Source organism: Pteronotus mesoamericanus, unplaced genomic scaffold, assembly GCF_021234165.1.
Source record: "Pteronotus mesoamericanus isolate MK-2021 breed Mesoamerican mustached bat unplaced genomic scaffold, CSHL_Meso_final scaffold_54, whole genome shotgun sequence".
Taxonomy (NCBI): Eukaryota; Metazoa; Chordata; class Mammalia; order Chiroptera; family Mormoopidae; genus Pteronotus; species Pteronotus mesoamericanus.
Window position 1 is genome coordinate 57541479 of NW_026555321.1, and position 288358 is coordinate 57829836.

Sequence of the window (288358 nt, forward strand, 5' to 3'; positions counted from 1 at the left end):
TAATATTGACACACAAAAAATAAGGTACCTAGGAATTAATTTAGCCAAAGAGGTAAAAGCCTTGTACTCAGAAAATCACAGGACATTAAAGAAAGGAATTGAGGAAGATAAAAATACGTGGAAACATATACTGTGCTTATGGATTGGAAAAGTTAACATCATTAAAATGTCCATACTACCAAAAGCAATCTATAGATTCAACATATCTATTAAAATACCAATGACATATTTCACAGAACCAGAACAGATATTCCAAAAATTTATATATAACACCTAAACACTCCAAATATCCTCAGCAATCATGAGAAAGAAGTACAACATTATAGGGATCACGATACCTGATATCAAACTATACTACACGGCAATTGTATTCAAAGCAGCCTTGTACTGGTATAAGATCAGGCATATATATCAATGGAACAGAACAGATAGACTAAAAATCAAACCATGATTTTATAGTCAATTAATATTTAACAAGGAAGGCAAGAGCAAACAATGGAGTAAAGAGTTTCTTCAATAAATAATGTTAGGCAAATGGGACAGATATGTGCAAAAAAATGAAACTATACCACCAACCTATACTGTACATGAAAATAAACTCAAAATTCATAAAAAAGACTTAAAATGTAAGTCATGGAACAATAAAAATCCTAGTCAAAAACAGACAGTAAAATCTCAGACATTTTGGGTAGTAATATTTTTGTCAATTTATCTCCTAGGGTAAGGGAAACAAAGGAAAAATAAATAAATCAGACTACATCCAACTAAAAAGCTGCTGCACAGCATACAAAAAAAAGAAAGAAAAAAGAAAAAGAAAAAGCATCAACATAATGAAAAGGGAAACAACTATGGGAGAACATATTTGCCAATGATAAATCTGATCAGTTAATTTCCAGAATATATAAACAACTCAACACCATGAAGACAAACAATTCAATTGAAAAAATGGGCAAAGGACCTGATTAGGTACTTTTACAAAGAGGACTGCAGATGGCTAATAGACATAGGAAAAAATGCTCAGCATCACTAAAATCAGAGAGGTGCAAATAAAAATCACAATGAGATACCACCTCACACCTAACAGAATGTCTATCATCAATAAATCAACAAACAGGTGCTGGTGAGGATGCAAAGAAAAGGGAACCCTAGTGCACTGCTGGTGGGAATGCAGACTGGCATGGCCACTGTGGAAATCAGTAAGGAGTTTCCTCAAAAAATTAAAAATTAAACTGCCTTTTGACCCAGTGATTCTACTTCTGGGAATATATCTCCAGAATCACAAAACATCAATTGAAAAGAATATACACACCCATATGTTCATAGCAGCATTATTTACAGTGGCCAAGATCCACAAACAGCCCAAGTGCCAATCAGTATATGAGTGGATAAAAAAGTTGTGTACATTTACAGAGTGAAATATTACTCAGCTATAAAAAAGAAGTAATTCTTATCATTTGCAACAGCATGGATGGACCTGGAGATTATTATGCTAAGTGAAATGTGCCAGTCAGGGATAGTGAAATACCATATAATATCACTTATATTTGGAGTTTAATTATCAAAATAAACTTATGAACAAATCAGAAACTTTGGCATGGTTACATAAAATAGACTGACAGCTGTGACAGGGTAAAGGACAGGGGGATTGGATGAAAGAAGGTGAAGGGATTAGTTAAAAAACATACAAACATAACACATAGGCACAGACAACAGTGTGTTGGTAGCCAGAGGGAAAAAGGGGTGGAGGTGGGCAAAGTGGGTGAGAATAGGATAAAATGAGACTTAGCTTGGGGTGATGGGTGCATAATTCAGTGTGAAGATGATGTTGTGTTGAGTTGTACACTTGAAACCTGTATGATTTGTGAACAAATGTCACCCTAACAAATTCAGTTTTAAAAAAGGATGAAAAGAGAAGATTTTGGTTTTAATGTGAATGTCCTAGAAAACTTATTTTTGTGTCTAAAGTTTACAATAAATGTATTTAACACCAGAAAAAATATTTTAGCATTTTACCATTTAGTATGGTTTTAGTTGTAGGTTTTTCATAATGGCTATTACTATGTTGAGGTATGTTACCTCTATCCTTATGCTGCTGAGAGCTTTTATCATAAATACTGGATTTTGTTTTTTCTGCATCTATTGATATGATCATATGGTTTTTACTCTTCATTTTTTATACATGGTATATGTACTGCATTAACCAAATTGTGGATATTGAACCAACCTTGCATTCCAGGGATGAATCTCACTTGATTGTTGTGTACGATCTTTTTAATCTGTTGCTAAACTTGATTTGCTAATATTTTGTAGAAAATGTTTGCATCTGTGTACATCAGGGATATTGGCTCATAATTTTCTTTTACTGTAGTTTTTTTTATGGTTTTGGTGTCAGGGTAGTGCAAATCTTGTAAAATGAGTTAGGAAGTCTTTCTTCTTTAATTTTTTTGTAATCATTTGAAAAGAATAGGTATTAATTCTTTTTTGAAGGTTTGTTAAAATTTGCCCGTGAAGCCATCTTATCCAGGGCATTTGTATTTTTTTAAGTTTTTGAATACTGATTCAAATTTCTTAGCAATTATCAGTCTGTTCAGATTTCATGTTTCTTCTTCATGCAGCCTTAGAAAATTATATTTGTCTAGGAATTTATCAATTTTTTCCAAGTTACCTAATTTGTTAGCATGCCATTTTTCCTGATATTTCCTTATAATCCTTTGTATTTCTGTGGTGTTGGCGGTCACATCTCCTGCTTTATTTCCCATTTTATTTATTTAGGCCCTCTCCTTCCTTTCTTGATGAGTCTAACTAAAGGTTTATCAATTTAGTTTATCTTTTCAAAGAACAAGCTCTTGGTTTCATTGATCCCTTCTACTGGCTTTTTTATTTATTTCTGCTGTGACCTTTATTATTTCCTACCTTCTACTCACTTTGGCCTTTGTTGTTCTTTTGTAGATTTTTTTAGGTGTAAGTTTAGATTGTTTATTTCAGATTTTTCTTGTGTCTCGAGGTAAGCATGTGTTGCTAAAAATTTCTTTTCTTTTTCTTTTCCTGAGACACTATAGGAAAGGCAAGTGGCAGCTGCAGGTATTTATGCTGACCTGAGCTGTCAAAGTCTCTCCAGGTTGCTCTCGCATGCAGTTGGAGATCCCAGCTAAAAATTTCTTACAACTGCTTTGGCTTTGACCCATAAATTTTGGGTCATTGTGTTTTCATTTCTATTTGTTTCAGAGTATCTTTTGATTTCTTCCTTTATCTTATTAGTAACCCATTAATTCTTTAGTAGCATGTTATTTAGTCTCCACATATTTGTATGTTTTTCAGATTTTGTCTTGTCATTGATTTCGAGTTTCATGTTCTTGTGATTGAAGAAGATATTTGATATGACTTTTATCTTCTTAAATTCATTGAGGTTTTTGTTAATGGCCTAACATGTGGTCTGTCCTGGAAAATGTTCTAGGTGCACTTGAAAGTATATTCTGCTGCTTTTGAGTCCTAAACTTACTAAGTCCATCTAGTCTAATGTGTTATTTAAGGTCACTGTTTCCTTGTTAAAATTATGTGAATAATCTCTTCATTGATGGCAATGGGGTGTTAAAATCCCCTGTTATGCCTGTATTACTGTCACTTTCTCTTTTTATGTACATCAATATTTGTTTTATGTATTTAGTTGCTCCTATGTTGGGTGTATAGAAGTTTACAAGAGTAATATCTTCTTGTTGAATTGATCCCTTTATCATTATGCAATGTCTTTCATTGTGTCTTGTTACTGCCCTTGTTTTAAAGTCAATTTTGTCTGGAGACTGAGGCATTGGGGACAGAATAAGGGAGTAGCTGGGGGGATCCTGGTACTGACTCCTCCCCCATTCTGCAGTCTCAATCTTGCTCAGGGAGGCCATGCCCCAGAGTGGCAGCAGCACGAAAGGAAACAGTGGCCCTGCCCTCAGGAAGCTGTGTGATGGCCAGGAGTTGCCTGTGGGCCTGGGTGCTGAGTACAGAGCAGCTGGAACAGATAGTAGATCCCTGGATAAAGGGGGCACAGAGCTGTCTAGAGAAGCATGAGGAGAGACTGGAGACAGAGGCAATGGGGGAGAGAACTGAGGGAGTAGCCAGAGTGATCACAGTGCTGTCTCCTCCCCCACTCCTCAGCTTCTATCTTGCTCAGGCAGACAACTACTCTGAGTGACATCAGCCTGTAAGGACACAATAAGCCCTGCCCTCAGGAGGCACTGCCCCGCCCTGTGGTGCCTAAGCCTGACAGCTGAGGGCAAAGTGACTAGATTAACAATTGCAGGGGATAGACCTGGAGAGTAGATTCCTGGAAGTCCCAAACAGACGGACTAAGGTCAGATGAGCTCAACATTGACATTATCAGAGGCAGACACAGGACAAAAAAAAAAAAAGCCATCTACTACCATAGAAGTTCACACCACAAAGTCAGTAAATCAAGGCAGGTCAATTTAAGAAACAGAAGCAAAAAAGAAGACTCTCGCAAATAATAGGAAGACAAAGAAACAACCCCCAATTGAGGGTAAAGGAGGAATCCCCACAGAGAGAACTAAATGAAATACAGACAAATAAACTAACAGATATTGATTCAAAACAATGGTTCTAAGAAACCTCAATGAGATCAGTAAGATCAGAGAATTATGAAAAACTACAGGGGAACTATGAGGAACTTACTGAAAACTACATTAACATGAAAAAGGACATAGAAACTATCAAAAAGACACAAGAGGAAATGAAGAATATCATTTGTGAATTGAAGAACACAGTAGAAGTAATCAAAAGCAGGCTAGATGAAGCAGAGGATTGAATCAGCAGGCTGAGGACAAGGTAGAATAAAGCTCCCAGAAAGAACAAGAAAATGAAAAAAGACTCAAAAAGAATGAAGAGGCATTCAGGGAAATGCAGGACAACCTGAAACATAATAATATCGGTATAATAGGGATACCAGAAGGAAAGGAAGAGGAGCAAGGGAGAACCTGTTTGAAAAAGTAATGATGGAAAACTTCCCTAATAGGAGGAGAGAAAAAGTCTTGCAAGTCCAGGAAGCACAGAGGGTCCCATTCAAGAGGAACCTAATGAGGCTCACTCCAAGACGCATCATTATTAAAATGGCACATATCAAAGACAAAGAAAGAATCCTAAATGCAGCAAGGGAGAAGCAAGAAGTAACATACAAGAGAGCTGCGATAAGTCTAGCAGTTGACTTCTCAACAGAAACACTAAAAGCCAGAAGGGAAAGGCAAGAAATATTCCAAGTAATGAAAAGGAAAGGCCTGCAACCAAGACTGCTCTACCTAGCAAGGCCCTCAATTAAAATGGAAGATGAAATAAGGAGTTTCCGAGACAAAAGAAGATGGAAAGAATGCATCTCTAACAACCCAGCACTACATGATATGCTAAAGGGACTGGTTTAAGGAGATGAAGAAAAAGAGTGAGAAAGAGAAGAACACAGGTACAAAGGGAGAAAATGAATAAGTACTTATCAATAATAACTTTAAATGTAAATGGATTAAAGGTTCCAATCAAAAGACATAGGGAAGCTGAATGGAAAAGCAAACATAACCTGCACATATGCTGTCTACAAGAGACCCACCTCAAAACAACGGATTGAAACTAAAGGGATGGAAAAATATATTCCAAGCAAATGGACAGGAAAAAAAAAAACCCATCAGGGATAGCAATACTTATATCAGACAAAACAGATTTCAAAACAAAGACTATAAAAAGAGACCCCGAAGGACACTTTATAATACTCAAAGGAAGAATCCATCAAGAAGACATAAACATTGTAAACATATATGTACCCAATATAGTAGCATCCAAATATATAAGGAAAATCTTGGAGAACTTCAAGAAAGATGTAGACAGGAACAGACTGATAGTAGGGGATTATAACACCCCACTGTCAACAATGGATAGATCTTCCAAACAAAACATAAACAAGATTATTGTGGAGTGTGGAACTGAATGTTGCATTAGATCAAATGGGCTTAACTGACATATATAGAACTTTTCATCCCAAAGAGGAAAAATACACATTCTTTTCAAATGTACATGGAATATTTTCAAATATAGACCACATGATAGGATACAAAACAAGCCTCAACAAATTCAGGAAAATGGAAATCATAACAAGCATTTTATTGGACCACAAGAGCTTGAAGCTAGAAATAAACCTCAGGGATAAAACTCAAAAGCATTCAAACTCATGAAGACTGAATAGGACACTATTAAACAATGAATGGGTCAATAATGAGTTAAGAGAAGAAATCAAGAAGTTTCTGGAAACAAATGAAAATGAACACACAACAGTCCAAAACCTATGGGACACAGCAAAGGCAGTTCTGAGAGGCAAGTTCATAGCAACACAGGCCTACATAAAAAAGATAGAAACATTTCAAATAAAAGACCTAACCCTACAACATTAAGAACTGGAGAAATAACAAAAAAGAAATCCCAGAGCAAGTAAAAGGAACAAAACAATCAAGATCAGAGGAGAACTGAATGACATAGAGACTAACAGAACAATTCAAATGATCTACCAATCCAGGAGCTGGTTCTTTGAAAAGATAAACAAAAGCGACAAGCCTTTAAGCAGACTCATCAAGAAAAAAGGGAGAGGACTCAAATAAATAATATCAAAAATGAAAGAGGAGAAATAACAACTGATACCACAGAAATACAAATTGTAAGAAATTACCATCAGCAGTTATATGCCAAGAAATTTGAAAACCTCGGTGAAATGGACAAATATCTAGAAAGTATAACCTTCCAACAATGAGTGAAGAAGGGCAGAAAGCCTGAACAAACCAATAACACTTGGTGAAATTGAAGCACTAATCCAAAAACTCCCAGCCCATAAAAGTCCTACACCAGACAGTTTCACAGGAGAATTTTACAAAACATTTAAGGAAGAGCTAACCCTTGTCCTTAGACTATTTCAAAAAACCCAAGAAGAGGGAAGACTCCCAAACTCTTTTTATGAGGCCAGCATCACTCTAATCCCAAAACCAGATAAAACCACAACAAGGAAAGAAAACCGGAGGCCAATTTCGCTGATGAACATAGATGCTAAAATCCTCAACAAAATATTGGCAAACCGCATCCAGCAATACATTAAATGGATCATCCACCATGATCAAGTGGGATTCATCCCAGGGATGCATGATGGTTCAATACTCACAAATCAATAAACATAATACATCACATAAACACAAGGAAAGACAAAAACCACATGATCATCTCAGTAGATGCGTAAAAAGCATTTGATAAGGTACAGCATCCATTTATGATAAAATCACTCAGCAGAGTGGGAATAAAGGGGGCATACCTCAACATAATGAAGGCCATATATGAAAAACCTACAACCAACATCATACTCAATGGGCAAAAACTAAAGGTTTTCCCACTAAGATCAGGAACAAGACAAGGGTGTCCCCTTTCACCATTTCTATTCAACATAGTATTGGAAGTCCTAGCCATAGTGGTCAGATAAGAAAAAGAAATGAAAGGCATCCAAATTGGAAAGGAGGAAGTGAAACTATCATTGTTTGCAGATGACAACGTAGTGTACATAGAAAACGCTATAGACTCCACCAAAAAACTCCTCAACCTAGTAAGTGAATTAGGCAAAACAGCAGGATACAAAGTCAACATTCAGAAATCAAAGGCATTTTTGTACACCAACAATGAAATATCAGAATCTGAAGTCAGGAGAAAAATCCCCTTTGCTATAGCAACAGGAAAAATAAAGTACCTAGGAATAAATTTAACCAAGGATCTAAAAGACCTGTATGCAGAAAACTATACAACACTGAAGAAAGAAATTAAGGAAGACACAAATAAATGGAAGCATATACTGTGTTCATTGATTGAAAGAATTAGCATCATCAAAATGTCCATACTACCCAAAGCAATTTATACATTCAATTCAATCTCTATTAAAATATCAGTGACATATTTCATAGACATAGAACAGATTTCAAAAAATTATATGGAACCATAAACGACCCTGAATAGCCTGAGCAACTTTGAGAAAGAAAAACAATGCAAGGGGTATCACAATACTGGACATAAAACTATATTACAAAACCACCGTCATCAAAATAGTCTGGTACTGGCACAAGAACAGACCCATAGATAAGTTGAAGAAAATAGAGAGCCCAGAAATAAACCCATGTCTCTATGGTCAATTAATATTTGACAAAGAAGGCAGAAGTGTAAATTGGAGTAAAAAATAGCCTCTTCAACAAATAGTGTTGGGAGAGCTGGACAGATACATGAAAAAATTGGAATTCGACCACCAACTGACACTATACACAAAAATAAACTCAGGATGGACAAAAGACTTAAATATAAGTCACAACACCATAAAAGGCCTAGAAGAGAACATAGGTAGGAAACTCTCAGATATCCCACGCAGCAACATTTTCACCGATATGCCCTCGAATACAAGGGACATAAAGGAAAGAATAAACAAGTGGGACCTCATCAAAATAAGAAGCTACTGCATGGCTAAAGAAAACATCAGCAAAATGAATTTTCCCAGTTGTATGGGAAAATATATTTGCCAATGATACCTCAGATAGGGGTTTGATCTCCAAAATATATAAAGAACTCACATGACTCCACTCCAGGAAGACAAACAATCCATTTAAAAAATGGGCAAAGGACCTAGGCAGACACTTTTCCAAGGAGGAGATACAGAGGACCCAGAGACATATGAAAGGATGCTCAGCATCACTAGCCATCAGAGAAAAGCAAATTAAAACCACAATGAGATACCACTTCATACAGGTCAGAATGGCCATCATAAACTGATCAACAAACAATGGGTTCTGGTGAGGCTGTGGAGAAAGGGAATCCTATTACACTGTTGGTGGGAATGCAGCCTGGTGCAGCCTCTGTGGAAAACAGTTTGGAATTTCCTCAAAAAGCTAAAAATGGAACTGCCTTTTGACCCAGCAATTCCACTGCTGGGATTATACCCTACGAATCCCAAAACACCAATTCAAAAGAACCTATGCACCCCAATGTTCATAGCAGTGCAATTTATGTTTCCAGCCAAGTTCTAGAAACAACCTAAATGCCCATCAGTAAATGAGTGGATCAAAAAACTATGGTACATTTACACAATGGAATACTATGGAGCAGAAAGAAAGAAAGTGCTACTACCCTTTGCAACAGCATGGATGGAACTGAAGAGCATTATGCTAAGCGAAATAAGCCAGGGGGTGAAAAACATATACCGTATGATTTCACTTATATGTGGGACCTAACCAAAAAAATAAACAAGCAAGAGAAATGTAACCAGCAACATTGAAAGAAAAAAGAAACTAACAGAATTAAGAGAGAAGGAGGGAGGTAGGTGGGGAAATGGAAGGGAAGGGTCAAGTCCAGGAATATGTACAAAGGACCCTTGGACAAAGCCAAAGTGGGAAAAGATTGAGTGAGGTAGGTGGAGAAGGGGGACAGGGGAAAGTGGTGGCAGAAGGTGGAGACAAATGTATTTGAACAATAAAAAAAATGAAATAAAAATACAAAATATATAAACAGGCAAGAAATATACAAAACAGGTTTAGTTTCAACAAATAATAAAGTAACAATTAAAATAAAGAAATAAAGTCTATTTTGTCTGATGTAATTATTGCTAACCAGACTTTTTCATTTCAATTTTTGTGCAATATCTTTTCCATCTCTTTACTTTCTGTCTCTCTGTGTCTTTCAATTTGATTTGGGTCTCTTGTAGAGAGCATATGTATATGTCTTGTTTTTGTAATCCATTAAGCCACCATATGTCTTTTTTTTTTAGAGCAGTTGGTCTATTTACATTTAATATAATTAGTGATAAATATGTAGTTATTGCCATTTTATTAGTTGTTTTCTGATTGTTTTTGTTGTTCTTCTCTGTTACTTTCCTATTCTTTTGCTTACTTTTCTTGCATGTTGATGACTTTGTGTCGTGTGTTTGGATTCCTTTCCCTTCATTTCTTGTATGTCTTATATAGATTTTTGGTTTGTGGTTACCATGTGCTTTATTTAAGTAAGCTATGTTTATAGCAGTCTATTTTAAATTGATGGTGGCTTATGTTTGAACATAATCTAAAGTCACTACATTTTTATGCATTCCTCCATATTTCTGTTTTTGTCAATTTTTTACTTCTTTTTTTGAAAGTGTGTTTGTCTGTATCCTTTAATTTATTATTGAAATTACACATGATCTTCATACTTTTGCCTTTATATTTGGTTCATCCACTGCTTTTACTAAGTGTTTGTCTTTGCCAATGAGCATTTTTTCTCTGCTGTATTTTTTTTTTACTCATATTTTTTGGTATTTTCTACTTAAATAAATCCCTTTAACATTTAACACTGGTTGTAATACTGGTTTAGTGGTGATTAACTCCCTTAGAGTTGTTTTTTCTGGGAAACTCTTTATTTCTCCTTTGATTCTGAATGCTATCCTTGCTGAGTACAGCATTCTTGGTTGTAGGTCTTTGCTTTTTATCACTTTGAATATTTCATGCCAATCCCTTCTGACCTGAAAAATTCCTGTTGAGAATCAACTAACTGACAGTCTTATGGGAGCTCCTGTGTAGGTAACCAACTGTTTTTCTCCTTCGATTTTTAAGATTCTTTCTTTAACTTTTGGCATTTTAAATATAGTATATCTTGGTGTAGGCCTCTTTGTGTTTATATTGTTGATGTCTATTTCCTTGACCAGGTTGGGAAAGTTTTTCTTTTCTTTTCTCTTCTCTTTTCTTTCTCTCCCTTCTTTCCTTCCTTCCTTCCTTCCTTTTTCTTTTTTTCTTATTTGCCATACCTTTTAGACATTATGAGCCCCACAGAGAGTTTCCGTCAAGTTCTTTAAAAATATATATATTTTTAATAATTATATTATTACATTTGTCCCATTTTTTCCTCCCCTTTATTCGCCTTAACCCTGCACCCCTCCTCCCACCAGCAACCCCCCCAATCCCAGTTCATGTCAATAGGTTATACATTTAAATTCTTTGGCTTCTCCATTTCCTATGCTATTCTTAACTTCCCCCTATTTTTGCACCTACTATTTATACTTCTTATTCCCTCTTCCTTTTCCCCCATTGTCTCCCCTCCCACTCTCCTCTGATCACCATTTCTGTGATTCTGTTCCTGTTCTAGTTGTTTGCTTAGTTTGTTTTTGTTGCTGTTTCTGTTTTTAGGTTCAGTTGTTGATAGTTATGAGTTTGTTGTCATTTTACTGTTCATAGCTTTTGATCTTCTTTTTTTTCTTAGATAAGTCCCTTTAACAGTTCATATAATCAGGCATGGTGATGATGAACTCTTTTAACTTTACCTTATCTGGGAAGCGCTTTACCTGTCCTTCCATTTTAATGATAGCTCTGCTGGATAGAGTAATCTTGGATGTAGATCTTTACTTTTCATGACTTTGAATACTACCTTCTAGCCCCTTCTTGCCTTCAAGGTGTCTTTGGAGAAATCAGCTGATAGTCTTATGGGAACTCCTTTGTAGGTAACTGTCTCCTTTTCTCTTGCTGCTTTTAAGGTTCTCTCCTTATCTTTAATTTTGTGTAATGTAATTATGGTGTGCTTTGGTGTGTGCTTCCTTAGATCCAGTTTCTTTGGGACTCTCTGAGCTTCCTGGATCTCCTGAAAGTCTACTTCCTTCACCACATTGGGGATGTTTTCCTTCATTATTCTTTCAAATAAGTGTTCAATTTCTTGCTCTTCTTCTCCTTCTGGCACCCCTATGATTTGGATATTGAAATGTTTAAAGTTGTCCCAGAGGTTCCTAAGCCTCTCCTCATTTTTTTGAATTCTTGTTTCTTTATTCTGTTCTGGTTGAATGTTTATCTCTTCCTTCTGCTCCCAATCATTGATCCGGCTTTCATTCCCTTTACTGTTGGTTCCCTGTATAATTTTCCTTATTTCACTTTGCCTAGCCTTCACTTTTTCCTCCATTTTGTGACCATTTCTGTGAGCATCCTGATTACTGGTGTTTTGAACTGTGCATCTGATAGGCTGGCTATCTCTTCATTACTTAGTTCCATTTTTGGAGCCTTGATCTGTTCTTTCTTTTTGGCCATATTTCTCTGTCTCAACATGCCTGTTACACTGGAAGGGGCAGAGCCTTAGGTATTCGCCAGGGCAGGGCAACCCACTTTGCTGCATTGTGATGCTGTATGTAGGGGTGGGGTCCCAGAGGGAACAATGATGCTTGCTCTGCTCTTGGCCAGCTTTTAGTCACTTTCCTTACTACCCATAAGCAAATTGGGCCCTTCCACTGCTGATTCCTGGGTGGGTGGGTTTATGAATGTTCTAGCACCTTGTGGGTCTCTCCAATTAACACTCTCTTGAGGCTGGGAGTTTCTCTTGCTGTCACATCCCCACAGGTTTTTACCTCCAGAGGTTTTGAGGCTTTCTTTCCCATGCTGGCATCCTTGGTTGTATAGTCTGTCTTTTTTTGGTCTTTGTTGTGATTGTAGTTTCTTCCTCTCATTTGTCATTGTTTTTTATCCTTTTTGTAATTTTTCTTCCTGGTATCTGAAGGTTTCTGCAGCATGGATTGCTACACTTACCTGCTGTAAAAAGCAGATGACCAGGTATACTGGATGGGAGGTGATCGTGGTTGATGACAATGCAGGAAATTGTCTTGATTTATTTTTTTGGTTTTTGTTGTTTCTTAGACCTTTGTGGTAGTTCTTGACCCCTCCTGAAAATGCTGCTGTGTAAAAACGTAAAGAGCTTTTGGAAATACCTAAGAATCAATACTACTGTACCCAGCAAAGCTCTCAATTAAAATGGAAGGTGAAATAAGTAGTTTCCCAGACAAAAGAAGGCTAAAAGAATACACCTCCACCAAACCAGCAGTGCAAGATATGCTAAAGGGACTGCTTTAAGAAGATAAAGAAAAAGAGTCTATGAATACCCAGTTCCTTTCACAATCACCATTGCTTGATATTACTAATATTTATAATACTTATTAATCTGATTGTGACAATGATGTGTTATTTTAATTACTTTATTATTTGCTGAAACTAAATCTGTTTTTGTATATTTCTTGCTTATTTTTATTATTTTTAAAAAGCTTATATGACTTTTTGGTATTCTTTATCCATTTTTTGATTCAATGTTTGTAGAATTTTTTTCCCTTAAAAAAAACCTGAAAAACTATTAACCCTTTATTAGATGTGTTGCAAATACTTTCCTATTCTATTACTTGTCCTTTAGCTTTTTTCATATGTATATACTGTACAGTCTTAAATGTTTAATATAGTCATATTGTCAATATTTTACTTTATAGCTTCTGGGTTTGAATGTTTTACTTCCAGGTAAGAAAAATATTATTTTGTATTTTCTCCGAAAACTCCTTACATATTTTACATATTGATTTTAACTCCCTGGAATATTTTTGTGTAATGTATGAAATAGGGCTCTATATTTATTTTATTTCAAGTAATTGTGGTCCATGCACCTTATTTGATGAATAAGACTTGTTTTCCCCATTGATTTGAAATATCAGTTTAATCATGTGTTATATTGTTAGACAGATATATACATTTGTTTCTAGGATGCTCATTTTATTTCAGGGATCTACTGGATTATTTCTATGCTGCTGTCATGTTGTTTTAATTGGTGATACTTTATAATGGATTTAAATTTTTTAATATTTCATAATGGATTTTGACATTTAAAAATAAATAAATAAAATCAATCTGCATTTAAAAAAGAAAGAAAGGAGGAATTCTTACCTTTTGCGACAACATGGAGGGAACTGAAGAATATTATGCTAAGTGAAATAAGCCAGTCGGTGAAAGTCAAATACCATTATGAGTGGAACCTATTCAACAAAATAATGAACAAAATAAACCACAGGGATGGAAACATGGAGCAGACTGAGTGACCAGAGGGGATGGGGAAGGAGAACAATGGTGGAAAGAAGGGGAAGGGACTAGACAAAGAACATGTATGAATGACCCATGGACATGGACAACCGAGTGGGAATTGACCATGGGGTGGGGGCAGGGTGGGATGGGTGGAGGAGGGGAAAGGGGGAAAAATGAGACAGCTGTAGTAGAATAAACATGATTTAAAAATAAAAAAAATAATAAAAATGTAAAAAAATGATAGTTTTGCTGGATAGAGTAATTTTGGTTATAGATCCTTGCCTTTCTTGACTTTGAAAATTTCTTTCCAGCCCCTATTTGCCTGTAAGGTTTTTTTGAGAATTCAGCTGATAGTCTTATGGGAAAAAAAATAATTGTGTAGAAATTCTGAGACATTGTTATAATTGGTGTTCTTTGTTCTGTTACCATGCTAAAAAGAAAGTCAATAGAATGCTAGCTGATTCATGATGAATAAAAAGATGATGTATACTAATGCTTCAGATATGTGACTGAGGATGCCCTAATATTAGCTGAGGAATTCTGGAACCTCGACCTGGTGATTATGGCTGTTAAAGTGTCAGAAAAATTCATTCCTACACTTGTGAAGTTATTACTCTATTTCATATGTATATATGATAAGCTACATTTTATTGTGTTAACTACCACAGAGCTTTTATTGGGCACCTATAGCAAGGTACTGTGCTAGTTTCTTTGAATACATTATTTAATTTAATGCCTGATGGGGTTGTAGAGAAAAGGGAACCCTAGTACACTATTGGTGGGAATGCAGACTGGTGTAGCCACTGTGGAAAACATTATGGCATTTCCTCAAAAAACTAAAAAATGCAACTGCCTTTCAACCAGCGATCCCACTGCTGGGACTATACCCAAAGAATCCTGAATCACCAATTCAAAAGAAATCATGCACCCAATGTTCATAGCAGCATTATTTACAATAGCCAAGTGCTGGAAACAGCCTAAGTGCCCATCAGTAAATGAGTGGATAAAAAAATTTGTGGTACATTTACAAAATGAAATACTATGCAGCAGAAAGAAAGAAGGAACTCCTACCCTTCTTGACAGCATGGATGGAACCGGAGAGCCTTATGATAAGTGAAATAAACCAGTAGGTGAAAGACAAATACCATATGAGCTCACCTATAAGTGGAACCTAATCAACAAAACAAACAAATGAGCAAAATAGGACCAGAGACTTGGAAAAAAAGAACAAACTGACAGTGACTGAGGGGAAGAGGGAGGGGGATAAAGGGAAGGGGGAGGGAGAGAAAGGGAAGGGGAAGGGGCAAGCAAAGGAACATGAATAGGGGACTCATGGGCATGGACAACGGCTGGAGGATTGACTGCAGGAGTCAGGGTGGGGACTGGGTAGGGGTGTGCAATGGGGAAAAAGGCAGGACAACTGTAAATTAACAATAAATTGTAAAAAATATTTAATGCCTACAAAATGCCAGTGTGGAAAACAGTACAATTATTCCATTTTGCGTGTATGGAAATTAAGCCTCAGGAAAATTGTGCAACTTTCTCAGCATCACCAAGCCAGTAAGCAGCAAAGTCAGATTTTAAACCCAGATTTTGAAATTCATTTTATAAATTCTTTAGGCTACAAGGATCTAAATTAATTTTATCCAACAGATATCCATCAAATGTTAGGTCTTGAACTGGACAAACAGGATAGAGATGTCTCTGCCTGATTGGATGTATGGATAGGTTCATGAGTGCTTGGATAGGTGGATTAAACTAAACAGGGAAAATGCATGGAATAATTAGGGAATCAGAGGGAAGAATCCGTGGCAATGGGAAGGTAAGTGAATGCCTGAGTGAATGAGGAAGTAAACAAGGGAATGGAATGAAAGGATGAGAGGGTGTGAATGAATGAATCAAGAGTGCTTGAATGAGTAAATGAGGAAATGAGAGGCTTTGAGGCTGCGCTACCTGCAGCTGGAGCTTGTGGAGGCCAGAGGGTGGGCAGCCGAGCAGCTACTCCACACAGTACGGTAGGCTCGGGCTGCTCCTCCTTCAGCCTGGTTAGGCCAACTCCTCTCCCACATCCTCCCCCTCTGCTGTTGCCCGCCCCCAGCGCCCAGACCCCAGTCCTGGGCAGGCTGGCTGAGGCGGCAGCTGCTACGCCCTGCTTCCCTGGTCCCGCTGCCGCTGCTCAGAGCTCCGCGATGCTCAGACGGGCCGCGCTGACCAGGGGCTGCCGCTGCAGCGCTGCACCATGAAGCTCCGCAGCAAAGCGGCTGCGCTGCTCCTGCTTGCTCTGTCAGCTCTGCTGCTGGCGAGGCTGACCCTGCGCACCGGCGGCGCTGAACCCCCAGCACCTCCTGCGCGTCCCGCGTCCGCCCCGCAGCGCCCTCACGCGCCGGGTCCCGCGCGCCTCCTTAGCCGAGATACCTTCACCCGCCCTGGACAAAGCGCTCAGAGGCGCCGGCCACCGGGTTCGCGCCCCCGAGCCGGCCACCGGGGCTCAGCGAGCCTGGAAAAGTTGGCGAGGTGAGTCGTGGCAGCCTACAGTCCTGTCTCGGAGCCCATGTCTCACCCCGTCCACCCATGCCAAATCAAAGGGAGGCTCTGGGCTGGAGGGACAGAGCTCAAGCTCACCCTCGGGCTGCCCATTTCTATTTCTTAACCTGATAGAAACGAAGAACCACCGTAATGGAGTTCACCCGATGGCCAGTGCTGATAATCACGTACATTTTCCAAAGAAGTGTCAGAGGAAGTGATTTATATATTACGTTTTTTTCCTTTAACTGTCGAAGCAAGGCTTATTTTTGCATTTTTGTAAATATGTGCCCTTTGTTTAATTTTTCAAGAGCCATCACGATGCAAGACTGCTTTATTTAATTCTCATGTTTCATTGGATACTTTTCACCAAACACGTAGGACTGATTTGGTTGGAAAAGTTAGGTGTTTACCAAAGACTGGCTGCCTGTAGTTGAACCTCGAATCACTGTGTGCTTAGAAGGAAGAGGCACTCGACCTAAGTTTATTAAAAGTTTTCTCCTTGAAAGGAGTGCATGGCCTGAAAGGACACAGTGGGGGGTTTCCCTGTGCCTCAGTTCTAGTTAAGACTCGAGAGTCGAGAGTCGTACAGAGAAAACATCTTAACCTTTGACAATATATTTGATATTCTCTTTCTTTGAATCTAAGCAAGGCTTAACACGCCACAGTTTTTCATCAGAGAGTATTTGGCTTTAGGGTTGCTGGCAGGTTAGGGGTTGCCTTTATTTCTTTTGTTGGGAAGAGCTTTAAAAGGACCCCTTGTCTTGTAGCTGCAGTGTTTACTTTGCCCTTTTGAAGCTGTAGATGTTTCTAATTGCCTTTGCAAGGTTAACATTTGCTGGGTTCCTTAATTACTTGAAATGAGTGTAAGAATTCTTTTTAACCATAATAACGAAATGTGTTTTGGTGCTTTAACTGTAACTAAAAGAAACAAAGCCTCAAGAAGTAGCTTTATTAGCTTCTTTTCTGCTTCAATAAGTGTACAGATGGGTTCTGACAAACTTGGGGTGGAACTCCCAGTTATCTATAGAATCATTCTTAAGCATTTAGAACCACTTACAACCCCTTATCAGTGTATATACTCTTTTAAAAAAGGATATTTCTGTTAGGAACTTAATAGGATTTTTCCTTTCTGTGTACTGAGTTTTCTTATAATGGATTATGGTTCAACTGCAAGTTTACTATGATTTGTAAATTGACGGGACTACCTGTAAGATAATAACTGACTCCATTTAATATAGCTAACCAGTCACAATGCTAAAAACAGTCATTGTTAACAGTTTTGGTATATAAACCACTTCATCTCCACCATAACCCTATGATAGTGGTTCTCAAGGTGTGACCTTGGGCACCGTTGGGCAAAGAGAAAGGTTGCCAGTTTGATTTCCAGCCAGATTGCATGCCCAGGTTGCAGTTCAGTCCCCATGTGGGGAGTGTAGAGGAGGGAACCCATTGATGTTTCTCTCTTGCATCGATGTTTTCCTCCTTTCCCCTCTCTCTAAAAATAAAGAAATACACTGTTTTTTTTTGTTTTGTTTTGTTTTGTTTTTTTTTTTAAGTATGGCCTTTAACCACCATCATCAGTGTCACCTGGGGCATTCTTAGGAAGGCAGAATCTCAGGCATCATTCTGGACCCATTATATCAGAACCATGGGGGTAAAGCCAGTAATCTGTGTTTTACCAAGTTCTTGCATTGTTTCTAATGCACATCAAAGTTTGAGAGCAGGCTCTGTGAAGTAAGCACTATTATTGCCATTTTACAAATGAGGGTAACACACAAAATGCAGCACTTCATCCAAGATTCATAGATAACATGTGGTAGGTAAGGATAAAGACCCAGTAGCAGCCTGGGTCCAGGTTGAGCTCTTACATGCTATGCTGATGTCATACACTAGTCTTGCCTGCATTTTATTATTTTTCTGAGATTTTTCTAAAGAAACAGCATAGATTTTTGCAACTGTTTCATTCTTCAAGGTGTTGGGAATGTTGAGGCAGTATTTTCTTGTCTCTATCTGAATAAATTGTCTCTGACTAGGAAGAGATCATGAACAGAATCTAAATTTAGGCAAGGACTATTTCCATAAGCAACCCTGGAAGCCATTTTTCTTTTGAACCTATCTCTTAGATTATCATGAAAATTGTGGGCAATACCATAGAAATAAAGAACAAAATTTAAGAAAGGAAGAGTGAAAAATAAGCGAGCCACAGGAAGTCTCAAGCTTAAATGCATAAACATAAAAGCCTAGTGCCCTCTGGAGAAGTTGACATTTTCTGGGATTTATTAATGTTTCTTTCACTACCTAGACAGAGATGGAGACAGAAGATTCTGAAGCAGTAAAGGAGCAGGAGCAAATATTTCTGTATGAACTCCTTTATTGCATTTCTAATCCTGCCTGGGTTAAATTTTTGTGGTTTAGGAGGAATTTTATTTTAGGGAGGGAAAAGAAAGCCTCATGTATTCAGAAAGCAAGTGCTTTAATCTCTTTATGTGGATAAAATCCAGAAGAAATGAAGGCTACAGGGATCTCATTTCTCAGGCTTGGGGGAGTCATCAGCAGAAGTTTGGAGTTGGATGTGACACACCACCTGCTGACCAACCAACCCTGGACAGTACTGCCTTGCCTCCCCTAGAGTAATGCTGTCAGTGAAGTTCTGCCACGTCAGCACAGGAAACAGCACTTTCCTTCCACATCTTGTTTTAATTTCAGAGAAGTTTCCAGGGACTTGCCTAGTTAGCAGGCAGACCCTGCAATTTTGTAATTAGTCATTTGTATGCAGTCTGTCCTGTGATGGCCTCTCCTCTCTATAAATATAAAGCCAGGGGGTAAGATCTGAGCTTTTATGTCAAGGTTGGGATCTGAAAACTGTTCTATTGCACAAGAGAAATGAAATCTTTCTATTTAGATTTATTGATGATTTATATCTGGCTGACTTCCAAAAAGAATTTGAGATGACTTTCAGTAAAAAGCACATATACAATAATGTCACTGAAATAGTTATACAAAATGGAAAGGCACAAAGAGGAGGGGGAAATAAGTACTATTTGTGAAAAACAGGCCACTATTGTTATAAAGATTAAGTGTTCAATTTAGTTCTAAGCTTCCTGGCAGCCATGTCAAAAAGGGAAGCATAGTGAGCTGTCTCATTGTCACTGAAAGATTAAAGGACAAGTTTATCAAGAGAGATGATTTGTTTTTCATGAACTGAATTTTAAAAGGAGAATTTAACTTAGGAATAAACTTTAGACTTTAAAAGTCTATCCAGTTTGCTTCTGAAAACTCCTCTTTGAGCCTACACATGGGAAAAGAAATTTTACTGTAATTGCCAAGCCCTGCCATGTAAAAAAAGAATGTGGCACCTGGAGTCCTGAGAATTGGATTCTAGTTCCAAGACATTTCATCTTAATTTCCTCATCTGTAAAATGAGTGAATTGATCCAAAGTTTTCTGAAATTTCTTCCAGCTCTGACATTTGGTGATTCTGTGATGATATCAAGTTTACCTCCAAAACCCCAACAAAGACTGTTCAGCTCTTTGTGCATCTCTTGCAAAATCGCTGTTTGTCATTTGTTGGCTACGGCCTAGAAGTCTTATCAATTATTCAACCTCAACCTTTTTCTGCACTTTTATTCTTTTTCTTCTGTGCTGGCCTGTATAGTGCTGTTTTTTCTTAAAATATGATTTCTAAGGGAGATTTAAGCTACCTGTATGCTCTTGAGTGCTCCTGTGCTGTTGTATTCCAGTCATTCAGCAAAAGTTTATTGCACATATATTCTGGGCCAGGCACTAATTGTATCAGTGGAGTTGCTGCCCTCCCAGGATTTTTGTGGGAGGAGGGAAGGAGGGAAGACAGAAATATGTTACACTTGGTAGCCTCCCCAGCTGCTTCAGTGAAAGGAAACATATGTACTTGCTCATCAGGAGACACCATCTCAGGAGTTCCCTTTGGTCTCTAAGTCTTCTCAGGAGATTCTAGCCTGAATACAGGTTTCACTAAAGAAGTATAATGTTATACAGCAAAATGCTAAGTTTGTGGCCATCCTATAATTTGCTGATAGGACCAGAGTACATGAAAGTTCTTTATATTTTGGATACCAGCTTTGATATTATATCCTATGAGTATTGATTCTATTCAGATTCATTTTTTGCCAATTAGTCTGTAAGTTCTCACTACCCCCTGCAAATTTCAGCCCCTACCAATACTCAAACAGTAAGCCCTAATTGGTTCTATCTCAAAATATATTCCCACTCTCACCATTTCTACCACTTCCATGGTACCACCAGTCTCCTAAACACGGTCATTTCACATCTGGACATCCAGCAGCCTACTGTCTGGTTTGCGTGTTTTCACTCTAGTGCCCTCTACAGTCCATTTCGTGTGCAGCTGCTGGAATAATCTTAAATGATGTAGACAACATCAAGTCACTTTCCTAGTTAAACCCCTACCAGGGGTGTCCAATAGGTGGCTGGTGGGCTGCATGTGGCTCAGGATGGCTATGAATGCGGCCTGACACAAAATTGTAAATTCACTTAAAATATTAGGAGATTTTTTTTTGTATTTACCTGTCACAATGTATTTAATGTGTGGCTCAAGACACCTCTTCTTCCAGTGTGGCCCAGAGAACCAAAAAGTTTGGACGCCCCTGCTGCAGTGACAGACCCTATCATATTGAGAATAAAATTCAGTTTCTTGGTGCGACCTTAAAGCTCTTGCCTGATCTCAACCCCATTTAGTTCTCTGACCTTGTTTCTAACCACTCCCTATTTCACTCATTCCAGTTCAGCCACACTGGACTTCAAATGCACTGAGCTCATTCCTACCTTAGCAATTTTTGTTTTCTGTGCTGGAATGTTCCTTGCTCACATCTTTGTATCACTAGCTTCCTCATTTCTTTCAGATTGGTTATGTCCTTAGAAGGGTCTTCTCAGCTGCCTTAGAGAAACAGAATCTTCCCTACTATTCTCTACCCCCTTACCCTTTTAGTATATATTTTTATAGCACTCATTATTATATGACCATTGTATTTTATTCGCTTCTCCCCCCTCCTCCATATATACTTCATATACTGCTAGCACCTAGAACAGAGATGATCTCATAGTATAAATACTTGTTGAATGAACTAATGAATGAGTGCAGCATCTACCTTGTGCCATCGCTATGTTGACACTTCATTTACATGATTAAATTATGTATTATTAACAATATTCTAAACAATCTCACATCTTTTAGGAGAATAGTGAGGATCTTTAATATTAACACTATTAAAAGAGAAGGAATTTTTTCCTTTTAATAGATTTTAATTTTTAGAACAGTTTAAGATTTATAGAAAAATTGAGACAGCAATATGAAAGAGTTTCCCTATACTCTGCACCAAGTTTCCTCTGTTACTGAAACCTTCACTGGTATGATACATTTGGTGCAATTAATTAACAAATATAGTGCATTATTACTAATGTTTAGTTTATTCAGATTTCTTTAGTTTTTACATAATGTTGTTCTTATGTGCTGGGATCCCAACCAGGATACCACATTATATTTACTGTAGTTGTATTGTTTCCTTAGGCTCCTCTTGGCTGTGGCCATTTCTCAAAGTTTCCTTGTTTCTCATAACCTTGAGAGTTTTGAAGTGCATTTGTCAGATATTGTTTAGGGAACTCCACCACTGGACTGTGTTTATTCATGATAATACTGGGGTTATGAATTATTGGGAGGAAAACCATAGGGGCAAAGTGCCATTTTCATCACATGATATCAAGTGTATATACTGTCAACATGATTTATAACTGCTAAAATTGGCCTTGGAGTCACCTAGCTGAGATAGTGTCAGAATTCTCCACTGTGAAGTTACTCTTCCCCACCCCACCACTCCATATTGTACACTTTGTAAGGCAGTCACTATACACAGTCCACACATAAACACTCAGCATGCTTGTTGCTGTTGGGCTATCTTTTTTTTTTTTTTTAGTTTTTCACAGGTGACAGAGCAAAACATATGTTTATACTAACCTGTATATGTACATGTACTTATAAATATTTCTACATGTAACCATCTCTAGTTATGTAAAGCTAATCATGGGTTCATACTAATGTATACAACTCTATTACTTACATGGATCATTCTAGCTTCCTTTACTTGCTTATCTCTCATATAATTTGCTCTGTTTTTTTTTAAATGCCTGTAGCATGGAGGAGGGACTAGAAAGGAGTGAAGGGGTGAGATAGAAGCAGCTAATTGACTTAAACCAAGCAAGGTTCACCCCTTGAGTTAGGGATGAGGCCAAGGCCACCCAAGGTCAGAGACAATATAAGAGTAAACTGTTTCTAGTGTCTGAGACTATAAGGGACGAAAGTCAGGAACTGGCAACCATGTTTCTGCCATATGGAGAAAGTTGATCTGCATCAAAAGTATATGAACCCAGGGTGATATGGAAAGATAAGAAACAATGCTGAATGATTGGGGTGGGGGATAGGTCCTAACGTAGTTCCCAAGGCCAGCTTCTGCCCTTTGCTGGCTGTGCAGTTTTATTTCTTTCCTAGATTCCATGAATTGAGTTTTGTCACTCACCACCAAAGAGTTCTGACTAATTTGGATATGTGGCACCTGCTTTTAGTGCCTTTATTAAGTTCAATGAATAATAGCCTTATTGACATTTATTCCCATACAAACTCACAGGTGAGATTCTTTGGAAGAAAATTTGAAAACAGATTTGTTTTCATTGGAAATACTTCTCTTCATGTTATAATTCACTGTAAGAAAATGAGAGAGACTCCCAGTTAAGATGGCAGAATAAGTAAGTGCTGTGCTGACCACATCAAAATTACAAATAAATTATAGAACAATCAATCTGGAGAACCATCTGAAGACTAGAAGAACAGAAGTCCTATAATTACAAACATAAATAAACCACATCAAGACTGGTAGGAGAGACAGAGACATGAAATAAGCTGGTCCAAACCCACGTGTGGCAATTGAGAACATGCAGGTTTATCTCAGCTGCAGAGGTTCCCCCTGAGGAGCAAGGCAGCTCAGTCTTTCACTGGGTATCCTAGCCCAGGATACCAGAGCTGGAAAGAGGAGTTCCCATAACATCTAAAGGGCTTGTGCACAGACTCTCTCTCACAGGTACTCACCCTAGATTCCAGCAGAGGGACAGGCTTCAGAGGCACCAGAGACAAACAAGGAGAGACAAGATGTGTGACTTCAAGGTGAGGGCTGGAGGGACAGCCACCACTGTAATTACATTGAGTCCTCCTTCTACACAGCTGCTGAGTAGGTGCCATCTTTCCTGTGTTGAACCCTCCCCACAATGGTCAAATCTGAATCTGCCTGGTGAACATCACATGCCCCACCCTGGGGACTCCTTAAGACCCTGCCTCACCTAACTCACGAACCACTGGGGGCTCTTTCAGTAGCTGAGCCTTACAGGCTGCTAGCAGGTACTGACCAGATATCAGGGTGCCTTGTGCCCTTTACTGAGTGGCCTCAGGTCCAATACTGGTGGCAGCCAGCCTTGATTTGCAGTGTGGACTCTCTGACATGCCTCCAGGGTCAGAGCATGAAGCTACCAACTGCAGATTACATTGTAGCCAATATCAGGTAGCCCTGGGCTGGTCATGGGCAATGACCGACCTTAGACTGTACTGGAGACCCTTCAAATAGGCCCCAAAACCTATACATCTGGTGGATGGCTTCACATCACAACAAAGAGCCATCCAATTTGTTGCAAAAGCAGTACACCAAAAGAGTTGTCTTGGCAGATCCAAGAGCCTACTGGGGCAAATCCTGCTCTGTGGGGTCAGCCCCCACACAGTAGCTAGTATGCATGGTTGGGGCCAATTCTCACACCTAGTAAGCCTGATGGTCAGTTTCACCCACTGACATGTCTATAGCAATCCAGACCTTGTTACAACAGGAGGGCACACACAACCCACACGAGTTACACTTCTAGATCACCCAGCCCAGGTGATGTGGGAGACTGTGCCACTGAGCCCCACAGCAAACCTTGTCATAAGCCTACCCTGTTAAGACTAGGAGACACAGCAGATCTGCTCAATACATAAAAACAAACACAGAGAGGTAGTTAAAATGAGACAAAGAAACAGGTCCCAAATGAAAGATCAGGAGAAAACTGCGGAAAAAGAACTAAATTAAATGAAGGAAAACAACCTAATGGATGCAGAATTGAAAGCACTGGTTATAAGGATGCTCAAGGAATGCGGTGATAACTTCAATAAAAAGTAAGCATAAAAAGGACATAGAAACCATAAAAAAGAACCTTAAGAAATGAGGAGTGGAATAACGGAAATGAAGAATACCCTAGAAGGAATCAACAGCATATTAGATGAAGCAGATCATCAAATTAGCAATTTAGGAGACAAGGTAGCAAAAAATATCCAATAAAAACAACAAGAGAGAAAAAAATTTAAAAAAGTGAGGATAATTTTAGGGACCTCTAGGACATAAACAACATTTGCATAATAGGGGTACCAGAAGGAGAAGAGAGAAATCAAGGGATTGAGAACCTAGTTGAAGAAATAATGGCTGAAAACTCTAACCTGCAAAGGAAAAGAACGTGCAAGTTCAAGAGGTACAGAGAACTCCAAGCAAGGTGAACTGAAAGAGGTCCGCACCAAGACACATCATAATTACAATGGCAAAGGTTAAGGACCAAGAGAGAATCTTAAAAGCAGCAGAAGGAAAAGCATCTTATCTACAACAGAGTTCCCATAAGACTGTCAGCTGATTTCTCAACAGGAATTTTTAGGCCAGAAAGGATTGGAAAAAAGTGTTCAAAGTGATGAAATGCAAGGACCTACAACCAAGACTAGTCTACCCAGCAGGGTTAGCATTTATTTATTTATTTTTTCAGAGCTTGAGGGAATTTTTGAGAGCAGCTTTAGTGCATCAAAAGGGTGCTGAGCTTTTCTTCATCACCAGCAGGTGTCACAGTTTAGTGCATCAAAAGGGTGCTGAGCTTTTCTTCATCACCAGCAGGTGTCACAGTTGGTGGTCCCTTTATTGCTACTACTTGGTAGGCCAGAGTGCAATGACCATGATAGCCATGAGTAGCAATAAAATCACCATTGTCATCCTGCAAGCTGCTGACTTTCTGTCCACCATATTCACATGCCTGGTTTCAGTGTGAAGTTTCTCATCTGTATTCTTCAACAGGTTGGCAAGGTCACCAATTATCTCATTTTGTTCATACAGCTCATTCCCAATATTTCACCCCATTTGCTTTTGGCTACTGATGATAGAAGACAGGGCATCAAGGCATGCATCCTCTTCTTGGATGATTTTCTGCTGCTGTTGCCAGATTTCATCAAAACCCAAGTCTCTGGTCTCCTCCAGCTCCTCCAAGAGCAGAGGGTTTGGGATGTCTTGCTTAGTCCCTCCTGTCATCAGGCTGGACCTGATGAGATCTGGTTCTGCACCCTCATTCTTAAAGGATGCCAAAAAATAGTCTCTCAAGTTAGAATATCATCTAATAGGTTCTGTCTTCAGTCCCCTTCATGCTGGGTTATCTGGTGTGTTGATATAGCTCTGAGCAATAAGTCCTTCAAAAGCGCAACCTTTTCCTTCAGATTCTGCAACCAAGCTCTAATTGTCATGGTAAGCTTGGTTGTAGTTTCATCATTTCTTTCATACTGGTTTCATTGTTGAATTTTCTCAGCAATCTCTTGTGCAATTTGGCGAGTAAAATTGTATGTGGAGAACCAGGGGTCTGGAGCCATAGTTCAGTATCCTGCGCTATGCAATCATAGCAGAGATAGCATTTAATATTGAAGTAGAATTAAAGAGATTCCCAGACAAGAAAAAAGCTAAAGGAGTTCATTATCAACAAATTGGTATCAAAAGAGATGTTAAAGGGACTTCTTTAAGAAGAATAGGGGGAAAAGAATATAAATATGAATAATGAAATAGCAATAAATATGTTATCTCTCAATATTAATTTTAAGTATGAATGAATTAAATGATCCAATCAAAAGACATAGGGGATGAATAAGAAAACAAGACCCATATATATACTGTCTACAAGAGACCCAATTCAGATCAATAGACTTACAGACTCTGAAAGTAAAGGGTGAAAAAAGATACGTCATGAAAATGGAAGAGCAAAAGCTGGGATAGCAATACTTATATCAGACAAAATAGACTTCAAAACAAAGGCTATAATAAAGGACATTACATAATGAAAAAAAGAATCTATCCAACAAAATGATATAACCCTTGTAAACACTTATGCACCCCAAATAGAACCACCTAAATACATAAAGCAAGTATTGATGGACAAAAAGGGAGAGATTTACAGTAATAGTCATAGTAGGAGGTTTTAACACCCCATGGACATAAATGGACAGATCTTCCAGACAAAAAATCAACATAGAAACAGTGGCCTTAAAAGACACGTTAGACCAGATAGATTTAATTGATATTTTCAAAACATTCAACCAAAGCAGCAAAATATACATTCTTTTCACATTCACATGGAACATTTTCTAGGATAGACCACATGGTAGGACACAGAACAAGTCTCAATAAATTTAAGAAGATTGAAGTTATGTTAAGCACTTTCTCCAACTACAGTGGTATGAAATAGGAAATCAATTATAAGAAAGAAACTGAAAACACACAAATACATGGAGGCTAAATAACATGTTAATAACAATGTATGGGTTAGCAATGAGATCAAGGAGGAAATCAAAAGTTATGTTAAGACAAATAAATATGAACACCTAATAACCCAAAATCTAGAGGACACAGTGAAAACAGTCCTAAGAGGGAAACTCATAGCTATACAGGCCAACATCAAGAAGCAAGAGAAATCTTAAATAAACAACCTTATCTTACATCTAAAAGAACTGGAAAAAGAACAACAAACAAAGCTCAAAGTGAGTAGAAGGAAGGAAATAATAAAGATCAGAGCAGAAATTTTTTAAAAAGTCTAATAAAAACAATACAAAAGATCAATGAAACCAGGAGCTTATTCCTTAAAAAGATAAACCCTTAACCAGGTTCATCAATAAAAAAAGAGACAGGACACAATAAATAAATAAAGGAGGAGAAGCAATAGCTGACACCACAGAAATACAAAAATTATGAGAAAATATTACAAACAACTATATGCCAACAAATTGGACAATCTGGAAGAAATGTATAAATTTCTAGAAACATACAGTCTTTCAAAACTGAATATAGAAGACACAGAATTTCTGAACAGACTGATTACAACTAACAAAATCAAAGCAGTAATCAAAATACACCCAGCAAAAACAAAACCCTGGGCTGGAAGGCTTCATAGGTGAATTTTATGAAACATTCAAAGAACTAACACCTGTCCTTTTCAAACTATTCAAAAAAAATTCCAGAGAAAAGATTCCCAAGCTCATTTTAAGAGAGCAGCATTATCCTAATTCCAAAACCAGACAAAACTAAAAAGAGGAAAAAATTATAGACCAATATCCCTGATAAACATAGATGCAAAAATCTTTAAAATATTAGCAAATCAAATTTAGCAATACATTTAAAAGATAACCACGATCAATTGGGATTTATTCTTGGGATGTAGCTTGGCACAATATCCACCAATCAATTAACATGATAGATATACCACATAAACAAGAAGGATAAAAATCATATTATCTTGTCAATAGATGAAGAAAAAGCATTTAACAAAGTGCAGCACCCATTTATGATAAAAACTCTCAGCAAAAAATGGTTATAGACAGAACATATCTCATCATAATAAAGGACATATATGACAAACCCACAGCCAACATCATACATAATAACAGTGAAAAACTAAAAATATTTCCCCTAAGATCAGGAACAAAACAGGGATATCTGCTTTTACCACTCTTATTCAACATAGTACTGGAAGTCCTAGCAACAGCAACTAGACAAGAAAAAAATAAAAGGCATCCAGATTGCAAAGGAAGAAGTAAAACTGTCAATTTTGCAAATGACATGATAGTGTATGTGGAAAACCCTAAACATTCCATCAAAAAACTACCAGAACTAATAAGTGAATTCAGCAAAGTATCAGGATACAATCAGGTGAATTTTTATACACCAATAATGAAATATCAGAAAAAGAAACTAATAATCCCATTTACAATTGTATTAAAAATAAAATACCTAGGAATGAATTTAGCCAAGGATGTGAAAGATAGGTACTCAGAAAGTGATAAGATCCTGAAGAAAGACATTGAAGATACCAATAAATGGAAGCATATACCATGTTCATGGATAGGAAGAATTAACATTATGTCTATACCAAGGCAATCTATAGATTCAATCCAATACCTATCAAAATGCCAATGGCACTTTTACAGAACCAGAACAAATAACCCAAAAATTCCTATGGAAACACAAAAGACTCCAAATAGCCCATCAATACTGAGGAAAAAAGAGCAAATTTTGAGGAGTCACACTACCGGGTCTGAGACTATACTACAAGTCTATGGTAATCAAAACAGCATGGTACTGGCATAGAAAACAGACATATAAGTCAATGGGACAGAATAGAGACCCGAGAAATAAACCTATGGCCTATGTGGTCAATATTTGACAAAGGAGGCAAGAACATACAATGAGGTAAATATGGTCTATTCAATAAATGATGCTGGGAAAATTGCAAAGATGAATCTAGACCACCTTCTTACGTCATATACAAGAATAAGCTCAAAATTGATTCAAGACTTAAAAGTAAGAATGGAATCCTTCAAACTCATAGAAGAAAACATAGGCAGTAAAGTCTATGACATTTCTCTTGGCAATATTTTTTCTGATCTATCTCCTTGGATAAGGGAAACAAAATTAAAAAAATCAACCAATGGGAATACGTCAAACTAAAAAGGTTTTGCACAGCAAAGGAGACCATCAACAAGTGAAAAGACAAGCTATTGTATGGGAGAAGATATTCACCAATGATACATCTGATAAGGGTTTAATATCCAAATTTATAAGAACTCATGCTATGCAGCACCAAAAAACAATAGAATCCAATTAAAAAATGGGCAGAACACCTGAATAGACACTTCTCTAAAGAGGACATACATGTGGCCAATAGACATGTGAAAAGACACTCAACATCAGTAATTGTCAGAGAAATGCAAATTAAAATCACAATAAGATACCACCTCACACCTTTCAGAATGGCTATTATCAATAAATAAACAAATGATATGGATTGGTGAAAAGGAAGCCTGTATGCACTGTTGGCAAGAATGCAGACTGGTACAGCCACTATGGAAAACAGTGTGGAGGTTCCCTCCAAAATGAAAAAATGGAACTGCCTATAACTTGACAATTCCACTTCTGGGGATTTATCTGAAGAAACCCAAAATACTAATTCAAAAGAATATATGTACTCCTATGTTCATTGCAGCATTATTTACAATAGTCAAGATAGGGAAGCAACCCAAGTGCCTATCAATAAATGATTGGGCGACCTGAACTCGGAGTGTGATTTTCGTTTCGAGGCACTCAGGATGGGGAAGCTGCCGAAACGGAAAGATATCCCATCGTGGGTGAAAGTTCCTGAAGACTTGAAGGATCCCGAGGTGTTCCAGGTCCAGACGCAGCTGCTGGAAGCCATGTTTGGCCCAGGCGGATCTCGAATCCCGTACATCGAGCAAGTGAGCAAAGCCATGCTTGAGCTGAAGGTTCTGGAATCCTCGAACGTCACCGAGGTCGTGGTTTACGGCAATTACATGTACAAGCTCCGAACCAAGTGGATGCTCCAGTCCATGGCCGAGAGGCACCGCCTGAGGCAGGAGCGAGGGATGCTCAAACTTGAGGAAGCCATGAATGCCCTCGAGCTAGACCCTTCGATGAAGTGAGGCCAGTTTGCAACCAACGGCACCTGGGACCAGGATGTGCACAGTAGGCTGTGCCAGAGCTGGAGGGGATCTGTCCTGGTTTAAACTGTGCTGCAGCTTGACAAGGTTAAACAGCTTGTTGTGGGTTTCTGCATTTGCCTCTGAGTCCTGATGTGACTTTTTCCCAAGATTGCTAATTAAAGAATAAAATTTTAAATGAAAAAAAATTAAAAAAAAATAAATAAATGATTGGATGAGGAAGATGTGACATATATATCACATATATATGTATACATGTGTATGTACACACATGTATACATATATATGTGTACATGTATATATGTATATATTCATATATACACACGATGGAATATTTTTAGCCATTAAAATATTGTATACATTAAAAATGTATACATGTCTGTATACATGTGTATACATGTATACATGTGTGTATATATTCATATATACACACAATGGAATATTTTTAGCCATTAAAAAATGAAATCTTACCATTTATGACAACATGGAGGGCTGTAGAGGGTATTATGCTAAGTAAAATAAATTGGACAAAGACAAATACCATGTGATTTCATTTATATGTGAAATCTAAAGAGTAAATTAAATAAACAACAAAACAGAAACAGACTCATAGATACAGAGAACAAACTGATGGTTGCCAGCTTGGAGGAGAGTTGACAGGGGACTGAGTGAAAAAAAGGATAAGATCAAAAAGTACTACTTGGTAGTTACAAAATAGTCGTGGGGTTATAAAGTACAGCATAAGAAACAAAACCAGTAATATTGTGGTAACTATGTATGGTACCAGGTAGGTACTAGACTTATTGGGCAGATCTCTTTGTAAATTATATAAATGTTTAACTAATATGCTGCTTTACATCTGAATCTAATATAAAAATTACTGACTGTCAATTGTAATTAAAGAAATAAAAATAGGAAAAAATAAAATGAGATAATTTTATGTAATTTATATTCTACCACTATTTAAAATGTTTTTAAATACAAAATACTTGTTGAAGATGCAGTTCATTTAACATTCCTCTCCAAATCTTTCTCAGTACTGATTTTAGATTGTGAAATTCTGAACACTGCTTCTGGAAAGAGGAGTTTCTTGACTTGGTGCCTTATTTGAGACCCCATGATTTTGTCCCAGCAAAAAGTGACTTGAGTATATTTGAAGGCAATGTTTTGATGCCCGCCCATTCTACCTCCTCTTGACCTCTTTTAGCGATGCAAAAGATTGTACTTTCTAGTAGAGATTCATCAAGGTACAACCTAGAAGCCAAGTTTTACATAAGTAGGAGACAAGAGAGAACACGTAATCCCAAATATGACTCCCTTTTATGGCAGAGGAAACTGAAGTCCAAAGAGGTAAAATAATGAAAATGTGTATAAAGCACTTAGCACAGGACTAGTTCTTGGTAGTCACTCAATAAATGATTCATGGTTCTTAGTACTGTTGTGTCCACTGTTGCTTTATTAGAGATGAACTGAATTGTAACTAGAGCCAGTTAACTAGTTGTGTGGCTTTGAATTAATCAGTCATTCTCAGCAAATTTTGGCTTTGTCCTAAGCTCAACAATGACATGAAATAATGCAGATAAAATGCTGGCACAGCATTTGCCATGCATGAAACTCTCAGCAAATGTTAGTTAAAGCAAAGATGCAGTTTCAGGGAGGTTCTTCCTGTGTTGTGACCTAAGGAAATCAAGACCCAGCTTCCATATATAACAAGTGCTACACCACCTACAATTTCCCTGTCCTCAGTAAAAGCTGAAGGGATAGATGAGGCAGGACCCTTTTCACTGCATCATAGAGAGTAGGACTATTGTTCTGGAAAGTTTCAAACATGGAGTTCTGTCTAAGTGTAGCTTTGATGACTGCTCAAGGACAGCAAGCTATTGTTTTCAGCTTTTCTAAAGCGGAGGGTATAGTGAAGAGTTTGTGGGATTTAGGAAATGTTCTCAGGGAATCAAAATGCAGAATTTTGTCCACAAACACTGCTGTTCAGGGACCTGTATCTCTTATTGGGCTTGAAAATACTCTGCTTTTTTCTTCTCCCAGTTTTGTGAAAATTACATAGACCCTAGTTGCCTGACCACTGGCCCCAAAATAACAAGCCTTAATGTTCAGGTTTTAGACTTTATTCCTCCAAAGAGGAATAAAGAGGAAGAATGGGTTATTAGAAGTAGGTGTTTTAGAAGATATGCAAGAGAAGTTGGAAATACAATAGAAATTGATGTTTCAGAAGAAAGAAGAGTTTAAAAAGTGTACAAAAACTTCACATATGATCTGCAATAACATACTTAAATTAATGTGCCTTTTGATGCTCTGCCTGGCCTGTTTTTTGCCATGGATATAAAATATTTAGAGAAAAATGAAGGCTTCTGATACATTTCAAATTAGTATTTGATAATAATTATGATAACAACTAATATTTAATGGCAACTTAAAATATGCCAGGTACTGTATGAAGCACTTCACTGCATTATTTCATTTATTCATTATAACAACCTAAGAGGTAGATGCAAGTGATAGAATATTAGCTCATCAGCTTATATCACTTTATCATAAAGGGGGATTTACTGGCTTAAAAAACTGTAAAGTGCAAAGAAGATAAAACTCCTATTATAGGTATATCCAGAATTTCAACCATCTTGCTTCAGTATTTTAGCTGTTTTTTTCTGAGTAGACCACACTCTCAGGTGAGTTTCCTCCATGTAATAGTTCCAACAGATTTAGACTTGCATCATCCTCCTTAGTAATGGCTAAGCTAAGAGAAAAACTTTATTCAACTTCCCCGGGCTGCCTCTGTTGACCTGACTTGGGTCACATGCATTTCCAATCACTCATGCTTTTCGGGGGGAAAATGAGTGAGCCTCTCCACAACTCATGAACTGACAGCAGAAGAGAAATGGTTTCCCAGAAGAAAACTAAGGTTCTATTAATTGAAACTTCTAGAAATGGATGCTAGTAACAAACTCCAAAACCAAAAGCACATGCATGTCCGCTATAATCAATAAGCCTATTTCGCATATGGGGAAAAAAGGTGGTTAAAACATTTTACTAAGATGGGACAACCAGTGGCTGACCTAGAATTTGAAGTCTTGTCCATGTGCTTCTGGAACTAAATTGCTAACCACTGTGCTGTACTTGGTAACATATCTTGAAATTTGAACTATTCGATTGCTTTCTAGACTTCCTTTGAAGAACATTACTTTGTTTTAAAAAACAATCTCTTTTTTGTACTTGTTCATATAAGGGAAAATACGTTATAAAAATGATCCCCTTTTAAGAAGTTATATGTATCACATATTTATATATATGCACCCACATATATTGGGTATAACTCTGGAAGATTGCACCACTATACAAAAATGTTAACAGTAGTTACAGAATTAGCATTATGAGTATCCCCTTTTTGCGTGTCTGAATTTTAATTTTATTCTATGATAAGTGTATGTATTCCTTGTGTAATTTATGAAAACAAGGTATATACATTATTATATAAATTAAAAATCTTTCATTGGCCGAGGCATAAGAGCATGGAAAATAGTTGGGGAGATCATTTTTCTTCCCCTTAAGTTGGTACATTCTTTATGCTCTTTTAGAGGAAATGGGAAGTGCGCATTTGCAGACTATGTAGTACTCATTCTTTTCTTTTATATGTCATCAGCCATTTATTTCAAACTAACACTGATAGTTCATATTTTAAAACCTTAATAATTTCAATTTGAGAAGAAGAGGAAGATAGAGAAATAGAATCTCCTGTGTCAAGAACAATCATAATAGGAAAAAATGAAATGAGAATTAGTCCAGGCAGCATCATAGTTTTCAAAGGAGGAGGATTATCAACACTATTGTGCATGACCTCAGTTAATGGCAAATGGGTGCATTACTAAAGTAGAGTTGGTGAGGGTATGCTTTGAGAGTTGCACCCAGGGTGGCTGGGAATTGGGGGCTGAAATCCAATCCATGCTTGGATCACTAAGCCAGAAATCCTGAGTACAGAAAAAGGGTTCGTCTGCCCAAAAGGGGTTCCTTTTCAGACTCCCTCGTGTGGCCTCAAATGTAGCATAATGATTAAATGCATAGGCTTTTAAATATAGCACCCTGGGTTTGAATTGTTGCTCTGCCACTTACTATTCATAAAGCACGGGTCTGTGTACAATATCTAAAGCAGACAGACACACATGTAGACATATAGACAAAAGTAAATGATTTGAGGCATTGAACACCTTCTGTGTATTAGACCCAGGCTTTGTTTAGGAACAAAGCCATGTTTCAAATATCATGATCCAGATGAAATATATACTATTCATAATTTAATGCACTTATCAAATAATTGTATTAAGCACCTCCCTTAGCAGTTTTTTGGCACTATGTTGATACCATTACTCTAATAACATGACTGCAAAGAAAATGTTAGCTTTTCTGTCTATCTTGGAAGATTAATGATACTTGATTTAACTCCAAACCATGGGTCATTCAGAGTGATTTAACTGTTAGCACAGCCCTTAGCATAATGTCTGGGTTTCTAAGTGATGGCTCTACTCACAGCTTCAGTGAGGAAATTATTTTATCAGGGGATTAATGTGTTTCCAAACCTGTGGTTTGCAGGGAACTTTATTATTGCCTCTTGCTGCCCACACTTCACACAGATAGAATTACCAGCAGAGTCTCCTTCTAGGGGCTATGTCAAGATGTTTCTATTCTCTGTCCTCATTTGCAGACCTTATCTATGTTCAAATAGCTAATATTTCATCTTTTAAAAGATTCTTCTAATTGGTTCTTCCCCCAAGGTGAGCATATTCAGCTCCTTAGAATTAATCTTCTACCATCTTTACCCAAATATTTCTGTGTTTCTTTCCCTATTACAACTAATCACCAACTACATCCTCTTAGGCTGTCTTTTCAAGAACTGTGAGTTCTGTCAAGCTTACACTGCTTGCCTGCATCACAGCATCAGGTTTATCTGAGTTCATTTAGCTTATCAGTTAAGGAGAAACACTAGTAAGAATGGTAGCATGAGATGGCAGAAAAGAGGGTCTGAGCAGAACCAATTACTCGCTTTAATAATTCAGAGTGTTTTGAAGTAATAGGCCACAAGGTAAATAGCACTACATATAAGTTGTATCTCATTATTTATACACTCCAGAAACTAACATCTAAGTCAAGCACTTGAGACTTTTAAGCAATTAAGGAGATGTCCTGTCTCCAGCAACATGGAGGTGGAGAGACTGCTTTTCCCTTTTAGCCGTCTCTGCTAATAACAATTTTCATTTGTGTGGGGTGTGAACTTGAGCCAGGAAAACATACAACGTTACCAAACTCCAGCCATTTCCATATCAGCACCAGTCATCTTATAATATGGCCACACTACTATTGGTAACTTAAAACATTTTTTTTTTTTAAAAACTATCCTTGTCATAAACTAAAGTGCATTTATTATTTATTATTTATCTAATACCAACTGTATTCTTATATAATTCAAATACACTGTAAAGGTGTGTGGTGCAGAAGCTTTTAGTATATTCACAGAATTGTGCAACCATCATATAACTAATTTCAGAACATTTTTATTACCCCAAAAAAGAAAACCTGTACTCATCAAGCAGTCATACCCCATTTGCCTCTTCCCTCAGCTCCTGGTAACCACTAATCTGCTTTATGTCTCTATGGCTTTTCTTATTCTGGACTTTTCGTATACATAGAATTAATAAAATTTGTGGTCTTTTGTATTTTTGCAAGGTTCACAGTTCACTGTTTTAAAGGTTCATCCACGTTGTGAGGCAGATTCTGGAGGTCCCTGTTCAGGAGGTGGAATCTGTCCTGTAGAGTATGCTCCAGGTCATCACAGACGGGGAAATAAAATAAGTCATCCCAGACACTTTTCTCTTGGTCTGCCAGAGGAAGGGGGAGGCACTTCACTCTAGTGGAGAATGATCTGAGCCCTTCTCTTAAAGTGGCTTCTATTGAGAACCATATGCACAGGGGTATACAGCATGGATGCAAAGCTCATCAATCAATGTCAAAAGGCTATGTTTACAGAAAACAAGTAGAAATCATAGATAACAATTGAAGGAACACAAGAGATTTGCCTCAGGTCAGGGTCTGGTAGACAGGGTGGTGCCCAGTAAGCCCTGAAACCTGGGAAACTGATCACATTCTATGTTTAACCGCAAACATCAGTACTCATTAACTGGAGGGCATTCTTAGAAAAGTAAGTTTCATAGGATTTAATGCATTCCTTTTCCAGGCTTAATTGTCCCTGGGAACTGCCTGATTCAGTTTAGGGCTGTACCTGCCTCTAGTATTGTTTCAAACCTGAGCCAGGTGGGTAGGGCAGAGCCAACAAGAGAGAAGGAGACTTCTTTCAGATAGAAGGAGGACTCTGGCCATGACAAAGCTGAGGGGTGAGGATCTTTTTCCCTTTCTCCTTGTCCCCCAAGTTCTTCCCTGATGCTCATGTGGCTGTGCCTGCCATAGGTTGCCCCTGCCACTGAGGAGTCTTACCTGTCATTGACTAACCAGCCATCCTCTGGGGCCAAGCAGGGTGATGTGGGGCACAGCCCCTGCCAGGGGGACAGGTTTTGTCTCCTCAGTGGCCTATTTTCCCTAGGCCTCCTTGCTCAGATTCAGCCTTGGGGCCCTCTCGCCTGTCGGCGAGGCTACAGTCCCTGAAACCAGGTGGGACGGTTCCCAACAATGTTATAGGATGTCAGTACCTTATTCCTTTTTATTGCCAAATAATATACCATTGTATGGATATACTACATTTTATTTATTCATTTATTAGTTGATGGACATGTAGGTTGGACTTTTTGGATTCTGTGAATAATGGTGCTATGAACATTTGTGTACAAGATTTTTTTTTGTGTGCAGATGTTTTCATTTCTCTTGGGAACACACCTAGGAGTGGAATTGCTGGAGTTGTATTTCTGTGTTTAACATTTTGAAGAACTGTTGACTGGTTTCCAAAGTGGTTGCATCATTTTACAATCCCATTAGCAATGTTTGAGGGTTCTAATTTCGCTACATTATATCACTGCCATAAATTATCAGCAATAACATAAATAGAAGATAGTTGTCAAATTAAACACTAAGAAAACTAAACAGTGTTGTTTATTTCTTTCCTGGCACTCTTGCTTACTGAAGGGTCTAAATTTTAAGTCTGCTGTCTTTTTAGTTGAAAGAAGATTAGGCAATGTTAGAAAAGTGTTCAAGGCAAAACATTTTAGTACCATGTTAACACTCTTTTTTCTTTTACATTGTTAAAAAAAGTACTGAAAATGGAATAATTTTCTTACTAAGAGTCTCAGTGCTATTTGATGCAGTCTGTAAGTGATAACTACAACCTATGCATCACCCCCTTTGGAACACATAGAATGTGGAGGCAATATGTCATATGCAAGCCTATTTCACCTTGTTTCAGATGTCAGCTGCATGTTTATGTCATACAAGTAACTCAGAGGTGGCTGAGATAGTGTTTGTTATTTTTTATATTATTATTTATTTATTTTGAACTCATTAGGAGTGACATTGGTTAATAAAATTACATAGGTTTCAGGTGTACAAGTCTATAATACATCACCAGTACATTGTATTGTGTCTTTACCACCCCAAGTCTCCTTCTGTCACCATTTATGTCCCTATAATTTGTTTTTTTCTTTTTTTATTATTATTTTTATTTATCCTATTACAGTTGTCTCAATTTTTCCCCCTTTAGCCTCCTCCACCCAGTCCACCCCCTGCTCCCCCAATCATCCCCACACCATTGTCCATGTCCTTGGGTCATTCATATGTTCTTTGACTAGTCCCTTCCCCTTCTTTCCTCCATTCCCCCATCTCTCCTCCCCTCTGGCAGCTGTTAGTCTTCTCCATGAGATCTCACTTATAAGAGGAATCTAATGAACAAAATAAACTAATGAGCAAAACAGAACCAGAGACATGGAAACATGGAACAGATGGTTAATTTTTGTTTGTTTGTTTGTTCGTTTTTCTTCTGAGAGTCTCGTGTGTTCTGAGAACTTGGGTAAATATGAGAAACTCAAAATTACTACAGTATTGATAGGATAATAGCTATTATACCTGTAATTCCATTTCTTGGGATGTAGTCTAAGAAAATTCTGGAAAAGAAGAAAAAATATATTGGTCTTTACACGTTTAGTGCAAGATTTACATTTTTAATCGAAAATGTACAGTATGTATTTTATTCTGATCTTTTTCTAAAGATGGAGATTTTGTTTATATTATGTTGCTGGTATATAATGTTGTATACTTGATATAGACTACAATAAAAGAATATGAAATCATCATTGGAGGCAAATTTTTGGAAGGAAATAAGAGAAGAGCCTGGCAGATAAAAGAGAGGGTGTTCCTTTGATGAGGAAGTCAAAGAGGACCACACTGCTGTCCGAAAGAGAAGAGGCAGCCATGCACAGAGCCAGGGAGGAATACTTCAAGTAGAGGACACAGTTTGTGGAGTGACCCAGGAGGTGAACACAACAGTGGGCATCTCAGGGGAAAGAAGGAAAATGTGATGCACATGTAGGTCACTAAAGTGAAGGGTCAGAGTGCTGGAAGCATCTTCTAAATAGTAGTTGAAGTCCCCAATAATGGAGACAGAAATTGGAGTGGGGAGAAAGAGGGTCTGCTGGAAGGTGGCATCCTCACAAGGCAGCCATGTTTTCATTAAGGCAAGAGGCAAGAAGAATATCCTGAGAAAAGACTGAGAATAGAAATGGTGTTCCTGAAGGTATGGGAGAAGTGTTTGGGAGAGAGAAGGGAGGTGAGATGTCAGCTCAAATAAGTAGTTCCTGGTTTAGCTGGACTATGGGTGGTTGTAGTGCAAGGGTGTTAATATGCAAACTCCAGGGCCTCACCAAAGGCCCACTGAATTGGAATCTGCGTGCGGTTGAGGTTTGCATATTACCAAACACCTCCAATAGTTACGATGTGCAGTCAGGTAGGGGATCCCCTGCACTAGATGGGATCTGTTATCTCTTCCAGCTTCAAAACTAGAAGAATGATGAGAATTTGGATCAGGGCCCTAGAACTGAGCAAAAGAGGAGGAATGGATTCAATGAATATTTCAAAGAATTGCTCAAGGTGAGAATATGAGAGAGGCAGAGTGAGTCAAAGGTGAATGGGAACATTTTAAAGAGCTATGCTAGGAGTCTCTTTTGATTGCTAAGTCGTAAGTTTATTTCAAACTCACTTAAGCAAAAAAATTGATTGTCTTAATAGATGAACTGTCCAAGTTTAGGGTCTGGAGCACCTGGATCCAGGTCCTCAAGTAGTGCCACCCATCACCTTTTGGCTCTGCTTTCTACTGTGTTACTTTGACTCCCATTTAGGCTCTACCAGTGTGGTGGCTGACAGTTTACAGTTAGCTCTTTGTCTTAAGCAACAGGTCTTTAAAACTCCTGGATAGCAAATGTCCACTTCAGTCCTCTTTTAAACATAGTCATCAGTTAGAGCACTGCTACAATTCCCATCACCCATTCCCCACTGAAGTCTGATTCAAGGGGTTAAGTCCTAGGTTTTTAGACTGGACTTCCCTTGATCCTCGCAGTCTCGAGTGGAATTTGAGAGGTGCTGAGTGTGTCATTAGTAGGAGTTAGTGAAAGTCACATATTTCAGTGACCTTCAACTTGAGTATTCATTGTGACTGCACAACACAAATGCTCATTACCTGAAGCCTGAGATTTTTAACATAATGTTAGAGGTAACAGAGTCAGGGCCTCAAAGGTCTCTAAATCCCCACCACTTATACTTAAACTGCCACCAGGAGAGGATTTTACTTTTCCTTTTTAGTACCTGTCACCAAACACCAGGAAAGACTGTTGTCCCTAGCCCCTGCATTCCCAAATCACTAAAGCTTGCAAAGAAGAGGAGTGGCCACTGTGTAGCAGAGGAGTGCAAGCTTTCTTTAATTAGAAAAAAGTACACAAATAGTTTGGGCACACAACGATATAAAGATAATAACAATTTCTGTGTACCCTGCACTCACCTTAGGAAATAAAAACATAAGTCCCCAAAGATAACCACTATCTTGCATTTGATGTTTATCATCCTTATGTATGTTTACTTTTTTTCCACATGTCTGTGAACAACATATAGTACTATTTTGCTTGTTTTTAAGCTTGATCTAAATGGTATTCCATCGCTTTCCTTCTACAAATTGCTTTTTTTCTTTTTTGGTCTTATGTTTATGTCTGGCATTCTGGTTTGTTCATTTTCACTGCTACGGAACATTCCACTTAAACATATCAAATATATTCATGATTGTTCTGTGTGTGGACAGCAAAGTTATTTCCAATTTTTCTCTATCATAAACAGGGTTGCTGTGAATATTATTGCATGGAGGGGTCTTGTTCAAGTGAGCAAGAGTTTCTTCATGATATAATGTAGAAGTAGAAGGCTGAAAGGTATATGTATATCTTCACTCTTGCTAGATGTTGCCAAGTGGCTCTTCAAAGTGTTGGGCCAATTTATCCTGCCCCTAGAAGTGGCTGAACTGTCTCCCACCTCCATCCAATTCAAAGCTCACATGGTCCAACTTTTATTTTATTTTTTAATTTTTGCCAATCTAAAAATAAAATTAATTCTTTTTATTGTTTGAATTTGTATTTCCCAGATTACTAAAGTTAAACTTTCTATTCATGTAGAAGCCTAGTACGTAAAGCTAAACCAGGCACAGTGACTCCGTTTTGGTTGGGGTAATTGTTCACATTTAAGATATCTAAGCTACTGCATTTGTTTTAGAAACCTTGAATGATATCTATGTTTCTAAACATTGAGCATATTTTTAAGCAAATGAGTTATATGTACCATATTTTGGCTAGTTGTTTGTGATTTTAGCATTATCTGAGACACATCCTTCCCATCTATCTGCATAAATTAATTTGGAGTTGGCTTTTAATAGCAGGTTATAAAAACCCAGCCATGAAGCTGAGGAAGAGAACAGACATCTGAGTCCTGAAGACAGGCATCCTCAAACTCACCAGGCATGTTCCTGATTTAGCACCTTTGCTCTGACTGTTCCCTCAGTCTGAAATGCTCCTCACCCAGAAATGTACAAGGCTCACTCCCCAACCTATTCAGGTTGTCTCCAGATCTCCCCTTCTCAGTGGAGCCTTTTCCAACTTTGCCCATCTAGCAGCCACTCCTGTATCTTTTCCTGCTCTACTATATATTTCCTTCCAGGGGCTTAGTTACTATTTTCTTGGACTGTTATTTCTTTCTTTGTCTTTCTCCTCTACTTGTAGAATGTAACTTCTGCAAAGGTAGGCATCTTGGTCCGTTTTTTTTCCATTACTGTAGTCCCTTCTTATCCTCAGTTTTAGTTACCCATGGTCAACAGTGGTCTGAAAATATTAAATGGAAAATTCCATAAATATATAATTCAAAAGTTTTAAATTGTGCACCGTTCTGAGTAGCATGATGAGCTCTTTAGCCATCCCGCTCTGTCCCACCCAAAATGTGAATCATCCTTCTGTCAGTGTATGTGTTACCTACTCATTAGTTACTTAGTAGCTGTCTTTGGTCTTCAGATTAAATGTAAGGGTATCAAAATGCTTGGGTTCAAGTAGCCCTTATTTTACTTAATAATGGCCCCAAAGCACAAAAGGCAATTTGGATATGCCAAAGAGGAGCTGTAAAGTACCTTCTTTAAATGAAAAGGCATGTGTGCATAGGAGAAATGTATTTACAGGGTTCAGTATTATTTGTGGTTTCAGGCATCCACGGGGTGGGGGGCGTCTTAGAACATATCCACCTGGATAAGGGCGTACTACTGCATATACTGTTTTTCCTATTTATACCTACCACTGATAAAGTTTAATTTATAAGTTTAACATAGTGAGAGATTAACAATAGCACATAGAACAATGATAAAAATATAGTGTAATAAAAGTTATGTGAATAGACTCTTTTTCTTAAAATGTATTGTATTGCAATCACCTTTTCAATTATAGGGAAGCTGTCACAGTATCAACGTGAAGAAAGATGGTGGCCTTCAACAGGAGGATGAAGAGAATTGGATAATTTAGGGAGATGCTTAGGACATCTCTACTCTCTTTTCCTGTGATTGCTGAAATAAGTGGAGTCTGAGTAACTTCCTGTATCTGGGCTTAGCTGAGCCAGGAGGCTGGGCTTCTATTAAGCATGATCCTAAGTAATCAAATTAGAAAGCTGTCCAAAGATGTGTGCTCCACCCACATCTTTAGCTTTCTTACTGGTGAAAGAAACCTAGAGCAAACTGCCATTATTCAACAGAGCAGTGAAGAGTGGACCAGCACGCTGACTGTACTGAAAGTTTTTGGAAGGAAGGTAGCATCCGACATCCAAGTTTCCCTGGTCTCTGAATCTTTAGTACAAGTAAATTAGTTTCATTTGTCTCAGGGTACCTTTTCCAGGCCAACTTCTTCCAAAATGCCTGCAAACGTTTCTCAGTAGTGTGTTTGAGGCTTGGCTGCATCTCCTTGTCTGGAACAAATCTTTTATTATGAGGAAATAGCAGAATGATGATTCTGGACTCTTGGATCCGAGTCCCCTCTCAGCTGTTAACTTGGTATTTGATACCTTGTTAATTTTCAGCTTAACCTGTCCCCTCTCCTGCCTGTTTCTCATTAATATCAGTTTCATACTGGAAGCTGACTTTCACACATACCACAGCAGCAATCTTGAGTGAGAGGGTTAAGATTAACACCTGTTTCTTTGAGACTCTCCTAACATGTAATAGAGGCCCATTTTGTTGGTTTCTGTGCTCACCTTCTGGACTTGCATGGTTTTCCTTTGGTTCAGTGGTCATAAATTCCACTGCAACCTAAAACCATCCAGACGATGGGAATATCATGTTGCTCATTTCACATGGGAAAGCCATGACCCGTCCTCTTATTCAAGTTGCATTCAAATCTAATTTCCATGGCCCATGTAAGGAGGAGTTCCACAGCCCTTGTCTCAGCTGTCAAGTTCAGCATTGTTATTTCCAAACATGGGCCAGTAGGCAGCCATCAGGCACTAGACAGCTGAGTGCTGGAAGAAAAGTTCCAGATACATATAGCAGTCCGAACAGTGACTCATCCTGCTATTACAAGGATAAATACTGGAATAAATGGTATTTTTCTTCAAGCAAGAAGAATTGTCAAAATGCTTATCACTTTATACAGTATAACAGGTTATGCATGTTCATGTTTTGAAATATTCCAACCACATACTACCTTTTTTTAAAAAAATGAGTTTATCAGCTTAACAAGACAAATGTATTTAAAAAGTAAATAAATTAATTAAAAAAAATGAGTTTAGTAATAGCTTCAACTTTTTTCTTTCTAGGAGACCTGGAGAACCCAGGAGTTTTCATGCTGTGCTGCCACCCAAGCTCTGGATCCATCTGGCTGTGGTGGCCTGTGGCAGTCGTTTAGAGGAGACACTTGTTATGCTAAAATCAGCCGTGCTCTTTAGCCACAGGAAGATGCAATTCCACATTTTCACTGAAGAATCTCTGAAGCCCGAGTTTGATAAACAGGTGAATTTGCAGAAACTGTGGTACAATATGTGCTGAGTACAGCTAGACTGCATTTTGGGGAATGCATATCTTGTTATCTAATGTATTTGCTACACACTGAACTGTATGACTATGAATCTTTGACTCTGAGCCTTAACTGCTGTTATCTATAATATAAGGATAGGCACATAGAGATAGAGCTATGGTGTGGGTTCATTTAGATAGTGCACGTAAAGCATTTGACTCACAGCTGAATCCTTCTTGGTGTTAATCAACATTGTTCTCACTTGAGAGACAGGTAGCTTGTTTTTATTTATATGTGTTTTATGAATGGCAAGTAATATATGTTCATTAAAATAAATTCAAACGCCTCCAGCCAGGTGGCTTAGTTTGCTGGAGTGTCATCCTGTACACCAAAAGGTTGTGGGTTCGATCTCCAGTCAGGGCACATACCTAAGCTGTAGGTTTGATCCCCAATTGGGGAGCATAAGACAGGCAACTGATCGATGTTCCTCACATTGATGTTTCTCTCCCTCTCTCTCTAAAAAAAAAAATCAATAAAAACATATTCTTGGGTGAGGATTAAAAAAAATTAAAGGTAAATAAACTCAAACAATATAGCTGTTGTAAGCTGAAAGGTGCAATCCTTGCTACCCTTCATTCCCACCCAGTAAACTGTCAAAATTAACAATTTTGAGTGATTCTTCTATATTTTTTCATATAACAGTGTGCGTGTATGTATGTTTATGTGTGTGTGTGTACATACTCACACATGTATATTTGTATATATAGGTGCATACATGATACATGAATGTACCCAGCTTATGGGTACACATTTATGTATCCATCTTAAAATACATTTCTTTTACAAAATCAGGATTATTCTCTATGTGTTCTTCTGGACCTTGCTTCTCTTCACTTAAAACCATGTTGTCAACATTGTTCCAGGTCAAGATTCATACATTCATACATCATCCTTTTTGGTGACTACATAGTATTTTATTATATGGCTGGGTCATCATTTATTTGACTGTTCCTAAGCTGAGGAACAAATAATGATTTTTTAACCAGTACATGAGGACCACTTTGGAAATGCCTCTTCCTCCCAATTAGGTACCTGTGCTACTTTGTATACCAAGCTTTGTTTTCCTTGAAAGTCTTTTGCTGTAAGTTCTTGAATGCTGGTAGAGCAACTGCTTGCTTTGTATTATGTCTACTTACTTGAGTCATCATTGCTGCATCCTACCACCAGGAGCCATGCATGTGAGAAATGCCCAAGAAGCACATTGGGCAAAAAAAGACTAATAACTGAACACTAGAAAATGTGTTATGTTTTCTAAGGAAAATTATGATCTTGACATCTTCACCAAGAGAAACCAGGGGAACAGGTATTCTTGGGGCTTTAAAATTGTTTGCTAAATGCCTTGAAAATGATCTGAGTCAGGGGAAGGGGAAAGGAAAAAAGTAGAAATACACCTAGTTAGTTGCTCTGAAGCTTTAGTATAGAGAAATGATGGTAACAATAATAAGCATTGAAAAATTATGATTAAATATTTAATCCTCATAACAACCCTTTTGAAAAGGTAACAGTTATGTTCCTACTTTACAAACTAAGCTCCACAAGTCTTGTGGCTGTTCTGAGCTCCATTTTCCTCATCTGCAACTTGGAGCCAAATGGACTGGTAAAAGAGATCATACATCTGTAATCAGGATAGGCCAGGTCAGGCTGCAGTAACAGCTGCCAGAGAATTTTCATATGTCTGCTGCCTGTCTCACAGTTAACAGACTATCCTTACTTATAGGTGCACTTTCTAGAACATGCGTCCTCTACATTTCCTAGGATGCCACTACAGGAGAGAATGACTAGTGGATCATGACTGTGCTCTTTATTACTTCAGCTTGACAGTAACACAAGTCTTTTCTGCTGACATTTAATTATCCAGAAGTGGTTACAAGGCCCCCTCATCTCCAAGGGAGCTGAAAAGTACTCTATGTGCAGTAAAGGAAGAAACTGGCTATGAGAAAACACTAGGAATGTCTTGTACAATATCCATTTGACAAGTACTTATTGAGTACCTACTGCATGCAAGAAGTTGGGGCATGAGGATGGAGACAAACAAATATAGATTTGGATTTAAAGATAAGGAGAAGGAAGATGTGTACATATAACCATATTCATGTGGCAGATTATATTTTTTTAAAAAGGTCCCAGTGACCCCAACTTCTGCTATTTACATCCTTGTGTATTTCCCTCCTACGCTGTCCCAGGGTTGGTCTGTGTGACCAATAGCATAGGGAAGAAGTGATGCTATCCCACTTCAGAGTTAGGTTTAAAAAGGCATGATGCCTTCCATCTTGTTCACATTCTCTTTCTCTCCTGGATCACTGGCTCTGGGGGAAGCCAGCTGCCATGTCAGAGCTGCCCTTGGAGAGGCCCACATATTAAGGAATGAAGGTCTGTTGCCAACACTCATGTGAATAAACTTGGAGATGGAACCTCCATCTCTCTCTAGCCTTCAGATTACTCCAGCCTCCAGTCTTCAAGCCTTCCAGCTGAGGCCCCAGATATTGTGGAGCAGGGTCAAGCTACCCTCTGTGCCTTATCCAAATTCCTAAAACATGGAATCTATGAGCATAATAAATAAAAAAATTACTAAGTTTTAGGGTAATTTATGAACCATAGTAACTGGAACATTATAGATTAGGAGCTAAATTTCATGGGGAAAATCATTGTAGATACTTGTGAAGTTGTACCATGTTTTGAATATCCTGATGCCTTGACCCCTTTGATGGCTCATTTTCTCAGGTCTTTGTTAGACCAGTGAATCTCAACTAACAAAGGATATTAATATAATAAGATGTTAAAAGCTGGGCAGGGCCTAGGGTATTACCCCTTTTCTTTTCATACTGGGATTATGGTACCAGATTTAATTTAAAATATTGGCTCTTACATAAGTCACTGAAGTCTCAGTCCCAATTTCTTCATCTATATCAAAAGGGAAGCAAAAACTTATAGTAGGTAGATACACAAAGGGGACAAATGATTCTTCCTTTGCTTATGTCACAGCGTAATTGTGAGGCTGAATCGGATAATCCATATATTCTCTCATCCCACAAAGATTCTTTGAAACATCTCCTATGTTGAGCAATATGTTAGCCCTAAAGTAGTAGATCAGCAGCAGTTGGTTTCTGCTCAACCCAGGAGAGAGTGGAGGGGCAGGTTATGCCACTCTTAAAGCTGTCAGTTCCAGAGATCTAAGATGGCAGAGGACTGAGTGGAAGTTACACTGACCTCCTCCCAGGACCAATCTGGAATTACAACTACATTGTGGAGAAATCATCCGGAAAAAACAACTGAACAATAATGAGAGATAAGCCTTATAACCATGAGCAGACAGAAGAAACAGCTTCAGCATAATGTGGCTGGTAGGAAGTGTGTTGGCAGTGAGAGAGAACTGCTGGATGACCACAGGCAGCAGCTGAAGTGCTGGAGGGATATTTAAGCAGCTGGTTGGATCCCCCTGAGAAGTGTGAGGTCTAAACCCTAAACTGGGATTCCCAGCCCAGAACACCAAGCCCAAAAAGTACACAGATAACATTCAGCTGCAAAAGGCAACAGGGTTTCTCTCTGCCAGAGATGGATGGCTAAAGACCCAACGAGCCATTTAAAGGACCAGCACATAAATTTTCATTTGCAGCCACTTACTCTGGGCTCCAGCCAATAGGGACGGGGGCCGAGTGGGCTAGAGACATTTGGGGAGAGACTGGGAATGGAGGCTTTGGGGAGAGAACTGAGAGACCAGCTTCCGGGATCTTAGTGCTGAGTCATCCTCCATACTGCAGCAGCCATCTTGCTCAAGCAGACAACTCCCCACCAAGTGGCAGCAGCCTTAGGGGAAACAATAGCCCCAACCCCAGGAGGGACTCTGCCCACCTATGATGCTTAAGCCTGACTGCTGAGTGCAGAGTGACTAGGTTAACAACTGAAGGAGTCAGCTACAGACCATAGATCCCTGTTGCAAAGAGTAGGAATTCCTTCTTTCTTTGTGCTGTGTAGTATTCCATTGTAAAAATGTACCACAGTGTTTTGATCCACTCATCTACTGATGGGTTCTTAGGCTGTTTGGAGAACTTGGCTATTGTAAGTAATGCTGCTATGAACATTGGGGTACATATGTTCTTTTGAATTGGTGTTTTGGGATTCTTAGGGAATAATACAGCAGTGGAATTGCTAAGTCAAAAGGCAGTTCCATTTTTAGTTTTTTGAGGAAATTCCATACTGTTTTCCACAGTGGCTGCACCAGTCAGCATTCCCACCAATAGTGTACTAGGGTTTCCTTTTCTCCACAACCTCGCCAGCATCTGTTGTTTGTTGACCTACTTATGATGGTCATTCTGACTTGTGTGAAGTGGTATCTCATTGTGGTTTTAATTTGCATCTCTGATGGCTAGTAAAGTTGAGCATTCTTTCATATGCCTATGGGCCTTCTATGTCCTCTTTGGAGAAGTGTCTGTTCACCCTCTGCCCATTTTTTAACTGCATTGTTTGTCTTCCTGGAGTGGAGTCATATGAGTTCTTTATGTGTTTTGGAGATCAAACCCTTGTCCAAGGTATCATTGACAAATATATTTTCCCATATGGTTGGTTTCCTTTTCATTTCAATGATGGTTTCTTTAGCCATGCAGATGCTTTTTAATTTGTTGTAGTCCCATTTGTTTGTTCTTTCCTTTATTTCCCTTGCCCCAGGGGATGTATCCGTGGAAATACTGCTATGTGGGATATCTGAAATTTTCCTACCTATGTTCTCCTCCAGGATTTTTATGGTGTCATGACTTATACTTAAGTGTTTTATCCTTTTTAGTTTATTTTTGTGTATAGTGTAAGTTGGTGGTCTAGTTTCACTTTTTTTTTTTTTTTTTTTTTTTTTTTTGCATGTAGCTGTCAAGATCTTCAAACATCATTTGTTGAAGAGGCTATTTACTCCAGTTTATGCTCCGGCCTCCTTTGTCAAGTATTAATTGACCATAGAACATGGGTTTATTACTGGGCTTTCTATTCTTTTCCATTGATCTGTGAGTCTGTTCTTATGCTAGTACCAGACTGTTTTGATTATAGTGACCTTGTAATATAGTTTGATATCAGGTGTTGTGATCCCTCCTAGTTTGTTCTTCTTTCTCAAAATTGCTGTAGCTATTTGGGATCATTTATACTTCCATACAAATTTTGGAAATATTTGTCTAGTTCTTTGAAATATATCTTTGGTATCTTGACAAGAATTGTATTGAATCTATAGATTGCTTTGGGTACTATGGATTTTTAATGGTGTTAATTCTTCCCTTCTATGAACACAGTATATGTTTCCATTTATTTGTGTCTTCCTTAATTTCCTTCTTCAGTGTTCTGTAATTTTCTGAGTACAGGTCTTTCACATTCTTGGTTAAGTTTGTTCCTAGGTGCTTTATTTTTCTTGTTGCTAGAGTAAATGGGTTTTTCTCCCTTATTTCTGTTTCTGATATTTCATTGTTGGTGTACAAAAATGCCTTTCATATCTGAATATTGACTTTATATCCCACTGTTTTGACAAATTCACTCATTAGGTCAAGTAGTATTTTGGTGAAGACTATAGCGTTTTCTATGTACACTATGATGTCATCTGCAAACAATGGCAGTTTTACTTCCTCCTTTCCAATTTGGGCCTTTTATTTCGTTTTCTTGTCTGATCACTGTGGTTAGAATTTCCAATACTTTGTTGAATAGAAGTAGTGGAAGTGGACACCCTCGTCTTATGTTTGATCTTAGCGGAAAGGCTGTTAGTTTTTTTCTGTTGATATGATGTTGGCTGTAGGTTTTTCATATATGGCTTTTATTATGTAGATATATGCTCCCTCTTTTCTCACTTTGCTGAGTGCTTTTGTCACAGAAAGGTTCTGTAGTTTATCAAGTGCTTTTTCAGTATCTATTGATATTATCATGTGATTTTTGCCTTTGTTTTTGTTTACATGATATATTACGCTTATTGATTTACAAATATTGTACCATCCTTGCATCCCTGGGATGAATCTCCCTTTACCATGGTATATGATCTTTTTATTGTATTGCTGAATATGGTTTGTCAATATTTTATTGATTTTAGCATCTATGTTCATTAGTGATATTTGCCTGTAGTTTTCTTTCTTTGTTGTGTCTTTACCTGGTTTTGGGATTAGGATAACGTTGGCCTCATAAGAAGAGTTTGGACGTCTTCCCTCTTCTTGAATTTTTTATTTTATTTTTTATTTATATAATGTTCATTTTTTTTTAATTCTAATTTTTTGGTCAAATACATTTGTCCCCACCTTGCCACTTTCCCCTGCCCCCCACCCCCATCTCCCTCCCTCAATCCTTCCCAAGTTTGGCTTTGTCCATGGGTCCTTTATACATGTTCCTGGACTTGACCCTTCCCTTCCATTTCCCTGCCATGGTTCCCTCCTTCCCTCTTGACTCTGTTGGTTTCTTTTTTCTTTCAATGTTGCTGGTTATATTTTCCTTGCTTGCTTGTTTTGTTGGTTAGGTTCCACTTATAGGTGATATCATATGGTATTTGTCCCTCATCCCCTGGTTTATTTCACTTCCATAATGCTCTCTAGCTCCATCCATGCTGTCGCAAAGGGTAGTACTTCTTTTATTCTATCTGCTGCATAATATTCCATTGTGTAAATGTACCACAGTTTTTTGATCCAGTCATCTACTGATGGGCATTTAGGTTGCTTCCAACACTTGGCTATTGTAAATTGTGCTGCTGTGAACATTGGGGTGCATAGGTTCTTTTGAATTGGCATTTTGGGATTCTTGGGGTATAATCCCAGCAGTGGAATCACTGAGTCAAAAGGCAGTTCCATTTTTAGCTTTTTGAGGAAATTCTACACTGTTTTCCAGAGTGGCTACACCAGTCTGCATTCCCACCAACAATGTACTAGGGTTCCCTTTTCTCCACAGCCTCGCCAGCACCTGTTGTTTGTTGATCTGCTTATGATGACCATTCTGACTGGTGTGAAGGGGTATCTCATTGTGGTTTTAACTTGCAGTTCTCTAATGGCTAGTGATGTTGAGCATCCTTTCATGTCTCTGGGCCCTCTGTATCTCTTCCTTGGAGAAGTGTCTGCCCAGGTCCTTTGCCCATTTTTTAATTGGATTGTTTTTCTTCTTGGAGTGGAGTCGTATGACTTCCTTATATATTTTGAAGATCAAACCTCTATCTGATGTATCATTGACAAATATATTTTCCAATATGGTTGGCTCCATTTTCATTTTGCTGATGTTTTCTTTAGGCATGCAAAAGCTTCTTATTTTGATGAGGTCCCACTTGTTTATTTTTTCCTTTATGTCCCTTGCTTTAGGGGTCATCTCGGTGAAAATGTTGCTGTGTGGGATATCTGAGAGTTTCCTGCCTATGTTCTCCTCTAGGACTTTTATGGTGTTGTGACTTATATTTAAGTCTTTTGTCCATCCTGAGTTAATTTTTGTGTATGCTGTACGTTGGTGGTCAAATTTCAATTTTTTTGCATGTAGCTGTCCAGCTCTCCCAACACCATTTGTTGAAGAGGCTATTATTACACTGTTTTATGCTTCTGTACCCTTTGTTGACTATTAATTGACCGTAGAGACATGGGTTTCTTTCTGGGCTCTGTCTTCTGTTCTTATGCCAGTACCAGACTGTTTTGATTATAGTGCCCTTGGAATATAGTTTGATGTCAGATGTTGTGACCCCTTCTACTTTGTTCTTTCTCAAAATTGCTGCAACTATTCGGGGTTGTTTATGGTTCCATATAAGTTTTTGAAATGTTTGTTTTATATCTGTGAACTACATCATTAGTATTTTAATAGGGATTGTGTTGAATCTATAAATTGCTTTGGATAATATGGACATTTTGATGCTGTTAATTCTCCATACCATGAACATGGTATATGCTTCCATTTATCTGCGTCTTCCTTAATTTCTTTCTTCAGTGTTGTATAGTAATCTGCATATAGGTCTTTTACCTTCTTGGTTAAGTTTATTCCTAGGTTCTTTATTTTTCTTGTTGCTATACCAAATGAGATTTTTCCTGATTTCTGGTTCAGATATTTCATTGGTGCTTTACAAAAATGTCTTTGATTTCTGAAAATTGACTTTGTATCCCACTGTTTTCCCAAATTGACTTATTAGGTTGAGTAGTTCTTTTGTGGAGTCTACAAGGTTTTCTATGTACACTAACATGTCATCTGGAAACAATGACAGTTTTACTTTCTCCTTTCCAATTTGGATGCCTTTTATATATTTTCCTTGTCTGATTGCTATGACTAGGGCTTCCAATACTACGTTGAACAGAAGTGGTGAAAGTGGATAACCTTTTCTTGTTCCCAGTCTTAGTGGGAAAGCTTTCAGTTTTTGGCTGTTGAGTATGATGTTGGCTGTAGGTTTTTCATATATGGCCTTTATTATGTTGAGGCATGCCTCCGTTATTCCCACTTTGCTGAGTGTTTTTATCATAAATGGATACTGTACCTTATCAAATGCTTTTTCTGCATCTTTTGCTATGATCATCTGGTTTTCTTTTCCTTTTTGATTATGTGGTTTATGATATTTGTTGATTTTCATATGTTGTACCAGCCTTGCATCCCTGGGATGAATCTCACTTGATCATGTTGGATGATCTTTTTAATGTATTGCTGGATGAAGTTTGCTAATATTTTGTTGAGGATTTTAGTGCCTATGTTCTTCAGCAATATTGTCCAGTAGTTTTCTTTCTTTGTTGTGTCTTTATCTGGATTTGTGACTAGGATGATGCTGTCCTTATAAAAAGAGTTTGGGAGTCTTCACTTTGGAGTATTCTGAGAAGGACAAGGGTTAGCTCTTCCTGAAATGTTTTGAAAAATTCTGTGAAATCATCTGATCCAGGGCTTTTGTGTGCAGGGAGTTTTTTGATTATTGCATCAATTTCACCTGCTGTTATCAGTCTGGTCAGGCTTTCTATTTCTTTTCATTCAGTGTTGGAAGGTCATATTTTTCTAGAAATTTGTCCATTTTATTGAGGTTTTCAAATTTCTTGGCATATAACTGTTCATAGTAATTTCTTACAATCCTTTGTATTTCTGTGGTCAGTTGTTATTTCTCTTCTTTCTTTTCTGACATAATTTATTTGAATCCTCTCCCTCTTTTTCTTGATGAGTCTGCTGAAAGGCTTGTAGATTTTTTTATCTTTTCAAAGAATCATTTCCTGGATTTGTTGATCCTTTCAATTGTTCTTTTAGTCTCTGTATCATTCAATTCTGCTCTGAGCTTCATTATTTCCTTCCTTCTCCTTGTTCTGGGCTTTGCTCCTTGTTGTTTCTCCAGTTCTTAAAGATGGAGTGTTAGGTCATTTAATTGAAATGTTTCTCTCTTTTTTAGATAGGCCTGTATTGCTATGAACTTCCCTCTCAGGACTGCCTTCGCTGTGTCCCATAGGTTTTGGACTGTTGTGTGTTCATTTTCATTTGGTCCGGAAACTTTTTGATTTCTTCTTTGATCTCGTTATTGACCCATTCATTGTCTAATAGCATGCTATTCAGTCTCCATGAGTTTGAATGTTTTTGAGTTTTCTCCTTGAGGTTGGTTTCTAGTTTCAAGGCCTTGTGGTCTGAGAAAATGCTTGTTATAATTTCCATTGTCCTAAATTTGTTGAGGCTTGTTTTGTGTCCTATCATGTGGTCTATCTTTGAAAATGTCCTGTATATATTTGAAAACAATGCATATTTTGCTTTCTTTGGGATGAAAGTTCTATAGATGGCAGTTAAGTCCGTTTGATCTATGGCATTGTTCAATGCCGCAATACCCTTGTTGATGTTTTGTTTGGAAGATCTATCCATTGTTGACATTGGCGTGTTGAAATCCCCTGCTATCATGTGTTGCTGTCTATATCTTTCTTGCTGTCCTCCAAGATTTTCCATGTATATTTGGTTGCTCCTATGTTGAGTCCTACATAAAAGATCTAACCACCTAACGCTTAGCAACTAACCAAATAAACCTAACTTGCTAACCTTAACCCAACTCAAATAAACCATGCTAACTTAACAACATTAACAACTCACCTAACCTACTAACCAACTAACCCCAAAATAAACGGACAACTCTAATCAAAATCAAGTTACCACAACAACCTAACCCTAACCAAAAACAAAGACTAATCAACAATTTACCTTAACCTACTAACTCTAAGGGACTAACTAGATCTAGCGAACTATCCAATTAAGCCAATTAACACTACCCAACTAAGCAGAAGAACCCTGATGGACTAAATTGCTAATCCTAACAACTGTAACCAAGAATCTAACCCTAACTAACTAATCCTAACTCCAAATGTCGATTTTAACTCAGACCCAAAGCCTAAATCAAAGCTAATCTTAAACTCAATCTTAATCCTAACCATCTGAATAATAACCTTTACTTCCTTAACAATAACTACCCCAACCTAACAACCTTAACTTTCTAACCCTTATTCTTCCTGTTCTCTTCCCCAACCTTACTCTTAACACTGAACTTTGAAGAAGAAAAGCCTTAGCTCTTAGAAGAGGCTATTTATTTATTTGTTTGTTTGTTTTAAAGAGAGAGAGGGAGGAAAGGAGACAGATGATAGGTAGAGAAACATTGATATGTTGTTCCGTTTATTTATGCTTACATTGATTGCTTCTTGTATGTTCCCTACCTGGAGATCGAACCACAAACTTGGTGTATTGGGATAACGCTCTAACCAACTGAGCTCCTCAGCCAGGGCCTAACATTGGTTTTTGAATCTTAAACATCTAACCCTAAACTTCTAACTCTAAGTCCATATCCAAACCCAACTACATAACCCTAAACAATACTATTCTATTCCTCTATTACCCTAACCCACTCACCCTCTAACCGTCATATTTACCTTAACTTCAAACTTACTCTGTAACCCTTCTCCAAATCCAAAATCTATACCTTCAATGAACCTTAACCCTAAACCTAATTTAAATCCCATACCAACCTCTAACAGTGATGCAGAGATTAACACTACACATAAACTCAATAAGCTTAACCCTAAACCTAATTTTAAAACTAACTGTAATACATTAATCCTAACTCTAACCATAAGCATAAATTAGCAATAACCACAAACTTATTTCTAATCCTTAGGTAGAACCCCAAATTCTAGCCTCTCCTTTAACCTCAACCTTAAATCTATTCTAAACCTCACCCAGACCTAATTTTTAATGCTAACCTTACACTTGACCTAATTTCAATTTTAACCCTAACTCTAAGAGTAACTCTATCTCTAATCTGTGATTGTGCATTTAATTCTAATCCTTACTTTCACCCTAACTCTCTAACACTAAACATTCTACTCATATAACCTAATCCCTATCCTCTAATCCTGACCCACCAGTACTAATTAGGATTAAAGCTTAACCTAACATTTAAGCTTTAATCCTAATTACAAACAGAAAATTAACCATGTAACGCACTGACAAAGTAACCTTAAATATGTAATCCTAACCAACTAACCTTAACTAAATAATGCTAAAAACTAAGACTAACCCTGGAGCACTCTAACCTTAAAACTGTTAACAATTACACCTTCATATTCAACCTATTCTCTAACCTTAGCCCTAAACTTAAATCTATACCTGACAAACCCTAATTCTAAACCTCACCTAAACCCTGTTTTAACACTCACTTGAACATTAACACTGTACCTAAACTCAAATATAATCTTAACCTAAACGATAATTTTAAAACAAACCTTAACATTCTAACCTTAACTGAGTCCTGAACCTACCATAACCATAATCGTAGCAGTAACTGGAAACAGCTTTAACATACCCCCAAATCCAACCTTACTTCTATTTGTACCTTTATTCTTAAACCTAATATTAACCATCACATAAGCATTACCTAACTTCTAACATAACTATAAATAAACCTAACTTTAACCCTAGCTACAATTCTCACCCTAAACCTAACCTATGATAGTAACTTTATATCTAACTTTATCCCTCACCATCACCCTAACCCAGTAAACCTAAACACTAATCCCCCAAAAATAAGCCCCTAGCACAAAACATCTAAACCTAACCAAAATCCTAACCTTAAAACTAACACTAACACTAAAACTAAACATAAACTGTAACCCTAACCCTATCCCTAATACTACCCTAACCTGAACCCTACACCCTAAACCCCAAACTCGAAACCCTAACCCTAAGCCAACTGCTAATACTAACCTGAAATCTAACACTCTAACTTCAAATGTATTCATTCCTATAATTACCTTAAATCTACATTAATCATTGATTCCAACTTTTTTAAAATAAGAGACAGAAAAAAGACTGCTTTTCATACAACCACTTTCACCCTTCATTTATTATACAACATGCTGGAATGACTTCCCAGTAAAAAGAGTGAAAGCCAGACTGTGAAATGTTGGTAGGTCAAAATGGACAGCTAAGCTGGAACTGAACCAGTGGTAAATTTTCCGTAAAGTCTACACTGGAGTCAATTATACTCTCCCAAAATAGTTTCCCTTCTTTATAATGGAACTATAGTGAGGTAGAGTTCAGTTGGTGGAAATTGTGTCGGGGGGAGGAAGGGGAGCAGGGAGGAATAGTGAGGTTTGTGGTGAATATTTAGTTACAAGCCCCTTCTTTAACTGGCTTACAAAGCTTTCTTTGAAGTCTAAAATGAGTTCCTGATAAGGCGTTCCTTTGTTCTTGTGTTTTTGAAAATGCCTCTCAGAATAGGCAGGGGGTCCATACAATTGCAGACATGAAGATGCAGCAAAGTCAGGCACACCTCAGGAAAACCCAGGGACAAGACATACAGAAAAAAGAAATCACACTCAGACACACTGCCAAACACAGCTACATAACCACAAGATCTGTAAACAAAGTGTGGAGGGCTCTTACTACTCAAACCCATTAGACTAACCATATCTTTTCACCTGAAGGGTTAGCCACTTAAACTCAGGCACTGGCTCTGTCTCTGACTCTGTTTCCAGGTGCTGAAGCCTGTGATGGAGTAACACAACCTTGAAAACAAAGGCCGTTTCATTTTGAGGTCACAAGTCAGACCACTTTTGGAACAGTCTTCAGGTACACGTTCAAGACCAATCCCACAACAGGATAATACGACCAAGCTCCTGATCTTCCTTGGTCAGCCTAGCCAGGCTTAAGCTATTTTTCACTCTTGGGTACCACAACCATTCATCTATCCATCTTTCCTTCCTTCTTCTTATCTTTTTCCTCTTTTATTATTTTTTAATTTCTTTTTCCCCCTTTTCTTTCCCTCAACAGTGTTTTCCTTTTTATCAAGCCATCAGCTAAATGCACTAGGAGACACATACTCAGACATCAGTAGTGTACAAGTCATGTAGTAGCATGTACATGCATGTTCTACATGATAAGCTTTTATCCTAGAAAGAAAACTTAAGGAATCAAGATGGCAGAGGAGTAAGTAGAAGTCACACTGACCTCCTCCTAAGACCAATCTGGAATTACAACTAAATTGTGGAGAAATCACCTGGAACAAACAACTAAAAAAGAGTAAGAGAGGAGTCTTACAGCCTTGAGAGACAGAAAAATCAGCTTTAGAACAATCTAACTTGTGAGGAGTGTGGTAGAGACTTGAGAATGTTGGCGGGGGGGGGCCTGGTTAGCAGCACCAGAAGGATATTGAAACAGCCAGTTGGATCCCTTTGAGATGAGAAGGGTCTGAAGCATAACTAGGGATCTTAAGCCTAAAGATTATTATTTCAGTTTTCCTGAATTTGTTAAGGCTTGCTCTGTGTCCTATCATGTGCTCTGTCTTTGAAAAAGTTCAATGCGCATTTGAAAAGAATGTATATTTTGCTTCTTTGGGATGAAAAGTTCTGTATATGTCAGTTAAGTCCATTTCTTCTAATGCATCATTCAGTTCCACAATATCTCTGTTTATGTTCTGTTTGGAACATCTATCCATTTTTGACAGTGACGTGTTAAAATCCCCTCCTATCAGTGTTTTCCTTTCTACATCTTTCTTGAAGTCTTCCGAGATATTCCTTATATACTTGTGTGCTCCTATGTTGGGTGCATATGTTTACAATGTTTATGTCTTCTTGATGGATTCTTCCTTTGAGTATGATGATGTGTCTTTCTGAGTCTCTTTTTATGGCCTTTGTTTTGAAATCTATTTTGTCTGATATAAATATTGTTACCCCTGCTTTTTTTTCTTGCCCATTTGCTTGGAATATTTTTTCTTCCATCCCTTTACTTCCAATCTGTGTAGGTCCTTTGTTCTGAGGTGGGTCTCTTGTAGGCAGCATATGTGTAGGTCATGTTTTCTTATCCATTCAGCTATTCTGTGTCTTTTGATTGGGGCATTTAATCCATTTACATTTAGAGTTATTATTGATAAGAACTTATTCATTTTTCCCGCTGTACCTGTGTTCTTCTCTTTCTCACTCTTGTTCTTCATTTTCTTAGACCAGTCCCTTTAGCATATCTTGTAGTGCTCGTTTGTTCGAGCTGTATTCTTTTAGTGATCTTTTGTCTGGGAAACTCCTTATTTCACCTTCTATTTTACTTGAGAGCCTTGCTGGGTAGAGAAGTCTTGGTTGCAGGCCTTCCCTTTTCATTACTTGGGATATTTCTTGCCATTCCCTTCTGACTTGTAGTGTTTCTGGTGAGAAGTCAGCTGCTAGCCATAGCATGGCTCCCTTGTATGTTACTACCTGTTTCTTCCTTGCTGCCTTTAGGAATGTTTCTTTGTCTTTGATATTTGCCATTTTAATGATGATGTGTTTTGAAGTGGGCCTCATTGGGTTCCTCTTGAAGGGGACCCTCTGTGCTTCCTGGACTTGTATGACTTTTTCTCTTCTCAAATTGTGGAAATTTTCCATCATTACTTTTTCAAACAGGTTCTCTATCCCTTCTTCATCCTTTTTTCCTTCTTGTATCCCTATTATACAGATATTATTATGTTTCAGGTTGTCCTGCATTTCCCTAAATGCCTCTTCATTCTTTTTGAATCTCTTTTCCATTTGTTGCTCTTTCTGGGAGCTTTTTTCTACCTTGTCCTCCAGCTCGCTGATTTGGTCCTCAGCTTCATCTAGCCTGCTTTTGATTCCTTTTACTGTGTTCTTCAATTCACAAATGGTGTTCTTCATTTCCTCTTGTGTGTTGATAGTTTCTATGTCCTTTTGGAGGTTGATACAGTTTGCCGTAGGTTCCTGCTAGTTTCCCTGCAGTTTCTCATAGTTCTCTTTGAGCTGGCTGAGCTCATTGAGCTTCCTTAGAGCCATTGTTTTGAATGCAATATCTGATAGTTTACTTGCCTCTATTTCATACAGTTCTCTCTGTGTGGATTCCTCCTTTCAGCTCATTTGGGTGGTATTTCTTTTCCTTCCCATTATATGTCTGTCTCCTTTTCTTTCTTCCTTTCTTTCTTTCTTCCTTTCCTTCCTTCCTCCCTCCCTCCCTCCCTCCCTCCCTCCCTCCCTCCCTCCCCCCTCCTTCCTTCCTTCCTTCCTTCCTTCCTTCCTTCCTTCCTTCCTTCCTTCCTTCCTTCCTTCCTTCCTTCCTTTTCTTCTCTTTTCTTCTCTTTTCTTTCTTTCCTTCCGCTTCTTAAATTGATCAGTCTCGATTTCCTTACTTTTTGGATTAAACTTGTATGGTAGTATGCTGGTCTTTTTTTTTTTTTTTTTTCTTCCTTTCTTTCTGGGTCTGCATCTATCTGAACTTAGGCAGTTTGTTTGATACTTTCAGGAATCTACTGTCTGTGTCTGTCTCCTTCAGTTGTTAATCTAGCCACTCTGCCCTCAGTTGTCAGGCTTAGGCACCACAGGGTGGGGCAGTGCTCTCTGAGGGTGGGGCTATCGTGTCCTTATAGGCTGCTTCCACTCAGGGAAGTTGTCTTTAGCCAGGGGTCTACTATCTCTGCAGGCAGCGTTGCACTCAGTACTAAGGCCTGTGTGCAACTCCTGTTCCAGCTGGACTGTCCTGAGGGCAGAGCTATTATTTCCTTTCCTGCTTCTGCCTCTTTGGGGCATGGCCTGCAAATGGAGACCACAGAATGGGAAGGAGTCAGTACTGGGAACTCCCGAGCTACTCACACATTTCTTTCCTCAACGCCTCCATCTCCAGTCTCTCCTCAATGGTCTCTAAGAAGCTCTGTGTCCCTTTTGGCTTGGGATCTATTATCTCTGCTGGCCGTACTGCACTCAGCTCCCAGACCTGCCCGCAAGTCCTGGGCGGAGTGCCTGGAGGACTGGGATATTGTTTCCTTTCCCGCTGCTGTCTTTGGGGTGTGGCTTGTTGAAGCAAGGTGGAGACTGTGGAATGGGGAAGGAGTCAGATCTGGGAACCCCTGGCTACTCTGTCAGTTCTCTCCCCAATGCCTCTGTCTCCAGCCTCTCCTCAAGCATGTCTCTAGGCAGCTCTGTGTCTTTTTTAGCAAAGGATCTACTATCTCTGCCAGCTGCTCTGCACTCAGCACCCAGGCCTGTGGCAAGTCCTGGGCAGAGTGCCCTGAGGGCAGGGGTATTGTTTCCTTTATGCCTGAGCAAGATGGATGCTGTGGAGTGGGAGGTGAGTCATCACCAGGGCCCTGCTGACCACCATCTCAGTTCTCTCCACAAGGACTTCCTCACCAATCTTTCCTCAGGCTCAAGCCCACTCTGCTCCTGCGTGTGCCCAGAGACCAAGGAAGGTGGCTGCCACTGCAAATTTTTGCGTTTGCCCTGTAAACGTCTCTCTGCATCTCCAGCCGCCTGTCTCTGGCAGATAGCACCACTATGCTTTTCGCAGTTGTCTTTTGTGTGTGTGCTTTTTTGGTTTCAGATGTTGTAGTCTAGGAGTCACTGCTTATGATTCAGACCCTGGTCTTCTTAGAGGTATCCAACTGGTTGTTTCAATATCCCTCTGGTGCTGGCGCCAGTGGGTCCCCAGCCCACCCTCTTGAGCCCCCACTGCATTTCTCATCCATTAGGATGTGTGAAAGTTGATTACACTGTTTGTTCAAGGCTCCGAGGTTCTTCTCTCACTATCTTTCGATTTGTTTTCCAGGTGATTTCTCCACAATTTAGTTGCTATTCCAGTTGGTCTTGGGAGGAGGTCAGTGTGACTTCCACTCACTCCTCCACCATATTCTTTTTTATATATAATGTTTAAAATAGGCTGGACCAACTATGCTGGTCAAGGATACACACACATGCAGTGAAACTATAAAGAGAGTCCGCTTGAATTTTTTAAAATAGTTTGAGGAGGATAGATGTTAGCTGTTCCCTAAATGTTTGGTAAAATTCACTTGTGAAGCTGTGCAGTCTAAAGCTTTTGTGTGCTGGGAGTTTTTTGATTACTGCTTTGATTTTAATAGTTATTGGTCTAGTCATGCTTTCTGCTTCTTCTTGATTCAATTGCGGGAGGTTATATGTTTTTAGTAATGTGTCCTTTTTTTCCTATGTTGTCAAATTTCTTGGCATACAGTGCTCATAGTAATTTCTGACAATCATTTGATATTATTGTGGTATAGGTTATAATTTTTCTTCTTTTGTTTCTGATTTTATTCATTTGGGTCATTTCTCTTTTTTCTTGATGAGGTTGGTTAAAACCTTGTCTATTTCATTTATCTTTTCAAAGACCCATCTCCTGGATTTATTGATTCTTTGAATTGTTCTTTTAGTGTCTATGTTACTTAATTCTGATCTGATCTTGACTATTCCCTTCCTTCTACTTGGTCTGGAATCTGTTTTTTTGTTTTTCCTCTAGTTCTTGTAGATGTAGGGTTAGGTTGTTTATTGAAATTTTTCTGTCTTTTTTAGGTAGGCCTATATTGTTATGAACTTCTGTCTCATTACTGCCTTTGCTGTGGTGCATAGTTTTGCGGTTGTTATGTTCATTTTCATTTGTTTATCGATACTTTTTGATGTTTTTCTTGATCTTGTTGTTGACCCATTCATTATTCAATAACATGTTATTCAGTATACATGTATTTTAATGTGTTTGAGTTTTTTTCCTTGAGGTTGGTTTCTAGTTTCAAGCCATTGTGATCGAAGATAACGCTTGATATGATTTCAGTTTTCTTGAATTTGTTGAGGCTTTTATTATGTCTTACTATGTGGTCTATCTTTGAAAATGTTCCATGTGTATTTGAAAAGAATGTGTATTTTTCTTCTTTACAGTGAAAAGTTCTGTATATCAATTAAGTCTATTTGATCTAGAATGTTGTTTAGTGCCACAATATCCTTGTTGATTTTTTGTTCTGAAGATCTGTTCATTGTTGACAGTGGGCTCTTAAAATCCCATAACATAGTGTGTTGCTGTCTATATCTTTCTTGAAGTCCTCCAAGATTTTCCTTATATATTTGGGTGCTCTTATGTGGGTGCATATATGTTTACAATGGTTATACCTTCCTGATGGATTCTTCCCTTAACTATATGATGTTCCTTCTCTGTCTCTTTTTATTGCCTTTAGTTTGAAATCTCTTTTGTCTGAATAAATATTGCTCCCCCAGCTTTTTATTCCCCTGTCCATTTGCTTGGAATATTTTTTTCCATCATTTCACTTTCAGTGTGTAGATCTTTTGTTCTGAGTTGGGTCTCTTGTACACAGCATATATGCAGGTCATATTTTCTTATCCATTCAGCTATCCTATCTTTTGATTGGAGCATTTAATCAAAATACATTTAATGTTATCATTGATAGGTACTCTTATTCATTGCCATTTTTTATGTATATGTTTCTCTCTCTCTTGTTTCCTTTTTATAGCAGTTCTTTTAGCATCTCTTGCAGTGCTGGCTTGGTGGTGGTATACTCCTTTAGCCATCTTTTATCAGGGAAGCTCCTTATTTCACCATCCATTTTAAATGAGAACCTGGCTGGATAGAGTAGTCTTGGTTATAGTTCCTTGCTGTTCATTACTTGGAATACTTGTGCCAGTCCTTTCTGCCTTGTAGTGTTTCTGTTGAGAAGTCAGCTGATAGCCTTATTGGAGCTCCCTTGTGTGTTACTTGCTGCTTCTCCCTTGCTGCCTTCAAGATCCTCTCTTTGTCTGTAACATTTTGCATTTTTAATTGTTTTGTATCTTAAAGTAGGTCTCTTTGAGTTCATCTTGTTTGGGACCCTCTGTTTTTTTCTCAACTTGAATGTCTTTTCCCCTCCCCAAGTTAAGGAAGTTTTCTGTCATTATTTTTTTCAAATTAGTTTTCTATCACTAGCTCCTTTTCTTCTCCTTCTGATATTCCTATTATGTGGATGTTGTTACATTTCATGTTTTCCTGAAGTTCCTTAAACTATCCTCATTCTTTCTGAGTCTTTTTTCATTTTGTTGCTCTGACTGGGTATTTCTTTCTACCTTGTCTTCCCCCTCATCAATTTCATCTTCTCCTTCATCCAGTCTGCTTTAAATGCCTTCTAGTGTATTTTTCATTACAAATATTTTACTTTTCATTTCTTTTTGGTTCTTTTTCTTGGTTTATATGTCCTTTTAATGCTTCTGTAGTTCCAAGTTTGTTTGTTTTTTTTCATTTTCACTGAGTTCTTTGAACATCCTTATAGCCATTTTTTTTTTAATTCTGTATGTCATAGATTGCTTCCCTCAATTCATTTAGCTCTTTTTCTGCAGATTCCTCCACTGCTTTCGATTTGAGGTTCTTTCTTTGTTTCCCCATTTTAGGTGACTCTTTTGTTTGTTTCTGTATCTCAGGTTGCTCTGTTTTGCCTGCCTATCTTCCCGGGGTGGACTTCTGTGGTAGGATTTCTGTGGTGCTCAGTGTGCAGTCTCTTTGATCTCCTGTTCTGGATGTTCCTGGTTTCCCTTTCTTCAGATTGTGTGGGCTCTCTCTTTTTTTCTTTTGTTTGGATTTTGCTTATTGGTGACTCATTCATTGGTCAGTTCTCGCCTCCAGTTGGCTTACTGGGAGTCACAACTCCCACTGTGTCTTGTATGCTTCTGACTTCTCTTTCTGGATCTGCCTCTGTATTTTTTAATCAGTTCAAGGTCCCTTGCTGGGTCACCCAAAGTCTGGCAGCACCACCTGTATCTCCTTTACCCATTTCTAGAGGGATCTTCTGTTGCAGTCAGGAGAGTAGGACCCCTAGGTCTCTCTTGGGAGCCACTGTTTAGTCTTCTTTGAAAAATTGCGCATGTGGTCCCCCTGTCCCTGCACCACCCATCTTGGTCAGTCTGCTTCTTTCCCAATAATTTAAAGTTTCTGATTAAATAACTATCTTTTTCATGGCTGGGGGGCAGTGTATTTAAGAGAGTCAGGTCTCTTCTGCTTGGTGTTGATGGCAGTTCTGTGTGTGTACTGTGACCAGGCAGTGCCCTGAATCTCCCTAGCTGCACCACTTTCTGATCTTCCTGCTTTACTGGCCTCTGTGAAATAGGGCCCTAGGTACCAGTGTATTTTGTCTCCCTGAGAGAAGTACAAAATGGCCCCTTTTAGGTGTTCCTTTTGCTGTCTTTCTCTTGCACCCTGCAGTGTTCATGAGCCTACCCAGCTTGTTTTCCAGATCTTCTCTGCTCCTGAAAGTGGTGGGGGCTGAGTGCATTCTTCCCTTCCTAGAGGTTCTGCCAGGAAAGGGGGCTCTGTCTGGCTTTAAATCACCTCAGGTGCACAGTTCCCAGCCCATTGCCCTTGCAGCAGACAGAGGCTCGCCCTCTCCACTCTGAGCAACTGCAGTGGTCTGGGGCCAAGAAATCCCCTTGCTTTTCACCTCTCTGATCAATCTGTCCTGCTGCACTGAGTGGTAGCAAACTGAGCCCTCAGTTACTTCACCTTGCTGGCAGGGCAGCTGTGTGTGTGGGGCGGGGCGTCTCTGTCCAGCATGCCTCAGGGCCCCTTTTAAAAGTCTCTCAGGGCACTCCTGTTACGGAAAGCCAGACTCAAGACACAATTCAGGGAACAGAGTAAGCCTTTATTCACACGCGCGGGCTCAGAGGAAGCAGTCTCCAAATTCTGAGCCCCGAATCGGGGTTAGATAGGGGTTTATAAGCCCTAGCATTCCGGGCAGGAAACGGATGGGCTTCCCAGGTGGGGGAAAGGATTAGCATTCAGGTGGGAGATTGATGAGATTGATGTGCTACCCAGGCGGGGGAAGGGATGTGAAAACGGGCTACAGGAACAGATAAGCAATGATTAACAGTTAACCTGGGAGGGGGTCTCTGGCTAGGCTGCTCCTCCCAAGTCATCTTGCCCTTATCATTCCCCTCTTTGATGCTAGACGAGATTGGCCTGAGTCTTAGCATCATCACACAAGCCACGGTGGTCACTCTGTTGGGGTTGGGTCGGGAGTCTTTGGTATCGGTGATGCTGGAGGAGCAGCACTGGAGCAGCGGCTCGTCTGGTGACCGCGGTCTCTAGGTTATTAATGAGGGTGCGCAGCAGCCAGGGTCCTAGACTTATTCCTAAGAGGAGTAATATCAGGGGGGCCTAGGAATGGAGCCAGCCAGCGGAGCCAGATTTGGGTATCTAAGCTCCATGTCCCTTGCCCTGACTCTCGGTAGCGCTTCGCACCATCTTTCAGCTCCTTAACCTTCTGGGTTAAGATTCCAGCCTAGGAATAGGCAAGTCCCCCCTTTTTCTGCTGTGAGGAGATCTAGGGCTCGCCTCTTCTGCAGGGATCATGCCTTGGTTGCCGACTAAGATGGTTGGTCACTACTCTGGGGTGGGATCAGGTCTCTGGTTCCTCGGGTAGACGGCCCAGTGTCCTTCAGTTCTCTTCAGCCGGACTGTGGGGGCTCCCTTCGAGGTGGAGGTTCGGTGGCTCCGAAGTCCTGGCTCGTCTGGATCTGCTGCTGCCTTGGCCCGAGTGTAGTGGATCCAGGGGGTTATTCCTGTAACTTTAAGGGCAGTAGGGGTGGTTAATAGTACTAGATATGGGCCCGTCCAAATGGGTTGGAGTGGTTCCTTTTTCCAATCCTTTACCCATACATACTGGCCTGGACGGAAGGGGTGTGCTGGCCTCCCTCGGGGTTTGGGTTCCTGGCCCAATTGGGCCCCGTAGATCCTGTCTAGGGTCTTACCCAACTGTTGTAAGTACTGGGTCTGCTGTAACGCCCCCTTCTGTCGAAGGTCATTGGGACTTCCTATTCTAGTTATAGGTGGGGGTCTTCCAAAAACTAACTCATAGGGAGTATACCCCGAGGGGTTTGGGGCATTCCTAACCCGTAGCAGGGCTAGTGGTAACAGGTCTGTCCATGGCAGGCTGGTTTCTTGATGGAACTTAGCTAGGGTTTCCTTGAGAGTTCGGTTCATTCGTTCCACTTTACCAGAGCTTTGGGGCCGATAGGCCGTGTGTAGCTTCCAGTCGATGCGCAGGAGCCGGGCGACCTCCTGAACCACCTGGGCGATGAACGCCGGGCCATTGTCACTACCAATGGTGAGTGGGAGCCCATATCTGGGTATAATTTCCCTGAGTAGGATTCGGGTTACTTCCCGAGCTTTCTCTGTTTTGGTGGGGAAGGCTTCTACCCAACCCGAAAAGGTGCAGATCAGGACCAGGAGATACTTAAATCCTCGGCTGGTCTTGACTTCTGTAAAGTCAATCTGGAGGTCCTTGAAGGGCTGGGACCCCTTGTGTTGGACTCCCGGTGGGGCTCCTTGATGCGGGGCTGCATTGTTCCTTGCGCAGGTAACGCATTGAGCCAAGGCTGTTGAGCACAGGGTTGACAGGTTGGGGAAGTAGAAATACCTTTTGAGCAAGTTTTCCAGGGAGGTCTTACCCAGGTGGGTCAGATGGTGGCAGTTTCTGACTAAATTGCTGGCCTGGCTCTGGGGCACATATACGCGCCCATCAGGTAACCTCCAAGTTCCCTCGGGGGTTTCTTGTCCTCCGGCCTGTTGGGCCCATTTCATTTCTGCTGGCTCATAGTCCCGACGGTTAATGGGGTTCCCCAGCAGGGGTCCGAGAAGGGAGGGCTGTACTTCTGCCATCTCACCACATACTGCGGCAGCCTTTGCTATCGAGTCCACCTTCTGGTTCCCGCGGGCCGGTATGGTGTCTTGTTTGGAATGGCCTTTGCAGTGGATGACGGACACCGCAGTTGGGGCCCACACTGCTTCGAGGAGACGCAGGATTTCTGTCTTGTTTTTAATTTCCTTTCCTTCTGCTGTCAGCAGCCCGCGTTCTCGGTAGATGGCCCCGTGGATGTGCAGGGTGGCGTAGGCGTACTTGGAGTCAGTGTAGATATTGACTTTCTGGTCCCGGGCCAACTCCAGTGCTCTTATTAAGGCCCAGAGTTCCGCTCTCTGGGCCGACCATCCAGAGGGCAAGGCTTTGGCTTCTACCACCTGGTCAAGCGTGGTTACTGCGTACCCTGCCACTCGGACCCCTTCTCTCATATAACTGCTGCCATCTGTGAAATAGGTCACGTCAGCATTGGGCAGAGGCTGGTCCCGCAGGTCCGGTGGGCTGGCATAGACCTCCTCAGTAACCTCTAGGCAGCAGTGGTCTGGGTCCCCTAGTTCGGTCGGCAGGAAGGTTGCAGGGTTTAATCTTTTTACAGTCTTTACCTGGACCCGAGGATTCTCTTGGAGTATGCCCTGATATTGTGTCAGTCTGGGGTTGGACAGCCATCGGTGCCCCTGTCCTGCCAGGAGGCTATGGATGCTATGGGGAACGAATAGAGTGGTCTCCTGCCCCAAAGTTAATTTGTCCGCTTCTTGTAGCAGGGATACCGCGGCTGCAACTGCCCTCAAGCAAGGGGGCCACCCGGCCGCAACGTTATCCAGTTGCTTAGACAGGTAAGCCACCGGGCGCTCCCAAGGTCCGGCTGATTGAGTTAAGACCCCCAGAGCAACCTTGTCCTTCTCATGCACATGTAGATAGAAGGGCCGGCTGGGGTCTGGTAGGCCCAGAGCTGGGGCTTTACTAAGGAGGTCCTTTATTTGAGCAAAGGCCTGTTCCTGTTCTTTTCCCCATGCCAGGGGTAAGGTGTCTGGCCCACGCAGGGCCTGGTAGAGTGGCCTTGCTCTGGCTGCGAACCCCGGGATCCAAATTCTGCAAAAGCCGGCTGCTCCCAGGAACTCACGTAATTGTCTTTGTCCGCTCGGGGCCGGGAAGCGGGTAATGACCATTTTCCGGTCTGTATTTAGGGATCTTTTGCCTTGGGAAATTAGGAACCCTAAATATTTGACTTCTTGTTGGCAGATTTGTGCCTTTTTCCGTGAGACTCGGTACCCTTGTTGGGTTAGCAGTTTTAGGAGAGCTCTTGTCCCCTCTAGGCATCGGCTCTGGTCGGGGGCAGCTAAGAGGAGGTCATCAACATATTGGAGTAGAGTTAAATCCTTTCCCTCGTCTGAGAAAGATTGCAGGTCCCGGGCTAGCGCTTCGCCGAATAACGTGGGGGAGTTCTTAAATCCCTGTGGCAACCGGGTCCATGTCAACTGTGTCTTTACCGCCGTATGCGGGTCTTCCCATTCAAAGGCAAAGATAGGTTGGCTGGCTGGAGCTACCGGGATGCAGAAGAAGGCGTCCTTTAAGTCTAGGCATGTGTACCAGGCGGCGGTTGGCGGGAGTCGGCTCAGTAGGGTGTATGGGTTCGGGACTACCGGGTGCAGTGTGACGACGGCTTCGTTTACCACCCGGAGGTCCTGCACTGGACGGTACCCCGTTCCGTCAGGTTTCTTGATTGGCAGGAGCGGGGTATTCCACGTTGATTGACAGGGGACCAATATACCCTCTTGGAGGTGCTTTCGGATGACCTCCGATATTCCTAGGCGGGCCTCCCTTGAGATAGGGTACTGTCGCTGGCGGCACGGTTTAGCCCCCGGCTTGAGTTCAATTATTACTGGGACCTGGTTTCTGGCTAGTCCAGGGGGATTGTCCTCGGCCCAGACCGTGGGGAATTCCTGCAGCAGGTTGTCTCTAGCCTCGGGCCTGGGGCCATGGTCACCAGATTCCCCAGAATACAACTGGTATTCTTCCTCTCATGGCAAAATGAGGGCCATGAGCCTAGGGCCATCCACTTGCAGCGAGGCCTCCCCTGACTGCTGGAAGGTGATTCGAGCTCCCAGCTTTGATAAGAGGTCTCGCCCTAACAGTGGGACAGGGCATTCAGGTAGGTATAAGAACTCATGTCTAATCCGGTGGCCTCCCAGATCAACAATCCAGGCCTGGCAGAAGCGTTTTGGGCTACTTGGCTGACCAGTGGCCCCTACGATGGTGACTTCTCGTCTGGATGGGGGAGCTACAGGGGTGGTGACGACCGAGTGCTCTGCCCCAGTATCTACCAAGAAAGAGAGAGTCTGGCCCCCAACAATCGCTTCGACCATGGGCTCATGGGGGCCTAGATTCAGGGAGCCCGGTCTTCCTCATTCTGAGTCTAGGCCCACCAGACTAAGGATGGTGGGCGCCGGCTCAGAGGGCGCCGGACCAGCCTTCTTTTTCCGGTGCGGGCATTCTCTTTTCCAATGTCCTCTTTCCTTACAATAGGCACATTGGTCTCTCTCTACCTTGGCGTGCCCTTTCTGGTCTTTCGGTCCCCCTTTGCCTTTTTCTGCCGGCTGACTGAGGCGGCTGCTAGCAGTGCGGCCTTTTTCTCTAATCTTTTCTGGGCTGCCTTCTCAGCGGCCTCCTCCCGGTTATTGTAGACTTTATTTGCTACCTCAACCAGCTGACTGATGTTCATGCCTGCAAAGCCCTCTAGTTTCTGGAGCTTTTTGCGGATGTCAGGGGCCGACTGGGAGACAAAAGCAGTGTTTACCATTAGCCGTGTATCTGGGCTTTCTGGGTTGAAGGGGATGTATATCCGGTAGGCCTCTAGGAGCCTTTCTAAGAAGTCCCCGGGACATTCATCTGGCCGTTGGACAACACTGGCCACCTTTGACATATTGGTCGGTTTTCTGGCCCCAGCTCTGACCCCCTGGAGGATGGCTTCCCTGTACCGGTCCAGGGCTGCTCTTCCCTGTTCGGTGTTGTGATCCCAGTCGGGTTGGGTCTCTGGGGCTGCCACCCGAGCGTACTGGGCTGGGTCTATTGTGCCCACTGGAGCATTGGCTTCTAGATATCTCTGGGCCTCCTGGAAGACTCTGCGCCTCTCTTCCGTATTAAAAAGGGTTAGGAGCAATTGGCGGCAATCGTGCCACGTTGGCCGGTGAGTTTGCATAATGGACTCCATTAGGTCTACGAGTGCCTGGGGCTTCTCCGAATATGAGGGTGTGTGGTGTTTCCAGTTCAAGAGGTCAGTCGTGGTAAAGGGCTGATAGTAAAACACGACCGGTCCCGGGTATAAGGTCCCATCAGGCCCCGTTTGTGGCGGGCCCTGGGTCTCCCGCAGTGGCATCTGGAGGGACTGGTGGTGTCTTAAGCGGGAGGCGATAGGAGATTCTGGGGGCGCTGTTGCCTCGGGTTGCGGGGGCGAGACTGAAGGGGGCGGTGTTTCAGGCGCCTCTGCCTGACCTCCCAAGTTCCTAGCTGGGTAAGGGGGAGGCTGCACCTGGGGGTCTTCCTCTGGCGGGCCCTGATAGATAGGGGGTCTCTCCACTGGTTTGGCAACTAGGATGCAAGTTACATCCCTTTTCTTTGATCGGGAGCAACAGTTCTGGGCTCCCCTGGCTCGCCCTCCCGTAGCGCCTAGGTGACGAGGTTTAACCCCCGCACACTTCCGGAGCCAGTCGGGCATCTCTTGCGCTAGCTCCTGCCACTTTTCTATGTAGAGGAATTGGTTTGGGTGTCCTGGACTTCCTGTGACTATGAGATGGACAGCCCTAATTATGTCTAGGTCAAGGGTTCCCTCAGGAGGCCAGCCTACCCCGAACCTGGGCCACTCAGCGTAACAGAAAATTTCTAATTGCCCCGGATCCATATCGGGCTGCTGGCCCCGGAACCGGTCGAAATTTCTTAACATGCAATCTAAGACAGTAGACTGTCTGCCCCCCCATGATCCCTCCCGAAACGGCGCAGACAAACAGGGGCAGCAAGGATACTTTCACTTTCGCCCGCCTGGCCTCTCCTCTCGCGAGGGACTTGGGTCTGTCTTAGCTAAGGCTGCCCGAGTAGAGTCCGGGTTAGCTTCCCAGCCGTTATGCCATATGACAGACCGAGGACCCGCAGGTTAGGGCTCACTCAGACTCCGTAGGCTCGGGGGGAACACCGCTGGCCTGTGGAGCCACACAGTCAGTCACTCACTCAATCACACAGAGGTTAACACTTTCCCTCCCGACAGGGAAACCGTGCCAGAGGCCGGTAGGCCTGAGAGGTGATCAGCCTCTCCTTCGACCACTTATAGGTGGGTCTGATTTGGGTCTGGTCCCCGGGGCACTTACCAATCTGGCGCCTTCAGGTAGGCTTGGGTCCGCTCCCCAAGTGCCCGGGTTATGGAACGGCCCGAGGTCGGGGCCAAGGGGAGCCCAGCCCCTCAGGACCCGAAATCACCGGGGCACGTGCTTCCCTCTGGAGTCCGGGCTCACCCGGCCGACCCCAGCCGTCTTCACCGGAGGCAAACGGCCTGCTCGTGTGAGTCGTGTCCCGGTCAGGGAACCAAATGTTACGGAAAGCCAGACTCAAGACACGATTCAGGGAACGGAGTAAGCCTTTATTCACACGCGCGGGCTCAGAGGAGGCAGTCTCCAAATTCTGAGCCCCGAATCGGGGTTAGATAGGGGTTTATAAGCCCTAGCATTCCGGGCAGGAAACGGATGGGCTTCCCAGGTGGGGGAAGGGATTAGCATTCAGGTGGGAGATTGATGAGATTGATGTGCTACCCAGGCGGGGGAAGGGATGTGAAAACGGGCTACAGAAGCAGATAAGCAATGATTAACAGTTAACCTGGGAGGGGGTCTCTGGCTAGACTGCTCCTCCCAAGTCATCTTGCCCTTATCACTCCCACTGTAGCACTGAGTCACTGTCTGGCTTTCTGTACATGCCACCTCTCCAAAAATTCAAGAGACTCTCACAGTCACAGCTGGTCGCAGCCAGTCTCCTCCACCAGACCCAGGTGCAGAGAGAATCTCCCTCTCTCTCTGGCTGGCATTGCAGCTGCAGACATGGGCATGCTGCTTGCTGTGTGTGTGTGTGCAGCCTGGATCTCCCTGACTTTGTGTATGTAAGTTGTTCCCATCCTGGGTCTGGGGATTCACTGCCCTGGAAGGGGAGGGAGCCACAATACTGCGATCTCTGAATAGGTTCTCCAAAATGCAGGCTCTGGCTGCATAAACTGCAGCTGCTGGCACCTTGCCTGGGGAATTTCCCCTTCCAGCTATATAATCTCCTTACCACCCACTGTGAAGCATTTTCTGTACCCCTTGACTTCCAAACTTCATATCACTGAAGTTTCCATTGATTGTTCAGTTTATTTTTCAGAAGATCAGCCAAGTGTCCAAGAGGGGTGCAAGAGCAAGTGGACTGGGCTTCTGCCTACTTGGTTACCATCTTCCAAATCCCTCCCATTGTATATTCCTGTCATAATGAATTTTGGGCATTTAGTTTGGTTCCAAGTTTTTTTTCCTTCAAACTAAGTTTAGGTGAAATGTCCCTGTTCGGGTGCCATCTGTTGGGGGGAGCACTGCGCGGGACGCTCCTGGATCTGAGGGTTACTGTCTGGAGCCAGCTGAGGAGGGAGCGGGGCTCTGAATTCCACAGAGCCCGTCCTGGGGTTGTCACAGATCGGGGGAATAAACATGAGTCATTGCAAACACTTCTCTGTTTGCCAGGAGAGGGGACATGGCTCTTCCCTCTAGGGGAGAAGGCCCCAAGCCCCTGAGTCCAAAGGCTTTTATTGAGAACCATTTGTTCAGGGATCTACAGCAAAGCTCATCAATCAATGTCAAAAGACTATGTTTACAGAAAACAAATAGAGATCATAGATAGCAAATGAAGGAATGCAAGAGATCTGCCTCAGGTCAGGGTCTATGAATAATTTAAATCTCCTTCCCAGTATGAGCTGGTTATCATCCCTTTGAGGGAAGAACAAAGAATACTTAGAGGAACTTGCTTCTAGGCCTGATTGTCCCCAGGAACTGCCTGATCCAGTTTAGGGCTGTACCTGCCTTTAGTATTAGTTTAAGCCTAAGCCAGGCAGGCAGGGAAGAACCACCAAGAGATAAAGAGACTTCTTTCAGATAGAATGAAGACTCCAACCATGTCCCAGCTGAGCCAAGGGGTGCAGGCCTTTTTGCCCTTTCTCCATGTCCCCCAAGTCTTTGTCCCACTGGCCATACCAGCTGATGTCTGGCTTAGGTTGTCCCTGCTCTGGAGAGAACTTACTCGTCATCAACAACCGACCATCATAGGGCCAAACTGGGTGATGTGAGGGGGGCAGGGACTGTGTCCTTGCCAAGGGGACAGATTTTGTCTCATCAGTGGCCTATTTTCCCAAGGCTTCCTTCCAGCCTTGGGGCCCTCTCTCTTGTCAGCAAAGCTACAGTGCCTGGAACCAGATGGGGCGTTTCCCAGCAGTGGAAAGTTTGTATCTTTGTCTTTTGAGACTTATTGTTGCCAATTTCCAAATTGCCCTCTTGGAAATGTGTTCAAATTTATACTCTCCTCACAGTGTTTAAGTATTCCCCATCATCCTTGCTACCTCTGGATTTTTTTTTTTAATTCTACTAATGGTCTTTCGTTCAGTGAACATTGACAGTTGTGATGGTGATAAAGTTACTTTTTATGAAAGTTGCCTGAATAAATTCCACTTGACCATTCAGAAACTTTAGATGTTTTCCATATTTCTGGAGTCTAATTAACTTCCCCTTCCCTTCCATGTTTTTCAGTTACGACAGTGGCCTGACTCATATACAAAGAAGTTTGAGCACAGAATCTACCCCATCACATTTTCAGTGGGAAACCCTCAAGAATGGAAGAAATTGTTCAAACCCTGTGCTGCTCAGAGACTCTTTCTTCCGGTAGGAAAAGCTGCTTTTAATGAGATATTGCTTGGGAGAGAACTGCTCCTGGGAATGTGGTGACATTAAATGGAATCCATTTAGAAACATTGACATAGAGCTGAAAATGTGTTTCTCTAGGATTCTGTAGTCAATGCTCTTAATCTTCAGGGTTTAGAGAGTGTCCCTGTATTTGAAAAGTGGCCTTTCCCAAAGATTGAGCGACTGAGGACATCTAGAGCTTGTTTTGAATTATGGGTCTTTCTTACTACGGCACCATTTACTAGCTATGTACACCTCAGAAAACTTCCAATTTCTTTCTGTATACCTCAGTTCCTCCATCAGCTTGGCAAAAAGGTGACCCTCTGTAAATATTATCTTTGATTATTATTATTTCTCTTATAACAATAACTACTACTAGGTGTAGCTATTACCAGGGAGAGACCCAAGTCAAGGACACTCCCCAAGTTCGTTCCTCAGTTCCTGCTTCACTCACAAGAGATGAATTCAAGCAAGAGACAAGCATGTATAGTGGGAATGAGATAGCAAGTTTATTTATGAAATATACAGAGGAAATAAGGTAGTAAGTTTGTCAGTAAGTTTAGTCTATACACTTGAGCTGGGGCTACAAGTGGGTACTCAGCTAATATGAGTGCAATGACTGTTGGGGTTCAAAGGTAATATAATTTAGTTGGCTTCTAGGTTCTCCCTCCCCCTTTCCCTCTCTAGATCTTAGAATTAATAAACAGTCACAAAGGCTTTCTTTCTCAGCGAGTGGAGATGATACACAAAGACTTATAAGGCTCCCTCTTTCTTTGCTATTACAGGTTTTCATTCATTTTTTTATTGTTCAAATATATTTGCCTCCATTTTCCCACCACCGCTTTCTCCTGGCCTACCCACCTCTACCTCCCACCCACAATCCTTCCCCAATTTTTTTATTATTCCTATTTTTATTTTTTATCCTACTTTATTTTTCTTGTGGCTATAGCAAAGGGGATTTTTTCCCCTGACTTCTAATTCTAATATTTCATTATTGGTGTACAAAAATGTCTTCGATTTCTGAAATAGACTTTGTATCTCACTGTTTTGCCAAATTCTTTTTTTAGGTCAAGTAGTTTTTTGGTGGAGTCCATGGGGTATTCTATGTACACTATCATGTCACCTGCAAACAATGACAGTTTTACTTCCTCCTTTCAAATTTGGATGCTTTTTATTTCCCTTTCTTGTCTGATCGTTGTGGCTAGGACTTCCAGTACTGTGTTGAATTGAAGTGGTGAAAGAGGACAACCTTGTCTTCTTTCCGATCTTAGTGGTGTTACGGAAAGCCAGACTCAGGACACTATTCAGGGAACAGAGTAAGCCTTTATTCACACACGCGGGCTCAGAGGAGGCAGTCTCCAAATTCTGAGCCCCGAATCGGGGTTAGATAGGGGTTTATAAGCCCTAGCATTCCGGCGGGAAACGGATGGGCGGAAGGGATTAGCATTCAGGTGGGAGATTGATGTGCTATCCAAGCGGGGGAAAGGATGTGAAAACGGGCTACAGAAGCAGATAAGCAATGATTAACAGTTAACCTGGGAGGGGGTCTCTGGCTAGACTGCTCCTCCCAAGTCATCTTGCCCTTATCATTCCCCTCTTTGATGCTAGACGAGATTGGCCTGAGTCTTAGCATCATCACACAAGCCACGGTGGTCACTCTGTTGGGGTTGGGTCGGGAGTCTTTGGTATCGGTGATGCTGGAGGAGCAGCACTGGAGCAGCGGCTCGTCTGGTGACCGCGGTCTCTAGGTTATTAATGAGGGTGCGCAGCAGCCAGGGTCCTAGACTTATTCCTAAGAGGAGTAATATCAGGGGGCCTAGGAATGGAGCCAGCCAGCGGAGCCAGATTTGGGTATCTAAGCTCCATGTCCCTTGCCCTGACTCTCGGTAGCGCTTCGCACCATCTTTCAGCTCCTTAACCTTCTGGGTTAAGATTCCAGCCTAGGAATAGGCAAGTCCCCCCTTTTTCTGCTGTGAGGAGATCTAGGGCTCGCCTCTTCTGCAGGGATCATGCCTTGGTTGCCGACTAAGATGGTTGGTCACTACTCTGGGGTGGGATCAGGTCTCTGGTTCCTCGGGTAGACGGCCCAGTGTCCTTCAGTTCTCTTCAGCCGGACTGTGGGGGCTCCCTTCGAGGTGGAGGTTCGGTGGCTCCGAAGTCCTGGCTCGTCTGGATCTGCTGCTGCCTTGGCCCGAGTGTAGTGGATCCAGGGGGTTATTCCTGTAACTTTAAGGGCAGTAGGGGTGGTTAATAGTACTAGATATGGGCCCGTCCAAATGGGTTGGAGTGGTTCCTTTTTCCAATCCTTTACCCATACATACTGGCCTGGACGGAAGGGGTGTGCTGGCCTCCCTCGGGGTTTGGGTTCCTGGCCCAATTGGGCCCCGTAGATCCTGTCTAGGGTCTTACCCAACTGTTGTAAGTACTGGGTCTGCTGTAACGCCCCCTTCTGTCGAAGGTCATTGGGACTTCCTATTCTAGTTATAGGTGGGGGTCTTCCAAAAACTAACTCATAGGGAGTATACCCCGAGGGGTTCGGGGCATTCCTAACCCGTAGCAGGGCTAGTGGTAACAGGTCTGTCCATGGCAGGCTGGTTTCTTGATGGAACTTAGCTAGGGTTTCCTTGAGAGTTCGGTTCATTCGTTCCACTTTACCAGAGCTTTGGGGCCGATAGGCCGTGTGTAGCTTCCAGTCGATGCGCAGGAGCCGGGCGACCTCCTGAACCACCTGGGCGATGAACGCCGGGCCATTGTCACTACCAATGGTGAGTGGGAGCCCTTATCTGGGTATAATTTCCCTGAGTAGGATTCGGGTTACTTCCCGAGCTTTCTCTGTTTTGGTGGGGAAGGCTTCTACCCAACCCGAAAAGGTGCAGATCAGGACCAGGAGATACTTAAATCCTCGGCTGGTCTTGACTTCTGTAAAGTCAATCTGGAGGTCCTTGAAGGGCTGGGACCCCTTGTGTTGGACTCCCGGTGGGGCTCCTTGATGCGGGGCTGCATTGTTCCTTGCGCAGGTAACGCATTGAGCCAAGGCTGTTGAGCACAGGGTTGACAGGTTGGGGAAGTAGAAATACCTTTTGAGCAAGTTTTCCAGGGAGGTCTTACCCAGGTGGGTCAGATGGTGGCAGTTTCTGACTAAATTGCTGGCCTGGCTCTGGGGCACATATACGCGCCCATCAGGTAACCTCCAAGTTCCCTCGGGGGTTTCTTGTCCTCCGGCCTGTTGGGCCCATTTCATTTCTGCTGGCTCATAGTCCCGACGGTTAATGGGGTTCCCCAGCAGGGGTCCGAGAAGGGAGGGCTGTACTTCTGCCATCTCACCACATACTGCGGCAGCCTTTGCTATCGAGTCCGCCTTCTGGTTCCCGCGGGCCGGTATGGTGTCTTGTTTGGAATGGCCTTTGCAGTGGATGACGGACACCGCAGTTGGGGCCCACACTGCTTCGAGGAGACGCAGGATTTCTGTCTTGTTTTTAATTTCCTTTCCTTCTGCTGTCAGCAGCCCGCGTTCTCGGTAGATGGCCCCGTGGAAGTGCAGGGTGGCGTAGGCGTACTTGGAGTCAGTGTAGATATTGACTTTCCGGTCCCGGGCCAACTCCAGTGCTCTTATTAAGGCCCAGAGTTCCGCTCTCTGGGCCGACCATCCAGAGGGCAAGGCTTTGGCTTCTACCACCTGGTCAAGCGTGGTTACTGCGTACCCTGCCACTCGGACCCCTTCTCTCATATAACTGCTGCCATCTGTGAAATAGGTCACGTCAGCATTGGGCAGAGGCTGGTCCCGCAGGTCCGGTGGGCTGGCATAGACCTCCTCAGTAACCTCTAGGCAGCAGTGGTCTGGGTCCCCTAGTTCGGTCGGCAGGAAGGTTGCAGGGTTTAATCTTTTTACAGTCTTTACCTGGACCCGAGGATTCTCTTGGAGTATGCCCTGATATTGTGTCAGTCTGGGGTTGGACAGCCATCGGTGCCCCTGTCCTGCCAGGAGGCTATGGATGCTATGGGGAACGAATAGAGTGGTCTCCTGCCCCAAAGTTAATTTGTCCGCTTCTTGTAGCAGGGATACCGCGGCTGCAACTGCCCTCAAGCAAGGGGGCCACCCGGCCGCAACGTTATCCAGTTGCTTAGACAGGTAAGCCACCGGGCGCTCCCAAGGTCCGGCTGATTGAGTTAAGACCCCTAGAGCAACCTTGTCCTTCTCATGCACATGTAGATAGAAGGGCCGGCTGGGGTCTGGTAGGCCCAGAGCTGGGGCTTTACTAAGGAGGTCCTTTATTTGAGCAAAGGCCTGTTCCTGTTCTTTTCCCCATGCCAGGGGTAAGGTGTCTGGCCCACGCAGGGCCTGGTAGAGTGGCCTTGCTCTGGCTGCGAACCCCGGGATCCAAATTCTGCAAAAGCCGGCTGCTCCCAGGAACTCTCGTAATTGTCTTTGTCCGCTCGGGGCCGGGAAGCGGGTAATGACCATTTTCCGGTCTGTATTTAGGGATCTTTTGCCTTGGGAAATTAGGAACCCTAAATATTTGACTTCTTGTTGGCAGATTTGTGCCTTTTTCCGTGAGACTCGGTACCCTTGTTGGGTTAGCAGTTTTAGGAGAGCTCTTGTCCCCTCTAGGCATCGGCTCTGGTTGGGGGCAGCTAAGAGGAGGTCATCAACATATTGGAGTAGAGTTAAATCCTTTCCCTCGTCTGAGAAAGATTGCAGGTCCCGGGCTAGCGCTTCGTCGAATACGTGGGGGAGTTCTTAAATCCCTGTGGCAACCGGGTCCATGTCAACTGTGTCTTTACCGCCGTATGCGGGTCTTCCCATTCAAAGGCAAAGATAGGTTGGCTGGCTGGAGCTACCGGGATGCAGAAGAAGGCGTCCTTTAAGTCTAGGCATGTGTACCAGGCGGCGGTTGGCGGGAGTCGGCTCAGTAGGGTGTATGGGTTCGGGACTACCGGGTGCAGTGTGACGACGGCTTCGTTTACCACCCGGAGGTCCTGCACTGGACGGTACCCCGTTCCGTCAGGTTTCTTGATTGGCAGGAGCGGGGTATTCCACGTTGATTGACAGGGGACCAATATACCCTCTTGGAGGTGCTTTCGGATGACCTCCGATATTCCTAGGCGGGCCTCCCTTGAGATAGGGTACTGTCGCTGGCGGCACAGTTTAGCCCCCGGTTTGAGTTGAATTATTACTAGGACCTGGTTTCTGGCTAGTCCAGGGGGATTGTCCTCGGCCCAGACCGTGGGGAATTCCTGCAGCAGGTTGTCTCTAGCCTCAGGCCTGGGGCCATGGTCACCAGATTCCCCAGAATACAACTGGTATTCTTCCTCTCATGGCAAAATGAGGGCCATGAGCCTAGGGCCATCCACTTGCAGCGAGGCCTCCCCTGACTGCTGGAAGGTGATTCGAGCTCCCAGCTTTGATAAGAGGTCTCGCCCTAACAGTGGGACAGGGCATTCAGGTAGGTATAAGAACTCATGTCTAATCCGGTGGCCTCCCAGATCAACAATCCGGGCCTGGCAGAAGCGTTTTGGGCTACTTGGCTGACCAGTGGCCCCTACGATGGTGACTTCTCGTCTGGATGGGGGAGCTACAGGGGTGGTGACGACCGAGTGCTCTGCCCCAGTATCTACCAAGAAAGAGAGAGTCTGGCCCCCAACAATCGCTTCGACCATGGGCTCATGGGGGCCTAGATTCAGGGAGCCCGGTCTTCCTCATTCTGAGTCTAGGCCCGCCAGGCTAAGGATGGTGGGCGCCGGACCAGCCTTCTTTTTCCGGTGCGGGCATTCTCTTTTCCAATGTCCTCTTTCCTTACAATAGGCACATTGGTCTCTCTCTACCTTGGCGTGCCCTTTCTGGTCTTTCGGTCCCCCTTTGCCTTTTTCTGCCGGCTGACTGAGGGCGGCTGCTAGCAGTGCGGCCTTTTTCTCTAATCTTTTCTGGACTGCCTTCTCAGCGGCCTCCTCCTGGTTATTGTAGACTTTATTTGCTACCTCAACCAGCTGACTGATGTTCATGCCTGCAAAGCCCTCTAGCTTCTGGAGCTTTTTGCGGATGTCAGGGGCCGACTGGGAGACAAAAGCAGTGTTTACCATTAGCCGTGTATCTGGGCTTTCTGGGTTGAAGGGGATGTATATCCGGTAGGCCTCTAGGAGCCTTTCTAAGAAGTCCCCGGGACATTCATCTGGCCGTTGGACAACACTGGCCACCTTTGACATATTGGTCGGTTTTCTGGCCCCAGCTCTGACCCCCTGGAGGATGGCTTCCCTGTACCGGTCCAGGGCTGCTCTTCCCTGTTCGGTGTTGTGATCCCAGTCGGGTTGGGTCTCTGGGGCTGCCACCCGAGCGTACTGGGCTGGGTCTATTGTGCCCACTGGAGCATTGGCTTCTAGATATCTCTGGGCCTCCTGAAAGACTCTGCGCCTCTCTTCCGTATTAAAAAGGGTTAGGAGCAATTGGTGGCAATCGTGCCACGTTGGCCGGTGAGTTTGCATAATGGACTCCATTAGGTCTACGAGTGCCTGGGGCTTCTCCGAATATGAGGGTGTGTGGTGTTTCCAGTTCAAGAGGTCAGTCGTGGTAAAGGGCTGATAGTAAAACACGACCGGTCCCGGGTATAAGGTCCCATCAGGCCCCGTTTGTGGCGGGCCCTGGGTCTCCCGCAGTGGCATCTGGAGGGACTGGTGGTGTCTTAAGCGGGAGGCGATAGGAGATTCTGGGGGCGCTGTTGCCTCGGGTTGCGGGGGCGAGACTGAAGGGGGCGGTGTTTCAGGCGCCTCTGCCTGACCTCCCAAGTTCTTATCTGGGTAAGGGGGAGGCTGCACCGGGGGGTCTTCCTCTGGCGGGCCTTGATAGATAGGGGGTCTCAGCACTGGTTTGGCAACTAGGATGCGGGTTACATCCCTTTCCTTTGATCGGGAGCAACAGTTCTGGGCTCCCCTGGCTCGCCCTCCCGTAGCGCCTAGGTGACGAGGTTTAACCCCCGCACACTTCCGGAGCCAGTCGGGCATCTCTTGCGCTAGCTCCTGCCACTTTTCTATGTAGAGGAATTGGTTTGGGTGTCCTGGACTTCCTGTGACTATGAGATGGACAGCCCTAATTATGTCTAGGTCAAGGGTTCCTTCAGGAGGCCTGCCTACCCCGAACCTGGGCCACTCAGCGTAACAGAAAATTTCTAATTGCCCCGGATCCATATCGGGCTGCTGGCCCCGGAACCGGTCGAAATTTCTTAACATGCAATCTAAGACAGTAGACTGTCTGCCCCCCATGATCCCTCCCGAAACGGCGCAGACAAACGGGGGCAGCAAGGATACTTTCACTTTCGCCCGCCTGGCCTCTCCTCTCGCGAGGGACTTGGGTCTGTCTTAGCTAAGGCTGCCCGAGTAGAGTCCGGGTTAGCTTCCCAGCCGTTATGCCATATGACAGACCGAGGACCCGCAGGTTAGGGCTCACTCAGACTCCGTAGGCTCGGGGGAACACCGCTGGCCTGTGGAGCCACACAGTCAGTCACTCACTCAATCACACAGAGGTTAACACTTTCCCTCCCGACAGGGAAACCGTGCCAGAGGCCGGTAGGCCTGAGAGGTGATCAGCCTCTCCTTCGACCACTTATAGGTGGGTCTGATTTGGGTCTGGTCCCCGGGGCACTTACCAATCTGGCGCCTTCAGGTAGGCTTGGGTCCGCTCCCCAAGTGCCCGGGTTATGGAACGGCCCGAGGTCGGGGCCAAGGGGAGCCCAGCCCCTCAGGACCCGAAATCACCGGGGCACGTGCTTCCCTCTGGAGTCCGGGCTCACCCGGCCGACCCCAGCCGTCTTCACCGGAGGCAAACGGCCTGCTCGTGTGAGTCGTGTCCCGGTCAGGGAACCAAATGTTACGGAAAGCCAGACTCAAGACACGATTCAGGGAACGGAGTAAGCCTTTATTCACATGCGCGGGCTCAGAGGAAGCAGTCTCCAAATTCTGAGCTCCGAATCGGGGTTAGATAGGGTTTTATAAGCCCTAGCATTCCGGCGGGAAACGGATGGGCGGAAGGGATTAGCATTCAGGTGGGAGATTGATGTGCTATCCAGGCGGGGGAAGGGATGTGAAAACGGGCTACAGAAGCAGATAAGCAATGATTAACAGTTAACCTGGGAGGGGGTCTCTGGCTAGGCTGCTCCTCCCAAGTCATCTTCCCCTTATCAGTGGGAAAGCTAGTAGTTTTTGCCTGTTGAATATGATGTTGGCTGTAGGGTTTTCATATATGACCATTATTATGTTCAGGAAGTATGCCCCAGTTACTCGCACTTTGCTGAGTGTTTTTATTATAAATGGGTGCTGTACCTTATCAAATTCTGTTTCCACAATTATTGATATAATGATGGGATTTCTGTCTTTCCTTTTGTTTAAGTGATGTATTATGTTTATTGATTTGCAAATTTGGAACCATCATTGCATCCCTGGGATGAGTCCCACTTTACATGGTGGATACTGTCATGTATTGCTGGATGCAATTTGCCAATATGTTGTTGAGGATTTTGGCATCTATCTTCATCAGCGATATTGGCCTGTAGTTTTCTTTCTTTGTTGTTTCTTTATCAGGTTTGGGGACTAGGATGATGCTGGCTTCATAAAAAGAGTTTGGGAGTCTTAACTCTTCTTGGATTTTTTGGAATAGTCTAAGAAGGACAGGAGTTATCTCTTCCTTAAATGTCTTGTAAAATTCTCCTGTGAAACCATCCAGTCCAGGGCTTTTGTGTCCTGGGAGTTTTTTGATTAGTGCTTCAGTTTCACCAGTTTTTATCAGTCTGTTCAGGCTTTCTGTTTCTTCTACATTCAGTGTTGGAAGGTTATATTTTTCTAGAAATTTATCCATGTCACCGAGGTATTAAAATTTCATGGCATGTAATTGTTCATAGTAGTTTCTTACACTCCTTTGTATTTCTGTGGTATCTGTTGTAATTTCTCCTCTTTCATTTCTTATATTATTTATTAGGGTCCTCTCCCTTTTATTCTTGAGGAGTCTGCTGAAAGGCTTGTTGATCTTGTTTATCTTTTCAAAGAACCAGCTCCTGGATTTGTTGATCCTTTGAATTGTTCTTTTAGTCTCTATGGCATTCAGTTCTGCTCTGATCTTGATAATTTCCTTCCATCTGCTTGCTCTGGGCTTTGCTCCTTGTTTCTCCAGTTCTTGAAGCTGGAGGGTTAGGTCGTTTATTTGAAATGTTTCTGTCTTTTTTAGGTAGGCCTGTATTGCTATGATCTTCCCTCTCAGGACTGCCTTTGCTATGTCTGACAGGTTTTGGACTGTTGTCTGTTCATTTCCATTTGTTTCAAGAAACTTTTTGATTTCTTCTTTGATCTCATTGTTGACCCGTTCATTATTTAATAGCATGCTCTTCAGTCCCCAGGGATTTTAATGTTTTTGAGTTTTTCCTTGAGGACAGTTTCTAGTTTCAAGCCCTTGTGGTCCTGAAAATGCTTGTTATAATTTCAATTTTCCTGAATTTGTTGAAACTTGTTTTGTGTCCTATCATGTGGCCTATCTTTGAAAATGTTCCATGGACATTTGAAAAGAATAGGTATTTTGGTTCTTGAGGATGAAAGCTTCTATATATATGAGTTAAGTCCATTTATTCTAATACATTGTTCAGTTTCACAATACCCATATCGATATTTTGTATGGAAGATTTATCCATTGTTGACAGTAGGGTGTTAAAATCCCCTACTATCAATGTATCACTGTTTATACTTTCCTTTAAATCCTTGGAGATTTTCCTGATATATTTGAGTGCTCCTATGTTGGGTGCATATAGGTTTACAATATTTATGTCTTGATGGATTGTTCTTTTGAGTATGATGATGTGTTCTTCCAAGTCTCCTTTTATGACCTTTGTTTTGAAATCTATTTTGTCTGATATAAGTATTGCTACCCCTCCTCTTTTTTTTTTTTCCTGTCCATTTGCTTGGAATATATTTTTCCCATCCCTTTACTTTTCAGTCTGTGTGGGTCCTTTGTTTTGAGGTGGGTCTCTTTTAGGCAGCATATGTACAGATCATGTTTTCTAATCCAGTCAGCCACTCTTTGTCTTTTCATTGGAGCTTTTAATCCATTTTCATTTAAAGTTATTATTGATAGGTACTTATTCATTTTTTTCCCTTTGTGCCTGTGTTCCTCTCCTTCTTACTCTTTTCTTCCTCTTCTTAAAGCAATCCCTTTAACATATCTTGTAGTGCTGGTTTGGTGGTGGTGTATTCTTTTAGCCTTCTGTTGTCTGGGATACTCCTTATTTTGCCTTGCATTTTAATTGAGAACCTTGCCCAGTACAACAGTCATAGTTGCAGGCCATTGCTTTTCATTTCTTGGAATATTTCCTGCCATTCCCATCTGGCTTAGGTGTTTCTTTTGAGAAATCAGCTTCTAGCCTTACTGTGGATCCCTTGTATGTTACTCCCTGTTTCTCCTTTGCTGACTTGAAGATTCTCTCTTTGTCTTCAATATTTGCCATTTTAATTATGATCTGTCTTGAAGTGAGCCTCTGCTTCCTGTGTGACTTTTTCTCTCCTCCAATTAGGGAAGTTTTCCATCATTTCTTTTTCAAACAGGTTCTCTCTCCCTTGCTCTTCTTCTTCTCCTTCTGATATGCCTATTATATGAATATTATTATATTTCAGGTTGTCTTGCATTTCCTTCAACACCTCTTCATTCTTTTTGAGTATTTTCATTTTCTTGCTCTTTCTAGGAGCTTTTTTCTACTTTGTCCTCCAGCTTGCTGATTTGATCCTCTGCTTCATCTAGTCTGCTTTTGATTCCTTCTATTGTGTTCCTTAATTCAGAAATTGTATTCTTCATTTCCTCTTGCCTCTGATCGATAGTTTCTATGTCCTTTTTTTATGCTGATATAATTTGCAGAAAGTTCCTTGTGGTTTCCCTGTGGTTTTTGGTAATTCTCTCTGAGCTCACTGAGCTTGTTCAGCTTCTTCATAACCATTGTTTTGAACTCAATATCTGACAATTTACTTGCCTCTATTTCATTTAGTTCTCTCTCTGGGTATTCCTCCTTTCCCTTTGATTGGAAGGCGTTTCTTTTTTCTTCCCATTATTTGTGAGACTCTTCCTTTTAGTTCTGCTTCTTAAATTGATCTGTATTGACTTCTTCACTTTATGGTACTTCTTCTATGGTAGGAGACCTGTGAGATTCAGTGGTGCAGTCTCCTTGATCTCCTGAACTTTTGCTCTTTGGATACCTTTTATGGCATTTATGTTGGTTCTCTGGAGGTAACTGGGTTTTGATTGCTGTTTGCTCATTCTTTCGTGGGTCCTTCCCACCTGCTGGTTGACTGAGGGTCACTCTCTCCACCTTGTCTTGTGTGTTTTTGTGTAGGTGCTGTCAGAACAAAACCACAAAGCCCAAGAAACAAACCCACATCCTCAAAAATAACTGTCCCCTGCAATCCCACTATCAACAGCAAATGAACTAGTATTAAGAAGGCTATAAAGGGGTTAAGACTATTATAAGAAAGGAGAGAAATAAACTATTAGTATAAAATCTAATGATTTAATATGCACAAACTTGATGGGCCAGAAATTAATCTTGAAAAGCCATGTTGTAAAGAAAGTATCAAAAATCATGAAGAAGACCACAGTGGATTTTGTCTTGGTAGTGTCTAGCATTTACCACTGTTTTTTCTTTCTGAATCTGCCTCTGGTGATGTCAGATGTTGATGCCATATGACCACAGGCAGTCTGTTCAAGACTTCCAGGAATCTCCTGTCTGTGGCTATCCCCTTCAGTTGTTAATCTAGTCACTCTGCACTCAACTGTCAGGCTTAGGCACCACAGGATGGGTCCAAGTCTTTCCTGGGGGCATGGCTATTGTTTCCTCTCTTGCTGCTGCAGCTCAGGGGCATGGTCTGCCTGAGCAAGATGGCTGATGCATATGAGGTAGGAGTCAGCACTGGGATCCTGCTGGCTATTACTTCAGTTCTCTCCCCAAAGCCTCCACCCCAAGTCTCTCCTCAGGCATCTCTAGCCCACTCTGTTCTTCCCCCATTGCTGGAGCCCAGGGTAACTGGCTACAAATGAAAATTTATGCACTGGCCCTTTAAATGACTCTTTGTGTCTCCAGCTGCCCATCTCTGGCAGAGAGATTCCCTGCCACTTTTCACTGGTGGCTATTATCTGTGTATTTTTTGGGCTCTTGTGTTATAGGCTGGGGATCCCTACCTATGGTTTAGACACTGCTCTTCTCGGGGTGATCTAACTGACTGTTTAAATATCCCTCTGGTGCTGCTGCCTTTGGGCACCCAGCCAGACTTCTCGCATCTCCACTGTACTCCTTACCAGTCAGATTATGCTAAAGGTGATTCTTCTGTCTGTATAAGGTTATAAGGCTTCTCTCTCTCTATTGTTCAGTTGTTTGTTCCAGTTTATTTCTCCACAATTTATTTGTAATTCCAGATTGGTCCTGGGAGGTTTGTGTGACTTCCATTCATTCCTCTGCCATCTTGCCACCCTCTATGCTACTATAGTTTTGCTTGTGATGTTTGGAATGCCTGGCAATCTTATTGGACCAATCTCAGGACTGCTAGGCCAATGAGGGAGACATCTCTCCCTTTTGCTTCCAGCCTTCTGTTTTAAATTCTTTGTTAGGTTGTAATAATTAAGGTCCTGCTTTATTTCCCCTCTGTCTGCTCATTCTTATCTGCTACCTACAGTAACATAGCCATGCTAGGGAATTATTCAGGAAAGGTCCAGAGTTCTGGTTCAGCCTTTTGATTTTGAAATTTTTCATTGAATGTTTCAATTTCATTTTTAAAAATCCTAAATAGAAAAATTGCTGAACACATACCCAAACTAGGATATCATTGAGCCAAGATGGCCACTTTGAATTGTAATCTTGACGTTTTTCAGGGAATTGTGCATTCAGCAAACATTTATTGGGTGCCTATTAGGTGGTAGGTCTGGTTTAGTGGTGGTGATATGGTGTTGAACAAGACAGTTGTGGTCTTACCTGCTTTGAGTTTGAATCAAACAGGACATTGAACATGTAATTGGAAGTGTGATCTCTGCTAAAGTGGAGAACAAAGCCTCACTGATGGAGCATGTGGTTCCTCTCTGGTCAGGGTGAGGTGTTAGAAGGTCCTCTTGAAACACGGCCTTTATGCTAAACATAGATGAAGAAGAGGCATGGATCACTGAGTGACAAGGGCCTGAGGGTTAATGAGAGAGAAAAGGACTCCAAGGCAAATGGAAGGGTTTGTACAAAGGCCCGCAGTTGGGAAGGAGCATGTCTAAGAAAATAAAGTAAAAGTACAGTAACCAGAAAATAGAGAAAGGTGGGATTTAGGAGGTCACCAAGGGCTAGAACTTTCTGGCTCTGTAAGCCATGTTGAATATCTGCTTTTTATGTTAAGGACAGTGAGAAGCGGTTGACTGATTTCTAGCATGAAAGTGAGATGATCTAACTTGTGTTTTAAAGAGGACACACTGGTTCATTGCAGTATGGAAAGTGGAATTGCTGAGGCCAATCAGCGATGACTTGGGCTGGTAGTTGACTTATAGATGGATTCAGAACCTCCCTGAGAAATAGAATTTACCAGGCTTCATGACTGGCTTGTTTTAAGAGTTGAAGAGAAATGAGGTGAAAAGGATTTCACCCAGGTTTCTGACCAGAACAACTATTAAGGTTGATGTGTTTGAAATTGCCAATATTCAGCTATTTATGACTTACAAAAAAGGGCAGTTTCACATGGTTCAACTTACTAAGTTGATGGGGGTGCTATTCTGTTTTAATAAAAAGGGAGATTATTTTAATGTGAGTCTTAATTTGATTTTGAGGTGCTTGGGACATATCCACACAAGGAAGTCTTACTTTCTGTTGGTCTTAAACCCTAAATAGCAGACAGTATTTTTAGCATTTCTTATACGGAACCTGTGAGATGAACAAGGCCTGAATGTACTGTTGGTACTCATTAAATAACCTATTTTTTCATGCCACAGACCTTTATATTTGTTATCAGATGAGGTTAATTGCATAAAAATGGGGGTAAGAAAAACAGCCTCGCCCTGGCTGGTATGGCTTACTGGATTGAGTGCTGACCTGTGAACCAAAGGGTCACTGGTTTGATTCCCAGTCAGGGTACATGCTTGGGTTGCAGACCAGGTCCCCAGTAGGGGATGCTCAAGAGACAACCACACATTGACGTTTCTCTCCTTCTCTTTCTCTCTCCCTTCCCCTCTTTAAAAATAAATAAATAAAATATTTAAAAAAATTAATGTTTTAAAAAAAACAGCTTCAATTAGCACTAAAATCTCTAGGTTGCTGATTTTAAAACGAATTACCCTTTAAGAAGATAAAAAAAATTGTCAGGTTTTTACTTATTGTCTTCATATTATTGGAAAAATGCATTATATAGCCAGAGTTATTGTTGCAAAATTGTTTCCCCAACCTATCTGAAAAATATTAGCAATACATTTGAATTTTCCCTGGCCTTGAATTGTGTCTTTATTGCCACTATTAAAAAAGATAAAACCTACCCCATGATGATTTTCATTCATCTCAACTAAGTATTCCATTTTGAATGACAACTGGTGCTGAAATTCCTTATCTGTTTTTGATAATAGAAACTAGAGGTGCTTAAAATAATAGAGACTGTGGCTGACAAGACATTTATTTTCTCTAAGTCATATCATAACAGCAGATTATGAACTTGGCATTTCTGGGCATCAGTGAGATATACTGATCCTCAAGATATTTGGAAATAAAGTTTAAGTGATGTTTTCTTTGAAGTTCATCTCTATAAAAACAAATTTATCTCTATAAAACCAAATCTCAGTAACACAGAGAAGGTGGAGATCCTAAAATGTAAACACACAGGTGGTCAGTCAATTGATTGAGAAGCTCAGTCTTACCCATTTTCTGAATGGGTTTCATCTACCTGAAACCTATAAAAGAAGTCCTTTCTCAGGTAAGATTTTACTATGAAAATGATCAGAGCACATGTCTTTGAAACTCAGGCCTATTAGATTTTCAAGTACAATCACTATAACTTTGATCCCGCCAGTTCAAGATTTATGAAGTCCTCAAAACCAGTGGACATTTACTTTTCTAGGTCTGTGAATAAGGGTCCTAAGAACAGGACAATTATTGATGCACACTAAACCCTAGATAGCTCAGTTAAGCTCTTTAGTCGGCATACTGATTTCAGGTAATTCAGAAGGTTAAAGTATTTAAAACAATATGCCAATTACAAATAAATAAAAACTGTTCATTAAAATTGACCCTGGAGGACATTTCCCATTTCCATTAGTAAAAGAAATAATTGAGTTTCATGAATTCATGTCACCTTTCACCCATTTAATAAAAATTAGTGAGATGTTATAATGGACCGATATATTTTTGTTATACACTCTGCCTATTTGATTACAAAGACTTATGTCCTCAATAATATGGTCCCCTGCAGATCCTAGAGATTTAAAATATGACAAAAATCACTGGATTGGAGAATCTGTAGATTCTTTTTGTCATGTGACATCCAGTATGGTAATATGAATTAGATTAAGGCACAATACAGGCCTTACCAGGAAGAAAGACTTTTTAACCAAGTTTCAGTAAGTTCCAAGATTATAATAATATCTGATGTCTTTCTTTCTCTCCACACTTGCCTCAAGAATCCCCATTCAAAGAGGAAGTTAGGGAAAAATATTGTCAAGAGAGACAGGGTAAAATTGCTTATAGCTTTAACCTATAATTTGTCCTGAGTTTTCTAATTCAATTTATTTCCAACAAACTTGTTCAATCATTTAATATTTCAAAGGAGTACCATTCCAAATAAACAAAAATCTTATGTTACATAGGTTTTTAATATCACATCAAGGGCAACAGCATATAATCTTTCCTTTTTCCACTTACAGTTTGTTAAAGAGGTCTGGAGCTGGTTCTATTATTTGCAAAACTGTATACTTACCAGAGAGGTTGTAATGAGTTTGCCACAGGCTAATGGAAAAGAAAGGTTTACCTAACTTATTTGAAATTTTTATAATTAAGGTCAGGCCTCTGTGTTATTACTCATATTAAACCTCAGCATTAGCAATTTACATTGAGGCTTCCTTGGGAACAACCCTTTAGCTATCCACAAATATTGACTGCCAACTGGGATATTTTAAAATCCTTAATAAGAGGGATGTCACTTAGGATCATCATAAATGATGCCCTTATATTCATCAAGCACCAAGAGGCCAAAAATTATTAGATGAGATCAACTACCAAAAAGGTCACATAAAAATGACCCTATATACCAATTTTGTTGAACAAGCTTTCTATAATACTTATTATTTACTCACATATTATCAAACATGTGACACTCAGGATATTTGCAACTCTTGGTTTCATGTGAGAGAAACTCAGTTCTAACTAGCTAAGCAAAGAAGGAAATTTGCTGACTCATCTGACTACAAAGTGCTGATGATAGGGCTAATCCCAAGCATGCCTATATCTAGTGGCTCTCATAATGTAACTAAGTCTCTGTCTCTCCCTCAGTCCCTTACAAGGCTTTTCCCATGACCATGATGATTGCTTGAAGCAACCAGATCCAAATTCTAGAAATTTAGCTCCTGCAGCAGAAAAAGAGCACAGTAGGGTGGTGACATCCAAAATGGTGGCATGAGAAGCTCTGTGGAATTGCTCCCTAGTGAAACAAGCATAGCTGGCAAAATTATTTTTAAAACAACTATTTAGAGTCTTTAGAAATTGACCTAAGGGCCTGAGCAAAGGCCCCTTGGAGAAACATGTTTATTATTCAAGAAAATCTACTAAAACCCAATTAGAAAGAGTGAAACTCTGACATTTGAACCATGACTTACTTCCCTTTTCTTCCCTCTCAGCTCAGCATGATGGAAACTCAGTTCTAGACAATTCAGCCAAGTACACAGTGATCCTTTTCTCCATAGCTCCCAGTTGAAGGATATGGCATTTCGTTGAAGAAAGGGGGAAGGTCACTAGTATTCCTCATCTCTACCAGCTAAGTGTTGCGGAGTTTAAATTCCTGCCAACATGGTCAAGATTTCAGGGCTTCCCTGAAGAGGAAGCTGCTAACTTCAGGAGGGGAACAAGATAAACTATTGGCCAGTTAATTTATAAGAGAGAATCAGGAAAAGAGACATATATAAAGTACCCTCCTGGTGTCAGAACAAAGTTCAAAGACTGACTTTAAAAACTGTTTCTGAAAAGGGTCCTGAATTTAATTGGATCAGGCTGTGGCGTAATCTGTGCTTCAGGCCAATGTCAAAAACAATAAAACAATGAGCTGGCAATTAATGGACCTTAATAGCTAAGTATAATATCAACAGAGGTAAATAGCTTAACAAGAAAATTAGAGGAGTCAGTCAAAGAGAGCCCTAACTAAATCAGTCATTTCAGGGAGACTGTGCACATGCCCAGGGCTGCACCCACTGAGGAACATTATGGGTTTCACATGGTGGGTAAAATGGAGACACTAAAATACTACAATCCAGATACTAAACAAACAAACAAGCAAACAACATCAACAAGCCCTTCATGTTGGTGTGTGTATGTGTGTATGATGGGGGAAGGATCAGTAACTAGAGTTGTTACAATATATTATATAAAACATCCTATAAACAGGAAAGTATGACTCATTCATAGGAAAAAAAATACAGGAAAAAGAAACTGCCTAAGAGAGGACCCAGATGTCAGATTTAGTAGAAAAAGACTTCAAAGCAGCCATTATAAATATTTTTAAGCCACAAAAAAACAACCAAGATATCCCTCAGTAGGTGAATGGCTAAATAAATTGTGGTACATCCAGAAAGTGGAATATTATTCAGCATTAAAAAGTGAGGTTTCAAATAAGTAACTTCTGCATGGCTAAAGAAAACATCAGCAATATGAAAAGGGAACCAACCATATGGAAAATATATTTGCCAATGATACCTCAAACAAGGGTTTGATTTCCAAAATATATAAAGAACTCACATGACTCCACTCCAGGAAGACAAAGAATCCAATTTAAAAATGGACAAGGGACCTAACAGACACTTCTCCAAGGAGGACATACACAGGGCCCAGAGACATGAAAGGATGGTCAGCATCACTAGCTATCAGAGAAATGCAAATTAAAACCACAATAAGATACCGCTTCACACCAGTCAGAATGGCCATCATAAAGAAATCAACAAACAACGAGTGCTGGCGAGGTTGTGGAGAAAAGGGAACCCTAGTCCACTGTTGGTGAGAATGCAGACTGGTACAGCCACTATGGAAAACAGTTCGGAGTTTCGTCGAAAAGATAAAAATGGACCTGCCTTTTGACCCAGCAATTCCACTTCTGGAACTATACCCTAAGAATGCCAAAACACCAATTCAAAAGAACCTATGCACCCCAATGTTCATAGCAGCCCAATTTACAATAGCCAAGTGCAGGAAGCAGCCTACGTGCCCATCAATAAATGAGTGGATAAAAAAAACTGTGGTACATTTAAAAAAAAAAGTGAGGTTTCAAGCCATGAGAAGTCATGGAGGAACTTTAAATGCATATCACTAAGTGAAAGAAGCCAATCAGAAAGGCTACATGCTGCGATTCCAACTGTATGACATTATGGAAAAGGCAAAACTATGGAGACAATAAAAAATCAGTGGCTGCCTGGTTGGGGAAGGGGGTTTGTGGGATGAATGAATAGGCACTGCAGAAAAGATTTTTCAGGCAGTGAAAATATTCTTTATATTATAATTATAGATATATGTCATATATTTATCCAAACCCATAAAATGTATGGCATCAAGAGCAAGCCATAATGTAAACTACAATTTGAGTGATTATGATGTATCAATATAGGTTTATCCCTGGTAACAAATATACCATTATAGTGTATGATATTGATTTAAGGAGAAGCTATGCATGTGTGGAGGCAGTGAGTACTGGAAAAATCTCCATATCTTTCAATTTTGTTGGCCACCTAAAACTTCTCTTAAACTGTCTTTAATTTTTTTTTATTCGATGAACCTGAAATATCCAAAACAGTATTTAAAAGGAAGAAAAAGTTGTATAACTCTCACTTCTTGATTTCAAACTTTACTACAAATCTACAGTAACCAAGCCAGTGTAGTACTGGCATAACGATATACACATAGATCAATCAATAGAAGAGAACTGAGAGTCCAAAAATAAACCTTATATTTATAGTCCATTGATTTCAGACAAAAGTGCCAAAGCAATTCACTGGGGAAAGAGTAATCTAGTCAACAAATGGTATTGGGACAACTGGATATCCACATGCAAAAAAAAAAAAAAAAAAAAAAAAAAAAAAAAGACCTTGCATTCCCTACCTCATACAATATGTAAAAATTAACTCAAAATAGACCAAAGATCTGAATAGGAGAGCTAAAAATATGATAGTGTTAGAAGAAAATATAGGAGTAAATTGTTATGACCTTGGATTAGGCAATGTTTCCTTAACTATGGCACAAAAACATAAGCAAAAGAAAAAAAAATAGCTAATTTGGACATAACTGAAAACTTTTGTGCTGCAAATGGCACCATAAAGAAAGTGAAAAGAAAATGTACAGAATAGGAGAAAATATTTGTGTATCACATATCTGATAAGGGACTTGTATTAGAATATATAAAGAACATTTAAACTCAATGATGAAAAGATAAACAGCCAAATTTTAATGAGCAAAATATCTGAATAAACACATCACCAGTGAAGATATATAAATGAGCAATATGCATATGAAAAGATGTTCAATGTCATTAGTTATCATGGAAATACAATCAAAACCACATTGAGATGCTACTTCACACGATAGGGTGGCTTTAATAAAAAAGACATAATAACAAGTATTGGCAAAGCTGTGCAAAAATTAGAACCCTCATATACTACTGGTACTAAAAACTTGTACCCAGATATCTATAACATTATTCATAAAATCAAAAAAAAAATGGGAACAATTCAAATGACCATCAACTGTTGACCAGAAAAATAAAATGTAGTATATTTATACAATGGAAAAAATATTTAGCAATAAAGATGAATGAAGTACTCATATGTGCTACAGCTGTGATATGCCTTGAAAACATGCAAAGTGAAAGGAGCTATTCACGGATGAGCTCATATTGTATGATTCCATTTATATGAAATGTCCCAAATAGGCAAATCTATCTATGGATATTGAAAGTAAAGTAATGCTTGTTTAGGCTAAGCAGAGTGGAGAAAATGGGGAGTGACTGCTAATGACTACAGGGTTTCTTTTTTAGGTGATGGAAATGGTCTAAGATTAGATTGTGATAATGGTTGCATAACTCTTTGAATATACTGAAAATCATTGAGTTCATTATAAATGGGTGAATTCTGTGGTATGTAAATTACATTTCAACAAAACTGTTACAAGAGAAAATAAAGGCATGGTACCAAATAACTTTGTATATAAATTCTAGGTATTCTGATTGGCCCAGCGTGATTTATGTGTTCGTCCCTGAACACTTATTATAGCCAAGAAATTGAATACTCTGATTGGCCTGACTTGAGTCACATTCTCTTCGATGGGAAACAGGGCCCAAATGAATCTGAACCACATGGGTTCAGTTTTTTCCACAGGAGACAGTGTTGCTCTTGTCAGAAGATGGAGAAAGACATGCTGGGAAGGCCAAACAATAGATATCTTTCTGACTTAAGAAAGATTAGTTCCACATCATCTCTTCTCAGGCCTTTAGAGAGGTCCTTCTATTTTGTTAAGGTAAGAAGTTTGAGATAATATATAATGTGTCACCTTTAGAAAATTTAATAGCTACTTTATTAGGAAGCATTTAATGGTGATAAAAATTTCATGTATATTTAAGCAGTATAGTAGAGTTGTTAATTCTTGAGGAAGGCAAAATATGTTCAAATCTTGCTTCTACCACTTACAACTTTGTAATCTTGGGAAATAACTTAATTTTTACTTCTCCCAATTTACTCATTTGTAAAATAAGAATAAGAACATTACTTATCTCATAGTGTGTGTAAACTCAAATTAGTTAATGCATTTAACACCCTTAAGAACAGTGCCTGGCTCATAGTAAGTTTTAACTGCTATTTTTTATCATTATTGCTATTGTTACAAGGACTGTTAAGTGACAATGAAACTACTGAGATCATTAACTACTTTCCAAAAAGGATCTTATCTTGGTAAATATCAACAAAAAATAAATTTGGTCTAGTTGGCCAAGCCATAACCAACAGCACAATTATAACATGCTCTAGTGGAGAACGCTCCCATAATGACATCAAGTACATTGTAGGGAATTGTCTTTTTGATCTTAACATGATTATCACCTTAGCAGTTCTGGAATCACCATGTTTGTTATGAAGCATACTATAAGAATAATAACTAATATGTGTTGTTTGCCTACTGACACATAATCCTCTGGTTGCAAGCAAGCATAATTGACTATGGCTAAGTTATTCAGAAGACTTGCTTGAAAAGATATTAGTTGTTCTCAGGATGGAAAAGAAGTTTAGCCAACTTGACTTGCTTATGAATTAAGATTGCAAGCAAATCATTTAAATTTATATTCATTTGTTCCCAGAGCTATACTAAAATTGATAATTAAAAATTTTAAAGACCATTAACCGTCTATTTTAAGAGGAAAAAAAAACAGGAGAAGAGGCAACCAAAGCTCAAACTAAATTTAGAGTAGTGGTAACCACCTTAGTCTACTTGAGGAATCTGTATATTTTACCAGCAAGAGAAAGCCCAGAAACAAATGAATTATATGATACAACCTTCAAAAAGCCAATAATTTAGTGGCACCTGCTACCTTTGGAAGTAGCAGTGAAGATGAGCTTAGAATTTGGAGGTTTGGTTGAAAGTCTGTTTCAGTAAAGCTGATACTAACTGAGATCCCAGATTGCCTGTTTTTGTGGCATGTAGCCTGGAATCTGTCTTGCTTCACCCTGGGTAAATGACTGGAGGTTTACTCTCTAGAGAAAATAAAACAGAAGGTCTCTGGACTAAAGAACTCTAGGCATAATTGAAGGCATCATGTTGAAAACATGAGGTTCAAATGAAAACTTATAGGTGAATGTTGAGATTCTAGGCCCTTTCCTCCCACATAGCTCCCAGAACTTTGCAAGGAAAATTATGCCTTTCAGGCAAAGACTTGGAAGAAATACCTCTAGGAATTTAAGAACACTAATTTCAGGGCATTTCCCATTAAGGTGACCAAGTCAGAGCTTCCTACATTGACAAATCCCCTCCACATACTTTCAGACATCTCTTGAATATTAATAGAAATCCAGCAATCACTAGAAATTTGAAGGAACACTAATAGAACTGGCATCAAAACAAGGAGAAAACATCAACTTAGAGAAAATAATATATATACAATGAGTAAAACTTTAAAGAGATTATCATTAATATCCTAAGAGATATAAAGAAAATACATGAAGATAAATGGAATTCTGGGGGAAAAAAAATAAAACATATACAGAACTAAATTTAAATTAGACAGGGCAGGTTTTTTGGTCTCCAGTAGCAGAGAAACATTTTTTGCACCACCGTGACCAGCCTTAGAGCGCGGCGGCGGCGGCCACGGCAACATCAACGCAGCTGTGCAGACGCCCCACACCCCGGAGCGCTGCAGGCCCCGGCTTTGCCCGGAGTTCACCTCTGAGTGCCCCGGGGGCTGAGCTCACAGACATGCAGACTCTCTCTTTCACGAACATACACGCGTATACACACTCGCACACACGTACGACCCTGGGCGCAAGCACCGTCTTAGCAGCGGGCTTTCACGGGTGCGGTGGTAGCCTGGTTGGGTCCCTGCCCTCGGCGGCTGCCGGCTGATAGCACTGCTGCCCGCGGCCGGAGGAGAGCGATGCAGGGGACCCAGCAGCAGTTCGAACAGTAATGTGAATTTACAGTCCTTTCCTGCAGAAACCAGCTGAGACACCTGAAGTCTGGGGTGCCGGCAGAGTCCGGAGGGGGTGAGCACCTGGCAAGGAGGCGGGGGACTGTACCTGGGGACAAAATCGAAACTTGTGCCTGGACTAGGAATTACAAGGGCGAACTTTATTCAGCTGTCTTCTTTATGATTCCCACAACTTCTGGATCTATCAAGGTGTTGCGTATTTTACAAATTGAAGACAAGACCATCTACCAGCAAAAAGATTAGACTTACTTTATCCTGTGGTCTGGAACGGAACCCATAAGATTGCTGAGGATCCTGGGAGAGATAAAGATGGCGGAGGAGTGAATGGAAGTCATACTCACCTCCTCCCAAGACCAAACTGGAATTTCGACTAAAGAGTAGAGTAATCACCTGGGAAACAATGGAACGATAGTGGGAGAGGAGCCTTGGAGCCCCGGACAGTGGATTCTACTGTCACACATCCCAACCGTTGAGAAGTGTAGTGGAGGCTCGAGAGGGTGGGCTGGGTGCCCACGGGCACTAGCACCAGACGGACATTGAAACAGCCAGTTAGCTCCCCCCGAGAAGAACGGGGTCTGAATCTTAAACAGAGACCCCTAAACTATAGCAGCTAAAACCAAGAAAATACAGACAAAATGCAACCCCGAAAAGCTTAGGGGCGCTCTCTGCCAGAGACAGGTGGCTGGGAATGCAAAGAGACATTTAAAGAGCCAACGCAAAACTTGAAGTGGCAGCTACCCTCCTTGATCTCTGGGCAGAGGTGGCAGCAGGGTGGGCTGGTGCCTGGGAAAAGATTGGTGAGGAAAACTTTGTGAAGAGAACTGAGATGAGGGCCAGTGGAGCCCCGGTGATAACGCACCTCCCATTCTGCAGCTACCTTCTCGCTCAGGCATAAGGGAATCAATTAACCTGCCTTTTGTGCACTCCGCACACAGCTTGTGCATGTGAGCTGGGGGACTGAGTGCAGACTGGCTGGGAGAGCCTCGAGGAGAGACTGGAGACGGAGGCGTTGGGGAAAGAACAGGAGGAGGAACCGGGGAGTCCCGACTCCCTCCCCGTTCCATAGTCTCCATTGTGGGCTGGAAAGGTGCACCTCCAAAGAGGCAGAAGAGGGGCGCGCACTAACCAGACTGCCCATGACTGAAACTCAGTACGCACAGGTGGTGGATGCTTGGCCGAAGGGGTTACAGGACTTCCCAGAGATACCTGAGGAGAGATTAGAAATGGAGGTGTTGGGGAAAGAACGGGAGGAAGAACCGGGGAGTCCCGACTCCTTCTCCTTTCCCTAGTCTCCATTGTGCGGGAAGAGGCCACACCCCCGAACAGCCAAAAGCCGAAAAGCACACATAGACACCCCAAAAACACACAGTGCAGGCGCGCACACTTGCGCCGAGTGACCGGCGAGGGTTGGCGAGCGCGTGTGTGACCCGCGCGGGCTGGCGAACGCTTGCACCGGCCGGCAAGGCCTCCCACAGATTGGCACTGATATAGCCTTCGAGGGAATGCACAGAGCGGCAAGGGCAGGCGTAAGTTGACCTGCCCGGCCCGCAATTGCAGAGCGGATCACAAAATTAGTAGATCCTGGGCCGAAGGGGTCACAGAGCTGCCCAGAGTCCCTGGAGGAGAGACCAGAGACAGGATTAACCGGAAAGTCCTGGAACTGACTTCCTCCCATTTCCGTAGTCCCCATTTGGCGAGGGCAAGCAATGCACCCAAAGAGCAAAAAGCGGGGAAAACACACAAGAGAAGACCCTAAACTGACGAGTACCGGGGAGCCCACCGGCCAGGGGGGCCAGAGGAGTATGCGAGGTCGCGAAAAAGCCCCCTGGTCTGGGGCAAGCACATAAGAGACCAGGCAGGCGGGGGATCCTGCCTCACCGGGGAGCGCACTCAAGGAGCTGGCGTCAGAGTCCAGAGTGATCCCAAAAAATAGTGCAGCCCTGACCAAAGGGGTCACAGAGCTGCCCGAAGCAGGAGTCAGACACAGACAGTAGACTCCTGGAAGGCTCAAACAAATGACCCAAGGTCAAATAGGGTCAACAACTGACATCATCAGAGGCAGGCCCAGAAAGAAAAGTAAAGAGAAAAATAAATAAATAAAAAGACCCACCTACAACCATAGAAGTTTAATCCACAAAGTCAGGATATCTAGACAGCCCAATTGAAGCAGAAACAAAAATAAATTAGAAAAATAACTAAATAACCTAACAGACTCTCACAAAGATGGGAAGAAAAAGAAGTTCTTCCCAAATGAGTGGAAAAGGGGACTCCCCACAGAGAGTGATGAATGAAATAGAGGCAAGGGAAGTATCACATATTGAATTCAAAAAAATGGTTCTAAGGAAGCTCAATGAGCTCAGCCAGCTCAAAGAGAACTATGAGAAACTGCAGAGAAACTATCAGGATCTTACAGCAAACTATAGAAACCTGGAAAAGGACACAGAAACTATCATGAAGACACAAGAGGATATGAAGAATACCATTTGTGAATTAAAGAACACAGTAGAAGGAATCCAAAGTGGATGGGATGAAGCCGAGGATCGAATCAGTGAGATGGAGGATACGGTAAAATAAACCTCCCAGAAAGAACAAGAAATGGAAAAATGGCTCAGAAAGAATGAAGAGGCATTTAGGGAAATGCAGGACACCCTGAAACGCAATAATATCTGTGTAATAGGGATACCAGAAGGAGAAGAGGAGGAGCAAGGGAGAGAGAACCTCCTCGAAAAAGCAATGATGGAAAATTTCCCTAATTTGAGGAGAGAAAGGCTCTCATGGATCCAGGAGGCACAGAGGACCCCACTCAAGAGGGACTCAAAGAGGTCCACTCCAAGACACATCATCCTTAAAATGGCAACTGTCAAAGACAAAGAGAGAATCCTCAAGGCAGCAAGGGAGAAGGAGAAAGTAACATACAAGGGGGCCCCGATACGCCTAGGAGCTGACTTCTCAACAGAAACATTACAAGCCAGAAGGGAATGGCAACAAATATTCCAGGTCATGAAAAGCAAGGGCCTACAGCCAAGGCTGCTCTACCCAGCAAGGCTCTCAATTAAAATAGAAGAAGAAATAAGGAGTTTCCCATCAGATTTGGTGCCTTGCATCCTCTGGCTTTCACCAAAACTAAAATACCTTTTAAGGGGAAGAGATTTTAGACTGTTGATGAGATGCAGGAAAATATGACAGGGCAGCTGCTGCTGAATCGGAGAACTGTGGGAGGTGCCAAAGTGCCTACTTTGAAGGGGGACTGAAGTGCATTGTCCTATGTATAATTTGTCTTGTGCCTTCTTCAATAAATGTCTCTTTTTCATATTCCATGCCTGGATAGGTAGACACTTTCTGGAAAGATCTCATGTTTTTTATTTTATTTATTTTATTTTATTTTATTTTTTCTTTATTTATTTTAATTTATTTCTTCAAATACATTTGTCTCTGCCAACCCCCCACAGCTTTCCCTTGCCCCCTCCCTCCTTCCCTCCCTCAGCTCTTCCCCTTTGGTTTTTCCCATGAGTCCTTGCTATATGTTCCTTGACTTGCCCCTTCCCTTCCTTTTCCCCACCCCCCCTCCCTCCTTCCCTCTTGTCTCTGTTGGTTTCTTTTCCTTTCAGTGTTGCTGGTCTTATTTTCCTTGCATCTTTGTATTGTTGGTTAGGTTCCGCTTATAGGTGAGATCATATGGTATTTGTCTTTTGCCCCCCGGCTTATTTTGCTTAACATAATGCTCTCCAGTTCCATCCATGCTGTTGGAAAGTTTAGTAGTTCTTTTCTTCTTTCTGCTGCGTAGTACTCCATTGTGTATATGTACCATTATTTTTTGATCCAATCATCTACTGATTTAGGGCATTTAGGTTGCTTCCAACACTTGGCTATTGTAAACTGTGCTGCTATGAACATTGGGGTGCATAGGTTCTTTTGTATTGGCGTTTTGGTGTTCTTAGGGTATAGTCCCAGCAGGGGAATCACTGGATCAAAAGGCTGTTCCATTTTCAGCTTTTTGAGGAAATTCCACACTGCTTTCCACAGTGGCTGCACCAGTCTGCATTCCCACCAACAGTGGACTAGGGTTCCCTTTTCTCCACAGCCTCGCCAGCACCTGTTTGTTGATCTGTTTATGATGGCCATTCTGACCGGTGTGAGGTGGTACCTCATGGTGGTTTTGAGCTGCATTTCTGATGGCTAGTTATGGTGAACATCCTTTCAAATGCCTCTGGGCCCTCTGTATCTTCTCCTTGGAGAAGAGTCTGCCCAGGTCCTTTGCCCATTTTTTTGATTGGGTCATTTGTCATCTTGGAGTGGAGTTGAGTGAGTTCTTTATATATCTTGGAGATCAAACCTCTATCTGATGTATTGTTAGCGAATATATTTTCCCATATGGTTGGCTCCCTTTTCATTTTGCTGATGTTTTCTTTAGCCGTGCAGAAGCTTCTTATTTTGATGAGGTCCCACTTGTTTATTCTTTCCTTTATGTCCCTTGCTTTAGGAGACATATTGGTGAAAAAAATTGCTACGTGGGATATCTGAGAGTTTCCTGCCAATGCTCTCCTCTAGGACTTTGATGGTGTTGCGACTTATATTTAAGTCTTTTATCCATCTTGAGTTTATTTTTGTGTATGCTGTCAGCTGATGATCCAATTTCAATTTTTTGCATGTAACCGTCCAGCTCTCCCAACACCATTTGTTGAAGAGGCTATTGTTGCTCCACTTTATGCTTCTGCCCCCTTTGTCAAATATTAGATGCCCATGGAGACCTGGGCTTATTTCTGGGCTTTGTATTCTGTTCCACTGGTCTATGGGTCTGTCCTTGTGCCAATACCAGATTGTTTTGAGTAGAGTGGCTTTGTAGTAGAGTTTGATGCCCGGTATTGTGATCCCTCCTACTTTGTTTTTCTTTCTCAAAATTGCTGCGGCTATTCGGGGTCGTTTATGGTTCCATATACATTTTTGAAATGTCTGTTCTATTTCTGTGAAATATGTCATTGGTATCTTAATAGGGATTGCGTTGACTCTATCAATTGCTCTGGGTAGTATGGACATTTTGATGATATTAATTCTTCCAGTCCATGAGCACGGTATCTGCTTCCATTTATTTGTGTCTTCCTTAATTTCTTTCTTCAATGTTGTATCGTTTTCTGCGTACAGGTCTTTTACGTCTTTGGTTAAATTTATGCCTAGGTAGTTTATTTTTCTTCTTGCTATATCGAACGGTATTTTTTTCCTGATTTCTTCTTCTTCTATTGCATTGCTGGTGTACAAAAATGCCTTTGATTTCTGAATATTGACTTTGTATACTGCTGTTTTGCCAAATTCACTTATTAGGTTCAGGAGATATTTGGTAGAGTCTACAGGGTTCTCTATGTACACTATCATGTCATCTGCAAACAATGATAGCTTTACTTCCTCCTTTCCCATTGGGATGCCTTTTACCTCCTTCTCTTGTCTGACCGCTGTGGCTAGGACTTCCAATAATATGTTGAAAAGAAGCAGTGAGAGCGGTCATCCTCGGCCTGTTCCTGATCTTAGTGGGAAAGCTTTCAGTTTTTGCACATTGAGTGTGATGTTGGCTGTAGGTTTTTCATATATGGCCTTTATTAGGCTGAGGAATGCCCCATTTATTCCCATTTTGCTGAGTGTTTTGATCACAAATGGGTGCTGTACCTAATCGAATGCTTTTTCTGCCTCTATCGAGATGATCATGTGGTTTTTGTCTTGTCTTTTATTTATGTGATGGATCACGTTTATTGACTTGCGTATATTGAACCATCCCTGCATGCCTGGGATGAATCCCACTGGATCGTGGGGGATAATCTTTTGAATGTATTGCTGGATGCGGTTTGCCAATATTTTGTTGAGGATTTTAGCATCTATGTTCATCAGCGAAATTGGTCTGTAGTTTTCTTTGTTTATAGGGTCTTTATCTGGTTTTGGGATTAGGGTGATGCTGGCCTCACAGAAAGAGCCTGGGAATCTTCTCTCCTCTTGGATATTTTTGGGATAGTCTGAGAAGGACAGGGGTTAGCTCTTCCTTAAATGTTCTGTGAAATTCTCCTGGGAAACCGTCCGGCCCTGGGCTTTTGTGTGCCGGGAGTTTCTTGATTACTGCTTCCATTTCCCCAGCTGTTATCGGTCTGCTCAAGCTTTCTGTTTCTTCCTCCTTCAGTGTTGGAAGATTATACTTTTCTAAACATTTGTCCATTTCATCAAGATTTTCAAATTTCTTGGCATATAATTGTTCAGAGTAGTTTCTGACGGTCCTTTGTATTTCTGTGGTATCAGTTGTTATTTCTCCTCTTTCATTTCTTATATTATTAATTTGGGTCCTCTCCCTTTTATTCTTGATGAGTCTGCTTAAAGGCTCGTCAATTTTATTTATCTTTTCAAAGAACCAGCTTCTGGCTTGGTTGATCCTCTGAATGTTCTTTTCGTCTCTCTGTCATTCAGTTCTGCTCTAATCTTGACTATTTCCTTCCTTCTCCTTGCTCTGGGATTTATTTGTTGTTGTTTCTCCCGTTCTTGAAGTTGTAGTGTTAGGTCTTTTATTTGAAATGTTTCTGTCTTTTTTAGGGAAGCCTGTATTGCTATGAACTTCCCTCTCAGGACCGCATTTGCTGTGTCCCATAGGTTTTGGACTGTTGTGTGTTCATTATCAATTGTTTCCAGAAACTTTTTGATTTCTTCTTCGATCTCGTTATTGACCCATTCATTGTCTAGTGGCATGATATTCAGTCTCCATGAGTTTGCAAGTTTTTGAAGTTTCTCCTTGAGGTTGATTTCCAGTTGCAAGCCTTTGTGGTACGAGAAAAAGTTTGGTATTATTTTAATTTTCCTGAATTTGCTGAGGTTTGCTTTGTGTCCTATCATGTGTCAATCTTTAAAAACTGCCATGAGCATTTGAAAAGAATGTGTATTTTGCTTCTGTGGGATGTAAGGTTCTATATATGTCAGTTAAGTCTCTTTGATTCAGTGTGTCATTCAGCGCCACATTATGTTTATTAATGTTTTGTTTGGAAGATGTGTCCAGTTTTGACAGTGGGGTGTTGAAATCCCCTACTATCAGTGTGTTGCTGTATATACCTTTTTTGAAGTGTCCAACAATTTCCTTATAACCTTGGGGGCTGCTATATTGGGAGCATATAAGTTTCCAATGTTGATGTCTTCTTGATAGATTCTTCCTTTAAGTATTATAAAGTGCCCCTCTGGGTCTCTCTTTATGGCCTTTGTTTTGAAATCTACTTTGTCTGATACAAGTATGGCAACCCCGGCCTTTTTCTCTTGCCCATTTGCTTGGAATATTTTTTCCATCCCTTTACTTTCAATCTGTGTAGGTGTCTTGCTCTGAGGTGGGTCTCTTGTAGGCAGCATATGTGTGGGTCATGTTTTCTTATCCATTCAGCTACCCTGTGTCTTTTGATTGAGGCATTTAGTCATTTACATTGAGAGTTATTATTGATAATTACTTATCCATTTTTCCCTTTGTACCTGTTTTTCTCTTTCTTGCTCTTTTCCTTCATCTTCTTAAACCAGTCCTTTTAACATATCTTGTAGTGCTCTTTGGTGGAGCTGTATTCTTTTAGTCTTCTCTTGTTTGGGAAACTCCTTATTTCTTCTTCTATTTTAATTGAGAGCCTTGCTGGGTAGAGCAGTCTTGGTTGCAGGCCCTTGCTTTTCTTGACTTGGGATATTTCTTGCCATTCCTTTCTGATTTGCAGTATTTCTGTTGAGAATTCAGCTGCTAAGTGTATTGGGGCTCCCTTGTATGTTACTGCCTGTTTCTTCCTTGCTGCCTTTAGGATTCTTTGTTTGTGTTTGATATTTACCATTTTAATGGTGATGTGTCTTGAAGTGGGCTCATTGGGTTCCTCTTGAATGGGGTTTTCTGTTGTTCCTGGACTTGTGAGACCCTTCCTCTCCTCAAATTGCGGAAATTTACTGTCATTACTTTTTCGACGAGGTTCTCTATCCCTTGCTCCTCTTCTTCTCCTTCTGGAATGCATATTATGTGTATATTACTACATTTCAGATTGTCCTGAATTTCCCTAAATGCCTCTTCATTCTTTTTGAGAGTCTTTTCCATTTGTTGCTTTCTGGGAGCTTTTTTTCTACCTTGTCCTCCAACTCGCTTATTCAGTCCTCTGCTTCCTCTAGCCTGCTTTTGATTCCTTCTACTGTGTTCTTCAATTCACAAATGGTGTTCTTCACTTCCTCTTGTGTCTTCTTGATAGTTTCTCTGTCTTTTTCCAGGTTGATACAGTTTGTGGTAAGGTCGTGATAGTTTTCCTGTAGTTTCTCATAGTTCTCTTTGAGCTTGCTGAGCTCATTGAGCTTCCTTAGAGCCATTGTTTTGAATTCAGTATTTGATAGTTTACTTGCCTCTATTTCATATAGTTTTCTCTGTGTGGATTCCTCCTTTCATCTCGTTTGGGTGGTGTTTCTTTTCCTTCCCATTATTTGTGAAAGTATTCTTTTCTTTTTTTCTTTTTTTTCTGGGTCTGCCTCAGATGATGTCAGTTGTTGAACCTATCTGACCTTATGCCATCTGTTTGAGCCTTCCAGAAATCTACTGTCTGTGTCTTGCTTCTGCAATTTTTAATCTAGTCACTCTGCCTTCAGCTGTCAGGCTTAAGCACCACACCTGGGGCACTGCCTCCTGAGGGTGAGACTATTGTGTCCTTACAGGCTGCTGCCACTAAGGGATGTGGTCTGCTTGAGCAGGATGGAAACAGTGGAATGGGGAAGGGGTCAGTTGCCGGATCCTTCTGGCTACTCCCTTAATTCTCTCCCCAGCACCCCTAACTCCAGTCTCTCCTCAAGCGTCTCTAGGCAGCTCTGTGTCCCCTTTAGCTCAGGGCCTACTATCTCTGCAGGCAGCTCTGCACTCAGCACCAAGGCTCGCATGCAACTCTGGTCTGGGCTGGACTGTCTTTAGGGCAGGGCTATTATTTCCTTTCCCACTGCTGCCTCTTTGGGGTGTGTCCTGCCTGCGCAAAATGAAGACTGCAGAATGGGGAAGGGGTCAGTACCAAAATCCCCCTGGCTACTCCCCCATTTTTTTCCCCAAAACCTCTTTCTCCAGTCCCTCGTCAAGAGTCTCCAGGCAGCTCTGTGTCCCCTTTGGCCAGGGATCTACTATCTCTGCCCGCTGCTCTGCACTCAGCACCCAGGCCCACAGGCAAGTCCTGGGCGGAGTAAAGCAGGCTATTGTTTGCTCTCCTGCTGCTGCGTCTCTGGGGGCGTGGCCTGCCTGCTCAAAATGGAGACCGTGGAATGGGAAAGGAGTTGGCTAAGTGAATCCCTGGGTACTCTGTCAGGTCTCTCCCCACTGCCTCGGTCTCCAGTCTCTCTTCAAGCACGTCTCTAGGCAGCTCTGTGTCCCCTTTGGCCTGGGATCCACTATTTCTGCCGGCCACACTGCACTCAGCACCCACCCAGGCCCTGCACACGCAAGACCTGGGTGGAGTGCCCAGAATCCAGGTTTACTGATCTCTTTATGCCTGAGCGAGATGGTAGCTGCAGAGTGGGAAGTGATTATCACCGGGACCCCGCTGGCCACCGTCTGGGTTCTCTTCACAAAGCTTTCCTCACGAATCTTTCCTCAGGCTCCAGCCCTCTCTGCTCCTGCCTCTACCCAGAGATCAAAGAAGGCAGCTGCCACTGCAAATTTTCTCATTGGCCCTTTAAATTTCTCTGGCAGAGAGCACCACTATGCTTTTCGCAGTTGTCTTTTGTCTGTGTGCTTTTTTGGTTTCAGATGTTGTAGTCTAGGGGTCCCTGCTTATGATTCAGATCCTGTTCTTCTTAGGGGGATCCAGCTGGCTGTTTCAATGTCCCTCTGGTGCTGGTGCCCGTGGGTGCCCAGCCCAATTTGAGAGCTTCCACCGCGTTTCTCACCTGTTAGGATGTGTGAAAGTCAATTCCACTCTCTGTCCGTCGCTCCAAAGCTCCTCTCTCTCTCTATCATTCCATTGTTTTCCAGGTGATTTCTCCACAATTTAGTTGCTATTCCAGTTTGGTCTTGGGAGGAGGTCCATGTGACTTCCACTTACTCGTCTGCCATATTCAATCTCTGGACAGACCTTATATTTGATAAGTTAGCTTCTTTGTAACCAGTAAAGTTAAAGTACAATAAGTTTGGTTTTCTATAAATACAATGTTGGACGGTAAAAACAGACATTTTCTTTTAGATGTGCACAGTTTCAAAATATTTATTTCCTGCCTGAGTCTTCTCTCAGGGAACCAAGGGAGAGTGTTTTACACCTAAGATAAGGAATGCATCAAGCAAGAGGAAGTCATAGAATTCAGGAAGCAGGGAATCCCACCAAAAGACATATAAGAGGAGTCTCAGAGGGAAGGGAGATGACAACTGCACAACATCTTGATTGGAGCAAATCAGGAAACTGTGGAGGAATTTTGATGAACATAGAGAAAACTAAACAAACTAACAACAGCAAAAAAGACAATTATTATTTCCGTGGAAAAAAGAGTTGTACATAAAGGGAAAGTATCATGGTTACTCCATGGCTTAACTGTAAATGGTGTTTACATGGCCATCATTACAAAACATTGCATATTCATCTAAACAATATTTTGGTTTCTTTGTATTGGGGGATGAAAAGTATGTATATGAGTAGTGTGATGGGATTGGATGTTTGTGTGAAAGGGAACTAAATTCTCTTCTTAAAGCATAGGTAGTCAATAGGTAAGGCATGTGTGACGTAATGAAAAACATATATTTGGTCTCTGTCCCGTTCCTGTTATAGTGCTCCTAAAACCCTTATAATTTCCTGAGTGATAGGGCTGCTAGGAGCATCTTATGTTCTAATATTTGGTTATGTAAGAACTCCCAAAAAATTCTGAGTAATTCTGAGTAATGGGTGTGATAGGAGCATCTTACACAGACCTCCTAAATCCTTTGGAATTTCCTGGATGATAGGAGTGTCTTTTGTTCTAATGGCTCCCAGATCAGAGCTGGTCACCAGAAAAACTAAGCCATGATTAGTTTCAACTTTCAACCCTATCTCCCATGCTTTGGGGAGGGGAAACTGAGACTGGAGATTGTGTTAATAATTGGTCATACCTACTTCAAGTAAAGATGATGGAATAGTTAACTCTGAGATGGCCCCCTTCCTTGATCATATCAAAATTACAAGTATATTATAGAACAATCATTGAGAACCACATGGAGACTAGCTAAACAGAATTTCTATAACTAAGTACATAAAGGAAAAGCGATGGCAAAACTGGTAGAAGGCGTGGTGACAAAGACCAGGCAGGTTCCACACCCTAGGGATGGAGGTTAAGAACATGGAGTAATATCTGAGTGGCAGATACCCACAAAGAGCAAAGAGAAAAGTAGAGGATTATCTGCAAAGGAGTCCCCATAAGACTATTAACTGATTACTCAAAAGAAACTTTACAGACAAAAAGGGGCGGGAAGGAAGTATTCAAAATCATGAAAGGCAAGGACCCACATCCAAGATTACTCTATCCAGCAAAGCTATCATTTAGAATGGAATGGCGGATAAAGTGCTTTCCAGACAAGGTAAAGTTAAAGGAGTTCATCATCATCAAGCCCTTATTATATGAAATGTTAAGGGGCTTATCTAAGAAAAAGAAGACTATCAAAACTATGAACAGTAAAATGACAACAAACTTACAACTATCAACAACTTCACCTAAAGAAACCAAAAACTAAAACAAAAACAAACTAAATAAACAACTATAACAGTAGCAGAATAACAGAAATAGGGATTACATGGAGGGTTATCAGCAGGGAGATGGAGAATGGGAGAAAAGATACAGAGAATAAGATGCATAAATTGTAGGTACAAAATAGACAGCGGGCGGTTAAGAATAGTATAGGAAAGCCAAAGACCTTATATGTATGGCCCTTGGACATAAGTAGAATGCTAATGGGAAGGGAGGGTGCAGGGGGGAGGGGGATAAAGAGGAGAGAAAAATGGGACAACTGTAATAGCATAATCAATAAAATATACTTTGAAATCACATAGCTAGGAAAAACAAAAAAGTAACAACATACAAAATTAATATTCAGGAATTGGCTGCATTTTTATGCATCAATAACAAACTATCAGAAAGAGAAATTTAGAAAATAATCTCATTTACAATTGCATCATAAAATAAAATACCTAGGAATAAATTTAAACAAGGAAGTAAAAGACTCAGAATACTATAAGACATTGAGGAAGACACAAATAAATGGAAAGATATATTGTGCTCATGGATAGAAAGAATGAACATCTTTAAACTATTCATACTCCCCAGAGCAATCTACAAATTCAGTGCGATTCCTATTGAAATACCAAAGCATTTTTCATAGCACTAGAAAGAATAAGACTAAAATTTATATGTAATGACAAAACACTCAAATAGCTATAGCAATCTTAAGAAGAAGATATCCAACTAAACTACAAGGCTATAGTAATCAAAACAGCATGATACTGACATAGAAACAGACACATAGATCAACAGAACAGAATAAAGAGCCTAGAAATCAACACATTCCTCTCCAGTCAAGTAATCTATGACAAAAGAGGCAACAGTATACAATGGGGTAAAGAAAGTCTATTCAATAAATGGTGTTGGGAAAACTGGACAGATATGTGCAAAAAAAAAAAATAAAGCTAAACCACTTTCCTAATACCATATAAAAAATTAAACTGAATGGGTTAAAAATGTAAATGTAAGACCAAAAACCATAAAACTACTAGGAAAAAACATAGACAGTAAATTCTGACATAGCTCTTAGCAATATTTTTTGGCTATATCTCCTAAGACAAGGGACACACATACAAAAAAATAAACAAATGGTACTACATCAAACTAAAAAGTTGTTGCACAGCAAAGGAAACTATCAACAAAACAAAAGGACAATCTCCTCAGTGGGAGATGATATGTGGCAATGATGCATTCAGTAGGAGTTACCATCTGAATATATAAGGAACTTTTACAACTTAACACTAAAACTGTCCCCCCCAAACCCCAAACAATCCATTTAAGAAATAGGCAAAGAACCTGAATAGATATTTCTCCAAAGAGGATATGCAGATAGCTAATAGACATATGAAAATACACGCAACATTAATCATCATCATGGAAATACAAAAAACTAAAACCCCACAATAATGCAGAGAAAAGGGAACTCTAATGCACTGTTGGTGGGATTGTAAATTGGTGCAGCTACTATGGAAACGGGATGGAGGCTCCTCAAAAAATTTAAAAAATAGATTAATCATATAACCCAGGAATTCCACTTCTGGGTATTTATCCAAAGAAATCCAAAACACTAATTCAAACATATATATGCAACTTTATGTTTGTTGCAGCATTATTTATAATGGGCAAGATACAGAAGCAGCCTAAATGTCCATTATTTTTTATTCTCACCTGAGGACATTCTCATTGATTCTTTAGAGAGAGGGAAAGGTAGGGAGAAAGAGAGGAAGAAAAACATCAATGGGAGGGAGAAACATCAACTGGCTGCCTCACATGTGCCCTAACTGGGGACCGAACCCAAAACACAGGCATGTACCCTGACCAGGAATTGAACCTGTGACCTTCTGGTCCACTGGGTGATGCTCCAACCACAGGCCAAGCATAAGTGTCTATTTTGACATGAATGGGTAAAAAAGAGATGGTATACATATAAAATGGAATATTACTCAGCCATAAAAAGAAATGAATTTTGTCATTTGCAACAAAATGGATGGACCTAGAGGGTATCATGCTAAGTGAAATAAGTTGGACAAAGAAAGGCTAATATCATGATTTCACCTATATGTGGAATCTAAAAAAATAAAACAGAAACAGACTCAGACACAGAGAACAAATTGATGGTTACCACATGGGAGTGGCCTTTGAGAAGGGGTAAAAAAGGTGAAGGGATTAAGGAGTACGAATTGGTAGTTACAAAAATAGGAGGATGTAAAGTACAATGTAGCAAGTGCAGTCAATATTTTAATAACTATGTTTAGTGTCAGACTTACTAGCACTAGACTTATCAAGCTGATCGCTTTGTAGGATACGTAAATGTCTAATCACTAACTACTACATTGTACATCTGAAGCTAATAATATTTTTGTTAATGTAAGCAAACAAGAACAGATGTTTGCTGCCTGCCACCACAAAAACCAAATTTGTGAGGAACATGCTGTTAAAAGGAAAGAGGTTTATTCAGGTGACATACCTGGGAGAATGGTGGTCTCATGTCTTAAAGACCTCCTCATCTTCCTGTTGAAACCTGCAGTTCTTATAGGGACAAGGAGGGGAGAGAGTTTTTTCCCTCATTGAATTGTCTTTCTAGCTTTTGGGGCACTTGGGGCTCTATCCATTCATTTTTCTAGCTTTCAGTGTGCTGTGGCCCTATCCATTCTTTTTTCTAGTTTTTAGCACCCTTGGGCCCTATATCCATTAATATTTCTAGCTTCCCTTGCACTCTGTAAGAACCCTCCCTGCCACCATCTTGGCCAACAGGGGAGACTCCGTAGTGCTTTGACTCTCTAAGGTAACATCAATTGTAATTGGAGACTAAATTAATTTAAATGAGAAAATAATTTATTATACCTACATAATGAGCCTCTATAAAAATATGTAAGCTGTGGGGTTTGGAGAGTTCTGGACTGGTGAGCACATCCACCTGCCAGCACTGTTGTGTACCCCACCCTCCACAGGACAGATGCTCCTGTGCTCAGGACCTTCTGGACTGCATTCTATGTACTTCATCTGGCTGCATTCTTTGTCATATTTTGTATAATAAACCATAAAAATATGTGTTTTCATGAGTTCTGTGAGCCATTACAGAAAATCATCAAACCTGAAGATGAGATCATAGGAACCGTGATTTGTAGCTAGATGGAAGTGTAGGTAACCCAGGGATCCAATACTTATAATTGGCATCTGTACTGGGGGCAGTTTTTGGGGAATGGGCCATTAACCTGTGGTATCTGCACTGACTTAGGTAGTTTGTGTCATAATTGAATGGGATACCCAGTGTTGGAGAACTGGTTAGTGTGGGGGGAAAAAAACCAAGTGCTTTTGGTGTCAGAAGTGCTGTGAGTTCAGAGGTTTTTTTTTTTCTTTTTGCATGTTATTTAGACATGCGGAAGTTTATACCCAATCAATTTAAAGAATTGGAATTGGTCGTTTACTGTGAGAGAAGAAAATGTGGTAGGAGATACTGAAGAAATTTTTAAATTTGTCCAAATGCCTGTCTATCTATCTATATTTAATTATCTACAAAGCCTTTGTTAACTGTTTGACCCTTAATGTTTATCAAATTATGAAAATTACCCACAAGTAACTCTTGAAATCAATTTATTGGATTATGATCAGCTTTTCAAAAAATATATATAAAGCAGAATAGAATAGAATAAGGGCCATGAATTGCTGTGTCATTTTTGAAATTTTTTGTTTTATATATTCATGTTTGCATGTACTAGAATTGTGATGTAAATGCATTTCTTACAGTGAGGCACAGTTGAAAATAGTTTGGGAAATGAGGCTTTAGAATGTGTCTTCAGGACATATCTTTGAAAGGAGAGAAAAATGGCCGAAGATCACACATCTGCCTCACTTAACACCTGCCATGACCTTTAGGTTTATGACTTCATTAACTCTTCACAACTCTTTGAGGGATGTACTGATTTATATCTGTTTCAGAAATGAGGATCCTGTAGTTTAGGGAAGTTAAATCATTTTGCTGAGGTAAATTTTTGAGACTGGATTGGAGGCCAGTTTTCTTGCATAGTATAGTCATTCTGCCCTGCTTGTAGTTTCTAAGTTCCAGAGTTTTCTCCTGTACTTATAAAATGCATTCCCAAATGTTCCAAAATACCTCCTTTGGAAGATTCTCCTGAAGCTCTCATTCTTCAGTTGCTGAATGAGTATAAAAACAGTACATATGTCTTTGCTCAGATTTAGTGAGGCTGTTGTATTTAAAATTGATCCCCTGCAGGTCACTTCATAAATTACATAAATGTCTAACCACTATGATGTACATCTGAAATTAATATAAAGTAACATTGAATGTTAACTCTAATTGAAAAATAAGATAAAATAAATCCTATTTTTTTAACTGGAAAAAACAGAAAAAATAAAAATAAAAATTCCCCCTCCCTTGCTTTATTTTCTCCCTCTTACACTACCTTTGGAGTTAGAAAATTGCATTATTTACTTATTTGTTTTATGTTTTGCTTCTCTCACCAGTGTGTAAGCCTTATCAGGGGAAAGAGTTTTGGATTTCAGCACCTAGAGTAGTGCGAGGCATATATCAGGAGGAGGCATATGCATGCATGGATGCGTAGCTTAATGAATTCATAAAAAGGGCTTTAACAAGTGCTTTAGCCCTGGCTGGTGTGGCTCAGTGGACTGAGTGCCAGCCTGTGAACCAAAGTGTCGCTGGTTTGATTCCCAGTCAAGGCCACATGCCTGGGTTGTGGGCCAGGTCCCCAGTAGGGCAAGCGTGACAGGCAATGGCACATTGACATTTCTCTCCCTCTGTCTTTCCCTTCCCCTCGCTCTAAAAATAAATAAATAAAATCTTTAGGAAAAAAAACAAAAACAAATGCTTTAATGGGCAGTAGAGAAGATTTGAAGATATAACACTTACAAAATTGCCTAGGCTTGACCCAATATATACTGAGTAAATGTTAATTAGATTTCATTATCAAATATCAGGAAAAGGAATACATTCTTTGAAAAAACAATCCATTTTGAGCCAAGATCTACAATTCCTTTTAACCAAATGATCCTGTTTTTAGCAACTTCCTTGCTGAGAACATATCCTCTGGAAAGGCACCATCTGACTGAGAAACTAGATTCTGCTTTAAATGACACTTGCCCTAGCTAAGTTGTCTAAAGCCAACAAGGAAAGATAGTGTGTACTTGCTGGCTGGGATTGTAACACCTGATAACAGGAGAAAGCAAGCCAAAAGGGAAGGAAGCAGATGGAAGATCTGAGACAACCAATATCTCAGAATGTTCCAAAGAAACCAGATACCTTAGCTTACAAGGCCTGTGAAAAATGCCCTGCATACAGATATAACAGTTGGCCACACAGCTGAGATGATGAAATCAAAGACCAAATATAAGTTTGTTGAGCTAGAATTTTAGGAGAACCATCCTGAACAAAGTCATCATTGATTTGCACAATTCAGAGGCAATCTAAATCTTGTTTGCTTGGAAATCAAAGATTAAGCTGGTCAGAAGAGTCTTCTTCATTGATGGAACTTGAGTGATTGTAGCCATGATAATGGTAACACTCTGCTCTTTTTTAAGACATCACAAAAATGAATATGTAAACTATATATAATTCCACAAGGGGGCACAATAGAAGCAAAAATAAAAATTGATATACTTTAATTTTGTGTCATTTTAACCTAATAATAATTAACAGCCTTAAAATCTCAAAAAAATTAAAATAGATTACTATTTGATCAACTATTGGGGAGATTGCTTCATAAATTATATAAATGTCTATGCTATACACCTGAAACATAATATTAATTGTCAACTATAATTTTTAAAAATCATAATAAATTAAAAAGAAAATGCTACCTGTTTCATTTAAAAATAATGAGTATTTATTTGTACAAATTCTCAATGTATTTAGAAAAAGGAAGAATGATACTTTCCAAGTGTTCATAATTATCTTAAACTATTTTAACTTTATCAAAAAGAATGTTTGAATTAACCAATGTTACCCCAATAAATTTAATAAAAAATACAAAAAATGTTCAATAATATACAGCATTGGACAGAAAGTCTTTTGTTCTTTAGACATCCAAAACAAAAGGGAAATATTTCGAAGTGGTCACTTAGAAAGTATATATACTAAGATTCCATTACTATTGTAAAAAGTTCTAAAGTATATGTGTTTGTGTGTATGTCTGTGTGTGTACACCCAAGCATTTATATGCACAAATATTTATACATACAGACCTTCATTCATCAATATTCATTAAGTCCCAACTATGTGACTAGCGCTGGAAATATGATTGTGAAATTGTAAGTTAATGTGAAGTAGTAATAGGATTGAGGAAAAGACAAGTTTAGAGAGTGATGGAAGTTGGGGCTCTCTGAGGAGCTAACAGTAGAGTTGAGATCTGAATTCCTGACCATACAAAGATCACACATATAAGGCAATGCATAGAAACAGTCTGGGGTGTTGTTCACTGAAATGTTAATGTTAGTTAATTTTAAAGAGAAGAGAGGGTTGTGAGGGCTTGGAATGGTGGTGTTATGGGAATAGGCAAGAAAAAATAAACTTGAATTTCTTACTCTTTAGAGTGCTGAATTGTCCCTATGCTTTTATAATACACAACAGTGAATTTATGTATTGCATAATTTATTTATTTTTTTTAATTAATTTATTTACTTTTTAAATACATTTGTCTCTGCCTTCCCCCCACCTCTTTCCCTTGCTTGCCTCCTCCCACCTTCCCTCCCTCAGCTCTTCCCCTTTGGTTTTGTCAATGAGTCCTTGCTATATGTTCCTTGACTTGCCCCTTCCCTTCCCTTTCCCTGCCCTCCCCCCCTTCCCTCTTGTCTCTGTTGATTTCTTGTCCTTTCAGTGTTGCTGGTCATATTTTCCTTGCTTCTTTGCATTGTGGTTAGGTTCTGCTTATAGATGAGATCATATGGTATTTGTCTTTCGCCCCCTGGCTTATTTCGCTTAGCATGATGCTCTCCAGTTCCATTCATGCTGTCGCAAAGTTTAGTACTTCTTTTTTTCTTTCTGCTGCGTAGTATTCCATTGTGTATATGTACCATAATTTTTTGATCCAGTCATCTACTGATGGGCATTTAGGTTGCTTCCAACACTTGGCTATTGTAAATTGTGCTGCTATGAACATTGGGGTGCATAGGTTCTTTTGTATTGGCGTTTTGGTGTTCTCAGGGTATAGTCCCAGCAGGGGAATCGCTGGATCAAAAGGCAGTTCCATTTTCAGCTTTTTGAGGAAATTCCACACTGCTTTCCATAGTGGCTGCACCAGTCTGCATTCCCACCAACAGTGGACTAGAGTTCCCTTTTCTCCACAGCCTCGCCAGCACCTGTTGTTTGTGGATCTGTTTATGATGGCCATTCTGACCGGTGTGAGGTGGTACCTCATGGTGGTTTTGATCTGCATTTCTCTGATGGCTAGTGATGCAGAGCATCCTTTCAAATGCCTCTGGGCCCTCTGTATCTATCTCCTCCTTAGAAAAGCATCTGCCCAGGTCCTTTGCCCATTTTTTGATTGGATCGTTTGTCTTCTTGGAGTAAAGTCGAGTGAGTTCTTTGTATATCTTGGAGATCAAACCTCTATCTGATGTATCATTAGCAAATATATTTTCCCAAATGGTTGGCTCCCTTTTCATTTTGCTGATGTTTTCTTTAGCCGTGCAGAAGCTTCTTATTTTGATGAGGTCCCACTTGTTTATTCTTTCCTTTATGTCCCTTGCTTTAGAGACATATCAGTGAAAAAATTGCTGCATGGGATATCTGAGAGTTTCCTGCCAATGTTCTCCTCTAGGACTTTGATGGTGTTGCGACTTATATTTCAGTCTTTTATCCATCTTGAGTTTATTTTTGTGTATGCTGTCAGCTGATGATCCAATTTCAATTTTTTGCATGTAGCCATCCAGCTCTCCCAACACCATTTGTTGAAGAGGCTGTTATTGCCCCATTTTATGCTTCTGCCCCCTTTGTCGAATATTAGATGTCCATAGAGACCTGGGCTTATTTCTGGGCTTTCTATTCTGTTCCACTGGTCTATGGGTCTGTTCTTGTGCCAGTACCAGATTGTTTTGAGTATGGTGGCTTTGTAGTAGAGTTTGATGTCCGGTATTGTGATCCCTCCTACGTTGCGTTTCTTTCTCAAAATTGCTGCGGCTATTCGAGGTCGTTTATGGTTCCATATAAATTTTTGAAATGTCTGTTCTATTTCTGTGAAATACGTCATTGGTATCTTAATAGGGATTGCGTTGAATCTATAAATTGCTTTTGGTAGTATGGCCATTTTAAGGATATTAATTCTTCCAATCCATGTGCACGGTATATGCTTCCATTTACTTGTGTACCTAGGGATAAATTTAACCAAAGACACAAAAGACCTGTATGCAGAAAACTATACAACATTGTATTGCATAATTTAAACTGATTCTTTGAAAAGACGAATCAATAAGAAGGATGTACGGAAGCTTTCTCTTAACATTTGGAAGTATGTACAGATGTACCAGAATTATAGAGCCATGAAGGTATAGGCCTTTTCCTGACCAAGTGTTCTTGGTCCGGATATAGTTATATTAATACAAAAAATGGCAATGATAATAGAGAAAGGGGTGATTGTACTGACCTGTTCACTTGTCTCCCTAACATTTGTGTCCCTCATCTCCTGCATTACAGTCCTGGATGTTTGGTTTTTGAATACTACTCTTATCATGTGAATTTTTAGCTCAAAACCTATCCAGAGACCCTCAATATTATACGCTCAAGTCCAAATTCCTCAGCTTGGTATTCAGGGCCCTTTGCATTCTGACAGAGTTTACCTATTAACTTTTCAGCATTATTCTAAATCATGATTTCCCATCTAGCCGGGCTGGTCTTTCACTGCTCTCTGAAGATGTTGTGCACATCATCCTCCTTCATAATGTTGCTTGAGGACCAAACCCTGACCACCCTACTCCCTCACCTCCAGCCTCACTTGTTAAAATCATACCCAATAATTGAAAACTCAGACCAACATCCTAATAATCTAGTTCAAAATTATCTTTCTCTTTAACAAATTATTTATAAAAGATACAGCCTTCTAAGATCAGGTATCAATGTAGACTCCTGTTTTTTTTAAAAAAAAATAGATAAAGAGATTGACAGATAATTATAGATATGTGTGTATATAGTGGTTACTATACATACATTTCCTATCTCTGTCAACTGAGAGAGGCTAGAAGCAGTGATAGCTCAGTAGAAAGCACACTTAGCTCCCAGATCTTGGTTTCTAAATTCCATCCTTCAATAAAAGAAACCAGGCATCCTTGGATAACAGATTCAGGGCTGAGGGGAAAGAGAGTGCAAGATAAATCTGGAGTGTCTTGTAGTACTAGAAAGGAGAGTAAAAAATAAATAATGATAGTATTAAAATATAATTCCCTCAATAAAATAATGTTTGTTAAGTCCATATAGGTATAAATAAATAATAATAAATGAATGAGAAAAAATTAACACTCTTTCTTACAGAAGAATTCCAATTAATACATGTAGAAAGCATGAGGAAAATGGAAAATCATCATTAGAATATGATAGTACTAATTACCACAGGTAAGATGTGCCAGTGAATGCTAAAATTAGGGGGTGAAAGTTTAACAAGAAATAGGATTTTGAATGATTTCAAAATGTCTCCTCCAAAATATTTGGTAATTACAAAAGGAGAAATAATAAGTTTACCATGGAGGATATTGGCAGATGGCACCTTAGCCAAGTGATCAAGGTTCACATAAGTAGTAAAACATATCAACATCATGCATGCCCACATATGACACACTGAGAAGGGCACCTCACATCTGTGGTGTTCTTTCTTAATAATCCCTAACCTCATTCTCATCATGAGAATATACCAGACACCCAAATTGTGGGACTGTGCAAAATAACTTACTGATATTCTTCAAAGATGTCAATCTCATGAAAAGACCAGGAAAGACTGAGGAAGTGTCACAGATTGGAGGAGACTAAGGAGACATGACAAGTCAATGCAATGTGGGATCCTTGACAAGATTTTGGAACAGAAAAAGACTTTAGTAGAAAAACTGGTGAAATCAAAGTAAATTTTACAGTTTAGTTAATAGTATTATAGCAAAATGAATTTCTTCATTTTGATAAATGTTCAGTAGTTATGTAAAATATTAACACAAGAGGAAGCTCAGTGAAGAGTCCTGGGAACTCTCTGGACTCTTTACTACTCTTGTAAGTCTAAAATTATTTCAAAATAAATATAACACACACACACACACACACACACACACACACACACACACACACGTACGTTCCTGTTACGTATATCAGACCTGGAAGTGGAGGCTGAGAATATGCATTCTAAACAAACTTCTTAGGTGATACACACTGAAGTTTAAGAACAACTTCTCTAACGCTGACCATGTGAGTCATTTACAATGTGAACATGTATGGTTACTGCTTCATTTTGGTGAAAATAAGCATGGTAGAGCAGAAGAGTATGAGCTTTGGAATCAAAGAGCCCTGTTTTAATCTAGATGCTCCCATTTACTAGTGGTGACCTTACTTAGATAAGCTATTTCAGTTCATCTGTTAAGTGGGCATAATGGTGTCACCTTATCAGGTTGCTGAAGCACTCAACACAATGCATATGAAATATCCAGAATAGTGCTTAACACATAACAGGTGCTAAGAAACAAAGTTATTACTATTTCTTTACATTTATAATTTAATTTTTTTGCCAAAAACATGTGCTGATTGAATAATATAGCTGTGTAACCTTGGGCAAAATTACTAAACCTCTCTGGTGTCTCAGTGTCATCATCTATAAAATGAGGATCATAACAGTACTACCTCATTAGGTGGTTGTGAGGATTAACTGAGTTAATATGTGAAAGCTGGTTGAATAGTACCTAGCACATAATAAGTGCTATATGGGTGTTCACAATTTTATTACTATTTAGTCAGGATAGTAAATTTTCTACCTAATTGTTTTACTTATTTCTGTAATTGTTATTCTGTTACAGTTGTCCCCAATTTTTTCCCCTTTGTCCTCTATCCAGCCAACCCTCTGCTCCATTAGTCAATCCCCACACTCTTGTCCACGTACATGAGTTATTCATACATGTTCTTGACTAATCCCTTCCCCTTCTTTCCACCATTTTCCTACTTTGCCCTCCCATCTGGCAGCTGTCAGGCTGTTTTGTGATTCCATACCATCTGGTTCTGTATTGCTTGTTAGTTTACTTGATTCATTAGATTGCTCTTGTAAGTGAGACGATGTGGTATATGTTTTTCAACCAACTGGCTTATTTCACTAAGCATAGGAATCTCCAGTTTTACCCATGCTGTCCCAGAAGGTAGGAATTGCTTCTTTCTTTATGCTGTATAGAATTACATTACATAAATTTACCACATTTTTAAATCTGTTCATCCATTGATGAGCATTCCTGCTGTTTCCAGCACTTGGCTATTGTAAATAGCACTGCTATGAGCATAGACGTGCAGAAGTTCTTCTGAATTGGTGTTTCAGGATTCTTAGGGTATATTCTCAGCATTGGAATCACTGGATTCAAAGGCAGTTCCATTTTTAATTTTTTGAGGAAATTTCATACTGTTTTCCATAGTAGCCATACCAGTCTGCATTCCCACCAACAGTGCATTCTTGTTCCCTTTTGTCCATATTCTTGCCAGCATTTGTCATTTGTTGATTTATTAATGATAGCCATGCTGTGACAAGTGTGAAGTGATATCTCATTGCGGTTTTAATTTGCATCTCTCTGATAGCTAGTGATGATGAGCATTTTTTAATATGTCTATGGGCCATTTCTATGACCTTGGAGAAGTATCTATTCAGGTCCTTTGCCAATTTTTTAATTGGATTGCTGTCTTCTTAGTGTTGAGTAATATGAGTTCTTTTATATTTTTTAGGTTAAACCCTTGTTGGGTGTATCATTGGCAAATATGGTCTCCCATACAGTTGGTTCTCTCTTCATTTTAATGATGATTTATTTACCAATGAAGAAGGTTTTTATTTTTTTATTTATCTTTTTAAATTTTATTTTAATTTATTTTTTCAAATACATTTGTCTCTGCCTACGCCCCACCACTTTCCCTTGCCCTCCCTCCTTCCCTCACACAGCTCTTCCCCTTTGGTTTTGTCAATGAGTCCTTGCTATATGTTCCTTGACTTGCCCCTTTCCTTCCTTTTCCTCCACTCCCCTCCCTCCTTCCCTCTTGTCTCTGCTGATTTCTTTTCCTTTCAGTGTTGCTGGTCATATTTTCCTTGCATCTTTGTATTGTTGGTTAGGTTCCGCTTATAGGTGAGATCATATGGTATTTGTCTTTTGCCCCCTGGCTTATTTCGCTTAGCATAATGCTCTCCAGTTCCATCCATGCTGTTGCGAAGTGTAGTAGTTCTTTTTTTCTCTCTGCTGCGTAGTAGTCCATTGTGTAAATGTACCATATTTTTTTGATCCCATCATCTACTGATGGGCATTTAGGTTTCTTCCAACACTTGGCTATTGTAAATTGTGCTGCTATGAACATGGGGTGCATAGGTTCTTTTGAATTGGCGTTTTAGGATTCTTAAGGTATAATCCCAGCAGGGGAATCACTGGATCAAAAGGCAGGTCCATTTTCAGCTTTCTGAGGAAATTCCACACTGCTTTCCACAGTGGCTGCACCAGTCTGCATTGCCACCAACAGTGTACTAGGGTTCCCTTTTCTCCACAGCCTCGCCAGCACCTGTTGTTTGTTGATGTGTTTATGATGGCCATTCTGACTGGTATGAAGTGGTATCTCATGGTGGTTTTGATCTGCATTTCTCTGATGGCTAGTGATGCAGAGCATCCTTTCAAATGCCTCTGGGCCCTCTGTATCTCCTCCTTGGAGAAGCGTCTGCTCAGGTCCTTTGCCCGTTTTTGGATTGGATCGTTTGTCGTCTTGGAGTGGAGTCGAGTGAGTTCTTTATATATCTTGGAGATCAAACCTCTATCTGATGTATCATTAGCGTATATATTTTCCCATACGGTGGGCTCCCTTTTCATTCTGCTGATGTTTTCTTTAGCCTTGCAGAAGCTTCTTATTTTGATGAGGTCCCACTTGTTTATTCTTTCCTTTATGTCCCTTGCTTTAGGAGACATATCGGTGAAAAAATTGCTGCATGGGATATCTGAGAGTTTCCTGCCAATGCTCTCCTCTAGGACTTTGATGGTGTTGCGACTTATATTTCAGTCTTTTATCCATCTTGAGTTTATTTTTGTGTATGCTGTCAGCTGATGATCCAATTTCAATTTTTGGCATGTAGCCGTCCAGCTCTCCCAACACCATTTGTTGAAGAGGCTATTATGGCTCCATTTTATGCTTCTGCCCCCTTTGTCAAATATTAGATGCCCATAGAGACCTGGGCTTATTTCTGGGCTTTCTGTTCTGTTCCACTGGCCTATGGGTCTGCTCTTGTGCCAGTACCAGATTGTTTTGAGTACAGTGGCTTTGTAGTAGAGTTTGATGCCCCGTTTTGTGATCCCTCCTACTTTGTTTTTCTTTCTCAAAATTGCTGCGGCTATTCGGGGTCATTTATGGTTCCATATACATTTTTGAAATGTCTGTTCTATTTCTGTGAAATATGTCATTGGTATCTTAATAGGGATTGCATTGACTCTATCAATTGCTCTGGGTAGTATGGACATTTTGATGATATTAATTCTTCCAATCCATGAGCACGGTATCTGCTTCCGTTTATTTGTGTCTTACCGCCATCTTCAGCAAACCCTTAAAAGGAACTATAGTAAGCTCAATTATCTTACATAAAAACGTTAGGTCAAGGTGTAGCTTAACTTCTTTCTTCAATGTTGTGTCGTTTTCTGCGTACAGGTCTTTTACGTCTTTGGTTAAATTTATGCCTAGATACTTTATTTTATTTATTTATTTTTTGCTATATCGAATGGTATTTTCTTTCTGATTTCTCCTTCTTCTATTGCATTGCTGGTGTACAAAAACGCCTTTGATTTCTGAATGTTGACTTTGTATCCTGCTGTTTTGCCAAATTCACTTATTAGGTTGAGGAGTTCTTTGGTAGAGTCCACAAGGGTTCTCTATGTATACTGTCATGTAATCTGCAAACAACGATAGCTTTACTTCCTCTTTTCCTATTGGGATGCCTTCTATTTCTTTTTCTTGTCTGACCACTGTGGCTAGGACTTTCAATACGATGTTGAAAAGAAGCGGTGAAAGCAGACATCCTTGTCGTGTTCCTGATCTTGGTGAGAAAGCTTTCACTTTTTGCCCGTTGAGTGTGATGTTGGCTGTAGGTTTTTCATATGTGGCCTTTATTATGTTGAGGAATGCTCCATTTATTCCCATTTTGCTGAGTGTTTTGATCATAAATAGGTGCTGTACCTTATCGAATGCTTTTTCTGCCTCTATCGAGATGATCGTGTGGTTTTTGTCTTGTCTTTTATTTATGTGATGTATCACGTTTATTGACTTGTGTATATTGAACCATCCCTGTATGCCTGGGATGAATCCCACTTGATCGTGGTGGATAATCTTTTGAATGTATTGTTGGAAGCAGTTTGCCAATATTTAGTTGAGGATTGTAGTATCTCTGTTCATCAGCGAAATTGGCCTGTCGTTTTCTTTGTTTCTAGGGACTTTATCTGGTTTTGGGATTAGGGGGATGCTGTCCTCATGGAAAGAGCCTGGGAGTCTTCCCTCCTCTTGGATATTTTTGGGATAGTCTGAGAAGGACAGGGGTTAGCTCTTTCTTAAATGTTCTGTGAAATTCTCCTGGGAAACCGTCCGGCCCTGGGCTTTTGTGTGCCGGGAGTTTCTTGATTACTGCTTCCATTTCCCCAGCTGTTATCGGTCTGTTCAAGCTTTCTGTTTCTTCCTCCTTCAGTGTTGGAAGATTATACTTTTCTAAACATTTGTCCATTTCATCAAGGTTTTCAGATTTCTTGGCAGATAATTGTTCAGAGTAGTTTCTGACGGTCCTTTGTATTTCTGTGGTATCCGTTGTTATTTCTCCTCTTTCATTTCTGATATTATTTATTTGGGCCCTCTCCCTTTTTCTCTTGATGAGTCTGCTTAAAGGCTCGTCAATTTTATTTATCTTTTCAAAGAACCAGCTTATGGCTTGGTTGATCCTTTGAATTGTTCTTTTCGTCTCTATGTCATTCAGTTCTGCTCTAATCTTGACTATTTCCTTCCTTCTCCTTGCTCTGGGTTTTATTTGTTGTTGTTTCTCCCGTTCTTGAAGTTGTAGTGTTAGGTCTTTTATTTGAAATGTTTCTGTCTTTTTTAGGGAAGCCTGTATTGCTATGAACTTCCCTCTCAGGATTGCCTTTGCTGTGTCCCATAGGTTTTGGACTGTTGTCTGTTCATTTTCATTTGTTTCCAGAAATATTCTGATTTCTTCTCTTATCTCATTATTGACCCATTCACTGTTTAATAGTGTACTGTTCAGTTTCCATGAGTTTGCAAGTTTTTGAAGTTTCTCTTTGAGGTTGATTTCCAGTTGCAAACCCCTGTGGTCCGAGAAAAAGTTTGGTATTATTTCAGTTTTCCTGAATTTGCTGAGGTTTGCTTTGTGTCCTCTCATGTGGTCGACCTTTGAAAAACTGCCATGAGCATTTGAAAAGAATGTGTATTTTGCTTCTGTGGGATTTAAGGTTTTATATATGTCCGTTAAGTCTCCTTGATTCAGTGCGTCATTCAGCTGCACAATATGTTTATTAATGTTTTGTTTGGAAGACGTGTCCATTTTTGACAGTGGGGTGTTGTAATCCCCTACTATGAGTGTGTTGCTGTCTATATCTTTTTTGAAGTCGTCCAAGAATTTCCTTATATACTTGGGGGCTCCTATATTGGGAGCATATAAGTTTCCAATGTTGATGTCTTCTTGATAGATTCTTCCTTTAAGTATTATAAAGTGCCCCTCTGGGTCTCTTTTTATGGCCTTTGTTTTGAAATCTACTTCGTCTGATACAAGTACGGCAACCCCGGCCTTTTTCTCTTGCCCATTTGCTTGGAATATTTTTTCCATCCCTTTACTTCCAATCTGTGTAGGTCTTTTGCTCTGAGGTGGGTCTCTTGTAGGCAGCATATGTGTGGGTCATGTTTTCTTATCCATTCAGCTATCCTGTGTCTTTTGATTGGGGCCTTTAGTCCATTTACCTTGAGAGTTATTACTGATAGAAACTTATTCATTTTGTCTCTTTGTACCTGTATTTTTCTCTGTCTCCCTCTTTTCCTTCATCTTCTTAAACCAGTCCCTTTAGCATATCTTGGAGTGCTGGCTTGGTAGAGATGTATTCTTTTGCCTTCTCTTGTCTGGGAAACTCCGTATATCCCCTTGTATTTTAATTGAGAGCCTTGCTGGGTAGAGCAGCCTTGGCTGTAGGCCCTTGCTTTTCATGACCTGGAATATTTGTTGCCATTCCCTTCTGGCTTGTAATGTTTCTGTTGAGAAGTCAGCTCCTAGGCGTATCGGGACCCCCTTGTATGTTACTTTCTCCTTCTCCCTTGCTGCCTTGAGGATTCTCTCTTTGTCTTTGATAGTTGCCATTTTAAGGATGATGTGTCTTGGAGTGGACCTCTTTGAGTCCCTCTTGAGTGGGGTCCTCTGTGCCTCCTGGATCCATGAGAGCCTTTCTCTCCTCCCATTAGGGAAATTTTCCATCATTGCTTTTTCGAGGAGGTTCTCTATCCCTTGCTCCTCTTCTTCTCCTTCTGGTATCCCTATTACGCGGATATTATTGCGTTTCAGGGTGTCCTGCATTTCCCTAAATGCCTCTGCGTTCTTTCTGAGCCGTTTTTCCATTTCTTGTTCTTTCTGGGAGCTTTTTTCTACCGTATCCTCCATCTCACTGATTCGATCCTCGGCTTCATCTAGCCTGCTTTGGATTCCTTCTACTGTGTTCTTCAATTCAGAAATGGCATTCTTCATATCCTCTTGTGTCTTCTTGATAGTTTCTGTGTCCTTTTCCAGGTTTCTATAGTTTGCTGTAAGATCCTGATAGTTTCTCTGCAGTTTCTCATAGTTCTCTTTGAGCTGGCTGAGCTCATTGAGCTTCCTTAGAACCATTGTTTTGAATTCAATATCTGATAGTTCCCTTGCCTCTATTTCATTGAGCTCTCTCTCTGAGGCGTCCCCTTTTCCACTGATTTGGGGGGAACTTCTTTTTCTTCCAATTTTTGTGAGAGTCTGTTAAGTAATTTCTTTCTTTCTTTATTAGTTTTTGCTCCTGCTTCAATTGGGCCGTCTAGATTTCCTGACTTTGTGGATTAAACTTCTATGGTAATAGGCGGGTCTTTTTATTTATTTACTTACTTACTTACTTATTTACCTATCCCTTTACTTTTCTTTCTGGGCCTGCCTCTGATGATGTCAGTTGCTGACCCTATATGACCTTGGGTCATTTGTTTGAGCCTTCCAGGAGTCTACTGTCTGTCCCTGACTCCTGCTTGGGGCAGCTCTGTGACCCCTTTGCTCAGGGATGGACTGTTTCTTTGGATCGCTCTGCACTCTCACACCAGCTACTTGAGCGCGCTCCCCAGCGGGACATGATCCCCCGCCCGCCTGGGCTCGCGTGTGCTTGCCCCAGCCCAGGGGGCTTATTCGCAACCTCACGTACTGGTATGGCCCCCCTGGCCCGTGGGCACTCCAGGCACTGGTCAATTTAGGGTCTTCTATTGTGTGCTTTCCCCACTTTTGGCTCTTTGGGTGCGTTGGTTGCCCTCGCCAAATGGAGGCTATGGAAATGGGAGGAAGTCAGCTCTAAGACTCTCTGGTTAATCCTGTCTCCGGTCTCTCCACCAGGGACTCTCGGCAGCTCGGTGACCCCTTCCGCCCGGGATATACTAATTCTGTGAGACGCTCCGCAATCGTGGGCCTCATGGGTCAATTTATGCCTGCCCTTGCCACTCTGCACACTGCCTCGCAGGCCATATTGGTGCCAATCTGTGGGAGGCCTTGCCAGCCTGTGCAAGCCCTCGCCAGCCCTCGTGTGTCCACACACACGCTCGCCAACCCTCACCGGCCACTCGGCGCAAGTGTGCGCGCCTGCACTGGGTGGTTTTTGGGTGTCTATGTGTGCTTTTCGGCTTTTGGCTCTGGGGGTGTGTCCTTTTCCCGCACTATGGAGACTACGGAAAGGAGAAGGAGTCGGGACTCCCCGGTTCCTCTTCCCGTTCTTTCCCCAACGCCTCCCTTTCCAGTCTCTCCTTAGGGGTCTCCAGGCAGTTCTGTGACCCCTTCAGCCAAGTATCCACCCCCTGTGCAGACTGCTTTTCAATCGCGGGCAGTCTGGTTCATACGCGCCCGCTTCTGCCTCTTTGGGGCCGCGCCTTTCCAGCCCACAATGGAGACTACAGAACGGGGAGGGAGTTTGGACTCCCCGGGTTTTCCTCCCGTTCTTTCCCCAACACCTCCGTCTCCAGTCTCTTCTCAAGGCTCTCCCAGCCAGTCTGCACTCAGCCCCGCAGCTCACACTTGTACAAGCTGTGTGAAGAGCACACAAAATGCAGGTTAATAGATTCCCTTATGCCTGAGCGAGATGGTAGCTGCAGAATGGGAGGTGTGTTATCACTGGGGCTCCACCGGCCGCCGTCTCAGTTCTCTTCACACAGTTTTCCTCACCAGTCTTTTCCCAGGCACCAGCCCACCCTGCTGCCGCCTCTTCCCAGAGATCAAGGAGGGTGGCTGCCACTGCAATTTTTGCGTTGGCCCTTTAAATGTCTCTTTGCATCCCCAGCCACCTGTCTCTGGCAGAGAGCGCCCCTAAGCTTTTCAGGGTTGCATTTTGTCTGTATGTTCTTGGTTTTGGCTGCTGTAGTTTAGGGGTCCCTGTTTAAGATTCAGACCCCGTTCTTCTCGGGGGGAGCTAACTGGCCGTTTCAATGTCCATCTCGTGCTAGTGCCTGTGGGCACCCAGCCCACCCTCTCGAGCCTCCACCCACTGGCATGTATGAGATTCGAATCCACTGTCTGTCCGTGGCTCCAAGGCTCTTCTCCCACTATTGTTCTGTTGTTTTCCATGTGATTACTCCACTATTTAGTCGCCATTCCAATTTGGTCTTGGGAGGAGGAGGTCAGCATGACTCCCATTCACTCCTCCGCCATCTTTTCTCTGTAGGGTTTCTATTGAGAAATCAGCTGATAGCCTTCCTGCAGCTCCAGAGTAAGACACTAGCTATTTCTCCCTTGCTGCCTTCATGATTCTTACTTTGTCTTTAAATTTTGCTTTAAAAGACACTTTTTGAAGATGTCTTTTTTAAGAAAAGACTTTGTGTCTTTGACTGGGCCACTTTGGGTTCATCTTGATTGGGACGCTCTGTGCTTCCTGACTTTTTCCCTTACAAGATTAGCAAGGTTTTCTATCATTTTTTCAAACATATTTTTTTTTATCACTTGCTCCTTTTCTTCTCCTTCTGGTATCCCTATGATGTGAATATTGTTATATTTCATGTTGACCTGCAGCTCCCTTAAACTACATTTGTTATTTTTGAGCCTTTTTTTTTTTGTTTTGTTTTGTTCCTCTAACTGGGTTTCCCCCCGCCCCCAACTTTGTCTTCCAACTCACTCATTCAATCCTCTGCTCCATATAGCCTGCTATTAATTCCTTCTAGTGTATTCTTCATTTCAGATATTGTATTCTTCATTTCTCCCTGGTTCTTATTCATACTTTCTATGTCCTTTTTGATGTAATTCCCACTAAGTTCCTTGTAGTTCCCATAAAGTTCTTATAGTTCTCAGTGAGCTCCTTGAGTATACTTATAACCATTATTTTGAATTCTGTGTCTGACACATTGCTTACCTTCATTTCATTTAACACTCTTTCTGGGGATTCCTCATTCCTTTTGACTGGGTATTGTTTCTTTGTCCTTCCACTTTAGCTGACTCTTTTTGTTTATTTCTGTGTTTTAGATTGATCTGCTTTGACTCCCTGTCTTTTTGGGGTGGTCTTCTTTGGCAGGTCTCGTGAGACTCAGTCTCCTTGATCACCTGAGCTGGCTTCTCCAGGGATACCCTTTATGCAGTTTATGCTGGCTCTCTTGTTGTAATTGAGTTTTGGTTATTGTTGGCTCATTTGTTGGTGGGTTCTCCTCTCTGGCTGGCTGACTGATAATCACTATCCCTACCACATCTTGTATGCTGTTGTACAGGTGCTGCCAGAATGAAACAAAATAACCCAGTAAAAACACCTCCCAGCCACAACCACAATATCAACAACAAATAAGCAAAAATTAATAAAGATGGAAAGAGACAAAGAATATAACAGAAAGAAAATAATATGAAAAATAACAGAATGAAAAATGACTTTGAGAGTAAAGGGAGAAGAAATTTTAAGAGCAGGGAATAGAAGTATGGCAAAGAAAAGAAGAAAATAAATTTTACAACATAAAAACAAAAAGGTGGAAATAAGGCAAAACGTAGTAAGATAATGGAAGAGTATAGCATGAGGTTTGAAATTTTAAAAGTGAAAAAATAGGAACCAAATTGAAGAAAAACAACCACTGCAGCAATATCCATGACAAATGAGCAAAGATCAATAAAGGTGAAAAGAGAATAAGAATATTATAAGAAAAAATGAAAGGAAAAATAAAAGAATTATGAAATGTTTAAAGGAAATAAAAATGATTTTGAGAGGTAGAGGGAAGAGAAATAATAAGCATAACTATTAGACACCAGATCAATAAAGGGACAAAATAAAATTTAAAACCAAAATATGAAAGAGCAGAAGGAAGGGAAATTGGAATAGGAGAAGAAAACAGTAAAATATGAGATTAGAAATAAAAAAAAATAGTGAACATCTAAGAATATAATTGAATATATGTGACAACCACAGTGTTAATTAATAAAGATGGAAGAGAATAAGGATATTATAAGAAAGGGAAAAAGAATGTGAGATGTCTAATGAAAATAAAAATGGCTTTGAGAGGATGGAGGGAGGAGAAAGAGTAAGAGTGAGGAATAGATACGAAGCAAAGAAAGGGGGGAAATAAAATAAAATTTAAAAACGAAAATAAAAGGAAGGAGGCACAATGGATTAAGAGAAGGGAAGAGCAAAAGATGACATTTGAAGTAAAACTAAAATTTAAAAAAAATAGTGAAATAGGAACATAATTGAAGAAAAAGAAAAGAGGTTAAAAAGCTATGGAGGGAAAAAAAAGTAACACAAATAATAAAAAAGAAAGAGGTGGAATTCCCAGCAGAGGATCTGTCTCTGATAATATCAGATGGTGTTCCAGTCTAGCTTTAGGCCGTTGTTTGAGGCTACAAGCAATCCACAGTCTGTGTCTCTCTCCTTTAAGCTTGGCTGGTCCTTGCTGTTCTACCCTGATGGTTTTTATCAGCACAAGGCCCACGCCTGGTTCATCTAATGTCCAGTAGCACCGTCTGTACCACCTCCACCTGCCTCCAGATGGGGTTTGGTGCGATCAGGAGGGTGGGGTTCCTGGTTCTGCCCTGTGAAGCATTGTTCAGTCTTCAGTGAAGATGGTGGACGTTTCCCCCCGCCCCACACCTGCCACACATCTTGGTCTGTCCCATATTATTTCCAATAATATGTAGTTTCTGTGACTTATATGTCTGTTTAATTTGAGTGGCCAATCTGTACAAAACAGCCCTTTCCTGCTTGGCACTGATGACAGCTCTATATAGGAGCCGAGGCCCTGCATACCCCTTGCTGTGCCAATTTCTAATATCTATGCTCTGCTATTTTCATTGGAATAGGGCCCAAGGAGGAACCAGTGTAATTTGTCACATCTGATAAAGTTCATAAAGGGCTCTTTTGGAGATCCTCTTTCTTTTTTCTGTGGATATGCACCGAGGAGGGTGTTCTTGAGCCTAGCCTTACTGTTCTGTGGAGTTTGCAATCCTATAGGTGGGGGCTGGGCATGCCTTCCTCTTCCAAGTGCTTTGTGCTCCACATTGTGAGGAGAACTGCCTGGCTGCAAAGAATCTCAGGAGTCAGCTCTTACCCATTTACTTCCCAGCCCACTGCTCTCACAGGAGGCTCTGACCTGCACTCTCTCTTCTGCACATAGCACACCACTCACCAGCTATGCTGCATGGGGCTCCACAATCTCCTTGTCATGCAGCTTTTTAATATCTGCCCAGATGGATTCTGTGGGTATGAACTGCACTTTCAATCTGGTTTCTTTGCTGGCAGGGCAGCTGCATGCATGAGGCTGGTCCCTGCCCAGGCATGCTCTGCCCCGCTTTTAAACATCTCTATGTGGCACCTACGCTGCAGCACTGAGTCACTGCCCTGTTTTCCTGCTTTCCACAGAAAGTGAAAAGTCTCTCTTAGTCAGGGCTGGCCACAGCCTGCTGTGCCTCTGACAATTTTAGGAGATAGAATTTCTCTCTGGAGCTCTCTTATTTGGTGCTGCAGCAGTGGACATACTGCTTGCTGTGTGTGTGCAGTCTGAGATACCCAGACTCTGTATATCCTCCCAAGTCTCTCCCAATTAGGGTTGGGAGTTCCCTGTGTGGGACCAGGGCCCCCCACTCCAGAAGGGAGGGAGCTTCTAAGCTGTGTTTTCTATTTGGTCTCTTTACTCCTGCAGGTTCCTTGTATGAGGTATTTCCCCTTCCACTTGTAAAATCTCTTACCAGGTGGTACAAAGCATCCTCTGTACTCCTTGGCTTCCAAAATTCATATCAGCTGCAATTCCATTGATTGTTCAGGTCACTTGTTGGAAGGTCAGCCAAAAGACTGCTTGGGGCACCAGCAAGTGGGCTCAGCTTCCACCTACTTGGCTGCCATCTTCCTATCTCCTCTACCTAATTGTTTTATGAAATTATTATTTATATAGACATCTTGGGTTATTGCCTGTTTTAACCATGGTTTTGCATTTTCCAGATTTTTAACTCTGTTTACTGGAAGATCTCTTAGAGGTTATCAAGCCGTCAGTGGGAATGTTCATTATTATCTGGTCTCCTTTTGCTCAATAATTATTGTCTCTGGAAGAGCCTGATTCAGCATGGGTCCACGGTGCTTTTTTTTATTTTTTGAAAAAAATAAGTGTGATGGAATGGTATAGGAAAGATAAATTAATTTTTTATCATATTGAAAATGTGTGCTGAAATGCAGAATTCCCTTTTTTTCTGATTTTGGTTTGAGATCTTAAATTAAGAATTTTGGTCACAGAGGAGAAAGTTTAGACAGCCCTAGAACCATTTTATTTACCCCATCAAATTTATCTTTCTGTACAATAAGAAAGAGAGATGAGGACACCAAACATTTTCCCATAATCTTTCTCCAAGGAGAAAGCTCTGTGTGATGGAAGGAAGCAGGTATCAGAAGGGATGCTGTCTGTATTCCTTTTTTGGCAAAGATGGCCTCTTGGTTAGCCTTTTTTAATCTTTTTTTAAATGTATATTTTATTGATTATGCTATTACAGTTGTCCCATTTTTTTTCTCCCCTTTATTTCCCTCCATCCTGCACTGCCCCTACCTGCAGCATTCCCCCTGCACCCAGTTCATGTCCACGGGTCATACATATAAGTTCTTTGGCTTCTCCATTTCCTACACTATTCTTAACCTCTCCCTGCCTATTTTGTACCTACTATTTATGCTGCTTATTCCCTGTACCTTTTCCCCCATTCTTCCTCCTCCCCCTCCCCTCTGATCACCATTTCTGTGATTCTGTTCCTGTTCTAGTTGTTTACTTAGTTTGTTTTGTTTTTTTTTAGGTTCAGTCATTGATGTGAGTTTGTTATCATTTTACTGTTCATAGATTTTGAACTTCTTCTTTTTCTTAGATAAGTTCCCTTTAACATTTCGTATAATAAGGTCTTGGTAATGATGAGCTCCTTTAACTTGACCTTATCTGGGAAGCACTTTATCTTCCCTTCCATTCTAAATGATAGCTTTGCCAGATAGAGTAATCTTCAGTGTCGGTCCTTGTCTTTCCTGACTTTGAATACTTCTTTCCAGCCCCTTCCTGCCTGCAAGATTTCTTTTGAGAAATCGGCTGATAGTCTTATGGGAACTCCTTTGTAAGTAACTGTCTCTTTTTCTCTTGATACTTTTAAGATTCTCTCCTTATCTCTGATCTTGGGTAATGTAATTATGATGTGCTTTGGTGTGTGCTTCTTGGGTCCAACTTCTTTGGGACTCTGAGCTTCCTGGACTTCCTGGAAGTCTATTTCCTTGCCCAGATTGGGGAAGTTCTTCATTATTCTTTCAAATAAGTTTTCAATTTCTTGCTCTTCCTTTCCTTCTGACACCCCTATAATTCGGATGTTGGAATGTTTAAAGTTGTCCCACAGGTCCCTAAGCCTCTCTTCATTTTCTTTTTTCTTTTTCTTTCTTTCTTTTTTTTTTTTTTTGGTTTGTTTGTTTTTCATTTCTTATTTCTTCATTCTGTTCTGGTTGAATGTTTATTTCTTCCTTCTGTTCTAAATCGTTGATTTGAGTCCCGGTTTTCTTCCCTTTACTGTTGGTTCCCTGTATATTTTTCTTTACTTCACTTTGTGTAGCCTTCACTTTTCCCTCCATTTTGTGACCATACTAAACTAATTCAGCAAGCATCCAGATTACCAGTGTTTTGAACTCTGCATCTGATAGGTTGGCTATCTGTTCATTGCTTAGTTCTATTTTTGGAGCTTTGATCTATTATGTCATTTGGGCCATATTTCTTTGTCTTGGTGCACTTATTACATTGGGAGGGATAGAGCCTTAGGTATTCACTAGGACAGGGCAACCCAGGTCGTTGATTTGTGATGCTGTGTGTAGGGGAGGGGTCTGAGAAGGAACAATGGTGCTTTCTGGGCTCTCAGCTGGCTTCCAGTCAATTTCCCCACTACCTACAAGAAAATTTGGCCCTTCTGTTGCTGATTCCCAGTGGGTAGATTTGTGCATGTTCTAGGACCCCATTGGTCTCTCCAATGTACTCTTCTGTGAGGCTGAGAGTTTTTCCTGCCACTGCTACTCCCACAGGTTTTTAAATCCAGAGGTTTTGAAGCTTTCTATTCTGGCACTGAAATCCTGGATTGCATGGTCTGTCTCACTCCCCAGCTGTTCCTCATGGTTAATCTGCATGCAAATATGGGACCATCCAGTCTGTCAGCTGCTGCCTTGCCACATGTTCTCTTCACCCGGGATGTCCATCCCTGCCCCTCCTACCGGTCCGGGTGAATGTTTCTTCGTTAGCCCCTTGGTTGTTGAACTCCCATACAGTTCAATTTTATGGCAGTTTTGGTTATTTTATGTTTTTAAATTTGTTGTTCTTTTGGTTGTGAGAGGAGACAAAGTATATCTACCTATGCCTCCATCTTGGCTGGAAGTCCCAAATTCTTTTTATAAATCCAGCATTATCCTTACCAGCATTATTCCCAGCCAGATAAAGAGACTGCAAAAAAAAGAAAATTATATTACAATATCCCTAATGAACATGGACGCTAAAATCCTCAACAAAATATTAACAAATCAAAAACAGCAATGCATCAAAAAGATCATATGGGAGAGATTAAGATGGTGGAGGAGTGAATGGGAGTCACGCTGACCTCCTCCTCCCAAGACCAAACTGGAATGGCGACTAAATAGTAGAGTAATCACATGGAAAACAACGGAACAATAGTGGGAGAGGAGTTGTGGAGCCGCGGACAGACAGTGGATTCGAATCTCATATACCCAATGGGTGAGAACTGCAGTGGAGGCTCGAGAGGGTGGGCTGGGTGCCCACAGGCACTAGCACGAGACGGACATTGAAACGGCCAGTTAGCTCCCCCTGAGAAGAACGGGGTCTGAATCTTAAACAGGGACCCCTAAACTACAGCAGCCAAAACCAAGAACATACAGACAAAATGCAACCCTGAAAAGCTTAGGGGCGCTCTCTGCCAGAGACAGGTGGCTGGGGATGCAGAGAGACATTTAAAGGGCCAACGCAAAAATTGCAGTGGCAGCCACCCTCCTTGATCTCTGGGAAGAGGCGGCAGCAGGGTGGGCTGGTGCCTGGGAAAAGACTGGTGAGGAAAACTGTGTGAAGAGAACTGAGACGGCGGCCGGTGGAGCCCCAGTGATAACACACCTCCCATTCTGCAGCTACCATCTCGCTCAGGCATAAGGGAATCTATTAACCTGCATTTTGTGTGCTCTTCACACAGCTTGTACAAGTGTGAGCTGCGGGGCTGAGTGCAGACTGGCTGGGAGAGCCTTGAGAAGAGACTGGAGACGGAGGTGTTGGGGAAAGAACGGGAGGAAAACCCGGGGAGTCCAAACTCCCTCCCCGTTCTGTAGTCTCCATTGTGGGCTGGAAAGGCGCGGCCCCAAAGAGGCAGAAGCGGGGCGCGTATGAACCAGACTGCCCGCGATTGAAAAGCAGTCTGCACAGGGGGTGGATACTTGGCTGAAGGGGTCACAGAACTGCCTGGAGACCCCTAAGGAGAGACTGGAAAGGGAGGCGTTGGGGAAAGAACGGGAAGAGGAACCGGGGAGTCCCGACTCCTTCTCCTTTCCGTAGTCTCCATAGTGCGGGAAAAGGACACACCCCCAGAGCCAAAAGCCGAAAAGCACACATAGACACCCAAAAACCACCCAGTGCAGGCGCGCACACTTGCGCCGAGTGGCCGGTGAGGGTTGGCGAGCGTGTGTGTGGACACACGAGGGCTGGCGAGGGCTTGCACAGGCTGGCAAGGCCTCCCACAGATTGGCACCAATATGGCCTGCGAGGCAGTGTGCAGAGTGGCAAGGGCAGGCATAAATTGACCCATGAGGCCCACGATTGCGGAGCGTCTCACAGAATTAGTATATCCCGGGCGGAAGGGGTCACCGAGCTGCCGAGAGTCCCTGGTGGAGAGACCGGAGACAGGATTAACCAGAGAGTCTTAGAGCTGACTTCCTCCCATTTCCATAGCCTCCATTTGGCGAGGGCAACCAACGCACCCAAAGAGCCAAAAGTGGGGAAAGCACACAATAGAAGACCCTAAATTGACCAGTGCCTGGAGTGCCCACGGGCCAGGGGGGCCATACCAGTACGTGAGGTTGCGAATAAGCCCCCTGGGCTGGGGCAAGCACACGCGAGCCCAGGCGGGCGGGGGGATCATGTCCCGCTGGGGAGCGCGCTCAAGTAGCTGGTGTGAGAGTGCAGAGCGATCCAAAGAAACAGTCCATCCCTGAGCAAAGGGGTCACAGAGCTGCCCCAAGCAGGAGTCAGGGACAGACAGTAGACTCCTGGAAGGCTCAAACAAATGACCCAAGGTCATATAGGGTCAGCAACTGACATCATCAGAGGCAGGCCCAGAAAGAAAAGTAAAGGGATAGGTAAATAAGTAAGTAAGTAAGTAAATAAATAAAAAGACCCGCCTATTACCATAGAAGTTTAATCCACAAAGTCAGGAAATCTAGACGGCCCAATTGAAGCAGGAGCAAAAACTAATAAAGAAAGAAAGAAATTACTTAACAGACTCTCACAAAAATTGGAAGAAAAAGAAGTTCCCCCCAAATCAGTGGAAAAGGGGACGCCTCAGAGAGAGAGCTCAATGAAATAGAGGCAAGGGAACTATCAGATATTGAATTCAAAACAATGGTTCTAAGGAAGCTCAATGAGCTCAGCCAGCTCAAAGAGAACTATGAGAAACTGCAGAGAAACTATCAGGATCTTACAGCAAACTATAGAAACCTGGAAAAGGACACAGAAACTATCAAGAAGACACAAGAGGATATGAAGAATGCCATTTCTGAATTGAAGAACACAGTAGAAGGAATCCAAAGCAGGCTAGATGAAGCCGAGGATCGAATCAGTGAGATGGAGGATACGGTAGAAAAAAGCTCCCAGAAAGAACAAGAAATGGAAAAACGGCTCAGAAAGAACGCAGAGGCATTTAGGGAAATGCAGGACACCCTGAAACGCAATAATATCCGCGTAATAGGGATACCAGAAGGAGAAGAAGAGGAGCAAGGGATAGAGAACCTCCTCGAAAAAGCAATGATGGAAAATTTCCCTAATGGGAGGAGAGAAAGGCTCTCATGGATCCAGGAGGCACAGAGGACCCCACTCAAGAGGGACTCAAAGAGGTCCACTCCAAGACACATCATCCTTAAAATGGCAACTATCAAAGACAAAGAGAGAATCCTCAAGGCAGCAAGGGAGAAGGAGAAAGTAACATACAAGGGGTCCCGATACGCCTAGGAGCTGACTTCTCAACAGAAACATTACAAGCCAGAAGGGAATGGCAACAAATATTCCAGGTCATGAAAAGCAAGGGCCTACAGCCAAGGCTGCTCTACCCAGCAAGGCTCTCAATTAAAATACAAGGGGATATACGGAGTTTCCCAGACAAGAGAAGGCAAAAGAATACATCTCTACCAAGCCAGCACTCCAAGATATGCTAAAGGGACTGGTTTAAGAAGATGAAGGAAAAGAGGGAGACAGAGAAAAATACAGGTACAAAGAGACAAAATGAATAAGTTTCTATCAGTAATAACTCTCAAGGTAAATGGACTAAAGGCCCCAATCAAAAGACACAGGATAGCTGAATGGATAAGAAAACATGACCCACACATATGCTGCCTACAAGAGACCCACCTCAGAGCAAAAGACCTACACAGATTGGAAGTAAAGGGATGGAAAAAATATTCCAAGCAAATGGGCAAGAGAAAAAGGCCGGGGTTGCCGTACTTGTATCAGACGAAGTAGATTTCAAAACAAAGGCCATAAAAAGAGACCCAGAGGGGCACTTTATAATACTTAAAGGAAGAATCTATCAAGAAGACATCAACATTGGAAACTTATATGCTCCCAATATAGGAGCCCCCAAGTATATAAGGAAATTCTTGGACGACTTCAAAAAAGATATAGACAGCAACACACTCATAGTAGGGGATTACAACACCCCACTGTCAAAAATGGACACGTCTTCCAAACAAAACATTAATAAACATATTGTGCAGCTGAATGACGCACTGAATCAAGGAGACTTAACGGACATATATAAAACCTTAAATCCCACAGAAGCAAAATACACATTCTTTTCAAATGCTCATGGCAGTTTTTCAAAGGTCGACCACATGAGAGGACACAAAGCAAACCTCAGCAAATTCAGGAAAACTGAAATAATACCAAACTTTTTCTCGGACCACAGGGGTTTGCAACTGGAAATCAACCTCAAAGAGAAACTTCAAAAACTTGCAAACTCATGGAAACTGAACAGTACACTATTAAACAGTGAATGGGTCAATAATGAGATAAGAGAAGAAATCAGAATATTTCTGGAAACAAATGAAAATGAACAGACAACAGTCCAAAACCTATGGGACACAGCAAAGGCAATCCTGAGAGGGAAGTTCATAGCAATACAGGCTTCCCTAAAAAAGACAGAAACATTTCAAATAAAAGACCTAACACTACAACTTCAAGAACGGGAGAAACAACAACAAATAAAACCCAGAGCAAGGAGAAGGAAGGAAATAGTCAAGATTAGAGCAGAACTGAATGACATAGAGACGAAAAGAACAATTCAAAGGATCAACCAAGCCATAAGCTGGTTCTTTGAAAAGATAAATAAAATTGACGAGCCTTTAAGCAGACTCATCAAGAGAAAAAGGGAGAGGGCCCAAATAAATAATATCAGAAATGAAAGAGGAGAAATAACAACGGATACCACAGAAATACAAAGGACCGTCAGAAACTACTCTGAACAATTATCTGCCAAGAAATCTGAAAACCTTGATGAAATGGACAAATGTTTAGAAAAGTATAATCTTCCAACACTGAAGGAGGAAGAAACAGAAAGCTTGAACAGACCGATAACAGCTGGGGAAATGGAAGCAGTAATCAAGAAACTCCCGGCACACAAAAGCCCAGGGCCGGACGGTTTCCCAGGAGAATTTCACAGAACATTTAAGAAAGAGCTAACCCCTGTCCTTCTCAGACTATCCCAAAAATATCCAAGAGGAGGGAAGACTCCCAGGCTCTTTCCATGAGGACAGCATCCCCCTAATCCCAAAACCAGATAAAGTCCCTAGAAACAAAGAAAACGACAGGCCAATTTCGCTGATGAACAGAGATACTACAATCCTCAACTAAATATTGGCAAACTGCTTCCAACAATACATTCAAAAGATTATCCACCACGATCAAGTGGGATTCATCCCAGGCATACAGGGATGGTTCAATATACACAAGTCAATAAACGTGATACATCACATAAATAAAAGACAAGACAAAAACCACACGATCATCTCGATAGACGCAGAAAAAGCATTCGATAAGGTACAGCACCTATTTATGATCAAAACACTCAGCAAAATGGGAATAAATGGAGCATTCCTCAACATAATAAAGGCCACATATGAAAAACCTACAGCCAACATCACACTCAACGGGCAAAAAGTGAAAGCTTTCTCACCAAGATCAGGAACACGACAAGGATGTCTGCTTTCACCGCTTCTTTTCAACATCGTATTGAAAGTCCTAGCCACAGTGGTCAGACAAGAAAAAGAAATAGAAGGCATCCCAATAGGAAAAGAGGAAGTAAAGCTATCGTTGTTTGCAGATTACATGACAGTATACATAGAGAACCCTTGTGGACTCTACCAAAGAACTCCTCAACCTAATAAGTGAATTTGGCAAAACAGCAGGATACAAAGTCAACATTCAGAAATCAAAGGCGTTTTTGTACACCAGCAATGCAATAGAAGAAGGAGAAATCAGAAAGAAAATACCATTCGATATAGCAAAAAATAAATAAATAAAATAAAGTATCTAGGCATAAATTTAACCAAAGACGTAAAAGACCTGTACGCAGAAAACGACACAACATTGAAGAAAGAAGTTAAGCTACACCTTGACCTAACGTTTTTATGTAAGATAATTGAGCTTACTATAGTTCCTTTTAAGGGTTTGCTGAAGATGGCGGTAAGACACAAATAAACGGAAGCAGATACCGTGCTCATGGATTGGAAGAATTAATATCATCAAAATGTCCATACTACCCAGAGCAATTGATAGAGTCAATGCAATCCCTATTAAGATACCAATGACATATTTCACAGAAATAGAACAGACATTTCAAAAATGTATATGGAACCATAAATGACCCCGAATAGCCGCAGCAATTTTGAGAAAGAAAAACAAAGTAGGAGGGATCACAAAACGGGGCATCAAACTCTACTACAAAGCCACTGTACTCAAAACAATCTGGTACTGGCACAAGAGCAGACCCATAGGCCAGTGGAACAGAACAGAAAGCCCAGAAATAAGCCCAGGTCTCTATGGGCATCTAATATTTGACAAAGGGGGCAGAAGCATAAAATGGAGCCATAATAGCCTCTTCAACAAATGGTGTTGGGAGAGCTGGACGGCTACATGCCAAAAATTGAAATTGGATCATCAGCTGACAGCATACACAAAAATAAACTCAAGATGGATAAAAGACTGAAATATAAGTCGCAACACCATCAAAGTCCTAGAGGAGAGCATTGGCAGGAAACTCTCAGATATCCCACGCAGCAATTTTTTCACCGATATGTCTCCTAAAGCAAGGGACATAAAGGAAAGAATAAACAAGTGGGACCTCATCAAAATAAGAAGCTTCTGCAAGGCTAAAGAAAACATCAGCAGAATGAAAAGGGAGCCCACCGTATGGGAAAATATATACGCTAATGATACATCAGATAGAGGTTTGATCTCCAAGATATATAAAGAACTCACTCGACTCCACTCCAAGACGACAAACGATCCAATCCAAAAACGGGCAAAGGACCTGAGCAGACGCTTCTCCAAGGAGGAGATACAGAGGGCCCAGAGGCATTTGAAAGGATGCTCAGCATCACTAGCCATCAGAGAAATGCAGATCAAAACCACCATGAGATACCACTTCACACCAGTCAGAATGGCCATCATAAACACATCAACAAACAACAGGTGCTGGCGAGGCTGTGGAGAAAAGGGAACCCTAGTACACTGTTGGTGGCAATGCAGACTGGTGCAGCCACTGTGGAAAGCAGTGTGGAATTTCCTCAGAAAGCTGAAAATGGACCTGCCTTTTGATCCAGTGATTCCCCTGCTGGGATTATACCTTAAGAATCCTAAAACGCCAATTCAAAAGAACCTATGCACCCCATGTTCATAGCAGCACAATTTACAATAGCCAAGTGTTGGAAGAAACCTAAATGCCCATCAGTAGATGATGGGATCAAAAAAATATGGTACATTTACACAATGGACTACTACGCAGCAGAGAGAAAAAAAGAACTACTACACTTCGCAACAGCATGGATGGAACTGGAGAGCATTATGCTAAGCGAAATAAGCCAGGGGGCAAAAAGACAAATACCATATGATCTCACCTATAAGCGGAACCTAACCAACAATACAAAGATGCAAGGAAAATATGACCAGCAACACTGAAAGGAAAAGAAATCAGCAGAGACAAGAGGGAAGGAGGGAGGGGAGTGGGGGAAAAGGAAGGAAAGGGGCAAGTCAAGGAACATATAGCAAGGACTCATTGACAAAACGAAAGGGGAAGAGCTGTGTGAGGGAAGGAGGGAGGGCAAGGGAAAGTGGTGGGGGGTAGCATAGATAAATGTATTTGAAAAAATAAATTTAGAAAAATAGAAATATCATACACCATAATCAAGTGAGATTTATTCTGGGAATGAAAGGTTCGTAAAACATTCACAATTATTAAATATTATTCACTACATAAACAAAATGTTGAATAAAAAACACAAGATTATAGCAATAGATGCACAAATCATTTGATAAAATCTAGCACCCATTTATGATAAAAACTCTTATCAAATTGGGAATAGAGGGAACATACCTAAATGTGTAAAGGCCATATATGACAAACCCACTTCCAGCATCATACTCAACAGGCAAAGACTACAAACATTTCTCTTAAGATTAGGAACAAAGCAGGAATATCCCTATTCACCTCTTATTCAATATAATACTGGAAGTCCTAGCTATAGCAATCAGACAAGAAAAAGAAATAAAATGCACCTGAATTAGAAAGGAGGAAACTATTTTTTATATCTGACATGATACTGTACATAGATAACCCAAATGATTCCACCAGGAAACTACTAGAATGGAGAAATGAATTTAGCAAAATAGTAGGAGATAAAATTAATATCCAGAAATCAGTTATATTTTTATATGCCACAAACAAACTAACAGAAATGGAAATTAATAAACAATCCCATTTCCAATTACTTCAAAAAGAATAAAATACCTAGGAATAAACCTAAGCAAAGATGTAAAAAGCATATTCTTGTAAAATTGTAAGACACTGAAGAGAGAAATTGAAGAAGGTACAAAGAAATAGACGCTCATACTGTGTTCATGTAAGAATTAACATAACTAAAATGTCCATACTGCCCAAAGCAATCTATAGATTCAATACGATTCCTATCAAGATTCCATGACATATTTCACAGAACCAAAACAGATATTTAAAAATTTGTTTGGGACTACAAAAGGCCCCACACAGCCACAGTGATCCTGAGAAAGAACAAAGTTGGAGGAATCATAATACGTGATATGAAACTATATTATAAGGCCATAGTAATCAAAATAGCATGGTATTAGCATAAAAACAGACACAGAGATCAATGGAACAGAATAGAGAGCCCAGAAATAAACCCATACCTTTATAGTCAATTAATATATGACAGAAGAAGCAAGTACATAAAATGCACTAAAGATAGTTTAATCAATAAATGGTGTTGGGAAAATTGGACACATACATGCAGAAAATGAAACTAGACCACCTTCTTACACTACACACAAGAATAAATTCAAAATGGATTACAAACTCAAATGTTAGACTGAGACCATAAAAGTCATAGAAGAAAACATAGGCAGCTAAATCTTGGACATAGCTCATAGCAGTATTTTTTCAGATATATCTCCATAGCAAGGGAAAGAAAAGAAAAAAAAAAAAACAATGGGACTATATCAAACTAAAAAGTTTTTGCACAACAAAGGAAGACAACCCACAGAATAGGAGAATATACTCACCAATGCATCTGATAAGGGGTTACTATCCAAAATTTATAAAGAACTTACAAAACTCAATGCCAAAAAAACAAACAACCCAATTGAAAAAATGGGCAAAAGACTTGAATAGACACTTCTCCAAAGAGGACATACAGATGGCCAATAGACATATGAAAAGATGCTCAACATCACTAATCATCAGTGAAATGCAAAAATAAAACCACAGTGAGATACCATCTCACACCTGCCAGAATGGCTATCATCAATAAATCCACAAACAACAAGCGCTGGTGAGTATGTGGAGAAAGTGGAACGCTTTTACACTGTTGGTGGAAATGCAGACTGGTGCAGGCACTGTGGAAAGCGGTAAGAAATTACCTCAAAAAATTATAAATGGATCTGCCTTTTGACCCAGCATTCCTACTTCTGAGGATGTATCCGAAGGAACCCACAACACTAATTCAATAGAACACTAGCACCCTTATGTTCATTACAACATTATTTACAATTGCCAAGATACAGAGGCAGCCCAAGTGTCCATCAGTAGATGAGTGGATAAAACAACTATGGGACATTTACATAATGGAATACCAGTTGAACATAAAAGAGAAGAAAATTTTACCCTTTGTGACAGTATGGATGGACCTGGAGAACACTATGGTAAGTGAAATAAGCCAGTCAGAGAAAGACAAATACCATATGATTTCACTCATATGTGGCATCTAATGAACAAACTGAACTAACGAGCAAAATAGAGACAGACTTATAGATAGAGAGCAGGATGACAGCTAAGGTGGGGAGGAGAATGGAAAGATTGAGCACAAAGGAAAAAGGATTCATGTGCCTGGACAACAGTGTGGTGATTGTGGTAGAGAGGGTGGTGTAAGGGGACTAGATGGTAATGGGAAAAATACAATAAAATATTGAGAGCAAAAAATAAAATAAAATTTAGTAAGGTACAATATGTGAAAAGCTCTGCCTTACATCTGGGGAAGCTTTGGTAGCACTTCACTAAAAACACTGGGAAGCTCACAGGCGCTCCATGGAGCTTAATCGCCAGACCCAAGAAAAATGGGGAGAAATGTGATGGTACTACTCATTCATTTACATTAACATATATGATTTGGAAACATTGTTAATTTTCACACTAATCATAGTTTTGATGCTTTGGGCAATTGTCGTAAATGATAGTTCACAAACCTTGAAAATGACTGAAGCATGCGGAGCTGCACATGAAATCCATAATCAACGATAATGCTATTTTTAAGCACATTTGAGGACTTGGATGTCATGAATTTAGGGAATGAAATGAAAGAAAATAATCCAGAAGACTAATCCTTTGTTAAGTGAGAAACTCATAGTTCGAACTTTGTGTTTTCTTTCTGGCAGAGCGGACGGGACTTAGATGTTACTTTCTATGTAAGCAAAGGCATAAGAGAATCTCTAACAGAGTTAGAGCTTTCCGCAGGCTGTAGGCAGAAAGGGAATTAGTGGCTCATTGTCTTTCTTTCACTCCTCACCTTCTCCTGACTTTGATGGTTACAGAGCCATAATAAAAAGTTTAAGGCCCTGAAACAAGAAAACCCTTAGGTTGTGATAGGCAGTAAGAGAATGGCACTGATAGAAAACTAGGTTAGAAAGGTGGACACAGTATGTCCATTCTATAGAGCCTCTTATGGACCGAAGTACATGTTGACTTTGCAGTGAAAAAGTTTTTAGGGAGCTTAAAGATCAGCAAAGTCCTCTAATGTAAGTTTTTTAAAAGCCTTCTGGGCATTTTATAATGATGTAAGGATTAATCCATCAGGAAGATATAACCACCCTAAATGAATGTGTAACAGAGTTTCCCAAGTATGTAAATAGACAAATCCACAGAATTGGGGACTTCAACACTCCTCTTTTAATAACTGACCATGGTTAGTGTGAAAATCAATTATGGCTCCCAAATCATATCAGTTGATGTAAGTGAATTTGCAGTAACTTCACATTTCTCTCCTCCTTCTTTGTGTCTGAAGTTAAAACTTCAGAGCTCTTGTGATTATAATGAACAAACAGAAAATCTGTAAGGATATAGAAGTGCTTGACAACACTTCAACCAAGTGACCTAATTGACAGTTATAGAATTTAGAATAAACTTTTTTTTCCCAAATGTATAAGGAATATTCACTATGATAGACCACATGCTGGGCCATAAAACAAGTTTCAATAGATTTGAGAAGACTGAAATCATGTAGTGTATGCCCCTGACTATAAGAGAATCAAATTAGAAATAAATAACAAAAAAGATGTCTGAAGAATCCCAAACACTTTGAAATCAAACAACACATTTGTAAATAACCCACAGGTCAAAGAAGTGTAACACAGGAGATTAAAAATTCCTTTGGCCGTTCTGTGAGGAATGGATTGGAAGGAAGCAAGTGTGGACACAATTAGACTGGTGATTGGACCTTTCCAGAAATCTAGGGGAACTGGAATGGTGTCTTGGACTCAGGTTAAGGAGAGGGAGAAAAATGGGCAGATTCAGATGTATTTTCAAGATAAAACCTATGGGACTTACTAGGGATTGGATGTGGATGATACAGGTATGACAGGAAGCATCAGACCTGGAGATTTCTGGCTCAAATCACTTAACATTTCCCCATTGCTCTTGGGACAAGTCCATATTTGTTAACATAGCTCCTGATCAGGCCCCTGCCAACTTTGCTAGCCTAATCTCTCACTACTCCTCATTCTTACTCTTTAAGCACTAGCCCCACCAACCAACTTGCTATCCTTCCCTGCCCCAAGCTGCGCCCTCTCCTGGTCATGGGGTCTTTTCATATGCTGTATCATTTACCTTCAGCACTCTTTGCCCAGCTCTTCACTCACTTAATTCTCAGTTTAGATGTCATTTCCTCTGGGAAGGCTTTCCTGCTTTCACTTTAGGCCAGTGTAAGGGCTCTGCTATGTGCCTCTGATTATCATCACTGACACCTCACTTTGCTGTACCTCTTATTTGTCTTCCCCCCACTAAAGCACCTTGAGAACAGAGAATATGCCTCATTTTCTTTCACTAGTACTACTATTGCATCCAGTTACTCATTACCTGGGTTGTGAGCCATGGAAGTTAATCCCCTTGAGAGTGGTGCAATAATAATATTGCATAGCACTTACTAAGTCTTTCCTAAATGTGTGCCAGTGGCTTTGCATGCATTATCTCATTCAGTCATCCCAGGAGCACTATGAAGTGGGTTATCAATCCCTTAAAAAATTAGGAAAATTAGGCTTAGAAGGCTTAAGCAGCTTGCCCAAGGCCACACTTGTTGGTAGTAGAAACAGAATTTGAACACAAGTAGTTAGATATTTAACCAAAACTTTCAACCACCAAGTTTTACTGTCAAAGTCAGAGCAGAGTTGGAACGAAACAAAGATGAAGGTGAGCTTTCTGTTTAGTGGCTGATCTTAAATCCTCACATAGCACAGAGGCCAGCAGGGCAGGGGCCCAGACTGGGGCAGGGAATGCAAGGGGCACAAATAGCTACTATGTGCAATCTTCTCCCCCATTTGTAACATACAAAACCCTTATTTCTAGTGCTAACTAAAGAATTAGAATGGCTAATTTCATATCCTTTTGGTAAACATTTCTCTTCCCATTATAATGGACAAATATTCCTCTTCAAATTTATACCAGCAATAAGCTGCAGAATTAGTCCCCAGAGACACAATGTTATAAAATGAATAGGGATTTTTTTTTCTGGTGTTTGATTTTTTTCTGATAAAGCATTAAAAAGGGGGTGGGGGTTGCACTTGTTTTCAGTCAAGATAATAAATGGATTATGATAATAGAAAGTTCAGAAACTTCATTTCTTCTTTGCCTGACTGTGCCTATATAAAGTATTTTGAAGGATTGTGAAAACAGATGTGAATGGTAACTAATTCCACACAACACTTTCAAAGGGAGAGCACCAGGGCTTCTCATAACAACACTGCTGTTTATTAAGTACTTGCTATGTACCAGCCACATACTGTGTCCCTTGCATGTTCTATTTCACTGGGCTACTGTGATAAATCAGGGAGAGACATATTAGTGGTAGCATTGCTTTCCACTTGGGGAACAGAGGCCTGGAAAGACTGAGAAACTTGTCCAAAGTCACAGGGCTAGAGGGCCATGATGCCAGGATTTTAACTCAGGAATGCCAGACTCAATATTCTTAAGGACTATCCTTTAACATGTCTCTAAGATGTACCATATTCGAGCTACTTTTGTCTGTCTGTTTTAAGTATGATATGCACACCAAAAAGAGCACACAAAACTTTATATGCTAAGTTGAACAAATTCATACCTGTGTAACTACCGTTATGGACCACTGGAAAATATGACCATTGCTCCAAGAAATCCCCCATCAATGTAGGATACAGGACCACCATGGGCTTCTTTATATTCAGGAAGAGCAGATACAGAGGAGGGAGGGAAAGAAGTAGGAAGGAATGTAGGCTTCAACAGCTATAAACTCCAATATTTACCTTCGAGAGCCAGATAGGTGACTCAGAAATGACACATATCAGGTGCAATCTCAGTTAAAGGCAACTCCATTGTATCTGTTGCTCAACTTAAAATCCTTGGACTTGCCCTTGACTTTTCTCGTGCATTGCATATCCAATCCCTCAGGAAATCCTGTTAACTGTATCTTCAAACTATATTTAGGATTTCACAACTTCTTACTCCCTGGTTTGTTACCACCTGGGCCAAGACACCATCACTTCTTGCCTGAATTATCAGCTTCCTGATTGGTTTCCATGCTTCCCCTGTGCCCCCCAGTCTTCTGTTCTTGGTGCAGCATCCAAAATGATCCTTTCATCTAAGTGAGAGATCATGTCACTCCTCTCTTAAAAAACCCCCAATGGCTCTCATCTCACTCAGAGTAAAAGCCAATGTTTTTTCAAGGGCAAACAAAACCCTAAGTAGCTGACCAACTTTTACCTGACTAGCCCCATCTCCTGCTTTTCTTCCATAGCTCACTGTGGCCCAGCACACCTGACCCTTGTGTTCTTAGAGTGCCCGCCACTCTTTTCAGGCCTTATTTGCATGTACATACTTGCCTTCTGAGTGAGGCCTTCCCAACTACCTATTTAAAATTACAGACTCCACCATACTTAAAACCCTTGGTTCATTTTCCTGCTGTTTTTCTACTGCTTATACACTATATAATCCATATATTTCTCTTGTTTATTACTTGACTCTCTCATGAAGCCAGAGATGTTTTTGTCTGTCTCAGTTACTGCTGGTCACACCTGGCACCTAGTGGACCCTCCATAAATGTTTTATTATATGAATGAACTGAGAATGCATAGGGTGACTGAGGTCAAGCACCAGCAGATTTTTCCTTGGTAGCATTCCAGCTGTTTTTGCCTGAGCTGTAGATTTTTCGAAAGGGAACTGAATTTCAGAATTTTTTAATTCAAATCTCCAGTTTAAAAAAAAATGTTTGTAACATTCAAAATTTTTAAATTGGCTGAATTTTACCCTTAGGCCCTAGTTTGCAATCTCTAATTTAGTTTGAGCTGGACTTGCAATCTTAACCGGAGACTTGGCAAGTGTTCCAAAAGCAGTAGCCATACATTTATTGATAAGTTTTTCTTCCTTGTCTTTCAGTCCTAATCCAGAAAGTGTGTGTCCAGAATCAAATATCAAAAGAGGAGGAATTAGCTAGGGAACAATGATGTAGAGGGCCTTCCATCTGTGAGCATTAAGATCTAGGGTATGTGCGGTGGCTCTAAGGGAACTAGCACTGTCCCTCAAGTGTCCCTCAGAGCTCATCACTTGTCTTCCAGACTTGCATCACCTCCTGGTCACATCCCAGACCAGCCTGCCAGGGCAAAACTAACAGGAAATTATGAACTAGAATGATTTGGTAGACTTGGACTCTCTGAGGTTTACGTCCTTGTAGGCCAGCATCCAAAGTCTGATCATACCTGTGATGGTGAAACAGAGGGGAGAAACACACCTTCTTACATTGCTGGGCAAAGCTTAAGTTGGTTCACTTCAAGAGAGGTAGTGGGCAATATCTTTCAAATTTACAAATGCACGTATTCTTTAACCAAGGAATTATGTTTTAAGGAAGTTGTCCTGAAGGTACATTCATGTGTGTTTGAAATGAATTAATATAAGGAGGTTCTTCATAGTGACACAGTAATAAAAAAAATTTGAGAAAAATCTAAGTGCACTACAGCATATGACTAGATGAATTTTGGTAGATCTACACAATGGAATACTATACAGGAATAAAAAATAGTAAGTAAAATCTTATGTAATGATATAAAAAGTCCTTCTGCATTTATTGTTTATTTATAAAAAATAAAGTGGGTTGATGACATTATGTATACTATGCTATCATTTGTAACATAAAAGAAGGAATTATATATGCACAGCTATTTCTTTTTCTTTATTTTTTATTTTCTTTTTTAAATGTATTTATTTACTTTTTTTATATTTTTCAGATACATTTGTTTCCATTTACCCTCCACCATGTTCCCCTGCCCAACTCACCCTCGCCTCCCCGCATCAATCCTTCCTCACTTTGGCTTCGACCATTGTTCTTCACACTTGTTCCTTGATATGACCCTTCCCCTTCCTGCTACGCCCTTCACTTCCTCCCTCCCTCCCTTCCCCATTGGTATCTTCTTTCTTTCAATGTTGCTGGTCATATTTTCCTGGCCTGTTTACTTTGCTGGCTAGGTTCCTCTTATAGGTGAGATCATATGCTATTTGTCTTTCACCGCCTGGCTTATTCACTTAGCATAAAGCTCTCCAGTTCCATCCATGCCATCAGAAAGGGTACTAGCTCTTTCTTTCTTTCTGCTGTGTAGTATTCCATTGTGTAAATGTACCATAGTTTTTTGATCCACTCATTTACTGATGGGCACTTAGGTTGTTTTCAGCACTTGGCTATTGTACATTGTGCTGCTATGAATATTGAGGTGCATAGGTTCTTCTGATTTGGTGTTTTGGGATTCTTAGGGTATAATCCCAGCAGTGGAATCACTGATTCAAAGGCAGTTCCATTTTTAGCTTTCTGACGAAATTCCAAGCTGTTTCCATAGTGGCTGAACCAGTCTACATTCCACCAACAGTGTACTAGGGTCCCCTTTACTCCACAACCTCGCCAGCCAGCACCATTGTTTGTTGATCTGTTAACGATGGCCACTCCATCGGTGTGAAATGGTATCTCACTGTGGTTTTAATTTGCATCTCTCTGATGGGTAGTGAAGTTGAGGATTCTTTCATATGTCTCTGGGCCCTGTGTAAGTCCTCCTTGGAGAAGTGTCTATTCAGGTCCTTTGCCTATTTTTTAATGGGATTGTTTGTCTTCCTGGAGTGGAGCCATGTGAGTTCTTTATAAGTTTTAGAGATGAAACCCTTGTCTGAGGTATCATTGGCAAATATATTTTCCCATATGGTTGGTTACTTTTTCATTCTGATGATGGTTTCTTTAGCCATGCAGATGCTTTTTAATTTGATGTTCTCTCATTTCTTTATCATTTCCTTTATTTCCCTTGCCCCAGGAGATGTAACAGTGGAAATATTGCTATGTGGGATATCTAAAATTTTCCTGCCCATTTTCTCCTCCAAGCTGTTTTCTTTCTTGGTTGACTCTTTATCTGGTTTTGGATTTAGGGTGATGCTGGCCTCATAAAAAGAGTTTAGGAGTCTTCCCTCTTCTTGGATATTTTTGGAAGAGTCTGAGAAGGACAGGGGTTAGCTTTTCCTTAAATGTTATGAAAAGTTCTCCGGTGAACCCATCCGGTCCAGGGCTTTTGTGTGCCAGGAGTTTTTTGATTACTGCTTCAATTTTCCCCGCTGGTATCAGTCTGTTTAGGCTTTCTGCTTCGTTCATTCAGTGTTGGAAGGTTATACTTTTCTAGATATTTGTCCATTTCATCAAGGTTTTCAAATTTCTTGGCATATAATTGTTCATGGTAGTTTCTTACAATCCTTTGTATTTCTGTGGTATCAGTTGCAATTCCTCCTCTTTCATGTATTATAATGTTTATTAGGGTCATCTCCCTTTTCTTCTTGATGAGTCTGCTTAAACGTTCGTCGATTTTGTTTATCTTTTCAAAGAACCAGCTCCTCGATTGGTTGACCCTTTGAATTGTACTTTTAGTCTCCATGTCATTCAGTTCTGCTCTGATCTTTATTATTTCCTTTCTTCTGCTTGCTCCTGGCTGTGTTAGTTGTTGTTTCTCCAGTTCTTGAGGTTGGAGGGATAGGTCGTTTATTTGAAATGTTACTATCTTTCTTAGGTAGGCCTGTGTTGCTATGAACTTCCCTCTCAGGACTGCCTTTGCCATGTCCCGTAGGTTTTGGACTGTTGTCTGTTCCTTTTCATTTGTTTCCAGAAACTTTTTGATGTCTTCTTTGATCTCATTATTGACCTCTTCATTTTATAATAGCGTGCTATTCAGTCTCCATGACTTTGAATGTTTTTGAGTTTTTTGGCTGAGGTTGGTTTCTAGTTTCAAGCCCTCATGGTCCAAGAAAATGCTTGTTATGATTTCAATTTCCCTTATTTGTTGTGGCTTGGTTTATGTCCTATCATGTGTTCTATTTTTGAAAATGTTCCGGGTGCATCTTTGGGATGAAAGGTTCTATATATGTCAATTAAGTCCATTTGATCTTATGCCTCATTCAGTTCCACAATAACCTTGTTGATGTTTTGTTTGGAAGATCTATCCATTGTTGACAGTGAGGTGTTAATGTCCCATACTATCAGTGTGTTACTGTGTATATCTTTCTTGAAGTCCTCCAAGGTTTTCCTTATATATTTGGGTGCTCCTATGTTGGGTGCACATAGGTTTACAACATGTATGTCTTGATGGATTCTTCCTTTGAGTATGATGATGTGTCCTTCCGGGTCTCTTTTTATGGCCTTTGTTTTGAAATCTATTTTGTCTGATATAAGTATTGCTATCCCTGCTGTTTGTTTTTTTTCCTGTCCATTTGCTTGGAATATTTTTTTCCATCCCTTTACTCTCAATCTGCCTAGGTCCTTTGTTCTGAGGTGGGTCTCTTGTAGGCAGCATATGTGTGGGTCATGTTTTCCTATCCATTCAGCTATCCTGTGTCTTTTGATTGGGGCATTTAATCTATTTACACTTAAAGTTATTATCGATAGGTACTTACTCATTTTTTCCCTTTGTACCTGTGTACCTCTCTCACTCTTTTTCTTCACCTTATTAAATCAATTCCTTTAGCTTATCTTGTAGTGCTGGTTTCGTGGAGATGTATTCTTTCAGCCTTCTTTTGTCTGGGAAACTCCTAACTTCTCCTTGCATTTTAATTGAGAGCCTTGCTGGATAGAGTAGTCTTGGCTGCAGGCCTTTACTTTTTATTACTTGGAATATTTCTTGCGATTCCCTCTGGCTTGTAGTGTTTCTGTTAAGAAGTCAGCTGCTAGCTGTATTGGGGCTCCCTTGGATGTTACTACCTGTTTCTCCCTTGCTGCTTTTAGGATTCTCTGTTTGTCTTTGATATTTGCCATTTTAATGATGATGTGTCTTGGAGTGGGCCCCTTTGGGTTCCTCTTGAATGAGACCCTCTGTGCTTCTGGAACTTGCGAGACTTTTTCTGTCCTCCAATTAGGGAAGTTTTCCATCATGATGTTTTCAATCAGGTTCTCTATCCCTTGTTCCTCTTCTCCTTCTGGTATCCTTATTATACGGATACTATTATGTTTCAAGTTGTTCTGCATTTCGCTAAATGCTTCTTCATTCTTTTTGAGTCTTTTTTCATTGTCTTGCTTTTTCTGGGAGTTTTTTTCTACCTTGTCCTACAGCTCACTTATTCAATCCTTTGCTTCTTCAGGCCTTCTTTTGATTCCTTCGACTGTGTCCTTCAATTCAGAAATTGTATTCATTTCTTCTTTACTCTTATTGATCGTTTCTATGTCCTCTTTCATGCTATTATAGTTTGCAGCAAATTTTTTGTAGTTTCTCTGTAGTGTTTGGTAATTCTCTCTGAGCTCAGTGAGCTTTTCTTAGACCCAGTGTTTTGAACTCAATATCTGATATTTTATGTGCACCTTTTCATTTAATTCTCTCTCTGGGGATTCCTCCTTTTCCTTCTATTGGAGGATGTTTCTCCCCTCCCCCCCCCCGCCATTATTTGTGAGACTCTTCTTTTTTGCTTCTACTTCTTAAATTGATCTGTCTTGACTTCCTGACTTTGTGGTGTGAACTTCTATGGTAGGAGACAACTTTTTTTCTTTCTTTCTTTCTAGATCTGCCACTGATGATGTCAGATGTTGTCTTTGTATAACCTTAGGCAGTCTTTAAGAGACTTCCAAGAATCTACTGTCTGTGTATATCTCCTCCAGTTGTTAATCTAGTCACTCTGCCCTCAGCAGTCAGGGCAGGGCAGAGTCTATCCTGTTGGCTGGGCTACTGTTTCCTTCACGCTGTTGCCACTCAGGGGAGTAGTCTGCCTGAGAAAGATGCCTGCTGCCATTTGGGGGAGGAGTCAGCACCTGTACCCCCTGTCTACTCCCTTAGTTCTCTCCTGAATGCCTCTGTCGCCAGACTTTCCTCTTGCATCTCTAGAATACTTTATGTCCACTGTATCCAGGGATCTACTATCTGTGACTGCCACTCTGTACTCAGCACCCAGGCTTGTGCAAAACCAGGCCATGGCAGAGCCTCCTGGGTGCTTGGCTATTGTTTCCTTTCGCACTGCTGCTGCTTGGGGAAGTGGTCTGCCTGAGCAAGATGGCAGCTATGGAATGGGTGGCGAGTCAGCACCGGGACCCCACCATCCACTTTCTCAGTCTTTCACCCAAGCCTACTTCTCCAGTCTCTCCTCAGGCGGCTCCAGCACACTCTGACCCCCGTCTCCACTGGGGCCCCGGGTAAGTGGCTGCCACAACAGATTTTTGCATTGGCCCTTTAAATGACTCTGTTTCTCCAGCTGCATTTAAATGGCTCTGCGTCTGGCAGAGAACACACTGCCGCTTTTCACAGCTGTCTGTTATCTGTGTTTTGGGGGCTCTGGTGCTGAAGGCTGGAGATCCCCACTTACGGTTTAGACCATGCTCTTCTCAGGGGGATCCTACTGGCCATTTCGATATTCCTCTGATGCTACTGCCTGTTAGCGCCTAGTCCACCTTCTCAAGTCTGTACCGCACTCCTCACCAGTTAGGTTGTGCTAAAGCTGATTACTCTTTCTGTCCAAGGTTTTAAGCCTCCTCTCTTGCTATTGTTCATTTGTTTTCCAGGTGATTTCTCCACAATTTAGTTGTAATTCCAGATTGGTTCTGGGAGGAGGTCAGTGTGACTTCCACTTAGTCCTCTGCCATCTTAAAGTTCTATTTACTTTTATTTGCAAAAAACATCTCTTGTACAACTCAGAGCAATTCTGTAACATTTGCTATGTCTATGGAGGGGACCTGGCAGCAGAAGGACAAAGAATAACATCAAGAAATTTACTTTAATATACTTTTATTTTTAACCATGTAAATATTTACTAAGTTAAAAAGAAAAAGAAATGCCATATTATGTGCTTAGTAATTTTCCTAAAAAGACACCCATTGTAGTGTTGTTTATAATACTAAAAAAGAGGAGTAATATGCATGTTACGTAATAGAATGTTGGTCAAATAAAAATTTTATACTATTTAAGATTGTTCTGATTTTATAAATTTCTGGTAAAACTTGTTTGTCTATCTCCCTATTAATTAAAGCTCTTGCTTATAAATACTTGATGGGACACCTCCATCCTTCAGATCTTTTTACCTTTCCTTTTTTAAAACCTTCAAATTTTTTTTTCTTCTTTTTTGTTTTAGTGAGAAGTGGTAACAAAATTTTAATTTATCAAGGGAAGTAATGATAACTTTAGCAATAAAAATGATTGAAAGTCAAGAAAAAAATGAAAACAATCAACTGAATGAACTTGAGTGGTAGATGCCTGAATAACCCTTGATTGACTAAATCATTAGGATTTTATGCTTTTTTTAGGGCCTTATTAGATAATCAGCCATGAAGACAAATTTGTACTATTTCACATGGATTGAAATAGTTTTCTTTTCATCTCTGATTCAGTGTTTCTAAATTGTTTTATTGGAACACTGTCCAGTCTCTTATTTCCTTTAAAACATTCTAGGAAGTGACTTTATCTTGCTATAACTTTAGCCAAAATCCAGCAATCATTTGCATTATTTGGCACATGAATTTGAATACAGGACTTTTCTGTTCTTTAGTTTTCCTTCCACTAAAATAACATTGGCAGGATGTTGAGTCCTTGGGATGGTCTTAGGCATGCAAGCCATCATAATTATATTTACATGTGCTTCAGAATTAGTATTATAACAATGCATTTACTAGTACTCTTATAGAGTTTGCCTTTCCTCTAAATACTCTGAAGTTGTGATTTAATTTAAAAATTCAGTAGACTAGAGTTAATCTATGGCAAATTTTTACCATTCCAAACAAAATGAGAAGAAAAAGAAAGGATAATGTGGGAAATATTTCTAACTTTTTTTTTTTGTTCAAAGTACTTACCCTAATTGTGAAAATAGAATTTTCAATTTGTTAATATGGATATTAAAATAATCTTTCATGAATAGGGGCTGATGATAGTTTTAATTTTATTGGATTGTAAAATCTATTCTCTAGTAGATGAGAAACATAAGTCCTGTAAACTTTGAAACTATTTAAAAAACAATTTTTAAAAAATGAAACTTCTAAGTTTTTGAAATCAAATGAAAATGGGCACCCAACAGTCCAAAACCTACGGGACATGGCAAAGGCAGTCCTGAGAGGGAAGTTCATAGCAACACAGGCCTACCTAAGAAAGATAGTAACATTTCAAATAAACGACCTATCCCTCCAACCTCAAGAACTGGAGAAACAACAACTAACACAGCCAGGAGCAAGCAGAAGAAAGGAAATAATAAAGATCAGAGCAGAACTGAATGACATGGAGACTAAAAGTACAATTCAAAGGGTCAACCAATCGAGGAGCTGGTTCTTTGAAAAGATAAACAAAATCGACGAACGTTTAAGCAGACTCATCAAGAAGAAAAGGGAGATGACCCTAATAAACATTATAATACATGAAAGAGGAGGAATTGCAACTGATACCACAGAAATACAAAGGATTGTAAGAAACTACCATGAACAATTATATGCCAAGAAATTTGAAAACCTTGATGAAATGGACAAATATCTAGAAAAGTATAACCTTCCAACACTGAATGAACGAAGCAGAAAGCCTAAACAGACTGATACCAGCGGGGAAAATTGAAGCAGTAATCAAAAAACTCCTGGCACACAAAAGCCCTGGACCGGATGGGTTCACCGGAGAACATTTCAAAACATTTAAGGAAAAGCTAACCCCTGTCCTTCTCAGACTCTTCCAAAAATATCCAAGAAGAGGGAAGGCTCCTAAACTCTTTTTATGAGGCCAGCATCATCCTAATCCCAAAACCAGATAAAACCACAACAAAGAAAGAAAACTGCAGGCCAATATCACTGATGAAAACAGACACTAAAATCCTCAACAAAATATTGGCAAACTGCATCCAGCAATACAGGAAAAAGTTCATCAGTCAGGGTCAAGTGGGATTTATCCCACGGATGCAAGGATGGTTTAATATTCGCAAGTCAATAAACATAATACATCACGTAAACAAAAGGAAAGACAAAAACCACATGACCATATCAATAGAAAAAGCATTTGATACGGTACAGTATCGATTTATGATAAAAACACTCAGCAGAGTGAGAATAAAGGGGGCATACCTCAATGTAATAAAGGCCATATATGAAAAACCTACAGCCAACCTCATACTCAATGGGCAAAAACTCAAAGCTTTCCCACTAAGATCGGGAACAAGACAAGGATGTCCGCTTTCACCACTTCTATTCAACATAGTATTGGAAGTTGTAGCCACAGTGATCAGACAAGAAAGGGAAATAAAAGGCATCCAAACTGGGAAGGGGGATGTAAAACTGTCATTGTTTGCAGATGACACCACAGTGTACTTAGAAAACCCCATAGACTCCACCAAAAAACTGCTCTACCTAATAAGTGAATTTGGCAAAACAGCAGGATACAAAGTCAACATTCAGAAACCAAAGGCATTTTTGTACACCAAAAATGAAATATCAGAAGCAGACATCAGGAAAAAAAAAAAACCCATTTGCTATAGAAACAAAAAACATAAAGAACCTAGGAATAAACTTAACCAAGGAGGTAAAAGACCTGCATGCAGAAAACTATACAACACTGAAGAAAAAAAATTAAGGAAGACACAAATAAATGGAAGCATATACCATGTTCATGGATTGGAAGGATTAACATCATCAACATGTCCATACTACCCAAAGCAATTGACAGATTCATTGCAATCCCTATTAAAATACCAAGGACGTATTTCAAAGACATAGAACAAACATTTACAAAATGTATATGGAACCATAAATGATCCCAAATAGCCGCAGAAATTCCGAGAAAGAAGAACAAACTGGGGGGATCACAATACCTGACATCAAACTGTATTCCAAGGCCACTGTAATCAGAACAGCCTGGTACTGGCATAAGAGCAGACACATAGGTCAATGGAACAGAATAGAGAGCCCAGAAATAAACCCATGTCTCTATGGTCAATTAACATGCAACAAAGGGGGCAGAAGCATAAAATGGAATAGAAATAGCCTCTTCAACAAATGGTGTTGGGAGAGCTGGACAGCATGCCAAAAATTGAAATTCGACCCCCAACTCACACCATACACAAAATAAACTCAAGATGGGTAAAAGACTTAAGAATCAGTTGCAACACCATAAAAGTCCTAGAGGAGAACATAGGCAGGAAACTCTCAGATATCCCACACACTGATATTTTCACTGATACGCCCCCCTAGAGCAAGGGTCATAAAGGAAAGAATAAACAATTGGGACTTCATTAAAATAAGTAGCTTCTGCACGGCTAAAGAAAACATCAGCAAAATGAAAAGGGAGCCATCCACGTGGTAAACTATATTTGCCAATGATACCTCAGACAGGGGTTTGATCTCCAAAAGATATAAAGAACTCACATGACTCCACTCCAGGAAGACAAACAATCCCATTAAAAAATGAGCCAAGGACCTGAACAGATACTTCTCTGTGGAGGACTCACACAGGGCCCTGAGGCATATGAAAGGATGCTCATCATCACTAGCCATCAGAGAGATGCCAATTAAAATCACAGTGAGATCCCACTTCACGCCGGTCAGAATGGCCATCATAAACAGATCAACAAACAACAGGTGCTAGCGAGGCTGTGCAGAGAAGGGATCCCTAGTCCACTGTTGGTGGAATGCAGACTGGAGCAGCCTCTGTGGAAAGCAGTGTGCAATTTCCTCAAAAAGCTGACAATGGAACTGCCTCTTGACCCAGCGATTCCACTGCTGGGATTATACCCTAAGAATCCCAAAATGCCAAATCAGAAGAACCTATGCACCCCAATATTCATAGCAGCACAATGTACAATAGCCAAGTGCTGGAAACAACCTAAGTGCCCATCAGTAAATGAGTGGATCAAAAAACTATGGTACATTTACACAATGGAATACTACACAGCAGAAAGAAAGAAAGAGCTACTACCCTTTCTGATAGCATGGATGGAACTGGAGAGCTTTATGCTAAGTGAAATAAGCCCAGGAGGTAGCAGACAAATACCATATGATCTCACCTATAAGAGGAACCTAGCCAGCAAAGCAAGCAGGCAAGGAAAATACGACCAGCGACACTGAAAGAAAGAAGAAACCAACAGGGACTAGAGTAAGGAGGGTGTTTAGAGGGGAGGGGAAGGGGAAGGGTCAGATCAAGGAACAGGTGTGAAGGACATTTGATGAAGCCAAGGTGGGGAAGGATTATGGGGGCGTGTAGTCTGGGTGGGTGGGGCAGTGGAGAGTGGTGGTGGGTAAATGAAACCCATGTATTGAAACAATAAAAAAAATTTAAAAAGAAAAGAAACTTCTGTGATACCTGCATCATAGAGTACCATGTTTATCAATTTTAAATATTCATGATCCCAGTGAAATGTTGTCTTAGTCAGCTTGTTGAAAGAAATTATCATAGACTGTGTACCTTAGCAGAAATTTAGTTTTTCATAGTACTGGAGGCTGAAATTCTGAAATCTGCGTGCCAGAATGTTCGGGTTCTGGTGAGAGCCCTCTTCTTTGCTTACAGAAGTCTGCCTTCTTGTGTTCTCACATCGTGGAGAGGGAGAGAGAGAACAAGTATCTGATAAGGGTTGAACCTTCAAAGGAATGAAAACAGCAGCAAGTTTCTGTGGCTCTGCGTTTTTCCATCCTCCAATAAAGCCACTGTCTTTCTGTCATAGTTTTCTTCTTAAAACAGCTAGGTCTCCAGTGTCTCTTAAGGGCATGATTCCATCACAAGGACTCTACCCTCATAACCTCATCTAAACCTAATTACTGCCCAAGGTCCCATGTTCAAATACCATCACAGTGCAGGGGTTAGACTTTAATATAGGAATTTTGGAAAGACACAGACACTCCATAAAAAGTAGTTGTTATGGTGTTACAATGATGTTAGACCAGGGATCCAGGAGGATTAAAATCCTTCCGTGGTTTTAATCTATCCCTAAATTTGGGGAACAATGGCAAAATAGGGCAAATACTATTACTAACTAAAGCTCTGTAATCTTGAACCCCAGGGCTAAGCTGTTAGCACAGGAGAACTCATTCACTTAAATGGTTTGCTTGAATGACGTTGACAAATCCTACACCATGAGCCAAGAATGGCTTTTACATTTCAAATGGTGGAAAAATTCAAAAGATTATGTGACATTTGAAAATTATATGAAATTCACAATTTAGTGCCCCTGAATAAAGTTTTATTAGAATACAGACACACTCATTTGTTTATACGTCATCAATGGCTGTTTTCCTGCTACAATGGCAGAATTCAGTGGTTTCAGAAGAACCTAAAATAGTTGCTCTTTGGCCCTTTAGTGAAAAAGCTTGCTATTCAATCTTTATGGGTTTTTTTTTTTATCTTTTCTTTTCTTTTTTTCATTCTTCAATCTTTAAGCAAAGTTGACCAAACTTGATTTGCCTATTCCCAAGTCTAAATCTTAGCTCAATATATCATTTCAAAAAGATGCAGAGCTAAATGGGTCCAGAGACATAGTATTTATTCCAAAGCCTGGCATGAGCTAGTTTTGAGATTAACTTCAAATGGTCTAATGACAGACCTTGCTGTTCCAAAAAAACAAAAACGAACAAGCAAACAAAAACCTAAGAGACAAAGACATATGGCTTTATTGGAAGAAGGAAGAACGCAGAGCCATGGTAATTTCTGATATTTTCATTCCTTTGAGAGTTCAGCCCTTAGCAAAGATAGTCCAGGGTCCTGAAATTGGACCAGTCTAGATCAAGATTTATCTTCCTTTGAGTCTCTACCCTTGATTCACACTTATCACTTAAGTTGAAGGAGATGGAGAAATAGGACCTAAGAGTGGTACCCTTTCTAAAATTCAACATTAATTAATGAAACGGGTGGCATTGTTGAAATCAGTTCCTGTTTCTGACTTGTTTTTGTTTTCTTCCTCTTCCCTTTCCCCAACATACACAAAGGTGATTTTAAAGGATGTGGACTCACTTCTCTACGTGGACACTGATGTTCTCTTTCTGAGACCTGTTGATGACATCTGGAAATTTCTGAGGCAGTTTAATTCTACCCAGCTTGCAGCCATGGCCCCAGAGCATGAAATCCCCAAAATTGGCTGGTATAGCCGCTTTGCTCAACACCCTTTTTATGGCTCTACAGGAATTAATTCAGGAGTCATGCTAATGAATTTAACTCGTATAAGAACTGCCCAGTTCAAGGTAAGGAAGTATTCTGTATTTCCTTGTTTAAAAATTGGAATTTAATCTTTTCTAGAGTGTCAAGGTACTAACATTGTAAGTAGGTAACTTATAGGTGATGATGTTAGGAGCCAGGGAAAAGTGTTCAGAAAGTTATGAAATATTTGTTCAGGAACAGTCCAAGTGGTTTTTGAATTTAAAGCTTCAACAGGTTTGCTATTGAGGACTATTATGTTATGTTGAATTTCTGATTTCCATAATGTTTGAACTCTATATATATTCAGTGCCTCAAAAATCATAGGAAAAGTTCTTGAAATTACCCTAGAGATATATTTACATAAATACATAGGATATTTCTACAGGCTGTACATGACTTTTTATCCTAGAAAATAATTGGAAAGAACCTAAATGAACATCAGTAGAATATTATTCCAAAAATTATACTGCTGTTAAAAAGAATTAGGTAAATCTGTGAGATAAATAAGATCTCAAAAAAATACTAAGTGAAAAAATTAGAATACAACAAAGCATGATATTGTAGAGTGTTATCCCTTTTATGCCTTATAAATTTCCAGAAAAATACCTAACAGATTATTTATTGTAAACTGTAGGTACTTTTAAGGAAACTGGGAATGGGAATGCAGAAGGCTGGAGGAAGAGTAATTTTACCTTATTTTAGATCTTTGTATGATGTTTCAATGTTTAGTTTGTGAATACATTGTTTTATTTTTACTTATATTTTCTTTACCTTTTCTTTAATGTTCAAATATAAGTCTCCATTTCCCTACCACCATCTTCTGCTGCCCTTCCCAACGCCATCTCTCCCTCAACCCTCCCCTACTTCTTCCTGTCCTTGTGTCCTTCACACCTGTTCCTTGATCTGACCCTTCCCTTTCCCCTCCCCACTAAACACCCTCCTTACTCTAGTCCCTGTTGGTTTCTTCTTTCTTTCAGTGTCGCTGGTCGTATTTTCCTTGCCTGCTTGCTTTGCTGGCTAGGTTCCTCTTATAGGTGAGATCATATGGTATTTGTCTGCTACCTCCTGGGCTTATTTCACTTAGCATAAAGCTCTCCAGTTCCATCCATGCTATCAGAAAGGGTAGTAGCTCTTTCTTTCTTTCTGCTGTGTAGTATTCCATTGTGTAAATGTACCATAGTTTTTTGATCCACTCATTTACTGATGGGCACTTAGGTTGTTTCCAGCACTTGGCTATTGTACATTGTGCTGCTATGAATATTGGGGTGCATAGGTTCTTCTGATTTGGCATTTTGGGATTCTTAGGGTATAATCCCAGCAGTGGAATCGCTGGGTCAAGAGGCAGTTCCATTGTCAGCTTTTTGAGGAAATTGCACACTGCTTTCCACAGAGGCTGCTCCAGTCTGCATTCCACCAACAGTGGACTAGGGATCCCTTCTCTGCACAGCCTCGCTAGCACCTGTTGTTTGTTGATCTGTTTATGATGGCCATTCTGACCGGCGTGAAGTGGGATCTCACTGTGATTTTAATTGGCATCTCTCTGATGGCTAGTGATGATGAGCATCCTTTCATATGCCTCAGGGCCCTGTGTGAGTCCTCCACAGAGAAGTATCTGTTCAGGTCCTTGGCTCATTTTTTAATGGGATTGTTTGTCTTCCTGGAGTGGAGTCATGTGAGTTCTTTATATCTTTTGGAGATCAAACCCCTGTCTGAGGTATCATTGGCAAATATAGTTTACCACGTGGATGGCTCCCTTTTCATTTTGCTGATGTTTTCTTTAGCCGTGCAGAAGCTACTTATTTTAATGAAGTCCCAATTGTTTATTCTTTCCTTTATGACCCTTGCTCTAGGGGGCGTATCAGTGAAAATATCAGTGTGTGGGATATCTGAGAGTTTCCTGCCTATGTTCTCCTCTAGGACTTTTATGGTGTTGCAACTGATTCTTAAGTCTTTTACCCATCTTGAGTTTATTTTGTGTATGGTGTGAGTTGGGGGTCGAATTTCAATTTTTGGCATGCTGTCCAGCTCTCCCAACACCATTTGTTGAAGAGGCTATTTCTATTCCATTTTATGCTTCTGCCCCCTTTGTTGCATGTTAATTGACCATAGAGACATGGGTTTATTTCTGGGCTCTCTATTCTGTTCCATTGACCTATGTGTCTGCTCTTATGCCAGTACCAGGCTGTTCTGATTACAGTGGCCTTGGAATACAGTTTGATGTCAGGTATTGTGATCCCCCCCAGTTTGTTCTTCTTTCTCGGAATTTCTGCGGCTATTTGGGATCATTTATGGTTCCATATACATTTTGTAAATGTTTGTTCTATGTCTTTGAAATACGTCCTTGGTATTTTAATAGGGATTGCAATGAATCTGTCAATTGCTTTGGGTAGTATGGACATGTTGATGATGTTAATCCTTCCAATCCATGAACATGGTATATGCTTCCATTTATTTGTGTCTTCCTTAATTTTTTTTCTTCAGTGTTGTATAGTTTTCTGCATGCAGGTCTTTTACCTCCTTGGTTAAGTTTATTCCTAGGTTCTTTATGTTTTTTGTTTCTATAGCAAATGGGTTTTTTTTTTTTCCTGATGTCTGCTTCTGATATTTCATTTTTGGTGTACAAAAATGCCTTTGGTTTCTGAATGTTGACTTTGTATCCTGCTGTTTTGCCAAATTCACTTATTAGGTAGAGCAGTTTTTTGGTGGAGTCTATGGGGTTTTCTAAGTACACTGTGGTGTCATCTGCAAACAATGACAGTTTTACATCCCCCTTCCCAGTTTGGATGCCTTTTATTTCCCTTTCTTGTCTGATCACTGTGGCTACAACTTCCAATACTATGTTGAATAGAAGTGGTGAAAGCGGACATCCTTGTCTTGTTCCCGATCTTAGTGGGAAAGCTTTGAGTTTTTGCCCATTGAGTATGAGGTTGGCTGTAGGTTTTTCATATATGGCCTTTATTACATTGAGGTATGCCCCCTTTATTCTCACTCTGCTGAGTGTTTTTATCATAAATCGATACTGTACCATATCAAATGCTTTTTCTATTGATATGGTCATGTGGTTTTTGTCTTTCCTTTTGTTTACGTGATGTATTATGTTTATTGACTTGCGAATATTAAACCATCCTTGCATCCGTGGGATAAATCCCACTTGACCCTGACTGATGAACTTTTTCCTGTATTGCTGGATGCAGTTTGCCAATATTTTGTTGAGGATTTTAGTGTCTGTTTTCATCAGTGATATTGGCCTGCAGTTTTCTTTCTTTGTTGTGGTTTTATCTGGTTTTGGGATTAGGATGATGCTGGCCTCATAAAAAGAGTTTAGGAGCCTTCCCTCTTCTTGGATATTTTTGGAAGAGTCTGAGAAGGACAGGGGTTAGCTTTTCCTTAAATGTTTTGAAATGTTCTCCGGTGAACCCATCCGGTCCAGGGCTTTTGTGTGCCAGGAGTTTTTTGATTACTGCTTCAATTTTCCCCGCTGGTATCAGTCTGTTTAGGCTTTCTGCTTCGTTCATTCAGTGTTGGAAGGTTATACTTTTCTAGATATTTGTCCATTTCATCAAGGTTTTCAAATTTCTTGGCATATAATTGTTCATGGTAGTTTCTTACAATCCTTTGTATTTCTGTGGTATCAGTTGCAATTCCTCCTCTTTCATGTATTATAATGTTTATTAGGGTCATCTCCCTTTTCTTCTTGATGAGTCTGCTTAAACGTTCGTCGATTTTGTTTATCTTTTCAAAGAACCAGCTCCTCGATTGGTTGACCCTTTGAATTGTACTTTTAGTCTCCATGTCATTCAGTTCTGCTCTGATCTTTATTATTTCCTTTCTTCTGCTTGCTCCTGGCTGTGTTAGTTGTTGTTTCTCCAGTTCTTGAGGTTGGAGGGATAGGTCGTTTATTTGAAATGTTACTATCTTTCTTAGGTAGGCCTGTGTTGCTATGAACTTCCCTCTCAGGACTGCCTTTGCCATGTCCCGTAGGTTTTGGACTGTTGTCTGTTCCTTTTCATTTGTTTCCAGAAACTTTTTGATGTCTTCTTTGATCTCATTATTGACCTCTTCATTTTATAATAGCGTGCTATTCAGTCTCCATGACTTTGAATGTTTTTGAGTTTTTTGGCTGAGGTTGGTTTCTAGTTTCAAGCCCTCATGGTCCAAGAAAATGCTTGTTATGATTTCAATTTCCCTTATTTGTTGTGGCTTGGTTTATGTCCTATCATGTGTTCTATTTTTGAAAATGTTCCGGGTGCATCTTTGGGATGAAAGGTTCTATATATGTCAATTAAGTCCATTTGATCTTATGCCTCATTCAGTTCCACAATAACCTTGTTGATGTTTTGTTTGGAAGATCTATCCATTGTTGACAGTGAGGTGTTAATGTCCCATACTATCAGTGTGTTACTGTGTATATCTTTCTTGAAGTCCTCCAAGGTTTTCCTTATATATTTGGGTGCTCCTATGTTGGGTGCACATAGGTTTACAACATGTATGTCTTGATGGATTCTTCCTTTGAGTATGATGATGTGTCCTTCCGGGTCTCTTTTTATGGCCTTTGTTTTGAAATCTATTTTGTCTGATATAAGTATTGCTATCCCTGCTGTTTGTTTTTTTTCCTGTCCATTTGCTTGGAATATTTTTTTCCATCCCTTTACTCTCAATCTGCCTAGGTCCTTTGTTCTGAGGTGGGTCTCTTGTAGGCAGCATATGTGTGGGTCATGTTTTCCTATCCATTCAGCTATCCTGTGTCTTTTGATTGGGGCATTTAATCTATTTACACTTAAAGTTATTATCGATAGGTACTTACTCATTTTTTCCCTTTGTACCTGTGTACCTCTCTCACTCTTTTTCTTCACCTTATTAAATCAATTCCTTTAGCTTATCTTGTAGTGCTGGTTTCGTGGAGATGTATTCTTTCAGCCTTCTTTTGTCTGGGAAACTCCTAACTTCTCCTTGCATTTTAATTGAGAGCCTTGCTGGATAGAGTAGTCTTGGCTGCAGGCCTTTACTTTTTATTACTTGGAATATTTCTTGCGATTCCCTCTGGCTTGTAGTGTTTCTGTTAAGAAGTCAGCTGCTAGCTGTATTGGGGCTCCCTTGGATGTTACTACCTGTTTCTCCCTTGCTGCTTTTAGGATTCTCTGTTTGTCTTTGATATTTGCCATTTTAATGATGATGTGTCTTGGAGTGGGCCCCTTTGGGTTCCTCTTGAATGAGACCCTCTGTGCTTCTGGAACTTGCGAGACTTTTTCTGTCCTCCAATTAGGGAAGTTTTCCATCATGATGTTTTCAATCAGGTTCTCTATCCCTTGTTCCTCTTCTCCTTCTGGTATCCTTATTATACGGATACTATTATGTTTCAAGTTGTTCTGCATTTCGCTAAATGCTGCTTCATTCTTTTTGAGTCTTTTTTCATTGTCTTGCTTTTTCTGGGAGTTTTTTTCTACCTTGTCCTACAGCTCACTTATTCAATCCTTTGCTTCTTCAGGCCTTCTTTTGATTCCTTCGACTGTGTCCTTCAATTCAGAAATTGTATTCATTTCTTCTTTACTCTTATTGATCGTTTCTATGTCCTCTTTCATGCTATTATAGTTTGCAGCAAATTTTTTGTAGTTTCTCTGTAGTGTTTGGTAATTCTCTCTGAGCTCAGTGAGCTTTTCTTAGACCCAGTGTTTTGAACTCAATATCTGATATTTTATGTGCACCTTTTCATTTAATTCTCTCTCTGGGGATTCCTCCTTTTCCTTCTATTGGAGGATGTTTCTCCCCTCCCCCCCCCGCCATTATTTGTGAGACTCTTCTTTTTTGCTTCTACTTCTTAAATTGATCTGTCTTGACTTCCTGACTTTGTGGTGTGAACTTCTATGGTAGGAGACCACTTTTTTTTCCTTCTTCTTACTGTAACTTCCTCTGATGATGTCAGCTATTATGTCTTTCTCACCTTAGGCAGTCTTTAGGAGATTTCCAGAAATCTATAGTGTGTCTCTCCTCCAGTTGTTAATCTAGTCACTCTGTCCTCAGCAGTCAGCCTTAGGCATCACATGACAGGGCACAGTCCTTCCTGTGAGTGGGGTTATTTTGTCCTTTTACAGTCCTGCTCTTCAGGGGAGTAGTCCGCCTGAGCAAGATGGCTGCTGCTGTATGGGGGAGAAGTCAGCACTGGGATCCCTCTAAGCTACTCCCTCAGTTTTCTCCCCAAATCCTCTCTGTCCAGACTCTCCCCAAGTGCCTCTAGACCACCCTGTGTCCCCTTCCATCAAGAATCTACTATCTGTTATTGCCGCTCTGTACTCAGCACCCAGGCATGCAGAACCCCAGGTAGGGGCAGAGGCTTCTGGGGGTGGGGCTGTCGTGTCCTTTCAGGCTGCTCTCACTCAGGGTAGTTGTCTGCCTGAGCAAGATGTCTGCTGTCCTATGAATGAGGAGCCAACACCAGGATCTCCCTGGCTACTCCTTCAGTTCTCTCCCCAATGCCTCTGTCTCCAGACTCTCCCCAAGCACCCCTAGACCAGTCTTCATCCCCTATAACCAGGGATGTACTATCTATGACTGCTGCTCTCTACTCAGTACCCAGGCCTGTGCAATGCCGGGCAGGGACAGAGCCTCCTGGGGTTGTGGTTCTTGTGTCCTTTCAGGCTGCTTGCACTCAGGGGAGTGGTCTGCCTGAGCAAGATGGCAGCTGTGGAATAGGGGGTGAGTCTGCACTAGGACCCCACCAGCCCCTCTCAGTTCTTACCCCATAGTCACCCTCCCCAATCTTTCCTCAGAGGGCTACATCCCACTCTACCCCTGCCTTTGCCGGAACCCAGGATAAGTGGCTGCCACTACAAATTTTTCATTTAAATGGTTCTTTGCATCTCCACCTGCCTATCTCTTGCAGAGAGCACCCCTATGCTTTTCGCATATGGCTGTTGTCTGTGTGCTTTTTGGGGGCTCTGGTGCTGCAAGCTGGATATCCCTGCCTATGGTTTAGACCCCTCTCTTCTCAGGGGGATCCAATTGGCTGTTTCAATATCCCTCTGGCACTGCCACCTATGGGCACCCTGCCCACCTTCTCGAGCCTCTATTACACTCCTTATCAGTAAGGTTGTGCTCAAGCCAATTTCTCTGTCTGTCCGAGGTTTTAAGACTCCTCTCTCACTAATGTTCTGCTGTTTTCCTGGTGATTTCTTCACACTTTAGTTGCAATTCCAGTTTGGTCCTGGGTGGAGGTCAGTGTGACTTCCACTCACTCTTTTCCTCCATCTTGAAGTCTAGTATCACATTTATTTTTAAATTAAATGATTATTTTAAGACAAGAAAAGGATGTTTTTTGTTAAGATAACATGATTCTGTTATCTCTACACTTCAGGGGCAAAATTAAGAGTCTTAAAAAAGAACATCAATTTGGGGCATGGCTTTCTTTTATTTTTCTTTTTTAGATTTTATTTATTTAGATAGGGGAAGAGAGGGCGAAAGAGAGGGAGAGTAATACCGGTGTGTGGTTGCCTCTCATGCACCCCCACTGGGGACCTGGCCTGCAACCCAGGAGTGTGCCCTGACTTGGCATCAAACCAGCAATCCCTTGGTTTGCAGGCCAGCACTCAATCTACTGTGCCACACCAACCAGGGACAGGCATGGTTTTCTAAGTAGAAATTATGGCCCAACTACCTGTTCCTACTCTAGGTAGTGTTCATGTGTACATTTAAAATGCTACAATCCAAAGCCCTAAATTTACTTTGTCCTATGCCTTGAGCTCAGCAGGATTCCTCTTCTATTTGCTTTTTTGGAAAGAGTGGATCAATCCCTCTACATTGTTTCTCAGCAGACAAGATGTGTTTGCTTTGCTTCAGCTGCTCTGATGGTTTTCTCTTTTCCAGAACAGTGTGATTCCAACAGGCTTAGCTTGGGAGGACATGTTGTATCCTCTGTACCAGAAGTACAAGAATGTCATCACATGGGGAGACCAGGATTTATTAAATATTATTTTTTACTTCAATCCAGGTAGGTTGCTTTCCAGAATGTTATTTGTATGGGAGTATGCTCACCTCATCTCAGCAAGCACATTCCAGCCAGGTCTGATATGGAGGAAGCTTGACCTCTTCCTGTGTTCCCCTACCTTAATCCTTGGCTAGGAGGTGCAACCTTTCATGCATCCCTAGGATCTATGGAGGTGGGTCATTGTGCTGCTGACACAAAATGCCAAATGATGAAACAGCCAACACTGGACTCCATTTTTCAGGAATCTCTTTTGGATTTTGCTAACACTGTTCTTCTAAGAAGCACAGTCAAAATTAATGGGAGGCACAGAACTTAATGAAAACATAATAATCTAGGCATGAGGCCCTCCTAGCCTAAACAATTGAACCTTGGGATGCTTAAAGTGAAGTGACTTGTTCAGAGATAAAAGAACCTAAAATAAGAACTCAAATTCCCAAATCCCCCTTTTTTTCATCTGGGGTAAGAGAAATTCTTCTTATAATGTTAAGTCAGTGATTTGGTGGAGTTAGGGGGAGGAGGGAAGCAAACATTTCTGGGCTATGTTTTTATTTTGACTCCTAAAGCTAACAAAAATTATTTTCTTCTTGCTGAAACCATACTTAATGTCATTAAAATCAAAATCATGTATTCTCCTTAAGAAATATCTTTGGAGATAAAGAACACTCTTACCCCAACTTACTCAGGCCTTTGTCTTTAAAAAATTCTGAGGTAGAGACTCTTATTTTTGAAGACTTTTTCCATGTGGTTGCAAATCACCCTGGAAGCCCCCACTACATACCTTTATTTTCTTTAACAAAACCCTGAAATAAAACCTAATCTCATGTCTTCAGATCAAAAGGATATAATTCAGGGGGAAATAAGCTGATACAGTTTCTGGCAGAGACACCCAATACACATTCATTAGACAAAGGAAAACTGTCATTCACTTGTGGGGTTTCAGTCCATTACCCTCTCATAATAGCAGAGATTTTAAATTCTGCTTTTTCTTGTTCAGAACATTTCATTTTTTTTCTAGGTGTAGATGTATTGGTTAGAATACTTGACTGCAAATAAAAGACTCCTGGAGTTAGTCTAAGGAAAAAATTTACTTTTTTATTAAAAAAACAAAACAGAAATGGTGTCCCATAGAAACTAAGGGCAGAGAGAAATCCAGTGATATCCATCACATTGAAAGGTGAGCACTTTCTATAAACTTGAACAAACTATATTTGGGGAAAAAAAAGATTTTTTTCATCTTTATCCCTGGCAAGGAGAAAGGGATAAAAATTGGCCCTGACACAGGAGGTAAACTTGCTTATTGTTATGGTTCTTTGGGTTGCAATGGGAGAAGCAATGAACACAAAACTGAAGCATATGACTAGAATATTATTATGTTATTGTCATAACCTTCTGTAGCCAATAATATCACTTTTAAGATGTGTTTAAAAGTCATTAGTTAAAAACATGTTTTAAAACTCTTGCTATAATTAGAGCGTGCATAGCTGGGGGTTTGAGGGGGTGGTAACTGCAGTGCTGGGTAATAAGCTGGCTCAGGAGATGCTAGAGCCCATGGAGGGCATGCAGGTAGGTCAACCTACAGGATATTCTCCTGGAAAGTGAGCTAAGTCACCTTCTTCAAGGGGTGGAAGACTGAATTCACATCTTTACAGGTGAATTTGAGTTAAAGAGCAGAATCCTATAGAAAGGGTAAATTTGTCAAGGGCCAAAAGAGAACTCTATGTAGAAAGATGTGCTTGGATTAATGCCCCTAGGTTGCAAAGAACAAAACTCCACTCAGGCAGATTAAGTAAGGGTCCAGGGCAGACCCATGAACACAGGGATCAGATCATGCCAGTCCTTGTGAGAATGAGCTCCAGGGAGCTGCTGAGGACCACAGTTGACTCCTTTATCTCTCCTGGTCTCTGTCGTTTTACTTCTCTCCATACCCATCTGATTCTATTTTACCTTTTTAGACAGCATTCTCTCTTTGCACATGATCCAACCCTGAGGTTATGTTGAACAATCTTACAAGCCAAAACCAATGATGATAGTTTTCCTGTTTTTTAATTCAAATTATTGGAGATAGAGAGAGAGAAAGATTGGCCTGACTCAGCCTATGCAATGATTTCCAACCTAGCTTTGAATCAGTTCTCTTTAGATAGTGATACTACTCTTGATCTGGTCATCAGAGGCCAAAGCAGCAAGGTTATGTGGAATTTTTCTCTCTCAAACATGACCACCTAGTTCTGTCTCTGCTTTGGAGCAATTTCTAGAAAAATAGGTTGAGGGCAGGGAAGGAAATGAAATGAGCCAAGTATAGATGACAAAGCAGCGCATCCAGCCAGGGTAAGTTTCTGCCCATAGGGAGAAAGAAGAGTTGAAATAATCATGGGAGATTATATATATACATAATCCTGGGAGATTTTATATCTATATCTATCTATATATCTATACCTATACCTATACCTATATCTATATCATCTATATCTACATCTATATCATCTATATCTTTATCTATAGATCTCTTTATATAAATATCTATCTATCTATCTATCTATATAGCATAACTTCAGTATGTAACTAGGGAGTTAGGAGGTTTTACTTGGGGCCACAGAGAAGAGGACACATAGTCACATGGGATGTGTCTCTTCAGTGGCCCTGTCAGGGTTTTGTTCTCATACTGCCAAGTGATTACTGGAGCTCTGCACTTGAGTGTGAAACAATATTGTTTACTCCACCAAAAGCATCCCGCAACTGGCAGTTAAGAGTGTGGTTCTTTTTTTGGGGTAGGGGATTGACAGGCTCAATTATTTGGTATTAGGACTGTTCTTGGAAACTGGTAACAAAATGTTGTTTTGGGAGCCTGGGAACTTCATTAAATCTGATATAAAACACATGAATGAAGATTGTAGGGTCCTCATGAGAAGAGGTTGTGTCTACTTTGTCTTTCACAGGGCAAACATTAGTGCCTTAAATGGAGCTGGTCTTCAGAAGTGTTGGGTTGGTTGAATAAATGGCATTAGGAGAATGGAGTGAAAGAGGGAAGTAGATGGAAGATAAAGATGACAGCAAGGAAAATGAGAGGAAAGGAAAGTGGGGAGAGAAAGGAAAGGAAGAAAGGAGAAAGATACAGATTGCAGAGGGATGTATAAGGTTTCGTTCACTCATTTTTTCAGCAGATTTTTTTAGCACCTGCTATGTACCAGCTATAGAGTTAGGCACTGGGGATATGGCAGCAGGCAGAATAGGCAAAGTGTCATTTTCATGAAATGTACCTTTTATTGGAAGAGGTAGACTTCCAAAGAATAACAGCTATTCATTCAAAATCTCAAAATGTGATGAATTCTATAAAGGAAAAAGGTGAAGGATTGAGAAAGACTATCAAAGCTGGAGGAAAGTAAATCTTCTTTGAAGAATTAATTGCCCTTTTCTGAAATAAGATGCATTCTGGAAAATAGAAGAGAAGGATGAGAAAGCTCAGTTCCAGGATGAGACATTAACAAAATTAAACAAACAAATAAACAAACATAAAACCATTAATAGTGCGAACAGCCTCTGTTCTGTTGATACAGTGTAGTAACTGAGCAGCAAAACTGTTTCACTGTGAAGTTAAAATAATCAGTTATAATCTATTCCATAACCTTAGAGATACCAAGAGTCTGAAATAATCAGAAGTGTAAGAGAGAGTGAATTCATACAGCACTTTGCAAGTAGTTAGGAGGCTCTGAAAATAAATGTAAGTCTCCTGAAATGACCACAAAAGGATCTCAGACCCATAGACCATCAGTTAAGAAAGTTAATGATGAGTTTCTTTTTTATTTTATTTTTTCAATCGCAGTTCACATACAATATTATATAAATTTCAGGTCTACAATATCATGATTAGATATTTATATAACTTACAAAGTGATCACCCAGATTGGTCTAGTACCCACTTGGCACTATACATTGTTATTAAAATATAGTTCACTATATTCCCTTTGCTGTATTTTATATCCTTGTGACTATTTTATAACTGCTAACTTGTACTTCTTAATCCCTTTACCTTTGTCACCTAGTCCCTGGAACAATCCTCCCCTCTGGCAACCACCAGTTCATTCTCTGTAATGAAGAGCTTCTTTATCTATGTAAAATGGAGAGAAAAATGGCCAAGACACAGGGTTTGAAGACAGGTTGACTTGTAAAAATATTTTAATATGAATTGTAGTAGTTTCAGCCTTTAAAGGTTTGGAATTTTAAAAAAATGTTCATTCTATTATTTCCTCAGCAGTGCAAAAATAACCTGAATATTTCACCATGCAATAATTTTTAAACATCAGATTTTGACACCCCTGATAATCTTGCTTAAAAGAGATCCATTTTGGAATAGTTAGTGATCTTTTGCCAAATAAACTTCATTGGTCAACTCTGCATGTTTATTGGCTGATACATAGTTTTCCATCTTCATCCCACTCCATGATGCTAGTTGAGCCTCTTACCTCCTCCTCCTTCCTATTAACCAAATGGAGATTTCAAAGTATAACCCATGCAAAATTTATCTGTGAATAAAAAGACATATCTGTTATTTTTAATTGTCCACTTTTGATTTCCCTTCCTTTTAGTAAAATGGCCCAATTTTTCCTCCCTGGGAATTGCTCCTCCCCTGTTGCACACAGTCTTAGAGCTCTGCAAGCCCTGACTCCCACTAAGCCAGTCAACCCATCTCCAAGAGGAGAAAGTAACCAGGGTTCAACCTGGCAGTGATGCTGAAAAGCTGACATTAATTTGTCCCCATCTTCCATATCCCAGGAGTGCCCCAGTTCAGCTTTACTTCTGATTTTATGAACTACCCTTCTCTTTTAAAAGAAAAAAAAACATTTTTTTCTTGCTTCACACGCTAGAATCAAAGTTGGTTACTTGCAATCTAATATAGATTTATATTCTTGAATATATTAGGTTAAAGCATCTACTTATAAGTCAACATTTCTACCATTTTCTTGCACCTTTGAAGAGATTGCATTTACCCCAGCAAAATTAAATGCTATATCTTTTCTAAAGCACACTCTGATTTTCAAATCTTTCATCATTATCAGGCCATTTTCTTCTGAAATGCTCTTCCAAGTTTGTGTCTGTCAAAATTCCATCTTTACTAAAGGTCTAAGTTTAAATGAAACTTAAATGCACTCTTTTCTATGAATTCTGATAAGACATGTTTATTTTGATGACATGATATACTATCTCACTTATAAGAATATACATTTCTTGAGGGCAGGAATAGCACCTTTTCATGCATTGACTGAAATCAATGCCGTGCAATAATGGGGTGGGCCAATACTTGTGAACTGAATTCTGTCTGGAACCCAATTTCTTATTTGACATTTAACAGCTGAGGTTCTTAGCTGGTCTTAAACTCCATGAAAGAGATCTATAAACCCCTAAACTTATAAGCAATATTCTTCATTTATATCCAGCTGTATTTTTCCAAAAACAGGACCTAAAGCTTTCCTTAGATTCTGATAGAGATCTGTGACCCATAAAAGGCTACGAATGACTGGCCACCTGAATTTTAGAAGCAACTGTAGCAACACGTTTATCACCAGTAGACTGTGGGCTAAATAAATATAATATATAAGTATATATAAATATATATTTATATACTTAAGTATATATTTATATTTATGTTTTATATATACATACTTTTCCTCCCACCTTCTAAATTCTTCTAGGCTGGGCTAAAATCAAATGAACAGATACAGGTAATGGGAGAATATCAAGATTTGAATCACGTGCATGGGGAATTCACATAGGCAGGAAAATTCCAAAGACAGCGAATCAACATTGGATATACAAGGCATAATGTACAAAGGAGAAAAGGGGTGGAGGGATGGGGTATTAAATTTCAGAAATGAGAATGGGCAATTTATGTGTAATTGAGGAAGAATGGCAGGAAAATCCTTTTTAGGAGACTCAGAAACAATGGAACACAGGAACTATCTAGCTAACAAGCACCTGCTGTATGCCCTCTTATTTACCACACTTAATTCAAATTAGGCTAAGGGGAACACCCTAACATCTTCCTGAAGCAGGTTTCTCTGTCTGACTCTCTTGGACAGAAAAGGAGTGGGAAGGTCAAAGGCTCTCTCTGAGCCTTGTTTCCTAATAAACAGCTTTAAATTCATTATCCTGAAAAGCAGCTTCAAGGTGGCTAAATTTTGGTTCCCTTAAGTCCTGCATTTGAAACTTAGAAATAAGATTCACATTTCAGAAGCTAAGTTAGTGGATTGCTCCCTATTTCATTGATCAAATCATTCAGTCCTGAAAATAAATCAGCTTAGTTAAATTGTTACTATTTCAGGAGGTAGTGGTGCAGATGAGCTTCCAAAGTGAGGCCTGTATTGTGTTAGTAAGAAATTAGGTATTTAATTTCATAGAAGTATGTCTATGAAAACAAAAGAAAATAATACTCCCTTATTAAGAATTTATAAAAGGTTAATGATCAGAGCAAACTATAAACTAGTTTCTGAGTATGTAAAGTTGTCAGTCAGGGAAGATTTCTAGATTTAAAGCTGAAAATTTCTTTTGCTGGAATGAATGGAGGCAAACAGTGACAATCTGATAGATCCTTCTTAACTGCACTTTGAATGTTTCTGATGCTATCATCAGGGGTTTAGATAACCTGTCTGTGACTTACACAGCATTAGTCACTGAGATTGTTTAAGCATGAACTGCTGTGGTGATTTCTTTAAAGTCCATATCATGTCCTCTCAGGAAAAAAAAAAAAAATTAGTTCTCAGTAATTCCGAGTCAAAGAATGAGAAAAAAAAATGAAACATTAGTTTAGAGGGTTGTAGCCAATTTAAGAAAATTATAAAAATTCAGAATTCAGTCCAATTCACAGATGAAAAATAACTTTAAAGACTACTAGAATTTAATACCCATAACTGTATTATCTTTTCTATTGAAACACAATTTCTCTCCCTAAAATCACTCTCATTTTTATCAAAGATAGACAAATTAAGACTAATTTATTTCGTAAGCCCAGTTTCAATAAATTTGACCTGATTATTTGCATAAACAAAAAAATAACAATCATAGTTGGCTCTTTTAAATCTGCTTTGCTGAAATTCCATAAGAAATTTCTAGACTGAACTTTAATTAGCCTCTTAAGATAAAGCCAAGTCAAATAATTCCCACCAGCCTTTGCCTGAAAAACCGATAGACTAGGACGAATTTCTCAGGTTTGAAGTTTCTGAAAATATATTGAAGTTCTTTCTTTGTCATCTCCCAGGAAAGTAACCTTTATCCCTTACTTTGAAAGACCACTATGAACCATGTAAGCAAGAGACCAGGCTCTTTTATCCAAGGGGCTTTTATTGACTCCCAAAGCAATCTTAATTCCTTAAAGCTCTCTGGTCACATCCCAAGTCTATGCATGTCTCTCTTAAAAATGACATTTCAATCAAAGTCTTTGTTAATAAAACCAGTTTTCAATTATGTCTTGTTATTAAGAAAACAGACTTTTATTGAATTTATGCAAATAGTCATATTGCCATAAAAATAATAATATCCCCTTATTAAGAGTTTCCAAATTCTGGAGTGATCAGATAAGGAGAAAAATAAATAAATTTTCAATACTGCTTACAAAGGCATAATTTACTAAAATGATCTAAAATAAAACAAGTTTTTTATACATGGAAAACAAAAGTATTTTTTTAAATAAGCAATATAAGAAAACAAAGAGTCATTAAAAACTATAATCATCCACAGTTCATTTAGTCCCATATAATCAATTCTTGTTTATCCTGATAATTTACCAGCATTTCACAAATCCAGCTATTCCTTAGAGTTGTATAAAGTTGCATCCAGTTTAAAAGAATGATCTGAAAACCTATTCTCAGAAGCTCTTATTTTAAAATAAGTCAAAATTCTTTCCATGAATCTTTCTGAAGAAGAAACATTTTCAAAAGCATCAGAGTTAAATAATGACTGTGTGCAAATGACAAAACTAAAAATGATGTGATTACATATCTGATTTTAATGTAATTGACAAAAAACTGATTTTATATATTATAAATTTTAATATAACAATTAGAATTACAAATTAAAATCATACCAGAACTTTGCAGACTATTGGAGATTTTTATATAATCTCTAGGACATTTATTTTAGTAATAATATATATCTAAATAAAATAATTTTTTTCTTTGACAAAACTTCCCTTGTAATTTAAGAATATTAGAGAGGCATAATTAGTTTAAAAGTTCTCTTTTATGATGAGAAAATAAGAGCAAATCTTTGAGGTATTTCAGGAGCCTACTGGGATGACCCAAAGCCATTTCCAGGTTAAGAGAAAGTCTGCTTTTAAAATTTGAACTCTGGTAAAGTGGTTAAATATATTTGAACAAAAACATATGTTATTATGAAGCAATAATAACTTATTTTATTTATTTATTTATTTATTTACTTTTTAAATACATTTGTCTCTGCCTCCCCCCCACCTCTTTCCCGTGCCCCCTCCCACCTTCCCTCCCTCAGCTCTTCCCCTTTGGTTTTGTCCATGAGTCCTTGCTATATGTTCCTTGACTTTCCCCTTCCCTTCGCTTTCCCTGCCCCCCCTTCTCTCTTGTCTCTGTTGATTTCTTTTCCTTTCAGTGTTGCTAGTCATATTTTCCTTGCATCTTTGCATTGTTGGTTAGGTTCCGCTTATAGGTGAGATCATATGGTATTTGTCTTTCGCCCCCTGGCTTATTTCACTTAGCATGATGCTCTCCAGTTCCATCCATGCTGTTGCAAAGTTTAGTACTTCTTTTTTTCTTTCTGCTGCGTAGTAGTCTAACCCAAAGTGACAGTAAAAGGCATCAAACATAAAACACAGGTTAACTATTGTTAGTCAAACTTTAGTTTTTAAGATTGAAAAGATTGTTTTTTATGTAATCAAGTACCTCACTAATATGACAGAGATATCTTTAACACTGAACTTATCTGAGTCCAAGATGGCAGCAGAGTACGTGGTAATACACTCACCTCCTCCCATTGTAATTCCAGGTTAAACTGGAATTACAACTAAATTATAGAACAATCATCCTGAATAATCAGCTGAAGGACTAGCAGAGAGTAGTTTTGTACCCAAGGATTTACAGAAAAAGGCACATCAAGGCTGCTCCAAACAGATTGCCAAAGGCCAGTCACAGGCAGCATCTTACTTTGGCCTGCAACAGAGCCCCTCCCAAGAAGCCCAGAATCAACACACCCAGTGTACAGATTCAGACATCAGATCAATAATCCCATAAGCTTCACATCAGCATATCTCAAGGGAGATCTTGGCAGGCACCGAATCCTGTTAAGGCAAAGTAATATTTGTGTGGTCAACACCCGCACAGCAGCTTGTACACCATGGTCAGGGTTGAACCTCACAGTGAGCCAGCCTGAGTGTCAGTCTCACACATGAATGGGCCAACAGCACTCAAGACTCAATTACAACAGGAGGGCCCACATAACCCACACAAGGTATGCTAAAGGGCTACTTTAAGATGATGAAAGAAAAGAGTCTATGAATACCCAGTTCCTTTCACAGTCACCAATAATTGATATTACCAGTATTTTTAATACTTATTAATCTGTTTGTGACAATGATCTGTTATTTTAATTATTACTTTACTATTTATTAAAACTAAACATGTTTTTGTATATTTCTTCTCTTTATATTATTTTTTCTTTCCTATTATTATTTTAAAATGTTTTAAATTTTTAAATCATGTTTATTCTATTACAGTTGTCTCAATTTTTCCCCCATTGCCCTCCTCCACCTATCCCACCACCATCCCCTGCTCCCACAGTCAACTCCCACTCTGTTGGCCATGTCCATGGGTCATTCATACATGTTCTTTGCCTAATCCCTTCCCCTTCTTTCCATCACTGTCCTATTTCCCCATCCCGTCTGGTCACTTTCAGTCTGCTCCATGTTTCCTTGCCTGTGGTTTATTTTGTTCATTAGTTTATTTTGTTGAATAGATTCCACTTATAGGTGAGATTATATGGTATTTGTCTTTCATCAACTGGCTTATTTCACTTAGCATAATTTTCTCCAGTTTGATCCATGTTGTCACAAAAGGCAGGAGTTCCATCTTCCTTCTTTCTTTCTTTCTTTCAAATGCAGACTGACTTTATTTATTTATTTTAAATGTCAAAGTCGATTATGAATAATAAAAAATTTAAATCTGTTATAAATTCTCAGCAATTAAAACAACAAAGCACCAGCACAGAAATAATCAATTAGAAACAAATGTATATATCAGTCTAACAATATAATATATGATTAAATTGATATTTTAAAATCAATGGGGAAAATAAGACTATTCAACAAATAAGGTACATGGACCACTATTACTTGAAATAAAAGAAATATAAAGCCATATTTCACACATTATACCAAAAAATATTCAGGTGAGTTAAAAATCAACATATAAAGTCTAAGGAGTTTTAGGAGAATATACAAACTAATATTTTTGTTACCCTGAAGTAAAATATTTAAACCCAGAATATGTAAAGTAAAATATTGACAATATGACTATATTAAGCATTTAAGACTATATAGTAATATATACACACACACACACACACACACACACACACACAAAGTTAAAATGACAAGTAATAGAATGGGAAAGTATTTGCCCCACATCAAAAAAAGGGTTAATAGTTGTTGTTGTTGTTGTTGTTGTTGTTGTTAGGGGAAAAAAGTTCTAGAAACCTTTACTAGATAAATGGATAAAGAATACCAAAAAGTCATTTAAAGCTTTTAAAAAATAATGGAAATAGGCAAGAAATATACAAAAACAGGTTCAATTTCAAGAAATAATAAAGTAACAAAATAACATATCATTGTCACAATCAGATTAATATGTATTAAAAATATAGGTAATATCAAGTATTGGCAACTGTGAAAGAAACTGGATAGTCATAGACTCATTTTCTTCATCTTAAAGCAGTCTCTTTAGCATATTTTGCAGTGCTGGTTTAGTGGAGGTATATTTCTTTAGCCTTCTGTTGTCTGGGAAATTCCTTATTTTGCCTTTCATTTTAATTGACAGCCTTCCTGGGAAGAGCAGTCTTGGTTGCAGGCCATTGCTTTTCATTACTTGGAATACTTCTTGCCACTCTCTTCTGGCTTGCAGTATTTATATTAAGAAGTTAGCTGCTAGATGTATCGGGGCTCCATTATATGTCCTTTGTTGCCTTTAAGATTTTCTGTCTTTCATAATTGCCATTTTAATGATGATGTGTCTTGGAGTGGGCCTCATTGGGTTCCTTTGAATGGGACCCTATCTGCTTCCTGGATTTGTGTGAATTTTTCTGTCCTCCAATTAGGGAAGTCTTCCATCATTACTTTTTCAAACAGGTTCTCTATGCCTTGCCCCTTTTTTTCTCCTTCTGGCATCCCTATAATACAGATATTATTATGCTTCAGGTTGTTCTGCATTTCCGTAAATGCCTCTTCATTCTTTTTGAGTGTTTTTTCATTTTCTTGCTGTTTCTGGGAGCTTTTTTCTACCTTGTCCTCCAGCTCACTGATTTGATCCTCTACTTCACTGAGCCTGCTTTTGATCCCTTCTGTGTTCTTCAACTCAGAAATCATATTCTTCATTTCCTCTTGTGTCTTATTGATAGTTTCTATGTCCTTTTTCATGCTGATATAGTTTGCAGTAAGTTCCTCATAGTTCCTTTGTGGTTTTTTGTAATTCTCTCTAAGCTCACTGAGCTCATTGAGCTTCCTTATAACCGTTGATTTGAACTCAATATTTGATAGTTTACTTGCCACTATTTCATTTATTTCTCTTTGTGGGGATTCCTCCTTTCCCTTCAGGTGGGGGTATTTCTTTGTCTTCCCATTCTTTGTGAGACTCTTCTTTTATTGCTTCTGCTTTTTAAATTGATCTGCCTTGATTTCCTAACTGTGATGTCAACGTCTATGGTAGGAGACTGCTGTTTTTACTTTCTGGATCTGCCTCTGATGATGTCAGATGTTGTCCCTGTATGACCTTAGGCAGTGTGTTCGAGACTTCTAGGAATCTACTGTCTGTGGCTGTCTTCCTCAGCTATTAATCTATTCACTCTTCACTCAGCAGGCCAGCTTAGACAGCTCACGGCCGGGCAGAGTCCCTCCTGGGGATGGGGCTATTGGGTCCTCTGATGCTGCTGCTACTCAAGGGGAGAGGTCTCTACCTAAGTAAGATGGCTGCTGCCACATGGGGAATGAGTCAGCACTGAGATCCCACCAGCAACTCTCTCAGTTCTCTTTCCAAAGCTTCATTCCCCAGTTTCTCCTCAGGCATCTCTAGCCCACTCTGGCCCTGCCTTTGCCAGAGACCAGGATAAGTGGCTGCAAATAAAAATTTATGCATTGGCCCTTTAAACAGCTCTTTGCGTCTCTAGCTGCCTGTCTCTGGCGGAGAGCAACCCTGCTGCTTTTCACAGCTGGCCATTATCTGTGTACTTTTTGAGCTCCAGTGCTGTAGGCTGGAGATCCCCACTTTTGGTTTAGACCCCACTCTTGTCAGGTGGATCCAACTGATCCTTTCAATATCCTTTTGCGGCCTTCTTGAGTCTCTACTGAACTCCTTACCAGTTAGATTGCGCTAAAGCTGATTCTTCTGTCTCCGAGGTTATAAGGCTCCTCTCTCGCTATTGCTGAGTTGTTTGTTCCAGGTGATTTCTCCACAACTTAGTTGTAATTCCAGGTTAGACCCGGGAGGAGGTCAAAGTGACTTCCACTCACTCCTCCACCATCTTGATTCTCTCTATTTCTATTATTTTTAAAAAGCTTTATTTAAATGACTTGTTGGTATTATTTATCCATTTTTTGATTAAATGTTTGTAGAATTTTTTTCCAAAAAAAAAGACTATTAACCCTTTTTTAGATATGTCGCAAATACTTTCCTATTCTATTGCTTGTCCTTTAACTTTTTTATATGTGTATTACTATATAGTCTTAAATATTTAATATAGTCATATTGTCAATATTTTACTTTACAGATTCTGGGTTTGAATATTTTACTTCAGGGTAAGGAAAATATTAGTTTGTATTTTCTCCTAAAACTCCTTAGATTTTACATATTAATTTTTAACTCACCCGAGTATTGTTTTTTGTATAATGTGTGAAATAGGGCTCTATATTTCTTTTTTTTCAAATAGTAGTGGTCCATACACCTTATTTGTTGAATAAGTCTTATTTTCCCCCATTGACTTGAAATATCAATTTAATCATATATTATATTGTTAGACAGATATATACATTTGTTTCTAGAATGCTCATTCTATTTCATTGATCTACTTGATTATTTCTGTACTGATGTCATGTTTTAATTGGTGATACTTTATAATGGATTTAAATTTTTTTAATATTTTATAATGAATCTTGGCATTTAAAAATAAATAAATAAAATCATCTGCATTTATTAAAAAAAGAAAGAAAGAAAGAAGGAACTCCTACCTTTTGTGACATCATGGATAGAACTGGAGAATATTATGCTAAGTGAAATAAGCCAGTCAGTGAAAGAGAAACACCATATGATCTTACCTATAAGTGGAATCTATTCAACAAAATAAACAAACAAAATAAACCACAGGCAAGGACATGGAGCAGACTGTACGTGACCAGAGGGGATGGGGGAGAAGGAAAATGGTGGAAAGAAGGAGAAGGGACTAAACAAAGAACATGTATGAATGACCCATGGACATGGACAACAGAGTGGGAATTGACTGTGGGATAAGGGGGCAAGGTGGAGAAGGGCAAAGGGGGGAAACCTGAGACAACTATAATAGAATAAACATGTCTTAAAAATAAATTTTAAAAAATTAAATTAAAAACATTAAACAGGATAGAAAATATAACACCCAATCAGAGAAGCAAAAATGAAAAAAGTGCCATGGCTGATGTCACTCAGTAGATTGAGCACCGGACTGTGAACCAAAGGGTCATCAGTTTAATTCCCTGTCAGGGCACATGCCTGGGTTGAGGGCCAGGTCACCAGTATGGGGCATGTGAGAGGCAACCACACATTGATGTTTCCATCCCGCTCTTTCTCCCACCCTTTCCCTCTCTCTAAAAATAAATAAGTAAGAAATCTTTTTTAAAAAAAAAGAAGAAAGAATTGAAAATTGAATATAGTTTAAAGGACTTCTGGGACAACAAAAAGGATAACATCATTTGCATCATAGGAGTACCAGAAAGCAAAGAGAGAAAGAACAACAGATGGAGAACCTATTTAAAGCAATAATGACTAAAAATATCCCTAACCTGGTGAAAGAGAAAGACACACTAGTCCAGGGAGCAGAGTCCCACATAAGTTGGACCCAAAGAGGCCCACACCAAGAAAAAACATAATTAAAATGGCAAGAATTAAAGACAGAGAGATTTCAAGATGGTGGAGGAGTGAATGGAAGTCACACTGACCTCCTCCCAAGACCAATCTGAAATTAAAATTAAATTGTGGAGAAATCACCTGGGAAATAAATGAACAATAGTAAGACAGGAGCCTTAAAACCTCAGACGGACTGAGAAATAGACTTCACCACAACCTAACTGGTAAGGAGTGCAGTAGAGACTCGAGAAGGTGGGCTCAGTGCCCATGGGTGGCAGTGACAGAGGGATATTTAAACAGTCAATTGGATCCCCCTGAGAAGAGTGAGGTCTGAACAATAGGTGGGGGTTTTCAGCCTATAGCACCACTGCTGAGTACAGAGCAACAGTCACAGATAGTAGATCCCTGGCTAAACTGGGCACAGAGTTGTCTAGACACTTGAGGAGAGTCTGAAGATGGAGGCTTTGGAGAGAATAATGAGAGAGCAGCCAGCGGGATCCTGCTGCTGTATCCTCCCCGATACCAGCCACCTTGTTAGGCAGACCACTCATCCTGAGCTTCAGCAGTATGAGAGGGCAGAATAACCCCATCCCCAGGAAGGAATGTGCCCCATCATGTGCTGCCTAAGCCTGACTGCTGAGTGCAGAGTGACTAGATTAACAGCTAAAGGAGACAGCCACAGAGAGTAGATTCCTGGAAGTCTCAAACAGATGGCCTGAGATCATACAGGGACAACATCTGACATCATCAGAGGCAGATCCAAAAAGTAAAAAGAGTGGTCTCCTATCATGGAAGTTCACACCACAGTTAAGAAGTCAAGACAGATCAATTTAAGAAGCAGAAGCAAAAAAGAAGAGTCCAACAAATAATGGGAAGACAAAGAAACACCCCCCCGCCCACAATCAAAGGGAAAAAAGGAATCCCCAGAGAGAGACCTAATGAAATAGAGGCAAGATAATGATCAGATATTGAGTTGAAAACAGCGATTCTAAGGAAGCTCAGTGAGCTCAGTGAACTGAAAGAGAATTACCAAAACTACAGAGAAACTACGAGGAACTTACTGCAAACTATATCAGCATGAAAAAGTATATAGACACTATCAATAGGAGACCAGAGGAAATGCAGAATACAGTTTCTGAGTTGAAGAACACAGTAGAAGGAATCAAAAGCAGGCTAGATGAAACAGAGGATTGAATCAGTGAGCTGGAGGACAAGGTAGGAAAAAGTTCCCAGAAACAGCAAGAATATGAAAAAAAAACACTCAAAAAGAAAGAAGAGTAATTTAGAGAAATGCAGGACAACCAGGTATATAACAAAATCCATATAATAGGGATACCAGAAGAAGAAGAGGGGCAAGGAATACACAATCTGTTCAAAAAGTAATGGTGGACACCTTCCCTAATTGGAGGACAGAAAACGTCACACAAGTCCAGGAAGCACAGAGGGTCCTATTCAAGAGGAACCCAATGAGGCCCACTCCAAGACACATCATAATTAAAATGACAAATATCAAAGACACAGAATCCTATCAACAGCAAGGGAGAATCAGGTAGTATACTATAAGTGAGCCCCAGTACATCTAGTGGCTGACTTCTCAGTAGAAGCACTACAAGCCAGAAGTGAATGCCAAGAAATATCACAAGTAATGAAAAGCAAAGGCCTGCAACCAAGACTGCTCTTCCTAGTAAGGCTCTCAATTAAAATGGAAGGAGAAATAAGGAGTTTCTGGGGCAAAAGCTAAAAGAATACACCTCCACCAAACCAGAATTGCAAAATATACTAAATGGACTGCTTTAAGAAGATGAAGGAAAAGGGCAAGAAACAGGAACACAGGTACAGTGGGGGAAAAAAATGAATAAATACTTAATCATAAAAAGTTTAAATGTAAATAGATTAAATTCTCCAAAAAAGACATAGAATAGCTGAATGGATAAGAAAACATGAGCCACACATATGCTGCCTATAAGAGACCCACCTCAGAACAAAGAGCCTATACAGACTGAAAGTAAAGGGTTGGGAAAAAATATTCCAAGGAAATGGACAGGAAAAAAAGCAGGGATAGCAATATTTATATCAGACAAAATAGATTTCAAAACAAAGGACATAAAAAGAGACCCAGAAGGGCATTTCATAATGCTCAAAGGAAGAATCCATCAAAGAGACACAAACATTGTAAATCTATATGCACCCAACATAGGAGCACCCAAATATATGTGGAAAATCTTCGAGGACTTCAAGGAATACACAGGCAACACACTGACAGTAGGGGATTTTAACACCACACTGCCAACCATGAATGGATCTTCCAAACAAAACATCAAAAAGGTATTGTGGAACTGAACAGCTCATTAGACCAAATAGACTTAACTGACATATAGAGAACCTTTTATACCAAAGAGAAAAAATACACACTCTTTTCAAATGCACATGGAACATTTTCAAAGATAGATACCATGATAACACAAAACAAGCCCCAGAAAATTCAGGAAAATTGAAATCATAACAAACATTTTCTTGGACCACTTGGAGGGCTTAAAACTAGGGAAAAACCTCAGGGAAAAACTCAAAAACATTCAAACTCATGGAGACTGAATAGCATGCATTTATAAAGTGAATGGGTCAATAAGATCAAAGAAGACATCAAAAAGTTTCTGGAAACAAATGAAAATGAACACACAACAGTCCAAAACCTATGGGACACAGCGAAAGCAGTTCTGACAGGCCTACCTAAAAGAGATAGAAATATTTCAAATAAATGACCTAACCGTACAGCTTAAAGAGCTGGAAAAACAGCAACAAACGAAGCCCAGAGGATGTAGAAGGAAGGAAATAATCAAGATCAGAGCAGAACTGAATGACATAGAGACTAAAAGAGCAATTCAAAGGATCAACAAATCCAGGAGCTGGTTCTTTGAAAAGATAAACAGAATTGACAAGCCTTTCAGCAGACTCAAGAAAAAAAGGGAGAGGACCCAAATAAATAACATCAGAAATGAAATAGGAGAAATTATAACTGATACCACAGAAATAAAAAGGATTGCAAGAAATTAATATGAGCAATTATATGACATGAAATTTGAAAACCTTGATGAAATGGACAAATCTCTATAACCTTCCTAAACTGAATGAAGAAGCAGCAGAAAGACTGCACAGACTGAACAGCTGGTGAAATTGAAGCAGTAATCACAAAATTCCCAGCACACAAAAGCCCTGGACCAGATGGTTTCACAGGGGAATTTTACAAAAACATTTAAGAGCTTACCCCTGTCCTTCTCAGACTATTCCAAAAAATCCAAGAAGAGGGAAGACTCCCAAACTCTTTTTATGAGACCAGCATCATCCTAATCCCAAAACCAGATGAAGACACAACCAAGAAGAAAAACTACAGTCGTGTCACTGATGAACACAGACGCTAAAATCCTCAACAAAATATTGGCAAACTGCATCCAGCAATACATTAAGAAAACCATCACCTTGATCAAGTGGGATTCACCCCAGGGATGGAAAGATGGTTCAATATTTGCAAATGAATAAACACAATACATCAAATAAATGAAAGGAAAAACAAAAACCACATGACCATATCAATAGATATGGAAAAAGCATTTGATAAGGTACAGCACCCATTTATGATAAAAACATTCAGTAAAGTAGGAATAAAGGGGGCATACCGCAACATAATAAAGGCCATATATGAAAAACCTGCAGCCAACATCATAATCAATGGGAAAAACTACAAGGTTTTCCACTAAGATTGGGAACAAGGCAATGTCTTCTGCTTTCACCACTTCTATTCAACATTGTATTGGAAGTCCTAGCCACAGTGGTTAGACAAGAAAAAGAAATAAAAGACATCCAAATTGGAAAGGAGGAAGTAAAACTGTAATTGGTTTTTACAGGACATGATAATGTACATAGAAAACCCCAGACTCCACCAAAATACTACTCAACCTAATAAGTGAATTTGGCAAAACAGCAGGATAAAAAGTCAATATTCAAAAATTTAAGGTATTTTTATACACCAACAATAAAATATTGGAATCAGAAGTCAGGAAAAATTATAATTTGCTATAGCAACAAGAGAAATAAAATACTTAGGAATAAACTTAACCAAGGAGGTAAAAGACCTGTACACAAAAAACTACACAACACTGAAAAACGAAATTAAAGAAGACAAATAAATGGAAGCAAATACCATGTTCATGGATTGGAAGAATTAACATCATCAAAATGTCCATACTACCCAAAGCAATTTATTGATTCAATGCAATCCCTATTAAAATACCAATGATGAATTTCACAGGCATAGAACAAACATTTAAAAATTTTATATGGAACCATAAACAACCCCGAATTCCAAGAAAGAAGAACAAACTAGGAGGGATCACAATACCTGACATCAAACTATATTCCAAGGCCACTGTAATGTAAACAGCCTAGTACTGGCATAAAAACAGACCCATAGATCAATGGAACAGAATAGAGAGCCCAGAAATAAACCCATGTCTCTATGATCACTTAATGTTTGACAGAGGGGGCAGAAGCATAAAATGGAGTTAAAATAGCATCTTCAACAAATGGTATTGGGAGAGCTGGACTGCTACATCCAAAATCATGACATCATAAATGTCCTAGAGGAGAACATAGGCAGGAAACTCTCAGATGTCCCACACAGTGATATTTTCACCAATATGTCCACTAGAGCAAGGGATATAAAGGAAAGAATAAACAAATGGGAATTCATTAAAATAAGCTTCTGCACAGCTAAAGAAAATATCAGCAACATGAAAACAGAATCAACCATTAGGGAAAATAGACTTGCCAATGATACCTCAGACAGGTGTTTGATCTCCAAAATATGTAAAGAACCCACATGACTCCACTCCAGGAGGACAAACAATCCATTTAAAAAATGGGCAAAGGATTTGAACTTCTCCAAGGAGGATATACACAGGGACCAGGGACATATGGAAGCTCAGCATCATAAAGCACCAGAGAAATGCAAATTAATACCACAATGAGATACCACTTCACCCCAGTCAGAATGGCCATTGTAAACAAGTCACAAAGAACAAGTGCTGGTGAGTCTGTGGAGAAAAGGGAACCCTAGTTCACTGTTGGCAGGAATGCAGTCTTGTGCAGCCACTGTGGAAAACAGTATGGAACTTCCTCAAAAAGCTAATAATGGAACTGCCTTTTGATGTAGCAGTTCCACTGCTGGGATTATACCTTAAGTATCCCAAAACACTAATTCAAAAGGACTCTGTGCACTCTAATGTTCAAAGCAGCACAACTTACAATAGCCAAGCACTAGAAGCAACCTAAGTGCCTGTCAGTAAATGAGTGGATCAAAATCTATGGTACATTTGCACAATGTAATACTATGCAGCAGAAAGAAAATAAGAGCTATATCACTCGTGACAGCATGGCTGGAACTAGAGAGCATTATGCTAAGTGAAATAAGCCAGGCGGTGAAACACAAATACCATATGATCTCACCTATAAGTGGAACCCAATCAGCAAAACAAGTAGGCAAGGAAAATATGACTAGCAACACTGAAAGACAGAAGAAACTGACAGGGACGGGAGGGAGGGAGGGGGTAAGGTAGTGGGTACGGGAAGGGGAAGGGGCATACCAAGGAACAGATGTGAAGGATGCATGGACGAAGCCAAGGTGGGGTTGCATTGATGGGGGGAAGTTGGGGTTGATGGGGCATGGGAGAGTGGTGGCAGGTAAAAAAGACAAATGTATTTGAAAATTTTTTTAAAAAGAAATAAATAAATTAAAAATATAAAAAAAGAAAGAAGGAAAGAGCTACTGTCCTTCCTGACAGCATGGATAGAGCAGGAGAGCATTATGCTAAGTGAAATTAGCCAGGTAGTGAAAGACAAATACTATATGATCTCACCTATAAGTGGAACCTAATCAACAAAACAAACAAGCAAAGAAAGTATAACCAGCAACATTGAAAGAAAGAAGAAACCAACAGTAATGAGAGAGAAGTGGGGAGGGGGTAACAGGGGTAGGAGGGGAAGGGTCAAGTCAAGGAACATGTATAAAGGACCAATAAACAAGGCCAAAGTGAGGAAGGATTGAGGGAGGGAGGTGGGGGGTTGCGGGGCGGGGGAACATGGTGGTGGGATAATGGAGACAAGTATATTTGAACAATAAAAAAATTTTGTTTAAAAAGAAGTAAAGACAAAGAGAGATTTTTAAAAACCACAAGGAAAATACAGTTAGTTAACTAGAAGATAGATCCCATAATACTGTCAGCTGATTTCATAAGAGAAACTTTACAGGTCAGAAGGGATTGACCTTAAATATTCAAAGTTATGAAAAGCAAGGAACTACCACCAAGAGCTACATTATCCAGCAAGGCTATCATTTAAAATTAAAGGGGAAATAAAGAGCTTCCCAGACTAACAAAAAGCTAAAAGTTTGTTACCACCAAACCAGTATTACGACAAATGTTAAAGGGCTGGATTGAGATGAAAAAGTAGGAAGAAAAAAAAAAAAAAACCACACACACACAGTGGAACACAATTAAAAGAATAGAATGACAATAAATATGTATCTATCATTAATTGCTTTAAATATAAATAGCTTTAATGCTACAATCAAAAGACATAGGGTAGCTGAATGGATGAAAAAAGACCCATATATATATGCTGCCTACAAGAGACCCAATCAGAATGAAAAATACATACTAAAAGTAAAGGATTGGAAAAATATATTTTATGCAAATGAAAATTTTAAAAACCAGGGGCTTATTTTATCTGACAGATACCTGATAAAATACTTTTATCTGACAAATTAGACTTTAAAACAAAGGCTATAGCCCTAGTTGGTGTGGCTTAGCAGATTGAACACCGGCTTGTGAGTTGGAAGGTTGCTGATTCGATTCCTAGTATAGGGCATGTGCCTGGGTTGCAGGCCAAGTCCCCAGTGGGGGGCACGTGAGATACAACCACACATTGATGTTTCTATCCCTCTCTTCCCCTCTCTAAGAATAAGTAAATAAAATCTTTAAAGAAAAAAAACAAAGGCTATAGTAAGAGACAAAGAGGGGAACTACATAATGTTAAAGCGAGGAATCCAACAAGAGGATATAACCCTTATTTATGCACCACACATAGGAGCACCTAAATATCTAGAGCAAATCTTGATTAATATAAAGGGAGATACTGACAGAAATACAGTCACAGTAGGGAATTTCAGCACCCCATTGACATTAATGGACCGAAATTCCAGACAGAAAGGTAACAAGGAGATGATGGCTTTATGACACACTAGATCTATTGCATTTAATTGATATGTTCAGAGGATTTCACCCAAAGGCAGTAAAATATACATTTCTTTCAGTGCACATGGACCCTTTTCCTAGGATGGGCCACATGTTAGGACAGAAACAAAGCTCAATAAATTTAAGATTGAAATTTTATCCAGCATCATCTCAGACCAAAGTGGTATAAAACTAGATATCACAATTAAAAAAAATACAAAAACATGGATGCTAAACAACAAATTGCTAAACAATGAATGGGTTAACAATGAGATTAAGGGGGAAATTAAAAGACACTTGAAAGTGGAATCTAATGAACAAAATAAACTGGCAAAAAGTAGAAATAGAGGCATATATACATAGAACAGACTGACAGCTCTCAGAAGGGGGGGGGGGGAAGAGGAGGACTGGATGAAAAAAGGTGAAAAGATTAGCCAAAGAACATACATCTATAACACAAACAACAATGTAGTAATGACCAGAAAGAATGTGCGGTGGCAGCTAGGTGAACTGGGCAAAAAGGAGAAAATGGAACATCCATAATAGCTTCAATAATAAAATTAAAGTTTAAAAAAAACCTTAAAATAAATGAAAATGAGACCAACAATCGAAAATCTATGGGACATAGCCAAGGCAATCTTAAGAGGGGAATTCATAGCATTACAGGTCTCTATCAAGAAACAAGAAAAATCTCAAATAATCAAACTTCACACTTAAAGGAAATTGAAAAACAAAACAAAACAATAAACAAAGCCCAAAGGGAGTAGAAGAAAGGAAGTAATAAAGATCAGAGCAAAATAGACTCTAAAAAGATACAGAAGACCAGAGAACTGGTTCTTTGAAAAGATTTTTTTAAAAAGTGGCAAACATTAACAAAAACATCAAGAAAAAAAGAGTAGGACCCCAATAAATAAAATCAGAAATAAAGAGAAGTAACAACAGACAGCAAAAAATACAAAGACTGAAGAAAATATTACAAACAACTGTATGCTGATAAATTAGGCAATCTGGACAAAATGGGTAAGTTCTTAGAAACACACAATCTTCCAAAACTAAATCAGGAAGAATCAGAGAATCTGAATAGACAAATTACAACTAGTGAAACTGAAGCAGTAATTAAAAAACTCCCAAGAAAATAAAGTTTTGTACTGGGTGGCTTCACAGGTAAATTTTACCAACTAGTCAAAGAAGAGCTAACACCTTTCCTTCTCAAACTATTCTAAAAAATTCAAGAGGAAAGAAGACTTCCAAGTTCTTTTTTGAGCCCAGCATTATCTATGCTCCAAAACCAGATAAAAATACTACAAAGAAAGAGAATTATAGGCCAACATCCCTGATTAACATCAATGCTAAAATCCTCAACAAAATATTAGCAAACCTGATTCAGCAATAAATTAAAAAGCTCATACACCATGACTAAATAAAATTTATTCTGAGGATGTAGGTTAGTACAATATTTGCAAATCAGTAAATGTGATACACCACATAAATAAAATGAAAGATAAAAACCACATGATCATATTAATACTTGCAGAAAAAGCATTTGATAAAATTCAACATCCATGTAGATAAAAAAATCTCAGCAAAGTAGAAATAGAGGGAACATACCTCAATGTTATAAAGGCCATATATGACAAACGCATAGCCAACATCTTACTCAGACAAAAAGAAGAAATAAAATGCATCCAAATTGGAAAGGAAGAAGTAAATTGTCATTATTTGCAGAGGACATGATACTGTATATACAGAACCCTAAAGATGCCACCAAAAACTACTAGAACTTATAAGTGAGTTCAGTAAAGTAGAAGGGTGCAAAATAAATAAAAAGACCCTGAATAGCAACAGAGGTCTTGAGAAAGAAGAATCAAGTTGGAGGAATTATGGTATCTGATAGCAAACTATATTACAAACCCATAATAATCAAAACAGCATGGCACTGGCATTAAAAATAGACATAATAAATGAGAGAGAATTGAAAACCCAGAAATAAACACACTTCTTTATAGGCAATTAATATTTGACAAAGGAGGCAAAAACACACAATGGGGTAAAAATAGTCTATTCAATAAATGGTGTTGGTAAAAGGCAAAAGATTTATATGATCTGAAGAGAATAAATGGTGTTGCGAAATTAAACAGATGTGCAAAAAATAAAAATAAAACTAGACCATCTTCTTACACCATACACAAGGATAAACTCAAAGTGGATCAAAGAATTAAATGTTAGACTTGAAACCATAAAAGTCATAGAGGAAAACATTGGCAGTAAAATCTATGACATTTATCTTAGCAATATTTTTTCTGATCTTTCTCCTTGGACAAGGGAAACAAAAGAAAAAAATAAACAAATGAGACTACATCAAACTAAAATGGTTTTTCACAGCACAGGAAGTCATTTACAAGATGAAAAAACAACTCACTGAATGGGAGAACATATTTGCTGATATACCAGATAAGAGCTTAATATCCAAAATTTATAAAGAACTTATAAAATGTAACACCTGCTCCCCAAAACCCCCAAAAAATCCAATTGAAAAATGGGCAAAGGGCCCAGAGAGACACTTCTCCAATAGGATATATAGATTTCCAATAGCCATATAAAAAGATGCTCAACATCACAAATCATCAGAAATGGAAATTTAAACCATGATATCACCTCACAGCTGTCACAATGACTGTCATCAATATATCAACAAAAAAACAAGTGTTGATGAGGATGTGGAGAAAAGGGAACCCTAGCGCAGTGTTAGTGGGAATGCAGATTGATGCAGCCACTGTACAAAACAGTATGGAGTTACCTTAAAAAATTAAAAGTGGCCCTGGCTTTTGTGTCTCAATTGTTGAAGCATTGTCCTGTGCACCAGAAAGTTGCTTATTTGATACCTGGTCAGGGCATATAACTAGACTGGGTGTTTGCTGCCCAGTCAGGGTGCATAATGGAGGCAACCAATCAATGTTTCTCTCTCTGTCTCTCCCTTTTCCTCTCTTTTTATATACATATATATATATATATTTATATTTATATATATATAAATATATATATAAATATATATATATTTTATTGATTATGCTATTAAAGTTGTCCCATTTTTTCTCCCCTTAATTCCCCTCTGCCCTGCACCCCCGCCTCCCACCAGCATTCCCCAGCCTTAGTTCATGTCCATGGGTGGTACATATAAGTTCTTTGGCTTCTCTGTTTCCAGTACTATTTGTAACCTCCCCCATCTGTTTTGTACCTACTATTTATGCTTCTTATTCACTGTACTTTTTCCCTCATTCTCCCCCTGCCCCTTCCCCTCTGATCTCCATTTCTGTGATTCTGTTCCTTTTCTGGTTGTTTGCTTAGTTTTTGTTTTTATTTTGTTTTTGTTTTAGGTTTAGTTGTTGATAGTTATGAGTTTGTTGTCATTTTACTGTTCATAGTTTTTTATCTTCTTTTTCTTAGATAAGCCCCTTTAAAATTTCATATAATAAGGGTTTGGTAATCTTGGATGTAGGTTGTTGCTTTTCATGACTTTGAATACTTCTTTCCAGTCTTTCTTGCCTACAAGGTTTCTTTTGAGAAATTAGCTGATAGTCTTATGGGAACTCTTTTATAGGTAACTGTCTCCTTTTGCTGCTTTTAAGATTCTCTCCTTATCTTTAATCTTGGGTATTTTAATTATGATGTATTTTGGTGTGTGCTTCCTTGTGTCCAACTTCTCTGGGGCTCTCTGAGCTTCCTGGATCTCCTGGAAGTCTATTTCCTTAGCCAGATTGGGGAAGTTCTCCTTTATTTTATAAAGAAAAGTTTTCCCAGTTTTCTTCCCTTTACTGTTGGTTTCCTGTATATTTTTCTTTATTTCATTTTGCAGAGCCTTCACTTTCTCCTCCGTTTTGTGACCAAACTCAGGCATTTCTGTGAGCATCTTGATTACCAGTTTTGAACTGCACACCTGATAGGTTGACTATCTGTTCATCACTTAGTTCTAAATTCGGAGCTTTGATCTGATCTTTCATTAGGGCCATGTATTTTCGTCTTGGCATGCCTGTTACGTAGGAAGGGGCAGAGCCTTAGGTATTCACTAGGGTGGGGCAACCGTGGACGCTGTATGTGGAGGAGAGGTCCGAGAGAGAACAATGCCGCTTGCTTAGCTCTTGGCTGGCTTTCAGTAATTTCCCCTCATACCCACAAGGAAACTGGGTCCTTCTATGTCTGATTCCCAGGTAGGTGGTACTGTGTACGTTCTATGACCCTGTGGATCTCTCCAACGAACTCTCCTGCGAGGCTGGGAGTTTCTCTCGTTGCTGCATCCCCTACAGGTGTTTATAGCCAAAGGTTTTGAGGCTTTCTTTTCCTGCACTGGAACCCTAGGTTCCATGGTCTGTCTCATTCCCCAGCTGTTCCTCCCGGTTTATCTGCATGCAAATATGGGACCACCTGGTCTGTCAGCCGTCTGTCCTCTCCACCCCAGCTGCCTGTCTCCACCCCTCCTACCAGTTTGGATAAACGTTTCTTCTTTAACTGCTTTGTTGTTGGACTTCCATACAGTTTGATTTTCTGGCAGTTCTGTTACTTTTTGTTAAAAAATGTCTTGTTGTTCTTCTTTCGGTTGTGTGAGGAGACAAAGTGTATCTACCTATGATTCCATCTTGGCCGGAAGTCCCTTTTCCTCTCTTTAAATATCAATGAACATATCCTTGAATAAAAATTTAAAAAATAAAAATAAATAAATAAGGCATTTCAAAACAATTAAAAATGGAACTTGCAATGACTCAGGGATTCCATTTCTGGGAATTTATCCAAAGAAACCTGAAACACTAATTCTAAAAACAATATGCGCATCCCTATGTTTTTTGCGGCATTATTTACAATAGCGAAGATCTGGAAACAGCTCAAGGGTCCATTAGTAGATGAGTGGATAAAAAAGGATACATTTACACAATGGAATGCTACTTGGTGACAAAAAGAAGGAGATGTTACCCTTTGTTAGAGCATGGATATACCTGGAGTGTATTATGCTAAATGAAATTAGCCAGTCAGAGAAAGACAAGTACTATATGATTTCACTCGTAAGTGGAATCTAATGAACAGAATAAACTAACAAGCAAAATAAAACAGACTTATAGATAGAGAGCAGGCTGACAGCTGTCAGGGGGAGTGCTGGGGGAAAGTGGAGGGATTGAGCAAAAAAGGAGAAAGAAAATCTCATGGACATGGACAACAGTGTGGTGATTGCTGTTGGGGAGGGATGAGGGGAGTTGGAGGAGAGTATGGGGGAGGGCGGTAAATGGTGATGGATGGAGATTTGACTTGGGGTGGAGAACACACAATACTGTGTAGAGATGATATGTTGTAGAATTGTGTACCTGAAACCTGTATAATTTTTTCAGCCCATGTCACCCAAAAAAGTTCAATAAAAAGAATAAGTGAATAAATAAAATAGATCAATGAATTAAAAAAGCCTGGACTCAAAAAATAATGATAGACACAGAACTATTTTATTTTATTATTTTATTTTTTTGAGATTGTATTTATTTATCTTTAGAAAGAGGAAGAGAGGGAGAGAAACACCAACGTGTGAGAGATATCTGTTGCCTCTCACATGTCCCCAACTGGGGACCTAGCCCACAACCCAGTCATGTACCCTGACTGGGAAGAGAACCAGTGACCTTTTGCCTCGCAGGCTAGTGATTAATAATCCACTAAGCACTGACCAGGGAAGACACAGAACTATTTTAATAAAATATAGAATGTTTGCTTTCTAGTTAGAAAATTTTTCATACTGTCTTGTCTGGAGTAGAATAAATACAGGAAAAACTTTTTCTTTTTAACAGAGTAAAAAAGAATCAAACTCTAATTCTTTATCAGCTTACTTTTGATATTTAAATTCATTTACTTAAATTTATTTCAATCTTATTCAGCTTAACCATATATAAAATTTCTTCTCAAGATTTCTCTTTACAAACCTTTACACTTTCCTGGTCTCTTTTAGTTAGCCTGTTTGTAACACATTCAGAAATAACAGCTTTTCTTTAATTTCTTTCAAAAATGTATCTTCATACCTTATACCTTCTATTACCAAAAACATATAATTTCTATCTATCTTAATTAGAATTCCTAACTCTTATGAAACTTAATTTCTAGTGACAACCAAAAAATAAACTATTAGCATTCTTTAAATTTGCAAATTTATAAATATATTTTATAAGCTTTAGAAACATAGTCTCTTTCATTGGCAAATACATTCACTATTTTTAAAAACATTTCTAAATAAAGTACAGGAAATAACTGGTCCAAATTCATATTTTAGCTTCACTATAATAAGTTAAACCAGGTAAACTTAAGACATCTAGCAATATATGTTTCATTATTTCACTTCATCTGAAATAATCTAGACATTCAATGACTGTTTATCATTTAACTTAACTTAGTAAAGCTCTAAAGTTGCAAGTCACCAGACTTTGAAAAATTGTGTGTAAGCATATATAATGATTACTGAAAAGTTTTATCTAAAACCTTTCATTTTATTTATATTTATTTATTAGATTTTAACAACTCTATGAGATTTCAAACTTAATTATTACATACCAAGTTATTTTCTTGACAAATTCTGTAACAGATGGCATGAACTTATTTTTCTAAATCCATGTAAAACTAAAACACTATGTTCAATGTTAATAACTTCAGAAGACTTTTCCATTTAATCAAACTAAGCTCAAATCAGTTTAAATATCAAATATTTTTCTAAATTATATGATCCTGAAAAGTAGGTTAAATTATATTTCTTAGTTTATGTAAGCATGTAATTCCTTTAAGCTAATTATTAGAAACTTATAATAGTACCCAGAAGCAGAAATCACAATACTATACATATATAAATACAGAAAAACACAGATATCACAAGATTGTATACATAAACAGAATTACTAGTAATTGTAGAGAACCTAACAAGGAAGCAAAAGACTTCCATTAAGAGCACAAATCAAATGATACAACCTTCCCAGATCCAATAGCTCATTCCCAGAGTTAGCCTAAGAAAGATGGAGAGCCCTGTCTTTCAACAGCTGTTTCAAAACCACAGGGAACCATGTACTTTATCCCCTTTTGAACAGAACAAGGTTTAAGATTCCCTAAGCTTGGATCCACAGCCTAAGCTACCCACTTGATGCATGTGCATTATCCAGCTGGCGAAGATAAAAGACCATCTCCCGAAGTAGTGGGATCAATAGAAAACAAGAGACTCTGAACAAGTTTTTACTGGGGTTGCGTTTGCCCGCAACTATTTTCTTCTGCCAATCTAAATTTAGAAGACAAAAAAGGACTCACAACTTCCACTTTCTACAGAACTCGCAGATAAGAGATCAGAGAGGCTGCCATGGCAGTCCAGGGATCCAGCAGTGCCCCAGCTAGTAATTCTCCTGCTGGCTCACCAAAATGGGGGAAATAGATATATATATATATATATATATCTATTTCCTCCCACCTTCATCTAGCTGGGCTAATAATTTAACAGAGACAGATTAACATGAGAATAATCAAGGTTTTAATTCATGTGCATGGGGGATTCACATAAGCATGAAAATTAAAAAGAGTGAGGCAACATTCGGTGTATAAGACATTTTGGACATAAGGCCATGTATGGCCTGTTCAGAAGGTATCCAGCCATGTGATATGAAAAATAGAGACATTTATTGAAGAAAATACAAGTTACAAGAAACACTGTATACCACAGTCCCCTTAAAAGTAGGCACCTTAGGACCTCACACAGTTCTCCCAATTGCCATCAGCTGCCCTGTAGTATTTTCCTTAATCTCATTCTCAGTCCGAAATCTCTTCCCTTTCAAAGGTGATATTGGTTTGGAGAAAAGCCACAAGTCATAGGGCACCAAATCTGGGCTATAGAGGGGCTGAGTCACTGAGGTGATTTGATGTTTCACCAAAAAGCTCTTTACAAGACATAATAAGCAGGCATGTTGTTGTGATGAAGCTGCCAATCACCAGTTGCAACCTTCTGAATCGTCCCAAGTTTCCATGGAGGAATGTTCAAGCTTAACTCAAAATTTGATGCAGATTCATTGCTCTGCTCACTTAGTCATCTTGAATGCAATGGCCACACAGTCACAGGCTTACTAAATGGCATCTATCACCCCTACTGAATAGCATAATGAAGTGGTCATTGTTCATTCATGCACATTCCAGTCTATTCTCCTTGGCAGCCAGATTACATTGATGTGCAAAATGTACTCATTATATTAACAATGGCTGGACTTTTTCAAGACAGACTTCATAATATTTCCCAAAATAGTATTGAGCAAATGATATTTATAATTCTTCCCCATTTTACAGATGATGAAACTGAGGTCTAGACAAATTACATAATTTGCTTGGGTTCACACAACTAGTGGTAGAGTTCTGTGTTCAAATATAGTGGGTCAACTCCACAGCTTGTTCTATTTGCCACTCAGCTCTTAGGTCACAGCTAACATGAGGTGAGGCTGGCATTGAAATCAGGAAAATTTAGTTTCTCTTTTTCACTTCTAAATTGAGGTCGAGGAACTCAGTAACTTCCCGTAGTTATAGAACTAAGAGATGGTAGAAGCCAACTTTTAACATACATCTGTCTGATTCCAAAGTCTTTCTATTTCATCTCTGCCTAAGAGTGCCTTCATAGGGCTCGGTCCTCTAAGGACACTACAAGGAGAAAAAAGATTTCCTTTTGTAATGGGGCTATACTACTTGGGAAAGGAAAAAAAAATTCAGCACCATTCTTAAACTCCATGAAGACAGAAACTGTACACATAGCAGGCACTCAATAAAAATTTGTTTGGCAATTCATTCAGCAGGAAAAATTAGCCGGTGCCTAAGCAGGGACTACAAATGAAATGCCTAGGCTGGTATTATAAATGAGTGACATGATTCATTGGGCTATGAAAGGAAGCAAATCGACTGGGGTAAGGGACAGTACAAAAGAACAAAAGCATTTTTAGGTATTTCCACTCCTATAATCTTCACACCCACCCTTTGCACTAGAGCGCAGAAAAATCACACAGATAATAGAGTTGGGAATCAAATCTAGGTAGTGTGACTTCAGGATGAGCACTGCTGACTCCCATTTCTGGATCATGTGTGTTCAAGTGTGAAAGGTGAATGCAAGTAAAAGAAATGTAATGGTGAAGTGGAGTTCTCTACAGGAAAGAAAAATCTCTTAGTGTGTTGTGAACAATTAGGAATTTAATGAAGGGTGCCTCGATGTTCTGTGGACTATCTTAAAGACTGAGCACTATAAATAATATACACAGACTGCCAGAGGGAATGTCTAATGGTCTCTTCATTCCTTGCTTTCATCTTAAAGCTTTCTGTAAGTACTTTCTAAGCAGATCCTTTTCATGAGAGGGGAATGCTATCAACCCAACCAATAAGCACATCTTTAGACTGCTTTTCTGACAGTGCTAATTTATTTTCTGTAATCCTTCTGTGCTCACACAAGGCCTTTCTCATGATCAGTAACACATATTCACAGAGAACCCTGATCCATGCTCCTCTAGTCTCTGCCATTAGTCATCAAGCTGAAGGGCCAGGAAGCTGGGGAGTCATGAATTTGTGGCTAATTGTATAATCCTAGTAACCAAGAGGAATTTTTCTCAGTTCAACAAGATTATAGCAGAGTTTCTTGACTTGGTACTGCTACTATTGTAGGGGTTGTCCTGTTCATTGTGGGATGTTTGGAGCATCTCTGTTCTCTATCTACCAGATGCTAGTTGCAGCCTCTCTCCTGTATGACAACCAATGTCTCCGTCCAAACATTACCAACGGGCCCCAAGGAAAGGAGTAATTTCCCCCCTGCTAAGTACCACTGGATTAGAGATATAAACACAATGAGTACATGTGTACACATGTTCACCCACCGTGTATATAGTCACCTTGGCATAGAGACTGTTTTTGGGCTTTGCTTCTTTGGATTTTTTTCCCTTCACTGTCATAGGTTTTTTTTTTTTTTATTTGTTTGTATGTTTTTTTCCTTTGTTTCTTGGTTTGTTTTTAGTCCTAAAAAGAATTTTTCTTTAATCTTTACTCCTATTTTCTAGTTCTGTCCATTTCACAAAAATCTTTCTGAAGAATTGATTATATCTACTAACACTATTCACTACCACTGTGTGCTTAGCATCCTGCTAAGCATTTTCCATATTTTTTAAATTTAATCATCAAAATAAGAGGAACTTCCTGTTATTCCCATATTACAGATGAAGAAACTGAAGTGCAGGAAAATTAAGTCACTGTACCTATTATTCACTATATTTGAGTGGCAGAGTTGGGATTCGGACCAACTGTCTGAACAAGGGCTGTCTGATGCCATTGTTTGGCCTTCTTGTCCCCTGCTCTCCTCTTTTTGGGGAGGGGGGGGTGAAAACTACAACATCACTAATGTGTGCCCCTTTAATTCCTGGTCTCAGGATATTAACAAATGTGAAATTTGGTCAATGAGTCATAATCACACACATGTACATTTAAATTATGTGCTATGTGCAGTTTATGGAAACTTTGGTTTAATTGCCAGGAGTGCAGAGGAGAGCTGGCACTGACTGTGGACACATGTCTTTCTCTTGTCACCACCAGAGTGTCTCTATGTGTTCCCCTGCCAGTGGAACTACCGTCCCGATCACTGCATGTATGGAAGCAACTGCAAAGGGGCTGAGCTTGAAGGTGTATCTGTTCTGCATGGGAACCGGGGTGTCTACCATGATGATAAGCAGCCAACTTTCAAAGCACTCTATGAAGCAATACGGGATGTAAGTGTGTTCTTGCTTTCATTCATCAGACACGTGCTTACCAGCACCAAGCACTATGGGTGCTTTGGTCATAATTTCCTTTGAAGACCAAATATTCCCCACAAGCATCAAGTTATACCAGTTTTCCCTAAACTCAGTCACTCTATTTCAGTATACACACTTGCCCCCTAGTACTACACTTTATTCACTCTTTACTTAATATTTCCAGGTAAGTCACTCACTTTTGTTCCCTTAAACTCACTAAAGTAGGAAGTGTTATATCAGAAAGAGAAACCCTGTGCCAATTGCCATGATAGAGAGTAATGGGTTAGGGTAAAAATAATACAATAAGAATAAAATGATACTCACTTCAAGCTAAGTGTTGTCTTGTTGTCAGCTCCACCCTGTTGAATAATCAAGTGTGGAGGTGCTCAGTTAGAACAAGGAGACAAAGTGAAAATAACAATCAAGTCTTTATTTATATACCATAGCTTTTTTTATCCACTCATTTACTGATGTGCACTTGGGCGGTTTTCGCAATCTTGGATATTGTAAATAGCACTACAAAGAACAAGGGGTGCTGTGATACTTTTTCACAATGGAATACTACTCAACCTAAAAAAAAGAAAAGAAAATCTTACCCTTTGTGACAGCATGGGTGGACCTGGAGACATATTATGCTAAGTGAAATCATCTAGTCAGAGAAAGACGAGTACCATATGATCTCAATCATATGTGGAATCTAATGAACAAAATAGAAACAGAGATTTCTTCTCCTACATGTTGGCATGGTTTTAATTCTGAGCTCTGTACTCTGATCCATTGACCTATGTTCTGTTTTTATGCTAGTACCATACTGTTTTAATTAATATAGGCTTGTGACATAGGTTCATATCAGAGGGCATGATACATCCAACTTCACTCTTCCTCAAGATTGCTGTGGCTCTTTGTTCTTATAAATTTCAGGATTATTTTCTTTTAGATCTGTGAAAAATGCAGTTGGAATTTTTATACGAATTGTATTGAATCAATAGTTCGCTTTGGGTAGTATAGCCATTTTATTTCACTTTATTTTGAAAAATTTTATTTATTTCTAGTGAGAGGGAGAAGGGTAGGAGAAAGAGAGGGAGAGAAATGTCAATGTGTGGTTGCCTCTCGTGTGCCCCCGGCCCTCCGCACTGGGGATCTGGTCTGCAACCCAGGCATGTGCCCCAACCGGGAATCGAACCAGCAACCCCCAACTTCACAGTCCAGTGCTCAATCCACTGAGCCACACCAGCCAGGGTTGTATAGACATTTTAATGATGTTAATTCTTTCTATCCACAAGCATAGAATATGCTTTCACTTATTTGTATCTTCTAAAGTTTCTTTCCTTAATGTCTTATACTTTTCTGAGTGCAGTCTTTTATGTATTTGATTAAATTTATTCCTAGATATTCATGCAATAGTAAATGGGATTATTTTTAAATTTCATTTTCTGATAGTTCATTATTGGTATATAAAAATGCAACCAATTTCTGAACATGAATTTTATATTCTGCCACTTTACTGGATTCATTTATCAGTTCCAATAATTTTAGGTGGGAATTTTTAAGGCCCTCTTTATATAGTATCATGCCATCTGCAAATAATGACAGTTTTACTCCTTGCTTTTTAATTTAGATACTTTTCTCTCTTCTCTTCTCTGGCTGCTGGGGTTAGGACTTCCAATATTATGAAGAATAAAAGTAGTGAAAGTGGACATCTTTGTTTTGTTCCTGATCTCAAGGAAAATCCTTTTAGCTCTTTCCCACTGAGTATGATTTTAACTGTGGGTTTGTCATATATGGCCTTTATTATGTTGCACTATATTTCCTCTATTTTTACTTTCCTGAGACTTTTTATCATAAATTCATGTTGGATATTGTCAAATGCTTTCTGCATTTATTTATATAATCACATAACCTTTTACCTTTCATTTTGTTTATGTGGTGAATTACTTTGATTTGCAGATTTTAAACCAATATTGCATCCTAGGAATAAATTCCACTTGATCATGGCTTATGATCTTTTTCATGTATTGCAGAGTTTACTTTTCTAATATTTTATTGAGGATTTTAAGATCTATGTTCATCAGGGGTTTTGGCCTATAATTTTCTTTTTTGTAATGTCCTGACTGGTTTTGGATTCAAGGCAATCATAAAATCAGCTTTGTATCTTTACCTTCTCTTGAATTTTTAAAAATAGTTTTAGAAGGATATGTGTTTATTCTTTGAATTTTTGGTAAAAATCATCTGTGGTTCCATCTGGTTCAAGACTTTTGTCCTTAGCAAGTTTTTTGACTATTGATTGAATTTCATTGGTAGTCATTTGTCGGTTCAATTTTTCTGTTTCTTCTTGATTCAGTGTTGAAAGATTGTATGTTTGTAGGAATTTAGACATTTCTTCCAGAATGTCCAAATTGTTGGCAAATATTTTTTGTAGTATTTTTAATAATCCTTTGGATTTCTGTAGTGTCAATTGTCACTTCTCTTTTACTTCTAATTTTATTTATTTGGGTCCTCTCTCTTTTGTTCTTAATGAGTCTGTTTAAAGGTTTATCTTCTCAAAGAACCAGCACTTGATTTTATTGATTTCTTGTATTGTGTTTTTAGGCTATATTTTGTTTATTTACCATCTAATTTTTATTTTTTTCTTTCTACTCACTTTGGGCTTTGTTCTTTTTTTTTTTTTTTCCCAGTCTCTTTAGGTGAAAGGTTAGATTGTTTATTTAAGATTTTTCCTGTTTCTTGTAGTTCTGTATTGCTATGAATTTCCCTCTTAGAACTGCTTTTGCTCTTTTCCATCTATTTTAGGTCATTGTGATTTTATTTTCATTTGTCTCAGGGTATCTTTTTATTTCTTCCTTGATTTCATTATAAACCCATTCATTGCTTAGTAACATGTTATTTAGTCTTCACATGTTTATGTGTTTTCCAATTTTTCTCTTGTAATTAATTTCTAGTTTCATACCATTATAGTTGGAGATGATGCTTGATATGATTTCTATCTACTTAAATTTATTGAAACTTCTTTTGTGGCTTATTATATGGTCTATCTTGGAAAATGTTCCATATACTCTTGAAAAAAATATGTATACTTTCTGTCTGGATAATCTGTCCATTGATGTCAATGGTGTCTTAAACGTCTCTATAATTACTGTATTACTGTCTCTCTCTCCGTTTGTATTTGCTTTATTTATTTAGGTGCTCCTACATTGAGTATGTAAATATTTACCAGGGTTATATTATCTTGTTTGATCCTTTTATCAATGTAAAATGTCATTCTTTATCTCTTAATACTATATTTTTAAAGTATTTTTTCTTTTTTTTATTTTTAATATATACCTTTAATATATACTTGTAATATACACTGTTATTTTGCACTTTCCCCCCAAATTATGATCTTTTAATCTTGTTTGATATACATTTATGGGTATTCCAAATTATTTTTTTGGTTCTTTTTCTTTAATTTATTGTTTCAAATACATTTGTCTCTGCCTCCCCGCCACCACTTTCCCTTGCCCCCTCCCTCCTTCCCTCCCTCAGCTCTTCTCCTTTGGTTTTGTCCATGATTTCTTGCAATATGTCCTTGACTTTCCCCTTCCCTTCCCGGTCCCTGCATCCCCCTCCTTCCCTATTGTCTCTGTTGATTTCCTTTCAGTGTTGCTGTTCTTATTTTCCTTGCATCTTTGCATTGTTGGTTAGGTTCTGCTTATGGGTGAGATCATATGGTATTTGTTATTCGCCCCCTGGCTTATTTCGCTTAGCATCATGCTCTCCAGTTCCATCCATGCTGTCGCGAAGTTTAGTAGTTCTTTTTTTCTTTCTACTGCGTAGTATTCCATTGTGTATATATGCCATTATTTTTTGATCCAATCATCTCCTGATGGGCATTTAGGTTGCTTCCAACACTTGGATATTGTAAATTGTGCTGCTATGAACATTGGGGTGCATAGGTTCTTTTGTATTGGTGTTTTGGTGTTCCTAGGGTATAGTCCCAGCAGGGAAATCCCTGGATCAAAAGGCAGTTCCATTTTCAGCTTTCTGAGGAAATTCCACACTACTTTCCATAGTGGCTGCACTAGTCCACATTCCAACCAACAGTGGACTAGGGTTCCTTTTTCTCCACAGCCTCGCCAGCACCTGTTGTTTGTGGATCTCTTTATGATGGCCGTTCTGACCAGTGTGAGGTGGTACCTCATGGTGGTTTTGATCTGCATTTCTCTGATGGCTAGTGATGCTGAGCATCCTTTCAAATGCCTCTGGGCCCTCTGTATCTCCTCCTTGGTAAAGCATCTGCCCAGGTCCTTTACACATTTTTTGATTGCATCGTTTTTCTTCTTGGAGTGGAGTCAAGTGAGTTCTTTATATATCTTGGAGATCAAACCTCTATCTGATGTATTGTTAGCGAATATATTTTCCCATATGGTTGGCTCCCTTTTCATTCTGCTGATGTTTTCTTTCGCCGTGCAGAAGCCTCTTATTTTTATGAGGTCCCACTTGTTTATTCTTTCCTTTAGGTCCCTTGCTTTAGGAGACATATCAGTGAAAAAATTGCTGTGTGGGATATCTGAGAGTTTCCTGCCAATGCTCTCCTCTAGGACTTTGATGTTGTTGCGACTTATATTTCAGTCTTTTATCCATCTTGAGTTTATTTTCGTGTATGGTGTCAGCTGATGATCCAATTTCAATTTTTTGCATGTAGCCGTCCAGCTCTCCCAACACCATTTGTTGAAGAGGCTATTATGGCTCCATTTTATGCTTCTTCCCCCTTTGTCAAATATTAGATGCCCATAGAAACCTGGGCTTATTTCTGGGCTTTCTATTCTGTTCCACTGGTCTATGGGTCTGCTCTTGTGCCAGTACCAGATTGTTTTGAGTATGGTGGCCTTGTAGTAGAGTTTGATGTCCAGTATTGTGATCCCTCCTACTTTGTGTTTCTTTCTCAAAATTGCTGCGGCTATTCGGGGTCGTTTATGGTTCCATATACATTTTTTAAATGTCTCTTCTATTTCTGTGAAATACATCATTGGTATCTTAATAGGGATTGCATTGAATCTATAAATTGCTTTGGGTAGTATGGACATTTTGAGGATATTAATTCTTCCAATCCATGAGCGCAGTATATGCTTCCATTTATTTGTGTCTTCCTTAATTTCTTTTTTGAATGTTGTATAGTTTTCTGCGTATAGGTCTTTTACATCTTTGGTTAAATTTCTGCCTAGGTACTTTATTTTTCTTCTTGCTATATCGAATGGTATTTTTTTTTTCTGATTTCTTCTTCTTCTATTGCATTGCTGGTGTACAAAAACGCCTTTGATTTCTGAATGTTGACTTTGTATCCTGCTGTTTTGCCAAATTCATTTATTAGGTTGAGGAGATTTTTGGTAGAGTCTACAGGGTTCTCAATTACACTATCATGTCATCTGCAAACAATGATAGTTTTACTTCCTCCTTTTCTATTTGGATGCCTTTTATCTCTTTCTCTTGTCTGACCGCTGTGGCTAGGACTTCCAATACGATGTTGAAAAGAAGTGGTGAGAGCGGACATTCTTGTCGTGTTCCCGATCTTAGTGGGAAAGCTTTCAGTTTTTGCCCGTTGAGTATGATATTAGCTGTAGGTTTTTCATATATGGCCTTTATTACGTTGAGGAATGCCCCATTTATTCCCATTTTTCTGAGTGTTTTGATCATAAATGGGTGCTGTACCTTATCGAATGCTTTTTCTGCATCTATCAAGAGGATCATGTGGTTTTTGTCTTGTCTTTTATTTATGTGATGTATCACATTTACTGATTTGTGTATATTGAACCATCCCTGCATGCCTGGGATGAATCCCACTTGATCGTGGGGGATAATCTTTTGAATGTATTGCTGGATGTGGTTTGCCAATATTTTGTTGAGGATTTTGGCATCTATGTTCATCAGTGAAATTGGCCTGTAGGTTTCTTTCTCTGTAGGGTCTTTATCTGGTTTTGGGATCAGGGTGATGCTGACCTCATAGAAAGAGTCTGGGAGTCTTTCCTCCTCTTGGATTTTTTGAAATAGTCTGAGAAGGACAGGGATTAACGCTTCCTTAAATGTTTTGTAAATTTCTCCTGGGAAACCATCAGGCCCTGGGCTTTTGTGTCCTGGGAGTTTCTTGATTACTGCTTCCATTTCCCGAACTGTTATCGGTCTGTTCAAGCTTTCTGTTTCTTCCTGCTTCAGTGTTGGAAGATTATACTTTTCTAAGAATTTGTCCATTTCATCAAGATTTTCAAATTTCTTGGCATATAATTGTTCATAATAGTTTCTGATGATCATTTGTATTTCTGTGGTATCAGTTGTTATTTCTCCTCTTTCATTTCTGATATTATTAATTTGGGTCCTCTCCCTTTTTTCCTTGATGAGTCTGCTTAAAGGCTTGTCAATTTCATTTATCTTTTCAAAGAACCAGTCTGGATTGGTTGATCCTCTGAATTTTTCTTTTTGTCTCTATGTCATTCAGTTCTGCTCTAATCTTGACTATTTCCTTCCTTCTCCTTGCTTTGCCATTTATTTGTTGTTGTTTCTCCAGTTCTTGAAGTTGTAGTGTTAGGTCTTTTATTTGAAATGTTTCTATCTTTTTTAGGTAAGCCTGTATTGCTATGAACTTCCCTCTCAGGACCGCCTTTGCTGTGTCCCATAGGTTTTGGACTGTTGTCTGTTCATTTTCATTTCTTTCCAGAAATTTTTAGATATCTTCTCTTATCTCATTATTGACCCATTCATTGTTTAATAGTGTACTATTCTGTCTCCATGAGTTTGCTAGTTTTTGGAGTTTCTCTTTGAGGTTCATTTCGAGTTTCAAGGCCTTGTGGTCCAAGAAAAAGTTTGGTATTATTTCAATTTTCCTGATTTGCTGAGGCTTGCTTTGTGTCCTATCATGTGGTCTATCTTTGAAAATTGCCATGAGCATTTCAAAAGAATGTGTATTTTTCTCCTTTGGGATGTAAGGTTCTATATATGTCAGTTAAGTCTCTTTGATTCAGTGTGTCATTCAGCACCACAATATGTTTATTAATGTTTTGTTTGGAAGATGTGTCCATTTTTGACAGTGGGGTGTTGAAATCCCCTACTATCAGTGTGTTGCTGTCTATATCTTCATTGAAGTCATCCAACAATTTCCTTATAAACTTGGGGGCTCCTATATTGGGAGCATATAAGTTTACAATGTCGATGTCTCCTTGATAGATTCTTCCTTTAAGTATGATAAAGTGTCCCTCTGGGTCTCTCTTTATGGCCTTTGTTTTGAAACCTATTTTGTCTGATACAAGTATGGCAATGCCGGCCTTTTTCTCATGCCCATTTGCTTGGAATATTATTTTCCATCCCTTACTTCCAATCTGTGTAGGTCTCTTGCTCTGGGGTGGGTCTCTTGTAGGCAGCATATGTGTGGGTCATGGTTTCTTATCCATTCAGCTACCCTGTGTCTTTTGATTGGGGCATTTAGTCCATGCACATTGAGAGATATTACTGATAGAAACTTACTCATCTTTTCTCTTTGTACCTGTGTTCCTCTCTCTCTCATTCTTTTCCTTCATCTGCTTAAACCAGTCCCCTTAGCATATCTTGGAGTGCTCGTTTGGTAGAGATGTATTTTTTTAGCCTTCATTTGTCTGGGAAACTCCATATTTCCCCTTCTATTTTAATGGAGAGCCTAGCTGGGTAGAGCAGCCTTGGCTGTAGGCCCTTGCTTTTCATGGCTTGGAATATTTGTTGCCGTTCCCTTCTGGCTTGTAGTGTTTCTGTTGAGAAGTCAGCTCCTAGGCATATCAGGGCCCCATTGTATGTTACTTTCTCCTTCTCCCTTGCTGCCTTGAGGATTCTCTCTTTGTCTTTGATAGTTGCCATTTTAATGATGATGTGTCTTGGAGTGGACATCTTTGAGTCCCTCTTGAGTGGGGTCCTCTGTACCTCCTGGATCCATGAGAGTCTTTCTCTCCTCAAATTAGGGAAATTTTCCATCATTAGTTTTTCGAGGAGGTTCTCTATCCCTTGCTCCTCTTCTTCTCCTTCTGGTATCCCTATTATACGGATATTATTGCGTCTCAGGTTGTTCTGCATTTCCCTAAATGCCTCTTCATTCTTTTTGATCCGTTTTTCCATTTCTTGTTTTTTCTGCGAGCTTCTTTCTACCTTGTTCTCCATCTCACTGATTCGATCCTCGGCTTCATCCAGCCTGCTTTGGATTCCTTCTACTGGGTTCTTCAATTCAGAAATGGCATTCTTCATATCCTCTTGTGTCTTCTGGATAGTTTCTATGTCCTTTTCCAGGCTAATATAGTTTGCTGTAAGATCCTGATAGTTTCTCTGCAGTTTCTCCTAGTTCTCTTTGAGCTGGTGGAGCTCATTGCGCTTCCGTAGAACCATTGTTTTGAATCCAGTATCTGATAGTTCCCTTGCCTCTATTTCATTTAGCTCTCTGTGTGGGGAGTCCCCTTTTCCGCTCATTTGGGGGGAACTTCTTTTTCTTCCCATTTTTCTGAGAGTCTGTTAAGTACTTTTGTGTTTTACCTTTCTTTCTGGGCTTGCCTGTGATGATGTCAGTTGTTGACCCTATAGGGCCTTTGGTTGTTTGTTTGAGCCTTCCAGGAGTCTAATGCCTGTGTCTGACTCCTGCTTGGAGCTGCTCTGTGACCCCTAGGTCAGGGCTGGGCTATTTTTTAGGATCTCTCTATGCTCTCACGCGGGCTCCTTGAGCGCGTTCCCAGCGCGGCAGGGTCCCCCACCTGGCTGGGCTCGCATGTGCTTTCCCCAGACCAGGGGGCTTATTCGCTACCTCGCGTACTCATCTGGCCCCCCTGGCCCACGAGCTCTGCAGCACTGGTCAGGTTAGAGTCTTCTATTGTGTATTTCCCCCGATTTTGGCTCTTTGGGTGCGTTGCTTGCCCTCGCCAAATGGGGACTACAGAAATGGGAGGAAGTCAGCTCCAGGACTCTCCGGTTTATCCTGTCTCTGGTCTCTCCTCCAGGGACTCTGGGCAGCGCTACTAATTTTGTGGGCCGCTCCGCAATCGTGGGCGGGCGGGTCAGTTTATGCCTGCCCTTGCTGCTCTGTGTACTCCCTCACAGGCCGTATGGGTGCCAGTCTGTGGGAGGCCTTGCCGGCCGGTGCAAGCATTCTCCAGCCCGCGTGGGTCACACACATGCTCGCCAACCCTCGCCGGTCACTCCGCGCAAGTGTGCGCGCCTGCTCTGGGTGTTTTGGGGGTGTTTATGTGTGCTTTTCAGCTTTTGGCTCTTTGGGGGTGTGGCCTCTTCCCGCGCAATGGAGACTACGGCAAGGAGGAGTCGGGACTCCCCAGTTCCTCCTCCCGTTCTTTCCCCAATGCCTCCGTTTCTAGTCTCTCCTCAGGGGCCTCTGGGCAGTTCTGTGACCCCTTCGGCCAAGGATCCACCCGCTGTGCGGCCTGCATTTCAATTGCAGGCAGTCTGGTTCATGCGCGCCCCGCTTCTGCCTCTTTGGGGTCGCGCCTTTCCAGCCCACAATGGAGACTACAGGACGGGGAGGGAGTCAGGACTCCCTGGTTCCTCCTCCCGTTCTTTCCCCAACGCCTCCGTCTCCAGTCTCTCCTCAAGGCTCTCCCAGCCAGTCTGCACTCAGCCCCGCAGCTCACAGGCGTACAAGCTGTGTGCGGAGCGCACAAAAGGCAGGTTAGTTGATTCCCTTATGCCTGAGCAAGATGGTAGCTGCAGAGTGGGAGGTGCGTTATCACCTGGGCTCCACCGGCCGCCGTGTCAGTTCTCTTCACAACATATCCTCACCAGTCTTTTCCCAGGCACCAGCCCACCCTGCTGCCGCCTGTACCCAGCGATCAAGGAGGGTGGCTGCCACTGCAATTTTTGTGTTTGCCCTTTAAATGTCTCTTTGCATCCCCAGCCACCTGTCTCTGGCAGAGAGCGCCCCTAAGCTTTTCCGGGTTGCGTTTTGTCTGTATTTTCTTGGCTTTAGCTGCTGTAGTTTAGGAGTTCCTGTTTATGATTCAGACCCCGTTCTTCTCGGGGGAAGCTATCTGGCCGTTTCAATGTCCCTCTGGTGCCAGTGCCCGTGGGCACCCAGCCCACCCTCTTGAGCCTCCACCGCAATTCTCACCCGTTGGGATGTGTGAGAGTCGAATCCGCTGTCCGCGGCACCAAGGCTCCTCTCCCACTGTTGCTCCACTGCTTTTCCGGTGATTACTCCACTATTTAGTTGCAATTCCAGTTTGGTTTTGGGAGGTCAGCGTGACTCCCATTCACTCCTCCGCCATCTTCTCTCCTCTGTTTTTTTAATATGTATTCCTAGCCCAGCTCTTTTTCGTTCTTTCTTCTTCTTCTTCTTCTTTTTTTTTTTTTTTTTTTGCATAAAATATCTTCTCTCATCCTCTTACTTTCTGTTTGTGTTTTTCAATGTGAAGTGTGTCTCTTAGAAAGCATATGTATGGGTCATGTTTTCCTATTTATTTGGCTATCCTATGTCTTTTTTTAAATTGTTCAAATACATTTGTCTCTATTTTCACATCACCACTTTCCCCTGCCCCACACACCCTAACCTCCCTCCCTCAATCCTTCCACACTTGGCTTTGTCATTGGGTCCCTCATATATGCTCCTTGACTTGACCCCTCCCCTTCTTATCCCTATTACCCACCTCCCACCTTCCCTCACATTACATTTGGTTCCTTTTTTCTTTCAGTGTTGCCAGTTTTATTTTTCTTGCTTGTCTGTTTTGTTGATTAGGTACCACTTATAGTTGAGATCGTAAGGTATTTGTCTTCAACCCCTGGCTTACTTCACTTAGCATAATGCTCTCCAGTACAATACATGCTGTCGTGAAGGCTATTAGCTCGCTTGCTTGCTTGTTTTCTTTCTTTCTTTCTTTCTTTCTTTCTTTCTTTCTTTCTTTCTTTCTTTCTTTCTTTCTTTCTTTCTTTCTTTCTCTTTCTTTCTCTCTCTCTCTCCCTCCCTCTCTCTCTCCCTTTCTTTCTTTCTTCTGCATAGTATGCCATTGTGTAAATGTACCATAACTTTTTCATCCACTCATTTATTCATGGGCACAGAGTCCGCTTCTAGCACTCGGCTATTGTAAATAGTGCTGCTATGAACATTGGGGTGCGTAGGTTCTTTTTGAATTGGTGTTTTGGGATTCTTAGGGTATAATCCCAGCAGTGGAACTGCTGGGTCAAAAGGCAGTTCCATTTTTAGCTTTTTCAGGAAACTCCAAACTGTTTTCCACAGTGGTTGCACCAGTCTTCATTCCCACCAACAGTGGACTAGGGTTTCCTTTTCTCCATATCCTTGCCAGTATCCATTGTTTGTTGATCCATTTATGATGGCCATTCTGACCAGTGTGAAGTGGTATCTCACTGTGGATTTAATTTGCATTTCTCTGATGACTAGTGACACTGAGCATCCCTTCATATGTCTCTGGGCCCTGTATAAGTCCTCCTTGGAGAAATGTCTTTTCAGGTACTTTACCCATTTTTTAATGGGATTGTTTTTCTTCCTGGAGTAGAGTCATGTAAGTTCTTTATATATTTTGGAAATCAACCCCCTATATGAGGTATCATTGACAAATATATTTTCCTACACTGCTGGTTCCCTTTTCATTTTGCTGATGTTTTCCTTAGCTATGCAGAAGCTTCTTATTTTGATGAAATACCACTTGTTTACTCTTTCCTTTATGTCCCTTGCTCTAGGGGACATATCACAAAAATATTACTGCATAGGCTATCTGAGACTTTGCTGCTTATGTTCTCCTCTAGAACTTTTAGGTGTCATGACTTATATTTAAGTCTTTTGTCCATCTTGAGTTTATTTTTTTGTATGGTGTAAGTTGGTGGTCGAATTTTAATTTTTTGCCTGTAGCTGTCCAGCTCTCCCAACACCATTTGTTGAAGATATTATTTTTACTCCATTTTATGCTGCTTCCTCCTTTGTCAAAAATTAATTGACCATAGAGACATGGGTTTATTTCTGGACTGTCTATTCTGTTCCATTGATCTATAGGTCTGCTCTCATGCCAGGCCCAGACTGTCATTACAGTGACCTTGTAATATAGTTTGATGTAAGGTATTGTGATCCCTCCTAGTTTGTTGTTCTTTCTCAAAATTGCTGTGGCTCTTTGGGGTAATTTATGGTTCCATATAAATTTTTTAAGTGTTTGTTCTATGTCTGTGAAATTCATCCTTGTTATTTTAATAGGGATTGCAATGAATCTATAAATTGCTTTGGGTAGTATGGACATTTTGATGATATTAATTCTTCTAATCCATGAACATGGTATATGCTTCCATTTCTTTGTGTCTTCCTTAATTTCTTTCTTCGGTGTTGTGTAGTTTTCTGCATACAGGTCTTTTACCTTCTTGGTTAAGTTTATTCCTAAGTACTTTATTTTTCTTGTTGCTATAGCAATTGGATTTTTTCCATGATTTATGCTTCTGATATTTCATTGTTGGTGTACAAAAATGTCTTCAATTTCTGAAAATTGACTTTGTATCCTGCTGTTTTGCCAAATTCATTTATTAGGTAGAGTAGTTTTTTGGTGGAGTCCATGGAGTATTTTACCTACACCAACATGTCACCTGCAAACAATGATAGTTTTACATCCTCCTTTCCTATTTGGATGTCTTTTATTTCTTTTTCTTGTCTGATCACTGTGGCTAAGACTTCCAATACTATGTTGAATAGAATTGATGAAAACAGACAACCTTGTTTTGTTCCTGATCTTAGTGGAAAAGCTGGTAGTTTTTGCCTGTTCAGTATGATGTTGGCTGTAGGTTTTTCATATATGGCCTTTATTATGTTGAAGTGTGCCCATTTTGTCCCCACTTTGCTGAAGATTTTTATCATAAATGGGTGCTGTACCTTATCAAATGCTTTTTCCAGATCTATTGATATGGTCATGTGGTTTTTGTTTTTCCTTTCATTTATTTGATGTATTGCGTTTATGCATTTGCAAATATTGAACCATCCTTCCATCCCTGGGGTGAATCCCACTTGATCATGGTGATGGTCTTTTTAATGTATTGCTGGATGCAGTTTGCCAATATTTTGTGGAGAATTTTAGCTTCTGTGTTCATCAGTGATACTGGACTATAGTTTTTCTTCTTGGTTGTGTCTTTATCTGGTTTTGGGATTAGGATGATGCTGGCCTCATAAAAAGAGTTTGGGAGTCTTCCCTCTTCTTGGATATTTTGGAGTAGTCTGAGAAAGACAGGGGTTAGCTCTTCCTTAAAATTTTTTGTAAAATTCCCCTGTGAAACCATCTGGTCCAGGGCTTTTGTGTGCTGGGAGTTTTTTGAACACTGCTTCAATTTCCCCAGCTGTTATTTGTCTGTTCAGGCTTTCTGCTGCTTCTTCGTTCAATGTTGGAAGGGTATATTTTTTCCTAGAAATTTGCCCATTTCATTGAGGTTTTCAAATTGCTTGGCATATATTGTTCACAGTAATTTCTTACTATCCTTTTTATTTCTCCAGTATCAGTTATAATTTCTCCTCTTTCATTTCTGATATTATAAGGGTCCTCTCCCTTTTTATCTTGATGAGTCTGCTTAAAGGCTTGTTGATTCTGTTTATCTTTTCAAAAAGCCACCTCCTGGATTTGTTGATCCTTTGAATTGTTCTTTTAGTCTCTATGTCATTCAGTTCTGCTCTGATCTTGATTATTTCGTTCCTTCTAATTGCCCAGGGCTCTGTTTGTTGTTGTTTCTCCAGATCTTGAAGCTGGAGGGTTAGGTCTTTTATTTGAAATGTTTCTATCTTTCTAAGATAAGCCTGTATTACTATGAACTTCCCTCTCAGGACTGCCTTCTCTGTGTCCCATAGGTTTTGGACCGTTGTGTGTTCATTTTCATTTGTTTCCGGAAACATTTTGATTTCTTCTTTTATATCATTATTGGCCCATTCATTGTTTAATAGCATGCTATTCAATCTCCATGAGTTTGAATGTTTTTGAGTTTTCTCCTTGAAGTTGGTTTCTAGTTTCAAGCCTTGTTTTCTGAGAAAATGCTTGTTATGATTTCAATTTCCCTGAATTTGTTGAGGCTTGTTTTGTGTCCTGTCATGCCATCTATCTTTGAAAATGTTCTCTGTGTATTTGAAAAGAATGTTTATTTTGTTTCTTTGGGATGAAAGGTTCTATATATATCAGTTAAATCCATTTGATCTAGGGCATAGTTCAATGCCACAATATCCTTGTAGATATTTTGTTTGGTTGATCTATACATCTTTGACAGTGTGGTGTTAAAATCCCCTACTATCAGTATTTTGCTGTCTATATCTTTCTTGAAGGCTTCCAAGATTTTCCTTATATATTTGGGTGCTCCTAATCTAGGTGCACATAGGTTTACAATGTTTATGTCTTCTTGATGGATTCTTCCTTTGAGTGTTATGAAGTGTCCTAATGGGACTCTTTTTACAGCCTTTGTTTTGAAGTCTATTTTGTCTGACATAAGTATTGCCACCCCACTTTTTTTTTTTCCTGTCCATTTGCTTGGAATATTTTTTTCCATCCATTTACTTTCAGTCTGTGTAGGTCCTTTGTTCTAAGGTGGCCCTCTTTTAGGCAGCATATGCGTGGGTCATATTTTCTTATCCATTCAGCTATCCTATGTCTTGTGATTGGGGCATTTAATCCATTTACATTTAAAGGTATTATTGATAGGTACTTATTCACTTTTTTCCATTTGTACCCGTGATCCTCTCTTTCTCACTCTTTATCTTCTTGAAGGCGTCCCTTTAGCATATCTTGCAGTGCTATTTTGGTGGAGGTGTATCCTTTTAGCCTTCTTTTGTCTCGGAAACTCCTTATTTTGCCTTCCATTTTAATTGAGAGCCTTGCTGGGTAGAGGAGTCTTGGTTGCATGCCTTTGCTTTTTATTACTTGGAATATTTCTTGGCATTGCCTTCTGGCTTGCAGTGTTTGTGTTGAGCTAGCAGCTGCCAGCCTTATCGGTGCTCCCTTGTATTTTACTACCTGTTTCTCCCTTACTGCCTTTAGGATTCTCTGTTTGTCTTTGATATTTGCCATTTTAATGATGATGTGTCTTGGAGTGGGCCTCATTGTGTTCCTCATGAATGGGACCCTCTGTGCTTCCTGGATTTGTATGATTTTTTCTCTACTCAAGTTAGGGAAGTGTCCCATGATTACTTTTTCATACAGGTTCTCTATGCCTTGGTCCTCTTCTTCTCCTTCTGGTATCCCAATTATATGGATAATATTACATTTCCGGTTGTCCTGAACTTCCCTAAGTGCCTCCTAATTCTTTTTGAGTCTTTTTTCATTTTCTTGCTCTTTCTGGGAGCTTTTGTCTACTTTTTCCTCCAGCTCGCTGATTCAATCCTCTCCTTCATCTAGCCTGCTTTTGGTTCCTTCTACTGTGTTCTTCAGTTCAGAAATTGCATCCTTCATTTGCTCATGCTTTTTTTTTTATATTTTAAATAAGGTTTATTTACCAATTCTATAAATATAATTTTGATACCTTGTAAATACAATATACCCATTCAAATTTATTCTCAAAGACATTCAGTTGTTCTATCACTAGGTAAACTTTAACTCTAGAATTTGTGAATTTTAACTTCACTTAGCAGTATTTTCAAAGACTAAGATGCTTCTTTTTTTTTTTCCTTCATGCCTTTTATTGGTAATTTCTATGTACTTTTTCATGCTAATATTGTTTGCACTATGTTCCTCATAGTTTCTGTGTAGTTTTCATAATTCTCTTTGAGGTCACTGAGCTCACTGAGTTTCTTTAGAACTATTGTTTTGAACTCAATATCTGATAGTTGATTTGTCTCTATTTCATTTATTTCTCTTTGGGGGATTCCTCCTTTCCCTTTGATTGGGGGCGGGGGGTGTTTCTTGGTTTTCCCATTATTTGTGAGACTCTTATTTTTTGCTTCTGCTTCTTAAATTGATTTGTCTTGACTTCCTGACTCTGCGGTGTGAATTTTCATCGTAGGAGACTGGTCTTTTACTTTTTTTATCTCTGGATCTGCCTCTGATGATGTCTGCTGTTGACCCTGACTGACCTTAGGTAGTCTTTTAAAAGAGTCATTTAGACAGGAATCTCCTTCAGTTGTTAATCTAGTTACTCTGCTCTCAGCAGTCAGGCTTAGGCACCACAGGGCTGGGCAGGGTCCCTGCTGTGTGCGGGGTTATTATGTCCTCTCACATGCTGCCACTCAGGGGAGTCATCTGCCTGAGCAAGATGGCTGCTGCCATGTCAGAGAGGAGTTAGCGCTGGGTTCTCACCAGCTACTCCCTCAGTTCTCTCCCCAAAACCTCGGTCTACAGACAGTCCTCTAGAGTCTCTAGGTCACTTGCCACCCCCTTTGTCCCAGGATCTACTATCTGTGACTGCCGCTCTGTATCAGCAGTTGGGCTTGGGCACTACAGAGCCAGGGCAGAGGTTCCTGGTGGCCGGGCGATTGTGTCCTCTCACACTGCTGCCACTCAGGGAGTGGTCTGCTTGAGCAAGATGGCAGTTTCAGAATGGCAGATGAGTAAGCACCAGGACCCCAGCCACTACTCTCTCAGTTCCCTCCCCAAAGCCTCCTTCCCCAGTCTCTCATGAAGCAGCTCCAGCCCACTCTTTTCCTGCCTTTGCCTGAAACCATGGAAAGTGACTGCCAATACAAGTTTATGTGTTGGCCTTTTAAACTGCTCTTTGCATCTCCAGCTGTCTGTCTCTAGCAGAAAGCAACCCTGCCACTCTTCACAGCTGGCTCTTATCTGAGTACTTTATGGGCCCTGGTGCTGTAAGCTCAAGATCCCCGCCTATTGTTCAGACTTCACTGTTCTAGGGGGACCCAATTGGCCACTTAAATATCCCTCTGGCACTGCCACCCGTGGACGCCCCACCCCCCCTTCTTGAGTCTCTGCCCCATCCCTTACCAATTAGGTTGTGCTAAATCCGATTCCTCTGTCCATCCTAGGTTTTAAGGCTCCTCTCTCGCTATTGTTCAGTTGTTTTCCAGGTGATTTCTTCACAATTTAGTTGTAATTGTGGATTGGTCCTGAGAGGAGGTCAGTGTGATTTCCATTCACTCCTCTGCCATCTTGAAGCCTCCCTATCTACCCTATCTCTTTTGATTGCAGTATGTAATCCATTTATATTCAAGGTGATTACGATAGGTATATAATATTTGCCATTTTATCATATTTGTGCTCTTATTTTCTCCTTGTTGTCTTAAAGAATCCCTTTAACATTTCTTTTAATACTGGTTTGATCATGATAAAATCTTTTGGCTTTTCCTTCTCTAGGAAACTCTTTATCTTTCCTTCAATTCAAAATGATTGTCTTTCTAGGTAGAGTAATCTTGGTTATATTCATCATTTTGAATATTTTGAACCAATACCTTCTGACCTTCAAAGTTTCTGTTGAGAAATAAGATGTCAGTCTTATGGGAGCTCCCTTTTCTCTTGCTGCTTTTAAGATTCTTTTTGTCTTTATTCTTTAACATTTTAATTATGATATATCTTGGTGTAGTCTTCTTTGTGTTCATCTTGTTTGGGACTCTTGGCTTCTAAACTCGTATATCTATTTTCTTCATCTGCTTAAGAAACTTTCAGTCATTGTTTCTTCAAATAGATTTTTTAATTTCTTTCTCACTTTTAACCTTCTGGTACCCATATAATGTGAATGTTATTACCCATAATGTTGTCCCATAGGTTCCCTAAACTCCCCTTTTTAAAATTCTTTTTTTATTGTTATTGTTCCAAGCTGTGTGTTTTCCTGTACTTTGTGTTTTCAGTTGCAGATTCATCCCTCTTATTTATCTAATCTTCTGTTGATTTCTCCTAGTGTATATTTAATTTGTTATTTTATTCTTCATTTTGACTATTTTTAATGGTTCTTATGTCCTTCTATAAGTTTATTATCTCCTTGTTGAAGTTCTTACTGAGTTCATCTATTCCTCCCCTAATTTCATTGACAGTTCCAAGACATGGAATAGGGGTTGGCAAACTCGGGACAAATCTGGTTTGCTCCTGTTTTTGTAAGACATGTGGGCTAAGAATTTTTTGTTTTTACTCTCAAATTTTTTCTTAGTTCCCTTTTGTTATTCTAGAATGGTTTTTTAAATAGTTGGAAAAAAATGAAAAGAGGAAGGATATTTTAGGACATGAGAAAATTACATAAAATTTAAATTTCAGTATTTGTAAGTGAAATCTTATTGAGACATAGTGACAACCATTCATTTATGTATTGTCTATGGCTGCTTTCATACTGCAATGGCAGAAATGAGTAGCAGTAACTGAACATATAGCCCACAAAGTCTAAAATATCTACTATCTCATTCTTTACAGGAAGTTTGCTGAGCTCCAACTTAAAGCATGTAGACTTTTTCAAGGTTCTTTTCCTTAGGACCTAGGAATCCTCCCAGATTCATTAGCTTGCTTTGGCAGGTGTGAGGTAGCAGATGAATCCTGCAACACAATAGCACATTTTTGCCTGTATGAAAATGTGCATTTTACTAAGAAGAATATGAGAATTCCAGCTCTGAAATTCTCAGAATTGTCTTCTTTGTAAAGAAAGTTTTGGAGGCCCATAAGCTAACCTCTCTTTACCTACATTCCAGCTTTGGTCTGCAAAGGCCAGGCAATTTACTTACTTAGGAAATTTGTTTTGTACTTAGTGATATCATTACATCTAGATATTCAAATTCTGACTCCAGGGGCAAACCTGTCCAGGAATACAAATGGAATATAAAAAGGTGTGCAACAGATATGTGTACATCAGAGCCATTCTCGGATTTTCTTTGTAAACTGTCAGCCCTGGTTTGAAACTGAGAAAGTATGGTTCTTGAGTACAATGTATCTTGTTTGTTTTCTGGAGGATCAAAAAGGTTGTTTCATAAATGGTCTTACCTAATACACTCAATGATGTTGTTCAGCTGGACCTAAAAAGACATTTTCATTCAAGCCTTTCAATCAGAAATATCACTAACACCATTCTGAAATGTGAGTAAATTTAAACAGATTCTATTATAAAAGATGTCTTTTCCAATTCTCCACAGTGCTATGCATCACGGTGTAGCAGGGTCAGGGCTTTGGGAACAACAGACCTGGGTTCAGGTCCCCATTTTGTCACTGTTTTCTTAATTAGTTGTTAGCTCTGTGCTCTTTGCTTACTGGGCCTCAGTTTCTTCATCTTTCAAATAGAGATAAGATTATGTATCTCATAAAAATATTGTGAGATTTCAACAAATGACGGTGTTTAAATGTCTAGTACTCTAGGACCCAACATATTGTTGTGCTCAATAATTAGAATTTGTTTTTTGATAACAGTTTCTCACATATCTTTCCATACCATGCTTACATTTTCTCATTTGCTCTCCCTTCCTCTCTTTCTTTCTCTTTCTCACTATATTTCTCTCATTTCAAATCTGCCTTTGAAAATATTTTCCCATTCCCTGCCCCTTCTCCCTTCCTCTCCTTCCTCCTCCTCTCTCCCTCTCAATCTCTCTCTCCACACACACACCTCTTTCTCACACCCCTCATGCATACACACACACACATGTCCTAATCCTGTGTGTATGTGTTTGTGTAAAGGACTCAAATAAATCATCTATTATTTTTAGAAGAAATTGAGGCCAATAATTGGTTAATATTGCTTGGGATGGCCACGGATTGAATAAGGATTTGAACCTGGGTCCTCAGAGATCCTTTCTCTACGTATATACAAACCTGTGCCTGCATACTTACAGTAATCCCCTGTTTCATTTCTTAGTAGAAGTTATTGGCACTTCAAATGACTAGAAGGGAGTGGGGAGAGGGTAAGAGGTGAAAGAAGGTGAAGGGGCAAGCCAAGGAACATGAACAGAGGACTCATGCACCCGAACAATGGGAGGGGTTGACTGTGGGAGTTGGGGCAGGGGGCAGTGCAGGGGAGAACAATGAAGAAAAAGACAGGACAACTGTAACTGAAGAACAATTAAAAAATGTAATTTTAGTAACTAAAATGAACTTTTTCTTTCTTTTTTAAAAAATTTATTTTTCAGTTTCCCTTTCAAGACAATCTTTTTCAATCCATGTATTACCCTCTTCAGCTGAAGTTTTTGGAAACTGTGCATACTTTATGTGGACGAATCCCACAAGTTTTTCTGAAGCAAATTGAGAAAACAATGAAAAGGGCTTATGAGAAACACATCATCATCCATGTTGGCCCCAATCAGATGCACTGAATATTTCATCTTGTTGCAAGTCAATTAGGCATCTCATGAATGAGGAAATAGTCATCTTTAAGTTGCCTGGATCTTTTCTGTGTGAATATTTAATGGTGCTCCATGAAAACTAAGTTTTAAAAGCCTTGTCAAATACTGCTAGATTAGTTGCCACTATAAGGAAATATGCTTTAATTTTAATAAAATGTTTTTTATCTTTCTGGTTTTTAAAAATATACATATTATTGTACATTTAACATTTTTCAAACAGGTTGAGCTAGCTGTGAAGAGAAACTTTTGTGAGCTTTCCACAATTTCTCTTCAACGTCTGAGACAATATCAGTAGCAATTGAGGTGATATATTTATGTTGCATTCCTGCAACTCTTTCTATACGGTTGGCTTCCCCACACCTTTGTAATCAAATACATGGTTGTTGTAAAACAAATTAAAAACTTATGAAGAATATAGATCATTGAATCAAAATCACAATTAGATTACCCATAATCCTACTGACTAGTGAAAAAGATTGTTATTTTAAAATAGTTCCTTCCAGCTTTATTTTTCCTATTTCTAGATTTACTTGCTTGTTGTCTTTTCCACTGTAACATATATCTAAAACAAGTAGTCTGAATTAAAGCTGGCCTCTACGCTGAGATTTTTATGCAGGAAACTAACAAGTTAGACAAAATGATTATGTTTATAGCACTTAATTTAAAATGCGTCTGAGAGAAGCATTCAGATTTCAGTTAACTAGGCAATGTTAAAGAATGAAGCATATCTGAGGGTGTTTCTCTAAGAAAACTTATTTAGATTTTTTTAGAAAACTAAATCATAAGATATGTCTATGCAACCAGAGCTTCTGAAAGAAAATTGAGTAATCGCGTTGCACCTAAGGGGGTTTGTTTAACAAAGAGATAAAATTTTGTGTTTTCCCATAGACAAAAACTTTATCTCTTCCATCATCAGTAGGTGTGGCCTCCTCTCTTTAAACTCTTATACAACTTTGAATTTAATCTCCACAATATAAATAGTCCTGCTGATTCATTGGCCAGAAAATTCAACTACCTACCAGCCTTAGAAATGTCTCTTTAAACTTTTTTTTTCCTCTGGGGTTACCCTCCTTATAGCCTAAGAACAAGGCAGGTCTTATCACCCAGCTATGGGAAGTTCTATATTCTGTTCCCCAAAGAGATCTGATTTAATGCCTAGTTACTCATGTAGCTGGTATCAGCATAAGGGTGTTTTGCACCCTTTATTTGTGTCAAAAGACTTGTACATAAGTGATCTCCTTGATGTGTGCAACAGCCCTGTGAATTTAGTAGGGACCTGTATTATTTCCACAGACCAAATAAGTAAACTGTAACATAAAGAAACAAACATACTCAATATATTTGCTATTCTATAAAACACAGAGATATGTGGAAGATACATCCTGTTTTACAGAGAAACATTTGGGAAAAAATATTAAATGCTTTTCATTATATGTAAACAGCAATTTGAAGATATAAAATTAAAAATATTATTTTGTTAATATAATGTGGTATCTTATATATAGGAATCCAGTAGGACATATGTTCTATATCAGCAGAAAAAAAAAGTCTTACCCTGAAAAAGTAAATGAAAATCTCAGCATTACAACAATTATATGCATATCAATCAATATTGGTATGCATCACCATTGTGGTAGTAATAAATTTAAATCCAAAATGTTAGAGTAATAACCCACATTTTCTCTTTGATTATTTGGGTGACTTGTGGTTTGTTTATTTATTTATTTTTTTTGTTAAGGAAATTACTATCTTTGTTGTTGTGTTTTATGTTTTCTCAGTTTACCATATTTTACCAATAAAGATGACATCATTCACTATTTTGTATCTGAAGGATGGGGGCAATTTTTGGACTCTTTTTCCATGGGGAAAATGCATCCTATATACCCACAAATAGGATTTTAGTAAAAGAACCAGGATGTGAACATGATTCCCTGACTTCCATTACAATTTTCTTTGTATTTATTTTGCATGACCTGTAAAACCTACAAATGTTCCCTTAGATTTGTTGGTGGCTCACAGACCTAAAGAAGTAACTTTCTTCTTTTGGCAAGAACCACAACAAACTGCTATTAAAGACTTTTAATACAGCCATGCCTTTTGTTTTATGAGAGCCAGGTTTACCCTGGAACTTTTTTTAAAATTAATTCATTAATTAATTTTTTCAAATACATTTGTCTCTGCCTACCCCCACCACTTTCCCTTGCCCCATCCCTACCTCCCTCAGCTCTTCCCCTTTGGTTTTGTCAATGAGTCCTTGCTATATGTTCCTTGACTTGCCCCTTCCCTTCCTTTTCCCCTGCCCCTCCTCCCTCCTTCCCTCTTGTCTCTGTTGGTTTCTTTTCCTTTCAGTGTTGCTGGTCTTATTTTCCTTGCATCTTTGTATTGTTGGTTAGGTTCCACTTTTAGGTGAGATCATATGGTATTTGTCTTTCGCCCCCTGGCTTATTTCGCTTAGCATGATGCTCTCCAGTTCCATCCATGCTGTCGCAAAGTGCAGTAGTTCTTTTTTTCTTTCTGCTGCATAGTATTCCATTGTGTAAATGTACCATAATTTTTTGATCCAATCATCTACTGATGGGCATTTAGGTTGCTTCCAACACTTGGATATTGTAAATTGTGCTGCTATGAACATTGGGGTGCATAGGTTCTTTTGAATTGGTGTTTTTGGATTCTTATACCCTGGAACTTTCAACTGTTGGTTCTGGTCTTAACATGCAGAATAGGATTTCCACCAACATTGAACTCAGGAACATTCTAGAATGATGTATTATGAGAATGTAAAATCTCAAAATTCGGTGTGGTTTTCTGCCTTGGAATCCTTTTTCAGTATCCTGAAATTTTAGGTAGCATGGTGGAGAATTTAGAGAAAATTTCCTCTTCCATTCCCAGCTGCTTGAACTTATTATTTTCTATAGTTAGAATGCTACCATTGGGTAGTATGTTCTCTGCCTTTGATAATTCCTAGGGAACTACTACATTAGTGCCTTGGAAATTTGGTAATTCCAAATTTTAATTCAGTGGACTCCGAAAACATGTAGTCTGTGGTCTGAAGTTTGACAAAGGGCATTTTGCCTAATCTCTATGGAAAGGGCACAACACTCGTTCTCTCCTGTCCTGTCTTCTTCTCTCCTCATTTCCTTTAAAGTTCTGTTTAGGGCATATGACTATGAAATCCCATTGGTGAATGAAAAACACTTTCTAATAGCAAAATTTGGCAATATTTTTGTATGCATTGAGATTGAGATTTTCATTATCTAAGTAACTAGAAATGCTGACAATATTTTTCTTGCTGAATTTTTTTCCCAACATAAATATCAGAAATTGTGACTTGCATTAAAAATTCCAATATTTAAAAAAATTAACCAGCTAGAAAATCTACTTAAGCTTTCCTTTAATTTCCAAAATGACAATTTACAATTTAGAATATAATGCTTCAAGCTTTACTATTTATTTGAGATTTCTATTATGTTTTCAATGCTTCCATTGCAAGTTGTTACTTTTACTGAATTTATTATTGAAATGAGTATTTAGACAAACTCATAGCAGTTTGAGAATATTTATCTTATTGCAATTATGATTTCATAAAACAAACTGTAAAAACCTTATTCACAGTCACAAAATAGTGACCCAATAATGGGATAACCACTTCAAACCACCTTGAAACAAGACAATATCCATAAATATTTAGGTAAATGTAGAAATGGTGCCTGATATTTATACTAAAAAGATAAACTGGATGTTAGATAAGCCAAAATGAACATAATTTTATGACAAAATTCAGCAAAATGTGGAATTCAGGAGTATGTTTAATTGCATGAAAGTGCAAATTACTATATTCTCACTCAATAGAATGGTAGGGAATCTTTCCTATGTTTTATTATTATTTTTCTTTTACTTTTTCAACTTCTTTTTTTTCATTTTTGCCTTTCTTGGCTTTAGTGGCAGAATGACAGAACTTGGGGATCTCTGTGTAGGAGGACTAAATCCTAATCATTATGTTAAATTTTTATGATAATAACTTTCTAAACATTAAAAAAAAACACAAAATCCATACATAGACATAAATGTGTGTACACACACACACACCCCCACACATACCCCCACATCCCTTTTAGAGGAACCATCATTTGTTGTGGTTTGTGAACTGAAGAATTATAGTGAAATCTTATGTCATATCACTTCACAATTGCAGTGCTTGAATTTAAAGCTGATGAGATTACCCTGGCAAACAGAGAAATTTGTCCTAGGTTTTCTTCCTCACAGGTCAAAACTGGAAATATTTTTTTGAGACTTCAAGATCAAATATTTGTATCTCTGTTATCATATGCATGCACATATAAGAATCATAGGCAATATTTGCTTCATCAATTTTACATGTTTGCATTGTCACTGAAAATTGTACCCATTGTTTATAGCTCCCAAGGAGAACCTGGTTGCATTTTTTTATGTTGGGAATTTTTTTTAGTATTTTGGGGTGTGGATAGCATAAAAAAAAAGAATAAAGGAAAGGAATTATTATAGCAAAAATAAACGGAACATAAGTACTATAATTTAATTACTGATTTCTCTTTTTAAATACTTCTGCTGTTTTACATTTTTTTAATTAAAAGCTTTAATAAAAGCCTTATGGTGGTAATTTGGAAGTATGTTTCTTATCTTACATTAAGATTTCATTTGTTAAAATTTATAATATTAAAAAAATAATACATTAAAAAAGTAATATTGAAAAGATAAATATTAAAAAAGTAATAATACATAAGAAGTTCTAACTAGTTAAAAAAAATGGTTTAGCAGTAGCTTAGCTACTTTTAAAAATCATTAAATGTGCTTTATTAATTGCCATAAAAAATCCTCATGTATCAATAATCATTTTAAACACAAATGGACTGAACTCACCAATTAAAAGGCACAGAGTAGTGGGTTGGATAAAAAACAAAACCCAAATATGGAAACACCACAGCTGCAATGAGAAACACAGACTCAAAGTGAAGGGGTGGAAAATTACACTACAAGCTAATGGCATCCAAAGAAAAGTGGGTGTACCTATGCTTATAACTGACAAAATAGTTTCAAGATAAAAAAGGTAACAAGAGACAAAGATGAACATTTTATAACCATCTTTGGCACAATACATCAAGAAGGCATAAAACTTACCCAACCTGAGAGCACCAAAATATATAAAGTAACTACTGTCAGAACTAAAGGAAGGAACTGACAAAGATACAATTGCAATAAGGACACCTGAATTTTCCATTTACAGCAATGACTAGATCATCCAAACAAAAGGTCAAAAAGGAAATATTGACATTAAATGACACATTAGAACAAATGGACATAATTGATATTTATATAACTTTTCTTGCCAAAACACCAGAATATACATTCTCTTCTAGTATACACAGAACACAAAACTAGCTTCAGATGTTTGAACTTATACCAAGTATATTCTCCAACCACAATGCTTTAAAATTGGAAATCAACTGCAGAAGAAAGCTGGAAGAAACACAAATATGTGGAGATTAAACAGCATGCTACTAAATAATGATTGGGTCAAAGAACAAATAAAAGAAGTAATTGAAAGATAAATAGAGATTAATGAGAATGATGACACAACATACCAATATTTGGGAAATGCAGCAAAAGTGATATTAAGAGGGAAGGTTATAGCATTACAGGCCTATTTCAAGGATAAATAACCTAACATTTTGCCTTAAAAAAAAAACCTAGAGGAAAAGAACAAATGAAGCCCAAATTCAGTAGAAGAATTATAAAAATTTGAGAAGAATTAAATAAAATGTAGAACAAAAAGAAAATAGAAAAAGAAGTAATGCAAAAAAGAGCTGGTTCTTTAAAAAGACGAACAAAATTGACAAACCTCTGGCTAGGCTCAATAAAAAGAGAAAACACTCAAATAAAATCAGAAATAAAAAAAGTTATAACAGCCCTCAGAGAAATGAAAAAGACTATATAAGAATACTATGAAATGCTATAAACCACCAAATTAGATAATCTAGAAGAAATGGGTGAGTTCTTAGAAATATATTACATTCCTAGACTAAGTTACAAAGAATTGGAAAATTTAAATAGACCAATCAATAGTAAGGAAATCGAAACAGACATAAAAATCTCTCCAAAGTAAAAGTCCAGGACCAAAAACTCTAAAAAGATTTAATATCTAGCCTGTACAAAAAAACACTGACGAAGAGGCAATTCTTTCTAACACGTTTTATGAGGCCAACATTACTCTGGTACCAAAACCTGGCAAGGACAACACACTCAAAAATGAAAACTACAGACCAATATCTCTGATGAATATGGATGCAAAAATCTTAAACAAAATACTAGCAAGCTGAAAATAATAATATATTTAAAAGATAATACATCATGATCAAATGAGGTTCATTCCAAGGGCACAAGGATGGCTCAACATATGCAAATGATCAATGTGATATGCAACATTAAGAAAATAAAGGATAAGAATCATACAATTATATCAATAGATGGAGGAAAGGCATTTGAAAGTATATATCATCATTTTATGATTAAAACACTCAATAAAAGAGGTATTGAAGGAGAGTACTTCAACAGAATGAAGGCCACATATGACAAACCCTCAGCTAATATTATACTTAATGGTGAAAAACTGAAAGTTTTTCTCTAAGGTCGGGAAAAAGACAAGGATGTCCAATCTCACCACTGTTATTCAACATAGTACTGGAACTCCAGCCACAGCAATCAGCAAGAGAAAAAAATAAAAGGCACTCAAATTGGGAATGGAAAAGTAAAATTCTCACTTTTTACAGATGACATGATTCCTTAAATAGAAAACCCTAAAGAGTCCATGCAAAACTATTAGAAACAATAAACAAATACAGTAAAGTGACAAGTTACAGCAACAGTGTACAAAATCCATTGCATTTCTGCATACTAACACTAAAATTTCAGAAAAAAATAAACAATTCCATTTGCAATTGCAACAAAATGAATAAAAACCTGGAACTAAACTTAGCAAAGAATGTGAAGGACCTATACATTGAAAACTACAAAACATTATTGAAAGAAACTGAAGACACAAAGAAATGGAAAGATATTACATGTTCATGCATTGGAAGAATCAACATAATTAAAATTGTCACATTATCGAAAGGAATATGCAGATTTAATGCATTCTTCTTCAAAATCCTATCATTTTTTAAAGAACTAGAACAAAAATATCATCAAATGGAACCACAAAAGACCCTGAATAGTGAAAGAAATCCTGAGAAAAAAGACCAAAGCCAGAGGCATCACACTCTTGACTTCAAATTATACTATAAAGTTACAATAATCAAATAGTATGATATTGGCAAAAAGAAAAAATAGACACACAGACCAATGAATCAGAATTGAGTCCAGAAATAAACCCACATGTATATGAGAAACTGATTTTTGACAAAGGAGCCAAAAATATACAATGGAGAAAAGATAAATGGTGCTGGGAAAATTGGGAAGCCACATGCAAAGGAATTAAACTAGCTTGCTCTTTGTCCCTATATATAGACATTAACCCAAAATGAGTCAAAGACTTAAATATAATACCCAAAACAATGAATTACATAAGAGAAAACATAGGTACCAAACTTATGAAGTCTAGTCTTAGGGAGGATTTTGGGAATTTGACTCCAAAGGTAAGGAAGTCAAAATACATAAATGTATTTTGCATAAATACATAAATGGGACCGTATCAAACTAAAAAGCTTCTGCACAGCAAAAGAAACCATCAACAAAACAAAAGGCAACTAATGCAATGGGAGATTTGCAAACAATAGCTCTAGAAAGGTGTTAATACCCAAAATATATAAACAACTTACACAACTAAAAAACAAAAATAAAACCCAATTTACAAATGAGCAGAGGACCTAAGCAGACTTTTCCCAAGAAGACATACAAATGGCCAACGGATAGATGAAAAGATGTTTAACTTCACAAGCTATTGGGAAAATAAATATCAAAACCACAGTGAGATGCCACCTCACACCTGTTAGAATGGCTGTTATCAACAAAACAAGTAATAACAAGTGTTGGAGAGGATGTGGAGAAAACGGAAACCTCATTCACTGCTGGTGGGAATGTATTGAAAATAGTATGGCACTTCCTCAAAAAACTAAGAATAGAGTTACCGTTATCACCCAGCAACCTGTCTTCTGGGTATCTACTCCCCAAATTAGAAAACATTTATTGGCAAACATATATATGAGTGTGCACCCCTATGTTCATTGCAATGTTATTCACAGTGGCCAAGACATGGAAACAACTGATGTGTCACTCAATGATTAGATAAAGAAGTTGTGGTAAATATATGCCCTGGAATACTGCTCAGCCATAAAAAAGATAAACTACTGCCACTTGCAACTACGTGGATGGATCTTGAGAGTATCATGTTAAATACCATGTTAGGCAGACAGAAAAGGACAAAAATCATGTGATTTCACTCATATGTGGGATGTCACACAGAGAGCAACAAATGAAAAAACCAGAACGAATAAAACGCATAAACACAGACAGCAATATTGTGGTTACCAGACAGGAAGGGGGTTGCAGGGAGGTTAAAGAGGGTAAAAGGTGTAAAATTTATGGTGATGGAAAGAGACTTGTCTTTGGGTGGTGAACATACAAATATAGATGATGTATTTTAGAATTGTACACTTGAAACTTATGTAATGTTATTATTAACCCATGTCATTCCAATACATTTAATAAAGTAAATGCCATTCTATAAGTCATGTTATTTGATTTTAATTATGTTTTGTGTTTGATAGAGAATAAAGGGATTTTGGAGAATATGAAAATCAATTCTCCACATTCCTACATTCATCTAGCAAAACTGACCCTGACATGTTATCTAGTAACACATATTAAAAATAACCGAACTGTATTTTTTCAGTTTATATAAAGGTCTCAACCCTATGGTCCCAGCTGTAAGCCACCCCCGAGCCACCCCCAAGCCACCCCTCATGGAGCAGCCAATGAATGGCCACAGATGGTCACACTGTTGCTTACCCCTAATCCAGATGCTGGACCAGATTGCATTCCAGAAGGAATGTGCACTGTTCTATATGTAGACAGAAGCTGGAGCAATGCACCATGGAGGGCCAACAGATGTTCTCAGGGGGATTTCAGTGCAGACTCAGCATTCTGATTGGTTAGCCGCTGATGCATAGGCATATACCCAATCCAGTACACTCTAGGAGTGAAAAGACAGTCATAAGAACAAACAATGGCTAATCACTACCTTCAGGCAATGTACAAGAACATTTCTGGTCTGTCAACAAGACAGTGCCTGGCAGAGGGTGCCTTCCTGGGCGTGAACATCATGCCTTTCATGCTTCAACTGGGGGCTCAGCGTCTACTTGCAACAACACTGGAGAGCTCATAAGTGTCCATAGGGAAATCACAAAGGTACCACAAAGAAGCATTTTGTGGTTTGCTAGCCATGGATATGTCACCTTTAAGATTGGGGCCAGGTCCCAATCACCCAGGGCATTACTTGCAAGTTTCCCCGTCCCCTCGCCCCCGCCCTTGTCCCCAAGGGGCTACAAGAGCCACCCAATGCATATGCGGGCTTTTATTTTACAAGGCCACGTCCAAGTAGCTGTTTGCCCTCACTCCAGGCCCTCAGAAGTGGGCAAGAGAATACTTCCCTGTTTTCCCATGCCTGGTTTCAGCAAAGCATCCTTAGCCTGAACCTACAGCTGAATGGGAGCTGCAGTGCAGTGGAGCAGGGCTTCCACTGGAGCTGGGCTCCCCGCTCTGACTCCTCTCATTTAGAGTCTGGAGGACAGTCCATAATCATTTCATCCAGCAATTCATTGTGGGACTGGCAGCCATAGCTCACAGGCCCTGCTTTAAGAGACCATTATATTGTTCAATCATTCCAGCAGCTTGGGGATGATAGGCCACATGAAATTTCCAGTCCATCTGCAAGTCTCGAGCCCATTGTTGTACCAAGACCCCAGTAAAATGTGTCCTCTGATCACTTTCAGTGGTTAAGCGTCACCCATAAGCAGCACATAACCACTCAAGGGCAGCGATTACTGCTTTCTGATCTGAGTGGCATGCAGGATAAGCAGCTAAAAGTCCCATGGATGTATCCACACCTGTAATAGCATACTTATATCCCTCAGAACTAGGTAGGGGCCTGATTACATCTACCTACCACTGGGTCGATGGCACCCATCCCCATACCACCTACCCAATGGTGCCCACAGGCCTCCAGGGATGCTCTCGTGAGCAGACAACACAGGTCTCACAAGCTTCTTGTACCTCTGCTAAGGTGACAGGTAACCCCCAAGTTTTTATAGTGTACCACATAGTCTTTTGTCTAGCATGTAATAGGTGACAGTGTAGCCACTGAGCCACTTCCCTTCCTGAGGGACTGGTAGTTACCGTTTCTAGCCACTGCACCTTGGCTAGAGTATCAGCCTCATCATTCCCAGGGGAAGCAAGAGGGGCATGCCCAGTCACATGACATATAGTGATTTGTTTCTGGTTGACTAACTCCTATAGGTCTTGCCACAAAGCCTGTCCTGACAATGGCCTATGCATAACTATCCATTTATTTGTATGCCATATAGAGATTCACAATGTTAGCCCAGTACACTGCCCAACTATCTGTGCAAATAGTTGGGGGCAGTGCTTCAGTTATAGCCACAAGCCACAATGGTGCATAGTTCAGTTCACTGGCTACTCTGACCTATAGGGGGATGCTGAGAATATCCCACTAAAGAGCCTTAACAGGCCTCCACATGGGGCCCAGGATACAGGCAGGAATTGGGGACATCTAAAAGTATACTCATGAGGGGACAGTCACCCAATACCCAGGGAAAGCCACATAGCCTTCACCTTTTCTGGTCCCTGCCCATCCTCTGTAGACGGGTTTCTTGGCCCTTTCCCCTATTTAAATTTTAAAAGGATATTTCTTATCTCTTCTCAGGAGATTGGCATAGCTGTTTGGTCCTTTAGACGCACAGGATGGGCCTCCCAGGGCACATCTTCAGGTTTTTTTTCTTCACCGCCTTTTTCTTCTGGGACCTCGGGAACCATAGTTTAGCTCGCAACCACACAGGGTCGCTCTTTAACTGCAAAACAGAAGAAAACACCATCCCGCCCTTTTGCTCCTTCATCCCCTTGGGTCGCTCTGCTGCTGGCACCACCGCCTTCTTCTGCACCCAGCTGATGGGCGCCACACTTGCTTGCGACTTTGACAGCAGCCCTGCGGGCTCCACCGCTCCAGAGCCTGGAGCCCCACCCCGCAGCTCTCTGGCCCCCTCCTCTGGAGCAGGGTTCCTCCCGCAGGGGGATGCAGAACGGACTGGGCACAGGGTCCACTCAAGAAGCAGCAGGGAATAGTGCACATAATACCATACATTCCTAAATCCCAAAGGAGAAGGAACCACACTGCCAAAATCTTCTGGCCCGCTGCCAGGACCTTTGTGGCTCCAGCGCCCGCCTCTGCCGTCACAGTCTTCGCTGCTGCCGTCTGCTCCACTGTCGCTGTTTGCTTCACCATCACCATCCCTCCCTATCAACGCGCTTTCCAGGCGCCGAGTAGGCGCCTGCTTACCTTCTTGCTCAAGCTCCAGCATGCTCTCTCACAGCCTCCCAGGTCACACTGTTAGCTCCCACAGCTGTCCCACCAGCAGGAGCAGTATGGCCAGGCGGCTGGGTGCCAGGGCTCACCCAGGGTCACACCGGGTCAGAACTAGCATTCTAGTCCGCTCACAGCGGCCGACAACACCTTGGCCACCAAGGAACGCGAGCCCCGCCCTGTCCAGCACCGCACCCTACCCAGGCGCACTCCTCGGCCCAGTCACAATTTGCAAGTTTATTCCAAGTCTGTGCAGGGTAGGGAAGGGGATCCTAGGCTACCCAGATTCAAATTTCCCCCAGGTGATATAGGATGTGGTGATTCATTCTCTATATTATTACTGGGTGGGCCCGCATGGACCTCAGTTCTCTTTCCCCTCACCTTTTCCCCTAAACTGCTCACTGCGATCAGGGAGGGGGATTGTTGCAGCTCTGCTGCTTGGAAGCTTTTCACCAGGTCTCAGAGTCCAGCCTTCAAGGCTTTTTTCCTGCCTTGGTGTTTGTGTAACTTCCCCACTTTGGGAAGTGCAGTCTTCTCTTCAGCCTTCAGGGCTTCCATTCTTCCTGGGAGTTCACTTAACTTCACTAGACACAAAGTGCAGCCTCGGTCACAGCTCTCAAAGCTGAAACAACATGAGAGCTGGCCCTCTCTAGGGTCTTCCCCACCACCTTCAGGGCTTTTCTATTTAATCAGGGGGCAGGGGAGGGGCGCCACTAACATTGAACCAATCTTGGGATGAGACGACAAGACACCAGGGGCCCAGCCACCTATATAGGCTCCTCCATTTCCATACCATATGAATCCTGCCAACTATACAGCCTGTCAAGGCCAGGCAACTTCACTCAAGATTCAGGCAGAGGGAAGAAAAGTTGTGCAGCCATCGCGATGCCTGACATGACTTGATTCAAGGGTGGACAAATCCAAGCATGCTGCAAGCCGCGTGTGCTAGCGGGGAGCCCCTACCTCCTTATGTACTAAAAAAAGACAAAGCCGGCAGGGAGCCAACAAGCTGTATTACATAGCAAGATTCTGTACATGCAAGCCCACTCAAGGCTATGAGAATAAGTATCAGATCTAGTCTCAAGGCTATGAGAACTCTACTTATCTTAGTTCCCCAGACTACTGGGTGAGGAAGCCAGATTGCCTCCATTTACCCTACACCTAGGTATGCGTTCTGACCAGGAATCAAATCCATGACCTTCTGGTGTACAAGAGAATGCTCCAACAAACCAAGCAATCCAACCATGTCTACCTAGTCTTTTTTAAATCAGCACAAGGCACTCAATTCATCTATTGAGTTTTCTTCTTATATTTAAAAAAACATTAAAAAATGCTAAGATATCTGAATATGGTTTTGTGGAGTAACTGGCAACCCACATCAAATTATTGTGTAAGATATAGTGAAGATTCGGGCACTGTATTTAGATAAAATTGAGGTACATCCTACTTCTGAAATTTCCTGACTTTGTGTGACCCATACCAATGTATTAACCTTCTTTGTGCTTCAGACTTCTCACCTACTTGAATAGGACTAGCGATGACCCTTCTCATAAGATTGCTGTGAGTAATAAACCTGAAAATATGGAATTTCCAAGTGTTAAAAATTCCCTGTTCATGACCCCATACTATTTCTAAATAAATGAATAGTGGATTTTTAAAGAATAAAAGATTGAAGGTATGGCAACTTAGTCTGCCATGATATCATATGCTTACTTACCAGAGAATCCACTTGTTGAAGTTCTGTCTTCCCTGTCTTTTTAAAGGAGCACAAGTGGAAAGTTTGAGAATCTCTGCTTTCAGTAGTCATGCCATTCGCACTGCAGTATTATTTGTTTGCTTCCGTATCAGGACCTTTAGCCCATATGCATCTCAAGATCAGTGGCACATTTACAAAAGGGAATACTACTCAGCTGTAAAATACAACAAAGTCTTATCTTTTTGTGACAGCATGGATGGACCTGGATAATATTATGCTAAGTGAAATAAGCCAGTCAGAAAAGTACCATATTACTCCACTTACATATGGAAGTTAATGAATAAAATAAACAAACAAGCAAAAGAAGAACAGACTCATAGATAGAGAGTAGGCTGGCAGCTGTCAAAGGGCAGGGACGTTGGCGGCTAGGTGAAAAAGGTGAAGGGATTAAGTAGCACAAATTGGTAGTTGCAGAATAGCCACAGAGATGTGGATTGCAGCACAGAGAACATAGCCAATGATGTTGTTATAAGGTACAGGCCAGGTGGGTATTGAGACAGTGAGGGGCCCCTCTGGAGAGTGCCTGGTTTTCCTGCTATTTTGCTATACATCTGAAACTGGTGAATAGTATTGAACATAATCTATGGTTGGAAAAAAAAAGAGTAGCCCTCCTCTCCTTCAACATGATCTCCTAATATTTCCCTAAGTCAGTAAATTTCACCAACCTCCACCCCTTTTTTTATCCCAGACCATTACTCTTGTCTCCTCCCTTCCCCTGAACTCTACATCACCCTCATCATTGAACTGTTACTTCTCCACTCGTGGTACCACATTTTGAAGTAGTTAAAACACTTCGAATTGCAAGTGACGGCAAACACAACTCAAACTGTTACAGAAAAAGAAAAGAGTACAGGGTACCTCGGCACTGGTCATTAATTCATTCCAGAACTTATGATGAGTACCAAAAATGAGTGCCAAACGATGAGTACCAAGCATTGTCTTTTGGGGGTGGCATTGTGACTCACAAGTTCTAGCAAGTGCAACAAGTCCCAAGCAAGTGCTGAAACATATTTTTTTGTCAAAATGTGGTAAGTGCAGGGTTTGACAAGTTCTGAAGTTGACAAGTACTGAGGTATGACAGTATATTGCTTCTACCCCCTGATTTTAACTGAGTTAGCTTCCTGTTTTTCTTCACTATTGTTACCACTCAAATCATTATTCTCTGGGTCCCTGTCATCTCTCGACTGTTATTATAATGCCTCTCTTATCTCTCTGTATTTGTTCTGACCCCTCAAAACCATAACCCACTCCCACCCTGTATAAAGCCCTTCAGAGGTTCCCTTTGCTCTTGGAATAATGACCCAGGTCCTTTCCAAAGGTCTCAACAAGTCACTGTGATCTACCTGCTACTTAACTCCTCAGCTACATCTTCAATTATTTTTCCCCACTTCAGTAATTTTCATATATATTGGTTTGTTTTCTGTTCCTTTAAGGAGCCAAACTCTTTTTTGCACAAGGGCTCTATAGGTGCTTGGAATACTCCATCCTAAAAATTCACCTGACAAGTTTCTACTGTCTTTCAGGTTTCAATTCGAATGACATTTCCTTGTGGAAATCTCCTCTTCTACTCCTTCATATTGTCACTAGGGAGACCCAAGTTATGGGGCTCCCGCTTCTCAGTTATTGCCTCCCTTACAAGAGAAGAATACAAGTGAGAGACAACACATATAGTGTAAACAAGATAGCAAGTTTGTTTATAAAATACACTGGAGCATGAAGCTGCAACCAGGCACCCAGATAGTCAGAGTGCTCCACATGTAGTGGAAATGAGTTTGTACACTTGATCATGAAGCTACAAACAGGCACCCAGCTAGTCTGAGTGCACCAACTATTAAAGATTTTAGGGGTTTTATGTTTGTAACCAGCTTCCAGTTTCCCCCTCCTCCTCCCCTTTTGAAAACTTGGGATTAATACAGTTTCAAAATCTTTCCCAGGTAGCGGAAATGATACAAGCAGAACTTCAAGGGCTCCCCTCCTCCCACAATATCATGGTTTTTCTTGTGACTTTTGGAACACCTGGCAATCTTATCTGACCAGACTCAGGACTGTTGAGTTAATGAGTGAGACATGTCTCCTTTCCCCTCCCTGCCTTGGTTTACTCTCAATCCTGCCTAACATTCCCCCCTCAAGCATTAGGGGCCCAAATCTTTGGGTAGTTCAGGGTGACAACTCTGACCACTTCCTGCTGTTGAGGGACATTGAAATTTCTTTCAGTTCCATCTGCTTTCTAACTATAAGAGGAGGAGAAAGGAAGTGTCCGTACAGCCCATGATAGGTGTCCATCATAGGGACCCTTGAGCCTGGGGTCCCAAGGGTCAATAGTTGTTTTAATGATCATTCGTAGCTTTCTAAACACAATCGTACAAGAGATAAATCTAGTTAGTAAGTTAATTATCATTGGTCCAAGTACTATTCCTAAAGCTTGAGCCAATTGTGTAATTTTGGCAATGAAAAGAGAGCCTATTATTACTCTGTAAGCTTCTTGGTAGTCCAAATCTAGGTAAGATTTCTTGTAGTAAGTATTTGACTACTTGAGTAATTTTCAATTCTGGTAGAAAAGGCTCAATCTATCTGGTGAAATTGTTGACAAATGTTGGTAAATATTTAAATCCTAATAAGGGAATGGGGCGCTCTTGAACTAAGAGAAAAGCATGATTTAAAGTGAAATTTCTGAGGCAGCAGCCAAGGGTTGAGTGAAATTGTAGTGTTGAGGATGCCTATTTGCCCCAGTGATCAAACCAGTTTTAGAAGAAAGAGGCCCTGGTAAGTGGATCAGAGCAGAGCAAGCAGCCCCTGTATCTAACAAAATGCAATGGGCTTGTCTGCCAAATCAAGGGTAATCTGAGACTCCTCTGATGTGATAATCAGATGTTGGTGGGGGTGGTGGGAGGCCTCAGGCACTGTCAATTCTCAGGTGTTTTGACCATCATTGGCTTGGAGCCACTAGGTTCTCTTGGGAGCCTAGGACACTCACTTTTCCAGTGGCCTTCCTTCTTGCAGAGGCACATAGTCCTGGAGCTATTTGGGTCCGATTTTGCTGTGGGCATTCCCTTTTCCAGTGTCCTCCTTGTCTGCGGGAATAGCAATATACATTGTAGTCCTGGGGCTGGGTGACCCTGAGGTGGCACAAGGCTTAAAGCTGTGGCTAACAAGTGAACCTTTTGTTTCCATTGGGTGGCTTCTTTTCCTCTGCCCTGTTTTGATTATTAAAAACACTGAAAGATAGCTCTACCAGTTGCTCAGAAAGGGTCTGGAGTCCCAGGGCTAGCTTCAACTTTCTCCCGATGTCCGAGGTTGCCTGCTGCATAAAATGCATCCCCAGAAGTGCTAGGCCCTTAGCAAACTCAGGGTTTCTGTCTGTGTAATTTTGTAAAGCTTCAGTTAGTTGTCCCTGAAAAAAAGCAGAATTTTATTCTTTCCCTCTCATCCTTCATCTGTCCTAGTTTGGTAGACCCATTTAGGGTCTTGATTTGGGATTGCATTTCCCCTGGTTGATATGTGTAATGTTGAGCATGATGACCAGGTAATTCATCAGCATAAGCCCTACTGGCTCCTATTATGAGTTGCTTTCTATCTACAGTGCAGCAGTGGGAGAGAAAAATCTGTAAAACCAAATGTGAACTTGAATAAAATCTTCTGAAAACAGACTAGGTTTTTTCTTTGCTAAGGGTCAGGTCTGACACAGAGAAGAGAACATGTACCCAGACAGTTTCTCTACCAGGCTTTCTACTTGCCACTTCCCATCAGGGATAACGTTAGGGTTTGGCTGATAATCAGTTCTGCTCCTGGTATTGGCACGACTACAAATAGGGGCAGGTGCCAGCCTTTCTGTAGTGGAGGGATTAAACAGTGTTAACTACTCTTTGTGAAGCGGTAGGAGCCTAGAAAGGCCGAGAAGCGGGCTGTTTCGCCCTTGGGGTAGGTCCTGTTTGCTCTTTTAGGGGCAGGGACTGGTGATGTCTTGCCGGGGTTTTGAGGAAAATGTCCTCTAATCTGGCATTCTGACAACACACATTCTGCAAGACTTTCTTAAGTTTCTATCTTGGTAAAGGGCCATGCTTTAAATGACAAAAACACCAAAATGACTTGGTCACATGCTTGAGTATAATGTAATTGATATGATACTCCAGCTTTTCTGCAAACCAAAACATTAAAAAATGATCATCAGAATTATAAATAAAAGTATATTAGATTTGTCCTTGGCAACTTCAAGGAGGCTAGAGAAGAAGCGGGGGAGAGATATTAGGCTTGGGGGACCTTCAACTGCTTCAGTTTTAAAAGTACCATTTTTCTTTCATACTGAAGGGGATCAAACTGTGACCAATTTCAAAACATGCATCTAAAGGGAGTATCAGGGGGAATGGATTCTTGACTCCATCCAAGTAAGGAAAAAACACCATAAGATTAGAGAGCCCAGTGTCCTAGGGTCTAACCTATGTCTTCTCAGCATCCTGAAACCGTGATTACTGGGGCAGAGGCAAGCGTGCTCTTTGGGGGTTACCAGAGGCAGAGGTGAGTCTGCTCCTCTGGGCTGGGATTGTGAGAGACAGGCGAGTCTGCTCCTTTCCTTTTCTCCTCAGGGTGAGGATGGGGTGTTGCTCACGGGTCATATGAAGACTCTTGGTAGTTCACACATCTGGGATACAATTTAGGTGAAGAGTTTTGTCCTTGTTTACAAAGGAAGTGATTCCACCCAGAATGAAGTAAACAAGCTCTCATGCAAAAATTTAGTCTTATTAAAAAAAAAAAATCTTGAGAAGGGTAACTACCCAAAACAAAGGTGATTTTATGGCTATATTATCCATTGTTACTGATTTTGTTCCCTGAACAACAGATTTGGGTCTTTAACAGTTTCACAAGTTCAGTCGTCCCTTTGTTCCTCTGCCTCCTGGTCTGCTGGCATTAGTATTATCTCCTTTTGGATCATAGCGCTTAAAAGAGCAGGGCCTTAGATTAGATTGCTCCTTGGTTTAAAAACAAACACAATTACCCTGCCTGCAGGATAAACCTGGTGGGGGGTGTATCCTGCCAGAAAAAAGGAGAGTTGAAGACTTATGAGCAAGGTGGCTTGAATGAGATTGGAAGAGTGAGGCCTAGAAAGGCTGGGGGTTTTTTTGCTGAAGGTTAAAATCTTGCTTCATCTTCTTGAGAATTAAACCTAAGTAGGGGAAGCACCTTAGGAGTGGGAGTGCGATTGCTTGTACAATGTGCCTCATTGGATGGACATTTGCTTGTTGCTTGGGGGAAACCTAGTGCCTCTCTGTGAATCCATAACCAGGTTATCCTGTCACAAGAGTCTTCTAGAGGTGTGTGCTCTTGTGGTTTTGAAATGCTCAACCCATGCCAGTGCGGGGGGGCGGGGGGGGGGAGGCGACAATTTCTCAACAGAAAGAGAGCAAGATATCCCCAGCAAAACCCATATTTCATCACCAAAGATATGACCATGAAGAGGGCCCAGGCAACGTCTTCTTGGGATGTTTCTGTCCACAAACTATTGTCAGATACTGATTAATAGCCTCCTGCCAAAGCTTCTCCTGACAGTGCTTATAAAGGCAGCCTAAGGGAAGGACCTCTTCTTGAAACTGGAAAAGCCAGTATTAAGGCTACCTGTCACCAACCAGACCCAATAAACAGAGACAAGTATTGAATCTTTGTGGGTGCTTTATTCAGATGGCCAGCAATCTGAGAAGATGGCAGGTTTGTGCTCTAACAGACCATCTTAACTTTCCTTTCAAGCCAGCCTTTTTTTATTTGTTTGATTATTTTTTTCACTTTTATTTTGAAAAAATTAGTTTCACATCAGTTGTAAAGATAACTACAGAGAGGCCCTGTGTGCTATTCACTGTTTCCCCCAACTGTTACATCTTAATTTTAGTACACTATCAAAACAAGCACATTGACATTGATAGAATGCCCTTGTATAACTATTTCATTTTATTGTATGTATAGATCCATGTAACTGTCACCACAATCAAGATATAGAACTAATTCATAACCACAAAGATCTCTTTTACCCTGTGGCTTATTTCACTTAGCATAATGCTCTCCAGTTCCATCCATTCCTGTGGCGAAGGGTACTAGCTCATTTTTTCTTTCTGCTGTGTAGTATTCCATTGTGTAAATGTATGATAGTTTTTTGATCCACTCATTTACTGATGGGCACTTAGGTTCCTCCCAGCACTTGACTAATATAAATTGCGCTGCTATGAACATTGGGGTGCATAGGGTTTTTTGAATTGGTGTTTTGAGATTCTTAGGGTATAATCCCAGCAGTGGAATTACTGGGTCAAAAGGTAGTTCCATTTTTATCTTTTTGAGCAAATTCCACACTGTTTTCCCCAGTGGCTGCACCAATCTGCATTCCCATCAACGGTGTACTAGGGTCCCCTTTTCTCCACAGCCTCACCAGATCTTGTTGTTTGTTAATTGGTTTATCATGGCCATTCTGACCTGTGTGAAGTAGTATCTCATTGAGGTTTTAATTTGCATTTCTCTGATGGCTAGTGATGGCCAGCCGTTTTTTTATAAGGGGGCAAAAGTGTAGGTAAGAGATTTAGAATTCAAGGGAAAAAGTGTAGGCAAGGGGTTTGGGACTCAGGAAAGAGGTTAATCAGATTGAAAACAAAAAAGATAAGTTGCAGTCTGGCAATTTCCCTAACATCCTTTCATCTGCTGACCAATGATTTTCTTTATTTGGGTCCTGTGTTCTGTGTCATGGGCGATTTTCTTTATCTGTGTCCTGAGCAGCAGACTGTCTCTCCCTGGAACATGATGGCTCCGATACTACTTTGATTGCTTATTGTCCCTTCTAGAGCATAAAGGTCAATTGCTTGTGTCTCCTAAAGTCAGGGTGGGCCATTCCTGCAGTTACTGAAACAATAGCTTTCACATGCATTAACTAGTAGGCTTATTAACTATTACCTTAAACTAAAATTTTCCAACTTTTGAGTCCCCCATCATTCTGGCCTTTTTGGATAATCTCTCTGAAATTTGAGGGGTCCCAAACTAGTTCTCTTTTTTGTCACCTAGTATACACAACAGTGTCCCTCTTTTCAGCTCCTACAAGGGGAATACTGGTGCAAATATAATTGCCAGAAGTTTCCTGGGGATGAGAGGTGTAGCAAACTTACAACAAGCCAATGATTTAAAGTCATTTTTCCTTTGGACATGTTTTAGAGGCAGAAAAGACTAGGGAATTTTTGTAGTGGTTCTGAATGTGCTGCTTGTGAGTGTCTTACATGCCTCAGTTTTCCCCCTGGCTGTCTAAAACAATCCAGGGTGCCTTGGAATCCTGGGTGACCAACCCTTATTTTGCACATCCCCTGACGAGCAAAATTTACATTACAGTGAGAGGAGTTCCCTATGAGGCCCCTGTGCATCTTAGAGATCAAAACCCAGACACCTTTGTGAAGCCCCTACTCATATAGGGACTCCTGAGAACTTGGTCCAGAGGGAGGAAGTGCCTCTTCAATATTCCAACCCAGGCAAACTCAAGTACTTTAGAATTTTATCCTTGTTTCAGCCTCCAAACACAGGCCTAGCATGTTTGAATGACCCTTCCTCATGTGCTGTATCTCCCTTTTAACCCTAAAAGTGAAAACAGGCAATAAAACATTGCCAGTAGGACTGTACTCACTGCATTCCAGAGAGCTGGAGACGAAGGGTGAGCAGGTATCTGAATATGAGTCTTGGCACCAAAAAGTGTTACCAAGGAGACTCAAGTTAAGGGGCTCCCCCTTCTCAGTTCTTGCCTTGCTTGCAAGAGAAGAATACAAGTGAGAGACAACACATATAGTGTAAACAAGATAGCAAGTTTATTTATAAAATACACTTGAGCGTGAAGTTGCAAGGAGGTACCCCAGCTAGTCTGAGTGCTCCATATATAGTGAAAATGAGGTTGTACACTTGAGCACAAAGCCACAAGCAGGCACTCAGTCTGAGTGCACCAACTATTAAGATTTTAGGGGTTTTATGTTTGTAACCAACTTTCAGTTTCCCCTTCCTCCTCCCGTTTTGAGACCTTAGGATTAACACACAGTTTCAAAATCTTTCCCAGATAGTAGAAATGATACATACAGAACTTCAGATCCAAGGAATATGGCGGAGGAATGAGTGGAAGTCACGCTGACCTCCTCCCAAGACCAAACTGGAATTGTAACTAAATTGTGGAGAAATCACCTAGAAAACAATGGAATGATAGAGAGAGGAGCCTTGGAGCCGCAGACAGATAGTGGAATCAACTTTCACACACCCTAACGGGTGAGAAGTGCAGTGGAGGCTTGAGAGGATGGGCTGGGCGCCCACGGGCACCAGCACCAGAGGGACACGAGACCGCCAGTTGGATCCCCCCTAAGAAGAACAGGGTCTGAATCATAAGCAGGGACCCCTAGACTACAACATCTGAAACTAAATAAAGCACACCAACAAAAGACAACCATGAAAAGCATAGTGGCGCTCTCTGCCAGAGACGTTTAAAGGGCCAACACAAAAATTTGCAGTGGCAACCGCCTTCTTTGATCTCTGGGCTGGAGCCTGAGGAAAATTGGTGAGGACAGCTTTGTGAAGAGAACTGAGAAGGTGTTCAGAGGGACCCGGTGATAACTCACCTTCCACTCTGCAGCTACTATCTCATTCAGGCATAAAGGAATCAGTAAACTTGCCTTCTGGGCACTCCGCCCAGGACTTGAGCATGTGGGCTGGGGTGCTGAGTGCAGTGCAGCCAGCAGAGATAGTAGATCCCCGGCCAAAGGGGGACACAGAGCTCCCTAGGGACTCTTGAGAGACAGGAGAAGGAGGTGTTAGGGAAAGAACTGGTGGAGTAGCTGGGGGGCTCCCAGTACTGACCCCTTCTCCATTCCACAGTCTCCAATTTGCATAGGCAGGTTACACCCCAAAGAGGCAGCATCAGGAAAGAAAATGAAAGCCCTGCTCTCAGGACAGTCTGGCCTGGACAGGAGTTGCATACGCACCTTGGTGCTCAGTGCAGAGCTGCCTGCAGAAATAGTAGAACGCCGGCTAAAGGGGACACAGAGCTGCCTAGGGATGCCTGAGGAGAGACTGAAGTTGGAGGCATTGGGGAGAGAACTATAGAAGTAGCCAGGGGGAATCTTGGTGCTGACTCCTTCCCCATTCCACGGTCTCCTTCTTGCTCAGGTGACCACTCCCCTGAGTGGTAGCAACCTGTAAGGACACGAGAGTCCCACCCTCAGTAGGCACTGCCCCGCCCTGTGGTGCCTAAACCTGACAGCTGAGGGCAGAGTGACTATATTAACAATTGCAGGAGAGAAACACAGACAGTAGATTCCTGGAAGACTCAAAGAGACGGCCTAAGGTCAGACAGCGTCAACAACTGATATCATCAGAGGCAGACCCAGAAAGAAAAAAGAAAGAAAGAAAGAAAGAAAGAAAGAAAGAAAGAAAGAAAGAAAGAAAGAAAGAAAGAAAGAAAGAAAGAAAGAAAGAAAGAAAGAAAGAAAGAAAGAAAGAAAGAAAGAAAGATAAATAATTAAATAAATAAAAAGACCCACCTGCTACCATAGAAGTTTAATCCACAAAGTCAGGAAATAAAGACTGATCAATTGAAGCAGAAGCAAAAAAAGACGTTCACAAATAACGGGAAGGAAAAGAAACATCTCCTGCATGAGAAGAAAGGAGGAATCCCCACAGGGAGAGCCAAATGAAATAGAGGCAAGTAAACTATCAGATATTGAATTCAAGAGAATGGCTCTAAGTAAGCTCAATGAGCTCAGCAAGCTCAAAGAAAACTATAAGAAACTACAGGAAAACTATCAGGAACTTACTGCAAATTAAATCAACCTGGAAAAGGACATAGAAACATCAAGGAGAAATAAGAGGAAATGAAGAATACAATTTCTGAATTGAAGAACACGGGAGAAGGAATCCAAAGCAGGCTAAATGAAAAGAGGATTGAATCAGTGAGATGGAGGACAAGGTAGGAAAAAAGCACCCAGATTGACCAAGAAAATGAAAAAAGACTCAAAAAGAATGAAGAGGCATTTAGGGAAATGCAGGATGACATGATATATTATAATATCCGAATGACAGGGATACCAGAAGGCGGGGAAGAGGAACAAGGGATAGAAGACCTGTTTGACAAAGTAATGAAAGAAAACTTCCCTAACTGGAGGACAGAAAAAGTCTCGCAAGTCCAAAAAACACAGAGGGTCCCATTCAAGAGGAACCCAATGAGGCCCACTTCAAGACACCTCATAATTAAAATGGTAAATATCAAAGACAAACAGAGAATCCTAAAGGCAGCAAGGGAGAAACAGGTAGTAATATACAAGGTGCCCCAATATGCCTAGCAGCGGACCTCTCAACAGAAACACTACAAGCCAGAAGGGAAAGGCAAGATATATTCCAAGTAATGAAAAGGAAAGGCCTGCAACCAGGCCTGCTCTAACCAGCAAGGCTCTCAATTAAAATGAAAAGTGAAATAAGGAGTTTCCAAGACAAAAGAAGACTAAAAGAATACATCCCCACCAAACCAGCACTACAAGACATATTACAGGGACTCCTTTTAGAAGCTGAAGAAAAAGAGTGAGAAAGAGAAGAACACAGGTACAAAGGGAAAAATATGAATAAGTACCTATCAACAATAACTCTAAGTGTAAATGGATTAAGTGCCCCAATCAAAAGACATGGAATAGCTGAAAGGATAAGAAAGCATGACCCACACATATGCTGCATACAGGAGACCCACATCAGAACAAAGGACCTACACAGCCTGAGAGTAAAAGGATGGGAAAAAATATATTCCAAGCAAATACACAGGGAAAAAAGGCAGGGATAGCAATACTTATCTCAGACAATATAGATTTCAAAACAAAGGCCATAAAAAGAGACCCAAAGGGACACTTTATGATACTCAAAGGAAAAATCCATCAAGAGGACATAAATATTGTAAACTTATATGCACCCAACATAGGAGCACCCAAATACATAAGGAAAATCTTGGAGGACTTTAAAAAGATATAGACAGCAACACACCGATAGCAGGGGATTTTAACACCCTACTGTCAAAAATGGGCAGATCTTCCAAACAAAACATCAACCAGGATATTGTGGAGCTGAATGGTGCTTTATATCAAATGACCTTAACTGACATATATAGAAACCTGCATCACAAAGAAGAAAAATACACATTCCTTTCAAATGCACACGGATCATTTCAAAGATAGACCCCATGATAGACACAAAACAAGCCTCAACAAATTCAGGAAAATTGAAATCATAACAAGCATTTTCTCGGACAACAATGGTTTGGATCTGGAATCCAACCTCAAGGAAAAACCTCAAAAACATTCAAACTCATGCAGACTGAATAGCACACTATTAAACAATGAATGGGTCAATAATGAGATAAGAGGAGAAATCAAAAAGTTTCTGGAAACAAATGAAAATGAACACACAACAGTCCAAAACCTATAGCACACAGTAAAGGCAGACTTGAGAGGGAAGTTCATAGCAACACAGGCCTACCTAAAAAAGATAGAAACATTTCAAGTAAATGACCTAACCCTACAACTTCAAGAACTGGAGAAACAACAACTAAGAAAGCCCAGAGCACGTAGAAGGAAGGAAATAATCAAGATCAGAGCAGAACTGAATGACATAGCAACTAAAAGAACAATTCAAAGGATCAACCAATCCAGGAGCTGGTTCTTGGAAAAGATAAACAATATCAACAAGCCTTTATGGAGACTCATCAAGAAAAAAAGGGAGAGGACTCAAATAAATAATATCAGAAATGAAAGAGGAGAAATAACAACTGAGACCACAAAATACAAAGGATACTAAGAAATTACTATGAACAATTATATGAAAAGAAATTTGAAAACCTCTTTGAAATGGACAAATTTCTAGAAAAGTATAACCTTCCAACACTGAATGAAGAAGAAGCAGAAAGCCTGAACAGACTGATAACAGCTGGTGAAATTGAAGCAGTATTCAAGAAACTCCCGGCACACAAAAGCCCTGGTCCAGATGGTTTCACAGGAGAGTTTTACAAAACATTTAAGGAAGAGCTAACCCCTGTCCTTCTCAGACTATTCCAAAAATTCCAAGATGAGGGAAGACTCTCAGACTCTTCTATGAGGTCAGAATGATCCTAATCCCAAAACCAGATAAAGATGCTACAAAGAAAGAAATCTACAGGACAGTATCGCTGATGAACATAGACTCTAAAATCGTCAACCAAATATTGGCAAACCACATCCAGCAATACATGAAAAAGTTCATCAATCACGATCAAGTGGGATTCATCCCACGGGTGCCAGGATGGTTCAATATTTGCAAATCAGTAAACGTAATACATCACATAAACAAAAGGAAAGACGAGAACCACATGAGCATCTCAATAGATGCTGACACCATACACAAAAATAAATTCAAGATGGATAAAAGACTTAAATATACATCGCAACACCATAAAAGTCCTAGAGGAGAAGATTGGCAGGAAACTCTCAGGTATTCCACACAGCAACATTTTCACGATATGCCCCTAAAGCAAGGGACATAAAGGAAAGAATAAACAAGTAGGACCTCATCAAAATAATAAGATTATGCATGGCTAAAGAAAACATCAGAAAGATTGAAAGGGAGCCAAGCATTGGGAAAATGTATTTGCCAATAATACATCAGATAGAGGTTTGATCTCCAAAACATATAGAGAACTCATGCAACGACACTCCAAGAAGACAAACGATCCAATTAAAAAATGGGCAAAGCACCTGGAAAGACGCTTCTCCAAGGAAGAGATACAGAGGGCTCAGAGACATATGAAAGGATGCTCGACATCACTAGCCATCAGAGAAATGAAAGTTAAAACCACAATGAGATACCAGGTCACACCGGTCAGAATGGCCATCATAAACAGATCAAGAAACAACAGGTGCTGGCAGGGCTGTGGAGAAAAGGGAACCGTAGTACACTGTTGGTGAGAATGCAGACTGGTGCAGCCACTGTGGAAAGCAGTGTGGAATTTCCTCAAAAAGCTAAAAACAAAACTGCCTTTTGACCCAGCAATTTTACTGCTGGAATTATACCCCAAGAATCCCAAAACACCAATTCAAAAGAACCTATGCACCCCAATGTTCATAGCAGCGCAATTTACAATGCCAAGTACTGGAAGGAACCTAAGTGCCCATCGGTAAATGAGTGGATCAAAGATCAATGGTACATTTACACAGTGGAATACTACACAGTAGAAAGAAAGAAAGAAAGAAAGAAAGAAAGAAAGAAAGAAAGAAAGAAAGAAAGAAAGAAAGAAAGAAAGAAAGAAAGAAAGAGAGAGAGAGAGAGAGAGAGAGAGAGAGAGAGAGAGAGAGAGAGAAAGAAAGAAAGAAAGAAAGAAAGAAAGAAAGAAAGAAAGAAAGAAGGAAGGAAGGAAGGAAGGAAGGAAGGAAGGAAAGAAGGAAAGAAAGAAAGAAAGAAAGAAAGAAAGAAAGAAAGAAAGAAAGAAAGAAAGAAAGAAAGAAAGAAAGAAAGAAAGAAAGAAAGAAAGAAAGAAAGAAAGAAAAGAAAGAGAGAAAGAAAGAAAAAGAAAGAGAGAGAGAGAGAGAGAAAGAAAGAAAGGAAGAGAGAAAGAGAGAAAGAAAGAGCTACTACTCTTTGTGACAGCATGGATGGAACTGGAGAGCTTTATGCTAAGTGAAATAAGCCAGGCGGTGAAATACAAATACCATATGATCTCACCTATAAGTGGAACTAATCAACAAAGCAAACAAGCAAGGAGAATATAACCAGCAACATCGAATGAAAAAAACCAGCAGAATCACGAGCGAAGGTGGGCGGTGAAAGGAGAGGGAAGGGTCAAGTCAAGGAACATGTATAAAGGACCCATGGACAAAGCCAATGTGGGGAAGGATTGAGGGACAGGGGAGGAGAGCAGGAGAAAGTGGAGGTGGAAAAATGGAGACAAATGTATTTGAACAAAAAAAAATTTTAAAATATATAAAATTGTCTATATTTAACCTTTGGCATTTCAATTATGATGTGTCTTGGTGTGGTCCTCTTTGGGTCCATCTTGTTTGGGATTCCTGTGCTTCCTGGACTCATATATCTATTTCCTTCACCAAATAAGAAAATTTTCCGTCATCATTTTTTCAAATGTTTTTCATTTCTTTTATTTATTTATTTATTTATTTATTTAGTGTTGATTAAACTGTTTATTTTGCTGTAATTGTAGATTCACATGCCATTGTAAGAAATGATACAGAGATTCTGTGTGCCTTTTACCCAGTCCCCCTCCCCCATGGTAACGTCTTGCAAAACTGTATAGCCCAGTATCACACTATGGATATTGACATTTATACAGTCAAGATATAGAAAATTCCATCACCAGAAAGGTCCCCCATGTTGCTCTTTCAATAGTCACACCGACTCCCATCCTCCCCTTCTTAACCTCTGGCCATTGCTGATGTCATTTCCAGAATGCTCTAAAAATGGAGTCGTGTAGTAGGTCACTTTTGAGGATGGGCTTTTTTTACTGAGCATAATTCTTTGGAGAATTACTCAGATAGCTGTGTGTATCAAGACTTTCCTCCTATTAATTGCTGATGGCGTGGATATACTACAGTTTGTTTAACTATCACCCGTTAAACAACATCTGGATTGTTTTCCAGTTTTTGACTGTTGTAAATAGAGCTGCTGTAAACATTCATGTGTATGATTCTGTGGGATCACAAGTCTTTATTTCTCTGGGACAAATGTCTAGGAATGCAGTTGCTAAGTCATATGGTATTTGCATGTTTAGTTTTCTGAGAAACTGCCCAACTATGTTCCAGAGTGGCTGTACCATTTGTATTCTTACCAACAATGTATGAGTGGTCCAGTTTCTCTGCGTCCTCACAAGCACTTGCTATCATTACTTTTTTTTTTTTTTTAACCATCTGGCTGGGTATGTAATGATATCTCATTGTGGGTTTGTTTTTTTTTTTGCATATGTGTTTCTATTTTTTTAATTTATAAATCATGTTTATTCTATTACATTTGTCTCAACTTTTCCCCCTTTACCCCCTCCACCCATGCCACCCTCACCCTCCACTCCCACAGTCAATTTCCACTCTGTTGTCCATGTCCATGGGTCATTCATACATGTTCTCTGTCTAGTCCCTCCCCCTTCTTTCCAACATTGTCCTCTCCCCCTGCCCCCGGGTCACTTTCAGTCTGCTCCATGTTTCCTTGCCTGTGGTTTATTTTGTTCATTAGTTTATTTTGTTGAATAGAGTCCACTTATAGGTGAGATCATATGGTAATTGTCTTTCATCAACTGGCTTATTTCACTTAGCTTAATATTCTCCAGTTCCATCCATGTTGTTGCAAAAGGTAGGAGTTCCATCTCTTCCTTTCTTTCTTAAATGCAGACTGATTTTATTATTTTTTTAAACGTCAAAGTTAATTATAAAATATTTTTAAAAATTTAAAACCATTATAAAGCCTCAGCAATTAAACCAACATGACACCAGCACATAAATAATCAAGTAGATCAATGAAATATAATGAACATTCTAGAGACAAATGTATATATGTGTCTAACAATATATGATTAAGTTGATATTTCAAATCAATGGGTAAAATAAGGCTTATTCAACAATAAAGTGCACGGACCACTATTAATTGAAATAAAACAAATGTAGAGCCCTAGTTCACATATTATACAAGAAATATTCAGGTCAGTTAAAAATCAACATGTAGAATCTAAGGAGTTTTAGAAGAAAATAGAACTAATATTTTTCATGATCTGAAGTAAAATATTCAACCCCAGAAGCTATAAAGTAAATATTGACACTATGAGTATATTATACATTTAACTATATAGTAACATACATATAAAAAAGTTAAAGGACAAGGAATAGAAAAGTATTTGCAACACATCTAAAATATAGTTAATAGGTTTTGTTTTGTTTTGTTTTATGGAAAAAAGTTCTACAAACCTTTAATCAATAAATGGATAAAGAATACCAAACAGTCATTTAAAGTTTTTTATATAAAATAATAGAAATAGGCAAGAAATATACTAAAACAAGTTTAGTTTCAACAAATAGTAAAGGAACAATTAAAATAACATCATTGTCACCATCAGATTAACGAGTATTAAAAATATTGGTAATATCAAATATTGGCAACTCTGAAAGGAACTGGGTATTCATCGAAACTTTGTCTTCATCTTAAAGCAGTCCCTGTAGCATATTTTGCAATGCTGGTTTGGTGGAGGTGTATTCTCTTAGCCTTCTTTTCTCTGGGAAACTTCTTATTTTGCCTTCCATTGTAATTGAGAGTTTTGCTGGGTAGAGCAGTCTTGGTTGCAGGCCTTTGCTTTTCATGACTTGGAATATTTCTTGCCATTCCCTTCTGACTTGCAGTGTTTCTGTTGAGAAGTCAGTTGCTAGCCATATCAGGGCTCCCTTATATGTTATTACCTCTTTCTCCCTTGCTTGCTTTAGGATTCTCTGTTTGTCTTTGCTATTTCCCATTTTAATTATGAAGTATCTTGGAGTGGGCCTCATGGGGTTCCCCTTCAATGGGACTCTCTGTGCTTCCTGGACTTGTGTGACTTTTTCTCTCCTCCAATTAGAGTTTTCCATCATTATTTTTTCAAAGAGGTTCTCTATCCCTTCCTCATCCTCTTCTTCTGATATCCCTAATATACAGATATTATTACGTTTCAGGTTGCCCTGCATTTCCCTCAATGCCTCTTCATTCTTTTTGAGTCTTTTTTCATTATCTTGCTCTTTCTGAGAGCTTTTTTCTACCTTATCCTGCAGCTCGCTGATTCAGTCCTCAGCTTCATCTAGCCTGCTTTTGATTCCTTCTCCTGTGTTCTTCAATTCAGAAATTGTATTCTTCATTTCCTCTTGTCTCTTATTGATAGTTCTCTGTCCTTTTTCATGCTGATATAGTTTTCAGTAAGTTCCTCATAGTTTCCTTGTAGTTTTTGGTAATTGACTTTGAGCTCACTGATTTCATTGAGCTTCCTTAGAACTGTTATTTGGAACTCAATATCTGATAGTTTACTTCCTCTATTTCATATAGACTCTTTCTGGGGATTCCTCCTTTCCCTTCAAGTGGGGTGTATTTCTTTGTCTTCCCATTATTTGTGAGACTCTTTTTTGCTACTGATTCTTAAGTTGATCTGTCTTGATTTCCTGACTTTGTGGTGGAAACGTTACGGTTGGAGACCACTGTTTTTACTTTCTGGATCTGCCTCTGATGATGTCTGATGTTTTCCCTGTCTGACCTTATGCAGTCTGTTCAAGACTTCTAGTAATCTGCTGTCTGTGGCTGTCTTCCTCAGCTATTAACCTATTCACTCTGCACTCAGCAGGGCACCTTAGACAGCTCAGGGAAGGGTGGAGTCCCTCCTGGGGGCGGGATTATTGGGTCCTTTCTTGCTGCTGTCATATGGGGGAGGAGTCCGCACTGGGATCCCACTGGCTACTCTCTCCATTCTGTACCCAAAGCCTCTGTTCCCAGACTCTCCTCTGGTGTCACCAGAGTCTCTGTGCCACCTTTAGCCAGGAATCTACTGGCCGTGGCTGCCACTCTGCACTCAGCAGGCAGCTTTGACAGCCCAGGGCAGGGTGGAATCCCACCTGGGGGTGTGGTATTGGGTCCTTTGACACTGCTGCCACTCAGGGGGAGGGGTCTCTGCCTGAGCAAGATGGCTGCTGCCACATGAGGGATGAGTCAGAACCAAGATCCTGCTGGTTACACTCTCAGTTCTCTCCCCAAAGCCTCCTTCCCCAGTTTCTCCTCAGGTGTCTCTAGCCCATTCTGCCTCCACCTTTGCCAGAGACCAGGGTAAGTGGCTGCAAATAAAAATTTTACATTGGTTCTTTAGAAGGCTCTTTGCATCTCCAGCTGCCTGTCTCTGGCAGAGAGCAACCCAGCTGCTTTTCCCAGCTGGCTGTGTTCTGTGTACTCTTTGGGCTCTGGTGCTGTGGGCTAGAAATCGTCACTTTTGGTTTAGACCTCACTCTTCTCAGGAGGATCCAACTGGCCATTTCAATATTCTTCTAGTGCTGCCACCTGTGGGCACCCTGCCCACCTTCTCAGGTCTATACCACACTCCTTACCAGTTAGATTGCGCTAAAGCCAATTCTTCTGTCTCCAATGTTACAAGACTCCTCTCTCGCTATTGTTCAGTTGTTTGTTACAGGTGATTTCTCCACAATTTAGTTGTAACTCCAGATTGTTCCTGGGAGGAGGTCTGTGTGACTCCCACTCACTCCTCTGCCATCTTGATTCTCCCACAAATAAGTTTTTAATTTCTTTATATTCCTCTTCTCCTTCTGGCATCTCTATGATTCAAATGTTGGAATGTGAAATTGTCCCCGAGACTCTTTTGCCTATCCTTGTTTTTTCTGGATTCTTTTTTTCTGCCTTCTGCTCTGATTTAACTTTGAATTTTTTTTCTTCCTTATGTTCCAAATCATTGACTTGATTCTTGGCTTCATCCATACAGCTTGATTTTCTGATGAATCTGAGTGATATTGTTTTGTAGTTTAGTTGTAATTTTTGCTCTAGTTGTGTACAGAGGCGAAAGGTGTTCATCTAGGCCTCTATTTTGGCCAGAAGTCTCTTAATATGTCATCTGTGGATCCAAGGAAATGCAGATGGGTGTCCCAAAAAGTAGGAAGAACATAATAATGGACAATCCAAACAGATGTGTCTCATAAACCCAAAGGCTGCCTCTAGGAAGCCTGTATAGAGATAAGCAAGGTGTTCTTTCCCTTGGGTACATGGCTCTCAAGCTACCTTCTAACTGAAGATTTTCACTAATTTCTAAATAAAATTTAGGATTTTCCTCTATTTCCTTACATCTAGCACTGGTCCATGTGAGAAAGTTCTAACCCAAGGAGAGCCAAACATTTAGGAAATGACATTGGCACTTAAAGAAGAGTTCCACCTCTTTCTTTCCTAAGACCTGCCCATAGCCAACCAGGTGGCCTGGGCAGTGGTCTCTCACATGTGCCAGACCACCCATTATTTTCTGTTTTAGTTGACTTGTGTTTGTTATCTCTTGAAATTTAGAGTTTTAACTAATACAGAAATTAGTACCGGAATTGGTGAGATTTCTGGGCAATCAAAATCCCACAAATGTCCAAAACAGAGCCATAAAGAACAGATTATGGAAGTACAGAGCATTTAAACAGGAAGAAACTTAAACATTGTTTGACCCAACCGTGTCATTTTATGGGCAAATAAATAAATCTGAAAAAAATTAAACAAATCAATATATTGTATTTTAAATGAATGAAACATTATAGGATGGGTTATGCTAGCCCAGCACCCTGCACATTTACAGAATACATTGCTTTTGAGAACAGCACTATAATACAAAATAGTTTGTTGTGAAGCTTTGTAGATAAGAATTGGTCCCAGTTCATGATGCAGTAGAATCACTTCAATTATTTTGAGTAAATATTTTTTGAGCACCATAAATGTACTAGTTATTATGTTAGGTCATGAGCATAGGTCAAGGAATAAAGTCAGCAAGGACTGTATATTCAAGGAACTTTGCTTTACCCCAAAACTGCTGTTACTCTTGTATTACATGCTGGAAAAAAAAATGTGCCAGATGATATTGTTAGAAAGGATAGACAGTAAAACAAGGCAGGGTGAGGAAGGGAGACATGTCTCACTCATTAACCCACCAACTTTAAGCCTGATCAGATAAGATAGACAGGTGTTCCAAAAATCACAAGAAAAACCATGATATTATAAGAGGAGGGGAGCCCTTGAAGTTCTTTTATTTTTATTTTTATTTTTTTTATTCTTTCTTTCTTTCTTTGTGTTCAAATACATTTGTCTCCACATTCCCACCACCACTTTCCCCCGCCCTCGTCCCCCACCTCCATCCCTCAATCCTTTTCCACTTTGTCTTTGTCCATGTGTTCTTGATATACATTCCTTAACTTGACCCTTCCCTTCCCTTTCCGCGCCCAACCCTCCCACCTTCCCTCTTGACTCTGTTGGTTGCTTTTTTCTTTCAATGTTGCTGGTCATATTTTCCTTGCTTATTTATTTTGTTGGTTAGGTTCCACTTATAGGTGAGATCATACAGTATTTCTCTTTTGCCCCATGGCTTATTTCGCTTAGCATAATTCTCTCTAGTTGCATCCATGCTATCAAGAAGTATAGTAGTTATTTTTTCTTACTGCTGCATAGTATTCCATTGTGTAAATGTACCACGGTTTTTTGATCCAGTCGTTGACTGATGGACATTTAGTTTGCTTCCAACACTTGGCTACTGTTAATTGTGCTGCTATGAACATTGGGGTGCATAGGTTCTTTTGAATTGGAGTTTTGGGATTCTTAAAGTATAGTCCTAGCAGTGGAATTACTAGATCAAAAGGCAGTTCCATTTTTATGGCAGCTCTCAAAGACAAAGAGAGAATCCTCAAGGCAGCAAGGGAGAAGGAGAAAGTAACATATAAGGGGGCCCCGATATGCCTAGGAGCTGACTTCTCAACAGAAACACTACAAGCCAGAAGGGAATGGCAACAAATATTCCAAGCCATGAAAAGCAAGGGCCTACAGTCAAGGCTGCTCTACCCAGCTAGGCTCTCCATTAAAATAGAAGGGGAAATAAGGAGTTTCCCAGACAAGAGAAGGTTAAAAGAATACATCTCTTCCAAACCAGCACTCCAAGATATGCTAAGGGGACTGGTTTAAGCAGATGAAGGAAAAGAATGAGAGAGAGAGGAACACAGGTACAAAGAGAAAAGATGAGTAAGTTTCTATCAGTAATATCTCTCAATGTGCATGGACTAAATGCCCCAATCAAAAGACACAGGGTAGCTGAATGGATAAGAAAACATGACCCACACATATGCTGCCTACAAGAGACCCACCTCAGAGCCAGAGACCTACACAAATTGAAAGTAAGGGATGGAAAATAATATTCCAAGCAAATTGGCAAAGGAAAAAGGCCAGGGTTGCCATACTTGTATCAGACGAAGTAGATTTCAAAACAAAGGCCATAAAAAGAGACCCAGAGGGGCACTTTATAATACTTAAAGGAAGAATCTATCAAGAAGACATCAACATTGTAAACTTATATGCTCCCAATATAGGAGCCCCCAAGTTTATAAGGAAATTGTTGGATGACTTCAATGAAGATATAGACAGCAACACACTGATAGTAGGGGATTTCAACACCCCACTGTCAAAAACGGACAGATCTTCCAAACAAAGCATTAATAAGGATATTGTGCAGCTGAATGACTCACTGAATCAAAGAGACTTAACTGACATAGATAGAACCTTACATCCCAAAGAAGAAAAATACACATTCTTTTGAGATGCTCATGGCAGTTTTTCAAAGATCGACCACATGATAGGACACAAAGCAAACCTCAGCAAATTCAGGAAAACTGAAATAATACCAAACTTTTTCTCGGACCACAAGGCCTTGAAACTCGAAATCAACCTCAAAGAGAAACTTCAAAAACTTGCAAACTCATGGAGACTGAACAGTAGGCTATTAAACAATGAATGGGTCAATAATGAAATAAGAGAAGAAATCAAAAAATTTCTGGAAACAAATGAAAATGAACAGACAACAGTCCAAAACCTATGGGACACAGCAAAGGCGGTCCTGAGAGGGAAGTAAATAGCAATACAGGCTTACCTAAAAAAGATAGAAACATCAGCGAAATTGGCCTGTAGTTTTCTTTCTTTGTAGGGTCTTTATCTGGTTTTTGGATCAGGGTGATGCTGGCCTCATAGAAAGAGTCTGGGAGTCTTCCCTCCTCTTGGATTTTTTGAAATAGTCTGAGAAGGACATGGGTTAGCTCTTTCTTAAATGTTTGTAAAATTCTCCGGTGAAACCGTCCGGCCCTGGGCTTTGTGTGCTGGGAGTTTCTTGATGACTGCTTCAATTTCCCCAGCTGTTATCGGTCTGTTCAAGCTTTCTGTTTCTTCCTCCTTCAGTGTTCGAAGATTATACTTTTCTAAAAATTTGTCCATTTCATCAAGATTTTCAAATTTCTTGGCATATAATTGTTCATAATAGTTTCTGATGATCCTTTGTATTTCTGTTGTATCAGGTGTTATTTCTCCTCTTTCATTTCTGATATTATTAATATGGGTCCTCTCCCTTTTTTTCTTGATGAGTCTGCTTAAAAGCTTGTCAATTTTATTTATCTTTTCAAAGAATCAGCTTCTGGATTGGTTGATCCTCTGAATTCGCTAATGATACATCAGATAGAGGTTTTATCTCCAAGATATATAAAGAACTCACTCGACTCCACTCCAAGAAGACAAACGATCCAATCAAAAAATGGGCAAAGGACCTGGGCAGATGCTTTACCAAGGAGGAGATACAGAGGGCCCAGAGGCATTTGAAAGGATGCTCAGCATCACTAGCCATCAGAGAAATGCAGATCAAAACCACCATGAAGTACCACCTCACACCAGTAAGAATGGACATCATAAAGAGATCCACAAACAACAGGTGCTGGTGAGGCTGTGGAGAAAAGGGAACCCTAGTACACTGTTGGTGGGAATGCAGACTGGTGCAGCCACTATGGAAAGCAGTGTGGAATTTCCTCAAAAAGCTGAAAATGGAACTGCCTTTTTAATCCAGTGATTCCCCTGTTGGGACTATACCTGAAGAACACCAAAACGCCAATACAAAGGAACCTATGCACCCCAGTGTTCATAGCAGCACAATTTACAATAGCCAAGTGTTGAAAGCAACCTAAATGCCCATCAGCAGATGATTGGATCAAAAAGTTATAGTATATAACTTTCATACTCAGAGTATGGGGCTTTTCTATATATCACATAAGGGCTTAATTTTTTTTTTTTATAACTTTTAGGGAAAGAGAATCCCTTCCAGCATAGAACTTCTTAATAAATCACCTGGCTACAGATCTGAAACTGAATAGAAAATAAATCTTATACTTTATGAAAGAACCACTATTGTAGGATATGTCAGCTTTCAGTTTAATCATAAAATATATCATGGCCAGGGCCATTTTAAGAGAATTAACAGCATTTATCATAAAATCAAAGTGCTAAATGTAACTGTATATTTATTCCAGTCATGCATTTTTATCTGCCTTTACAATAAAATATGATTTTTCTCTTTAAAAAAATAAAATAAAATAAAATAAAATAGATTTAATATTTTTCCTAAAGCGGTTGGGGATGAAAAGCACATACATTCATATCCTCAAAATGTAAAGAATAAAATGAAATAGTGAATTTAGAAGAAACACAATTAAAATATTTTCATTGGTATTGATAATTAGCAGCTATGCTTCACGCTCTCAGAATTGCATGAAGAATTATTATAGGTATTGATGATTCAGGGATGTGGCTTGAAGTAAGAGCAGAGGGACAATCAGACAGGGTGGGCTGCTCCAGAATGCTTGTGTTAAACTTCTCTAATCTGAGGGTTGTGTTTTATTTACCTTAGTAACAGTGTCTGACAATTTATGCCCTAAATAAATATTTTTAAATGGAAAAAAAAGTTATGGTATATATACACAATGGAATACTATGCAGCAATAAGAAAAAAAGAACTACTAAACTTCGCGACAGCATGGATGGAACTGGAGAGCATCATGCTAAGCGAAATAAGCCAGGGGGCGAAAGACAAATACCATATGATCTCACCTATAAGCAGAACCTAACCAACAATACAAAGATGCAAGGAAAATAAGACCAGCAACACTGAAAGGAAAAGAAACCAACAGAGACAAGAGGGAAGGAGGGAGGGGGCAGCAGTGAAAGGGCAGGGAAGGGGAAAGTCAAGGAATATATGGCAAGGACTCGGACAAAACCAAAGGCGAAGTGCTGAGGGAGGGAAGGAGGGATGGGGCAAGGGAAAGTGGTAGGGGGTAGGCAGAGAGAAATGTATTTGAAAAAATAAATTAAAATAAAATTTAAAAACAAGTCAGTTCCATTTTTAGCTTTTTGAGGAAATTCCACACTGCTTTCCACAGTGGCTGCACCAGTCTGCATTCTCACCAACAGTGTACTACGGTTCCCTTTTCTCCACAGCCCTGCCAGCACCTGTTGTTTCTTGATCTGTTTATGATGGCCATTCTGACCGGTGTGACCTGGTATCTCATTGTGGTTTTAACTTTCATTTCTCTGATGGCTAGTGATGTCGAGCATCCTTTCATATGTCTCTGAGCCCTCTGTATCTCTTCCTTGGAGAAGCGTCTTTCCAGGTGCTTTGCCCATTTTTTAATTGGATCGTTTGTCTTCTTGGAGTGTCGTTGCATGAGTTCTCTATATGTTTTGGAGATCAAACCTCTATCTGATGTATTATTGGCAAATACATTTTCCCAATGCTTGGCTCCCTTTCAATCTTTCTGATGTTTTCTTTAGCCATGCATAATCTTATTATTTTGATGAGGTCCTACTTGTTTATTCTTTCCTTTATGTCCCTTGCTTTAGGGGCATATCGTGAAAATGTTGCTGTGTGGAATACCTGAGAGTTTCCTGCCAATCTTCTCCTCTAGGACTTTTATGGTGTTGCGATGTATATTTAAGTCTTTTATCCATCTTGAATTTATTTTTGTGTATGGTGTCAGCATCTATTGAGATGCTCATGTGGTTCTCGTCTTTCCTTTTGTTTATGTGATGTATTACGTTTACTGATTTGCAAATATTGAACCATCCTGGCACCCGTGGGATGAATCCCACTTGATCGTGATTGATGAACTTTTTCATGTATTGCTGGATGTGGTTTGCCAATATTTGGTTGACGATTTTAGAGTCTATGTTCATCAGCGATACTGTCCTGTAGATTTCTTTCTTTGTAGCATCTTTATCTGGTTTTGGGATTAGGATCATTCTGACCTCATAGAAGAGTCTGAGAGTCTTCCCTCATCTTGGAATTTTTGGAATAGTCTGAGAAGGACAGGGGTTAGCTCTTCCTTAAATGTTTTGTAAAACTCTCCTGTGAAACCATCTGGACCAGGGCTTTTGTGTGCCGGGAGTTTCTTGAATACTGCTTCAATTTCACCAGCTGTTATCAGTCTGTTCAGGCTTTCTGCTTCTTCTTCATTCAGTGTTGGAAGGTTATACTTTTCTAGAAATTTGTCCATTTCAAAGAGGTTTTCAAATTTCTTTTCATATAATTGTTCATAGTAATTTCTTAGTATCCTTTGTATTTTGTGGTCTCAGTTGTTATTTCTCCTCTTTCATTTCTGATATTATTTATTTGAGTCCTCTCCCTTTTTTTCTTGATGAGTCTCCATAAAGGCTTGTTGATATTGTTTATCTTTTCCAAGAACCAGCTCCTGGATTGGTTGATCCTTTGAATTGTTCTTTTAGTTGCTATGTCATTCAGTTCTGCTCTGATCTTGATTATTTCCTTCCTTCTACGTGCTCTGGGCTTTCTTAGTTGTTGTTTCTCCAGTTCTTGAAGTTGTAGGGTTAGGTCATTTACTTGAAATGTTTCTATCTTTTTTAGGTAGGCCTGTGTTGCTATGAACTTCCCTCTCAAGTCTGCCTTTACTGTGTGCTATAGGTTTTGGACTGTTGTGTGTTCATTTTCATTTGTTTCCAGAAACTTTTTGATTTCTCCTCTTATCTCATTATTGACCCATTCATTGTTTAATAGTGTGCTATTCAGTCTGCATGAGTTTGAATGTTTTTGAGGTTTTTCCTTGAGGTTGGATTCCAGATCCAAACCATTGTTGTCCGAGAAAATGCTTGTTATGATTTCAATTTTCCTGAATTTGTTGAGGCTTGTTTTGTGTCTATCATGGGGTCTATCTTTGAAATGATCCGTGTGCATTTGAAAGGAATGTGTATTTTTCTTCTTTGTGATGCAGGTTTCTATATATGTCAGTTAAGGTCATTTGATATAAAGCACCATTCAGCTCCACAATATCCTGGTTGATGTTTTGTTTGGAAGATCTGCCCATTTTTGACAGTAGGGTGTTAAAATCCCCTGCTATCGGTGTGTTGCTGTCTATATCTTTTTTAAAGTCCTCCAAGATTTTCCTTATGTATTTGGGTGCTCCTATGTTGGGTGCATATAAGTTTACAATATTTATGTCCTCTTGATGGATTTTTCCTTTGAGTATCATAAAGTGTCCCTTTGGGTCTCTTTTTATGGCCTTTGTTTTGAAATCTATATTGTCTGAGATAAGTATTGCTATCCCTGCCTTTTTTCCCTGTGTATTTGCTTGGAATATATTTTTTCCCATCCTTTTACTCTCAGGCTGTGTAGGTCCTTTGTTCTGATGTGGGTCTCCTGTATGCAGCATATGTGTGGGTCATGCTTTCTTATCCTTTCAGCTATTCCATGTCTTTTGATTGGGGCACTTAATCCATTTACACTTAGAGTTATTGTTGATAGGTACTTATTCATATTTTTCCCTTTGTACCTGTGTTCTTCTCTTTCTCACTCTTTTTCTTCAGCTTCTAAAAGGAGTCCCTGTAATATGTCTTGTAGTGCTGGTTTGGTGGGGATGTATTCTTTTAGTCTTCTTTTGTCTTGGAAACTCCTTATTTCACTTTTCATTTTAATTGAGAGCCTTGCTGGTTAGAGCAGGCCTGGTTGCAGGCCTTTCCTTTTCATTACTTGGAATATATCTTGCCTTTCCCTTCTGGCTTGTAGTGTTTCTGTTGAGAGGTCCGCTGCTAGGCATATTGGGGCACCTTGTATATTACTACCTGTTTCTCCCTTGCTGCCTTTAGGATTCTCTGTTTGTCTTTGATATTTACCATTTTAATTATGAGGTGTCTTGAAGTGGGCCTCATTGGGTTCCTCTTGAATGGGACCCTCTGTGTTTTTTGGACTTGCGAGACTTTTTCTGTCCTCCAGTTAGGGAAGTTTTCTTTCATTACTTTGTCAAACAGGTCTTCTATCCCTTGTTCCTCTTCCCCGCCTTCTGGTATCCCTGTCATTCGGATATTATAATATATCATGTCATCCTGCATTTCCCTAAATGCCTCTTCATTCTTTTTGAGTCTTTTTTCATTTTCTTGGTCAATCTGGGTGCTTTTTTCCTACCTTGTCCTCCATCTCACTGATTCAATCCTCTTTTCATTTAGCCTGCTTTGGATTCCTTCTCCCGTGTTCTTCAATTCAGAAATTGTATTCTTCATTTCCTCTTGTCTCCTATTCTAGTTTCTATGTCCTTTTTCATGTTGCTATAGTTTGCAGTAAATTCCTCATAGTTTCCCTGTAGTTTTTTGTAATTCTCTTTGAGCTCACTGAGCTCATTGAGCTTCCTTAGAACCTTTGTTTGAATTCAATATCTGATAGTTTACCCGCCTCTATTTCACTTACTTCTCCATGTGGGGATTCCTCCTTTTCCCTCAATTGAGTAGTGTTTTTTTTTCTTTTTCTTTTCATTATTTGTGAGACTTCTTTTTCGCTTCTGCTTCTTTAATTAATCTGCCTCGATTTTGTGACTTTGTGGTCTGAACCCCTATGGAAGTAGATGGCTTTTTTTCTTCTTCCTGAGTCTGCCTCTGATGATGTAGCAGTCTTTTCGAGACTTCCAGGAAACTACTGTCTGTGTCTGTCTCCTGCAATTGTTAATCTAGTCATTCTGTCCTCTGCTGTCTGGCGTATGCACCGCAGGGCAGGGCAGTGCCTCCTGAGGGCTGGGGTCATTGTTGCCTTTCAGGCTGCTGCCACTCACGAGAATGATCTGCCTAAGAAAGATGGACATTGAGTGAGGGAGGAGTCAGCACCAGGATCCCCCCCGGCTACTCTCTCAGTTCTCTCCCCAATGCCTCTGTCTCCAGTCTCTCCTAAAGCGTCTCTAGACAGCTCTGTGCCCCCTTTAACCAGAGATCTACTATCTCTGCCAGCCGCTCTGTACTCAGCACCTGGGCCTGCATTCAACTCTGGGCCGGGCCAGAGCTTCCTGAGGACAGGGTCACTGTTTCCTTTCATGCTGCTGCTACTCTGGGGTGTCACCTGCCTGAGCAAGATGGATATTGCGCAATGGGGGAGTCAGCACCAGGATCCCACCGGCTATTCTCTCACTTTTCTCCCCAACGTCTCCATCTCCAGTCTCTCTTGAAGCATCTCTAGACAGCTCTGTGTCCTCTTTAGCCAGGGATCTTCTATCTGTGCCGGCCGCTGTTTACTCAGCAGCCAGGTCCATGTGCAACACCTGGTCGGGGCAGAGCCTACTGAGGGCAAGGTTATTGCGTCCTTTATCGCTGAGCAAGATGGAAGCTGCAGAGTGGGAGGTGAGTCTTCATTGGGGGCCCACTGGCCACTGTCTGAGTTCTCTCCTGAATGCTTTTCTCACCAATCTCTCCTTAGGGGTCTCCAGCCCACTCTGCCCCTGCCTTTGCCCAGAGACCAAGGTAAGTGGCTGCCACTGCAAATTTTTGCATTGGCCCTTTATATGACTCTTTGTGTCTCCAGCTGCCTGTCTCTGGCAGAGAGTACCACTACACTCTTTGCAGCTTTCTGTTGTCTGTGTGCTTTTTGGACTCTGGTGCTGTAGGCTGGAGGTCTCCACTTATGATTCAGACCCTGCTCTTCTTAGGGGAGTCCAATTGGCCGTTTCAATATTCCTCTGTCACTGCTACTCATAGGCACCCAGCCCACCTTCTCGAGCTTCCACCACACTTCTTACCGTTTAGGTTGTATGAAAGCTGATTGTACTGTCTGTCCGAGGTTTTAAGTCTCCTCTCTTGCTTTCGTTCCATTGTTTTCCGGGTTATTTCTCCACAATTTAGTTGCAATTCCAGTTTGGTCCCGGGAGGAGGTCAGTGTGACTTCCACTCTCTCCTCTGCCATATTGCCACTTGACCTAAATAGAGGATCTTGAAAGCAGCAAGAGAAAAGGAGACAGTTTCCTATAAAGGAGTTCTCATGAGACTATCAGATGATTTCTCAAAAGAAACTTTGCAGGCAAGAGGGACTGGAAAGAAGTATATAAAGTGATGTGAAGCAATGACCCACTTCCCAGATTACTCTATCCAGTAAAACTATCATTTAGAATGGAAGGGCAGATAAAGTGTTTCCTAGGCAACATAAAACTAAAGGAGTTCATAATCACCAAACAATTATTATATGAAATGTTAAAGGGAACTACATGAGAAAAGGAATATCAAAAGTATGAACAGTAAAATGGCAACAAATGCACAATAATCAAAAACTGAATCTAAAAAAACAAAGCAAAGCAGCATATTGGGAAGAGAATCATAGATTTGGAGGTCATTTGGATGAATATCAGCTGGGGGTGGGAAGGAGGAAAATGGGGAAAAGGTGCAGGGATTAAGAAGCATAATTGGTAAGTACAAAATAGACAGGGAGATGTTAAGAACAGTATAAGACATGGCATAGCCAAAGAACTTATATGCATGACCCATGTACATAAACTAAGGGAGGGGATTGCTGGAATGAATGCGGGTGCTGAGCAGAAAGGGTCTAGGGGAGGAAAATTGGGACAACTTTAATAGAAAATCAATAAAATATATATTAAAAAAAAAGAAAAAATGTATTGGACCATGTAAGAGAAAAGTCCAGAAATAGTTCTGGGCTCAAAAATTGTTATGGTGCCAAGGAAAATAGTTTATTTATTATTTACTTCCTCACCCAGGGACCTTTTTTTTCATTGATTTTCTTTTTATAGAGAGAGCAAGGGAGAGAGACAGGCAAACAGAAACATTGATGTCAGAGAGAAACATCAATTGACCCCCTTTTTTCTTGTATGTGGCCTAACTGGGAATCAAGCTCAAAACATTTTGGTCTAAGGACAATGTTCCAACCAAGTCACACCAGCCAGGGCAGGTAATGTATCATTTTAAAAATGCTTTTTGTATAAATATTTTATTAAAAACCACATATCTTTCTAGGATTCCAGGCACAAAATTTTCATCTCATTTTAATATAAACATTTCATATTTGGAAAAATATATTGTTTCCACATCCAGCAAAGAAATGGTATGGCTAACCTGAGTCAAAACATCAAAAAAATGGTTCTTCTAGTGTATGTTTTAAAACAACTGTAATATATCTTTTCCCCTCATCTAGAACTGCCATTAACCAAATAATGCCCTAATACCAAAAATGACTCAACAATCTAACAATGTGAATGGATGATTGTTTTAGGGGCGTGCGTGCTCATAAACTTAATGTTGGACAAGAATAGTTTACCACCATTTCTCGGCTCCACACTCCTCATAGACTCATGCAGATAACAGTCAAAATCATGATTGCAGATATGTTTTCTTAAGCTCTGACTTTAAAGATATTCCTGGGAATTGTGCCAGTCTTTCTAGTAATCATTTATTATCTCTCAAAAATATTTTATTTTTTAATAATGCTACTTCGGGTCTAAGGACAAAGCAAGTCTAAGTGAAATGTTAAGAAATTGAGTTCTCCTGCTTCTAAATTATTGTTATTAGAAATGACTGCAAGCACACAGAGTTGGAGACAATAGGAGGGTTGATACTGGTGTTGGTATATTACATTTTTAAAACTTGAAAGTTGTTTATAGCAGTTCCTCTGATATTGTGCTATTGTTTGCATGTGCATTCTGATGTAGAAGAGAATTAACATAAACCTAAGAATGTGTGTTCAAATGAGATGAAATTTAGACAAGGTCAAGATATTAAAAAAATAGTTGGGGTGGGAAAAGAAGAAGTTGGAGGATGGTGGTCAAAAGGCACAAATCTAAGTTGTAAGATAAATAAGTCCTAAGGACGTATTTAGAACACTATGACTATAGTTAATGCTGTGTGATATATAGGAAAGTGTGTGTGTGTGTGGGTGTGGTGAATCCTAAGCAAATGTTCTTCCTTTTCTTAATGTTATTCAATTACTGCTGTCCCTATTTTCCCCCAATTACCTTCTCCTCATTCTACCCCAACCTCTCATATTCTATCCTCCCCAGGGCCCCTTGTTGTCTTTGTCCATGGGTCCTTTATACATATTCCTTGCTGACTCTTCACCTTCTTTTACTCCTGTTATCCTCCTCCCGGCTACCCTCTTGTCGCTGTCACTTTGTTTTTTATTTCCATGGCTCTGGTTCTATTTTGCTTGATTGTTTGTTTTGTTGATTAGGTTCCATTATAGGTGGATCACAATATTTGTTTTTTACTGCCTGGCTTATTTCATTTACCATAGCGTTCTCCAGTTCCATCCATGTTACGCAGAAGAGTAGGAGTTCCTTCATTCTTTCCGCTGGGTAGTATTCCACTGAGTAAATGTACCACAGTTTTTTTGATCCACTCCTTCATTGCTGGGCACTTAGGCTATCTCCAGCACTAGTTATTGTCAATTGTCCAGCTATGATCTTTGGGATGCATAGGTTCTTCTGAATTGGTGTTTCAGGATTCTTAGGACATACTCCAAGCAGTGGAATTGCTAGGTAAAAAGGCAGTTTCATTTTTAGTTTTTTGAGGAATTCCATACTGTTTTCCACAGAGGCGACACCAGTCTGCATTCTTACCAACCGTGTACTAGGATTCCCTTTTCTCCCCATCCTCGTCAGAACTTCTTATTAAATTAATTATTTAATTATTTAATTATTTTTGTTCAAATGCATTGGTCTAAGCCTTCTCACCACCACTTTCCCCTGCCTCTGTCCCCCAACTCCTGCCCTCAGTCCTTCCCCACTTTGGCTTTGTCCATGAGTCCTTGCTATATATTCCTTGACTTGACCCTTCCCTTCCCTTTCCCCGTCCAACCCTCCCTCTTTCCCTCTTGACTCTGTTAGTTTCTTTTTTCTTTCAATGTTGCTGGTCATATTTTCCTTGCTTATTTGTTTTGTTGGTTAGGTTCCACTTATAGGTGAGATCATACAGTATGTGTCTTTTGTCCCCTGGTTTATTTCGCTTAGCATAATGCTCTCTAGTTCCATCCATGCTGTCGCGAAGCATAGTAGTTATTTTTTCTTATTGCTGCATAGTATTCCATTGTGTAAATGTACCATAGTTTTTTGACCCAATCATCTACTGATGGGCATTTAGGTTGCTTCCAACACTTGGCTATTGCAAATTGTGCTGCTATGGACATTGGGGTGCATAGGTTCTTTTGTATTGGCGTTTTGGGGTTCTTAGGGTATAGTCCCAGCAGGGGAATCACTGGATCAAAAGGCAGTTCCATTTTCAGCTTTTTGAGGAAATTCCACACTGCTTTCCACAATGGCTGCACCAGTCTGCATTCCCATCAACAGTATACTAGTTTTCCCTTTTCTCCACAGCCCTGCCAGCACCCGTTGTTTATTGATCTGTTTATGATGGCCATTCTGACCAGTGTGAAGTGGTATCTTATTGTGGTTTTGATCTGCATTTCTCTGATGGCTAGTGATGCTGAGCATCCTTTCAAATGTCTCTGGGCCTTCTGTATCTCTTCTTTGGAAAAGCGTCTGCCCAGGTCCTTTGCCCATTTTTTGATTGGATTGTTTGTCTTTTTGGAGTGTCGTTGGATGAGTTCTCTATATATTTGGAGATCAAACCTCTATCTGATGTATCATTGGCAAATATATTTTCCCATATGGTTGGTTCCCTTTCAATTTTTCTGATATTTTCTTTATCCATGCAGAAGCTTCTTATTTGGATGAGGTCCCACTTGTTTATTCTTTCCTTTATGTCATTTGCTGTAGGGGACATATCTGTGAAAATATTGCTGCATAGGATATCTGAGAGTTTCCTGCCAATATTCTCCGCTAGGACTGTTGCAGTTGTTGTGACTTATATTTAAGTCTTTTATCCATCTTGAATTTATTTTTGTGTATGGTGTAAGTTGGTGATTGAGTTTCATTTTTTTTTTTTTTTTTTGCCTGTGTCTTTCCAGCTCTCCCAACATCATTTGTTGAAGAGGCTATTTTTACTCCATTTTATATTCCTACCCTCATTGTCAAATATTAATTGACCATAGAGACATGGGTTTATTTCTGGAATCTCTATTCTGTTCCAATGATCTATTCTTATGCCAGTACCAGACTGTTTTGATCACAGTAGCTTTGTAATATAGTTTAATATCAGGTATTGTGTTTCCTCCTACTTTGTTCTTCTTTCTCAGAATTACTGAGGCTATTAAGGGTGCTTTGCAGTTCCATATAAATTTTTGAAATGTTTGTCCTATATCTGTGAAATAGGTCATTGGTACTTTCATAAGGATTGCATTGAATCTATACATTGCTTTGGGTAGTATGGACATTTTGATGATGTTAATTCTTCCAATCTATGAACACGATATATGCTTCCATTTATTTGTGTTTTCCTTAACTTCTTTCTTCAGTGTTGTGTAATTTTCTGAGTATAGGTCTTTTATCTCCTTGGTTAGGTTTACTGCTAAGTACTTTCTTTTCTTCTTGCTATAGCAAATCACATTTTGTTCCTAATTTCTGTTTCTGGTAGTTCATTATTGGTGTGCAAAAATGCCTTTGGTTTCTGAATACTGACTTTGTATCTCACTGTTTTGTATCTCACTTATTAGGTCGGGTAGTTTTTTGGTGGAGTCTGTAGGGTTTTCTATGTACACTGTCATGTCATCTGCAGACAGTGACCGTTTTACTTCCTCCTTTCCCATTTTGCTGCCTTTTATTTCTTTTTCTTGTCTGATCATTGGGGCTTCAACTTCCATACTACATTGAATAGAAGTGGTGAAAGCAGACATTCTTGTCTTGTTCCTAATCTTAGAGGGCAAGCTTTTAGTTTTTGCCCTTTGAGTGTGATGTTGGCTGTAGGTTTCTTATATGTAGCCTTGATTATGTTGAAGCATGCTCTCTCTATTCTCACTTTTCAGACTGTTTTTTATCATAAATGTGTGCTGTATATTATCAAACACTTTCTCCACATCTATTGATGTGATAATGTGATTTTTTGTACTTTTGGTTTACATGATGTATTATATTTATTGATTTGTAAATGTACCATCCTTGCATCTCTGGGATCAATCAAACTTGATCATGGTATATGATCTTTTTCATATATTGCTGGGTGTGGTTTGCGAATATTTTGTTGAGGATTTTAGCATCTATGTTCACCAGCAATATTGGCCTGTAGTTTTCTTTCGTTGTTGTGTCTTTATATGGCTTTGGGATTAGAATGATGCTGGTCTCGTAAAAAGAATTAGGGAGGCTTCCCTCTTCTTAGATCTTTTGGAATAGACTGAGAAAGATAAGGGTTAGCTCTTCCTTAAATATTTTTGTAAAATTCTCCTGTGAAACTGTCTGGTCCACAGCTTTTGTGTGCTGGGGGTTTTTTGATTACTGCTTCCATATCACTACCTGCTTTATCTGTTCAGTCTTACTGCTGCTTCTTGATTAGTTTTTAGAAGTCTGTATGTTTCTAGAAATTTGTCCATTTCAGACATGTTTAAAAATGTATTAGCATACAGTTGTTCATAATAATTTCTTGTAAACCTTTGTGTTTCTGTGGTCCTGGTTGTAATTTCACTTCTTTCCTTTATGATTTTATTTATTTGAGTCCTCTTCGCAATGCCCCCCAACCCCCGCCCCAAGGAGTCTAGTTAAAGGCTCATCACTTTTGTTTATCTTTTCAAAGAACCAGCGCCTGGATTTATTGATCCTTTGAATTGTTCTTTTTGTCTCTATGTCATTCAAGTCTGCTCTGACCTTGGTTATATCCTTCCTTCTACTCACTCTGGACTTTGTTTGTTGTCATTCCTCCAGTTCTTGAAGATGTCGGGTTAGTTGTCAATTTGAAATGTTTCTCTCTTTTTTAGGTAGGTCTGTATTGCTATGAACTTTCCTCAGGACTACCTTCACTGTATGCTATAGGTTTTGGACTGTTTTGTGTTCATTTTCATTTGTTATCAGAAACTTTTTGATTTCTTCCTTGATCTCATTATTAAACCATTCATTATTTAAAAGCAAGTTGTTCAATCTCTGTGAATTTGAATGTTTATGAGGTATTTTCTTGAGCTTGGGTTCTTGCTTCAAGCCCTTGTGGTCTAAGAAAATGCTTGATATAATTTCAATATTCTTGAATTTGATGAGGCTCTTTTGTGTCCTGTCATGTGGTCTATCTTTGACAATGTTCTTTGTGCTTTTGAAAAAGTGTGTATTTTGCCTCTTTAGGATGAAAGTTTTTATATATATAAAGTTAAGTCCAATTGGTCTAGGGCATTGTTCAATGCCACAATATCCTTGTTGATATTTTGTTTGGAAGCTCTATCCATTGTTGACAGCAGTATTATAGTATTAAAATCCTATAATATCATGTGTTGCTGTCTATATCCTTCTTGAAGTCCTCCAAGATTTTCCTTATATATTTGGGTGGTCTTCTGTTGGGTACATATGTAAAACATATGTTACAATGTTTTTGTCTTCTTGATGGATTCTTCCTATGAGTATTATGAATTGTCCTTCTGGGTCTCTTTTCCTGACTCCTGTTTTGAAGTCTCTTTTGTTTAAGTATTGCTTCCCCAGCTATTATTTCCTGTCCTTTTGCTTGGAATATTTTTTTCCAACCCTCCACTTTCAGTCTGTGTAGGTATTTTGTTCTGAGTTGGGTCTCTTATACACAGCAATGTGTGGGTCATGTTTTTTATCCATTCAGTCACCCTATATCTTTTTATTAGAGCATTTAATCCATGTACATTTAAGATTATTATTGATACATACTTATTTTCATTGTCTTCCTTTGTACTTGTGTTCCTCTTTTTCTCACTCTTTCTCTTCCTCTACTTAAAGCAGTCCCTTTGGCATCTATTGCTGTGCTGGTTTGGTGGAGATGTACTCTTTTACATTCTTTTGTCTGGGAAAGTCATTATTTCGTCTTCCATTTTAATTGAGAGCTGAATTTAGAAGTCTTGGTTGCAGGCTTTTGCTTTTCATTACTTGTAATATTTCTTGTTATTCCCTTCTAGCTTGAAGAGTTTCTGTTGAGAAATCTACTGCTAGCTTTATTAGAGCTCCCTTGTATTTTACCACCTTGCTTTCCACACAGTCCAACTCTCTGGCAAGTCCAGGTCACGGCCAGTTGTGGCCCACCTCCTCTCCTAGCTCCAGGTGTCACCAGGTTCCCCCAAATTCTCTGGCACTGTCCCAAACCAAACTGCTGCTCCAGGTTGGGTACACTGCAGGCTGTGTGTTACTTGCTGCCTTTCCCCACCCCTACACCCCAGCAACTTTCTGCATCCAGGTCTCTCCTGGTGTGGGTCTGGGACTTCCCCACCCTGGGAGGGGAGAGAGCCACTAGGCTGCTATCACTGACCCAGCTCTCCTCCATTGTTCCCATGGCAACTGCAGTCTCAGGTGCCAGGCCTGGGGACCTTCCCCATTAGCCTATAAAACCTATTTACCGCCTGTTTGAAGTGTCCTCTGCACACTTTGGCTTCCAAACTTCATATCAGCTGAGATTCTGTTGGCTATTTACTTTGTCCTTCTGAAGGTCGGCTAAGTATCCCAGTTGAGTGTGCTAGCAAGTGGGCTCAGGTCCCACCTATATCACCACCATCTTCTCTCCCTAAGAAAGTTGTTAGGAGAGTAGATTGTAAGAATTTTTTTTTTCTTTTTATTGTATCTACAGAAGAAAATGGATGTTAGCTAAACCTGCTGTAGTAATCATTTTACAATATATCTAATCCAAACCATCATGCTGTATACCTTAAACTTATATAGTGATACATGTCAATTATTTCTCAATTAAGCTGGACAGAAGAAAAATAGTTGGTGTATTGTGTTTTGGAATTTAAGCTTCTTAAGGTTGCTGTCTGTCTCTTTAAAACCCACAATTTCTGGCATGTATTGGATGACCAGCACAGCATGACCACCACATTCCCTTCATCTACATTATTTCCATGCACACCAGCTCAAATTCTAATTTTCAGCCCCTGTAACTCTTTGCATAAAGGTTCACTTTTTTCACTGAAGATTGCTCTGCTTGCCTTTGAGCTGGCTGAAAGCGTTGGAAAATTAACACCTCTAGAATTAGTAGTCATTAACTATTGACTGAGAGGAATTGGAGAAAAAATGTCCCAGTTTCCTCTCGTCTCAGGTGGCATAACTCTTAGTTGTCTGTTTTGGAATTTGTTATGGAATTCTCCAATGGGAACAAGCTGCAATTGTCCACAACAGTAACTTACTTGATAATACATAGTTTATTGGATTATTTTCCTTCCCTTTTTTGCTTTCCCACAGTTCTACCAACACTCCCTGGATTTGCCCCCAAATAAACCACTTGTACTGAAATCTTTCATTTACCATCTACAGTGGGTATCATTTTTTATGTGTGTAAAATCCAATTTAAATTATATTTATGATCTTATTTTACTCTTATGAGAATAATTCTTCTTCCTCTTCTTTCAACACTCCTACTCTTTCTCATCTTCCTTTTCATTTCCTGTTTGGAAAATTTAAATTAACTTCCTGCACACACACAAAAAAGGAAATTAGTGTTCTTATATATTTTCTTATTTACTTTTCTTTCATCATGGGTATTTACTAGTTATTATTATTTTACATATTCAAGGTTTATACCAATCACACTTTAGTCTGTAACATGGCTATCATTTCAATCATATTATGAAATAATAACAACACAATTGGGTGATTTAACTCCAAGGATCTTCAAATGCTTTCAGTTCTATTATCCTTTGTGTCCCTTTTTAAGGTGCACATTTTAAATGCACTGTATTCTATTTTATTTTACTTATAAAAGCTTCCTTTTCATGTGATCACCAGTATGGAGTAGGACAGTGAATGTGAAATAATCACTACAGAACTCAATAGATAGTCAATGTTGTAAATATGGTAATTATTAGGTATTAACTAATTAGGCATTAACTTAATTAGAGATTATTCTTATTATTGTTGTCATTGCTTTTTATATAAATGTTTAATGAATGAATGGGCTACACACAGTACTAATATTTTGTCCTATTTACTTTTTTAGTTGAATGTGTACATCTCTTTTATTTCCATCCTCCCACCACTTCCCCTTGGCAACCATTAGCTTGTTCTCTTGTAAATCTGTTTCTGTTTTGTTTTGTTTATTCATTTAATTTTAGTTTTAGATTCCACATATAAGTGAGATCATAAGGTATTTATATTTCTCTCTCTGAGACATTTCATTTAACATAATACCCTCTTAAGTCTATCCATGTTGTTGTAAATTGCAAAATTTCATTTTTTTATTGCTAAAATATATCACATAATTTTATATATCCATCAATTTATGGAAGAACATCTAGGTTGCTTCCATGTCTTGGATATTAGTAGTACTGCTGCAATGAACATAAAGGTGCTTATTTTTTTAGTTTTGTTCAGACAAGGATTTGATCTCCAAAATACATAAAGAACTTATATAACTCCATACCAGGAAGAAAAACAATCCAATTAAAAAATGGGAAAAGGACCTGAACAGACATTTCTCCAAGGAGGACAGAAACAGGGCCCAGAAACATAGGAAAGGATGCTCAACATCACTAGCCATCAGAGAGATGCAAATTAAAACCACAATGAGATATCACTCCACACTGGTCAGAATGGCCATCATAAACAAATCAACAAACACCAAGTGCTGGCGAGGTTGTGGAGAAAAGAGAACCCTAGTACACTGTTGGTGGGAACGCAGACTGGTGTAGCCACGGTGGAAAACAATGTGGAATTTCCTCAGAAAACAAAAAAAGGAACTGCCTTTTGACCCAGCAATTCCACTCCTGGGACTACACCCTAAGAATCCTGAAACAACAATTCAGAAGACCCTATGGACCCCAATGTTCATAACAGCATTATTTACAATGGCCAAATGCTGGAAACAGCCTAAGTGCCCATCAGTAAGTTGAGTGGCTAAAAAAAATGTGGTACATTTACACAATGAAATACTACACAGCAGAAAGAAAGAAGGAACTCCTACCCTTTGGTAGGAGAGTATTCCTCCTAAAATCTAGTTCCAAAATGGATGGAAATGGAGAGTATTTTGCTAAGTGAAATAAGCCAGACAGTGAAAGATAAATGGCATATGATCTCACTTATAAGTGTAACCTAATCAACAAAACAAACAAGTGAGTAAAATAGAACCAGAGACATAGAAATAAAGAACAAGCTGATAGTGACCAGAGGGAATGGGGAGGGAGAAAACAGGAGAAAAAGGGGAAAAGGTGACGACAAGGACAAGGATGGGGGAGGACTGAATGATGGAGGAGGGAGAGTCATGGAGAAAACATGGGGACAATTATAATAGAACAACAATAAATTTTTTTAAAAAGTAGTTTTCTGTTTATTTGCTTTCTTTGGATAAATACACAGAGGTGGGATTCCTGGATCAAATGGCAATGCAATTTTCTTTTTATTTTTTTTTTCTGAGAAATCTCCACACTATTTTCCACAGTGCCTGCACTGATTTACAATCATACCAGTGGTGCACAAGAGTCTCTTTTCTCCACATCCTTGTCAACACTTGCTGTTTGTTGCTTTATTGATGATAGGTGTCCTGACAAGTGTGAGGTGTTATTCGGGTTTTGATGTTCATTTCCGTGATGATTGATGAGGGTATTTTTTTAAACGTCTGTTGGTCTCTTCTATATATGTCATCTTAGGAAAAATGTATATTCATGTCCTCTGCCCATTTTTTAATCAAATTGTTTTTTTCCTAAGTTGTATGGATTTTTAAAATATATTTTGTATATTAACCTCTATCAGATATGTCAACGGCAAATATCTTCTCTCACTCAGTAGGTTATTTTTTCATTTTGTTGAGTTTCTCTTGCTGTGCAAAAACATTTTAGTTTGATGTAATCTCATTTATTTATTTTTTATTTTGTTTCCCTTCTCAGGAGATATATCAAAAAAGCTATTTGTCAGACTTTCTATATTTTCTTCTAGGAGTGTTATGCTTTCAGACCTAATATTAAAGTATGCAATATATTTTGAGGTTATTTTTGAACATGGTGTACGGTGGTCCAATTTCTTTCTTTTCTTTTTTTTTTTTTTTTTGCATCTATCTGTCTAATTTTGCCAACACCACTTATTGAAGTTGTTACCTTAGACAATCAGTCAGAGTACATGTCAGTCAGTCCATCAGTCAGTCTCCCTCATTGATGGGGGAGACCAAAAAGCTAGAAAGATGAATGGGTAGGTCTTGGAACATGCTAAAAGCTAGCAAGATAATTGTATACCAGAAAAATGCCCTTCCCTCCCTATCCTTATAAAAGTGGTAGGCTTGAGCAGGAAAGAGAGATGGTCTTTGAGATGGGAGTCCACCATTCTTCTAGGTTGCACAGCACCTGAATGAAATCTATTTCCTTTTGCACCGGCACCTGCCTCGCAAGTTTGGCTTTCATTATGGCAGGCAGCTGAACTTTCACTTTGTTTGGTTACAAAGTGACTGTTTTATACCATTTTATATTCTTTCATTCTTTGCTTTAGATTAATTGACCCTATAGGCAGAGATTTATTTCTAGGCTCTCTATTTTATTCCATTAATCTATTTATCTGTTTTTATGCCAGTATCATACTACCTTGATTATTGCAGCTTTGCAGTGCAGATTAATAACAGGGAGCATGATTCCTCTCATTTTATTCTTTCTCAACATTGCTTTGGTTATTCAGAGTCTTGTGATTCCATATAAATTTTAGAATTTATTCTAATTCTGAGAAAAATGCCATTGGAATTTTGATAGAGATTGCATTGAATCTGTAGGTTGCTTTGGGTAGTATGGACATTTTAACAGTATTAATCTTTCCTATTCATGAGCATGATATATGCTTACATTTAGTTTCTTCTTTAATTTCTTTCTTCAATATCTTATAATTTTCTCAGTGCAGGTCTTTTATCTCCTTGGCTAAATTTATTTCTAGGAGGTAATAGGGATTGTAAATGGAATTGTTTTCTTAGTTTCTCCTTCTGATAGTTCATTATTGGTGTATAAAATGCAATCAATACCTGAAAATCAATTTGTATCATGCTGGCTTCCTGAATTCACTTATTAGTTCTAATAGTTTTTTGTCCAAATCTGTATGGTTCTCTCTGTATAGTATGTCATCTGCAAATAATGACAGTTTCAATTCATCCTTTCCAATTTGATGGCCTTTTATTATTTTTGTCTTGTCTGATTGCTATTGCAATACTTTCAGTACTGTGTTGAATAAAAGTGACGAAAGTGGACAACTTTGTCTTGTTTATGATTTTAAAGAAAATGCTTTCAGCTTTTCATGGTTGAGAAAGCGATGGGTTTGTCATATACGGCCATTTTTATGCTGATATATGCTCCCTCTATCCTCACTCTACTGAGAGCTTTTATCAGCAAATGGATGCTGGATTTTGTCAAAGGCTTTTTCTGCATCTATTGATATGATCACATAATATTTTACCTTTCATTTTGTTTATATGGTGAATTTCTATAATTGATTTGCAGATATTGAACTAATGATTCATATCAGCAATAGGTCCCACTTAACCATGGTGTATGATATTTTTAATTTATTGCTGAATTTGGTTTGATAGTGTTGAGGGATTTTTGCATCTGTGTTTATTAGAGATATTGGCCTACAATATATTCTTATAAGGTTTTTGTCTGCTTTTAGATTCTGGCCTTGTGAAATGATCTTGGAAGAGAGATTTCATTTCTCTTCAACTTTTTGGAATAGTTTGGAATGTAGGACCCTCACCCCAGTTCCACAGAGAAAAAGAGGCATCAATTTTTCTTTGAATGTTTGGTAAAATATACCTGTGAAACCATCTAGTCCAGGATTTTTGTTTGTGGATTACTGATTTGATTTCATTAGCATTTATCAGTCTGTTCAGATAGTCTGTTTCTTCCTGATGCAGCCATTTAGGATCTGTATCTAGGAATTTATCCATTTCTTCCAGATTATCAATTTGTTGGCATATAACTATTTATAGTATTTCCTTTCAATCATTTGTATTTCTGTGGTATCATTTTGCTTTCATTTCTAATTTTATTTACTTGGCCTCTCCTTTTTTTCCCCCGAGTCTGGTTAAATATTTATCAACTTTTTAAGTCTTTTCAAAGAACCATCTCTTGATATCATTGATCTTTTCTATTGTATTTTTAGGGTCCATTTTGTTTATTTTTATGCTGGTCTTTATTATTTTCTTTCTTCTACTTATTCAGGTTTTGTTCTTTTTCTTCTATTTCCTTTAGGTGTAAGGTTATATTGTTTGAGATTTTTCTTCTTTCTTGAGGTAAGCCTGTATTGCTATGAATTTTTCTTTTAGAACTGCATTGGTTATATCCTTTGGATTTTAAGTAATTGTGTTTTCATTTTTATTTTCTTAAAGATGTCTTTGTTTTTTTCCTTGATTTCATTGGTAACCCATTTATTGTTTAGTAGCATATTATTTAGTCTCCGTGTGTTTATGTGCTTTTCAGTTTTCGTAATTATTTTCTAGTTTCATTCCATTATGAATGGTGAAGATGCTTGATATAATTTCAATCTTCTTAAATTTAGTGAGACTTCTTATTATAGTCTGGACTCCAAATGTTCTATGTGTAGTGAAAAGAATGTATATTCTCTTGCTTTGAAGTTAAATGTCCTAAAAATATCAACTAAATCTATCTGGTCTGATGTGCTATTTAAGGCTTCTAGTCGGCATGGATTTTCTATCTCAGTGATCTATCCATTATTGTCAATGTTGTGCTCAAGTCCTATACAATTACTGTTTTACTTTCAATCTCTCCTTTTATGCCTGTCAACATTTATTTTATATTTAGAGGAGCTCCTACATTGCTTGCATAAATGTTTACAAGAGTTATAACCTGTTGTTGGGTTGATCTTTCTATATGAAATGCCCTTCTTTGTCTCCTGTTACTGCCTGTGTTTTAAGTTTATTTTATCTAATATAAGTATTGATATACATGATTTATTTTTCCATTGGCTTAAAATATGATTGTTTTACCCTTTCCTTTCAATCTATGTGTGTCTTTCAGTCTGAAGTGGGTCTCTAACAGTCAACACATGTATGGAATTTGTATATATTTTTAATCCATTCAGCCACCTATTGTCTTTTGATTAAAGCATTTAATACATTGTAGTAGAGTTTGATGTCCGGTATTGTGATCCCTCCTACTTTGTGTTTCTTTCTCAAAATTGCTGCAGCTATTCAGGATCATTTACGGTTCCATATAAATTTTTGAAATGTCTGTTCTATTTCTGTGAAATACGTCATTGGTATCTTAATAGGGATTGCATTGAATCTATCAATTGCTTTAGGTAGTATGGACATTTTGAGGATATTAATTCTTCCAATCCATGAGCACGGTATATGCTTCCACTTATTTGTGTCTTCCTTAATTTCTTTTTTCAATGTTGTATAGTTTTCTGTGTACAGGTCTTTTACATCTTTGGTTAAATTTCTGCCTAGGTACTTTATTTTTTTTCTTGCTATATCGAATGGTATTTTTTTTCTGATTTCTTCTTCTTCTATTGCATTGCTGATGTACAAAAACGCCTTTGATTTCTGAATGTTGACTTTGTATCCTGCTGTTTTGCCAAATTCATTTATTAGGTTGAGGAGTTTTTTGGTAGAGTCTACAGGGTTCTCTATGTACACTATCATGTCATCTGCAAACAATGATAGCTTTACTTCCTCCTTTCCTATTTGGATGCCTTTTATCTCTTTCTCTTGTCTGACCGCTGTGGCTAGGACTTCCAATACGATGTTGAAAAGAAGTGGTGAGAGCGGACATCCTTGTCGTGTTCCCGATCTTAGTGGGAAAGCTTTCAGTTTTTGCCCGTTGAGTATGATATTAGCTGTAGGTTTTTCATAAATGGCCTTTATTACGTTGAGGAATGCCTCATTTATTCCCATTTTTCTGAGTGTTTTGATCATAAATGGGTGCTGTACCTTATCAAATGCTTTTTCTGCATCTATCGAGATGATCATGTGGTTTTTGTCTTTTCTTTTATTTATGTGATGTATCACATTTACTGATTTGCGTATATTGAACCATCCCTGCATCCCTGGGATGAATCCCACTTGATCGTGGGGGATAATCTTTTGAATGTATTTCTGGATGCGGTTTGCCAATATTTAGTTGAGGATTTTAGCATCTATGTTCATCAGCGAAATTGGCCTGTACTACAAAGCCACCATACTCAAAACAATCTGATACTAGCACAAGAACAGACCCATAGACCAGTGGAACAGAATAGAAAGCCCAGAAATAAGCCCAGGTCTCTATGGGCATCTAATATTTGACAAAGGGGGCAGAAGCATAAAATGGAGCAATAACAGCCTCTTCAACAAATGGTGTTAGGAGAGCTGGACGGCTACATGCAAAAAATTGAAATTGGATCATCAGCTGACACCATACACAAAAATAAACTCAAGATGGATAAAAGACTGAAATATAAGTCGCAACACCATCAAAGTCCTAGAGGAGACCATTGGCAGGAAACTCTCAGATATCCCACGCAGCAATTTTTTCAGTGATATGTCTCCTAAAGCAAGGGACATAAAGGAAAGAATAAACAAGTGGGACCTCATAAAAATAAGAGGCTTCTGCACGGCAAAAGAAAACATCAGCAAAATGAAAAGGGAGCCAACCATATGGGAAAATATATTTGCTAATGTTACATCAGATAGAGGTTTGATCTCCAAGATATATAAAGAACTCACTCGACTCCACTCCAAGACGACAAACGATCCAATCAAAAAATGGGCAAAGGACCTGGGCAGATATTTTCTAAGGAGGAGATACAGAGGGCCCAGAGGCATTTGAAAGGATGCTCAGCATCACTAGCCATCAGAAAAATGCAGATCAAAACCACCATGAGGTACCACATCACACCGGTCAGAATGGCCATCATAAACAGATCCACAAACAACAGGTGCTGGCGAGGCTGTGGAGAAAAGGGAACCCTAGTCCAGTGTTGGTGGGAATGCAGACTGGTGCAGCCATTGTGGAAAGCAGTGTGGAATTTCCTCAGAAAGCTTAAAATGGAACTGCCTTTTTAATCCAGGGATTCCCCTGCTGGGACTATACCCTAAGAACACCAAAACGCCAATACAAAAGAACCTATGCACCCCAATGTTCATAGCAGCACAATTTACAATAGCCAAGTGTTGGAAGCAACCTAAATGCCCATCAGTAGATGACTGGATCAAAAAGTAATGGTACATATACCCAATGGAATACTATGCAGCAGAAAGAAAAAAAGAACTACTAAACTTCGCAACAGCATGGATGGAACTGGAGAGCATCATGCTAAGCGAAATAAGCCAGGGGGCGAAAGACAAATACCATATGATCTCACCTATAAGCGGAACCTAACCAACAATGCAAAGATGCAAGGAAAATATGACCAGCAACACTGAAAGGAAAAGAAATCAACAGAGACAAGAGGAAAGGGGGGGGGCAGGGAAAGGGATGGGAAGGGGAAAGTCAAGGAACATATAGCAAGGACTCATGGACAAAACCAAAGGGGAAGAGCTGAGGGAGGGAAGGAAGGAGGGGGCAAGGGAAAGTGGTGGGGGGGAGGCAGAGACAAATGTATTTAAAAAGTAAATAAATTTAAAAAATAAAAAAATAAAGCATTTAATACATTTATATTGAAAGTATTGAAAGATTTTAGTTTTTGCCATTTTATTATTTTTTTCTGACTGTTTTTATAGTTTTTTGCTCCTTTCTTATTCTCTTACTCTCTTCTGCTATATGTTGTTGACCTCATACAATGTTGTGTTAGATTCCTTTCTCTTTGTTGTATATCTCTTGTAGATTTTTGGTATATTTTTACCACATGCTTCCTATATATCAAGCTATGTTTATAGCAGTCTATTTGAAGTGGATGGTCCCTTAAGTTTGAACACAGTCTAAAATTACTACAATTTTTCTCTCCCCCTCCAAATGTAAGTTTTTTTCATTATATTTTCTCTCTGTGTGTTTTTTGTATACTTGAGTTTATTCCTATAATCACACAGATCTTTCTAATTTAGCCTTTTGACCTTAGTACTAGCTATATAGTTGGTTGATCCAGTACTTTTTAAAGTATAAAAAAGTATGATATAGTATTTGCCTTTATCACAGAGCATTTTTCCTATATATACATATATATAATTTTTATTGTTATTCTATTACAGTTGTCTCAATTTTCCCCCCTTGCCCTCCTCTGCCCATCCTACCCCCCACCCCAGTTCCACAGTCAATTCCCTCACTGTTGTTTGTGTCTGTGGGTCATTCATACATGTTCTTTGTCCAGTTCCTTCCTTTTCTTTCCACAATTCTCCACTCCTCACCTCCCCTGTGGTCACTTGCAATCTGCTCCACGTTTCCATGCCTGAGGTCCTATTTTGTTCATTAGATTCCACTTATAGGTGAGATCATATGGTACTTATCTTTCACTGACTGTCTTATTACACTTAGCATAATATTTCCAGTTCCAACCATGCTGTTGCAAATGGTAGGAGTTCCTTCTTTCTGCTGCATAATATTCCACTGTGTAAATGTACCACGGTGTTTTGATCCACTCATTTACTAATGGGCACTCAGGCTGCCTCTAGCACTTTTGCTATTGTAAATAGTGCTGCTATGAATATAGGGGTGCCTAGTTATTTTGAGCTGGTGACTTGAGATTTTTAGGTTATATGCCCAGGAATGGCATCACTGGATTGAAAGGCAGTTCCACCTTTAGTTTTTCTGAGGAAATTCCATACTGTTTTCCACAGTGGCTGCACCACTTGGCATTCCCACCAACAGTGCACTAAGGTTTTTTTTTTTTTCTCTGCATCTTTATCAGCACTTGTTTGTTGATTTATTAATGATGGCCGTTTTGACAGGTATGAGTTGTTATCTCAGTGTGATTTTAATTTGCATCTTTCTAAAAGCTAGTGATGTTGAGCATCTTTACAAATGTCTATGGGATATCTGAATGTCCTCCTTGGAGAAGTGCTTATTCAGATCTTTAGCCCATTTTTTAAATTGGATTGTTTGTCTTCCTGGTATTGAGTTGAATTTGTTCTTTATATATATTTTTAGATTACACCTTTCTTTGACCTACCATTGGTAAATATGTTTTCCCATAAAGTTGTTTCCCTTTTCATTTTGCTGATGGTTTCTTTAGCCATGCAGAAGATTTTTCATTTGATGTAGACCTAATTGGAGTTTGTTTTCCTTTATTTCATTTGCCCTAGGAGGTATATTGGCAAAAAATGTTGCTATGTGGGATATTTGAAATATTCCTGCGTATGTTCTCCTCTAGGACTTTTATGGTGTCATGACTTATATTTAAGTCTTTTATCTATTTTAAGTTTATTGTGGTGTTTGGTGTAAATTGGTGGTCTAGTTTCTTTTTTTCTTTTTTTCTTCTTTTTTTTTTTTGCATGTAGCTGTCCAGATCTCCCAGTACCATTTTGGCTGAAGAGGCTATTGAAAAAGCTATCTTTACTCCATTGTATGGTCATGTCCCCTTTGTCAAATATTAATTGACCATAGAGACATGGGTTTATTTTTGGGCTCTCTCTTCTGTTCCATTGATCTATGTGCCTGGTCTTATGCAGGTACCAGACTCTTTTGACTACAGTGGCCTTATAGTATAGATTAATATTGGGTATTTTGATCTCTCCTACTTTGTTTGCCTTTATCAAGATTGCTGAGACTATTTAGGGTCTTTTGGTTCCATATAAATTTTTGAAATATTTGTTCTAGACCTGTGAAATATGCCACTGGTATTTCAATAGGAATTGCACTGAATCTATAGATTACTTCAGGTAGTATGGACATTTTAATGGTGTTAATTCTTCCAATCCATGAACATGGTATATGCTTCCATTTATTTATATTTTCCTTAATTTCTTTCTTAAGTGTTCTATAGTATGCTGAGTACAGATCTTTCACCTCCTTGGTTAAATTTATTCCTAGGTACTTTATTTTTCCTGTTGCTATAGAAAATTGATTTTTTCCTGATTTCTGCTTCTGATATTTCATTGTTGGTGTAAAAAATGCCTTTGATTTCTGAATATTGACTTTGTATCCTGCTGTTTTGCAAATTCACTTATTTGAGTACTTTTCTGGTGGAGACTACAGGGTTTTGTATGTACACTATCATGTGGTCAGAATAATGACAGCCCTACTTTCTCTTTTCCAGTTTGGATGCCTTTTACTTCTTTTTGTTGTCTGATTGCTTGACTAGAACTTCCAATGCTATGCTGAATAGAAGTGGTGAGAGTGGACAGCTTTGTCTTGTTCCTGATCTTAAGGGATAAGCTTTTAGTTTTTGCCTGTTGAGTATAATGTTGGCTGTGGGTTTCTCATACATGGCTTTTATTATGTTGAGGTATGCTCCCTCTATTCCCCCTTTGCTGAGTGTTTTTTTATTGTAAATGGATTTCATGAAATGCTTTCACAGCATCTATTGATACGGTCATGTATTTTTTGCCCTTCATTTTGTTTATGTGGTATATTACATTTATTGATTTGTGAATATTGTACCATCTTTGCATCCTTGGGATAAATCTTACTTCATTATGGTATATGATCTTTTTAATATGTTTCTGAATCCAGATTACAGTATTTTGTCAAGGCTTTTAGCATCTATGTCCATCAGATATTTTGTTTCTTTTCTTTTTTTATTGTTGTTCAGTTACAGTTGTCCCCATTTTCCTCTCATTACTCTCCCCTGCCCTACTCCCCCTCACCTTCCACATTAATCCTCCCTCCACCCCGTTGTCTTTGTCTTGGGTTCTTAACACATGTTCCTTGGCTTGAACCTTCCCCTTCTTTCCCTCATTATTGTCCTCCCTACTCCCCTCTGGTTAGTCAATTAGTTCTTTATTTCCATGTCTCTGGTTCTACATAACACACTTTCTTTTTTGTTGAGTCTTTACCTGGTTTGGGAATTAGGATGATCTGGCCTCATAAAAAGAATTTAGGAGTCTTCCTTCTTTTTGAAATTTTTGGAATAGTTTGAGAAGGATAACAGTCAGTTCTTTCTTAAATATTTGGTCAAATTTACCTATGAAGCTGTCCAGTCCAGGGCTTTTGTATGCTGTGAATTTTTTTTATTACTGCTTCAGTTTCACTCATTGTTACTGGTCTATTCAGGGTTTCTGCTTCTTCTTAATTCCGTTTAGGCAGATTGTGCATTTCAAGAAATTGGTCCATTTTGCCCAGGTTGTCCAATTTCTTGGCATATAGTTGTTCATAGTAATTTCTTATAATCCTTTGTATTTCTGTGGTATCAGTTGTTTCTTCTCTTTCATTTCTGATTTTATTTACTTGGGTCCTCTCTCTTTTTTCCATGATGAATCTGGCTAAAGGGTTGCCAATTTTGTTTATCTTTTCAAAGAACCAGCTCCTGGATTTATTGATCCTTTGAATTGTTCTTTTAATGTCTATGCCATTTAATTCTGCCCTGATCTTGCCTACTTCCTTACTTCTATTCACTGTTTTTTGTTGTTGTTCTTCTTCTTATACTTTTAAATTCATATTTTTATCTTTCCTTTTCTACATAAAGATGTCCCTTTAACATTTCTTGTAATACTGGATTGGTGGCAATAATCTTTAGTTTTTTTTATTGTCTGGAAAACTCATTATGATCATTTGATTCTAAATGATAGCCTTGATGCATAGAGTAACCTTGGTTGTAGGTCTCTCCTTTTTATCACTTTAAATATTTTGTTTCAGTGCCTTCTGGCCTGCAAAGTTTCTGTTGAGAAAAGCATTGACAGTCTTCAGGGAGTTCCCTTGTAAATAATTATTTCCTGTTGCTACTTTAAGATTCTCTCTTTGTTTTAACTTTTGGTATTATTACTATAATGTATCTCGGCAAGGGCATCTTTTGGTTCATCTTGTTTGGAACCCTGTGTGCATGTTGGACTTGTATGTCTATTTCCTTCACCAGGTTATCAAAATTTTCAGCCATTATATTTTCAAATAAGTTTTTAGTTCCTAGCTTTCTTTCTACTAACTTTGGTAACCCTATGTTATGAATCTGGATATATTTGATATTTCCTAGAGGTTCCTTAACTATCCTCATTTTTTATTATTTTTTCTTTTTGTTGTTCTCATTCAGTGAAAAATAACACCTTATTTTCAGGGTTACTGATTCAATACTCTGATTCATCTAATCTGCTCTTGATTCCCTCTAATATATTGTTCATTTTAGTTATTGCACTCTTTATTTCTGACTGGTATTTTTAATCATTTCTGTGTTTTTGTTAAAGTTCTTGCTGAGTTCTAATTCTTCCTCTAAGTTCATTGATCATCCTTACAGCCAGTATTTTGAACTTTGTATCTGGTAGATTGCTTGCCTACACTTTGTTTGGTTCTTTTTCTGGAATTTTGTTCTGTTATTTTACTTAGGACATGTTTCTTTGTCTCCTCATTTTGGCTGAGTCCTGGTGTTTTTTTCTATGTATTAGGTAGATCTACACCTTCCAATCCTGGTAGAATGGCCTTATGCAGTTGGTGTCCAATGGGACACAGTTGTGCAATCTCCTTGTTCACCTGAGCCAGGTTCTCCAGGGGTGTCCCTTGTATGTTTTGTGTGTACCTTCCTATTGTAGTTGATCCTTGATTGCTGTTGGCACATCAGTAGGTAAGAGTGGTCCTCTGGTTAACTGTGAGGACTGGCTATGAATATAGCAAATAAGCTGTTGTTGGGGGCTGACTTCTGGGTGCGGGAATCTCTTTAGCATGGCTCTGTTGTCAGCTGAATATGTCCTTTGGGTGTGTCATTTGTGGAGCTTGTTGGATGGTTTCTGGTATGGTTTGAAGCTGACCACATAGTGTTGGTTCTGGAGTCTCTCTGAGGGGCTCCAGTACAGGCCAAGTTCAGTCACCATTTGTGCCAGGTTTGAGGCCTCCAGGTAAGAGCTACAAATTTACCTCTAGTTAGTTGCCACCTGTGCTGTGATTGGAGATGCTTGGGAGAGACTACTCAGAACAGAGGCTGGCTGCCACTAGTGCCAGGTTTGGGACCTTTTGATGGACACCACAATGTAAGCTGGAGTCAGCCATCACTTGTGCCAGGCTTGCAGCCACTTATTTGAATCTATATTCCAAACCAACACAACCTGTAGCTTATGTCAGGTTTATGGCCACCTGATGGGAGTTACAGTACAAGTTGAAACCTGTCACTTCCTGTGTCAGGTTTGGGGCCAATTAGCAAGAGGTACAGAAAGGCTAGGTGCTGCTTCTTTGGAATCTGTGAACCTTTGAAAGATTTTAGGAGAGTTTTCTGCATGAGCCAAAGCAGGTTCCATCTGTGAAAAAGCCACTGGAAGTAGGTCAGGCTAGGTGCACAAGTTGGGTGGGGCAGCACCTCAGTGAATTACCAGGGTTGGGTATTAGGTTAACGGAGAGCTCAAATTTGACACCCACCTGCACCTGCCAACTGGGTGGGACAAGGGCTCAACAAAAGAGCATTAGCGCCTGCCAGGCTTCTGTCTCTAGAGTAGTGATTTTCAAACTTTTTCATCTCATGACATACATAGCCTAATTATTAAAATTCTGTGGCACACCAAAGAATATACTTTTTGCCAACCTGACAAAAAATAGGTATAATTTTAATCATTTACACTGGACTTGTTGTGTTGACTATTGTGTTATATTTTAATTTGACAACCTAAGGAAAAAGAGGTCAGTGCCACTGATCAACTAGGCAGATATTGCATGTATTAAAAATTCTTGTGGCACTCCAGTGTGCTTCTTGCAACACAGTGGTTGAAAATTGCTGCTCTGTAGACATCTGCCCTGCCCCCTGCCCCTCTAGCCCTACCCTGAACCTGGTCAATTCAGCTTCATCACATGTCATTGGTGCTATCCCTGACAGATTAGAGCAAGTGAGTTTGTGAGTGAGGGGGTCTGTATGGGGGCCACTCAAATTATCCCTCTAGATTCTTAATTGCCATACCTGCCCTTCCTGTGTCTCTGAACCTCTTATCAGTCTCATCATGGCTTCTTTTTTATATCCTTGTTTACAGGAATTATGTTAACTAGTCTTTGGGTAGTTCTCAATAATGATGGTTCTATAATTTAGTTGTAATTTTGTTGCAGTCATGGGAATAGATGGGCACATAATTTATCTGTCCTGCCATCTTTATCAGGAGTCTCATTTTTCTTCACTAGTAAAATTATCCACTCATATCTTTTGCCCATTTTTCAAATATTGGTTGTTCACCTTTATTATTGGGTATGGGAGTCTTTACATATTCTGAATCTGAGTCCAATATTTGTTACAAAGATTTTTTTCTTAATATGTGACTTGTCTTTTCATTTTCTTAATGGTGTCTTTTCAAAACCAAAAGTTCATGTTGATAAAGTCCATTTTATCAACTTTTTTTTGCTTTGTGTTTTTAGAAAAGGATAGTGTTTCCTAAGTTGCAAAGATTTTTTGTGGTTTTTTCCAGAAACTTTATAATTTTGTTTTAACTGAATGTGTGTGTCCATCCAAAATTCAAATGTTGAAATTCTAACCTCCAATGTGATAGTATTAGAAAGTGGGTTCTTTGGAAGGTAATTAGCTTATGAGGGTGTATTAATGTCTTATAAGAAGAAACACAAGAATTTGTCTCTCAGCCATGAGAAAATATATGATCCATTTTGAGTTAATTTTTATGCATAGCAAGAGATAGGGTTGAAATTCATTAATTTCCATATAGGTATCCAGTCATTTCACCAATTGGCCCAACTGACTTGTGTTTAGCTAGACAGATTTGGATCAATATTGGATGAGGACAATCAAAATAAATGGGTCCTTATGTTCATTAATTTATTCAATAAATATTTATTGATTATCTACTAAGTGCTAACATTCCTAGTAGGTTTTGGAGACACATAATAAATAAGATACAGCCTTAACCTTCAAATAGATTACACTTTTACTGGGGAAATAAATATAAAGATCATTATGATGTGATATGAGGGAAGTGTACTAGAACTGTGTGTTTCATATCACTGTCAATTTTGAAAGTCATAGGCAGCATTTTTAAATATATTTATTGATTTTAGAGAGAGCGAGAGGAAGGGAGAGAGAGAGAGAGATACACTGATGTGAGAGAGAAACACTGATTGTTTGCCTCCCTCATGTGCCCTGAGCAAGGATCAAGCCTGCAATCTACGTGTGCCCTGACCAGGAGTAAACATGCAACCTTTTAGTGTACAGGATAACACTCCAACCAGCTGAGCCACCCAGTTAGGGCAGTTATAGGTAACACTTTTAAAAAATAAAATAAATATCAGAGCACATATTGTTATTTTATAAAACCATATTTTAATTTTCCATAATGGTACATTTATTAGGTTACAATATAAAATGAATTCTTAATATTAAAAAGTTTTCAAGTTCCTACATTAGATATATATACAAAGTGTTAGGTAATCCAATAAAAGGAGCCACAATTATCTAGGAGAAAATTACGGAACGCTAAACACAGAAGGGATAACATTTGAGTGGAGTCTTAAGGAAACGTCTGGGGAAAGGGCATTGCAAGGAGAAGGAACGGCATGTGCAAAAACCTTGAAATGTGCACAGCCACAGCAAGTTCCAGGAATGGTGAGAAGTTTTTGTTCCAAGAGCAAGGATGCTAGTTCATGGCCTATGGCAGAGAGTGGGTAGAACAAGATGAGGCCAGAACAATAGGCTGGGCAGATACTACAAAGGCTATTTATGACATACTAGCAAAATTAGCTTTAGTCCTTGGGCTTATGTTTCTCAAAGTGTGGTCCCAGGGATCACCTTTATTAAAATCATCCTGGGCAGTAGCTTTTAATGTGTGATTTCTGGAGTAGTAGCATCAGTATTACCTGGGAACTTGTTAGAAATGAAGATTCTTGGGGCCCATCCGAGACTTGTTAAATTAGAAACTTTAATGGTGGGGCCTAGTAATCTGTATTTTAAAAAAACTTCTAGGTATTTTGATATGGACTGAACTTTGGGAATCGCTGACATAGGAGTTTGTAAAAAGTGGGGTTTCTGGCTCCCACCCTAGGCCTAACTAATTAGAATCTCTGGGGTCAGAGCCCCCATTTTTATCAAGCTTCCCAAGTAATTCTAACTCACTCTAAATTTAAAAAAGTAACAGATCCAGGGGATATAAGTTGTAGACTTTAGGATGGTACAGAAAATGACAGGACCTGTAAATCACTAAAAAAGTTGTATGCCATTAGGGACTTCTAGAAAGGAAGACTGGACAAGAAACCATGATGATTTCAACGAACATAAATTGTATCATTTCACTGCTTAAAACATTCCACTGTCTATCACCTTCGAGATGAGAACAACCCTTAGTCATGGCTTAGAAGGGTCCACAGTGTCTGGCTTTTGCCTTCCTTATCCATATTCTGCTTTCCACTCACCCACTATGTTCCAAACTTCTTCCAGGTTCCTTAAACACATCATGCCCTTTTCTTTCTCAAAGCCTTTATGTCTGTTGTTTCTCCAGCTTTTCCCTGACATGTCTCATTTTCAGATCTCAACTCAAATGGCACCTCTTCAGAAAATCTTTTCTGATCATTCTGTCTAAAGTAGCC

The 288358-nt window shown here is 39.7% G+C and overlaps 2 protein-coding genes and 2 pseudogenes across 2 annotated transcripts; 2 read left to right on the forward strand and 2 right to left on the reverse strand.

Annotated features, from left to right (window-relative positions):
* Positions 1 to 3051: 3051 nt before the first annotated feature.
* Positions 3052 to 3161, reverse strand: LOC129061117 (uncharacterized; annotated as a pseudogene).
* Positions 3162 to 16125: 12964 nt separating this feature from the next.
* GXYLT2 (glucoside xylosyltransferase 2) lies at positions 16126 to 220564 on the forward strand. Its single transcript, XM_054595024.1, has 7 exons — positions 16126 to 16400; positions 43590 to 43782; positions 73472 to 73603; positions 159821 to 160072; positions 167886 to 168009; positions 200204 to 200376; positions 220382 to 220564. The coding sequence occupies exons 1-7, from the start codon at positions 16126 to 16128 to the stop codon at positions 220562 to 220564; spliced, it is 1332 nt and encodes a 443-aa protein (XP_054450999.1).
* On the reverse strand, positions 25435 to 26144 carry LOC129087931 (syntaxin-8-like; annotated as a pseudogene).
* Positions 29904 to 30254, forward strand: LOC129087932 (developmental pluripotency-associated 5 protein-like). The gene has a single exon (XM_054595025.1). It carries the CDS (start codon positions 29904 to 29906, stop codon positions 30252 to 30254), a length of 351 nt encoding a protein of 116 aa, XP_054451000.1.
* Positions 220565 to 288358: the final 67794 nt, after the last annotated feature.

Excerpts from the sequence above, each read along its gene's own strand:
- LOC129087932 (XM_054595025.1), top strand. The coding sequence starts at position 29,904 with ATGGGGAAGCTGCCGAAACGGAAAGATATCCCATCGTGGGTGAAAGTT.
- GXYLT2 (XM_054595024.1), top strand. The coding sequence starts at position 16,126 with ATGAAGCTCCGCAGCAAAGCGGCTGCGCTGCTCCTGCTTGCTCTGTCA. Across the intron at positions 16,401-43,589 it reads AGCCTGGAAAAGTTGGCGAG|GAGACCTGGAGAACCCAGGA; the intron begins GTGAGTCGTGGC and ends TTTTCTTTCTAG. Across the intron at positions 43,783-73,471 it reads AGCCCGAGTTTGATAAACAG|TTACGACAGTGGCCTGACTC; the intron begins GTGAATTTGCAG and ends CATGTTTTTCAG.